Source organism: Danio rerio, chromosome 9 (genome assembly GCF_049306965.1).
Source record: "Danio rerio strain Tuebingen ecotype United States chromosome 9, GRCz12tu, whole genome shotgun sequence".
In the NCBI taxonomy this organism is placed as follows: Eukaryota; Metazoa; Chordata; class Actinopteri; order Cypriniformes; family Danionidae; genus Danio; species Danio rerio.
This window is the reverse complement of record NC_133184.1, coordinates 21,335,389-21,589,895: the sequence shown is the minus strand read 5'-3', so window position 1 is coordinate 21,589,895 and position 254,507 is coordinate 21,335,389. Positions and strand designations below refer to the sequence as shown.

Sequence of the window (254,507 nt, the reverse complement as noted above, 5' to 3'; positions counted from 1 at the left end):
ATTGCCACTACTGGTGTTCCACAGCGTTCTGTACTGGGTCCACTCCTGTTTATCATATACGTAATGCCTCTTGGTCACATTTTCAGAAAATACAACATACAATTTCACTGTTATGCTGACGACACTCAACTCTACCTGTCCACCAAGCCCTCCTGTTCTTTTCCTTCTCCTGCTTTGAGCAGTTGTTTAGCTGAAATAAAAATCTGGCTTTCAGCTAACTTTTTAAAATTAAACAGCGACAAAACTGAAGCCCTTCTCATCGGCACTAAAAGTGTTTTGGATAAAGCTGATAATTTCACTATAGACATTGATAACAGTACAAATTTTCCCTCCATGCTGGTAAAGAGTTTGGGTGTCATCTTGGATAGCACACTCTTATTTGAAGGTCACATTAATAATATTACACGTACTGCATATTTCCACCTGCGTAATATCACTCGTCTCAGCCCTTCTCTCACAACTATTAACACAGCTATTCTCACGCATTAGTTACCTCTCGTCTAGACTACTGTAATGCACTTCTTTCTGGACTTCCTTCCAAACTTCTCCATAAACTCCAACTGGTTCAGAACCATGCAGCTCGTGTCATCTCTAAGACCCCATCTCACAAGCACGTCACACTACTCCTCTATCAGCTTCATTGGCTTCCAGTAAAGTATCGAATTGATTTTAAAATATTACTTCTAACTTTCAAGGCACTTCATAATCTCGCTCCTCAATATCTCACTGAACTTCTCCATCTCTATACCCCTTCTCGTACCCTTAGATCAGCCAACAACTTCACCCTGGTACCACCTCGCACTCGATTGAGCATAATGGGAGACAGATCTTTTAGGTCTATAGCTCCTCGGCTATGAAACTCACTTCCCCTAGATCTTAGGAGCAGTGATAGTCTTCACACTTTTAAATCACGTCTAAAGATCCATCTTTTTAAGCAATCTTTTACTTAACAATTTTTTATCATGTTTTTATTATGTTCTTTTATATTCGCTATTGTGTTTTAACTTGTTTGGTCAATGATTGTTTTTAGTAATGTTTAATTTGTTTAGCATGTCTGCTGATGCTTATTGTAAGGCGACCTTGGGTGTCTAGAAAGGCGCCATTTACAAATAAAATGAATTATTATTATTAGAGGTCGACCCCTGGGTAAGTTGCTGTGGTCAGAAACCCCTAGGTGGAGGGCAAGGGGGCCCTCTGCAGCCCAGACAACAAGTCCAGTAAGAGAGGTTGGCCCCTGAGTAGCTTGCTGGGCTCAGAGACCCCTAGTTGGAAGGCAAAGGGGCCCTCTAGGAACGAGACTACAAGTCCAGGGAGAGGTGGACCCCTGGGTAGCTTGCTGGGGTCTGAGACCCCTAGGTGGAGGGCAAGGGGGCACTCTGGGACCCAGAATGCAAGTCCAGAGACAGAGTTGGGCCCCTTGGTAGCATGCTGGGTTCAGTGACCCTTTAATTATAGGGCAAGGGGGTACACTGGGGCCTAGACTGCAAGTCAAGGGAGAGTAGTGGGCAACTGGGTAGCTTGCTTGACTCAGGGACCCCTTAGGTGGAGGGCAAGGGGGCCCTCTGGTGCCCAGACTGCAAGTCCAGGGAGAGAGTTGGACCCCTGGGTAGCTTGCTTTTGTCAGAGACCCCTAGGTGGAGGGCAAGGGAACCCTCTGGGTGCCTGACTGCATGTCCAGGGAAAGAGGTGGGCCCCTGGATAGCTTGCTGGGGTCAGAGACCCCTAGGTGGAGGGCAAGGGGGCCCTCTGTGGCCCAGACCGCAAGTTCAGTGAGATAGGTTGGCCCCTGGGTAGCTTGCTGGGGTCAGGGACACCTTAGGTGGAGGGCAGGGGGGGCCAGTGGGGCCCAGGCTGCAAGTCCAAAGAGAGAAGTGGACCCCTGGGTAGCTTGCTGGGGTCAGAGACCCCTAGGCGGAGGACAAGGGGGCCCTCTGGGTCCCAGACTGCAAGTCCAGGGAGAGTGGTAGTCCCCTAGGTAGCTTGCTGGGGTCAGAGACCACTAGGTGGAGGGCAAGGGGGCCCTCTGGGGCACAGACTGCGACTCCAGGGAGAGAGGTGGACCCTCGGGGTAGCTTGCTATGGTCTGAGACCCCTAGGTGGAGGGCAAAGAGGCCCTCTGGGGTCTAGACTGCAAGTCCAGGGAGAGACGTGTACCCCTGGCTAGCTTGCTGGGGTCAGAGCCCCCTAGGTGGAGGGCAACGTGGCCCTTTGGGGCCCAGACTGCAAGTCGAGGGAGAGTGGTGAGCACCTGGGTAGCTTGCTGGGGTCAGAGACCCCTAGGTGGAGGGCAAGGAGGCCCTCTGTGGCCCAGACTGCCATTCCAGGGAGAGAGGAGGGCCCCTGCGTAGCTTGCTGGGATCAGGGCCTCTTAAGTTATAGGGCAAGGGGGCCCTCTGGGGCTAAGACTGCAAGTCCAGGGAGAAAGGTAAGCCCCTGGATAGCTTGCTATGGTGTGAGACCCCAAGGTGGAGGGCAAGGGGGCCCTCTGGGGCAAAGACTGCAAGTCCAGGGAGAGATGTGTAGCCCTGGCTAGCTTGCTGGGGTCAGAGACCCCTAGATGAAGGGCAAGGGGGCCCTCTGGGGCCAAGACTGCAAATCCAGGGGGAGAGGTGAGCACCTTGGTAGCTTGCTGGGGTCAGAGACCCCTAGGTGGAAGGGAAGGGGGCCCTCTGTTGCCCAGACTGCCAGTCCAGGGAGAGAGGTGAGCCCCTGGGTAGCTTGCTGGGGTCAGGGACCCTTTAGTTATAGGGCAAGGGGGCCCTCTGGGGCCCAGACTGCAAGTCCAGGGTGAAAGGTAAGCTCCTGGGTAGCTTGCTGGGGTCAGAGACCCTAGGTGGAGGGCAGACCGCAAGACCAGGGAGACAGGTGCACCCCTGGTTAGCTTTCTGGGGTCAGGGACACCTTGGGTAGAGGGCAGGGGGGGCCCAGTGGGGCCCAATCTGCATGTCCAAAGAGAGAAGTGGACCCCTGGGTAGCTTGCTGGTTTCAGAGACCCCTCAGTGGAGGGCAAGGGGGCTCACTGGGGCCCAGACTGCGAGTACAGAGAAGGAGGTGGGCCCCTGGATAGCTTGCTGGGGTCAGGGACCCCTAGGGGGAGGTCTAGGGGGCACTCTGGGGCTCAGACTGCAAGTTCAGTGAGAGAGGTGGACCACTGGGTAGCTTGCTGGGGTCTGAGACCCCTAGGAGGGGTTTCTTTTGCTAAAAAAAATTCTTATCAAATTTGACTGCAAACGTTTTTTTGCATTAGGCTAAAGCTGCTTATTTCTTCAAAGAGCAGCTCTTAAAGGAGGAAGTCTTATTTGTTTTATTTCGGCTAGAATAAAAGCAGTTTTAATTTTTTTAAAAACAATTTTGGGACAAAATTATTAGCCCCTTTAAGCAATTTTTTTCTCGATAGTCTACAGAACAAACCATCTATATACAATAACTTGCCTAATTACCCTAACCTGCCTAGTTCACTTTATTAACCTAGTTAAGCCTTTGAATGTCACTTCAAGCTGTATTGAAGTGTCTTGAAAAATATCAAGTAAAATATTATCTACTGTCATCCTGACAAAGATAAAATAAATCAGTTATTAGAAATAGGTTTCTAAAACTATTATGTTTAGAAATGTGCTGAAGCAATCTTCCCTCCATTAAACAAAAATTGGGGAAAAAAATAAACAGGGGAGCTAATAAGTCAGGGGGGCTAATAATTCTGACTTCAACTGTATATATATATATATATATATATATATATATATATATATATATATATATATATATATTTATATATATATATGTCAGGGTAGAAAGGAAACAGATTCAGTAGCAGGTGAAACAAATTTATTCTTCTAAAAAAAAGAAACTAAAAAAAAATATCATCAGAAAGGCAGTTCAAAACTCAAAAAGGCTGAACTCAGAAATCGGCGCAGTTCCGGGCGCTACCACCAAATGGCAGGAGAACGCTCCCAAGACTTGACTGGGCAACAGAAGGAGAGATGAAAAGGATCAGGTGAGTTCCGGATATTACCGCCAAGGGGCGATAGAGAGATACCAAACGCTCGGCCAACACAGGAGAAGAAGAGCCTTACGGGTACTGCTGGGCGTTCTCCCTTGGTGGAGATTCAGTAGCGAGATCTAGACAGCCAGACCAAACCACAGCGAGCCGGATGACGGGACAAAGTATCAAAACAAAGGAGGGAGAGAAAAAACGAAACCAAAACAAGCTGGAGCTTGGAGTCTGGGGAAACAGGACATGACAAGACAGATTACTCACAACAGAATCAACGTACAAGCCTCACGAGCATGTGAAACGGACTGACGAAAGACAAGAGACGAGAGGAGACTAAATAGGGGAGAAATCAAGCAGCAACAGGTGAAGGAGAGAATCACAAATTGATTACAAGGTCTCTAAGGCGGGGAAACAAAAAGCACGCGGACAAGGAGCACATGGCCAGCTGTCACAACAAAACCCACGTGCTCCAAACACAAAGACAACACAAACAGGTAAGTCATTCCATACTCTTAAAAGTACCCCCCCTCCCAGGGGTGCCACCTGGCGCCCCCAGAAGGGGCTCACATCGCCGCCGATGGAAGTCCACGATCAACAACTGGTCCAAGATGTCCCGTGCCGGAATCCAAGACCTCTCCTCCGCACCATAGCCCTCCCAGTCCACAAGGTATTGGAAACCCCGACCACGATGTCTCCGGGCAAGGAGTCTCCTCACAGTATAGACCAGAGTGCCGTCCACTAGACGAGGGGAAGGTGGAGCCGGGGAAGCAACAGGGTTGAGTGGGGATTGGATAACAGGCTTTACCCTGGAAACATGAAAAACAGGGTGAACCCGACCAAGAGTGCAAGGAAGCTTGAGCCGAACAGCCACTGGACTCAAGACTTTAGTGATTCGGTATGGCCTAATGAACCTGGGTGCCAGCTTGCGAGAAGACACACGGAAAGGCAGGTCCCTTGTAAACAGCCAAACCTTTTGACCACAAACAAAAAGGGGAGCAGGAGTCCGGTGGCGGTCAGCCGCCCTCTTAGTCCGTCTGGAAGCCTGGGCCAAGGCCTCCTTAGCCCTCCTCCATGTTCCTCGGGTTCCTGAGCGGGGAACAAAGGGGGTTGATAATCAACAGAACATTGGAAAGGGGACATACCTGTAGAAGCTACTGGCAGGGAGTTGTGGGCATATTCAATCCAAGACAACTGCTGGCTGCAAGAGCCTGGATTTTGAGACACCAGACAGCGGAGACTTCTTTCAAGATCCTGATTGGGTCGTTCAGTTTGCCCATTGGTCTGGGGGTAAAAACCTGAGGACAGACTCGTAAAGGCCCCGATCTGTCTACAGAACTCTTTCCAAAACCGAGAGACAAATTGGGGTCCTCTGTCAGAGACCACATCCACCGGAAGGCCATGAATCCGGAAGACGTGGTCAACTACCACCTGAGCAGTCTCCTTGGCTGATGGGAGTTTGGGTAAAGGGATAAAATGGGCCGCTTTAGAGAAACGGTCCACCACTGTTAAGATTATAGTGTTACCACTTGATGGGGGTAGGCCAGTGATAAAATCAAGAGCCACATGTGACCAGGGTCGAGAGGGAATGGGAAGGGGACGTAACAGACCAATGGGTGGCCGATTAGATGTCTTATTCTGGACACATACAAAACAAGCCAATACAAACTGTCTGACGTCTTGGGCCATTGAAGGCCAATAAAAATCACTGTTAGATATTGACCAGCGATCTCCGGACTCCTGGGTGACAGGCTATTTTGGACTCATAACCCTACTGGAGGACTTCGGATCTTAATCTCGCTGGCACAAATAGCCTTCCCTCTGGACACCCCTCTTGAGCTCCCCCTCCTCGCACGGCCTCCTCTACCCGCCGTTCGATGTCCCAGGAGAGAGCCCCCACCACCACCTCTCTAGGAAGGATGGCTTCAAGGGTAGCCTCTCCTCCTGGTATATCAAACAGGTGGGAGAGTGCATCAGGTTTTATATTCTTGGAACCAGGCCGGTACAAGAGGGAAAAATTAAACCGTCCGAAGAAGAGTGCCCATTGGGCCTGACGGGAACTCAATCTCTTGGCTGAACGGATATATTCTAGATTTTTGTGGTCCATCCAGACCAAGAGCGGTTGTGCCGCCCCCTCCAACCAGTGGCCCCACTCACCCAGGGCCAGCCTGACAGCCAGCAGCTCTCTGTTACCAATGTCGTGGTTTCGTTCGGCTGGGCTCAGACGGTGAGAGAAGAAGGCACACGGCTGCACCTTCCCATCTCTAGAGGACCCCTGAGACAAGATCGCGCCTATTCTGACCTCAGAGGCATCCACCTCAACGATAAACTGCCGTTTAGGATCTGGAAGACAAAGGACAGGAGCAGTGATGAAACGGGACTTGAGAACATCAAAGGCCTCCTGTGCCTGACTGTGCCATATAAACGGTACCTTAGGTGAGGTGAGAGCCGTTAAGGGTGCAGCGACCGAGCTAAAGTTCCGGATGAGCCGTCTATAGAAGTTGGCAAATCCAAGGAACCGCTGCAGAGCCTTACGAAAGTCAGGAACTGGCCACTTGGCAACGGCCCTTACCTTAGTGGCATCAGCCTTAATACCCTCCGTCGAGACAATATGCCCCAGGAACGAAACGGACTTGCTGTGGAACACGCAATTCTCCGCTTTGACATACAGCTGGTTCTCCAGCAGCCGCTGTAGCACCTGGCGGACATGCTGAGTGTGTACATGTTCCGACTCAGAGAAGATAAGAATATCATCAAGGTACACAAAGACAAATCTGTTTACCATGTCTCTCAGCACATCATTCACCAGGGCCTGGAAGACTGCAGGGGCATTGGTGAGCCCGCAGGGTAAAACTCGGTATTCAAAATGCCCCGTTGGTGTGTTGAACGCAGTCTTCCACTCATCCCCCTCATGTATCCGGATCAGGTGATAGGCATTACGGAGGTCTAGTTTAGTAAAGACCTTGGCTCCCTGCAATAACTCAAAGGCAGAAGACATTAAAGGCAGAGGATACCTGTTCTTAACAGTAATGTCATTAAGGCCTCTGTAGTCAATACAAGGGCGCAGAGAACCATCCTTCTTTTCAACAAAGAAGAACCCAGCCCCAGCTGGGGAGGAAGAGGGATGGATGAGGTCGGCTTCTAAAGACTCTCGAATATACCTGTCCATGGCCTCTTTCTCAGGAGCAGAAAGGGAATACAATCGACCCTTTGGCGGAGAAGTGCCTGGGAGGAGTTCAATGGCACAATCATATGGCCGGTGCGGAGGCATGGAAGTGGCTCGAGACTTGCTGAAGACCTGGCGGAGATCGTGGTACTCCACCGGGACTCCAGAGAGATCCACCCTCTCCATCTGAAACAAATGAGACACAGAACCAGGACACGGAGCAGGACCAAGACAAACAGCAAGACAAGACTGACTCCAAGACAACACAGAATTCCCTGACCAATCAACGTGAGGGTTGTGTTTACTTAACCACGGGTGCCCCAATACCACTGGAGCACTCGGGGAGTCAAATAAATAAAGAGTAATAACCTCACAGTGATTTCCAGAGACTATCAAACTTACAGAGAGGGTAGAGTGGGTGATGGATGTAATGGCAAACCCATTAAGGGAGCGCACAGTGATGGGAGAGGAGAGAGGAATGGCAGGGATGCCCCAAGATCTGGCCGTGGTGCTGTCCAAAAAGTCTCCCTCAGTTCCAGAGTCAAGCAAGGCAGGACAAGAGTGAGTCAATCCATTGAACTGGACTGAGACCGGGAGACAGGTGTGATGTGTGGGGGTGTCGAAACAAGGTAGAGTGCTCACCAGAATCCTCCGGTTTACTGATGGGCTGGAGCTTTTAAAGGACACTGCAATGCTTGGTGACCCGGCTTCCCACAGTACAGACAAAGGCCTCGAGCCAGGCGAAGCCGCTTCTCCGCAACAGTAAGTCGAAGACGACCTAATTGCATAGGCTCTGGTGAGGTGGTAGGTAATGGGGTGCGAGGATCACTTGAAGGGCCCTCATTCATCCATGAGGCACCAGGGACTCGCCTATGCTGCCGACGATGCAGTCGGGCCTCCACCCGAAAAGTGAGATCCACCAGGGCATCAAAGTCTCGGGGAAGATCATGAGTGGCAATCTCATCTTGTATATAGTCATCCAGACCATCCCTAAATTTGGCACGGAGAGCCGCCTCATTCCATGTGCATGCAGCTGCCAGGGTTCTGAACAGAACAAAATAATCAGTAACTAAGCGCCCTCCATGACTCAGCTGGGCCAGTTGGGAGGCTGCTTCATCTCCCTGGGCGGATCCATCAAACAGTTTGGTCATTTCTGCACGGAAGTCCTCAAACATGGCACAGAAAGGGGCATGTGCATTCCACACTGCTGTTGCCAAATCACGGGCCCTGCCCTTAAGAAGGGTGATTACAAACGCCACCTTTGACTCTTCAGTAACATAGCGACGGGGCTGTAGAGCGAATAATTGGAAGCACTGAGAGAGGAATTCCCGGCAAGAACTAGAATCCCCGTCATAAGGGCGGTGGGTTGTTGGCTTGAGGTTCAGGTTTGAGATGAGAAATAGCCACCTGTCTGCCACCCCGGGCATTCTCATGAAGCTCCTGAATTTGAGCATTAAGCTCGATTACTTCGGCCCTTAACATCTCCACCTCCTGCGAGGCTGCATTTAACTGTGTAGCATGCTGGCCAAGGAGAATGCCATGCTGTGCCACTGCGTTTCTCACATGATCAGCACCTGCTAAATCCATAATTTGGTCAGTCCGTTCTGTCAGGGTAGAAAGGAAACAGATTCAGTAGCATTAATTATTCAGTAGCAGTAATTTATTCTTCTCAAAAAAAAAAAAAAAATCCTCAGAAATGCAGTTCAAAACTCAAAAAGGCTGAACTAAGAAATCGGCACAGTTCCGGGCGCTACCACCAGATGGCAGGAGAACGCTCCCAAGAATTGACTGGGCAACAGAAGGAGAGATGAAAAGGATCAGGTGAGTTCCGATATTACCGCCAGGGGGTGAGAGAGAGATACCAAACGCTCGGCCAACACAGGAGAAGAAGAGCCTTACGGGCACTGCTGGGCGTTCTCACTTGGTGGAGATTCAGTAGAGAGATCGAGACAGGCAGGGACTTTTTTCTAGGGGTTTCAGTACAGCGTAACCGCTACTATGTCATCGGATGGGCGTGGCCTATCTGTGAATTTGCATAGGTCACGGATCATGTGCAGATTGTGAAAACAGCCGTTTGATTCAGATACCAGTACGTAATCGCAGGGGTTTCGTGTCCAATGCCTTTTATATGCAGTACAAATACCTGTACGTAATCGCAGGGGTTTCGTGTCCAATGCCTTTTATATGCAGTACAAAATAGCTGTCCTGATCGCAGGTGTTTCATGTAAAGTCAGTGTATGTTATATTAAACAAATTAGCTTAAGATACATCTCAGATTACATTAATACTGTTATAACTTAAGATACCTGTCCTGATCCCAGGGCTTTTGTGTCAAATACTTTATATATCATATACAGTAACATCAGATACCGGTCCTGATCCCTGGGGTTTCATGTATGATCACTTTTATATTATATACAGTAACATCAGATACTTGTCCTGATCCCAGGGGTTTCATGTATGATCACTTTACATCAGATACCTGTCCTGATCCCAGGGTTTTCATGTATGATCACTTTTATATACATTAACATCAGATACCTGTGCTGATCTCAGGGGTTTCATGTATGATCACTTTTATATTATATACAGTAACATCAGATACCTGTCCTGATTCAAGGGGTTTCATGTATGATCACTTTACATCAGATACCTGTTCTGATCCCAGGGGTTTCATGTATGATCACTTTTATATACAGCAACATCAGATACCTGTCCTGATCCCAGGGGTTTCATGTATGATCACTTTACATCAGATACCTGTCCTGATCCCAGGGTTTTCATGTATGATCACTTTTATATACATTAACATCAGATACCTGTCCTGATCCCAGGTGTTCCATGTATGATCACTTTTATATTATATACAGTAACATCAGATACCTGTCCTGATCCCAGGTGTTTCATGTATGATCACTTTTATATTATATACAGTAACATCAGATACCTGTTGTGATCCCAGGTGTTTCATGTATGATCACGTTTATATTAGTTAACATCAGATACCTGTCCTGATCCCAGGGGTTTCATGTATGATCACTTTTATATTATATAGAGTAACATCAGATACCTGTCCTGATCCCAGGTGTTTCATGTATAATCACTTTTATATTATATACAGTAACATCAGATACCTGTCCTGATCCCAGGGGTTTCATGTATGATCACTTTAATATTATATACAGTAACATCAGATACCTGTCCTGATCCCAGGGGTTTCATGTATGATCACTTTACATCAGATACCTGTCCTGATCCCAGGGTTTTCATGTATGATCACTTTTATATACATTAACATCAGATACCTGTCCTGATCCCAGGTGTTTCATTTATGATCACTTTTATATTATATACAGTAACATCAGATACCTTTCCTGATCCCTGGGGTTTTGTGTATGATGACTTTAAATAAAAATAGAAAATAAATAAGTTATGTTAATTAACTAAGATCGAGAAAGAAAAATTAACCACGGTTTATTACAGAAAAATGTCCTATTTATTTGTTTAAACATGACTACCATATTTTTGACTACAAAAACACGGTTAATCTTACCACAACCATTATTATTTGGTTTACCATGGAAGTATAAAAGCCCAGAGACAGTAAAACTTAGTAAAATGAGGTCAGCTGTTTTTGCTAATGAAATCTTTAAAATATAACATTCTAAAAACAAAAAATAACCTGTATGATTGTTTTTTTTTTCCTTCGTTATCCACCGCGGTAGGTTCTTTATCCATAATCATCCTGTTTGAAATGACCGCGCAAAAAAAGAACCTGTACTGCGCATGATCGGTGACCTCTCAGTATTGTTTTTTTTTAGGGGGCGTTTCCCAAACACAGACCAAGCCACGCCCATTTTACGTCGTGGTAATGAAACCCCTGGAATTTGGTGCATGCCGATCGAGACAGCCAGACCAAACCACAGCGAGCCGGATGACGGGACAAAGTATCAAAACAAAGGAGGGAGAGAAAAAACGAAACCAAAACAAGCTGGAGCTTGGAGTCTGGGGAAACAGGACACGACAAGACGGATTACTCACAACATAGTCAACGTACAAGCCTCACGAGCATGTGAAACGGACAGACGAAAGACAAGAGACGAGAGGAGACTAAATAGGGGAGAAATCAAGCAGCAACAGGTGAAGGAGAGAATCGCAAATTGATTACCAGGGGCCTGTTTCAGAAAGCAGGTTAAGTGAAAACTCAGAGTATTTTAACCCTGAAATGAGAGAAACTCTGGGTTTTCCGTTTCAAAATGGCAGGTTTGTTAAACTGGAGAAAGCAGGGTAAGTCAAGCCTGTTTCTGAAAGAGAGGTAACTTTAACTCAGAGTCAGTTACTATGGTAACTTACTCTGTGAACCTGACCTGGTCCGGAGCAGGTTTTAATCTCTAAACTCAGAGTTTCTGTCGGTCTCCTCCCCTTTTTTAAAGATGAAGCGGTATTTCTCGCCAGCCTTGCACTTCCACCCACCTATTTTAATGCTCATTTTGGATATGTGCATAAAAACGATTGATAGAAACATCGTGATGCACATAACTTTTTTAAATATGCATAAAAAACACACGCATAATTGAGCAGGATAAACTTTTATTCGATAGAAAATAATCACATAAACTACGATGTAAACACTTTTACTGAACAAATTACAGTATGTACATTAAAAAAAGGTCATGATCATATGATGATGAAAATGTGTGTGAATGGACAAACCAGCAGGCTGAGCACACTGTAACACGTCGTCTTAAATGTTGTTTTAGTCATTCTAAAATGCCTTAACTGTTTCAGTATTAGTGTATATTATTAATTACCTCAGAGTGTCTGGAGCGTTTCAAGAGTCTCCGCGTCTCATGGCTTCAAACGCCCTCTCGGATTTGGTATAAACATAGACCAAATATCGACTTGGTCTGTTTTGTCCGTCGGATTTGGTCCAAACAAAGACTAAATATCGACGTGGTTGTTTTGCCCGTCAGATTTGGTCCAAACATAGACCAAATATTGACGTGGTCTTTGTTTTTTCCGTCAGATTTGGTCTAAACATAGACCAAATATCGACGTGGTTGTTTTGCCCATTGGATTTGGTATAAACATAGACCAAATATCGATGTGGTCTGTTTTGTCCGTCGGATTTGGTCCAAACATAGACCAAATATCGACGTGGTCTTTGTTTTGTCCGTCGGATTTGGTCTAAACATAGACCAAATATCTACGTGGTTGTTTTGCCCGTCAGATTTGGTCCACATTTAGCCCAGTATCAGACTTGAACATTTGGTTAAAAAGAATTACATAAGTTCCTCTCAAAATGTTTTACCTCTATTGCTTTTTTCCAGTCCAATGTAGAATGCAAAATATATTTTTATAGCAGTTTAGTGCCATTACATTTCAATAATGGCAAACAAATAACGACGTTACTGCTGTTAACTCCTTCTCTATTTTCCCTTCTGCTTCATGCACTGATGCAAATACTTTTCATTTAAGTCGATTTATTAATAAGGCAAAAGATTGTAACAAATAATGTAAACTAAAATTTGAAGTCCATCAACGTAAAAAAAAAGATTAAATAAAATAGGGTAGAAAAAACAAAATCGTAATACACTTTATAATGCCATTTTTTTATGATTTAATCTATTTATCTTATCATTAATAAATCATAAATGTACTATAATCCTATTTGCTGTAACAATAGGCTAAACAGGATGCTCATTAATGCATATTTTTACAAACAAATTAAAGGGTTAAATTGTTTTACAAATTATTAATTTCTACATCAATATAAAAACCAATAACTTTATTCCTTCTTACCTCGGGGGAGCTTTTTCATATTGCCCACTCACCAGACAACAACAATAAAACATTTTTTGTGATACGTTTCATAGCTGAGAAAGCATAGTGTATTTAAAAACAAAAAACATGGTTTTAACAACCCAGGCTCATTTACAATCAATATATTAAAATGAATAATGTAAATAAAGTATTGTCTTGCTTTGCTTTGATCTTTTCTCTTACTCGCGTTGCTGCGTGTCCCTGACTTGTGTGAACAGTATCGAGAGGTCAGTAAAACTGAACTCATTTCAATATGATTTAAAATCAGTGTAAAGTGCTGTCGATTGACGTGTTGTCCTTTTTCCCTTTAAATATGCCAAATTATCATATGTGATCTCCTCAACTGACAAGGGAAAAACGTCAAAAACATACTAGATGCTTTTAACTGTTCACTGCGGTGGTGCAATGCAAAATGGAAAATGTAGGATTCAATAATGAATTTTGAATAAATATTTGTGAATACAAGATGTTCCAGAGTGCAGGTCGATGCACACACATAGGCATAGAGCGCTATGATAATGCTAAACGCCATCTATGTTGATTAAAACATGTTATATGCGTATAGGCTATAGTATAATATAGGCTATAAATAATCATATATATTTTCTACAACCAACAAGTAGGATAATATGCAAAGATTTGCTATTCAAAAATTTGTTCATAATATAAAAAATACTGACGCCACATTGGATCTAGTGCATTAAATAATAATTAATAACAACATTAAGATTTTTTTTATCACAAAATATAGAAAATGGTATGTTGATATTTATCGAAGGTATCATTTCAATGTTTAAAATTCCAGCATTGTGAAAAACTAGTTACAATTATTGAAAACTTTATTATATCCATTAAAAAAAATATGGGGGATTTTATTGCATATACGTTTGACATTAAAAATAAATGTAAATTATATTAGAATTAAAGCTCTTTAAAACTGCAATTGTTTCCAGTATCTTATTTAGTTTTTATAATTCAGCTTTTGCCAATCATAAATGATTAAATGTTTTAATTTAAGAAATAAAAAGGTTTTTTATATTGTTTGTAAACTTACAATATGGATGAATTTAGTAATGTGTAAAAATAACACTAAATCATAGCAAGAAACCTCCTTATGGGTAATTACTAAATTGTAACTGAATTGGCAGTAACAATTTACAATTTTACATTTTTTTTGCCAAACATTCTACTTGCTATAAATGCTAAGATCACATGACACTGAAATCAGGATTAAAATATTTTTTAATTGTCCAATATGTGATTTTTATTCGCAGTATTTTTGTTATATGCATATATTTGTTTTAATAATAAAAATAATAATAATTTGATTTATCCACCTGTCAGGTTTTGGACCACATGTGGCACAGCATGTGTATTTGGATATATACATTTTTTTTAACCACACTTTGTTATTATTGCTCATTTATTCGTTTGCAGGAAATTAGAACTGAATTTAGAACTAGTTTAGAAACAAGTCTTTGCGCTTAACAAACTAAATTATTATATAGGCTAATGGATGTCTATTCATTTCCTTATCCACGAAAAACAAAAAACAAAGTTAAAATAAAGACAGAATGGAGGGGGGTTAAAATATTACAAAAATATTACTTTCTACATAAATATAAAAAAACACTGCCTCCATGCTTATTTTATCTAAACTTCATCTAAGGCAAATCTAAACTTGTTTTTATGAAAATAAATATGAATATGCATAATAAATACTAATAAACACTAATAATAATAATAATAAGAAGAAGAAGAAGAAGAAGATTACACAGATGCAAATAGTCATTAATAAACAGACTACTAAAAATGATTAATTGGATTAAGTACTTTATGGTGAGTGATTGTAAACAATTTATATGGGCTGAATGTAAACAAACAAATTAAATTTAGTGATGTTTAATTTAATTTATTTAAATTCAGCTTATATAAATTGTTTGCAATAATTTGCAATGAACCATATTTTTCTGTGTAGAGCTGGATTACAAACCCCCCATGTGAAGAAAGCATGGAAGAAGTCGTTTTTATATTTATGTAGGAAATGATTATTTATGTAACACTTCAATACTTTGATTGTTTTCAAATAGTCTAAGATATTTGTGTATTGTACATCCTGTGTATTAAGCAATTTACGCATTTTGGACCCGCATAGGCATAACGCGCTGGACTTTACAGAGCAGCTTTTGGGGTTTTTTTTTGTTTGTTTATTTCAGTTCCTCAATGCACCAACAATGTGTCCATGAGTCCACAAAGTGGGCACATGGATTTGCGCCAAACACGCTTTTCCTTTTTGGGTGTCTGATAGGGCCCTTTAAGCCTTCTTTAAGAAGAAATAAATTTTAAACCGGTTTAATTGGAACCAAAGGGTGAGTAAATAAGGAGATGATGTGATGGGTGAACAGAATTTTCAATTTTGGATAAGATGTTTTTCTCCATGGTTATTGATCGACTAAAAACAGAATCATGCTTAAATATAAGCACGTTGTCATGTGAAATGGCTGTATCAAGTTGTTGAGAAAAAAAAACCTCATTAATACATTTCATAAACTAAAATCTTGTTTAGATTTTCTTTGTTTATTTAATGTGCGTGATATTCATTTCACTTCTTGGCTAACTTGGCAAAACACATATTTTCTCTGTCGCAGATCCATCGCTTGAACCACGTTATAAAACGCCCATAATGATGCTGGGTGGAGTATAACTACTTCTTCAGAGAAGAACCTATAACTTTTTTGTGCAAATGATATTGTTTTACACGCACACGCATTTAAAATAAAATCCAATATTAGATTTGGTAAAAACATGCCCTGGCTTTCCTTATTAATTGAAATATTTGTAAATGGCACATAGGGCCTGTTTGCTTTACTAATATTATTGAAAAGTTGAACATTACATATTCTATTGAAAAACATATCACTTAAGCTAACACGTATTCTAATATCATACAAATAATATAAATAAATAAATAAATAATGAGGCTATTTATTATAAAATGAAATGTAATATTTATTATATTATTATTATTATTATTATTATTATTATTATTATTAATAATAATAATAATAATAATATTGTTGTTGTTGTTTTATTTGTTATTATTAGGATTTTTTTTAAAGTCTATTTTTACAATATCATACATGTAAACCACTGCAGAAAGTTCTAACCGGCAGGCCCATTTCATATACAGTACAGATACTTAATAAATAACCAACTATAAGTTAAAAGAATTAACGTGTGCTTTTTGTTTTTACAAGCTTTGGAGATATAGCCTAACATAAATTCCACTTCTTAATAATAGGTCACCTATATATCTTTCGCCATGAGGCTGTGTTCAAAATGACATCAGTGTTTTTTAAGTGTACTGCAAAGGGAGCAGAAATGTAAACATAAAGATCGCTAAAACTGAGTTGTAAAAATAGTTTGAAAGCAAATTACACCTAAGAAAGATGATCTTAATGCTTTTTTTATATTCAATAATTCCAACTTTGAATGTTAGAATGTTCTAAATGAATAGAGCGTAGGGGGGATAAGTGGCAATAGAACACAGCCAGGAACTCTTCTGCGCGAGTCAGCGTGACGTGCGTGCGCGGGCTTATCATTTGAATTAAATAACGGACACAAGCAACGGGCGGAACGGTAATCAAAGGTAAGTACGATATTCGACGTTTCACATGTTTTATTTGTCGTTTTACTTATAATTTATGTTGAGTTGAACTTTAGATGTGCAACATTTTACATTATAATACTTTTTTAATGAACACTTAACCACTTTATACGTTTTTATGTCGCCCTGTAGTGACGAGGTCATTGACAGCAGCTTATGAATAATAGCTGTTTTGGTTATTTATTTGGCGATTTTAGCAAAATTACTTAATTTTATGTCTTCATTGCTTTCTAACCTGTGTAAAAATATAAGATGATCTGTCAAATCGACTTGGAATGAGCATAAAAAGTATTGCTCCGGCTATAACGTTAAAGGCTAACTTAACGTTATAAGAAGCACTTCACAAATAGCATTAACGGTGCTTATCATCGAGCTAACATTTTTCAACATGTAATAATGCTAACAAAGTGAATCGCTGTCAGTTCACGGTTTTGTTGCTCTGTTTGTAAATTTAGTGATGGTCTCCTCGTCATAGAAGCTTGCACCATTGAATGGGGAAGCTTTGCTATTTCGTAAGTTGTCTAACGATACCCTATCGCTAGTCAAGTCAAGTTAATTCTTTGTGGTTTCATTCTTTCCTGATTTCTTTTGTTCACAAACCATGCTTGTCTGTTTTTTTCTGATTGCTGTGCTATGTTCTGGTGTAAGTTTTTTTTTTTTCCTGTTTATTAAAAATAATTTTGTCTACATCCTTCTCTTTTGATTCACGTTACTGCAGTTTACTCTTAAAAGTATCTTTAAAAATGTTTGTAAACGCATTCATTTAAAAAAAAAAATTATATCATGAAGCTTTTTATATTTTCACAAGGAAATGCAATCCAAACAAGATCATTGAATTTCTCACAAAATACCACACTGTTAACCCTTACTGTAGATTATGAAGTAAATAACTATAAAATAGCCAGTGTTTAGCTGTAATGAAAAGAAACAGTATTTTACTGTAAAAGGAGCAGGATTTGTATGAAATTCTGTAGTGCAAAGAATAAATTACAGTAATTTACTCTATGTACCATTACAGATATTTACTGTGATAATAAATGGTAAATTACTGTTCAACCATTACTGCCCCATCTACTCTGATGCTTTATGTTGCTATTTTATATTTATTTTATCTCTGTGTTTTCTTTGGTTCCTTTTATGTTTTTAACATTGTGTATCAAGAGTCAACCAATGCCACAGAGCTTATTAAAAGGTAAGTGTAAGATATGGACGAAATGCATTTAAAGGCAAAAATATTCACACAGAGCAAAGAAATTGTCACAATAATTTTTATAACTTTGTTTACTTTTTCTATAATTAATCTAATTTAATTGCCTAGTTTGACCTATAGTTAAGATTTTAAATTGCACTTTCAACTGAATATTAGTATTTTGCTAATTAACTAGTAAAAATGTGTTATTTAAAAAAAAAATAATAATAAAATATATATATATATATATATATATATATATATATATATATATATATATATATATATATATATATATATATATATATATCTTAAACAACACGCACATACATTTTTGCAGGGACTCAATGAATTTGTCTGGAAAACTGGCAAGTAAAAGTGCCATTAACAGTATAAAGGCTTTCCTAAATAAATGTATAAATCATGATATTTGTTGTGTTTTTTATTATTACTACGGATTTGGAACGACATGAGAATCAGATTATTTATTTATTTTTTTTTCTATGGATGAAGTTTATATTATAGTATATTTTTATTGTTTTTATTAAACAATATGTGCATAACTATGATTAATGTAGGCAGTTGCTTTGAAAATATGCTATGTACCAGGGGTGTCAAACTCCTGGAAGGCCACAGCCTAGTAGAATTTAGTTCCAGCCCTGCTTTAAAACACTACCTTTAGATTTAGTTTGATCAGGTGTGTTTAATTAGTATAACTGCACTGTTACTCTGTAGATTGTGCAGTAAATAACTGTAAAAAAAACAATGATTTAGGCATCACCACACACTCCCACAGGCTGTCCGTCTTATTCTAAACACAAAGGTGTTAGAAAGAGTTTTCAGAAAATGCCGGCCCTTTAAGAGAGCCAGGTGTTTGATTTGTTTACTGCTGAGTGTGCTCTATTCTCTGTCTATCAATTCAGATGTAGAGTCTGATATGTTTTAGGCTTTAAATAAGAATCTGAAATGAGTAAGTAAAATGTGTTCAAATGTTTTTGAGGGTTTATAAAATAAGGCTGTGTTTTAAGTTATATTGTTGTTATCTTGAACTGTGTACTTGAAAGCTACATTGTTGTTATCTTGAACTGTGTACTTGAAAGCTACATTGTTAGCTAGTTAGCATCTCCTCATATAACTTCTTACATTACTTTTGTTTAAGAATATGTATTTATTTTATATTGCATACTGCCATAATGTACAGATGCTAACAGTTGTATGTATCTTTCTGGCAACTAAGCCAAAATTAAATTCCATCATCTCAGTAAGGTAACATGTGCACATCATCACAGGGAATCACAAAAACATGATACACATAGCCATCCACACACAAAAGCTCCCCTGTCCGGTCCCAGGTTGTGAGTTTGTTGCTAAGTATTTTTCAGAGCTGTGTTTCCATCTATGAATTTATATTAGAAACAATAAAAAAGTTTGTTGTCATGAGATAATTATAATAAAAGATTGGATCCTTTGGTTTTTCGGTGTTGCCAACTTTATTTTTGTTTTCTATAATTATTTTAAACTTTTTGAGATTTGACAGAGCTTTTAATTATTTAAAACTTTAAAATTTAAAATAATTATTTTGTGCTTTTTGCTGTTCAGTTTTTTTTTTTGCATGGTGAGCATTGAGGAGAGAGTAACACATTTCACTGCAGCACTTTGTGTGTGTGTGTGTGCATGCACGCGTGTGTGTGTGTTTATTGGATATGTGATTGTGATAAATGTTAGCAGTTGCTTTAAAAGTATGCTTTAAACCAGGGGTGCTTAATCCTTTTCCTGGAGATCTACCTTCCTGCAGATTTCAGTTGCTATCCATATCAAACACACCTAAACCAATTAATTAGGACCTGAACACCACATTATAATTACAGGCAGGTGTGTTTGATATGGGTAGCAACTGAAATCTGCAGGAACGTAGATCTCCAGGAACAGGATTGAGCACCCCTGCTATATACCATGGGGGTCAAACTCCAAGTTCCTGGAGAACTGCAGAGCAGCAAAGTTTAGTACCCACCCTGCTTCAACATTACCTGTAGATTTCTAACAAGCCTTAATTAGTTTTATCAGGTGTGTTTAATTAGAGTTACAGCTTAAAGTCCCGGTCACACTGCACTTTTCTCCCTATAGTCTTCCATTCATACGCATGTGAATGCTGCAGACCTGGAATGCAAACTCATGTGACAAATTTTACAGTTTGCAGCATTGGAAAGTTCAAGCTTGGAGAACTCTGAACTGCGAAATCACATCATGTGATTGCTTGAGACGAATCAAATTTCAAACCATGACCTCTCTGAACAAAAATTTTGGACCAGTTGCTTGCTTTTTCAATCTCTAAATATTTTGTTTAATCCCACTCCTTTTCGCAGAGCCATATGACAGAATTTTGCATGCTTAAACGTTAGTTTTACTGCAGCCTTGCTGTGCAGACCTGTGGGTCTCAGTAATATGTAAGATGATATTTATATCTGCTGATTAATTTTGTTATACATTTTCTGTTTTATATTTGTTTGCTGCCAAAACAATAAAATAAATTTGTCAGAATTTACAACTTAATTAATTTAAAGAATTAATAACATGTAAGAATACTAATTAATTTTAGTAACACCTTGACATACTATTGTGTATGCAGTATAATGCTGTGAGTTGTAACACTACAGTACAGTAATTAACTGTACACAGTTTCCAGTTAGTTACCACTACTGCTCTATTACAGTAATTAACTGGCAACACTGTTGCCAGCTACTCACTGCAATGGTTCGGTTACAGTAAACAACTGGCAACACTGTTGCCAGCCACTCACTGTAATGGTTCAGTTTCAGTAATTAACTGGCAACACTGTTGCCAGTTACTTACTGTAACCAAACTTTTACAGTGAGTAGCTGGCAACAGTGTTGCCAGTGTTCTACTGTAAAAAAGCCTGGTAAGGTCTAACAGTGCATGCAACTTATTATACTGAGTGAGGAGTCAAAATTGTGGCTAGTTTATGGTACAGATACTGTGGATTGGACATATATATTAATGGAATTGTACTTTGTAATAGTAGATACCAGGTGAGATGTCATACTGATTAACATGTTATTTTTCTTATAACTTTTTAATGGCAGTTTCGGTGGAATCTCCGATTGAAAACATCATCGTGTGCGCTTAGACTTCTGTTCCAGTTCTGACTATACCACACTCTGCTTATGTGGATCACTGACTACTATGTTCTCTGAAGATATTCATTCAGTCATTTATTCATTTTCTTTTTGGCTTAGTGCCTTTATTAATCTGGGGTCACCACAGCGGAAAGAACCGCCAACTTATCCAGCACGTTTTTATGCAGCGGATGCCCTTCCAGCCTCAACCCATCTCTGGGAAACATCCACACTCATTCACTACGGACAATTTTAGCCTACCCAATTTACTTGTACCGCATATCTTTGTACAGTGGGGGAAACCGGAGCACCTGGAGGATACCCACGCAAACTCCACACAGAGACGCCAACTGACCCAGTCAAGGCTCGAACCAACGACTTTCTTGCTGTGAGGCGCCACTGCAGCGCAGAATCTGAAGGTATTACTGTAGTAAAACAACAGCACCCATGACGGTAACGCTTTCTTTTACAACCCGCAAAGTACCGCGCAAGTACAGTGAAATAACAGTGTGCTTTCCTGTACATATAGTGTACCTATGCAAACGTTAATTATACTAACACTATGTGTACAGTAAAGTACACCGTTATTTCACTGTACTTACGCGGTAGTTTTCATGCTGAATATCTGGTTGTTACCCCCTTATTACCCAAGCATTACAGTTTTTTTACTTGTCCTGCCAACTTTTTCTCTGGCCTACCAAAAAAATATAAAAGATATTTTTAGGCCATTAATTAAGATAAGTTTTTAACCACATGTTTAAAATTGTGTATCAAAAAAGACAAATGTATAGTAGTTTTCCATATATTAACTCTTTTTATTCAGTAATATAACTTTTTTTAACAATTGATATTTTAATGAAGGTTGAAGGTTCCAGATTACCAGTTAACTATTCATAAATTGAAAGTCTTATTAAATTATACTTAAACCGTATTAGTAAAAAGAGTGTTACTGAACAGTACTTATATTATTTTTTACCTTTACAAATTGTCAGTAGCCAGCACATGCTCTATTAGGGAGATTGTTAGTTGTATAAATCAAAAGCATCATGTTTTTAAGCACTGTGGTATGAGCTTGGTGAAATGATCTTTAATTGGATATTAATAATCTGTTATTGACCTATTAAAGTGAATGCTTGCAAAAAAAAAAATATTTTTTTTTATCAGCAGAACTTTGGGTGTAATCAAGAGATTCTGGTGACTCATAAAATTAAGATGGAGAGCAGGAAATAAAAAATATGAATGTGAGAGATAAAGGAAAGTCTGCATTTTTTTAATTGATACTATAATATAAAGGAGAAATAAATGGAAGTATTATAAAGAGGACAGAGTTTCAGAGTTTTCTACTAAACTGAAATATATTTTCTGCCATTGACTTAACTACTGTAAGCTACTCGCATGAAAAAAACTATAGTAAAAATATGTTTTTGAACCATACTACAGTTTATTGCTAATATATATATATATATATATATATATATATATATATATATATATATATATATATATATATATTAGGGTTGGGCATCTAAGCTATATTGCCGATCCGATATGCATCTCAATACAAAGAATACGATCCGATATATTAGCGATACATTTGTGACATATTGCGATGCAACACGTTACGATTCACACCCATATCACGATACAATGTGATAATTCAGCACTAACTAATTAGATCAAGTTTATGAGATGATGTGAAAGAGGATTCTGTGCCATTGAATGAGTTTGATTATTTATTAACCAAGCAAACCATGACTTTTTTTACAAACTGGCTTTTCTCTCAGAGCCAGAGTGTCAGTTTACAGTAGATGGCCATTTTAGAACCTATAGCACATATTATTTAAGTATTTTCAAGATAAACAGAATGTATAAGTGCAATAAATATTAAAAAAATATATATTTGCACTCTTTCAACATAAAAGTTTACCATTGCACAACAAGAATTGTGATTTAACTTTTCAACTATGAAAACATGTTTTACAAAGATATATTTTGCCACTGAATATTCAAAACTTAAGGTTGTGAACTAGCAGTGTTATGCTGCTTTGAAACATCACTGTCAATGTAAACAACAGGCTAATAAAAATATAACAAACCAGCAATCTTCTTGCTGTGAGGTGGTCATACTACCCACTGTGCCACCGTGACACCCATTATTTTTATCATTATTATTATTAATACTATTATTATAATTAAATAAAAATTAACAGGAGGAGGTGTTTAAAACCTTCGTTCTCCGTGACACTAGGCTGAATATCTTTGCAGATGAACAATGCAATAACATTCGTTATTGACGTAGAGCGCACAAAACTGTTGCGCATGGAAAAAAACTTGCAATGCTTTTCTCACCACTTTTGGAGCTGGTAGCTACAGTGAAGCAGTGCAGGAAGCAGGGGATGCAGGAACACTGGAAGATGCTTTCACAACAACACAGAGGCGCCACTTCAAGTGAGATTTCAGATTAGTCGTACTGCCCGCGTATTTACAGATGCACGGCACATTTTGCAAATTGCATCTGTCCTCCATCCTTAAATCCATAATGTTGCCATACTTTGGATTTAAAACTCAGTGGGGAATAAAATGTTTGTTTTGCTTCTCGCGCTTTCTGAGGGAGCTCCACTAGCTTCATCCGCACACCTGATACACTGAGATGTAGTGTAAGTGTACACATCCGCAAATCCGTTGCTAAGGCATACTTTAAGTAGGTCGATTAAATTATGCGCCAAAAACAGTTGGACAACACTTGCTAATAAATAAAAAATACATTCTATATTAAAAATATAAGCTGTATCTTGGAAAAACCGATGCATCTCGCAAAAACCGATGCATCTCGATTTGCTTCCAAAATTTCATTCATCCTCAGCTGCTCTACCGATGCACTTGCATCGTGCACGCGCATGACCGCGTATCGATACATATCAATTAATCTTCCCATCCCTAATATATATATATATATATATATATATATATATATATATATATATATATATATATATATATATAATTTGTTTTTCACGCTAATAATGTTATCTTACAGACATCATCATCCCCATCATGATCATCATTGGTATTATTAATATTATGATTAAATTAGGATTTTTTTCCTTCATTTCCTAATATATAATAAAAAATACATTTTATAATAAATAGCCTCATTATTCATTTATTCACATGATTAATATATGAATATAGAATACGTGTTAGCTATTGTAAGTGATTTGATTTAGTATAGGATATGTCACATTCTCAATATTATTAGTAAAGGAAACATTGGATCTATATGTGGCATTAACATATATGTCAGTTAATATGGAAAGCGGGTGCATGTTTTTGGCAAATCTAATATTTTTAGTATTTTATTTTAAATGCGTCTGCGTGTAAAACAACATTATTTGCACAAATAAATGATGGGGTTCTTTAAAAAAGTAGTTTCTCCACCCCGTTTAAAACATATGGGCCTTTTACGCTATAACGTGGTTCAAGAGATGGGTAAGCGACAGAGAATTTTGGGAAACATTCGTCACTACATAGTTCTTTCCCCAAACAATGCATCGTATGATAGTGCAGTGGTGAGTTGTTTGAGAAACGCAGCCCTGCTGGTGTGTTATGAATTGCATGTTTTAAATGACAGTGAGACATGCTACATTTATTGGCAGTGTAACCGTTAAGCTTAAATAGGCTGAGCATATTTTTATTAATATTAAAACACATTAATAAAAACTAGCCACCCTTTGATTTTTTTTCGTTTCTGTATATTTTTATCAAACAAAAAATGCAATGAATTGTTTATTTTGGTTTTCATTTTATTAGAATAAATATAATTAATAGGCGACACAACTTCTCCACTGGCTCTTGCGTTTTAACATATACTACAGAAAGACTTTTTTGGCTCAAAGACATTTATGCCTGTTAATTTCAGCGCTATATTTTGACAGATTTCGCAAAGGCTTCAGCTATTCTACCTGTCAGCTGGTACCGTTTTGTGACCGTTTTGTGGCGTCTGTATCAAGTGTCTGAATGACAGCGAGAGAGAACGAGATGAGATCAGACCCCAGATTCGATGCGTGGCCTCATGTCATAGTTACTTTACTGCATTTTTTTTAATATTGGCTTATCTAAATTAACTTTTCATTCGATTAAAAACCGAAATATTGCCAGACAGACAAAGCAACTTTCTGTTCAGTGATAACATACGCACACACACAGAATACACTCTTGTCGGCATATTCATTATTGATTTTTTAACATTAAACGCACACTGTTAACCCTTACTGTAGATTATGCAGTAAATAACTGTAAAATAGCCAGTGTTTTGCTGTAATAAAAGGAAACAGTATTTTACTGTAAAAGGAGCAGGATTTGTATGAAATTTTGTAGTGCATAATAAATTACATTAAATTAAATAAATTAAATAAGAATAAATTACAGTAATTTACTTTTTGTACCCATTACAGATAGTTACTGTGATAATAAATGGTAAATTACTGCTCAACCATTATTACCCCATGTACTCTGATGCTTTATTTTGCTATATATATATATATATATAGTTTTGGTATGTGTATGGTCAGTATTGAGGAGAAAGTGAGACAATGCATTGATGATAAGCTAAATTTCTCTGCAGCCATCTCTGTGTTTTCTTTGGTTACTTTTATGTTTTTAACATTGAGTATCAGAAGTCAACCAATGTCAATGTCACAGAGCTAATTAAAAGGTAAAGATATCGACCAGATGCATTTAAAGGCAAAAATATTCACACAGAGCAACCAAATTATCACAATCATTTTCATAACTTTGGTTACTTTTCTATAATTAATCTAATTTGCCTAGTTTAGCCTATAGTTAAGCTTTTAAATTGCACTTTACGCTGAATATTAGTATTTTGCTAAAAAAATGTGTTATTTAAAAAATATCGTAAACAGCACATACATAAATTTTTGCAGAGACTCAATGAATTTGTCTGGAAAACTTCAAATGAAGTAGGTAAAAGTGGCATTAACAGTATAGTATAAAGGCTTTCCTAAATAAGTGTATTAATCAGGTTATTTTATTTATTTATTTATTTATTTATTTTAATTACTACAGGTTTGGAACAACATAAGGATCAGATTATTTATTATTATTATTAAATTTTTTTTTGCTTTTTTTTTGCTTTGAAGTTTTTATATTTTTATTTTTTTTATTTAATGATATATTCATGATTGTGATAAATGTAGGCAGTTCCTTTGAAAATATACTATGTACCAGGGATGTCAAACTCCTGGAGGGCCGCAGCCCAGCAGAATTTCGTTCCAGCCCTGCTTCAACACACTTCCTTTAGATTTAGTTTGATCAGGTGTGTTTAATTCAGCCTGATCTCATGAGAAAACATAAGTATTTTACATTTTGGCAGTTTAGTGGCTAATTCGTACGAATTTGTACGAGTTCAGTCGTAAGAACTTGTACGATTTTAAAAAGGAGGCGTGGCACCTAACCCCACCCCTAAACCCAACCGTCATTGGGGGATGAGCAAATCGTACTAAAATGTACGAATTAGATCGTACGAATTTGTACGAATTAGCCACTAAATGAAAAAGTTACGAATTGCTGTGAGATTGTGTTGGTTTAATTAGTATAACTGCACTGTTACTCTGTAGATTGTGCAGTAAATAACTGTAAAATAGCCAGTGTTTTGCTGTAATAAAAGGAAACAATATTTTACTGTAAAAGGAGTAGACTTTGTATGAAATTGTGTAGTGCAAAAAATAAATTACAGTAATTTACTTTATGTACTCATTACAGATAGTAACTGACAATAAATAGCATATTACTGTTCAACCATTACTGTCCCATCTACTTTGATGCTTTATGTTGCTATTTATAGAGACGTGCATTTTAAAGACAGAAAACAATGATTTAGGCATCACCACACACTCCCACAGGCTGTCCGTCTTATCCTAAACACAAAGGTGTTAGAAAGAGTTTTCAGAAAATGCTGGCCCTTTAAGGCCCCGTTTACACTAGTGCGTTTTAGTTTAAAAAAGCATAAGTTTTGCTACGGTTACGCCATCCGTCCACACTACGCCGGAGTTCTCGAGCGCCGAAAACGGAGCTTTTTGAAAACGCTGGAGAGGCCGTTTTCATTCTAAAACGCTGCTGCTCCGTCTCAGTGTGGATGGGGAAAGACGGAGACATCTGAAAACGGAGGCGGGGCTGCAAACGTTCGCCTGTCTGATTGGGGCTTTTCCTCAATATTAAGTAGCCCACACACAGTTCAGTCTCGCATCCTCTTCTTGTAAGTTAAGACTTCGCAAGTTTGATCAAGGCTGCAGTCTCCCCCTTTTCAGTTTGATATGGAAAACATACCGAGGACACGGTTAAATCTTCAAAGGGAACAGTGTACTTTATAACTTCATTCACATTACCTTTGCTACGTTGTTTCACTTTCTCAACAATAAAATGTAAACATGATTTAAGGAACTGCCTATTTTCTTTTTAATATTAGCAACTTAACTGACAGCAGAAATGTTGAGGCGCCGTGATGCATATATGAGCGTCATCTTCACTGTGTAGATATTTATAACAAAACGGAGCCTATAACAACTGCCTCCTTTCAATTTCAGTGAAAATACGAAACGCACCCTCTCTTTTGCTGAATATCAGTTTTAATAATCGATAATTATAAAAGTATAACATACAATAAGTTTATACATTGTAGGAAATAAAGGCAAGCGATCAGTCAATGTACCTGGATTAATCATTAACTTATCTTTGCGCTTAACCAAAACATGTTACCCGTGAACAAGTAACTTAATAGATTCCAATGACCAAAGTCAGGGAATTGGCCTATGTCGTTAGATAAAGACAACAACATGAATGAAATATCACGTTTAGCAAATATAGTGAGATTAGATCCAGCGGGAGATGCTTGATGAGCAGTCCGACAAGCAGAGCTCTTATCTGGGTAGAAATGCTGGAGCGCTTGCCCGAGAGTGTCTGTGTGGTCACGTGATGTGCGTTTTCAGCGTTTTGGTGTGGACGGAGAGCAGTTCAGAAACGCTGGGTAAAACGCGAGTGTGGACGCGGATCGTTTTCAATCTACAACGCCGTTTTAAAACTAAAACGCACTAGTGTAAACGGGGCCTAAGGGAGCCAGGTGTTTGATTTGTTTACTGCTGAGTGTGCTCTATTCTCTGCCTATCAATTCAGATGTAGAGTCTGATATGTTTTATAATTTATAATTAATAAGAATCTACAATGAGTAAGTAAAATGTGTTCAAATGTTTTTGAGGGTTTCTAAAATAAGGCTGTTTTAAGTTATATTGTTATCTTGAACTGTGTACTTGAAAGCTACATTGTTGTTATCTTGAACTGTGTATTTGAAAGCTACATTGTTAGCTAGTTAGCATCTCCTCATATAACTTCTTACATTACTTTTGTTTAAGTATATGTATTTATTGGATATTGCATACTGCCATAATGTACAGATGCTAACAGTTGTATGTATCTTTCGGGCAACTAAGCCAAAATTAAATTCCATCATCTCAGTAAGGTAACATGTGCACATCATCACAGGGAATCACAAAAACATGATACACATAGTCATCCACACACAAAAGCTCCACTGTCCGGTCCCATGTTGTGAGTTTGTTGCTATATTTTTTCAGAGCTGTGTTTCCAACTATGAGTTTATATTTGAAACTATAAAAAATTTTGTTGTCATGAGATAATTATAGCAATAAAAGATTGGATCCTTTGGTTTTTCGGTGTTGCCAACTTTATTTTTGTTTTTTATTATTATTTTAAACTTTTTATTGAGATTTGACAGTTTTTAATTATTTAAAACTTTAAAATTTTAAATAATTATTTTGTGTTTTTTGCTGTTCAGTTTTTTTTTTGTTTTTTTTTTTGCATGGTCAGCATTGAGGAGAGAGTAACACATTTTATTGCAGCACTTTTTGTGTGTGTGTGTGTGTGTGCGCGTGTGTGTGTGTGTGCATGCGCGTGTGTGTGTTTATTGGATATGTGATTGTGATAAATGTTGGCAGTTGCTTTAAAAGTATGCTATATACCAGGGCTGCTCAATCCTGTTCCTGGAGATCTACCTTCCTGCAGATTTTAGTTGCTATCCATATCAAACACACCTAAACCAATTAATTAGGACCTGAACACCACTTGATAATTACGGGCAGGTGTGTTTGATATGGGTAGCAACTGAAATCTGCTGGAAGGTAGATCTCCAGGAACAGGATTGAGCACCCCTGCTATATACCATAGGGGTCAAACTCCAAGTTCCTGGAGAACTGCAGCACAGCAGAGTTTAGTACCCACCCCGCTTCAACATTACCTGTAGATTTCTAACAAGCCTTTATTAGTTTCATCAGGTGTGTTTAATTAGAGTTACAGCTTAAAGTCCCGGTCACACCGCACTTTTCTCCCTAAAGACTTCCATTCATACTCACGCATGTGAGTACTGCAGACCTGGAATGACAGCTCATGTGACAAATTTAATAATTCGCAGCATTGGAAAGTTCAAGCTTGGAGAATGCTGAACGCGAAATCACATCATGTGATTGCTTGAGACCAATCAAAGATCAAAACATGACCGCTCTGGCTTGGTTTTTCAATCTCTTATTATTTTGTTTAATTCCACTACTCGCTTTGTTTAATTCCCCTTCGCAGTGCAGTATGACAGAATTTTGCATGCTCAAACGTTAATGTGACCGCAGCCTTACTGTGACCTGTAATATGTAAGACAATATTTATATCTGCTGATTTCTTTATTTTGTTATACATTTTCTGTTATTTGTTTGTTTGGTGCCAAAACAATAAAATAAATTTGTCTGAAAAAATGTTATGCCTTCTATTTTTAAATAACAGCTAAGAATACTGATTACTTTTAGTAACACTACAATAACTATATATGACATACTATTAATGTGTATATGCAGTATAATGCTGTGATTTGTAACACTACAATACAGCAATTAACTGTACACAGATTTCAGTTAGTTACCACTGCTGCTCTATTACAGTAATTAACTGGCAACACTGTTGCCAGCTACTCACTGTATCGGTTTAGTTACAGTAAATAACTGGCAACACTGTTGCCAGCCACTCACTGTAATGGTTCAGTTACAGTAATTAACTGGCAACACTGTTGTCAGTTACTTACTGTAACCGAACTCTTACAGTGAGTCAACTGTAAAAAAAACCCTGGTAAGGTCTAACAGTGCATAATAAACAAGTGCAAAAAAGAAGAGCTGAACTTTGCAAAAAGTAATAACTGCGGATGCCACAATGGTTGCTTTGTTTCTCTGCAGTTGGCTTATTAATGGCGCTGCATTGCTTAATCACTCGTTTTTATAATAAATAAGATTGTTTATTATTTAAAATTGTAAGATCATGGTCGCGTGAGTTTTAAATTGAGAGTATGCATTGAGGATTTATGGCTATTGATCTTATCTACCCGCGACCCACCCAGAGTTAAACATCAAGTAGGTGCGTTAAAGGTGCATGTATAAATTAGTTGTGTTGCCTCCAGATGCTGTAAATAAATCATATGAATAAATAAATACTAGGCAATTTATTATAAAATGAAATTTAATATTTATTATATATTAGGAAATTGATGATAATGACTATTATTTTTATTTTTGTGTATTAGAAATGAAAAAATCATAATTTAATAATAATATTAATGATGATCATGGAGATTATTCTTGTTATTATTATTATTATTATTAAGTAGGGCATTGTTTATTTATTTTTAGAAAAGTCTACTTTTACAATTTGACACTTGTAAACCAGAGCAGAACGTTCTAACCGGCAGGCCCATGTCATACAGTACAGATATTTAATAAATAACCTACTATAAATTAAAATAATTCATGTATGCTTTTTATTTTCACAAGCTTTGGAGATGTAACATAAATTCCGCTTTTAAATAGTAGGTCACCTATATCTTTCACTTGAGGCTGTGTTCAAAATGACATCAGTGTTTTTAAAGCGCACTGCAAAGGGAGCACAACTGTAAATATGAAGATCGCTAAAACTAAACTGTAAAAATAGGTAAAAAGCAAATTACACCTAAGAGAGATGATCTTAATGCTTTTTTTATTTTTAATCATTCGATGTTTAAATTTTATATTGTTCTAAATTATTAGGGCATAGGGGAATAAGTGGCAATAGAACACATCTAGGAACTACGTTTCAACTACAGCTGTAGTTGCGAGCGCTCAAGTTTGCGATGCAGTTTGCTAATGTTTGTTGGAGCGATATATTTGGGAAATGGCAAATCAACAAACTATGCTTGTAACGACGGAACTTGCGACCTTAGTTGATGGTTTTGGGAAACGCACCCTAGATCTCTGCACTATAGGCCTAGCTTTAATATCACAATTTTCATAATTTAATTATTTCATATTCTATTTAATTCTATTTCATATTATAAAATATCTAATTGTGTGTTCTGATGGTTGGAATGACTAAAGTGTTAGTAATTAATGATAAAAAGAATTTTTTAGTTTTGAGTAAACAATCCTTTGTGGAAACTAGGGGGCGCACAGATTCTTTCTGAGGGGGCAATGCCCCCCTTTGCCCCCCGCTACGGGCCTGATACTCGGCCTATAAGCCTAAATCGAAAAGTGCAAGTGCGCAACTGACAAGCCAACAGCAGAGAAACAAAGCAACCATCGCGGCACCGCAGTGATTACTTTTTCCGAAGTTCGGCTGTTCTTTTTGCACTTAATTATTATGCGTTTAATGTTTAAAAAATCAATAATAAATAGGCCTTCAAGAGTATATCATGTGCTTGTGAAAACATTAAGTGAACATGCAGTGTTTGTGGAAAACATCTTTGTGAGGGAACTTTGCGGAGGTAACGCAAAAATAAAAATTTTTTTTATTTTCCTTCCACCAGTTTTTTTTTTTCTCACACCCATTTTTTATGAAGGCAAAATGGCTATTTACATGATTACAACAGGGTTATAATGGCTGATTGACTGTTTACACCAGGTAATAATATGTTTTTATAGATCGGATTGCAGGCCATTTATAGATGTTACCACGACTGGGGTGGAGTGACAGGAGACAACAGGAGGTAAGATCCAATATGCAGTTTATTCAATGTCAGGAAAGCAGTGGTCATCAGGTGCAAATGGGTATATAAAGGCAGTCCAGAATCGTAAACGTTAAACAGGCAAATGGTCAAAAGGCAGGCGGCTAAACAGGATAACAAGGGTACAAGGCTTTGATCGAGACACGGAGAAACAAGACAGGGAACCGCGTAGTAATGTCACTAGGAAGCAAACAAGACTCGGCAAACTGGAAGCGTGAATGAGTGGCTTATGAATGGAATGAAATCAGTCTGTGAACAAGGCTCAGCTGGTGATGCAATCAGGATAGATGCAGGGCTGATAGTGGAAAAAATTCCTGAGCCTGAACTTTTTTTCCTTGCCCCTGAGGTGAGTAGGGGTGGGGGTTCTATGTATGCAACGCACTTTTAACACATAACTTGTGGGCCCCTGGGCCCAAATATATTAACAGCCTTTGTGTAACCCTGATCATCATTATTGTCAAGTGGCTCTTTTTAGACACATGCCAGTATTGTCAGTGACACATGCCAGTGTCAGTGATCTTGTGACATGTGCCGGTAGGTGTCAGTATAAGCACGTTATAAGCACATTAATCTTATAAGTCTCTTTGCTTTAATATTTAAAAATCATTAGGCAAATGACACCTGTTATCTTACATGCATATATGTTATGAGTTTTCAACATGCATTTTATTATAACTTTTTAAAGGATATTATTTAAAATACCTTAAAATGAAAAAAAGTTAAATAATAAAATAAATGAATGAATTAAAAATAGAGAAGTCCATATTGTAGGGAACAAAGGAACTGCCAGGATGCAATAATATACAGTACAACAGATAAGTGTAACCCCTCCCATACATAAGCATGCCACAATAAATTTGACTGACATGTACTGTCAAATGACTATATTACGTACGGAAGTATGACTACGAATACATAAAATAAATGCGTTTAAATTAAAACATCGTGGAGTAGCTCAGCAAATAAACTAACTTGCGACGCGATAAATTAGGTTAAAAGTCGCGTAATGATTAAATATGGTTTTGCTCGTGTTAATTATTGTCATAAGCTTCGCCGGGTGTCGATGTCACTGCAGTGACATGCAGCACGACACTCTGAGTGACACAGGTCACTACACATGCCACTAGCGAGTGACACATGACAGTGGAAAACCGGACGTGCCACCGGTAGTGCCACTACACTCAGTGGCATGTGCCAGTGTCATCTGTACGTCAGATGTCGTGTCTCTCCATGTTAAAACTGCTACTGTGAATCCGCGTTCAAGAGCACACAATAAGCTAAAACTCGCCCTAAGCACCGGCAAAAACAAATAACAATGAATGTGTCGAGGAAAGAGTAAGGACATATCTTAACTATTTATTAATAAACTTATTCTAAGTCAGTGTCGCAAAGATCCTGACTGGCAACCTTCTTTTGGACTCGCCTTTAGAAATTCATCTTTACGGATTACATGAAGGAGTTTTTTTGTTTTCGATTTGTTTTATTTCGTTAAGTAATAATTTAAAGCTTTCTATAAATATATTTATTATGTCTGTGAGGCATACATTTTGCTTCATTTTGTTAAGCGCTCCCGTTCAAAAACCAGATGACAGAAAGCGCATAATTTTGGTTTTCTTTATTTTATAAAAACGCTGTAACGTTTTTTGATGTATTACTTGTACTTTGTGAGCAAAAATGACGGATAACTTTAAATTGCTCCCACTGAAAAAATGCAAGTGATTGCTCTGGCGCCTCGATGTCCTGCAAGCTTTTTATAAGCAAACTATGCGCCTAATAGCACACATTCTTTAACGTTTAAGCTACCATTGTTTTATACTTGAACTGTTTTATATCTTTTATTTTAGGCAAGTCGTGATGATCTGAGAAGGCAAACTGATCAAACAGACAATGATAGTCTTCCGCTGGGCGCTGTTCGTTAAAAAACAACTTATTTTTAACGAATAAAAAATGCTCCAAACGTTTTTCTAAATAAGCTGAATAAAAAACGAAACCAAATTTAAACACTTTGCCATTAGGCTACATACAAAACTGAACTATTTCATAGCTGAAACACTAAGTTGTTTAAGGAGAAGGGGGAAATATATTTTTGTCCCGTCTATTGCTTCACCGTTATTTCGAGAATAAACCCAGCGTAAATATGCAGATGTCATTCCCAAAACGTATATGTGCCGAAATTGAAAGTTTCATACAAATTCTGAATGGATTATAGCCTGGAAAGTGCAAAGCACGCTCCTCTTATTATCACTAAAAAGCGTCACTAATCTTAGTTCATAGAGATCTCACAAAGATCCGTTATAATTTATAAAGCTCTCTAAATTACACAATTAATCTTTTATTTACATGGCGTCTACACTCAAAAGATGATTCACAAGCACACAAAATGGCATTTAATAAAAACCAATCCGGCGCTTTCAGCAGTGAGTGAATTCTGCGAATCTAGAGAAATGACAGATCAATATCCGTGAACCTGATTTTTTTTTCCCCGCAGCCACAGTACGCCAGAAATTCGGCGTGGTGCCGGAACGCTATCACCCCTGTAGATGAATGAACAGACGTGCGTGTTTGGGAGCAGTGCATGTATGAATGTGTAGTCCTGGGAAAAGCGGAAATGTAGTTTAGAGAGTTCGTGTGAAAAACAGCGATCTTCTGGGAAGCGATCGCTGGTTGTGTGACAATAGATAAAATTATAATGCATAGATCAGGAAAATACCACGTGAAAAAAAAGGTCATGCAATTTTTTAAATAGAATAAATGTATACATTTAAACTGTATTGTAATTTACATTTAAAATATACTATAATTTTTAGAGCGTATTAACACGAATGGCAGGTGTTCTTGATCGAAAAGCAGCAAAACTATGTTGAATGCCGAGCTTGTGTCAAGTTGATAGTACGGAGACTTTTTGAGCATGTTGTTGAGTGATGCTTGGCTATCCTGCTGACAATTGGCAACTATGTAACATCAAAATCAGAAATGCATGTTACTTTGTATAAACTTATCCATGTACTGTATGATGTGAGTCTAGTTACCAGCGTGAAAAACAGGTAGTAATAGAAACGTTTTTATTACGTGTTTGAGGCCATACTATTTGACTACAAAAGTGCAGTCAGTAGGCTACTTCAACTTTTACCAGAGTTGTTTTAAGCATCAGTATCACTTCTTCTTAAGTAGGATGTGTGTATTTTTGCCATCTCTGTCAATTTCTTAAAAATAAATAATAATACAGTAAAAAGTATGGTTAAATTAACAGAAATGTGTCCTTATACAAAAACGTGTGTATCATGCAATCAAAATAGCATTTATTATTTGAATATCACATTAATTTTCTTAAAATAACACATAAGGATGTGCATTATATCAACTAAAACAGAGTTTTTCTTTGTTATAGCAGGTGCAGCCAAACTGCGACACAACAACCACAGAATTTACAGGGCCGTGAGAGATCACCTGTACGGTCTGGCGTTGGCAGACGCAGAGCTGAAAACACTAATCTGCTTTTGTTGTTGTTAATGTTAAATTGACCAATACATGTTTTGTCATTACTTTTGTCTGCAAACATTAGGCTAATAAATAATATTTTTTAAACAAAATGTTGAATTTCTGAATTATGTGAATTTTCTAAAACGTTTATAAAGGTATTTCTCACAACCAAATTTCGACTTAAAATTGACGTATTTTCGACGACATGAAAAAGACGTCTTTTTACCTTTAATTTTCCCACCTGTTTTCCATGTTGTTTGAACTTCTCACAATTACGTCTTTTCACCTTTCACTTTCCCACCTGTTTTCCATGTTGTTTGGACGTCTTACAATTACGTCTTTTTGACGACATGAAAAAGACGTCTTTTCACCTTTCACTTTCCCACCTGTTTTCCACATTGTTTGGACGTCTTACAATTACGTCTTTTCGATGACGTTAAAAAGATGTAGTTTCGTCTTTCACTTTCCCACCTGTTTTCCACGTTGTTTGGACGTCTGACAATGTCGTCTTTTCAACATCTTTTCGACAAACTTTTGCTGGGTGGGTACATGGAAGGGCTTTTGCTGGGTGGGTACATGGAAGGGCATTTTCAAAAACCCATAATATGGGCTCTTTAACAGAGTGAAGATTTTTAAACATAATAGTTTTAATAACTAATTTATATTGCCTTTGCTATGATGACACTACTTATTTGTCTACTTTTTTTTTTTTTGCAATATGTTAGTATAAATTCAGATTTCATTGCAATTTAAAGAGTTATTTGTATAAAAGTGGTTTATTCTTTAAGAGAATGGAACAAAAAATATTATGGGGCTAATAATATTGATCTTTTTTTTGAACATTTGAACATTATTTTTAAAATGGCATGAATTCCAAACTAAAAGAAATAAAAATATTTATTATAGGAAAATATTTGAGGAAATACTGTGAAAATGTCCTTAGTCTGTTAAACATCACTTTGATATTCATCATATTTTAAAAATATTACAGGTATCACAGAAGGGCTAATAATTTTGACTTCAACTGTATGTATGCTGTAAACAAAATCTATTAATTAGCAGGTTCTGTATTTTGTGATTTACATTTTCCCCCTGTTTTTTAACGCTAATGAATTGCATTATTGCAGACTTTGTCTCTCTAAGACTAAACACACGAAAATTTCAGAAAATCTCCTGGCAGTTTACTAACACTAACCCAGATAATCTTCAAACAATTAAAAATGTCAATAAATGTTTGTTATTTATTTATATATTTATTTATTTTAGCTTTCAACATCAAAAGTGTGTTGGTGGAATGACCAACATAAAAATGTTTGCTAAATTAATTTTGCAACAAAATAAAAATGTGTTATTTCATTTTATCTTAAAGATGTATGTTCTATCATATTAGTAGTTTGCAAAAAGTATAAGAATTAGAAAAACTAAAAGTTTGCAGGCTCATTCACACACAACATAACTCCAGTGTTTCTCGTGTGCTTTTCTCCTTTTCTCTCATTTAACAGGGTAGAAAGGAAAGATGAACTTTGATTCAAACCAGGATATTGTAAGTATTTCCAGTATTTATTGACTGTACCAGTTACTATAATCTTTATCTGTTCTTGTCAGAGAAATTACATTTTTTATTTTTTTGCATGTTTGTCTTGAACAGTTAGTGTAAGTTAGTTGAACTGGAAACTCACATGTTCATTACAGCGTGTCTGTCACATATACACAACTGCATCTGCTGCAACACACCACAAACATCAATGTCACACTTCTTAGTCCACTTGGTCTTTGTAAAATCACTTTCCATTTTCCACCTCACTGAAAGTGTCTTAGCTATAAATATGACAACATAAATTGCACATCTGAGCTTTGAGTGTGTGATTCACTTCACTTTTTGTTTTCATAAGGTCTACAGTCTTCACACAGCTTCATGAACAGGAACATTTCTTCTTAACACACCAGTGTTTGTACCTGCCAGTTAGTGGAACAATACAGACATTTTCAGTTTTCATTCGGGCTATTAAATGTGTTTTGGCTGGAAAAACTTTTTTGAATAAAAAAACATGTAATTTTTTTTCTCTTTTTATCACACAGTGAAATAAGCTGTTTAAACTTTGATTGAACATATTCTACATTGGATGATTATTAATAAATAATCAGGATATTAACTGACAAAAATACCTGAGAGGTTAAACTTGGGGGTTGAAAGGTTGTTTATAATTACTGATAAAAAAAAAAAAAAAACATGAACATATTTTGGTGGAGTAATACTATTTCAGTGGATCTTTGACATGTTGTGTTGTGTCAAAGTGTGTTTAAAACAGACATTCTTGTTCAGGTTAAAAAAAGAATCTCTTATTTTCTTACTGCAGGAGAACACATGGTGGCGCCATGATAAACACTGACCTGCAGCAATATAACAATAATCAACAGGAAAGATCAAGCCATAAGTCTTTCACCTAATTTCACCTTTCTTCATTTAACATATTTCAACATCACACGAACATACACTTGTGTTTGGATTTGCTTGGATAAACTAAATAATAAATGCACAATATAAGGAATCTGTTTTATGGTATTTATTTCTTTAATTGAAAATATTGCGCCTAGAATAGCTTCAATGGTATAAGGAATTTCAAAGCAACATGTATCATTCTACATTGATTAAGGGTGCTTTCACACTAGCACTTTTGGTCGGTACCCGAGTTCATTTGGCGTCATAGTACAGTACGTTAAGCTAGTGTGAACGTGTCTTCTGAACTCGGGTGCGCACCCGTGAACCGTACCTGAGTCCGCCTGAAAGAGGTGGTATGGGGTACGGTTTACGCAAACTTAGTTCACTTCTGATTACTGTACCGCCAACTGTACAACAAACTATCGTTTTCATAGCATTCGTTCATGTGTGTGTCTGTGTCACGTTTCACACCTTGGTGACATGAGTGGGACTGAGCCTGGGCAAACAGTGATACACAGTGATGTCTGCTTGTCTCCTTTAAAAACAGCCTCTGCAGACACTGTGGCTGTTTCTCAATATGCGTTCTTGTCTGAACTTGCGTTCTTGTGTCCTCATGAAACGTCATCAACCTTTGCTAAAGTACTGTTCCAATTCAAAGTTCACTTTTTATTCTCATTTTATTGTTAACGTACAGTGAAACTGATGAATCCATGGTGAGATAAGTGATGTTATGAAGTACACTGCTGTTCCATTTGAAAAAGTACCCGACTTGTGTCCTCGCGTCCTCGGGAGTTCGTTCTTCCAAGTCTGAACTTCCAAGGACGCAAGTCTGAACTTTGCGTACTTGGTATTGAGAAACAGCCTGTGTGATGTTGTAGGAAGCAAATCTTGAGGTAACAAGTAGAGGGTATGTGGAATGAATGACTAATAAAGGGAAAACAAGACAGGGAAGCATATGGCACAAAGAGAAAAACAAAGCCATGTGCTCACATCAAATAGGCTGAGAACATACAGCCAATGAGAACACATTAACTATGTGCACACACAGAGCAAAACAAGAAAACAAAAACTCATGCTACAAAATACACAAATGACAACACAAGACTTTAGACTGAACAAGAGAGAGAAGTGCCCAGTTAGTGAGTGAACACCCAACCATCCACTCACAAGTTTGACATGGATGTCTGAGTCCCAGGGCCAAATCAAAACCAGGATTGATAGAAGTATCTCATGGTTGAACAGCAGGCCATGCACAAATAAACAAGTGAGTGTGCCCACAACAAGACACAACAACAAGTGAGAGAGAACATGACTTGAGCTTGCCACAACCACACACTCACTACGAAAATATATAGACATGAGACAGTATGGCCTAAGAGAATGCAAACTTCACACTTCAAAAGAGACAAGACAGGCACAGTGTCTTTCCCAAAACAAGATTAAAATGACAGAGCCATGACAGTATCAGAAACAGAATATCAACCAGAGAGTGCCTGAGGTAGTCCAAAGAAAATAGTACATCTTGCAGTTAACTTGCAACTTGCAGACAAATGGGCAAGATTGATTCGTTTTAATGGAGTTTGACTGTTTTTTTTAAATACTTTCACAATCCAGGAGTCAAATATTCTGCTAATTTGGAGCAATCACCGGACATAGATTCGACAAACAGTGTTGTTGTTTTGAACATCAGAATATTCTCTCAAGCACAATAGCAGGCCTATAACAATTGTTTCTACAATACCTGTCTCTGCCATTGTTTTGTAAATGTTAAGCTTTATTTCAATTTCAGAAAACCATTATCAACTTTAGAAAACAGTAATTTTGCTAAATGATTGGTCAATGTCACAGAAACAGTCCCTGCGATTGCTACTTTTCACCACAAGAGGGTTTCATCACACGAGTTTTGACATTCACAATCTGGACTTCCTCATGCCCCTGTACCTAGCAGAGATGGCAAAAGTACACACATCCTTTACTTAAGTAGAAGTAAGTACAGATACTCGCATTTAAAACGACTCTGGTAAAAGTAAAAGTACTGACTACACATTTGTACTTAAGCAAAAGTAAAAAGTAGTAATTTGAAACAGTCCAAAGACGTGGTATAGGTGAATAATAGGTAACTAAATTGGCAGTAGTGTATAAGTGTGTGTGTGAATGTAAGTGTGTAGGGGTGTTTCCCAGTACTGGGTTGCAGCTGGAAGGGTATCCGCTGTGTAAAACAAATGCTGGAATAATTGGCGGTTCATTCTGCTGTGATAACCCCTGATAAATCAGGGACGAAGCTGAAGGATAGTGAGTGAGATAGGTAGGTAACTATTCCTCACATCCTATTGATACAAAATAACTGACTCCAGTTTTATGTAAAATGTTTTTTGCCAAATTTATGAAAGTAGCCAAGCAGCATCAAACTCTGCAATATAGCCTCACAAAATTGTTTAAAAAGGCGGCCCATGTATCATCATTCTGACGCAAACTCAGCGTTCAGCATGTAGTTTTTCGGCTGTTAGATCAAAAACATCAGCTGCCAGTCATGTTGATTCACTCTAAAAAATATTCTTTAGGCCGGTCTATCTTTATAAATAATGTCTTACATTTTACACTGAATTCTGTCTAAAATATATAGATTTTTTTTTTCTCTTTTGGTAAAACAACTTCTTATCTAAGTTAACTGCAGACTTTTTTTTTTTGCACTTGGTTAAAGCTGCTTATTTCTTCAAAGAGCAGCTCTTATACATAACCCAGAAATAAAGCAAATTAACCGCAATGCATAATTTTTTTTTATAAAACATTTGATTGTTTTGTTACTAAATGTAAAAATCTTTACAAATAAAAGCACAATTATTTGCTGTATTAGATTGAAAGCCCGTGCAGTAATGATCAAAAGTGGGCAAAAAGCTTAAGCATGTAAACACCCTCTTGTTTACCTGTGATCTGATCGAGTAAAAGGTGTATTATTACTCTGTAAATTACTCTGTAAATGTCTTTGCTGACTCTCTCTCTTAGTCATTCCAGCCTTTCTTATAGTAATCTTTATAAATTAGCCCACATACGGTGTGCGATAGCCACGCACTAGCATCCAGGCGCAAAATGAGGAAAAATAGACTGCTTGCTTTAAAAAGGTGCTGTTAATAAGAAATAATAAAGATTGCGCGACCAAACACATAAAAACGAAAGTAACAAAAATGGTTTTGAAAATGTAAGGAGTAGAAAGTACAGATAATTGTGTAAAATTGTAAGAAGTAAAAGTAAAAAGTTGTCAAAAAAATAAGTAGTGGAGTAAAGTACTGATACCAGAAAAATGTACTTAAGTACAGTAACAAAGTATTTGTTCTACGTTACTTCCCATCTCTGGTACCTAGCCCACTGTAAAACCTAATAAGTTAAGGTAACTCAAACCATTTGACGAAGCCGATTGCAACAAATCATTTAAGTTCTAAAACTAATTCTAATGAGTACTGTCAACTTAATCCATTTGAGTAAATAAAGCAGTTCGAGCACAGTAAAACCCAATAAATGAAGAGAACTCAAACCAACTGAGTATTGTAACCCAATAAGTTAAGGCAACTCAAACAGTTTAAGAAAACCAATTTCTACAAACCATTTGAGTTAAAAAACTAATCTATATGTATACTGTGAACTTACTTCATTTAAGTTAAAGTAATCATGTGTTTAGTTAACCCATTACCTTCAACACTGAGTTCAGAACTCTTTTCAGATTCAATACATTTTGAGTTGACTACACTCATTTCATTTGAACATGCTAATTGTTGGGTTTTACATAGCAATTTTAGTTAATTCCTCTTCAAAATTATTCTTTGTCCCATTCATTTGTCCCAAGGGTTATTTACAGTATGTACAGCAGTAATACACCACATCGATAAAAAGCGTCCACAGACCAGACAAGAATTTAACATACACAAAGACAAATAAAAACTGCAGCTAAAAAGAGGTTCACTAGGTAAATGTTTTAATAGTTTATAGATAAATAAACAGTGATTGCACACCTAACATGGACAGGGTGATATCTCCTTCTGTTGATAGTGTTCAATGCTTGATTGGCAAGTTGGGGAAAATAATTCTTGTACCTCTGTTTAAGAGTGCATGGAGTTCTAAAATGTAAGGCAGATGCTAACGATTGCTGCATCTACACTGCAGATCTTGATGGTCAATTCAGATTTTGTGACTGAATCTAAATTTATTTGACTTGCTTATAGTGTCCTTTTGTATCTGCAACTCATATCCGATATTTACATTTATTGTATATAACAAAACAACACTAAAGTAGATGCACTGGAACTGGAAAAGGAAGTGAAGAAACACTTGATAGTTACCGACTGTCATTAGAAAATGAATTGAAAATGGTACAAGATTCAACCTTATGCAAATGATGAAGCCGGGGTGATTGTACGATGCTTTGCTTTCCACAACACATTTAAAGGAGGGAAAAATAATGCTATCTTAAAAAAAGAGGAGAGTTGTTGCAGCTTCAGTGAAAGTTGCATTTATCACTACTACATCAATAGAGAGATGTGTGGAGACCCCAAAGGACTTGTGAGTGGTGGGATCAAATTCATGGAGTCTGGGGTCAGGAACAAGGTTTTTTTTTGACATGCTTAGTAAGTGACTGTCTCTTTTGACAACACTTGACAAAATTTTGCCTGGCTATATATGTGTAGAAATGCATTACAGTTGAAGTGTGGTGGCTTACAACTGTCACTGGTTATTGCACACTGGATCATATCTTTGACATAAGTGACGCGTCAGTGTGCCTTATTGACTGGAAGTTTTGCCAAGCATTGCTAGATGACATAATGTGCAACTACATCAAGCTGCCAGAAAGTAAGGAACTTCTAACAATTATTTTTGTATGTATTAAATAACCATTGGGATTTTTTTTTCAGTGTCAAGGGGCTATTGTCAGGAGCCATATTACCTGTCATCGAACCATTTAAAAACCACACAGACTATTTTAATTGTAAAGGGTGGCATTTGGCAATCTACAAACTGTTGACCACGAATTCTGATAGGACAGTTATATTTTTTTCTGCCTGGTTGTTGTCTCTTTCTCCACATAATAAAGTTATTACTTCATTTGATAAATTTGACTGTTGGGTTTTACAGTGTACGTCTTCAAGCCATAGAGATTTGGGACACCACCTCCCGTATGTAGATGCACAAAATGAGGGATAGGGGTAAAAAGAAGGGCTAAGAGGTAAAATTGGAATTGGGCTTAAGTATAGGCATTTTTTATGAAAAACAAACAAACAAACAACAATCTGAGGTTGGTCAAGAGTAACATGGCATAAAATACAGAACAGTCTCACTTGAAAAAAGGCACTGAAGAATGTAATCAGTTGCTTAATCTTTGTTTCATATGTGATGGTGTAGTGCAGCTGATTGATATGAGTAACCAAAATGTGATGGTGCTGTGCAGCTGATTGGCATTGACATCGGCCAATCGGCACGTAGCACCGCCTTTTTAAACCTGATTGGTTGGTGCTTGGGATACGTCACGTCCGACTCCGATGCACTGGTTTGGGTGTCTGTAGCCGCTGCTACAGGTAGAGGCTCTGCGCTCGTTCTAAATTTTTTGTAAGTTGTTTGATTCGACCCACGTTAATCTCTCTTTTGGCATTGTTCTAGTGCATCGTGTGGCGGTGGCTTTTCCCTTGGCTGTGGTGGCTGGATGACTGTTCAATTGCAGGTATGTGATGGCTTTTAACTGGCTGAGTAATGGGGTTTAGCTGCATTTAACCTGCGTGTTTCATGCCGTACAGCTATTAATTCCGGCAATTCGCTGTATTGTATCGACCAACGAGTGATTAGAACGTGTCTGAGTGTGCGCCCATTGGTAAGAGAAGCACGTATGATTTGATGTGATCATTTAAAGGACCATGTTAATGGGCTTGTTTGCGCTTTTCCTCCTTAAGATCCTCCTTTTTCCCTTTCTTTCTCCCCTTTCTCTTTTACGTCGGATCTTCCTCTGGTATCATTTGCCTACTAGCTCCCGTGTTCATCGCTATTGCTGTGGTTACCGTAGATCGTCTTCAACTGCTGATAATGCTAACGCCGGCATATTGGCTGCCGCTTGGACACCACCAATGCAGCTGTTAGCGTGCTGCTTTGTGCTCGCCTTCATTCTTTCATTTGTTTACTTGTGTTGGATAATTGATTTTGTTAACATTAGCAGTGTTCTGCTTTTTGTTGTGTCTTTAATTTATGCAAAGCATTGATTTTGTTTTCGTTATTAAGATTATTCTTTTGTGTGTTTATTAGTCTTATTTCGAGTTACCGTTAATGTTTGGGTTTAGTGTAGGTCAGATGGTGCAACTAAAGCTGTAGCTATCTTTCAATTAGATCATGTAAAGTAGGTGTTAACCTGATTGACCCACTTATTTGTGTTTTGTTGGTTATTTATTTTTATTTATTTCAGGAACTGAGGTTTCCCCCGGTGGATGACGGGTCACTTTCCACTGGTGGTGGTGTTTCTCTACCGTGTGCTGTGGGACACAGTGCGTGATAGCGTGATTTTTGAGTGCACTGTGGTGTGTGCGTGTGCTGGGGTAAAGTCTGTCCACTTGTACCCAGTCAGTGGGAACCTCCAATCCTGGTTTGGTTTTGTTTATTTTTTGTTTCTTGTGTTTAATAATGAAGTGGGAATTTTTGATGTGTTTTTAAGAACCGTACAATTTGACAGTTTTATTCCAAATAAATATTTTTGTACTTTTGCATTTTACCTTTCTGGGAGAAACGAACCTGTGTCCTTTTTCTAATAGTTGTTTCCCTGGGTAACTCCCGGGGTGGCGTAGTTGGTTATTTTTATTTAAAGAGATTTAAACCCTACTCTATACCCTCGTCACACATAGTTTGACATTTTGACTTTAAAACTTCAGCTTTACAAACACTTTTGTGCTGGATTGGATCAAAATGAATAAACCACCCCTCTCAGTTCAATAATCTTTAAAAACTGTTTTTTTTTTTTTTCTGGACACAAACTCCCACATTAAACTGAAGTGAAGATCTGTCAGCCAATCATGTCAAATACATAAACTGACTGGATGACAAAGTGTAACACGGAAAAAACTATCACCTTCAGTTTAATTTTAAGCAATTACCAAAAATTCATTAAAAACTAAGAGGTTTCACATTTTTCAGAGTAGTAAATGCACCCTTTTTTTGAACCCTTAACAAAATTTGTGCTCTTGAAATAGGATGGGGGTTCCAGACTTTAAGAAGCCCTGCTCTGTAAAATAAAATGATTAAAGTTTTACCCACCTTAAATTGTCCAGTTTCTTAAGTGCAAACATTTGTTGTTGGTCTCCCTTACACATACACCAGTATTCAGGTCAAAAACGTTGGTTATCAATCAAGGTGACTATATATTTGTAAGATGTTAGAATTCTGTCATGGCCCTTAAAGATACTGTGCTCGGGGCTTTGAAGATATATCTGATATCAATAGAATATTTTTTATGCTAACTTAGTAACAATAACAGAATTATCTGCAAGCTTAATGATGTGCCTGTTTTCATACTGGCTACAACAATCAACAAACAACATTGAAGGGAGCCAGTAGATGTTAACACACTGTTCACCCTAACCCTCTGACACCTTTAGGTTTTCACAACTAATAGGTCAAGACAAAAGACCTATCCTTGAGCAAGACTAACCTTGGCAAAAGGAACCACCACAGACTGTTTTCATAGAGATGTTGGGAGAGTGACATTAGAAATGTATAATAAAAACATTGGGCCTAGTTGCCCTAAACAGACTTTCAGTAGGCAACCACTAATAGAAACAAAACCGTGTTAAGCTGCTCATGTGTTTGCCACAAAACGCAAGTGGTGCTCGCTGCAGAGCCATTTGAGGAGAGCTAAGCTCCAGCGAGGGGGAGCTTAAGCTTGAGCTCCACCTTTTTTGCACTTCTTCTACGAGAGTTGTCACTGGGGGTAGGGTTAGGGGTGGGGTTGGTGTACGCATTAAAACAGCTTACAGGAGGAGGAGCGACAGGTCATGCTCCCCCTCGCTGGAGCTCAGCTCTCCTCAAATGGCTCTGCAGCGAGCACCCTCTCACAAAACATCCCTCGACCGCAGTTTATGTTTGACCCCCATGAACTTCAATCACTCCACAACACGAATTTACCGCGCTCACCACCAATGACAACAACACCTTTCACTCATCACTTCCGGTGTGTAGTACATTCTGCATCACTTCTGGTGTGTGCTACATTCCCTTTGCGTAAGGAATGTGTAATTGTAAATTTGTTTTAGAACTGGTAAAAGTGTTTTGTCGAATAAATTATTATTTTTTAAATGTACATTTGTTTCATCATTGGTAAAATCATTTTTCCTATGTAATTGTGTCTTATGAGAAGTAAAAATGTATATTTTCTTAAGCTTTGTAAAAGTGTTTCACACTTTGTAATGTTGTTTTGCACTTCCCGGCCACCGTAGGAAAGTAATAGGTGCCTGTAACGAGGAGCCTGACACGGAGGGATCCATTTGCAGTATATTTAATAGACACAGTTCAATCACAATTATACAATACGCATTTGCATGTGAACTCACATCAACAGTATTCAATAAGGGTCGAAGGGCTGGCGGCTGACAGTCACAGAGTGATATAACAGGCATGGATCAGTGGCAGGCGGCTTGGTTCAGAGTCTCAATATCAGGCGTGGGTCAAGGGCAGGCGGCGTGGTTCAGAGTCCAGATACAAGCAAGGTTCAGGACAGGCAGGAGGCACCTCAGAGTCAGTAACAGTCCAGGATAATACACGGGAGATCAGGCAAGGGAATAACGCTCAGAGATGTTAGCCATGGCAGAACAAGACTTCGCACTGAACTGGTGTGTGAGCGTGGCTTATATCAGGGAGCGTGGGTCGTTAGCGGGATTGGTCTCAGGTGTGTGCGCTATCAGTTTAAGTGGATCATGTAATGCTAAAAGTCTGGAGATGGTGGCCTCTGCTGGCCAGCCAGGGGAATGACTGGGACAGAATCAGTGACAGGTGCCCATTTTTTTTTTCATTATTTCTCTATTTTTTTTTTTTTTTTTTGCTGTCTCAGAAGTTTGTGTCTTTAAAAGTCAGCCAGCAAACACTCAGATAATCAGGTAATAATTCACAGAGAATAAAGAACCATATTTAAAATTGTTAAATATTTATTTAAATGTTAAATAACTGCTTTCTTATTGTATGCAGTTTTTAAAAAAAAGTATTACCCCAGTCATTATTGCTTTTATTACTATTAACATTATTATTAATAATAATAACAGCAACAACAAAAACAACAACAACAATTAATTCATAGATTGATTTCTAAAGGATCATGTGACTGAAGACTGGAGTAATGCAGCTGGAAAATTATCTTTAAAATCACTGTAATAAATGGTTAAATAAAATGATAAACTACTTTTGAACAGTTATTTTATAGTGCAATAACATTTCACAATTATACAATATGTACTGTATTATGATATAATAAATGCAGCTTTGGTGAGCAGGAGAAGCTTATTTTAAAACATTTAACAATCATACTGACCCCAAACTTTTGACCAGTTGTGTGTAAATATTTTATAAGCGAAAATGTGCACTTTAATTTTGATACCCACAGACCTCGTCACCAAATATAAATCAGAGAGGTCAGACTTTCTCATTCAGAGCCTCATTTCAGTAGTCAAGTTTTGTAAAAATCTATCTATTGAATTAATCAATCTATTAAAGAAATGTTGGCTAAAAATCTGCGTTTTAGGTTATAATAAAAGAGAGAAACAACAGGTGGACTGAGACTGCATCAGATCATGAAGCAAAGCAATGTTGATCTTTTTTTTGAGCTGTCAGTGCAGAACAAAACAACAGGCCTAATACAACATATTATAATATTAAAATAAAATAATATAAGTTATCAGATGGTAACTTTGGTCAATTTTCCTTACGGATAAACAGCTCTCAGTAATATTTCAGCATGTTTTCACTTTCGAACAGCAGTATTAGACAAGAAATGCACATTTGTCAGTAGGAATGACACCCTGTCCTCTCTTCATATAGCTGTATATTTGGCTATTGCACAATCATAATACGCTGTGATATAGCCTGGGTCGTTAGTTTGTTGGATTGTTTTGTTTTCTCACCACAATCGGTCCGCTCAGTCGAGCAGAGACCATCTCATTTAGGCGATCTCGGACCAATTGATTTGGTGCAGATCCGAGCGATTGCTGGATACACAAATGCCAAACAAACCGCGCTAACAGGGGAAACGAGACAGATTCCAAAACAAATGTCTGTGTGTGAAAGGTCCAAAGGTCAATTGACAGACAGTCGCTGCCAAGGTAAACTTTTGTGACAAGGCAACACTGGCCCGAACATCTCTCCTTACTGTCGAGCCCTGACATATATAAAATCAAATCACTTTTATTGTCACAAATATCAGCAGCACGTGTGTTATGATGAGTGAAAAGCTGCACATCTTCATAAAAGAGGCCGATGTAGATGGTTCATCCCAATTGTCACTTGACTTCTTTAAAGTGCCAGTTTCTAACCTGGTGCCCATGTTGATGTCTATAGTAAGCAAATAAAAAAAAAATTACGAATGTACTAACGTTATCACTTAGCTCCTAATGTGAATGGGCGGGGCTAATGTGACAGACGTAGAACAGCGAGATTTCTATTCTGAGGTTGTAAACTACAATTTGTAATGTGATTTTTTTGTTTCTCTCTGAGTGAATTCACTCAGAAATATGACAGGTGAAGTTTACCAAAAAATAAAAGATAACATTTTCCACCATAACAAACATTTTCTTGCGCACCCCTGGTGGTCAGACAGTTTAGGAACCGCTGATCTAGATTGAGAGAGTAGACTAGAATGTCATCAATGTAGGTGATTAAACATTTGCTCAGTGAATCATGAAGATTTCATTGATTAAAGATTGAAAGAGTGCAGTTTAGTTTGCTGGTACATAGGGCATGACAAGATACTCATAGGGTCAAATAGTGGTTGGGAAGGCAGTTTTCCACTCAACTATCTCACGGATTAGAATCAGGTTGTAAGCGCTCAAGAGATCAATTTTGGAGTAAGGTTATTATAGTGTTGGATTTTTCATTCTTTTCAGAATTTATTAAGTTTTGACCTTATATTTTTCAAAATAAGTTAGTTTTAACAGAGGTTGGTAGTAACGAGTTAAATTAACTAGTACTTTTTGAGTAAACCTAAATATACTTTTACACTTACTCAAGTAAATTATTTGAGAAAAATCAGTACTCATACTACACTACATTTAGTGGCTTTCCTCCATTACTGTCAAATAATAATAAAAATGATCCATATGACTTGTTTGCCAATATCGCAAGGCGCCGCATTGGGAAGGTTGTGAGGTTGCTTTATGGATGTGTCTCCTGCTTTCAGTTAGAGCACACGCGCCTATGTTGGAATAATGGCTGAAGTTTAGGAAGACGTGCGAGTTTATACTGCTGTCCCACCATGTCGCCATCTTCGGTTCCGAGAAGGACGGGAAAGCTATCTGTGCAGTGACTTTATCAGAACAGGGGCCTGTTCCAGTAAGGAGGTTCAAGCAACTCTGAGTTTAACTTGAACTCTGAGTTGAATTATAGAGAGATTAAAAACTCTTTAAAAAAAAGTTTACGGTTTCAGAACAGCTGATCAGCTGTGAGTTAGGTCAATCAACTTTGAGTAGAGCAACTCAGAGTTAAACGCACACAACCGCAACTAAAAGGCATTATCAATGGAGAGCAGAAATTACAAGTGACCATGGGAAAATCTGAAAAAAGGCATCAGCATTTCTTTCTCCAGCTGAACTTGATGTGCTCATGCTAAGTTGTAGCAAATATGACCATATATTTAAAAAAGCAAGACCTCTGTCTCAGTGAAACAGAGACCGTTAGTGTGGGAAAACATAGTTGCTCAAGTTAATGCTTAATTTTATATTTAAAGTATTTAAATGTTTAAGTAAAATAAAGTAAGTAAGTTAATGCTTGATGTTTATTAAATTTACACTTAAAAAAGTGGGGAATTGGCCTGAATTTTGAAATTATGTCAGATGTAATTGCATTAAATTACAAAACAATAGGCTACTGCAAAGTTTCTACAACAAATTTAAAACTGCATAGTTTATACAACAAAGCTGATCAGTTCAAATAGATTTAAAAGTGCACTTGTGTGTCTGCCTTTATTATTGATCAAGTGGTGGGGGTTGATATGACATTTAGAAAAGTAAAAAGAACTAAAAAAAATAGTTTTTAAATTGAGTAATAATCCCGTTAATCTAGTTACAGCACAAGTCGAAGGTCTGTGAATTTAAGCTAATCATTTATTTAAAAAAGACAAGCCATTCTTGTACGTGGCTTTGTTCTTTGTGTGACTGAAATGTAGGCAATAGCTATGTTTCCATCCAAAAATATTAATTAAATTTATGTGCAAAACTGGAATAATGCATAAAAGATATGCATATAAAGCTTATCCGTCCAATGACAAACAAAATTATCACTTCCTGATTAACTGGCGCTAAATATCAACAGTAAAAACAGAATTTACTGTGGTAGAAGCAGCTGTGTGAATATTTTCTTTATTTAATAAATATGCTTGTGGGCATTTGAAGTTGAGAACAGACGCTCTGGACATGCTTTAAAGAGACACTCTAGAGGTCATTAATAATATAATAACATAAGTACTGAAAGGGTTAAGGCATTTTAGAATGACCAAAAAAAAAAAAAATCAGATGTGTTACAGTGTGCTCAGCCTGCTGCTTTGTCCATTTACAAACATTTTCATGCACATACTGGAATTGGTTCAGTAAAAATGTTTCCATTGCAGTTAATGCGCATCTTTTCTTAACAAATAAAAGTTTATCCTACTTAGATATGCGCATATGTCTTTATGCATATTTTGTGCATCATGACATTTCTTTCAATATATCCAAAATGAGCATTAAAATAGGTGGGTGGAAATGTAAGGCTAGGGCGAGAAATACCGATTCTTCTTTAAAAAATGGAGGAGACCGACAAAAACTCAGAGTTTAGAGAATATTTAAAAATAGAAAAAACATTGTCCACACTTTATTGTCCACACGTGTGGAAATTCATTTTTGGCCTCCCAAACATCACAAATACAAAAACACAAACACAGAACACAAACACAAAGCTTCCTACACCACAAATCACCAACACACAACCCAAAACATACAATCTATTTCATAGTCATTTATTCAGTATAGTAATAGACTCATTTTTACGCGGCTGCCATTTTCAAAAGCGAAATCGAGGCTGCGGTGGTAAGAAACCCGAAAGTATCATTGGGAGTTACATAGGAATGTTGTGTAACTTGCTATATATCTTATCAGCGAAAATAAAGTGACACAAATTTATCTTTTCACCGCCTTTCGGGTGACCCGAAGTTCTGTTCTGAATGAATGATGAATGTAAAAAGGGATATCAGAGTTATCAAAGTTAAGGGAAATGGCACTAGTTAGCTAACGTTTTCTTTCCCAAACACACGTTTTAAATGCCATTTATCAAACTCGAGTTAATAAATTGATTCTTTCACTATATTAGACTTGTCACGATACTGAATTAAAAGAAAAAACAGCCATTTTGCGTTAAAATTTAAGGCAATGTTGATGGCTTTCTTAAACAGCGTTGATTTGCCATTGTGTTCACGTGTTAAACAGAAATGATTGTGATTGGCCGAGGTCATCAGTTCACCCACCGCTGTATACTGAGCACAAACACAGACGAGCCGTCTTGACAGCTGCTTCGCGCTCCAGTCCATGTGTCTGTGTTTGCACTGGGTGAAGAGCGGTAAACTGAGTGCAAACCAAACACAGATACACGAGAGACTAAAGCGCGAAGCCGTGAAGATCAGTCGAGTCATCCGCGCTCAGCAGCGATTCCATGTTAGCGGGAAACAGCCAGGTTTAAAATTTCAGTACCAGGACAACACTATTACAGACAACACAAGGGTGTGCTGCAGAGGACTGCAGTGTTTTATCACTCACCGTGTTACATAGGCTAAAGCAGAACAGCGTCCTCACGGTGTTTAACTAGTGCCATGAGCTGAAGCCTAGGAGGACACTTAAGCGTATCACTGAGATTGTGATCTTGTTTGATGCTAAATTGCTTTTAATCATTTAAAATAAACTTACTAAATAATATTTATGTGATGGTTAAACTATTTCTGCATTTTGAAATCGCGGCAACAGCTAGAGGTTTGTAGTACACAGCATATTACTGCAATGTTTACAGTGCTGGTCCTATACTTCCGGGTTTATTCCCACCGCAGCCTCGCTTTGGTTCTTTAAAATGGCGGCCGCATGAAATAAGCGTATAGCAGACGGTATAAAAGATTTCTTAAAAATATTTGTTTATGAGAACATTGTAGGGGAGGAATTAATGTTACACCTACAACCTCAGATATTACAGAAGCGATATTTTGTTATTTCGCACCATATAAGACCGAGTAAGAGTATTTCTTCCCAGGACTCCCCCTTCAATTGATCAAACGTAAAACTAATGAGTTAAACATTGCTCCCCCACACCCCACAGTGTGGAGACCACAGTCTCATTACCATCTTAGCTGGGGGAACACCCAGTCCAGCCCATGTCTCCTTCATCTGACAATTTAGATCCAGCTGCCAACTGCGCAGGCTCCCTGCATGGAACCCCAACCATTCAAGGTGTTTTAAACAAGTTTATCTGACAAACTGGCACAAATAAGCAGACATCTCCATTCTCAAAATGAGTTTTCTTACTCTGCCAACCAGGTTTGTTCTTCTGAGGTCATTTGGAAACATAAGCTGCTTTGAATACTTTGTAAACTCCTGTTCCGCTTATTCAAATAACTTGAATAATATAGGCTTCTCTGAAACTGAACATTTCACTTTAATTTTATTTAGGCTAGATTATTATTTTATTTACCAAACCAGATTGTGCTTTGGTGCAAAAGCATAATGTATTTGTTCAAATGTTACTTGTTCTTTTTTATCAAGTAGATAACTGACCAACAAAAATATATTAATAATAAGACACAAATTTTACCAAATGAATTTCGTTTCAAAAAGTTTTTTTTTTTTTTACAAAATAATATACAAATTATATTTTGGCTTGTGCCCGTCCACTAGGCTACTCAACTGTGTGGGTTCCGTGGAAAATAAGGATTTAATTAGTGCTTCACTGTAATTGTTGTATCACAAACCTCTGTCATATATTTGCAATTTCTTAATATTTCATAATTTTAAAGTTATTGTCTTTTGATTTATGTCATCTGAAAATAATACATCTTAAATATATCTTTAAATACCATCTTAAATAATGTAGCTTTTGACAGCAAGCATTAGTGTTTCTTAAGATTTAAATAAGAACATAGGATGATGGGGCAGGGCGTTGATGGATATTTGCGCACCTTGGAATAAAATCCTGCAGGCGCCTCTGCATGTGTGAGACATTTGATAAACAAAGCTTTACTAAAAAGTGAGTTAAGCAGGAGGTATCCAAGTGACTAAAGACAAAGATACTGCAAATGATTTACCAATGAGGAGTACTACAAATCATTCAAGAGCCAACTAGACCAAAAAGGTAATAAAAAATCAGAACACAAGCCAAGTCAAGTGAAAAATAAAGGCAATGTAACAATAAATGAAAATAACAAGAGTATTTTTGAAGTAAGCAAAGCATAAGTGTGAACTGTTCAAAAAGCAAACAGATATTGACAGGATGTGATGAGTCAGGTGTGGAAAATGTGGTTTCACTGGTCACTGCCGACAGGTGCACAAACTCATTTAAAATATATTCTAATACGTAATATTAACATCCAAAATATTTATATAAATGGGTGTTATAATTTGGCAGTGTGATTTTTTATGTAAAATGACAATTCATTTTAGCAAATGAAAATAAGTTCTCATCAGTTTTATCTAGACATTGCCCGCTTCCTTCTTCCTTTAGTTCAGTCTCTAAAGCTCACCTACAAGTCTTTAAGATACCAAGCGAACAGTAAGACAATTTAGTCTAGTTAACATTAAAGGAGTTTGCTATTATGGCCAAATTACAAACCTGGATTTTACATCGGGATCTCATTGCCATTATTATCCTCCTGATTCATGCAGGTACTTTTCACTTGTTTTTTGATGTCTCAAAGATGATAAATGAGGTAAAGTACATATTGAAATGGCTATAAAGACTAACCGAGTTTGAAACTATGTTGTGTACCATTTTAGTTTGTACAGCTGTTAAAAAGTTGTAGTTGTATTTTGAGTTTAACCACCAGGTTTAAAGATTAAGAACCACATTGACAATGTATCATGTTTCAAGAGCTTTTACACATTTAATTCTATTTATCTTTTACCATATGTTGACTGTTATATATTTTTTACAATGTTATAATTTGATGCAGTGACTAAAACAGAAGGGATTATTATTTTATTGTATTTTAATCAATTTTTTTAAAATCCAAACAAGAGCCAAAGATTCAACAGAACGTCAACAAAACAGTGTTTGTGGGGGAAATGGTTACACTCCACTGCAACAAAACTGACTATGATGATGATTTCACATGGAGAGTGAACAGCTCTGTTATTTTCAGACAGAGCACTCATAGTAAATTGACTTACTCAAACTTCAGCTCAAACAGGACTTACGTCAACCCAGCAGTACCAAGAGAACTAAAAATACGGCAAATACAAGTCTCTGATGCAGGAAACTACACCTGTTATCCAGCAGCAATAAGATGGGCATTAACAATAACAGGTTGTCACACGATTTCATGGATTTTGTTATTATCATGTAAAAACCTTTAGTTCAGCAACTGCAGCAAAGTTTTTTTTTTCTTGTCTGCTAGAAACCAGACCACTCCAGAGTCACTCAAACTAATGTCACTCTTCATCTTCATCATCATAATCATCTAATGTTTTGGAGTCATTCTGATCTGTCTGAAAATTACCATGAACGTCTGCTTTCACAGGTGGGTTTTACGTTTATATTAATATTTGTTTTTTTACCTTCAGCAACATTGGCAACTCCTTAGTATGAACTGTTTGCTTCACACCTGTTTATTTTATGATTTATCATTTGCAACAAATGATTCATATATATATATATATATATATATATATATATATATATATATATATATATATATATATATATATATATATATATATAAATATATAGTTAAAGTCAAAATTTCCTTTAAATAATTCCCAAGATGTAGATCTTGATGAACTCTCCCGGCTTTTTTCTCACTAATGACAGATATGGGATGGTTAAGGAGAGATATATGGCTTGCTAAGAGCTTGACTATGATGTCAATTTAATATGTTCAATTTACTTAGATCGCGTGTTTTTTGGATTGTAGGACAAAAACAAGCACAACAAGCATGGGGAGAACGTTCGAGGTTACAGAAGTAACCCTTCGTTCCCCGAGGAGGGGAACGGAAGTGCCATGAATGGGGAGGATTCGGATCAGAAGCCGCTTATCTGGAGAGTATTGAACGGGCCAATGAATGAAATTAATTGGCAGCGTAAGCTTGCGCAGGTGTGCGACATCTGCAATTATCTCAGCATATAAGCACACCTGAAGCCAGCAGACGCCATCCTTTTAAGCTGAAGAGACTTTCAAACAGCTAAGGGACAGTCATTATGGCGACGGAATATGGCACTTCCGTTCCCCTCCTCGGGGAACGAAGGGTTACTTCTGTAACCTCGAACGTTCCCCTTCGGTTGGGGAACTTCAGTGCCATGAATGGGAGAATATGGAAAGCGCCATAATGACTGCACCTTACCAACACCCCCGATGAGGAGATAGTCAAGCAAGCGTGACGCACCCACATCATGGGGGGCGCGGTCCTCCAACGTGTCCCTGGCCCTAATTTATCCTACTTCAACAGAAGTTTTACGGATTTAGATATATTTTTTGGGAAGTCGTGAGCATCTAGATAATTCTAGGAAATACGACAGTACGTTGGAAAGCGTGCAATCCCGATAGGGAGGACGCTGCGGAGGCCATCCGTTACCCAAGGGGGGGATAGATGGCAGAATTTACCTATGGACTAGCCCTAAAAAGGGGGAGTACGCATAGCAAAAGAGTGGTTAGCGGAGAGGGAAGACACGGGTCCGCCCAGGGGGGGGACTTAACCATGGCGGAATAAGCATATGGGATCGCCTAGTGGGGATCACGCATAGCAGGCACCTATACCCAAAACGCGGGCTGACCAGCGGGCAGACCTACAACGTAGTGGGCCAGCAAGTGACTCCTCCGCTGAGTCAGTGCTGGGGGCCACGGAGGAATCTGCAGGGCTCACCTGACGGGGAACTTTACTGACAGATAAAAAAGGCGCACGTACCTCCGTGTTTAGGGAGAATGGCGCCGCAAGCGTGTTTCAACACCCTACCGAGTTGTCTCCTCAATCACCAAAGGGTTACCTAATACCCTTGAGGAAACCGGCTCCACTCGCAGATTGTAAAACCTTGCAAATGTGTTGGGTGTCGCCCAGCCCGCAGCTCTACAGATGTCTGTTAGAGAGGCGCCGCGTGCACGCGCCCAAGAGGATGCAACGCTCCGAGTGGAGTGTGCACGTACTCCCGGGGGACACGGCTGACCTCGACTCGAATAAGCGAGTGAAATGGCATCCACAATCCAGTGGGATAATCTTTGTTTCGATACGGCACTTCCCTGCTGCCGACCGCCATAACAGACAAAGAGCTGCTCAGATGATCTAAAATTCTGAGTACGGTCCACATAAATGCGCAGAGCGCGAACTGGACAAAGTAAAGAAAGGGCTGGGTCTGCCTCCTCCGGGGGCAGCGCTTGCAGGTTCACTACCTGATCTCTAAAGGGGGTGGTAGGAACCTTGGGCACATAACCGGGGCGGGGTCTCAGGATAACGTGAGAGTAATCCGGCCCGAATTCCAGGCACGAGTCACTGACCGAAAATGCCTCCAGGTCCCCGACCCTCTTGATGGAGGCCAACGCAACCAGCAGAGCTGTCTTCAGGGACAGAAATCTTAGAGATACTGATTCGAGTGGCTCAAAGGGATCGGATCGCAGACTCGTGAGAACGAGGGCGAGATCCCAAGAGGGCATGAGAGGGGGGCGAGATGGATTAATTCGCCTAGCACCCCTAAGGAACTGGATGACCAGGTTATGCTTTCCCACGGTGCCGCCAGCTACCGCGCTATGATAAGCGGAGATGGCGGCCACGTAAACCTTGAGAGTGGAGGGCGACAGCCTGCTGTCCAACTTCTCTTGAAGGAAAGAGAGCACAACACTAATCTGGCAATTTCGGGGGTCTTCTCTGCGAGAGACACACCATTCAGTGAATAGACTCCACTTCAGGGCGTAGGCGCGCCTCGTGGAGGGGGCTCTAGCCTGAGTGATGGTATTAACCACCGCAGTCGGTAGGTTACCTAAGTCTTCCTCGCGTCTAGGGACCACACGTGGAGGTTCCAAAGATCGGGGCGAGGGTGCCAGATGGTGCCCTGTCCCTGAGAGAGTAGGTCCTCTCTCAAAGGGATCCGCCAGGGGAGGGCCGTCGCGAGGAGTGAGAGCTCTGATATCCAGGTCCGGTTGGGCCAAAGGGGCGCAACTAGCAGAACCTGTTCCTCGTCCTCCCTGACCTTGCACAGAAACTGCGCGAGCAGGCTCACTGGGGGAAACGCATACTTGCGCATGCCCCGAGGCCAGCTGTGGGCCAGTGCATCCGTGCCGAGAGAGCCCTCGGTCAGGGAAAAAAACAACTGGCAGTGAGCGTTCTCGGGGGAAGCAAACAGATCGATCTGGGCCTCCCCGAATCGCGCCCATATCAGGTGAACAGACTCGGGGTGGAGTCTCCATTCTCCAGGGCGTAACAGCTGTCGTGAGAGCGCATCGGCTGCACGATTGAGCGTGCCTGGGACGTGAATGGCGCGCAGCGATTTCAGCCGCGGGTGACTCCAGAGGAGCAGACGGCGGGCGAGCAGAGACATGCGGCGAGAGCGCATACCCCCCATGCGGTTGATATACGCCGCCGCCGCCGTACTGTCCGTCCTGACCAGCACGTGTTGCCGCTCCAGCACCGGTAAAAAGCGGTGGAGAGCGAGGAACACTGCCAACAGCTCTAGGCGATTGATATGCCAATGCAGCTGGGCACCCTTCCAGAGGCCCGCAGCCGCATGCCCGCGACACACGGCCCCCCAACCCGTGTTGGTAGCGTCTGTTGAAACAACAACATGGCTGGACGCCTGTCCTAGAGGCACACCGGCCTGTAGGAACGAGGGGTCGTTCCAAGGGCTGAGGGCGCGGCGACACAGCGCAGTAACCGAGACCCGGTGTGTGCCCGCGTGTCATGCGCGTCTGGGGACCCGATCGTGAAGCCAGTGCTGAAGTGGTCTCATATGGAGCAACCCGAGCGGCGTGACGGCGGCTGCGGATGCCATATGCCCCAGGAGCCTCTGAAAGAACTTCAGTGGGACCACTAGTTTGCTGTCGAGCTCCCTCAGACAGTTCAGCAACAGGCGAGCGCGTTCCTCGGAGAGGTGCGCTACCATGGTGATCGAGTCCAGCTCCATCCCGAGAAAAGAAATCCTCTGCACGGGGGCGAGTTTGCTCTTTTCTCGGTTGACCTGAAGCCCCAGTAGGCGGAGATGCCGAAGCACCTCGTCCCTGTGCATAATCAATTGCTCCCGCGAGTGGGCTAAAATCAGCCAGTCGTCGAGATAACCGAGTATGCGAATGCCCGCGAGCCGAAGGGGCGCTAGGGCACCCTCCGCGAGTTTGGTGAAGACCCGCGGAGACAGAGAGAGCCCGAAGGGGAGGACCTTGTACTGCCACGCTCGACCCTCGAACGCAAACCGCAGAAATTGGCGGTGGCGTGGAAGAATGGAGACATGGAAATACGCGTCCTTCAGGTCTATGGCTGCAAACCAATCCCGAGGACGAACGCATTGGAGAATGCGCCTCTGCGTGAGCATTCTGAACGGCAGCTTGTGCAGACAGCGGTTCAAAACGCGCAGATCTAGGATTGGCCGTGACCCACCGCTCTTTTTGGGTACGATGAAGTATGGGCTGTAAAACCCACTCTCCATCTCGGCTGGAGGAACCGGCTCGATTGCACCCTTCGCCAGGAGGGCAGCAATCTCCTCTCGCAAGACAGGGGCGGACAGGGGGTTGACCCTGGAGAAATACACGCCCGTAAACTTGGGGGGCTGTTTCGCGAACTGAATCGCGTAACCGAGTCTGATTGTGCGTATGAGCCACCGCGAGGGGCTGGCCCGCGCTAACCAGGCAGGCAGAGCCCTCGCTAATGGATTCATCGCTACAATCGCTGACGTACCAGCGGTGGGGCAGCGCGGAGTGGGTGTGCTGATCCGGGAAGCACGAGGGTCCCGCGGAAGAGCTGGAGGGGAGCGATTCGCTCTGGCTCCGCACCCTGACTCCGGAGAGGGGGCTGGAGGGCTGAGGGAAGGGAGACCGTCCCCCCAGCGCTCGTGAGCCACTGGCGAAGCACGTAGAGTCTGCGAGCCGGAAGGCAGCGCGTCCCGGACTGGCAGAACTCGTGCAGTCACATCCGGGGAAGGGAAAAAGTGCTCTTTTACTGATGTTTTGGTGGCACTGAAAAGTACCGTTGTTATCGGGGCCCCGCCCTCCAGCGGGGAAAGAGCAAGTTTCCTCTTCTCCGGATGGCCTGTCTCAGGGACGCTTCGCGGTCCGTTTACCGGACTTAACGGCGCCCTGGGCAGGAGGGGCTGCCTGCTTTCGAGGTGAACGCCGCGCCCGCTTGGCCGGAGGCGCAGGCGGGGGCGGGGCAGCACTCGTTGGCGGGCGCCCTCGGCGAGGAACAGCGGAGGTGGGTGGCTCGGCGGGCGGAGCAGGCTTACGGCCACGCCGATAGATGACATTGCCCATCGCATCCGACTGCTCTTTCACCGCCTTGAATTCCTGGGTGAATTCACCGACGGTGTCGCCGAACAGGCCAGCCTGGGATATGGGCGAGTCAAGAAAGCGAACTTTGTCAACGTCGCGCATATCGGCCAGGTTTAGCCAGAGGTGGCATTCCTGAACCACAAGGTGGACATCGTCCTCCCCAGCGCACACGCGGCGGACTTAGTAGTCCGAAGAGCATAGTCGGTCGCGGTGCGCAGCTCATGTATTAAGCTTGGGTTGGACCCGCCCTCGTGCAGCTCGGCCAGCGCCTGCGCTTGGTAGCGCTGGTAGGTGGCCATCGCGTGCAAAGCAGAAGCAGCCTGGCCCGCAGCCTTATAAGCTCCGGCTCCGAGGGAGGCAGACAACCTACAGGCTTTGGACGGGAGGCGGGGCAAACCCCGCCACGTAGAGGCGCTGCGCGGACAAAGATTGACCGCGATAGCGCGCTCCACTGACGGGATCGCCTCATACCCCCTGGCAGCTCCGCCGTCAAGGGCGGTGAGGGCGGAGGCACTCGCAGCACGGGCAGAGAAAGGTGCCCTCCAGGACTGCGTGAGCCTACTGTGCACTTCCGGGAAGAAGGGGACGAGAGGCTTCGAAGGCTTCGCCTTCTGGTCCTCTACGTAGCACCCATCTAGTCGGTCCGGCCGCGGAGCTGGGGGATAAACCATCTCCAACCCCACGGCCGAAGCAGCCCGGGAAAGCACGGCTAACATGTCCGCTTCAGGATCCGATTTGACAGCGCTCACCTGCCCGGAGGGGGCGAGCGGGTCCGGATCTTCGTCGGACAGTGAAAGCCCACCCTCCGATGCCGCGGAGGACATCTGATCTCCGGTGTCAGCGAGTGTGAGAGCTACCATCTGGTTAGACGGATCACTCTCACCACCCGAAGCTTGGATGGAGCGCCGTGAGGAGCGAGAGGTCCGCGAGCCCGTGGGCGGCGGATTAGCTCCCGCTGAAACCCTCAGATCTGCCCGAGCGCCCGCTGCTTTTTTAGAACAGGAGGCAACTGGGGTGGCTCGCTCTCTTGCGAAAGTTAGCCGCGATCTTAGCTGTGCAACGGTCATGGCATCGCAATGACGACATGAACCGCCCGCGAGCACCGCATTAACATGCTGGACCCCCAAACATGCAATGCAGTGATCGTGTCCATCATCCGGAGACAGGAAACCCCCGCATCCAGAAACGCACAGTCGGAGCGCCATCCTGAAAAGGACGTGCTGCACGACTGTGTTGCTCTTTTAGGAAAGTTGCAACTATACGCACCGCTCTGGAGGACCGGACCCAAAGAACCGCAGGCAAGGGAGTAACCCAGCTCGACCGTCTGCCACCGCGAAGACCCACTCTGGACCGGGAGACACACTCGTTCGCTCTGAAGTGCTGATCAGCAAGAGGAACCCTCATCGACTCACTCAGAAAGGATCTGAAGCGAAAAGGATGGCGTCTGCTGGCTTCAGGTGTGCTTATATGCTGAGATAATTGCAGATGTCGCACACCTGCGCAAGCTTACGCTGCCAATTAATTTCATTCATTGGCCCGTTCAATACTCTCCAGATAAGCGGCTTCTGATCCGAATCCTCCCCATTCATGGCACTGAAGTTCCCCAACCGAAGGGGAACAGGCAAACTCTGCACAGAAATGTCGACTGGTTTAGAAACTTTAACCAGAGACATTCTTGCTGTGAGGCAACAGTGCTTCTTCTAGAAAAAAATTGTGAGATAAGAAACTCTGGTTATTTAGTGTGAGTTAGGAATCATCTGATTGGTGAATCAATCATAGGCTAATGCGGAACCAGCCGTGCACAATCATAAGCACGGGAACCTCTCAAACTTAGTTCATAAATAAACTTCACAAGGGAGTCACGGTGGTGCCATAGGTAGTGCTGTCACCTCACAGCAAGAAAGTCGCTGGTGCAAGTATCGGCTGAGTTGGCATTTCTGTGTGGACTTTGCTTGTTCTCCCTGTGTTGGCGTGGGGTTCCTGTGGGTGCTCCAGTTTCCCCCACTGATCCATAGAAATGTGATATAGATGTACTGGGTAGGCTAAATTGTCTGTGTGAATTTTGAAGTGAATGAGTGTGTATGGATGTTTCCCAGTGATGGGTTGCAGCTGAGGAGAAGAAATGTGTACACAAATGTATTCTAGTAGCTTCATAATCTTCTGATTGAACCACTGATGTTTTTAGCACCTTTCTGGACTTTGAACAATTTGGGACCATTGATTTAATCCAAATGACCCTAAACAGTGTTCTGAAGACAAATGAAGCACTAAGCGGTTTGTAACGGCATGATTAATTATTGACAGAATTGTCATTTTGGGGGGAATTTACCTTTTACTGTATCCGAACACAGGTGTTTGTTATTGGCAAAAATAAATCTGTGCAAAATAAGACAGTTTTGGCATCCAGTGTCACATATACTATAAATCACATATTGGTATGTATATAGATGTACACTGTATAATGTTTAAACACTTGCTTAGTTTGCTTTTTGGCAATTTAATGGAGACCTTTTAAAATGATCAGTCAATTATTAAAAAAAAAAATGCAATGAATGATTGCCCTTAAATGCAACTGCACATTCTTCCTGTTGAAAAAAGTAATGTCTTAGGCAGTTCTGAAAAGCACCAAATATGTCCCAGGAGGTACGTTTTATTGCAGTATTTGTTGTGTATACTTTAAGATCAAAAATTTCTCTTGCAAGTGCCATTCGTGCCTGCTGTTCTCATGGTAATTCACCAGAGGCCGCTGTCGACTGACTGACTGACTGACTGACTGACTGACTGACTGATCGTCTGAGCCACACTCCTCCTTCCCTAAACCCAACCAATAGTGTTTTCAAAAGCACAAATTGACTCACCCATCCATTTCCCTAAACCCAACCAACAGTTTTAAAAAGCAATCCAGAAAAAGAAATGCCCTCGCCAGAACATTTTTAGATTTTACGTCATTCTTAGCCTGTTATTTACTTTTTTATTTTATTTTTTGGCTTGTTATTTCTTACCCGCTTTCTGGACCGTTCTTCACCGGATTTAAACCCTGGTATCATGGCGAGCTAACTGGTAAACTGATAACAGCTGGAAAGCCGTCCATATGGAGGTAAATGGTCAGCTGGTAAGAACGTAAAGCGTAGCCCACCAGCAAAAACGAACGGTATTATATCACCATGAAACGTTGGTTTTAAAGATGCAATGCAGTCATACAAACTACTGGCTACATAATTTGCGATCTCCAGAAATGTATATAGAGCTACATTTTTAGAATGAGTCTCTGTTGGTAATGTCACATGTTACAATGAACAAATGTTGTAAAGTGTGAATATTCTGAGACATTAAGGGTGTTGTTATGATCAACAGTGATCTAGCATTTTCAGAACTACACATCTTTCAATTATCTGAACTACATATCCCATCAGGCACCTCACACACACACACACACCAGTTCAAGATCACCACTGATTACACTCACAGCTGACTGATCACATGGAGTCTTGTTTCTTGTGAGCATTACTTTGGCGTTACTCTTGTCTTGCCGTTTTTCTTAACCTTTTTTTTATTGTTTACATAATCTCACCCGACCTCTCTCCTGTTATTCTGATTACGCTCTTAAATTATCTATATGATCCAGATTGAAACTGTTTTGACCATTGCCTGCATAATAATTCACTTTAACAAACTGCACGTGGATCCTCATCTTTGTTGCCCCCAACCTCTATGTTACAGGTTTACTCATATTGGCATGATAGCCTTGAACTAAGGCGCGATTGTTCTCTCATGAATTGATCTGTCTTTGTTGTTCTCTAAATACTTCATTATTTAACAGGAAGCAAAGAGAGGAGATGAACTCTGATTCAGACAAAAACTTTGTAAGTACATTTCCAGTACCAGCTATTGAGCATCTACAGTTGAAGTCAAAATTATTAGCTCCTCTTCTGAATTTTTAAAAAAATATTTCACAGTTGACATGTAACAGACCAAGTACATTTTCAAAGTATTTCTTATATTTTTATACAAATTTTAGTTTGTCTGAAATAAAGGCAGTTTTAAATTACATTTAAACTATTTTAAGGTTGCGGCACAGTGGGTAGCGCTGTTGCCTCAACACAAGAAGGTCACTGGTTTGAGTCTCGTCTGGGTCAGTTGGCATTTCTGTGTGGAGTTTCATGTTCTCCTAGTGTTGGCGTGAGTGGGTGCTCAGGTTTCATCCACAGTCCAATGACATGCGGTAGGTGGATTGCATAAGCCAAATTGTCCGTAGCGTATGCGTGTTGTTACGTGTTGGCTCAAGCACGCAACAAAATGAAGGGAACTCAAACCAAGTTGAATGTAATAATTCAAAAAGATATTTCAAGGTTACAAAAAGACAAAAATGATTAAATAAAATAATTTGCAAAGGGGTATCAAAGTAAACAAATTAAATTTCTAACTTAACATAATGTTCAAAACAACAATTTACATAGGAGCGAAGTTTAAATAAACAAAAAGTAATATACGTAAGCGGTGGGTAAGCCAAAGAAACTCAAATGAAAAATCGATCTTCCACAGCAGTCTCTCCAACACAATTTGGAAGCTCCTTTTATTCACCTTATTCTCCGCCGACGAGCGGGGCTGCCATTTGAATCTTTTTGTCTCGCGACTTCCGGTCACATTCACTTTCATTCATTTTTTGACGTAAAAAAACTGCTCGTTATTCTGCTTGATGTTGCAATTTGATATTTTCTTATTATATTATTCTACTTGGTCTGTGTAGTCATGAAAACATTTGTTTGTAGAGCAAGTAGTTTGACCATTTTCTGCCGTTTATTATTCCTAGTCATTTCTCCCATAGGCGACTGAATCGGAAGTTCTAAGACAATCTCAAAAACAGGCGCACTTCCGCATTTTAGAATAAGGTCAATAAAGCCTGAAGAATTAGCCGCACTTGCTGCACCATAACGAGTCACCTATTTAGAAACAGAAAGCAAAAACCGGGAAACAGAACGAACCAATCACAAACCCATAACAGAGTGAATGAGTGTATGGGTGTTTCCTATATGCTAAATCAGATGGCGGTTCATTCTGCTATGGTGATCCCAGATTAATAAAGGGACTAAGCTGAAAAGAAAATGAATGAATGAATGAATATTTAAAGACAAATATTATTAGTCCCCCCCCCCCCTAAATTTTTTTTTCCCAACAAACACTGCTAACCAATAACTTATTTACACTAATCACCTTGTTAAAATAATAACATAGTCAAGTCTTTAAATTACACTTTAAGCTAAATACTAGTATCTTTTTAAAATAAATGGAACATGGCCATGGCGAAGATGAAAGAAATTTGAAAAACTATTGTTTAAAAATTTGAAAAAGATATCATATTTTAAACTTTAAGCTTTTTTGTATTGTAGCTGTGTGAACATAAACAACATATCTGAATGTATGACTAAAGATCAATGCAAAGCTAGATACTGATAAAAATATAAACATAATTATAACTTTAAAAACACTCTGGACCACCCCTGTAAACAACACTCTGGAAATATTTTTTTAATAATTAATTTCACAGAATAATTTAGACTTAGAAGATACTTGTTTTTCTGCATGTTTGTCTTCAGGTGAAGATGATCTCTGACTGTGACCAACACACAATAACAGTTTGTGTAAGTCAGTTGAACTTGACTCTCATTTACACTCCTCCAAAATGTTTGCCACAGCATGTCTGTCTTTGAGCCACAACTGCATCTGCTGCAAAACATTTAGGCCCTGTCCACATGAACACGAGTATTTTAGAAACCGTACTCTTTTTTTAGATGCCTCATGATGTCAGCCTGCACTTTGTTTTCCACTTTCTGATTGAATAAGACGAGTGGGTTTACACCAAACATGGAATGTGTGAATGATGCAAATCATGAAATGAAAAAATGTATTCCGCATTGTTCAACCGTAGGATGATAATTCACCTCTGTTTTTCAAGTTGCCATTGACTTAAATGCAATTTAATTGTGAAAAATACTTAATTTCCTGCACTAAAACCTCATTATTGGTACCTGTTGGCATTGTGTTTCCATAACATGCATCACACTGTGTTTTTTATGTGAATACCCTTGTTTGTGTCAACATGGTGTTAAAAACATAATTGACACACTTGTTATAAGTAACAGCTATAAATCTACATGACTATAAAAATTGCACATCTGAGCTTTAAATGTACATCAGAGCTGAAATCACTGTTTCTTGTGACTTGTGGTTTTGTCTTTGTTTTTATCAGGTCTACAGGCTCCACACAGTGTCATGAACTTGACATTTTTTTCTCAGCTCATCAGCACACCAGTGTTTGTGTCTGCCAGTCAGTCATGTTATTAATTAGACTAAGTTATTTTCATGGATTTGCCCCTAAATGGTGTTTAAATAAATTATATTTGTAAAAATATATATTTCTTTATTTTCAGTTTATTATGAAGCTTGATATGACTCTGTGGTGTGTCTAATTACATGATTATTTATTATTGTCAGAATACTAAGATGTTTACACATATGTAAAAACATTTCACGATTCACATGTAACCTTAGTGCCCTGAAAGAGAATGAAACACTGGGTCAAACTGCTGTAGGAACACTTACCTGAAGCTTGTGTATAATCACTCTAATGGTGAGAATGTCGTTTACCACATATGTGATGTGTGATGTTAAAACCAGGATGTGACTTTCTGGTTGGTCGAAGGAAGTCAATAACGGCATGCAGGTAGTATAGCAGGGTGAAGGACATTATAAAATGTCCATATGGTGTACATTGAAGATGGAGTAGTGCATGAAGTTCAAGTCATAAACACTGACAAATGTGTAAACAACCCCACTGCCTCAGAGACCTCCTGCAGACATATCTGTGAAAATTTAAAAGTAAGTAGACAACCTCAGCCTTCGGTTCCAAAATGGAGGTATCTTTCGGGGTATGTAAGTAACCTTAGCAACTTACTTTCTGAAGATAACCAGCTCCAGAGCAGGTTGTGTTCCACAGTTAGTCTGTTTTAGAGAGCTTTTTGAGCTCTTTTGATGATAATTCTGTGGGCATGGAAGAACAGATAGATAGTTTTTTTCCATTGTGAGAGGGTTACAATACAGTTTTTTTTCATATCCAAATGAATATTTGAATGAACATTGTTGTTTTTCAAAATAATAATTAATTTATTTAAGAAATCTTTTGAATTCAAACGTCACAAACTGCGAATTTGCACTTACCATAGAAAACATTCAGTGCACAGCTCTTTGTTTTGAGTCACAGCATTTACTGTACAGTGTGACAACTGTGTGTAGAGCCTTCCGCACAGTGTTTCTGGTGCTAAACTGTTCTATACACAGAATATATTTGATATGTTCTATCAAATATCACTATTAACATGGTAGACTCGTATCGTATTAAAATCCGAGTATTAATGTTCATGCAAACATACTCACTGTAAGTCCCAGATGATTTCACAAGCTGTCAAAGACAGTCCATTCCTCACCTTTAAGTTGATTTCATGAGCCATTACATTTTAAGTTTGACGTGTTTCCCCCTTACACGTAACTTTTGTAAAGCATCTGCTGCATGTTGGTGTGTCAGAATCCTTGCTTGTAAAATACAGTCATACTTTCGAATGCTCCTCCGTGAATGTATGTAGCAATCACAAAAGAGCGGCTTTTCCTTCATCTGGGTGTGGAAGCCCAATTGCTGCCAGCATGGGACGCACTGCCTTCAAGCTATCACTTTTGGTGGATTTTGCCACAGGCTTGAGGGTGTCAGAGGATGAGTGGTCTCACTGAAATTATTCAGAGGCTACTAGGGCATATGGCATTGGTAGCCGCTATCACGCCGCTCAATTGTTCATATGAGACTAAGTCAGCGATGGCTCCGCGATCAGGTCCCCAGATAGGCATAGCACAAAGACGCACCGGGTATACGTCACCACGCTGTGTCTCCGCACCTTCAGCCCCTGGATAGATCTTGGCTTCTACAGGCCTGAGTGCCCTTAGTACAAGTGTCCAGTTATGCTGTCATTTTGACAGATACTTCCACTATGGGCTGGCGGGCTGTGTGTATCGAGCATTCAGCTGCAGGTTCATAAACCGGACCCAGGTTGCATTTTCATTTTAACTGCCTGGAGCTGTTGGCATCGTTTCTCGCTCTCCGCCAGTGACTACTGAAGTGGGAGAGGGAAACACGTGTTGGTTAGAACAGCACTGCTGCACAGTGTTGGGAAGGTTACTTTGGAAATGTAATAGATTACAGATTACAAATTACCCTATTTAAAATGTAATAAGTTACTGTAATTTTTGATTACTTTATAAAAGTAAAGTAACTAGTTACATTTGATTACTTTTTGATTACTTTTAATTTTCTAATAAACATTTTCAACTAAATAATTTTGAAGCATTTATACAGAGCAGGAGTGAGCTTACAGTAGCTCTGTTTACTGTTAGAATCTCAAAAGCTTTCATAACTTAAATAAAATTAATTTAATTTATTTAAATTTAAAGTAGAGCCACCACAAAACCAGACCTTATCACAAAAACATGTTACTGTTGTTACAAAATCAAAATGTTAGTTAGTTGAGCAGGTGATTTATGTGGCATTTGCAATAAAAAAACATCTAATTTTTGAAATTTTCATTTTTAAATCGAAGCCACTTAAATCCAAATCAATCGCATCTGAGTGATCAATAAAACTGCCAATGAAACTTATGAGGCAGAACTGTTCATTTCAATTATTTACTGTAAATAATATGCTGTACTAAACAGGAATAAATTATAGTACATAACAGCAAAAAAAAATAAAAAAATCCAATAAAACCAGGTGCTACACATTTTAAACAATATTGATCCGCGATCGGTAAATGTAGCTTGTGTGGGCACTACTGCGCTACTTCACTAATAAAATAGCTTTGCTACTGTGAAAAGCTATTTGATTTTTTAGCGACGCTACCGTCACGCTACTGAGAAATGTAGTTAAGCTAGCTACACTGGTAATGTGATAACATCACTTTGGCCAGAGGAGTCTGCTGGTGCCCTGAAATTCACAAATCGATAACTTTATAAATCATAATATATCATTAGGAATTAAAGGGTCTGTTTTTATTTCTGTACACTCACGATAACGACAAAAACATTTGCTTTTATAAAACAAAGAAACGCTAGCTTACATACCTGCAGATATTTCCTCATGCTTTTCAATGGCAAAGAGGATTAGACATGGTGCGCCCATGGCCATTAATTTGATTTAACAGTAGGGGGGACAATAAATATAAAATTTCTTATGATCAATTTTAAAAGATTTTTTGAAGGCGACACAAATAATACAGCTGAATTGTACTTCTAAAGATATGTCCCCACAGTTAAAAATGGTTTTATTGTTCATATTACAGCATGGAGACTACATCATTATGGTTATTTTCAAAGTTTTTCTCAGGTTCAATGACAAAGCAAATTTTTCTTTAAAACTATTTATTGCATTGTTTGTTGTGTTGTTTACAGTCAACAGACTGACTCCTGAAGCAGAAAAAATGCAGGAAAAGACGTTTTCCATACTCATAATAACTAACTGGTTTACATTACACTTGCTAAATTGAGAGATCATATTGTAAATTGGTGAGCCTGTGAGGTTCATCTGCTAAACAGCCACAACTCAGAAAACATTTTTAAAAATTGTTCACCCCTAAAAGAATTGTCATTATCCCTTCAATAAAGCACAACACCCTTACCTGACACTGTACATCTGACTGACCCTGCTCTGCCTGATTCTCAATCATTTCTTTCTCCTCTGCCTGTGATTGATAATGTGACATTAGTATTTTCATAAGCACTCATTCTCAAAGCCAAATTGCTTAATATGTGAACTTTTTGTACTTGGAGTTTTGCTGCACTGAAAAATTATCTTATGTCCATTTTCCATTTCTCGGTCATTTTATCATTGAGGTAAAGTTGGTTTTATATTTCCACATTCAGTCTGTCATAATATTACCTCAGAAGAGTATTCATTGGAAATTTTAAACAGTAAAATTATATTAGCAGCCAACAACCATCAAAGTACAGCATTGTTTACAGTTAGTGTTAATATTATATTGGTTTACCTAAAGGTTCTATTAAGACGTTGCAATTGATACAAAATACAGCAGCCAGAGTTTTATTGAAATTGAAGACACAAGAACATATCACAGCAGCATTAATAGAATAAATTTTAGGATTCTTTTATTAGTTTATAAGGCACTACACAACATGACACCTTTCATACTTTTCTGACTGCTTATCAAAATATAATCCAAACCGTTTGCTACGCTCTTCTAGCACTCGACTTTTAGAATTTCACTTTGTAAATCTGATGCGATCTGGCGGCACTTCTTTTAGTCACTATGCTGCAAAATCTTGGAATTGTCTCCCAAATGAAGTGAAAGAATCCCCCAGAATTTATTTTTAAAAAGCTTGTTAAGAAGCACCTTTCTAAAATTGCGTATGAATATAAGTTTGTGAAGTTTATGCAATTTATGTATATTGTGTAGGTTTATGTACATATGCATGTACGGTGTGTGTGCATGTATGTAAAGAATATTGTGTGTGATCGTGTAGATGTATGCTTTTATCTGAGTATACATTTTTCTTTAATTGTCTAATATACATTTTTTTGTATTTGGTTTATTTTACAATGCCTGTTTGTTGTTTGTGAAGTGCCTTGAGTTCCATGTATGTAGGAAAAGTGCTATACAAATAAAATGTATAATTATTTTATATTATTAATGTTGTTTTGAAGTAAAACTTGCATGATATTTCAGTTCAAATATTCAAAGTACCATGGTAAACAATGTATGGAGCTGTCACTGAATGAATGTTCGAATATAAAACCAACTTTACCTAAATCATTTTATCTAGTCCATGACACTGCAATGCAAGTTTATTTATACTATAGCACATTTTATACACAATGCTAATTCAAAGTGCTTTACATAAAGAATGAAAAACTATCATAAAAATCATCATAACAATAAAAACAAGGACATTTTATATTTTAAATTAATTTAGTCACCTAAGAACAGAACTGAAATTGATTATACAAAAAATAAAGTGGGGCTTGTTTGGACGTAGCACAGTGCTCATTTAGCAAATCCACAGCTAAACAATATGCTAATTGTGGCCGTTAATGTAAAGTTAACATTATGCCAATTCGTCACAAATGAAACAATGCACTTTAGCGTATTATTTTGCAGTGCACTAACGTATGCAACAAGCTAAACAAGCATACGTTAACTACATGAGTAATTTTAACCGCTAATACAGCAGATTCATGGACATCGGTGATCTGCATTTTTGCCGCAACTAATTTATAAATGATTCTGCATTAACTGTGAAGAGAATCGATTTATTTAATGTGATTAATACACCATACTTACTCAAATCAACATTGACCCGTAGCCACACACCTAACTTCTGTCTGTCTGTCTGTGACTGTGTGTGACTGACAGGCTGCGTTTACGTGAGGAGTAGGTGGATCAAACCACTTTGAGGAAGCGGGGGTGAACTCTTTCTAAATGCATTTTAAATAATAAATGCGGGTTTTTTCTACTTAGACAATTATTTTAGAAATACACACATATATTCTTCAAAATAGAGAGTGTGTTTATATATATATATATATTTATATATTTTATTTGGTGAGGAAGACAATGAACTTGTTCCCCCCGGGATTTACGCCCGTGGTTGCGCCGCAAATCAAAAGCATCAGCGCTCGAATAAATGGCCTTAGCAGAAGCCATTGTGCATATCAAAAACAGGAAAAGCAATAGATTTATATTATTCAACATATAACAGAGATTTAAAGAAAAATATTAGATGTAACCCCATTTGTAATCTTTAACATTTTCAAAAGTAACTGTGATTTAGTTACATATTTTTCTTAGTAACTGTAACTAATTACTGTTACTTTTAATTTTGTAATTAAATTACGTAACGGCGTTACATGTAAATTGTTACTCCCCAACACTGATGCTGCAATATCGTACATCAACTGTTTTGGCTGGTATGCGCTACCACAGCACGTCTCAGTTCGCTTGCCATCCGCTCTTCCAGAGTCTTGCAGCTAAAAAGCTTTGCACTGTTCATATGACGTACAAGCTCTTCATGCCAGCTTACATGCTCTCAGGACTGTTATGTTTCTGGAAGAACAGGGACTCCATCTTGGAATGTTCCAGCTATTTTGGGCACGTTTCAGAGAAGCCCAGGTCATCCTGCTGTTTCTCCTGAGCAGCCCTCCCGAGCAGGAGCGGGTCTCGCTCGTTGTGCCTCTCTGCCCCCATTCCATCCCTGCACCCTCTCTCGCCCTCTTGAAATCTCTCTAGCCCCAGCGGTTATGATTAGATTCGTTGAGCCACTCGGTCAGTATCTATAAGTTTTCTGTCCTTAGGCAGCTCTGCTGAACGCGCTGGTATCAGGAGGGTTAGGATTCCGGTGGTATTTTCCGTCAGCGAATTGTGCCAGTAATTTGGACCGACCTTCTCTCATGTTTACCTGAGACCTCGGTTCATCTTATGCCAAGTCTTCTACCGCCCACTTTTAAAATGAGGTGGTGAGCCTGCAAGCGCTGCCTGTGGAGGAGGCAGACCCAGCCTTTTTATGGCTATGTCCATGCACTGCGTTTAACGTGACAGGAATAATATGCAGCTCTTTTCTGTGTATGATCAGCAGAAGAGAAGTGCTGTATTACATTAGAGCTTGGTTCATTTTTTAGTTTATGCCATAACCCTCGCTTCATGTGCTAGGGTGAGCTGTGTCCCCCAGAAGAGAGAGCACACTTATTAATAATGCAATGATATATAAGCAGGGCCTCCTTTTCGACGTGAGTACGCAGCCTCTTAAACAGATCATGTAGAGCTGCTAGCTGGGTGACATCTAATACATTCTTGATATACCCTCGAGTGGAGTGAGTTTCCTCCCAATTACTGGTTACCCCGGTCAATCGGTAGGAAATTAAGCTCAGTGTCAATAAACGCTTGCTGTGCCAGGCTCCCTAATCTGGAGATGCATGTGCATATTCTATTCTACTAGTAAGTTTCCCTTTTTAGGTGAATCCTAGAGAAGGCCCCCAGCACCTCACTCAGCGGAGAAGTCGAGTGCATGGCTCAATGTGTTGTGTGGTATGCCCATCTGATCTACCCGCACTCATGCTGAGGTTCGGTGCCAGCTATGTGCATTCCTCTGTTCTTGGTAATGCCATATGCATTATTCACCATGGTGTGTTCCGGCTTGACTGCTGTGGAGTTTTCAATACTGTCTCTCAAAAGTCTTACGCCAATGAACGTAACCCACGTTTCCTGAATAGGGAATGGAGATGTGTGTCTCCACTGCCACAGCACCTGAGTCTCCAGCTGGGAGCTGACTCCAAAAGTCGACTGATATAGCCTTTTTGAGCTCATCAGTTTCAGCTGTGGAACTAAGTTCAGCCAATTCAATTGGCATTTCATTGGCTCGTTTTCTTATCTTCAGAAGTGATTGGTCATTTGACGCACTCCCAAAAGTCTGTTTATATACTGAAAGAAATATCCATGTAGTCATTCTCAAAATATTCTGTTTTTGTAACTGTGTCTTATCTTAAGTTGTCCCTGTACTAGGCAGGCGCCTTGATGTTGCGCCTTGACATTCTTGAGCACTGGATAAAATTGTTCTGCTTAACAGCTGAATATTTGCACGTATTCATAGCCCATGTACCCTTGAGTATGATGTACAAAAGCTGGGAATACCCCAGTCTTCTTTAGAAGAGAGCAATAAACTGTTGAATTCACATCTCAGTTGTTGTTTGTTGTTGCCTTCCTGGAGCTCCAGCTTACTGAGGATACACACAGACAGTCTGCAATTTATCCCAACAACTTGGTGACCCCGACGTGATGAAGCTGATCAGGTAAGACATGAATTTGGTTTTGACTACCTGATTAGTTTCATCACTGAACTGAGTGTTCAGGAAGCTGGCAAGACATGAATTTGGTTTTGACTGCCTGATAAGTTTCATTACTGAACTGATTAATCCTTGACTGGGATTTTCCCTGACAAGCCAAGAAGAGCTTGCTATACAAAAGTAGAACGATCATTCTGTGTGTTTTCTAGTAAGTATTTACTAACGTGGGTGGTTCATACCCCAAGCCTGAGATAGGGGAAGGCTCTAAAGATTGGATGTATCGATGTGGGTGGGGATATTACACTAATCCATGGTTAGATAATCTAGAAGGGTGGACTGAGGCACAAGCAATGCGTCCCTACCCTAGAAATGGGTCATTTGACCCCCATGTGCTAAAACGGGCTGACAAATTAATTTATGAAAGTGAAGGAGATCCCGAATGGGACCATGATTATATGAGAAAGGGTTATGAAATCTGGATGAAGATGATGAGTGTGTGGAATGATAAACAAAATATTAACCTACCAAAAGAGGTAAAGAAATTAATTCTGAAGCCTTTTAAAGGCTCAGCATCAAAGATTGAGATAAAAAGAAAAGAGACACTCAAAGTGCCTCCAGCCCCCATTGTTACTGTTCCCTCAGTTAAAGTTACTGTTCCTACTCCTCCCCTCTCCTCCCCCATTCCTGATGAGGGGCAAGGAAAGGCACAGCAGAGGATGCCTCTGTATCCTGTACAAGAATTAGAGGGGCTTCGCACAGAGACACCAAACCAAGGGGATAATCAGGCTTTCCTATGGGTCTCAAAGAAAGGGGGACATGCTGAAGTAACCCCTCCCTCCGCAACACAGCTCAAGGATGTCATTTCACTGCTTCCTGATATGAGCAGGCCATTAGAATTTGTAGAAACTATGATACGTGTCTCTAACAATGCACAGCTTACAGGAGCTGATTATAAATTTATATTGATGAACAAAATGGGGTCTCAATATGATGAGACAGCCCTCATTGATGCTGTTCCTTGCTTGTGCTCTAAAAATGATGAGGTTGAACTACAACCCCAGCAAATGATACGTAGAGTAAAAATTAAAGAAGGGGATTATGAGGAACAAGAATACACAAAAGATGTACCATATTTTTACTGGCGGGATGAACAGGGTGCTATAGATATCCTGAAGCGACAGCTTACTGCTTACCTTGTGGACACTCGTTGTGCTCACAGAGACTTGTCACACGTGACCAGCTGTAAGCAGGAAAAGAAAGAGACAGTTTCTGCCTTCCTCCAGAGTTTTTCCAATGCTTGCATACATCTGGGAGGATTTGATCTCCCTGAAAGGCAGCCACAAGCACTGTTTATTTTTACTTTTATTAGTAACGGTACTCCAGATGTTCAGAAGATACTTAAATTTAAATTATCTGATCAATCTCAAATGACTCATGAACAGCTCAAGCAGAGGCTTCGAATGATGACTGGCAATGGTCTGTTCGATCAAACTTTGAATGTCGCCCTCCTACAAATGGGGGGGTGTGCAATTATACCCTCATAACTGATTTAATAACTGCCTGCCATCTTCCCTTGCAACTGGCCATTGTTAAAACTCAGGGCCATTTGAAGGAACACACTGATGAAGCCAAAGGAAACGTTCTGGCTGACTGACATGCTAAATTAGCAGCACAACAGCCTTTGCCTGAGGACTCTATGCACGTTTCCTTGTTGTCTACAACCTCGGCTTCGGGGATGCTCCCTGACATTGATTTGGCTATGTTACAAGCATCAGCCACTGACGAGGATAAGTCCTTCTGGGACGCCTTTTCTTCCACGTTTGATGAAAAGATGGGTCTATGGCACGACAACACTGGTCGCCTATGTCTCCCACATGTGGCACTGTCATTCCTCGTCCACGAATTTCATGGTGTCACTCATCGTGGACGAAGAGGGGTACATGAGATGATGCGATCTTTGTTTTTTGTTCCAAAACTAGAAAACACCATTAATAACATACTTGACAAATGCCTTATATGCGCTCAATATAATGTATCAAAGCCTGTGGCACAGCACCAACATTTACCAAGACCAATCACACCTTTTTCTGAATGGCAAGTAGATTTCACGCATATGTCCAAGAGGGGACCGTTTAACCCCCTGGGGTCGAAGACCGCGTATACGCGTTCTGACAAGTTTTTACCTCATTGAGCTGAAATTAACCTAAATTACACTTTCAGTTTTTAACGTACAGGTAAGATCAATACATCAATCGAATCTGTTAGGTGTCTACTTTTAAATGTGTACACTCACAACAAAAACAAATGTGTGTGCTTTTGCAAAACAAGGATAATAAACAGTGTAGGCATTCTGTCTTTTCTCTCTCCGTGAACTGTTTTTAGAAACGCGTCAGTAAAATGCGCTGAAACTCCGTGAAAACAATACACCCAGACACTAGACACATATCTTTATAAAGCTTGAAGTGTCTACTTTTAAACGCAGCTATACATGTTGAAAACAAATATTGTTTGATAAAGTAATCAGTATGAAACCAATGCTATGTCTAGCTTCTCAGTCTGAGCTCATTAGAGTTAATGCGGCCACGCCCACAAAGCTTTGACATTACAAACAGCCTGCATGAGAAGCGCACAACAGTAGACTGTGTCAGGAAAAACACGTCATTAAAATTAACTGAAACTCAGCAAATACTCGACAAAGAAACATGTGATATGTTTCTAAAATAGCTTGATATGTCTACTTTTGCATTAACCAATTCAAGTCGAAAACAAATAATCTCCTTTTATGTAATTCGTATAAAAGTAAAGGCAGGTACTGATTCTCCTGTCGCCTCATTACAGCGAACGTAATCCCGCCCGCAGTGAAGGCGCAGTTCATATGGAAATGAACTGAGGTGAGCCAGCCAGCCAGGTGATAATGTACACACTCCCCGAGACATGGCATCAAACGATAAGCTTTATTATAGTTACTTATTTTGTTTGAACGATGGCACGCTACACAGGTGAAGAAGCACAGTACTAAACAGCGACAAAGAATTGACCTTCTCCTCAGAGGAAGAGCGCGATTCTGATGACGAGCGCATGCATTTAGAAGAACGTCTAGACCCAGCAAAGGACAGAATTCCTGCCGATAAGTCTTTTAATCTAACCTTTATGATATTAAATATGTCCTTACAGGCCACTTATAGTTTCATTGCTATACAAAGTGTATCCTATAACGTATAGCGTGTAATGATAAACGTAGGCCTATATAATGAAAAATGTAATGTTATATATATATATATATATATATATATATATATATATATATATATATATATATATATATATATATATATATATAAATTATTATTATAATTATATGTATATCATAAAAATAAATACTTGTTTACAATACAGGTACTGTTCTGTTTAAAATTCCTATGTGGTAACTGAGTTTATTAGGTTTACTAGTATTGAGTTATTTTGTGTGATAGTTAAATATATTTTTAATAAACTGCAAACAAAAAATATATATAAATAAACTAATTTTTTTCTCAGATTCTTTCTTGAAACTCTTAGTCACATACCTGTCTGATGGCTCATTATGCAGCTCATTATGCAGGTCTTTGTCTTCTCTGGTGTTACTCACTGCATAGTAATGATAGTTCACGCCTTCTCGCATAAACTATTTTCACACAGAAAGTGACTTAGAAATTTTAATTCATTGTATTGTTTTCTGTGAGCAAGTGAAAAAGATGATTCTCACATCATTTTGAAGCAAAAACACTAGACTACCAGATCCAGTTCTCAAAAGTCTTGTGCACAAATGTTCTCTGTGTGTTTCACGGCCTTGTTTCAGGGATTTCAAAATTTTTGTTTTTCACTAACCACGCATAAACGTTTCTTTCTCAAAAACACAAACACATACAAACATGCTGCTAAGGTATTATTGTAGCCCAACTTGTGCTGTTTACAGTGTTATCACACTTTAGCCATTAAAATGTTTTTAAGATACTGAACACAACACAAATGTCAGTGCATGTCAAAACTTTTCCAGAGCCCCAAAACACCCTCAGACCCCAGAGGGTTAAGTATCTACTGGTTTGCGTGGATAAATTTTCAAAATGGGTAGAAGCTTTTCCCTGCTCAAGGGAAAATGCACAAGTGGTAACACAGAAATTGATCTCTGAAATTATACCTAGATATGGGATCCCACAAAGTATCGATTCAGATAAAGGAACACCTTTTACATCAAAGGTAACGCAACAATTGGCAACTGAATTAAATATAAATTGGCGTTTCCACATACCCTATCATCCACAATCATCTGGATTTGTGGAGCGAACTAACAGAACCTTGAAAGGAAAGATAAAGAAGGCCTTAAGACAACACAGTCATAAAGATTGGGTAAAAATTTTACCAATAGTACTAGCAGATTTGAGAATGACACCACAAGCAAATTTGGATTCTTTATCACCATATGAGGTGGTGATGGGAAGACCTTTCCCTATCCCATGGCAAGGGGGAATTATGGGAGTGGGTATTGAGCTTTCTAACCACATGTCAGAATTCTCAGCGGCCCTAATTCAGAAACTTAATCAGTATTGGGGAATGGTAACAAAGAAACACCCTGAAATTCCACTTGAGGCAGCACACCCTTTCCAGATAGGGGACAAGGTGCTAATAAAAGATATAAAACCCCAGAAAGATTTAACTGACCCCAAATACGAAGGGCCAGCTGAGGTTCTGGCTGTTACACGCACTGGTGTATTAACTGATCTTTTTCCACGGTGGATCCATGGCACCAGAGTGAAACCATTGAAGTAAATGTCTATGATATGATATTAATAGTTTTTGTTTTGCAGACTACTTCTACTGATAACCCTACTGACACAGGCCCACACTGAAGTACACAACTTATTCTGGCAGTATGCTAACTGGACTGCACGACAAGAAGTGTTCTCCTCTACTGTGACTATATCCTTGAAACCTTTGCCTTTTACATGTACTACACTTGCTTTTTTTACAAATGCTTTGGGAGATATTTATGAGTGGCGCCCCACATGTGTTTCTAACAAGAAAAAATGGGAGCCCCTTTGCAGATCAACTAGCAGAAAGAATCATTCTGTTGTAATACCTGAACCTAGAACTATGGGTATGAATATTTTGTTGACGAAACCCCAGGGGTTCACTTTTTCTTTTTGCTTTAATGGGACAAATGGAGGTAATGTATCCACCTTAAGAGCTAAAGATTGTAATATAGTAATTGGCGAAAGGGATCGATTTTCAGGGGTATATTTACCGTGGCGAAAGAATAAAAAATATAGTTCTCTACTAAGTGTTTGTCCACGTTACATCCCAGGCACCTGTGAACTGAACAAACTTAAATGTGCTAATATCACAAATGAGCAAGCTGTCACGGCATGTTACAGCCTGAACAACACATACTGTCAATGCAGCAATGTAACTTGTGTCCCCACTTGGCCGAGAAAGGATGCAGTCCTGGCCGATGACTGGTACTGGTATTGTGGGGGAGAAACCATCTTCAACACTTACCCCACCAATTGGACTGGTCTTTGTGCTGTGATCCAATTACAACACATAGTCACTGTCATGCATCTTGCCAGAAAATCCAAAAGGGAACGGAGGTCAGTTCCCCAGGACGACGTACCCGACGAACACCGTATGAGATCACACTAGACTAGATTCTGGGAGGCTATGATTCCTAGTTTTGGCGTAGCAGATGCCTTAAAACAGCAAGAGTTTATGCATTATAGACGGGCCTCTTTTATTAACAGTACCATGGATGCCATTTCTGGACTAAGAGAGGAGATGAAAGCTCTGAGACTAATGACTATGCAAAACAGACTGGCTCTGGACATGCTCTTAGCGGAAAGGGGCAGAGTCTGCTCCCTGGTCGGAGAGAGCCGATGCTGCACTTACGTTCCCGCGGATGATGAGGATCTTGGACGAGTAGGACAAGCTGTAAGGGAGATGAAAAGGATATCATCACAGGTGTATGAGGATGAGATGAAGGAAAGAAATTATAATTGGGGATGGGGATTTTTAGAAAGCCTGTTTGGATCATTGGCTCCATATGTCTCAATGGTAGTACCGGTACTTATTATTTTCTTATGTATGTATTTTTGGTCCATGTCTTCTGAGATGTTTTATGGAACGAATGTTCATTCTCAAAAAATTCTGTTTTTGTAACTGTGTCTTATCTTAAGTTGTCCCTGTACTAGGCAGACGCCTTGACATTGCGCCTTGACATTCTTGAGCACTGGATACTATTGTTCTGCTTAACTGAGCTGAATATTTGCACATATTCATAGCCCATGTACCCTTGAGTATGATGTATAAAAGCTGGAAATACCCCAGTCTTCTTTAGAAGAGAGCAGTAAACTGTTGAATTCACATCTCAGTTGTTGTTGCCTTCCTGGAGCTCCAGCTTACTGAGGATACACACAGACGGTCTGCAATTTATCTACAGACACATGTTGGAGTTCCCTATTCGGGGAATGTGGGTTACGGACGTAACCAGGAAGTTTCTAGTGACGTATGATATTTTTTTTCAGGATGAAATGTTTACCTCCGTTGTCAGTGTTACATCCCTGTTACAGTTTCTGTGTTTCAGTTTGACTTTGGACAGAGTTCTTCTAGCTTTAGAAGGATAACAATTTCTTCCAGAGAGAGTCTTATGAGTTTATTGGTGAGTGTCTCTGATAAAGTTTTGTTATTAGGATGCTCACAGGTGATGGGGATTGAAACTTAGGTGAGGCTAATCTATGGTGCCATGAATCCAAGGAGGGCATGGCTAGTGATGGGTCCCTAACTGTACCCCCTTTACCATGGTTTACTCACACATTTTGCGATGCCTGGGTGACGTTGGCCTATGGTCTTATTCAAAGTTGTCCAGAAGTGTAGGTTCCAGAATTTCATCATGGGGTACCCAGGAGTGTTCCTCTGGCCTATAGCTCACCTAGTCTACAAGGTAATCCAGAAGTGAATCTCAGAATTCAAATCCAAAATCTCCCAGAACATGTGGATGGAAGAGTGGAGAAGAGGATACTTCTGGAGGAGAGGGATCCATCTCAGCTCTTAAGGTGTCTGGGGTAGAGAGAAGTGTTTGAGTAAGGACACACCAGTGGGTAACTGGGTGTGAGCTGGAGTTGACAGGAAACCTTCTCCACCTGCCTCTGCAAGTCAACGGACCGATAGAGAGGGGAATCAGGTTCTTGCAAAGACTACTGGGATCAGCGGATCTCTTAATCTGTTGTGTGGCTCACTTTAGGTGGGCATAAGCTGAGTCCCATACCTTCTCACTTTCTTAGAACCAATAATCTACAGTTGGAGGGTGTCTCTATTCAAAGAAACAATGGTGGCTGGTAAACGAGTATGAAATTAAAATCAATGGTTACTAAAGTAACCCTTGTTCCCCGAGGGGGAAACAGAATTGCTATGAGGAAAACTTCCACTATGGGGATTTCGTCAGAATCCAATCATCTGAAAGAGAATTAAAACAGTCCAATGAAATGCCAATGAGTTGGCGGCCTCAGTGTGCACAGCTGGCGTCAATTACAATTAATCTTGTATAAAATCGGCACTTGTACCTAACTGAGGCATTCTTTTCTAGCTGAAAGAGCCTTTTACGGCTAACAGCTAATGGGCAATCGTTGTGGCAAAGAAACATAGCATATCCTAAGTTTAACGCTAACTTTGTATCCCTCTAATTGTAGATTGAGTTGTGAGATCTGCTGTGTACAGGTTTTAGGCCCAATAAGTAAAAATTCTGTTTTGTCTGAGTTAAAGAGAAGAAAATTGTTGGTCATCCAGTCTTTAATATCTTTAATACACTCAGTTAGTTTAGACAGTTCAGACGTCTCATCAGGTTTTGTATATTTATTTATTTTTTGGCGCAGTGAGTAGCATAATGCACAATCAACTCACAGCAAGAAGATCTCTGGTTCAGTTAGCATTTCTAAGTAGAGTTTGCATGTTCTCCCCGTGTTGGTGTGGGTTTCTTCTGGGTGCTCCGGTTTCCCCCACAAGTAAAAAGACATGCGCTATAGGTGAATTGGGTAAGCTAAAATTGACAGTAGTGTATAGCAGGTTGCACACTGGATGCGACACGGCACACACATGACAGTTGAAAGTATCGCACATCAGATGCGCACATTCTCATGTTATTTAACATTAAAGTTTTCATATGGCACTCTGTGGCATGGCAAAATATGAATAGTGTCCTGAATCATGGCTGGGCACCGGTGTGTGTACCCTGATAGAAACCTATGTTTAGCATTCTGAAATGCATGCCGGTGCGTCACTGAGCGGCACATCTGGTGTGCGACCCCCCCCTATGAGTGTGTATAGATGTTTTCCGGTGATGGGTTGCAGCTGGAAGGGCATCCACTGCATAAAACATGAAACCTGCTGGATAAATTGGTATTTCATTTCACTGTGGCGACCCCAGATTAAAAGACAGCCGAAAAAAAACCCCGAATGAATATATATATATATATATATATATATACACATACATATGTATATACATACACATATATGTGTGTATGTGTTTAAATAAATAATTGAAACAATATTTCTATTATTAATAATAAATAATATTATTTATATATTTGATATTGGCCACACAATTTAAGTTTTTGTTTCATCAGTTTCAGTGTTTAGCAGTTTAATAGTGACCTAAGTATTATTTAATAGGTTTATACAGTACTCTTCAACGTGGGGACAGATCCACACACCGCCGCTAGATGACGGTACTAACTAGGTTTAGTGCTCTTGTGTCCACAGAAAATAATAAAGAAAATTTACAAATGTTTTGTTAAATAAAAAGTATAGTATACAGCTATTGTGCTTGTTTTGACACAAAATTTGTGGCTAAGAAATATTTAGCTGATACCCTTCCTACTAAATGAACTGTGAATCTGAGTATTCACCTGCAGCGGTTAAAGAGAGCGAACACCTTGTGAGATCGAATGCTTACACTTGTGTTATGTTTACCAGAAGATCCACTACCAACTAGATGAGATGTGTAACTGAATGCTCTCCCACTGTGTCTACAGCGAGCGAACTTCTAGTGAGATTGAATGCTCCTCTTTTGACACTCACATTGCTGTGTATGAAGGTCACAACAGCATATACTTCAACTCTTTGAATTCCCTTTGTGATTAGTGACTTTGTTTTGAATAAAACGTGTGAAAAGATAACCACCTCTGTCTTCCTTGTCTACCAGCGTGACAATGTCAAGCCCTGGACAACAGCCTAGGTAGGTCTACAAATACATCCCTTAAAAACCACCCGGAATGAAGCAGTAACTGCTCCTTCTTGTTCACAATGCTAAACACCATCAGGTCGTCTGCTTTGAAGACGATTAAGGATGAACCTCATGATGACCAACCCCCCACTCCCCCCACCCTCCTCCTCAAAAAAAAAAAAACTTGCAAATCAAAGGGGTCGTCCCATTGAGCTTGAAAAATACGGAAATCCATATTTATTCGGAAGATTCACATCCCTGACTTTGCTGAATTTGCTGTGTAGCTTCACACAACTAAAGCTGTGCAGAATTTAAAACATGGACCAATTGCTAGCTGTCTAATCATCTTATTTAACCCCGCACATTTTCGCAGTGCTGTACAACAGAATTTCGCATGCACAATGTGACTGCAGCATTAAAGTCTTTGCAAATCAGTAGCCTAAAGCTGCGGTCACACTTGAGTTTGTGTGTGCAAAATTCTGTCGTACGGTGCTGCGAAAAGGGGCGGGATTAAACAAGATTATTAGACATTCAAAAAAGCAAGCGATTGCTCCATGTTTTAAATTTTTGTCCAGAGAGGTCATGTTTTGATCCTCGATTGGTCTCACGCAGTCAAGTGATGCGTTTTCACAGGTCAGAGTACTTTGCACTGGAGCAACCTCCGAAACCTGACACATGACCTTGCGTTTCTGGTTCTCTGGAGCCATCCTGGATTTGATCTGCCCTGCTGGAGAATTGACCCTCTGCTTAACCATTGCCTTATCGTGTACCACCAGGCCTGGATCAAAGACTGTTTTGATTGGAATTTAGCCCGCACCTGATTTACTTTTTCATGTGGTGCTGTTAATTTTAAATTTGCTGTTAAGTCTCCATCCCCTCCAGGAGCCTCTGGTTGGTAAGTAAGCTTCGCCTTGTGGTACCATCACAGAGAGGCTCTAAGTCACTTTTCAAAACCTTTTTAATGAGAATGATCTTCTCATTCCATGTAGACTGCTGATTCCCTCTTGTCATTCATCATTCATTTTCGGCTTAGTCCCTTTATGGCCTGTTTCCACTGAGTGGTACAGTTCGGTATGGGTCGGTACATTTCACCTTTATTAGGCTTGCATTTCCATTGCTAAAAGGATACCAATGGTACTCTTTTGGTGGGTGTGGTGTATGACAGAAAGTTTCAGACGATGTCATTTTTGCTCGAGGAAATGTCTAAAGTAAAGCTGTACTGGTTATTACCAACTTTTTTATTAACATAATTTGATTATAACTGCAGATCAATGAAAGTGTGAAATAGCCTACTGTAACATCTGCAATTATATAAAATAAATGCAACTAATATGGAGACATACAGACCCTTACAGTCTCTGATATTCCAAGTAAAAAAGTGCACTAAAATGCACTTTATTTAAGTATACTTAGTACACTTTTCAGTAATGTACTAAAAGTGCTCTATTTCGCACACTAATTTTGTACTTAATGTACTAAAAGATTGTATTAAGTATATGTGAAGATATTCTCTGACTGCAACAAGCACACAATAACAGTCTATTTAAGTCATTTGAACTTCACACCCACCTACACTCCTCTGTTAAGTTCACCACAGCATGAATGTTCACAGACCCACAAATGCATCTGCACCCATCATTGCATCTGATGCAAAACATAAATCAGTGGAAAAAGTTGTACCAGTATATGGTAACAGTTATGTACATCTGACTAATAATGGTGCCATCACTTGCATTATTTTTATCCAATCTACAATTTCAAAAACATGAACCTCTCAAGACACTTTGCCAACCATCAGATCAGCATCTCAATATAGTAAGATTCTGTTATTCTAATGCATTAGAAAATGTTTAACCCATAAAACTTACTATCTCAGAGAGTTAGTGAGAATGTTTTTTGACTAAGAGTATTTTCCCAAAAAACAATGGGAATGGTTTGCCTGGGAAACAGCTTCCTAACTCTGAATCTATTACTTCGAAGAATTACCTCCACCTTGTGTACTTGATGTCTGAGTTTACAATTTCCTTCTTAGTACTTAAATAATACTTAAGTAGTTTGTCTTCTACTGTACTTGGCCCGCACAACATCCAAGGAAAGGCCCAGGCTTGAATCTTCTCCAGGTTCTGCCTTAGGTGCTGTAGATGTTCCACCTACATGCGACTATGAATCCCAATGTTGTTTAAGCAAGCAGCTGGTCACACTTCTCTGTCCATCAGCTGAACAGGGATGGCCAACCCTACTCCTGGAGAGCCACCTTCCTGCAGATTTCAGTTGCAACCCAAATCAAACACACCTGCCTGTAATTATCACATGGTGCTCAGGTCTTAATTAATTGGTTCACGTGTGTTTGATATGGGTAGCAACTGAAATCTGCAGGAAGGAGGCTCTCCAGGAACAGGGTTGGCCACTCCTGTAGTAGAAGGTGCCCTGCGTAAACTGATCTGTGAAATGGTATAACCCAAATATTCTGAAGGTGGTCAGGGAATTGGGTACAGGATGGAAGGGTGCCTGTCAGTACCCGTTGGCAGATTCAGTGTGGTGATGTAGGGGGCCTGTCCAATCCTCTCCAACAGGTTATCAATGTTGGGCATAGGGTTGGCATCAAACCTTGACTGAGCATTAAGCTTATAGAAGTTGATACAGAAACTCGAGGATCCATGAATCATGAATCAGCTCTGTTTGGCTTGATCTACTTTGGAATATTGATGAGTTTGTGTAGTAAAGCCCGTTGTTGTGTGGGAAGAAGAAGAAAGGGTCTGCAATATAAGGAAAGTAGAAGTTTTTTTATTTTAAATTATAGCCACCACACGTAAAGCTGTGTGTGTGTGTGTGTGTGTGTGTGTGTGTGTGTGTGTGTGTGTGTGTGTGTGTGTGTGTGTGTGTGTGTGTGTGTGTGTGTGTGTGTGTGTTATCCTCTCTCCCGAATGCTCCTTCTCTTCTCCTTAAGAAGGTTGACTCTCCGGCCCAATCACTAGAATAAACAGGTGTTATTTATTATTTCTGATTGGCCTGTTGATTAGCCGCCGTTCTCTGAGCATGCTCTCCCCCCTTTTTGTTTGTTCGAGCATGCTTACCTCTCCACAGTTTGTATCAAGTATGTACATCTTCACGAGTGGTTATTGTGTGGAGTGGGAAAGCTTCTAGATTTTCTGTGATGTAGTCACAAGTTACTAGTATGTAACGGTGACCAAGCACTGCTCTACTCCAGAGGTCTCACATTGTCCATGGTGGGGAAAGGTGGATATGATTGGCAGTTGGTGGAACAGGGCCTTGTCTTTCTGAGGTACAGAACTAGTTTTCTAAGATTTAGTACATGTGCAGTGTCTGAACGTTATTACACATGGTAGACATGTAGAAATGAAAACTGATGCATGTGCATGTCTCCTCAGCTATTGTGTGTGTGATATGTAACACAAGGAAATGACAGGATATTCATCCATAAAATATCACTAGCTTGCAAATGTAAGACACCTTTAATCAAATGTAAGTCACTTTTCTTTATTCTAGTTAGTGTTATTAGGGTTTTCAGTTTCTACAAAGAGGGGTTTATGGTTATCGTTTTTTCTGCAGTTCAGACTTTATCTGGAATCTACCAGTAACTAGCCTAAACACCAATTTTCTTTTTTCTTTCAGAAACACCAAAATATCGTTAAAATTCAAATTAACACAATCAAAAATGAGAGCTACACTGGAATGTGTATGTTTTAATATATGGTACAGTAGATTTAAAAAACGAACAAACATGGAAACGAGAACGCATTTTTTTTATCAAACAGTTCTTGGAGTGATTTTCAGAAGAAAGAATCCTTCTTAAAAGTAATGTAACGAGAAGGCTGAGGCAATGTTAGAATCCATTTGCGAAAGTTTAATAAAGGGCTTTCATACATGAACAATCAAACAGGCAGAGAGTTGGCAACAGGGGAGTAATCCAGATCGTCCAACAAACACAAGGAAAATCCAATGGACATTAGTGGTAAGGCAGGCAATGAGTCAAAGTAATAACAAATAGTCTAAAACAGATTAAAAGGGCAATAACAAGAAACGTACGTGATGATAACAGGTCAGGTCATACTTGGGTAAGCAGTTAGGAAAGCCACAAGGAGCAACGCTCAGTAAGGCATGAAACTGGCAATACTTTACAAAGTAACTGTATGTGTGTTCTCGTTAAAATACGCTCCAAACAGGAAGTGAGTGCAGAGGGAGCAGAGTTGAGTCAGTACCTGGGGGAGAGCTCCCTCTGCTGGCGTGACATTACAAGTAAAAACTAATCTTAAGTGGTCTAGTAAATGTTCATGGTTATGTCATCCGCATGTTTTCACATCCTCAGTCACTCTCTATACAGTAAAAATGATTATTTGAAGAATATTTTATACAATTATTTTTCATATTAAGCAACTTTTTAACCAGGCAAACCCAACAGGAAGTCAGATATTTTTAGCTTCCTGCGTCTAAAAAATTGTGTTTTTGCCATTTCCAGGCGTTGTATTTTAACAAACTCCTACTAGGGATCTTATCCGATCAACACCAAAATTGAGTTTTGTCATCTAAAGGCCTTGGCAATATTAAATTGCGAAGATCTAGAGCAGGGCTATGCAATTGGCGGCCCGCGGGCCGAATCCGGCCCCCAAGGCACTTTGTTCCGGCCCTCTAAACAGTGTGACCAAGACATAAAAAAAATGTAGTTCAATCGACAAATGGCCGCTATAGTTATGAAGTTGCGTGCGTAAGGCTGCACAGAGCGTGAGTCATCATAAGCGAGTGGTGTTGGCAGCCGAAAACATGTTTGTAGAAAAGGCTATTTGTACAATGTACTGATATCGTTAATAGGGATGCAACGATTAGTCGATTTCACTAATAACTGCACTTTAATTCATCACAGTTTATCAATTGTAAAGTCTTCTCTAAGCCGCATTTCTGTTGCACGGAACAAAACGAAACCGCTGCAATATGCCAAGTTGCCTGTGCGCTAGTTTTAAGTTTGAAGTACACTGAGGCTAATACGCACGCACACATGATTAATGATAGCAGCGGCCGTTCCCATATCACGTCTTTTCTGCTTGCAAGTTTGTTATTTCTAATGTAAGAATATAAGACAATATGCAGGCACAAGCGGAGTGACGCGCTTGCGTCTTTCAAGGCGCACAAAGTAGAAAACCTCTCACAGTAAGAGTTGTGCGTGACTTTCAGTGCAATGTAAACAAAATATATGTTAGACGAATTATTATTAAAATGTTTATGTATGCATGAATGCAGATGACAACAACAGTTAATATAAATAGTTACTTACCTAATATAAAGCTTGAATTTACATTAGACGTTATAACAGTAAAAGCATGATTATTCTTCAGACAATATAATTGTACAACCAAAATCTATAGTTGTTGCATCCCTAATTGTTATGCAGTTCAAAACATAACATATGAATGTGTTTGTAGAATGTAGAAGAAGCCTACTTCAGCAATGAGATGCTTTTGTTGTGCTCTGAAATACAACATTTGAATGTTTGTAAAAAAAAATAATAATAAAAATTGTCTATTGTACAATGCACTGATATTATGTAGTTTCAAAATACAATATATAACCATTTTAATGTAGAAAAAGGCTGTCTTAAGGAGCAAAAATATACAACATATGGGCCCTTATATGCAGTTGTGTCATCACTCATATAGCAAGTTATATCTCTCCGGCCCTTCGTTTGGGATGCTTTTCATGAACCGGCCCCCATGACAAACTAATCGCAAACTTTGACGATTCGCTACGAAACAGGAAGTTGTTATAATTCAGGCATGCATTGTCCGATCTGCCTCAAAAATCACTTGTTTGATAAGTTTTGACCTAATCACACTTACATGTTAATATCCAGTTATAGTTATGGCGCCACCTGCTGGCAACAGGAAATGAAATGTTTTACAGTGTAACAAATTCCTCCCACAAATGTTATTGTATCAGCACCAAATTTGGGTGGTGCTATCTGAAAGCTCTTGCGATGATATATATTGTGAAGATCTAGAGTTTTCGTCAAAGGGCGTGTCCATGGCGGCAAGACAAACCTCAGTACTTTGCTATGGAACAGGAAGTCCTTATAACTCAACCACAAATTAGCCACTTTCACACAGTGATACTGGTAAATATCTGGAAAATTTCCGGAACGACTTTAACGGTATGTTCAAAAAAGCGCTGTTCACACAGGCGAGGACGTTACGGAAATTTTCCGGAAAAGAGCATTCACACATCCATTCCAAAATACAGGTAAATTCTGACATCATTCACCACAAATGAGCTTAAAACGGCTGTGCTTGTATTTGTAAACGTTTGACTAAATTACAAACTCTGTGGATGATCAATATTGTGAACAACTTTTGCAGGATCACTTTCGTATGTCGAGATGTTCATAATATGTTCGTGTGCAGGCACTAACAGGCTGTTTCACAGGCACACGCAAAGCTTGAAGGTAAACAAACAACAGCTTATCATTAGCATCTCATCGATGATTATTTACACAGTTGGCATTAAAAAGAACATATAAACATGATCTGACTAACTTCTAGCAGCTAAATGCGTCTGGAAAAATATTCAAAGGCTTTTATTCTCATAAACCGCGCGGACGTAAATGCGTCTGACTGTTGTGATTGGCTAAAGCAGACGTCTCATGTCAGCACGTTCTAGACGTGCACGCGCTTATTCCGGCAATCTTCCTTCTGCATTCACACAGCGCAGCATTCCGGCAAATTGCCGGTAATGTTACAACTTCTCTTTCGTAAAATAGCCAGAATGAATTTACAGGTATTTTCAAAAAGGACCTGTTCACACATACAACGTTTCCGGAAAATTGCCGGCAATTTTCCGGAAACGTCTGTATGTGTGAAAGGGGCTAATGTCTGTACTGCTTGAAACTTCACATGGTTGATAAAATTCCTCTCCTGAAGACCTCTGCATGCCAATATTGACTTAAAGATATAGCGCCACCTGCTGACAGAAGGAAGTTTGGCTTATAACGCAGCCAAACAATGTCGGATCTGTTCGAAACTACACGTTCAATAAGATTAATCTCCCGAAGACATCTACATGCCAATATTGAGTCACAGTCATAGCGCCACCTGCTGACAGAAGGAAGTTTGGCTTAGAACTCATCCAAACAATGTCTGACCTGCCTTAAAATTTGCATGTTCCATAATATTCCTCTCCTAAAGGCATTTACCTGCCAACACTGCGTCACATTTATATTGCCACCTGCTGACAAAAGGAAGTTTGGCTTATAAGTCAGCCAACCAATGTCTGATCTGCCTGAAACTTGACATGCTCAATAAGATTCCTCTCCCGAAGACATCTACATGCCAATTTTAAGTCCCAGTCATAGCGCCACCTGCTGACAAGGAATTTGGCATAAATATGTGTTTTTCTCAGATTTTTTTAATTTATCAGCTTAAATTATTGTTGTTCGCTGTTTTCTGTCATCCTGAGGCCACCGGGTGGCGGTGAGCCCGGGTACGAGGTCCCTTTGATCGATGCTTGCAGCTTTAATGTTATATATAGATTTGTATTTTTTAAATTCAACAACAATTTTGAAGTGAGTCATCGCTGAAGATGGGTGTGACTGGGACCTGTTAACCATACATGCTTCTCAGCATTCAAGAAATCTCCTAGTAGTCATTGAGTTGTGACATAAGACCTAGTCTAAGTCATGGTCCTGAAACCCGATAGCACCCTTTGTTTCTGCAATTATTTCAGACAGTTCAATGAGTCTCAGTATTTGATGGATATCCTATCCTCTGGGTGGAGCTCCCCGATCGACTTGGCAGGTCCCTTTAAATCTTTATGTTTGACTTCTCCAAAAGGGTACTGGTAGAGAGAACACCAGAGGGAATTCTGCTTTCAGCACCTCAGAAGCCATTGGCAGTACAGAGTCTTATCTTTCGTACTGCACAGGCTCCTTCTACTTTCCAGTTACTAATTGATTTTTTCTTTATTTTTGTTTTCTACTTTTTATGTAATTTCTAACAAGAAATTGTTCTTGTAGTAGTTGTATATTTACTTAGTTATCTTGCAGAATAAAAGTATGGATCTTTTGCGCAACAAAAATTCTGTACATATTCCTTAAATAGGTTGCATTGTGTTTGGTTTCATTGTAGTCTTTTGTATGAGCGTTGTTAATTGTGGAGTTGACTTACTGGTTAAAACTTCCGAAGATGAAGGGAATAGTCTAAAATTTAAAGCTAAAGGAAGCCGAAAAGACACCAGCAACAAAAAGTAAACAATCAACTTTTTAAAGTGGATGCAGTGACACAGTGATGATGCAATAAAGTCAGAAATTAAAGCTAATTTACAACAACTTCAGCTTAACCAATTACAATTAAGAACCACAAATTATATAGATCAAAAGTTATAGTTTATATAATAAAAGCTGTCAAAGACATATCACTGTAGAGCTTCCATCACAGACTCTTTTTGTTGCAGTGTTACACTGTCAAAGACTGCATGTTTGTTACAAACCCCTGATGTTTGTCTAGGGGAAAGTGGTGTTTGACATTTATGTATAATTAAAATAAATTTATACAAATAGTAAATGAAGTGCAAAAGACAACCATAAAGTAGATACCAATTTTTTTTTAACTTTATTTACAATACCCAAAGTGAACAAAAACAACAAAGTAATCAAAAATATAGAGAAAGAAAAGGTAAGGCAAGAGAGTTGGCAGAAGGGACGTGGGTGGCGTTAAAGAAATAAAAAAAGAACAAAACCCAAACAATATCTAACTCCCCAGAAGCATCTAACTAAGCATCTGGCACACACTTTTATGATTGGTGGTCTTTGCTTATTGGATATGATGTCAGAGTGACGCAACAGGAGGAAATAACTGACAGGTGAATGAATGACAACCAATGAATGGAACCTTAGAAAAATTAAAACTGATACGGGATAACAGAGCGAGAGGGAAAGGGAAAGAGAGAGAGAAAAAAAGCACAATTAACACAAATACATAACATTAAAAAAATGCAAATGATCAAAATATCCTAAATGTTTTCATTTAATTTAAAATGTGTTGTTAATATTTGTAATATGTAAATATCAGTTATAAAATAATGCTATACAATGAATATTGTCACTTTGAAATAGGCCAAACAGTGTCATTCATACATTGACATTTTTCTTTGTGTAAAGTGTCTGATGGAGTTGTAGAAACCCAGTGTTCTCAAAAGCTTCTCATCTCAGGATGTATGTGGGTATTGTCATGAGCAGTCACTCTCGTCACACTCTCCTGCAAGGGTTTTTTTATTACAGCACACTTTGCCCACAACTTCTTCTCAAGCTGATGGCAATACAAATTAAAATATTCAGATCTGCATGCTCATGTATTAACATAAATATATAATAAATGATTGTAGATGAATTTACACTGAAGCTGTGGGTCACACTTTATTTTGATGGTCCGTTTGTTGAATTCAGTTACATTGCATCTGCATGCCAACTAATTCTCATTAGATTATAAGTAGACTGTTAGGTTGGGGTTAGGGTTAGTGTAAGTTGACATGTACTTGCTAAGTTTCTTATAGTCAGTAAATTTCTATTGAAGGAGCAGTATCAACAGATATAAAGCAGACAGTCTACTAAAACTCAAATGGACCATCAAAATAAAGTGTTACCAAGCTGTATTCCTTTAACCAGAGTGCAGAAAAACAAACAGGTCAAAGTTACTTTTCTACCACTCCAGCAGTAGCTCACCTAGAATTAAACAGTACTTTTTTTAAGTGAGCCCAATGCTTATCTTAAATTTCTAAATTCTAAAAAACACGGTGGCAGCCTAATTAAGTTTAACTATGTAATTAATATTATTTTTTTGTTTTCGTATAACAACTTATGCATGCACAATTTTATTACCTTTTCACAAAGTGTCTCGCTGTTTGTGCACTGGCACTTCTGACTTGTGGTTGAGGTGTAAAATTGTTTCCACTGAACCTCTTGCACTCGTAAAACAGATTAATTTCAAAACAACACTATTTATTAACATACCTGTGTGCCTAGTGAAGGACATGTTTTGATCCAGTGTTATTTTTAACACAGAGAGTTTTACACACTATATGCAATACAGAAAAGGCAAAAAGTATAAACATTTATTTATTAAAACATGACTGCAGCATTTACAGTAATCTAAAGAATCATAACAGATTTAAAACTTTTTACATCTTGCTTTGCAAAAATATAAGAAAACTCATATTCTAGCAAGAATGGCATGTCCACAATCTGTTGAAATATATTTTTCACTGTTGGGTGCTTGTTTGCAATTCATAACATCCAGAGGAACTACTGATGTCATTATGTTTGCACTTATTGCAGTGCTGACCATCATGAAGGTTCTTTTGCTGATTCTGAAATTGTGGATCCTGTTGCTGCCGTCACATTATCCAAGTAGATGCTGCACACCCCTGGTGTTTGTCAGGCTACTCATGGGTGCTGCTAGGGGGGGTAAAGTTAGGACAATTCTAAGGGCTAACGTCATTTTGGTACCCCCAGAGTTACTATTAGGTGGCCCAATCAATCCATCTCCACCAATCACCACCCATCCACGACTACAAAGCCAAACCCTCTCCTCATCGCTCTTCACTTCCGTCCGTGACACCAACCCTGCGCCTACCCCCCAACCCACCACTCTTTATTTCTGTTCGTGTCACCTCCCCTCACCCAACACCGGTGCCCATGCAAATTTTCATAAAAAAACTAACCACAAAAACCAGTTTCTAAAGTACCTTATTTAAACAACATGGCTCTAAATGTCCAATAAATTGTCTGTAAATAGCACAAACTTGCAAAGCGCCATGCTGTATTGCGCAGAGTAAAGCCCATTGCATTGGTCACATTGTGTTGTTGTTTTAGTTCATTCCTCCTTTCATTTAAGACACAACCAATTACAAAAAAAATCTTGTTTAGACTGCAATAGAATAAACACGCCTTCTGTTTTGCTTTGGATTCTCAAGATCATTTGATTATACCTTTGTTCATAATCAGTCCAGTTTTAGCCATTTTGTGATTGCGCAGACACAAAACTCACTATACACACTGAAAATTTACTGTTATCAGGGGTTGCTTAGTGGTTAGCACGGTTGCATTACAGCAAAAAGGTTGCTGGTTCGAGTCCTAGCTGGGACTATTGGCATTTCTTTGTGGAGTTTACATGTTCTCCCTGTGTTTGCATGGGTTTCCTCCGGGTGCCCGGTTTCCCTCACAGTTCAAAGACATGCAGTACAGGTGAATTGAATAAACTTAATTGGGAGTGGTGTATGTGTGTGAATGAGTGTGTATGTGTGTAAAAGTTTCCCAGTACTGGTTTGCTGTTGGAAGGTCATCTGCTGTGTAAAACATTTGCTGGTTGATTCCGCTGTGAATAAAGGGACTAAGCCCAAGGAAAATGAATAAATGAATGAATGAATGAATGAAGTTTCTTAACCTAGTTTTGCATAGCCAACCCACCTTTGAATATTTTTTTCACTGCAGCTAATTCAGACCAAGATTGACCCACATAGACAACATAAGAGAGACTGAAATTTAAGACAGCCAAACACTGTTCACCATGTGCTGTGTATAGTTGGACATTGATCTGTTGTCAGACGCATTGTTTTTACGTTTAATTTATGAATAGCATAAGATCTATATAATAGTCAAAATTTGAAGTGGGTCAAAACATCAAACTTTTATCAAAGTTCTCCTAAAAGTATTGATCTTTGTTTTAGGACAAATATGCTTCAAATGTTGACAACGTTATAGTTCCCTCAGAGCCTACAGTAACATTAGACTATTGTTTCAGCAAGCATTGGTTTACATTATTCCTGTTATAAGCATATGTTTTTTATTCCTATACTTTGTAATGGTAACGTAGTGTTACCTTATTATATTTAGTGAGCTTTAGTTAATACAGCAAAGCGATCCTGTTTCTCCCACACTTACGTGTAGATAATATTTACTCGATAGGGGTCTCAAATACAGTCTGGTACAACATGCCTACGGATCACCCACTGTCTGACACACAGAAATGCCAACTACTCTCTGAAAATGGCTTGTTCTAATCTCCTCCATGCACTTTTCTGCAGGTTTGGTGCACATGAGAATGAGATTGTGATCATTGGGTACTGTCGATAAAATAGTAGAATTAATGAATAATGAAATAAAATGAAGAATTATTGACTTGAAATGCTAAATGTGACCCAGGTTATTGACATCAAATGTTTAGACATTATTTAATATTTTCATTTTTTCATTTTACAACTCAACTTGGTGGCTCAGTGATTAGCAGTGTCGTCTTACAGCAAGAAGGTCTGGCTGGATCAGTTAACATTTCTGTGTGGACTTTGCATGTTTTCTCTGGGTGCTCCTATTTCCCTCACAGTCCATGTGCTATAGGTGAATTACACTACATTAGCCAAGCTGTATGTGTGTGAATGAGTGTGTATGGAGGCTTCAGAGTACTGGGTTGCAGCTGGAGGATGCTGGATAAGTTGGTGGTTCATTCCGCTGTGGTGGCCCCTAGTGAATAAAGAACTAGGCTGAAGGAAAATGAATGAACTTGTACAAAATCATACGAAATAGCCATAAAACTGACTAAACGTTAGGTTTCCTTGTGAGATTAGGCTGAATGAAGGTTATTGAGCATAACTATTTATTGAGAAGTTGAACAACATTACATATTTTATTCCAAAACATAAAATCACCTACAAAAGCTATCACGTATTCTAACATCATATCCCAGCTGGCATTTCAACAGTGATTCAACGTTGAATCAACGTCAGGTCTATGGTTGGATCAACGTTGAATTACCTTTCGATTTTGCAAATTGGATCAACGTTTATATAGTGACGTTGTTTCACCGTCGTACCACCGGTGATTCACCGTTGAAATCACAACGTCGTTTCACTCTTACCTTTTTCATGGGTGAATTGTGGTCGTTTTGTAGACGTTGAATGAAGGTTGAATTACCTTTCGATTTTGCAAATTGGATCAACGTTGATACCGTGACGTTGTTTCACCGTCATACATTTCAACGCAAGTTAAATAGAAATTACATTTAACACAAAGTCCATAAATATAGCAAACAAATTTTTACTAATAAAAAATACACGACACAAATACACAACTTAGCCTGTGTATTAATTTATTTAATACACAACTCATTATTTCATTGATTCTAAATATACAGCAACATTTACAGCATACATCGTTCATTAAAACCATGCAGGTTACTATACATGCTGTACACTCAAATACAAAAAAAGGCATACAATTAAATAGTCACTTTTTAATTAGGTTTCATGAATTAAAGTTAGTTAATGTTTACTAACATGAACAAAAAACAAATACTTGTACAGCATTTATTAATCATTTAATTAATTGAACTATGTCCCGATGCTATTAAAATCAAAATGTATGCTTGTTAACATTAATGCACTGAGCTGACATGAACTGTACTTTCTTTAAATGAAAGATGCTTTATTGTTCTTTGTTCATGTTAGTAAATACATTAACACTTACTAATACAACCTTATTGTAGTGTTACCATCTTCAGAAAGACAGATACTAACTAAATTAAACTAAGTAAATAAACTACGCTTCAACCATCACAGTCTCCAAAATACAATTCTGTTTACAAAGTTCACAAAATACCCATTTTTAAAGTGGCTGCAGTAAAAACAACAACTCACAACTAAGAATCACAAGTGAAATACATTACATCTGTTTGAGGTTTTATAGATTGAGAGAAACACTTGAGGTAAAAGATGGCACTGGGACAAAGAATCAAGTGTAAAACACTAAAACATCTATATCAGTCTAGCAGTTAAATACACATTTATTTCTCAAACACCAGGTGAGTTTCCTACAAAATCAATAATGAGGTTTGCTATTCCAATTCATTGTGAATGAATGGCTTCACTTTCACAATAGTGAAAACTCCTGCTATAATCTAAACCTGACATTGCTCCTTTACTTTGCAGGTCTGCATGCTAAATATTTAGTTTTTTTTTTTTTTTTTGCATAAAGTACATCTTTTGTGTTTAGCATTACTGGAGCAAAACTGAGCACCTGTGACAGTGGAACATAGACAAATATTTCAGTAAATCATCAAGAAAATGTGTAGAATATATGGTTTGATTCTCTCTCACAAACACAACAGTAATAGCAATTTGTTATTCTGTTATTATTAGTATCATAAAAATTGCATGTTCACAGGTGTCTTATAATAATGGCTCACATTTGTGAATGTAGGACCACTATTTCACTATTACATGTCACATTAAGTGTTCATATAGGTTCTGTTATTAATTACTTGTGTCATCCCAGAGACCTGTTAATCTTCAGAACACAAACTAAAATATTTTAGATTAAATGCTCCTCATCCTCTACAGACAGCAATAGTCCCAAGATGGTCATTGTCCAGATAAGGCACAAAACACATTGTCAAAACGTTCCATATGACTTCAGTGATTTCAACTGTGAACATACCAAGCTCCAACAACACTTTAGTGAGGCAAAACAAAACAGTAAATACAAATGTGTTTGCGTATATCTCTACCGCATCAGATCAGCGTGTGTGTTTACTACGAGCAGTAAACACTATGTCTGTCTGTCTAGGCTGACACTGGTTTAGGCCATCAGTATGTCCTTGATGCTCTCAAATGGGGCTTCCAGAAAACCTGCAATAAATGAAATACTAGGTTACAACTAAGTTGGTATCTGTTATTATACAAAGTGAAATTCAAATATTTATTTTTAATTGAATCCAAATTTGTCCTATAATATCGTCACACTCAATAATTTTGACTCATCCATCTGAATATTCCTAACTAAGAGAAGTGAAGAATTAGGTGTGATATCGTCAGGAAGCCCTTCACCACCACCGGTACCAGCATTTTCCAGAATTCAAATTTCAGATTCTCAAAAAAAAATGCTTTTTTTTTTTTAACAAAGGCTGCAGAATCATGAAACATTCAACACATCTAATAATTACAAGTTGTTGTAAACCATTACATGTACTGTAATAGCTATTTAAAGCTTTTTAGACATACGGGTTGAGAAAAACTCTAAAAGGAGTAGCACTTCTGCAAAAGTCTGCATGTAGGACAGAGATTTAAAGGGATAGTTCAAAATTTGTATTCTGTCGTCATTTACTGACCATGTTGAACACAAAAGAAGATATTTTGAAGAAAGCTGGAAATCTATAACCGTTGACTTCTATAGTATTTTTTCTACTATCAATGTTTACAGGTTTTTAGTTTTTTTTTTTTTTTTCAGAATAGCCTCTTTTGTGTTCAACAAAATAAACTCATAATGGTTTTAAACCATTTGGGGAGTAAAATGTGAGTAAATTTTCATTCTTGGGAGAACTATCCCTTTCAGTTGGAAAACACCAAAATTCTTAAGTAGACCCCTTTCGCAAGATAGATGATGCATTTCATTTCTCATCTTAATCCTCAAGTTTTTAATATTTAGATTTATTTAAATAGCATGCTTATTTATTTGTTTGTTTTAATGACATTTAATAAAAACAACTTCTCAATGACATCACATGTACTGGACCTGCAACACATGTATCACTATTTTTATGAATACAAATTTCACTGTAACAGGTGCTGTTGTTTTGCTCCAGTAATACCTTTAGAGAACACAGTAGTAGTCAGACATCCATACTAAAACCTTGGCGTGGAGTAGCAGAACTGCAGTCTGTCCAGGCTGACACAGGTTTAGGCCATCTGCGTGTTCTTGATGCCCCTCAACTGGACCTTCCAGAAAACCCAGAAAGTTAAAACCCATTACACCTCTTATCTGCTACTATACAAAGTGTAATTTACGCATTCATTTCTCACTAAATACATATTTGCTCCCCAATACTGTCACATAGTATAACATCACAACATGATTTCACAATAATAATATCAATATAACAATATAGGCTGATATCACAACATAGCCTAACAATCAATAAACAAACAGATTAGAAAGAGAATATCACCAACCAAAGCACCAAGAATATTTAACAGATAGCTTAGTTAAAGGTAAAGTAAACTTACATGGACAAAGCCTTTTCCATTCAATGCTGTGCAAGTTAGTGCGTCTCTGGACTCTGGGGTAAGTTACATCTCTAAAAGCAAAAACAACAACAACAACAATGAAACGACAGCAGTTCACTTTGTAATAATAACACTAATGATACAGCGTATAAAAGGGATATTGTTTTATAACGTTGCTCAGTAACTTTAAACTGCGTTTGGAGTTTATCGCTTTGAATTTGCCATAAAAACGCTCATTTAGACTAACGTTAAACATGTGACATACCTCGAGATTAGCTGCTGCGTCACCGGAGCGCAAACAAGACTAAAAACCAAACTGGAAAGTTTTAAATGCTTCAAAATTCGAAACACTACACCTCAAAAGTCACGTTTAAGATACACTGTGTGTGAAACAAAATCGGGGGGTAAATAAAACATTAAAGCATCTAAAAACACGCTTACCTCTGAATTCTGCTGCACTGCAGGTCAGGTGTTCGTAATTAAGTGAAGTGAAGTGAAGCGCTGCGCGTGGCCGCGTGCGCCGAGTCCTCCGATACCATGGTAACCAAACATGTTGAATGTTGGGTGAAGCCATGACGTTAATTCAAAATACAGACCATGATAAAAAAAAATGTCAACGTTTGTACAAGGATTTCTGTAACTTTTTTCAAGATTATCATTCAACATTGTTCCAACATTATAGCAACAACTGACGTTTTTTCAACCACATTTCAACGTTGAAGCCTTGTCATATGCAGGCTGTTTTTCAACCGTTCAACATTAAACGTTCTATCAACATTATTTCAACGTTCAAAACACATCTGACCTTATTTCAACCATATTTCAATGTTGAAGGTCGGTCGTGTGCCGGCTGGGATATAAATCATATAAATAAATAAATAATGAGTCTATTTATTGTAAAATGATTTTTTTATATTTATTATTTAAAAATAAATTATTAATAAATTATTTTATTATTTTAAAAAATCTACTTCAATAATATTATTAATGATGATAATGATTATTATTATAAAGTAGGATATTTATTCAGTTTTTTGAAAAGTCTACTTTTACAATTTGACACATGTAAATCACAGTAGAAATGTTCTAACCAACAGGCCTATGTCATATACTGTACAGATATAAAATACCTGTCATGATTACCAGTGATCGTATTCCATACAATAACTATGGACTACAAATCTGCCAATTCTGGACTACATAATCATACATGCACTCCGGTCACATTCACACATGCTTCCTCATCTAGACTGATTACTCGCGCCACCTGAGGATTGTCAGAGACTGATTGCATACACTATTTAAGCCACACACTCACCCATTCAGTTTGCAGAGTCTTGTCTACCAATAGTAACACTACAATGCGTTTTCCTAGTCTTGTTTGTCCGTGTACCGACCTTAGCCTAGTTAGCTTACTTATTTTTGTCTGCCGCCTGCCTTTTGACCTGTTATTGACTACGATTCTGTACTGCCTTCACATACCCGTTTGCACCTGTATTGACCATTGCTTGCCTGATAACGAGTAAACCTGCATTGTGGATCCAACCTCAGTTGTATGTGTCACTCCCTGCGGTTACAATACCCTACTATAAATTAAAAGAATTAACATATGCTTTTTGTTTTCACAAGTTTTGGAGACATAACATAAATTCCGCTTTTAAATAATAGGTCACCTATAGCTTTCACCATGAGGCTGTGTTCAAAATGACATCAATGTTTTCAAAGTACACTGCGAAGAGAGCACAATTGTAAACACAAATATCACCAAAACTGAACTGTAAAAATAGTTTGAAACCAAATTACACCTAAGAGAGATTGCTTTAATGCTTTTTTATTTTTAATCATTCCAATTTTTAATGGTTGAATGTTCTAAATGAATAGGGCATAGGGGGATAAGTGGGAATAGAACAAAGCCAACTATGTTTCTAACTACAGCTCCAGAGGTGTAGTTGCAAGTGCACAAGTTTGCAACACAGTTTGCGAATGTTTGCTGGAGTGAGGGATTTGGGAAACAGCAAATCAACGAACTATTTTTGTAGCGACGAAACTTGCAAGCTTAGTTGGCTAACAGTGGTTTTGGGAAACGAACCTCTAGATGTTTTAGTATAGCTAAGCGAACAAACTATGACTGGTTTCTCTGAATATCGTTCAGAGAGACTCTGAGTATGTGGGTGGCTCTTGACTGGAGCAAGGGGCCATTAACATTATGTTGAAAAGAACTTCACGTTTTACTCTTATTTACATGAGAACTGCATTTTGAGGGCCGGAAAAGGCAAACTTCTAAAAATGGGTTTAAAAGTGCTAGCTTTATTGCATTATAGTGTAACTGAAAGAGTTTCAGATTGAACGGATTCTATTACCATATTACCAAACAACTTTAAATGTAATGTGTAAAGTTACAGAACCAAATGTATACTCCAAATAAATCCAGTAAAAAAAAAAAGTATGATCTTATATCAATAGCATGAGGGCAAATCTCTTAAATGTAACTGATGACATTTTGAAGTAACACTTGAGTAATTAAGAGAATTCCAATTATGAATCTGTTAACCTTTATCCTCAATTTTCCTTACCTCTTAAGTTATTAGAGCTATTAAACACAGATAAATCCATTTGGGAAATTAAATGATTATGCATAAATGAGAAATAATAAGCACTCAGTGTCTTCAGCGCTTCTCTACAGGAAAGTAGAGATAAGATCTGTATGTCTTAATCTTTTAAGCTGATCTTTTGTCTATAAATAGACATGAGATAAACAAGTCAACAGTTCAAGATAGAAGTCCATTGCTTTAATCAACTCATCAAGTGAAGCAACAACCTTTCAGTTACAAAACAAGCTCAACATCACACATCACAGTGGTTTTTGGTCTGATTGCATCTAGTAGTTCTTCTGTGATGCTAAGCCACGTGGAAAACTGCAACAAACTGCATGTTTGCTTTCAACTGCTTTGACCAGTGGAATGTATTTACCACACAAACTCTACAGATCTTTCCAGTATACTGCACAGAAGATTATTTAATAAAGCATGACAGGTGCTGTACCGTCTGTACAGTCGTGGCAAAAGGTTTGCAGTTTAAGATGCATGCTTCATTGCTCATATATTTTTAAAGTTAAATTACAATTGTAAGTTATCAAATAAGCTGTTATGGACAATACAGCCATGATACAACATTATTATGCCATTGACAAGATCAACTACTGGCAAATAGAGAACTATCTCTTAAGGGAATAAACAAATGTTCTTCTAGTAAGATTAATAAAACATTTATCAGATGTTTGTGGTCTGTAATAATGTTCATTTTGTAACATTAATAATATTTATAGTCCACTTTAGACATTCTCCTAACTGTGAGCAGTTTGTCGACGACCAGCATTCATTATAATATGCATAGATTGCTTAATATCTGCAAAAATATATATTCTGATCGACACCCCAAATTCTGCGGACTGTAAGCTTTGCAAACTTTGCAACTGGAAATTAGCTTTTTGTCTATAACCTTAACCCTGACTCAGTTGGCATGTATTTGTAAAAATACTTGTTGAAAAGTTGAAAAGCAAAATAAATTGTAAGCCCGTTTTTCAAACATTTAACCAACTGGATATTTCGATTGATCAAAGAACATTTAGTTATAACAATTTATAAACTAGTGTTAACAAAACATTTTTAAACATTTTTGGTAGCTAGGTAAATGGAAGTTGCACTCATTTGGTGAAGAGGTGTTTTGAATCAGTGCATCAACGTCTGGAACGATCTTTGGATCTTTACATCCCTTTTTATTTTTACCCACACTAAAGAAGTCCATTCAAAACAATGAACATGGTCACCATTTATGATGGGATAAATTAGAAATATCCAGGCAAACCTGAATAATAAGAGATCAGTAGATGGAAATGACACACTGTGATCCTTAAATACCATCATACCCTCCTTTTTAAATGAATCATGTTTATCAAAACACAACAGAAAAATTGCAAATTAGAACAAAACACGCACTGCTATACGTAACTTTGAACCAATGATCAAGTTTGTCAAAATATTTTTTGACAACACATGCATGTTAATTTTGCATGTGTGTATTTAAGCAGGAGCATCAGGGCTAATTAATATTCATGAACTATCCAAATAGGGTGGTTAAAGAACATTTAATCTTAGGGCCGATTCCTAAGTTGTAAATTGACATGTAAAACAGTTTCTGCAGAATAAGTATAAGAACAGTCTTTTTTCCCCAATTTCTGTTTAACAGAGAGAAGATTTTTTCAACACAGTTCTAAACAGAATAGTTTTTATAACTCATTTCTAATAACGGATTTATTTTATCTTTGTGATGATGACAGTCAATAATATTTTACTAGATATTTTTCAAGACACTTCTACAGCTTAAAGTGACATTTAAAAGCTTAACTAGGTTAATTAGATTAACTTGGAATGTTAGGACAATTAGGCGAGTTATTGTATAACAATTTGTAGTTGTAGACTATCGAAAAATATCGTTTAAAGGGGCTAATAATTTTTAGCTGAAATAAATCAAATAAGACTTTCTTCAGAAGAAAAAATATTATCAGACATACTTTGAATATTTCCTTGCTCTGTTAAACATAATTTGGAAAATATTTAAAAAAGAAAAAAAAGCAGAGGGGCTAATAATTTTTTTCCTCCAAATATTTTTTTTTTTTTGCTCGTTCAAACTACTTATTTTTTAATAAGCTGAAACAACACTATTATTGAGATTTCATTGGCAACTTTTTTTATGTTCAATCCACATAAATGTGTTAAAAGTGTTAAGTTAACTTGATCAATTTGTGTTGGGACAACATAAATGAATTGTGTGGAAGCCTGCATTTTTTTTTTTTACATATAATGCATTTTATAGCATCTTAAAAATAGTTTAAAGCTTTTAAAATGAAAAGTGCTTCTGTGAAAGAAAAGCAAGTAAGCAGCATGTGCTATAGTGGTCCGCAAATGTCTTCTGCTCAACAGAGGTCCTAGAATACAGGAAGTGTGTGGGTTATGAGGCTTGTCTAAAAACTTATCACAGAGGCTATATTAATGCACACTGCTGAATTTTGTGACAAAATCTAAAGTTAATATTAGTCCTGCCACTAAGTTAGATTTAAAGGTAAGCACTCTTTCATTAATTGTGCATATGGAGGTTACATTTGTTCTCTAAACACCATTACATAAATTTGTTCCCAGGTCAAGATGTTAATTTGTTCCTTCATTGTAAAAAAAATAAAAAAATAAAAATTAATCTTGCAACCTTAATCTTTTTTTGCTAAATTAATGTTTCTAGTCATCTCAACTTACATCATTCAAACTGACTAAAAATATTAAGTTAAACTTTGTGTAACTTTAAAAGTAGTTAAAACTTGATTAACTTAATGAAATACGTTAATCATAATAAATTTTGTTGTCATTACTTTTTGCCTTTCAAACAGTAAACAAGTTAAAAAGCTCACATGGTTTGACATTTTGTACTGACCAGTAATTAAAGGATTTATGCTATTACTATAATTGCTGATTTTGCAGTTAAACATTTAGGGAATGTATAATGAAATGTTTATTAAAGCACTTAACTTTTGTTTTTATTTTTAATGGTTTTCTTAAAGGATGAGCAGACATAAAAATGGTTAATTGATATAATATAACCTGATGTAGTCTTTGTGGTGTCTAAAAAGGAACAATATGCATCAACAGCTCATATAATTTCAATAGCATAAAGAATGCAGCTAAAGAAAATGTAGCTAAAACCTGCTCTAAATCTTGCATGTGTGTATCTTCTTGTAATAGTCATCATGTCGAGCCGTTTCTCACTCTGATCACGATGTTCTCTAGCGAAGTGGTTCTTAGTGGTGTCCCACTCTCATGTAACCACTTCCTCTTGTTCCTGCCTGCAGACTCTCTCAGTTTGATCAGAAGTGTTAAACATGTTGAAGGGAGAGCGACAGATTCATTTGTGCCTTCAGTGATAATGGAGGTGTTTCGAACCAGGATCCTGCAGCTAAATATGTGTGTGATTGTTACCTTGCTGACATTTTTAGGTATATTGCAACATTGTTTTTTTGTGTGTGTGTTGTGTTTTTGTGCTGTGTGATGTCCTGTAACAAGTATCTCTTATCAGCTTTTGCATGTGTGTGTTTACACGTTTTACTGCAAAATGTAAGTAATTGTAATTTTCTGCCTTTTCTTCAGATTATTGCAAATCCAATCAAGAGTTAGAGATTAATCAGCACATCAGCAAAACAGTGTTTGTGGGGGAAACAGTCACACTTCACTGCAACAAAGCTACAGCAGATTATGAATTTACATGGAAAATGAACAACTCCGTTTTTTTTACACATTCTTCAGTGAAGAACAAAACTCACACAAACTTCAGCTCAAACAGGATTCACATCAACCCAGCAGCTCCAAGACAATTAACAATACAGCAAATACAAGTGTCTGATGCAGGAAACTACACCTGTTATCCAGCAGGAACAAGATGGACATTGACAATAACAGGTTATTCCATGACTTTATGTATTGATTAAATTAAAACTAGCTCAGTGAAGCAAATTATTTTTAAATAATGACTATAACTAGTGGAATCCTGCTTGACTGATATCATGTGTGTCTGACTTTTATTTTATTTTTTTGGACCAGAAGAACCCCAACAAAATGCCTACATAATCATCATCATCGTCACATCTTCTGGAGTCACTATAGCCTGTCTCATAATTACTATCTGCATGTGCAAACACAGGTAAGAAACACTGAAAAAAACTCTAGTTTTTTATTCCAGGATTTATTAACCATCATGTTTGCTACATAAGTAGTTAACAGTGATTTCACTTTTGTGTTTGCATTTATTTCATGCTCCATTTATTTGTTTGTGTATTTGTTTAGTTACTTGTTTACTAATTTTGTGTGTTATTATAATAATCACTGATATAAAAGCAATGATTCTAGTGAAGTAAAAATGTGAAAAAAAAAATTTTAAAACACAAAATAAAGGCTGAAACAACTGTGACTTTTGAAATGGAAATGTGTTGTGTTCTATTTAAGGAGATGTAAAAACAACACAGAGAGTCAACAAGAGAGTCACAGAGAAACGGTACAGGAATTTCTGGATTTCACCCCTTGATGAATAGTTTAAATATATAAATTTAATGATTAGTCATAAATTATTATCTTATAATATATTATTATTTTATTTGTATAATATAATTATTTTCTATATTAATATATAGTTTTAATTTCCTTAATTCGTTTTATTTATTATTCAGTTTGCTCTTTTTTTCTTTTTGTTTTTGGCACTTCAGTCACAGGCACAATCCAGAGGAAGGATACAAACTCAAAGAAGTCAGTACTTTGAGAGATACAACTCAGTGTATGGACAAATATGATGTAATTCTTTGTGTTAATTTAGTTTTTCAAAGTTGGATTCTGAGATGGAAACAAGAACATTTTCTAGTTTAGCAGTTAAAGTTTCGTTTTAAATTTGGGGCCTTTTTTTTCTTCAGTTTTAAAGGTGCCATATAGTGAACTGGTCCAATATATTTAATTGTTCTCTGATATCTACATAGTAGTTACAGTATGTGACAGGTAAATGCAAAAATACTTCAGAAATTCTTACAGTATAATTTTTATTTATACTATATAACAGTGTAAATTGATTTTAACATAACATAAGCATGACACATTTGTTTTTAAAATGTTAATAGTAAAGCAAAGGCTTGCATGGCTTCTGTCTAGTTTATGAAGGTGCATAACACAGACAGGGGTGCGCTTCCCAAACAACAACGTAACTCGCTGCTGAACTTTCATAGTACGATGCATCGGTTGAAAAAAGAACGATGTAGTGACGAGTGTTTCCCAAAACCCGTAGCTTTTCTGTCGCAGATCTATCGCTTGAACCATGTTTGTAATAGCGTAAACACTCATAATGATGCTCTAAAAGGGGTGGAGTAACACCTTCTTTAGAGAAGAACCCCCAATTTTTTTGTGCAGATTATACTGTTTTACACGCTTTTTTATTGTTATTATAAGGTAGGATATTGTTTTTTTTTTAAGTCTACTTTTACAATTTGACCTGCAAACCACAAACCACTGCAGAAATGTTCTAAACAACAGACCCATGTCATATACAGTACAGATACTTAATAAGTAACCTATAAATTAAAAGCATTAGCGCATACTATGTTTTTGTTTAAACAAGCTTTGGAGATATAACATAAATTCAGCTTTTAAATAGTAGGTCACCTACAGCTTTCGTCATAAGGCAGTGTTTAAAATGACATCAGTGTTTTCAAAGTGCACTGAGAAGAGAGCCCAATTGTAAACATGAGGATCGCTAAAACTGAACTGTAAAAATACTTTGAAAGCAAATTACACCTAAAAGAGACGACTTTAATGCTTTTTTATTTTTAATCATACTAAGTTTAAAGGGCAACTAGGTTACCAATTTTTCAGATTTAATATAAGTGTTTGCTGCTGTATGGATACAGTATCTGTTATGTTAATGTACAAAATAAACCTGATTTAAAGGGTCACAAAACACCAAAACACATTTTTTTAGCTGTTGACAGTCGTATGTGTCCAGCACTGCTAAAAACCCTATTAGGACATATTTATTTCACTACAAAGTGGAAGTTGGTTGTTTTTACGTTATTTCGAGCAAATTCGTACTTCCGGTTTGAAATGAATTTTTGAAGCTGCGTCATGGCCATGAGATCTTTGTGTGTATTCCAGTGCGTAGACTGGACGTCTGTACCTGGGAGTCCCGTATTACGTCTCTGAGTGTGCTGCATTGATTCATGAGTATGGCTTGGTTCAAACCAATCAGCGCGCTCTATTGTGTATGTGTGCAACTTCATTAATATGCATACTAGCTTTCTAAGAATGTACCTGAAACAGTGTTCAGACGGCAGAGAGACGACACATCGTGTTAGCAAAAAGAGTGGAAAGAATAAGAATTGTTTGGAGATACAGGTCGTCAGTGTTGCTTTTATAATGTGCTGCAGTTAAGGTTTTGTTTTCATTTTCTTGCTTTGAGTACCCTGCTAGACTCATGTGTGAATCAGTACACGTAACACGCAGCAGAGATACGTTTGTATGGAACATTTTTTACTCTAGAGCTTTTCGCATCTAGAAATGGTGAAATCCGGATTTGCTCCTCGTCGCCTTTAAAAAAAGACACAGCTCCAGTATGTGTTGATTGTCCTGTCTACAAAATTGGTAAATGTGTGCGATCAGCACCGTTTCTTTGTTCATTCAGATGGCAAAGTTATAGTTGGTATGGTCACCAGTACTCTTTCAGTGTTTAAGGACAGACCTTAGTCAAAATGATTTCTAAGTTACTTAGTTTACGTTAATATCACTACAGTTTTATAGACTGAACGATCTGCTGTAAATGCTGGTCTCTGAGTGCAAACATGTGAACACTGTAAGCAAACTATTACCGACCGTCATGTTTTATTTTCGCCACATTTTGTGACAGGATTGTCTACACAAACATGGCTTTCTGATCTACTGAGTGCATCCAAGTAATCGAGAAATGCAGAGGTTTTTTTCTATTATACGACGTGCGGTATCAAACATTTTACCGTCATAAAACACACTGTCTCTTTCCCCTTGCGTGTGTGTTTGTTTTTCCTCGGTCAACGCATGACCAAATGGCAACTCCCATTTTTATTCAAACCCTTCCCATTTTCCTTCCCCGACACTCCCACCAAAACAGAGCTAGACACACCCACTTTCCTAACTTCTTCTAAACTAGAGGTGTGGAAATACCCTGCTGAAACGGGGGGTTTCATGGCCCTTTAACGTCCACAAACCGGGATTGAAGCGTCTTCTTTTATAATTGTTCTGACTCGCGCTGTGCTTATGAAGTAAAGCTGAAGTAAACTGCTGTACTTTAATACACACGTGCACTGTTTTAAAACATTTTAAACATGTGTAACTTACTCTTGATTACATTTGATGATGATTGATGATCCTAGCTAACTGAACTGATCTTTTATTCCCGGTTGCTTTGGCCGCGTCTGGTGTTGTTGACATGATTATACACGTGATTACCGGGACATGTTACGCAGCTGTCAATCAATTCAGTGGGCGGTGGGACGCACTTCTACGTAAAGTCGGTCTGAAAACCGATCCAATTGGTCGACCGTTTTTAGGTTGTTAAATTGAAAAAAAAAGGACTTGTGTGTTTATTTCACCCCAATATGTCCATACACTATATCTACACATATGTCTGTCCAAAAAGCTTGAAAAGTAGATTTTTCACCATAGGTGCCCTTTAAATGTTGGAATGTTCTAAATAAATAGGGCATAGGGGAGATAAGTGGGAATAGAACACAGCCAGGAACAATGATTCTAACTACAGCTCCAGAGGTGTTGTTTCAAGTGCACAAGTTTGCGATGCAGTTTGCAAATGTTCATTGGAACGATGGATTTAGCAACTTGCAACCTTAGTTGGCTAATGATGGTTTTGGCAAAAGCACCCCAGATAAAGACTACTGCTATAAAAAAATGCTATAAAATAAATGCTATAAATTGATTTAATCCACGTATGGGGATTTCGTTCAGAAAGCCGATCGTCTGAAAGAGTATATAAACGGGCCAATGAAATGCCAAATTAATTGGCGGTGTAAGCTTGCACACCTGATGCTTGTTGCAATCAATTCAGCATTTAAGCACAGGGAATGCAAGAAACGCTATCCTTTTCGCATCAGAGACTGGTTTAGCCTTCTGAGAGAGTCAATGAGGGTTCCTCCTGCTGTGATCCAGCAATTTGAGCAAACAAGAGCGGTATCCCGATCCAGAGTGGGTACACGCGGCGGCAGACGGTCGAGCTGGGATTCTCCTTTGCTTGGCGTTCTTTGGGTCCGGTCCTCCAGAGCGGTGTGTAAAAGTTGAGAATTTCCTAAAGGAGCAACACAGTCGTGCAGCACATCCTTTTCAGGATGGCGCTCCGACTGTGCGTTTCTGGATGCGGTGGTTTCCTGTCCCCGGATGATGGGCACGAGCAACGCGTTGCATGTCTGGGGGTTCAGCATGTTAATGCGGAGCTCACGGGCAGTTCATGTCGTCATTTAGATGCCATGTCTGTTACGCAATTAAGATTGCGGCTAGCCCTTGTGAAGGGGCAAACCATCTCAGCTGTTTCCTGCACTGCAGTTGGCACTCGGGCATATCTGAGGGTTCCAGCGGGAGAACCTCCTGCTCCTCCTAGTGCTCCATCCAAGCTTCGAGCCAAGGAAGTAATCCGTCTTACCAGATGGTAGCCCTTACGGTTGATGACACCGGGGACCAGACGTCCACCGCGGCATCGGAGGGTGGGCTTTCATTGTCCGATGATGATTTAGACCCGCTCGCCCCCTCCGGTCAGGTGAGCGCCGTCAAGACAGATCCTGAAATGGACATGTTAGCTGTGCTTTCCCGGGCTGCTTTGGCCCTGGGGTTGGAGATGGTTTATCCCCCAGCTTCGCGGCTAGACCAACTAGATGGGTGCTATGTAGAGGACCAGAAGGCTAAGCCTTCGAAGCCTCTCGTCCCCTTCTTCCCGGAGGTGCACAGTAGGCTCACGCAGTTTTGGAGGACACCTCTCTGCCCGTGCTGCGTGTTCCTCCACCCTCACCACTATTGACGGTGGAGTGGCCAGGGAGTATGAAGTGATTCCTCAGGTCGAACGCGCGATTGTGGTCAATCTTTGTCCGCGGGGTCCGCCTTGTCTCCCATCCAAAGCCTGTAGGTTATCTGCCTCCCTCAGAGCCAGAGCTTACAAGGCTGCGGGCCAGGCTGCTTCCGCCTTGCACACTATGGCCACCTACCAGGGCTACCAAGCGCAGGCCCTGCCCCTGCCTAGGCCGTCTCCTTTCTCCCAGCCCTCGAGCCTCCCCTCCGGAGTTTGGGTGCGAAGTGAGAGCGAACCTCTCGCCTCCAGCTCTTCCGCAGGATCCTCGCGCTTCCCGGATCAGCACACCCACTCCGCACTGCCCTACTGCTGGTATGTCAGCGATTGTAGCGATGAGTCCATTAGCAAGAGCTCTGCCTGCCTGGTTAGCGTGTGCCAGCCCTTCGCAGTGGCTCATACGCACAATCAGACTCGGCTAGGCGATTCAGTTTGCAAAACGGCCCCCCAAGTTCAGTGGTATGTATTTCACCAGGGTCAGCCCCCTGTCCACTCCTGTCTTGCGAGAGGAGATTGCTGTCCTCCTGGCGAAGGATGCAATCGAGCCGGTCCCTCCAGCCGAGATGGAGAGCAGGTTTTACAGCCCGTAATTCATCGTGCACAAAAAGAGCGGTGGGTCATGGCTAATCCTAGATCTGCGCGTTTTGAACCACTGTCTGCACAAGTTGCCGTTCAGAATGCTCAAACAGAAGTGCATCCACCGGTGCGTTCGTCCACAGGATTGGTTTGCAGCGATAGACCTGAATGACATTTATTTCCATGTCTCCATTCTTCCTCGCCACCGTCAGTTTCTGCGGTTTGCATTCGAAGGTCGAGCTTGGCAATGCAAAGCCCTCCCCTTAGGGCTCTCTCTGGTCTTCACCTAGCTCGCGGAGGGTGCCTAAGCACTCCTTCAGCTTGCGGGCATCCGCTTACTCAATTATCTCGACGACTGGCTAATTTTAGCCCACTCTCGGGAGATTATGCATTGATTATGCAGAGACAAGGTGCTCTGTCACAACGACAGTGCGCCTCTCCAGGGATAGAGCGCTCAGCTAATGCTGAACTGTCTGAGAAAGCTCAACAGCAAAATAGTGGTCCCACTGAAGTTATTTCAGAGGCTCCTGGAGCATATGGCATCCGCAGCCGCTGTCATGCCGCTCGGATTACTCCATATGAGACCACTCCAGCACTGGCTTCACGATCGAGTCCCCAGACGCGCATGACATGCAGGCACACACCGATTCACTGTTACTGCACTGTGTCGCTGCGCCCTCAGCCCTTGGAATGACTCCTCGTGCCTAAAGGCCAGAGTGCCTCTAGGACAGGCGTCCAGTCATGTTGTTAATTCAACAGATGGTTCCAACACTGGCTGGGGGGCTGTGTGCTGCGGGCATGCAGCTGCGGGCCTGTGGAAAGGAACCCAGTTGCATTGGCATATCAATCGCCTGGAGCTGTTGGCAGTGTTCCTCGCTCTCCACCATTTGCAACCGTGCAGCCAACGCGCTCTCACAGCAGCCTTTACATCCCGGAGAATGGAGACTCCACCCCGAGTCTGTTTAGCGGATATGGTTGCGATTCAGGGAAGCCCAGATTGATCTGTTTGCTTCCCTCGAGAACGCTCATTGCCAGTTGGTCTTTTCCCTGACCGAGGGCTCTCTCGGCACGGATGCACTGGACCACAGCTGGCCTCAAGGCATGCGCAAATATGCGTTTCATCCAGTGAGCCTGCTTGCGCAGTTAATGTGCAAGGTCAGGGAGGATAAGGAACAGGTTTTGCTGTTTTTGCCCTTCTGGCCCAACTGGACCTGGATGTCAGAGCTCTCCCTCCTCGCGACGGCCCTTCCCTGGCAGATCCTTTTGAGAGAGGACCTACTCTCTCAGGGAGAGGGCACCATCTGGCACCCTTGCCCCTATCTTTAGAATATCCACGTGTGGTCCTTGGACGCGAGGAAGACTTAGGTAACCTACCGATTGCGGTAGCTAGAGCCCCCTCCACGAGGCGCGCCTAAGCCCTGAAGTGGAGTCTACTCACTGAATAGTGTGTCTCTCACAGAGAAGACTCACAAATTTGCCAGATCAGCATTGTGCTTTTTTCCAGAAGCTGGAAAGCAGGCTGTCGCCCTCCACACTCAATGTTTACGTGGTTGCCATCTCCGCTCATCATGACGCGGTGGCTCGCAGCACCGTGGGAAGGCATAACTTCATCATCCGGTTCCTCAGAGGCGCTTGGCAAATTAATCCACCCGGCCCCCCTCTCATGCCCTCTTGGGATCTTGCCCTCATTCTCACGAGCCTGCTTATAGAACCCTTCGAGCAACTTGACTCAGTATCTTTAAGATTTCTGTCCCTGAGTACAGCTCTGCTAGTCACGTTGGCATCGATTAAGAGGGTCGGGGACATGGAGGCATTTTTGGTCAGTGACTTATGCCTGCAATTCGGACCGGCTTACTCTCACGGGCCGGCTTACTCTCCTCTCTAACAGACATCTGTAGAGCTGCGGGCTGGGCGACACCTAATACATTTGCAAGGTTTTACAATCTGCGAGTGGAGCCAGTTTCCTCAAGGGTATTAGGCAACCCTTGGTGATTGAGGAAACAACTCAGTTAAGGTGTAGAAACATGCTTGCTGCACCATTCTCCCTAACACGGAGATATGTGTGCTTATTTACTCTGTCAGTAAAGTTCCCCGCTTAGGTGAACCCTGCAGATTCCTCCGAGGCCCCCAGCGCTGACTCAGCGGAGGAGTCACTCGCTGGCCCATTAAGTTGTAGGTCTGCCTGCTGGTCAGACCGCATATTGGTGCCCGTTATGCGTGATCACCAGTAGGCGATACCATATGCTTATTCAGCCTTGGTCCAGTCCCCCCTCACAGCCGGACCCGTGTCTTCCCTCTCGCTAACCATCTTATTATATGCGTACTCCCCTTCTCAGGGCTAGTCCATTCATACTGCCATCATATCTCCCCATTGGATAGCAGGTGGCCTCCGCAGTGTCCTCCCTATCAGGACTGCTAGCTTTCCCAACAGACTGTCATATTAATTCCTAGAAATTATCTAGACACTTGCGACTCCCGGAAAATATATCTAAATCCGTAAAACTTTTTTGAAGTGGGATAAGTAAGGGCCAGCAATCACATTGGAAGACCGCGCCTCTCTATGATGCAGGAGTGCTCATGCTATGCCTGGCTATCCTCTCTTCGGAGGCGAAGGTAAGGTGCAGTCATTATGGCATTTTCCTGACATTTCCCCATACGTGAATTAAATCCACTTATAGCATTGAATTTCCCCATCCGAAGGGTAACGCTCTTGTTACTAAAGTAACCCTCGTTCCCTGAGGAGGGGAACGGAAATGCCATTTAGCATCGCCATAATGATTGTTCCTTAGCTGTAAGTTCAGTCTCTTCAGCTTAAAAGGATGGTGTTTATGGCTTTCCGTTTGCTTATATGCTGAATTGATTGCTACAAGCATTAGGTGCGCAAGCTTATGCCAACAATTAATTTGGCATTTCATTGGCCCCTTTATATACTCTTTCAGACAACTGGCTTTCTGAACGAAATCAACATACATGGATTAAATCCGCTTATAGCATTTTCGTTCCCCTCCTCGAGTAACCAGAGCGTTCCCATATTTTGTGTTTTCCGTTTATTTACGGTTGTGACCTGCATTATGGGATGTTGATCTCTGCTCTGTCGACTTTTTGATGTTGAAAATTCAACTCTTAAACAAAGTGACTTTTAGTGATGTTTTAATAGTTTGAAATTATATATTGTATGAGAAATAGTGCATGCAGAAATTAATCTGTAAAATAACAGAAAATGTACTGGTAGTTTATTAAAATATTTTTGTAGCATAATAACACCAACCCACACAATAAACAGTATCATTTTGAACTCTTAAATTGTGTATAAAAGTAACTTTTTCCAACTTTTTAAGGTTAAAAGAAGGATCAAGGTCTCATAATATGATTCAAATTCATAAATAATACTAAAATAAAAACATGAAACTGTAAATTTACGCATATTTTCATAGTGCTCTTTGGGCTTTTGAACTAACTGAACTAACAGTGTGTTGAAAGTGATGCTGAATGTTACGACCGACCGGGCAGAATTTAATGTTAATCAAACAATTAAAAAAAAAAAAAAAAAACAAGATAATAAACTGTTCTTCACTGAATAATCATGGTAATGTTAATTCAGGATCAGTGTTTTTTTCTTTTTTGATCACTCGATACCACTCCTGTAATAGATCTTTATTAATTTTAAAAAATCTATTAAATTAGCCTTATTATTTGCTACTATTTGTATATATGCCCTATTAATTATTGTATCATTAACTGTTTCAATAAATTACATTTTCTTTGAAAGATAATATTCAGGAGTTTGAGCCATTTTGGTCAAGTCAAGTTTCCCAAGTTAGGCGCTTAAGTCAGGGACTGTCATGGGTATGCAATAGATATAAAGGTAAGTGATAGCTCATGCAAAACAGGAAAAGTCTATCATCATTTACTCACTGTTACATAAAAAAACATACAAATGGAACATAAACACTATACTTTGATAAATGACAATAGACAAAAAAATTCTGGTTACCAACATGTATCATAATATTATGTTCTGGAGAAGAAATAAAGTCATACATGTTTGGAACAACATTTGGGTAAGAAAATTAATAGACTTAATTTTTGGACATATTATCATAAAGAACACATCCTGAAATGCTTATTAAAAGGAACACAGGATGTCTGTAAGTACTATAAATTCAGCTGTCTACTGGGTTGTTAAAGAGCATATTGTAGGTTAGACATCCCAGTGAGACAATGTGTGTAAAAGTAAAGTAAGAATTAGATTTTCTTTAAAATATACGTTAAAGTTTATTATTAAGCCGTTTGGAGTCGTTTCAAGTCACGGAAATTTACTTCCGCGTTTGAATCGCCAGACCGGAAGTGACGTCGGATCAGGGAGTTCGCGCATATAAACACTATGAAGACAACTGATCGTGGTGCGCGTTTGGTTGCCGAGATAAGATATTCTGAGAGACTCACACAAACGACAGACCACAGCCATACAATTATGAGCCTGTGGACAGACCAGCAGACAGAACAGCAGTCAGAGAAGTGTAATTTAACTCTATTGTGAGGGAGAACAGAGCAGGTTTATGGTGAGGCCAGTGTTGGCTTACAGAGAGATATGTAAGATAACAAAATCTTATCTGGCAACAGCAAAGCTAGTATTGATCATTTATAATTATTAATACTTACCAGTAACAGAAACTTATGAGCATTTAACACAGTTATGCCACATTGACACTATTTTTTATAGTAGATAAGTGAATACAAAACACAAATAACTCAGAACGTCTGGAATAATGCAGAAACATGTAAACAAGGTACTGGAAAATCTTTTTTTTTTTACAAAAGGTTTTCAGAGCTTCTGTATTAAAATAAAAACAACATCAAATATTAAAACAATTAAAATAAGTTTTTAAATATCCCAGACAGCACACATACGTTGGGCCGACGTCGGCCGAAGGTCAACACGTCGGCCCCTTTAATTCTAACATCTATATATGGTCGGCCAAACATACGCATGATCGTTCGGTCGTGTGTTCTATTGTTCCCGCTCAACAAACGTTGGCTCTGCGTCAGTTAACGACCAGAGGCCGACGAAGCACTTCATAAGCACTTTATCTCTCATGCCCATGAAAGAATCCGGCATCATATTTTGTTTACAAGTAAGTTTTTGCGTGCATAATAAATTAGACAAACGCGACATGCATCATGTCTACTGCGTCGGTCGGTCCAGCTTTAAATAGCCTACATTAATACAGTAAAACTGACCAAAATGCCTACAATACATGATTTCAATTCATTAAAATATAAAAAGTTTTATTGTTATGCTTTAATAATAAAAACGTTGTTTTTTTCTGTTGTTAACTGCTGTTTGCTTTTTTTATTGTGGCTTTTTCTAATACATTTTTTCCCAGTGTAAAAATTAAGTATGTTCTGCATTTCGGCTGTTTAATTAAAATAAACACCTTTTTACAGAGTGACATCTTTGTTTTATATATATACTTGCATTTATATTTATTGGTTATTTATTTCTGACAGTGAATCTGATGCACAAATAAAGTGTTTGTTTTGTAACAGTTTAGTAGGCTATAAAGCTCGTCTTAAAGATAATAGCGTATATAAAACTTCTAAATACATTTTAAATTCAAGATATAAAATACAAGGTTATTATTTAAATTGTCTATTGAGTGATTATGTTTATAAATGCAATACTGCATGACTTTGATGTGCACGCGCGCGTCTTATTCCAACACTGGAGCGGAGAGGATGTTGCTATGGGAAACGAAGCTACAACACGACACGACACCACCTAAAAGACACAACACGACTTCTCTCAAGCTGCCGTTTTGACTGTTTACAGGTAAGTTTAGTCCCTAAAACAAAGCAAATAATACATAAAACTGTTCCTCACACTTTTATTATTGGCAATTGATGAATATTCAGTTGAATATTATGTTATATAAGAGTGGTCCCAGCCGGCACACGACCGACCTTCAACGTTGAAATATGGTTGAAATAAGGTCAGATGTGTTTTGAACGTTGAAATAATGTTGATAGAACGTTTAATGTTGAACGGTTGAAAAACAGCCTACATATGACAAGGCTTCAACGTTGAAATGTGGTTGAAAATACGTCAGTAGTTGCTTTAATGTTGAAACAATGTTGAATGATAAATGGTTGAAAAAAGTTACAGAAATCCTTGTACAAATCAACGTTGACATTTTTTTATCATGATCTGTATGTTGAATTAACGTCATGGCTTCACCCAATAGTCAACATGTTTGGTTACCATGGTATCGGAGGACTCGGCGCACGCGGCCGCGCGCAGCGCTTCACTTCACTTAATTACGAACACCTGACCTGCAGTGCAGCAGAATTCAGAGGTAAGCGTGTTTTTAGATGCTTTAATGTTTTATTTACCCCCCGATTTTGTTTTACACACAGTGTGTCTTAAATGTGACTTGGTGTAGTGTTTCGAATTTTGAAGCATTTAAAACTTTCCAGTTTGGTTTTTAGTCTTGTTTGCGCTCCGGTGACGCGCAGCTAACCTCGAGGTAATGTCACATGTTTAACGTTAGTCTAAATGAGCGTTTTTATGGCAAATTCAAAGCGATAAACTCCAAACGCAGTTTAAAGTTACTGAGCAACGTTATAAAACAATATACGCTGTATCATTAGTGTTATTATTACAAAGTGAACTGCTGTCGTTTCACTGTTGTTGTTGTTTTTGCTTTTAGAGATGTAACTTACTCCAGAGACGCACTAACTTGCACAGCATTGAATGGAAAAGGCTTTGTCCATGTAAGTTTACTTTAGCTTTAACTAAGCTATCTGTTAAATCTTCTTGATGCTTTGGTTGGTGATATTCTCTTTCTAATCTGTTTGTTTATTGATTGTTAGGCTATGTTGTGATATTATATTGTTATATTGATATTATTATTGTGAAATCATGTTGTGATGTTATACTATGTGACAGTATTGGGGATCAAATATGTATTTAGTTAGAAATTAATGCTTAAATTACACTTTGTATAGTAGTAGATAAGAGGTGTAATGGGTTTTAATTTTCTGGGTTTTCTGGAAGGTCCAGTTGAGGGGCATCAAGAACAAGCAGATGGCCTAAACCTGTGTCAGCCTGGACAGACTGCAGTTCTGCTATTCCACGCCAAGGCTTTTGTATGGATGTTTGACTACTACTGTGTTCTCTAAAGGTATTACTGGAGCAAAACAACAGCACCTGTTACAGTGAAATTTGTATTCATAAAATAGTGATACATGTGTAGCAGGTCCAGTACATGTGATGTCATTGAGAAGTTGTTTTTATTAAATGTTATTAAAACAAATAAATAAACATGCTATTTAAATAAATCTAAATATTAAAAACTTGAGGATTAAGATGAGAAATGAAATGCATCATCTGTCTTGCGAAAGGGGTCTACTTAAGAATTCTGGTGTTTTCCAACTGAAAGGGATAGTTCACCCAAGAATGAAAATTTACTCACATTTTACTCCCCAAATGGTTTAAAACCATTATGAGTTTATTTTGTTGAACAAAAAGAAGAGGCTATTCTGAAAAAAAAAAACTAAAAACCTGTAAACATTGACCTCCATAGTAGAAAAAAATACTATAGAAGTCAATGGTTATAGATTTGCAGCTTTCTTCAAAATATCTTTTGTGTTCAACGTGGTCAGTAAATGACAACAGAATAAACATTTTGAACTATCCCTTTAATTCTCTGTCCTACATGAAGACTTTTGTAGAAGTGCTACTCCTTCTAGAGTTTTTCTCAACCATATATCTAAAAAGCTTCAGCTTTTACAGTACATGTAAGGGTTTACAACAACTTGTAATTATTAGATGTGTTGAATGTTTCATGATTCTTTACTGCAGCCTTTGTTAAAAAAAAAAAAAAGTAATTTTTTTTGAGAATCTGAAATTTGAATTCTGAAAATGCTGGTACCGGTGGTGGCGAAGGGCTTCCTGACGATATCACACCTAATTCTTCACTTCTCTTAGTTAGGAATATTTAGATGGATGAGTCAAAATTATTGAGTGTGACGATATTATAGGACAAATTTGGATTCAATAAAAAATACATATTTGAATTTCACTTTGTATAATAGCAGATACCAACTTAGTTGTAACCTCATATTTCATTTATTGCAGGTTTTCTGGAAGCTCCATTTGAGTTCATCAAGGACATACTGATAGCCTAAACCAGTGTCAGCCTAGACAGACAGACAGACAGACATCTATTGCAGTTCTGCTACACAAGACCAAACTCTCTGCTTTTGTATGGATGTCTGACTAGTACGGTGTTCTCTAAAGGTATAACTGGAGCAAAACAACAGCATCCGTTACAGTGAAATTTGTGTTCATAAAAGATATGTGTAACAGGTCCAGTACATTTGTCATAAAGGTTAAATCGCAGTAAGTACTGTAAAAATAACTTGTTTGCCTTTGCCACAACAGGTCATATATACGCAAACACATTTGTATTTACTGTTTTGTTTTGCCTCACTAAAGTGTTGTTGGAGCTTGGTATGTTCACAGTTGAAATCACTGAAGTCACATGGAATGTTTTGACAATGTGTTTTGTGCCTTATCTTGACAATGATTATCTTGGGACTATTGCTGTCTGTAGAGGATAAGGAACATTTAATCTAAAATATTTTAGTTTGTGTTCTGAAGATTAACAGGTCTCTGGGATGACACAAGTAATTAATAACAGAACCTATATGAACAGTTAATGTGACATGTAATAGTGAAATAGTGGTCCTACATTCACAAATGTGAGCCATTATTATAAGACCCATGTGAACATGCAATTTTTATGATACTAATAATAATGGAATAACAAATTGCTTTTACTGTTGTGTTTGTGAGAGAGAATCAAACCATATATTCTACACATTTTCATGATGATTTACTGAAATATTTGTCTACATGTTCCACTGTCACAGGTGCTCAGTTTTGCTGCAGTAATGCTAAACACAATAGATGTACTTTATGAAAAAAACAAACCAAAAAAAAAAAAAACTACTGAATATTTAGCATGCAGACCTGCAAAGAGAAGGAGTAATGTCAGGTTTAGATTATAGCATGAGTTTTCACTATTGTGAAAGTGAAGCCATTCATTCACAATGAATTGGAATAGCAAACCTCATTATTGATTTTGTAGCAAACTCACCTGGTGTTTGAGAAATAAATATGTATTTAACTGCTAGACTGATATAGATGTTTAAGTGTTTTACACTTGATTCTTTGTCCCAGTGCCATCTTTTACCTCAAGTTTTTCTCTCAACCTATAAAACCTCAAACAGATGTAATGTATTTCACTTGTGATTCTTAGTTGTGAGTGATGTTTTTTATTTTTTTACTGCAGCCACTTTAAAAATGGGTATTTTGTAAACTTTGTAAACGGAATTGTATTTTGGAGACTGTGATGGTTGAAGCGTAGTTTAGTTAATTAGTTTAATTCAGTTAGTATCTTTCTTTCTGAAGACGGTAACACTTTACAATAAGGTTGTATTAGTAAGTGTTAATGTATTTACTAACATGAACAAAGAACAATGAAGCATCTTTCATATAAAGAAAGTACAGTTCATGTCAGCTCAGTGCATTAATGTTAACAAGCATGCATTTTGATTAAATAATAAATGCTGTACAAGTATTTGTTCTTTGTTCATGTTAGTAAACATTAACTAACTTTAATTCATGAAACCTAATTAAAAAGTGACTATTTAATTGTATGCCTTTTTCTGTATTTGAGCATGTATAGTAACCTGCATGGTTTTAATGAACTATGTATGCTGTAAATGTTGCTGTATATTTAAAATAATTGAAATAATGAGGTGTGTATTAAATAAATTGATACACAGGCTAAGTTGTGTATTTGTGTCGTGTATTTTTAATTAGTAAAAATTTGTTTGCTATATTTATGGACTTTGCGTTGTATGTAATTCCTATTTAACTTACGTTGAAATGTATGACGGTGAAACAACGTCATGGTATCAACGTTGATCCAATTTGCAAAATCGAAAGGTAATTCAACCTTCATTCAACGTCTACAAAACGACCATAATTCACCCATGAAAAAGGTAAGAGTGAAACAACGTTGTGATTTCAACGGTGAATCACCGGTGGTGGTCCGACGGTGAAACAACGTCACTATATAAACGTTGATCCAATTTGCAAAATCGAAAGGTAATTCAACGTTGATCCAACCATAGACCTGACGTTGATTCAACGTTGAATCACCGTTGAAATGCCGGCTGGGGTAAGTCTTCGTAAAAGTCCGTTAGCATATTAGCACTGGTAACGTTAGCGTCGGGGTAATATTACGTTAACTTACTTAATGTTAGCTCTTGTTAAACTTGTTTGTTAAAGTTTTGGCTTTTATTTATTCTTTATGTGTAGATGAGAGGTTTTGTCAATGTTTTATTGAATGCACTCCATATGTAGTCTAAAATACGAATTGTACTGTAAAGGACCGTGAATCAAAAGTTCAATCGTGTTTTGATATTTCATGGTATCTTAAACAAATGTTAAGTAAAAAAGTGTTCTGTGGTTTCAGGAGTGAGAGAATAACCCCTGCTACAGAAAATATAACACAAGATTCCTAAATTTCTGAAGAGAGCTGATCAGAGATGCAGGAAAGACAGGTAACTTTAAGCAGAGGATTAATTCATATGAATTTCCATTGCACATCATTATGCACACGTTACATGTCTATATATTATGCATCTGTTACTTGTCTTTATTGCAGTTATTATAAGAAGGTTTTGACATTGAAACATGTGAGTGGTATTAAATTTCACATCACATGATTCTTCAGAACTTAATAAATATGCAGATTTGCTGCTAATGAAGTAATATTTGTAATTTTCATTTTGTTTAATTTTTCTATGATTAATTGATTTATAAAATATTAGAAAAAAAGTTTACACTAAATTATTTGTCATCACATCTGTTTTTAGCATTGATAGCAATCAGAAATGTTTCTTGAGCAGCAAATCAGCACCATTTGATAATCACCATTATATTAGTTCAACCTCAAGCACAAAATCAACATCTTAAAAAAAGATTTCTGAAAGATCAAGTGACACTGAAGACTTGAGTAATGATGCTGAAAATTCAGCTTTACATCATAGCTATGAATTACATGTATATTTACACCGTTCACCCATCCCTTACACCTTAACTCATCCTCAAACAAGTCAATTTAAGCCCTAAATGAATACATTTTGATTTGTACAGGCATGATATGCAACTTGTATTCAGTCGTTTTGTTTTTTCTTTCTTTTGCTTTTGTTTTCCACATCAACTGAAAAGGAGGTCAAAGTTTAACCTAAGTGCCGTGTAGCTGATGAACATCTTTATATGTAAGTATATTTTTGACTGACTGCCAGACACTTGTCAAACAGTGATGAGCAAACGAGGGGCCGTTCTTTGAAAAAAATCAGGGAGATGCAAGTCTGAAGATGAATATACATTTTAATTCAAAATTGATTTATCTGTAAATATTTCATAATGTTTTGAGATATGTGCCCTATATCCATTTAGATGTCCATCCTTGTTTAAAATACTTTTAAATTTAACAACGGCTGCAAGTTATAAAAACACAAACACAAAAATGTTAAAGTAAATTGAGAAAACATTTTCATCAGTTTGACAACATACACAATCTCACAAATAGCATAGAAAAAGTGACAAAGCTGTCTTCTTTGTCTGTGTTTTATTACTCTCTTTGCACTCTCGGCCACTGTATGTAACAGTGATTAGTATAATGTAACAGTAGACAGATGAGGAATGTGAATATGTAGTTTAACTTTAAGGAGCGTTACTACTGGAACCATTTTTTGTACAAATATATATATATATATATATATATATATATATATATATATATATATATATATATATATATATATATATATATATATATAGTATTGATTTACCTGTTAAAAAAATTAAGCAAAAAATTTATTATCAGGTAGATCAGCTCCTGACAGACATGTTAACAGGTCAGTTTAACTCTTATTAAATTCATTCATTCATTTTCTTTTCTGCTTAGTCCCTTTATTAATCTGGGGTAACCACAGCGGAATGAACTGTCAACTAATCCAGCATATGTTTTATGCAGTGGATGCCCTTCCAGCTGCAACCCATCACTGGGAAACAACCATATACGCTTATTCTCACTCATACACTACAGACAATTTAGCCTACCCAATTCACCTGTACCCCATGTCTTTGGACTTGTAGGCAAAACCGGAGCACCCAGAGAAAACCCACGCAAACGCAAAGAGAATTTGCAAACTCCACACAGAAATGCCAGCTGATCCAGCCGAGGCTCGAGTCAGCATCCTTGCTGTAAGGCGACAGCACTACCTATTGTGCCACCACGTCACGCTCTTACTAAATTATATTTATATAATGTTGCGTTTCAGTACATGCTATTTTGGGAAGACAAAATATATTCATAAGCTCTCAGAAAATTCAATAAGAGAATTCATTCATTCATTTTAAGAGAATTAACTGCACAATTACTTGAAATGTGTGGCATTACATTATTTGTTAACCCAAAGTGAGTTTCTCTTTCTTTGCAGTATTGGATGCCTGATTGCAGTTCAACTCTAAACTCAGTTGGACCAGATGATCAGTGTCTTCAGTATTACCACAAGCTACTGGGCAGATGTGTGGACAGCTATGAGCCAAACTTGGGACGTTTGGTTTTTAGGTAATACCAGTGACAAAGTATTCAGTAAATTGCTTATAATAAAAGATGCTCACTGCTTACCCCCTTATAGTTAAGTTGTTTGCAGTTTCATTGTTGTAAAAATACCATACTTTTTCCTTTTTTTTCAGCAGGTGGAGAGACCGTCTGGGCAGCAGAAACAAGACAACTCATCATAGTTGAGATTAGTATTATTAACTTGACTAGTTTGGTTGCAGACTTGTTCAATACTTAACAATTTGTATAAGTTACAAGATCAATGGTCCTGCTATCAATGTTTTTGTAACTTAAATTCATTACAGTTTAGATACAATCAAATGTCCAAACCATCTCTGAGTGAATGACATCAAGGAAACAGGATCAACAGATCATTCATTATAGACCGTTTCATAGGTAACAGCACATCCTTTGTGAAAAAAGATATATTTTTGTGTCATCATCACAAGACAAAATACATTTCAACTGATTTCAGTTAGTTATATTTTTCAGGTTCTCCTGATCATTCTGTTCTCTTGGTTGTGAGGATGTGCAGAGGCTGTATTTGTCAGTGTTAAAAGACTTGTGCAGCTGTATCCAGACATACAAGCAGCCGACAAAGAGTTCTGGAGCAGGACAGACAGGTAGTTCATAGTGGCTAGGCTAGAAGTTTATACTTGGGTGGCCAGAAAGTGGCCTCTGCTATTTTGGGGGGTCCATACAAATACACCAGTGTAAGCTATACTATTGCACTGAAAAAAATAAATGAAAGAATTAATTAATCTGTTGAACACAAAATATTTTAAAGAAAGCTTAAGTATCAAGGTGGCAATATACAGTGTCTGTTACATTGTAGTACATGAGCTGGCTAATACAGACTCGTAAATGTTTCGTTGTTAAGATTAGTTAAATACTAAATCCTATACTTGAGACCGGCTGCATATACAGCTTTAACTGAACTAAATTTAACTAGAACTACACCAGCATTCCAAGTGCTCTAGACTAGCTTTTTGCTCTGGTGCGTCTAAAATGTTTGATGGCATTGCATTTAACACTGCAATTTTACATGTTAATTTTTTTTTAAATCACAATCCATATAGGCAATATTGACTTGTAAATGATTAACTAAAATCGTGTCAACACACATTATGGGGATTGTGTGTAGAATTTTGAGGAAATTAATGAATTTAATCCATTTTGAAATAAAACTGAAACATTAAAAATGTGGAAAAAGTGAAGCGCTATCAATACTTTCCGGATGCATTGTATATGGTTTTTAGCGCTTTATCAAAGACTTAAAAAATAGTCCAACATTATCTACAGCAGCAAAAGACCCTCCACATCAAAAGCTACTGGTCAGCTCACGATTCAGCAAACATCTGAAAAACAAATAGCTTATTATGCCTTCACAAGAAACCAGTGTTTTGGAGTCTAATGAAGATAGTACTATTTTATTAAATTATTATTTAGCCTGGCATGTTTACTGTTACAAAATATTTTAAATGTTTCTTAAAATAAAACATATTGTGTTCAATGGGGAAAAAGTAGCTGTTTTTATGTTCTTGGAAATGCTGCTGTGCATGAAAATGTGACGATATATCCAGGTTCTATAGTTAATTCTGAAATAAATCTTAAAATGAAACAATATTTAAAAATGCAATATTTAATGTGTCAGACACTAAATAAACATGTCAATTCATTTATATTAATCTGATTCCTTAACAGGGCAGCACGGTGGCGCAGCGGGTAGCACGTTTGCCTCACAGCAAGAAGGTCGCTGCTTCGAGCTTCGGCTGGGTCAGTTGGCATTTCTGTGTGAAGTTTGCATGCTCTCCCCGTGTTATCGTGGGTTTCCTCCGGGTGCTCTGGTTTTCCCAAGTCCAAAGACATAGGTGAATTGGGTATGCTAAAATTGACCATAGTGTATAAGTGTGTGTGAATGAGTGTGTATTGGTTGCAGCTGGAAGGGCATCTGCTGTGTAAAACATATGCTGGATAAGTTGGCCTTTCATTCCGCTGTGGCGACCCCAGATTAATAAAGGGACTAAGCCCAAAAGAAAATAAATGAATGAATCCTTAACAGTTAATATTGATATAATGAGCAGCAGTTGTCATTTATGTAAATTAACCATTTGAGATTGCTTAGTTTGGGGTATGTTGTGCCATGAAATTGTCAATAGGTTTTATTTTTTTTCTACATATTAAATCTGCTTTAGCTTTCTTCTTTCCTATAAACCTGGAAATATAAAATATATATATTTTTGGTTTTTAACAAATTGCTTATTTTATTCTTAGATTGGTGTATGCTGATGGTCTGCTGAGAATTCTGCTGAGTTGAAGGGATCCTCCTGTCAGACAACCTCTCCAAAGTACAATAGGACTAGAAAGTAACATCCTAAACATACACTACTGTTTCATAGCTTTTAGGTCGGTATGGTAAATTCTCTTCTGATAGTGTCAGCTTTATTTAATTAATACAGTCAAGCAGTAATACTGTGAATTTAATACAATGTATATAATTAATAGTGTCACATGATCCTTCTGAAAAAATAGTATTCCAATGTACTGATTCTTTCCTCAAGCTGTTTTTTTTAAAACAAAACATTTTAAATAAACATATTTTTAGTATTCTTGATGTATGAAAAGTTTATTTTTAAGAGCATAGTATTTATTTGAAAAAAAAAAAAAGTTTGCTCTTTGATGATTGCTAGCAATCAGACATGTTTCTTTAGAACAAAAAGAATTTGTGCAAAAAAGTATTCTCACTGAGCGTTGTCCAACTGTGGTCCAACACGTCATTTAAGTTTTCAAATAAGCCTAAAAGACTTGAATATCTGCATCAGGTGCATTTAATTAGAGAGTTGAATATATATTTTCTTTATATATCCTCCTCTATAGCCTACATATAATAGAAGTTGTTTGCTGAAAAACCTTTTTGTAGCAGAAATAAAGCTATGATTAGGCCCACCCGGATTTTTCGCAGAACTCCGCAGATGTTTAGCCTATCATTAATTCTGTTTATTTTCTTGAGTAAATGTGTGTAAATCTATATTTATTCAGTTTTTAAATTAATTTCAGTAATATTATTGACTAATGTGAAAATGTTCATCTGATTTATGTACAATGAGGTTTGTACAGTAATATTTTCTGTCTTACTAGATATGTTATATGGAAAACTTGCTTTATTTACCAAATAAAGTGAATTGGATTTTGGATTTGGAAATTGGATTTGCATTTTAAACATTAAATAAAACTTGAAAATATAATATTTTTTTATTTCATATATTAAGGTTTTAGTTATGATACTCCCAAAATAATTCCGCAGAAATCCGCAGACTTCCACCAAAATTTTCAGCAGAAATAGCAAAAAACATCTGCAGATTCCTCCTGGCCCTAGCTATGATTGATAAATGTAGTGTACAGTGTGACATTTTAGTTGACGAAACTTAGTTTAATTTGCATGTAATGTGGTATCTGAAGATTAGATATATATTTAGATACACATTTATACTAACACAATGATACTAAAACCAAAAAAAAAAAAAAACATTCATTATGATTTCACAAGGAATTTAACTTTCAAATGGCTTTTCTGAAAATTAGTGCTCAGACACACTCTTTAAGTTTAAATTAAATGACACATTTAAGCTAGGCACTTGCATAACACATACTCCAGTTATGTGTCATGAAAAAAATAATATATATTTGTGGTAATATGAACTGCTGCAATGCTAATCTTTCTCCTTTTGGTTTCTTGCTTTATTTAAGGGTTCCTACTACAAGGATTAGATTTGGCTACTGCAGTCCTGGTTTGGGCCAGCCTCACTTGTGAAGACTAAAGATGAAGACAACATACAAGAACAATTTAGAGGATGGCGACACATTTTTTATTCCACCCATATATCCCCTTTTATGTGTAAGCAACATTTCACAAGATAAAACAAAACTAAATGGCAGGTTATTTCTTTTCATTTTGTCTGTTTTCTTGGAACATAACCAGTTTTATATATATATATATATGTATATATATATATATATATGTGTAGCGCCACCTAGGTGTATTAAGTTTAAGATAGCGCTCTAGGTTCAATACACTAAACGCCTACAGATATGTTGAAGTAGGCCCCTCTGATATATTTCAATGACGTAATGTAAATAAGGCAGATGAGAATATAAATATTTGCTGTGTTTGAATAAATTACCAGAAATAAACTCTGTGAATAATAAAACTCTTAGATAAATCAGAAAATATAAATAATTTAATTAGAATAGAAATGTAAATATTGGGAAAAACCCCAGATGTAAAACAAAATACAAAATATAGAATTTATGCACAGCTAAAAGACAATGACCCAAAGTCAAACCCAGCAATGTACAGTACAATGAAGAATATTAATTAAACCAATATAGAAAAATACCATCTTTCTACACTCTAACAATTAAACTTATAAATCAACAAGTGACTAATATAACTGAATATGTTTCTCTTTGAAAGTGGCTACAAATTGTGTCACTAAATTACACACTGAATTACACCTATATAAACTATTAGTATAAATCTATACTGTAAAACACGCAGCAGTATTTTATGCTCACTGCATCTCCATAAACAACTCAAAACTCTTGTGGGCCCACACCCTCACACATTCATACACCCCCCGTTGCAGGCCTGTATCGCTGCTAGTGTACGTTGTGGCCGGGAAAATGAAAATGGCCTCTTCACTCTCCTGAGCACAAATAAAATTAAACAAGATACCTCAGATGAAGATGACCTTGATCCAGATGACAGCAAACCAGATGCCAGCGATCCAGATGACAGCGATCCAGTTGACAGCGATCCAGATGCCAGCGATCCAGATGACAGCGATCCAGTTGACAGCGATCCAGATGACAGCGATCCAGATGACAGCGATCCAAATGACAGCAATCCAAATGACCGCGATCCAGATGACAGCAATATATGACAGTTCTCCAAACTGACAACACTTGTGAACAACGGGCCAACGAGCCGCGATCGATCGGCGAACTTCTTCCGCGGGTCTTTCAAATCCTCACTTTCACTTTTTCTCCCCAGCTGATGAGAGACAAATCTCACGTAGTATTCAGGCTATTTGTGGTGCTATTTGCTCCTCTTTGACTCTTTCAGCGTGGTTTCATACTCATCTAACAGTCTCTCTTTTTTCTCCTCCTTATTTTCGGTTTAACCGTCTCTCTCTCAGTTCAGCTTTAGTCCTCCGTAACTGTCAGTTGACAATTTAGGCATTTAAAAAATGCTCACTCACTCTGAACTGACTAATAACTGACACTGGAAACTTATATGATGAAAACACACCGCGAACTTAAAACAAACACAAAACAAACTCAAAGTAATCAAAAACGTGTTGTTCACACGCAATATACATTACTATCTCTTGTTTTTATACTCCGTGAATGTTACGCAATCATAACAGCCGCGACGCGAGTCTCCCCTTCAGTTTCCAAAACTGCCGGCTGTGTCTCCTCTCTCCGCTCTCTCTTCCCAACAGCCAATCACATTTCACACTCCACACCAGAGGGCGGGACTACACGCATATAAACCAATCATGTAGGAACACCTACCAAACTTGTTAACCCCATGTATTTCAGTGAAGGTTGATCAAACTTGCTATCTTATCATATTCTCAGAGATAGACGCTCATATCATTACACATCAACATTAGGATGTATATTCACAAATGAATGCAAAACGCATTTTAGATTTAATTCTGTTCTAGAACCAATATGAATAAATAAATAAATAAATAAATAAATAGATAGACAATAAATAAATAAATAACCTTAAGATTACTTTAAAACTTAAAAACTTGTAGAACTTCATTCTACTGGGTTACATGCTCCCCCTTCTAAACATCTCATGTCCTCATGAGATTACCTCATTAAACTTTAATAGTGATCTCAGGCTCAGCACAATTGCTTACTTGAACACAATGAGTACACCGTGCCATAGGGTGGCACCACACTGTATTACAAAACTTTGGTGAACTATCCCCACTTTGTACTTTTACAACCATTCCTCTGTGAACTAAGGTTAAAGACTTGTTAGTGGGTCTCCCCAGACAATCATAGCTCAATCGGTCTATAGGTCTTGTGTTTCTCTTAGGTCGCACATGAACATGCTCTACTACCTCTCTAGTAGTATTGGCTGTTCCAGGATCTCCCCCTTCTAGAGCAGCATCTTTAATTTCCTCAGGAGTCTGCTCCAATACTGCTTCGTGGCCCTGGTCAGTGACTGATGTGTCATCCATCTCTGCAGTGGGTCTTTCCAATTCCTCCTGATTGTAAACTGCTCCCTCATTTATTGAAGATTCCTCCTGTGTTACATACTTTTGAGTTTCATCAACCCTATTCGGGTAGTAATACCACAAGTCATCCTCTTCACTGTCTGAGTCATTTCTCAATCCACTTCCTGTCATGTTCTGATTTATTTCCTTTAAATCTCTTCCATATTTTCTCCCCACAGATTCTGTCCTGATCTCTGTTGGAGCAGCTGTATTTTGAATTTTTCCTGAATCAGACAATCTCACATCATCCCCAACAGGTAAGAGATGGTCTCTGTGAAGAGTCCTCACACTTCCCATTCCAGATTCAGGTTTTAAACGATATACAGGTAAGTTATTCAGCTTTTCAACTATCAGGTAAGGAACAGAATTCCACTTGTCACCAAGTTTGTTCTTTCCAGTCATACCCAGATTTCTTGTCAGCACACGATCTCCTACAGCCAGTGTCTGATGTTTTATGTGCTTGTCATACAATCGTTTGTTTCTCTTTTGACTTTTCTGTGCAGTTTCAGTTGCCAACTGATATGCTTGTTGTAACTCTGACTTCATTCTTTCTACATATTGTCGATGGCTACCAGCTCCTTTTCCATCAGGTGAAGTTCCAAAACACACATCCACTGGCAGACGAGCCTCTCTTCCAAATAGAAGACAGTACGGGGAATATCCAGTTGCATCATTCTTAGTACAGTTGTAAGCGTGCACTAATCGGTTGATGTGCTGACTCCATCTGTGTTTCTCCATAGGATTCAGAGTACCGAGCATGGACAGCAGTGTTCGGTTGAATCTTTCTGGCTGAGGATCTCCTTGTGGATAATAGGGTGACGTTCTGGATTTTCTTATACCAAGCATGTTAAGCATTTCTTTTATGAGACCACTCTCAAAGTCTCTTGCCTGATCTGAGTGGATTCGGGTGGGTAAGCCATAGTGAACAAAAATTTTGTCGCACAGTACTTTGGCCACAGTTAGTGCTTTCTGATCTTTGGTTACAAATGCTTGTGCGTAGCGAGTGAAGTGGTCGGTTACAACCAGAACATTGCTTAGACCTCTGGAGTCAGGCTCAATAGATAAGAAGTCAATACATACTAAGTCAAATGGCCCATTGCTGGTTAGGTGGTTCAGTGGGGCAGCCTTCTTAGGTAATGTTTTTCTTGTTACACATCGCCCACAATTCTTAACATACTGCTCCACATAGCTAAACATTCGGGGCCAATAGAATCGATCTCTCAGTAGTTCAGTTGTTCTCTCTACCCCCAAATGACCAGAGTCATCATGCAAGGAGTGCAGTACATGGGACCAATACCTTGAGGGTAAGACAAGCTGTATATTTTCCTTTCTGCAGGAACTGTTGGTGACTCTGTACAGAAGTTTATTCTCAATTTTCAACTTGGGTCCCTGCCGCCGTAACAGAGCAATTGAATCATCTGAACTCCTAGTATCAGTAAGTATTTGTCCAGACTCCAATTCTCGCTTCACTATACCAATTACAGGATCTTCATCTTGAGCCTTACTTAACTTCTCATGGCTCAACTGTTCCATAGGACTGAAACTCAATGAAGTGGGACAAGCAAATGCTTCTGGGATACTGTGAGGAGAGACACATAGATGATCCACTAGCCTGGAGGATGCCTCATCACTTTCATTAATTCTTGCCAGCTGGCAAATAGCTTTTACTCCTGACTTTGAAATTTCCTTCCATTCTGTTGAGATAGCTGATTCAAAGGGGTAGCGTGACAATACATCAGCATCCGTGTTGTGACTCCCAGGCTTGTATTGTAAGCTAAAGTTGTATGTGGCTAAAGCAGCTAACCATCGGTGACCTGTTGCACTCAACTTGGCGCTGGACAGCACATAGGTAAGTGGATTGTTGTCTGTTTTCACCACAAACTGAGCACCATAAAGATAATCATGGAACTTGTCCACAACTGCCCATTTAAGCGCCAAGAACTCAAGCTGATGAATGGGGTAACGCTGCTCAGATGCACTCAGCTTTCGGCTTGCATAGGCTACTGGCCTAAGTCCACCAGGATGCTCCTGATTCAAAACAGCTCCCAGACCATTAAGGCTAGCATCCACATGAAGAACATAGGATTTGTTAGGGTCGGCGAAAGCAAGTACTGGGGCATGTGTGAGACAATAAATGATCTTGTGAAATGCTGCTGTACAGTTATCATCCCAACGCTCTCCAAAAGGCTCAGACGTTTTGTGATATTTCCTGACATTTGCGGTCTTTTTGTTTTGGCCAGATGTTGGTGGGTACCCTTTAGTGAGTTCTGTTAATGGCCTTACAATGGCTGAGTAGTCTTTTATGAATCGTCGGTAAAATCCACAGAAACCAAGAAAGGATCTCAGTGATTTCAGATCAGTGGGCATTTTCCAGCGGGTTACCGCCTCAACTTTAGCTGGGTCTGGTGATACTCCAGCAGCTGACACAATGTGCCCCACATAACATACTTGGGACTGACAAAACTGGCATTTATCAATTGAAACTTTGAGGCCACACTCTCTGAGTCGATCTAAAACTTTTAATAGTCTCTCTTCATGTTCTTCAAGAGTGCGCCCAAACACAATGATATCATCCAGATAGACTATTACTTGAAGGAGATGCATGTCACCAACAGCTTTTTCCATTAGCCGTTGAAATGTGGCTGGAGCTCCAGTAATCCCTTGAGGCATACGTTCAAACTGGAAAAATCCTAAAGGACAGATAAATGCTGTCTTTTCTTTGTCCTCCTCAGCCATAGCTATTTGATAATATCCACTGCGAAGATCTAGCACAGAAAACCACTTACTGCCAGCCAAACAGTCCAGAGCATCATCAATCCTGGGAGTAGTGTACTGATCGGGGATGGTGCGAGCATTTAGAGTTCTGTAGTCAATGCAAATCCTAACTGCTCCACTCTTTTTCCTTGCAATAACAATGGGCGATGCATACTGGCTTCTTGATTCTGTAATTATTCCAGCCTCTAAAAGTTCTTTGATATGGCGTCGCACATCCTCGATGTCTGCAGGAGCAATGCGTCTGGAGCGCTCTCTGAAAAGTTTGGTGTCTGTCAGTCTAATGTTATGTTCAACTCCTTGGGCTAATCCCACATCCCACTCATTGGTAGAAAAGACATCACTTCTGACTGCCAACTTCTGACGGAGTCGCATTTCCCATAACTCAGGAATGGATGACTCTTCAAATTTAAACAGGCTTGGGTCAATTACTTGAGAGCTTTTTTCCCCAGAACCAACAGTAAGTGTGTCAGTAAGGTACACATTGGCCATTATTGTACCCGATGGAATTGAAATGTCCTTTGAGGTTTCATTATGGACTAACACTTGCACACTGTTATCTTGAACGGTGGAAAAGGGAAGCACAAATGGAGTTATGAATGTACCAGCTGGAAGATTGTCCTCTTCAGGTGAGTCTACCACAAAAATTTCTTTTCTCAAGGGTTTTTCAGTCTCTATTTTACAGACAGCCAGTACTTCTCCTCTAGATGGAACTACACACTTTTCAGGTCCCATCCACCGTACTTTCCCCTCAGGCTGGTCGATTAAGGTATTTTTACATGTCTGCTGATTGAGATGGATTTCAGGAAGGTTAGTATGAATTCTTAAAGCTTGTGCAGTGCTGGATGATTTTACATCATGACTGAGAGTAGCAAGGCGCTGGAAGAAACTGGCGTTTGTTCCAATAATGACTGGTAACTGGGAGGGCCCTTGAGGTTCAGGACATACGAGAGCCAAGATGGACAGCGGCTCCTTTACTCCACTGACGGAGAACGGGAAAATGACATCCACTACTATATATCCCTTATAAGGATAACTGGACGAACTGAGGCCCCATATGGATAATCCAGTCAAGGGGTGAATCGGTACATAATCTAAATTCTTAGAGTACCAACTCTCAAACACTATTGTCACTTGTGATCCACTGTCTAACAGGGCTTGACATAAATGTCCATTAATTGTCACTTCTACTGTTGATGCTGGTCCAACTAGGCCTTTTGGAATACTGCTGGCTTTGTTTATGTCTGTCTGACTCTTTTTAGAGAAACAAACTTGGTTCTGGGTTTTTCTGCTTTCATTAGCCTCGGACTTAAAACTCTTAGCTTGCCGCAAAGAACGAATTAGCTTCTGGATTACTTGGTCTGAATTTTGTGGGGCTTGACATTTTGTCGCAATATGACCGTCTTGTCCACATTTGTAACAGAAATAATCATCTTTTGTTCTGGTTGACTTTCGGCTAAATGATGATGAAGTGGACTGTGATGGTTTTGGCCGTTGTTCTGTAACCTCTAGTGAGCCCTGAGAAGGACTGACACTCATAACTGCCAACTGTTGTTGTAAGTACTGAACTTGTTTCTTTAACTCTTGAACTTCTACATCTTCTGTTTTTTTCCATCTGGTTAGGTTTCTCTCTGGATTTAACCACCAAAGAAGAAGTAGAAACAGTTTTGGGCATGACTCCACATAAGTGTGCACGCAGCTCTTGAATCTCTCCTTTGAGTTCTTGAATGACAGATGTGCTTGTGGTTTCATCACAATACTGTATGGATTTGGCTTTAGCTGACATTCTGTGGCGAGAAGCTTCACTCTCTTCTGCCTCACGTATTTCCTTCAGCAGACTCAGGAAAGAAGGTGGGCATGCTGTACGTTCTCGAAGCCTCAACTGTAGCAACATGAGATCAGAATTCACTGCCCCTCGAATGAGTTGTTCTACTCGCACTTTATCGGCCATTCTGAAAGACAGGCCATTTCTTTCCACCACTTTTTTTAGAGCTTTGTCAATTCTCCTCAGAAACTCTGATAATGCCTCCCCTGCATTTTGACGCATAAGTCGAATCTTAAAATACAGATCTTCACCAGACTCTGAAGATCCAAAGGAACTCTCTAATGCTTCCACATACTCTAAAGCACCTGCTTCTGGATTTGAGAAACGAACAGCTCTCACTATTTCCATTGCTGGTCCCTTAAGGCTTTCCATGATTCTGTGTCGTTTTTCTTTTTCAGTACAGTCACACTCAGTTATCATGAGCCTTGCTTGATCTATCCAGTTATCCATGTTTTCCTCTCCAATTGGAGTTGGAACAATGGCTGAAAATGTCCGAAGTCGTCGGTATGCATTTCCATCACTTGTTGGCTTTATGGTCTTTTCCAGTACTTCACCCATTGCACGTATAATTGATTCAGGAGAACTATCACTAGCACTGTGGGGTGTAATTAAAGCTTTTACGTCACTAAAAGTTTTCCCTTCCTCCATCAGGAACTTTGTCAGCTTTTCAGAGAATCCTTCAGCATCTGTATTAGATGCACTTTCACTTGGTTGAATCACGATAACTGACCAGGGCTCACTCTTTTCCCCCCTAGTCACTTCAGGAGGAATACGGGTGGAGTCAGTGGCTTGTCGGCACTCACATAGAACCATCATAGAATGGGCAGTAGGTCCTTCTCTTGTGTCCCTCACTCGAACCCTTCCCAGAGCTTTGACAGTTTCCATTACATCTTCAATCTCTGCCACTTCTGTGTAAACAGGTACATTTAACAGGATTAAAGCATGAGTAGAGTCAATACTGGCTGCTTCACACCATTTTGTTAACTCTGCTTGAAGACTGGGGTCCTTTCTCAAAGCCATAGCGACAGTTTATGAACTTTTGAATAGAAGACAGTAGGTGCTTGGATTCAGATAATTTAACTTGTCTCTTCTTTCTTTATGAACTTATCATTGATGTATCAGAGGGAGATCCCGGACGAGCCCCCACTTTATGTAGCGCCACCTAGGTGTATTAAGTTTAAGATAGCGCTCCAGGTTCAATACACTAAACGCCTACAGATATGTTGAAGTAGGCCCCTCTGATATATTTCAATGACGTAATGTAAATAAGGCAGATGAGAATATAAATATTTGCTGTGTTTGAATAAATTACCAGAAATAAACTCTGTGAATAATAAAACTCTTAGATAAATCAGAAAATATAAATAATTTAATTAGAATAGAAATGTAAATATTGGGAAAAACCCCAGATGTAAAACAAAATACAAAATATAGAATTTATGCACAGCTAAAAGACAATGACCCAAAGTCAAACCCAGCAATGTACAGTACAATGAAGAATATTAATTAAACCAATATAGAAAAATACCATCTTTCTACACTCTAACAATTAAACTTATAAATCAACAAGTGACTAATATGACTGAATGTTTCTCTTTGAAAGTGGCTACAAATTGTGTCACTAAATTACACACTGAATTACACCTATATAAACTATTAGTATAAATCTATACTGTAAAACACGCAGCAGTATTTTATGCTCACTGCATCTCCATAAACAACTCAAAACTCTTGTGGGCCCACACACTCACACATTCATACACCCCCCTTTGCAGGCCTGTATCGCTGCTAGTGTACGTTGTGGCCGGGAAAATGAAAATGGCCTCTTTACTCTCCTGAGCACAAATAAAATTAAACAAGATACCTCAGATGAAGATGACCTTGATCCAGATGACAGCAAACCAGATGCCAGCGATCCAGATGACAGCGATCCAGTTGACAGCGATCCAGATGCCAGCGATCCAGATGACAGCGATCCAGTTGACAGCGATCCAGTTGACAGCGATCCAGATGACAGCGATCCAAATGACAGCAATCCAAATGACCGCGATCCAGATGACAGCAATATATGACAGTTCTCCAAACTGACAACACTTGTGAACAACGGGCCAACGAGCCGCGATCGATCGGTGAACTTCTGCCGCGGGTCTTTCAAATCCTCACTTTTTCTCCCCAGCTGATGAGAGACAAATCTCACGTAGTATTCAGGCTATTTGTGGTGCTATTTGCTCCTCTTTGACTCTTTCAGCGTGGTTTCATACTCATCTAACAGTCTCTCTTTTTTCTCCTCCTTATTTTCGGTTTAACCGTCTCTCTCTCAGTTCAGCTTTAGTCCTCCGTAACTGTCAGTTGACAATTTAGGCATTTAAAAAATGCTCACTCACTCTGAACTGACTAATAACTGACACTGGAAACTTATATGATGAAAACACACCGCGAACTTAAAACAAACACAAAACAAACTCAAAGTAATCAAAAACGTGTTGTTCACACGCAATATACATTACTATCTCTTGTTTTTATACTCCGTGAATGTTACGCAATCATAACAGCCGCGACGCGAGTCTCCCCTTCAGTTTCCAAAACTGCCGGCTGTAGCCCCTTTCACACAGTGATACCGGTAAATATCCGGAAAATTTCCGGAACGACTTTACCGGTATATTCAAAAAAGCGCTGTTCACACAGGCGAGGACGTTACGGAAATTTTCCGGAAAAGAGCATTCACACATCCATTCCAAAATACCGGTAAATTCTGACATCATTCACCACAAATGAGCTTTAAACGGCTGCGCTTGTATTTGTAAACATTTGACTAAATTACAAACTCTGTGGATGATCAATATTGTGAACAACTTTCGCAGGATCACTTTCGCATGTCGAGATGTTCATAATATGTACTTGTGCAGGCGCTCACAGGCGCACGCAAAGCTTGAAGGTAAACAAACAACGGCTTATCATAAGCATCTCATCGATGATTATTTACACAGTTGGCATTAAGAAGAACATATAAACGTTATCTGACTAACTTCTAGCAGCTAAATGTGTCTGGAAAAATATTCAAAGGCTTTCATCCTCACAAACCGCGCGGACGTAAATGCGTCTGACTGTTGTGATTGGCTAAAGCAGACGTCTCACGTCAGCACGTTCTAGACGTGCACGCGCTTATTACGGGAATCTTCCTTCTGCATTCACACAGCGCAGCATTCCGGCAAATTGCCGGTAATGTTACAACTTCTCTTTCCGGAAAATAGCCAGAACGAATTTACCGGTATTTTCAAAAAGGACCTGTTCACACATACAACCTTTCCGGAAAATTGCCGGCAATTTTCCGGAAAGGTCTGTATGTGTGAAAGGGGCTTGTGTCTCCTCTTTCCGCTCTCTCTTCCCAACAGCCAATCACATTTCACACTCCACACCAGAGGGCGGGACTACACGCGTATAAACCAATCATGTAGGAACACCTACCAAACTTGTTAACCCCATGTATTTCAGTGAAGGTTGATCAAACTTGCTTTCTTATCATATTCTCAGAGATAGACGCTCATATCATTACACATCAACATTAGGATGTATATTCACAAATGAATGCAAAACGCATTTTAGATTTAATTCTGTTCTAGAACCAATATGAATAAATAAATAAATAAATAAATAAATAGATAGACAATAAATAAATAAATAACCTTAAGATTACTTTAAAACTTAAAAACTTGTAGAACTTCATTCTACTGGGTTATATATATATATATATATATATATATATATATATATATATATATATATATATATATATATATATTTATATTTATATATATATATATAGGTCAGAGCAAGAAAATGTTATGTTTTCTTCTGGAGAAAGTCTTATTTCTTTTATTTCGGCTAGAATAAAAACAGTTTTGAATTTTTTAAAAAACATTTTAAGGTCAATGTTATCAGCCCCTTTAAGCAATTGTTTTCGACTGTCTACAGAACAAACCATCGATATACAATAACTTGCCTAATTACCCTGACCTGCCTAGTTAAGCTAATTAACCTAGTTAAGCCTTTAAATGTCACTTTAAGCTGTATAGAAGTGTCTTGAAGAATATCTAGTCAAATATTTTTTACTCAGTTATTAGAAATGAGTTATTAAAACTATTGTGATTAGAAATGTGTTAAAAATATTTCTGTTAAACAGAAATTAAGGGATTAAATATATATATATATATATATATATATATATATATATATATATATATTTATATATATATTTATATATATATATATATATATATATATATATATATATATATATATATATATATATATATATAATGACAAAATCTGTTTTGTGTCGTGCATTAGAGTTTGCTTAAAAAAACTGGTTATCTCTGGGAAAGTATTGTTATTTTATATTATTGATGTGTTATTAGTTCAGAGGAGATTGCAAATTGTTGAATTCCAAATTCCATTTATAAAAAATTTTTTAAAAATAAATTGACTACAGACTTTAATAAGATTTTATCAGACAATTATTTTAATTTGTATGATTGTATTTACTACTGTAAATATTGTTTGCTTGGTATTTATTTTGTGTTTGTGTACTCTTTTATTATTGTAACTCCCTGAAGAAAGTCTTTTGGATACTGAACACATGACCGGTATTATCTTGTATTTTAAAATTAAAGTCTCGAAAACATGCATTTTCTTTAACACTTTTTAAAAAATTATAAGCATTATAACATGTGCTGACACAAGTTATTTGTGTTTTTACTATAGTAAACTATAGTCACCCTTAGTGTACATGTTTTGAAGTACTTTTAAATATTCCTATGGTCTTAATGTAAATGCTGCAATGGACTTTGTATTTAAAATCTTTATTGCACAGCAGTTCAGCCATATGGTTATAGTACAACTTGATGGTTTTGTTTTAAACGTGGTAAAACATGGTTATGTGTGATAAAAGTATGTTAATCTATTTGTATGTTTGTGAAAATATTAATAAATCTTCAACTGTTATTGAGAGTGGTGTGTCGTGTTTATTATAAACAAGCAGCTGCTGCAGCTAGTGGTCCATAAGTATGAGCAAAACGCCTGAGAACAGCGCCTCCGCGGAGCGGCCGGTATTTCCGGTTGCGTCGTCCTAACATCGGCCGGACAGCGTTTCCGATCATTTGCCGACGTCGCGGCGACATTTTGCCAATTAGCAAACGCTCCCTGAGCGACATCGCACCGATGGAATTTTGAAAATCGGCACGACGTCGGCCCAACGTATGTGTGCTGTCTGGGATGTGTCATTTTTTCATTGGGTATAAGATTATCTGTGTCAGATCCCATTTAGGCTACAATCCATAAAAAGACAAGTATAGTTGTTACAGTATAAAATATTTACAAAGATTTGATCAATAGATCTGATCTGCATTTATGATTAAATAAACTTCAACCCTAATTCAAGTTCAAATTCTAAATGCAACTCAAGTTCAAGTTTTATTTATAAAGCACAAAATCATAAGCAGTGTTAATACCCAGCATTTTTACTCTTTATATATGTATAGGTATCTGTGTGAGTGTGTGTATACTGAAAGGAAAATATATCATCTGACCCATTTAAAAGTAAACCTAAAATTATTTTTCAGTAAGTTGGCCAACGTTTATGTGGGTGCCACACCATCATGTCTTTAATGTGTGTTAAATTGTGAATGCTGTGTAAAAAGATGCCGACAGCTTCATCCTTGTAAACCCGCTGGAAGGATCTAGAAAGGAGAGCAAATGTAGTGCAAGGTTCTGCATTCTCGTCGAGCCTGTGATGAACTCCAGTAGCCCACCGTCAGACACGCAGTGAGGGCTGATGCATATATTCTGGGGAAATAATGCAAAAGTTTAAATCATGTTTATTAATAATGTATATTTTAAAATTCACCATATGATTTTTAATATAACACAATACAGAAAACCCAACCACATTTGCAGACCCCTGGATAGTGAACTGCAAACCATCTCACATATACAGTAGACCAGTGGTTCCCAACCTGGGGTCCGCGCCCCCCTAAGGGGGGCGCTAGAGTTCACAGGGGGGGCGCGGGAGAGGATAAGTATTGAGGTAGAAAAAGGCATAAAAATGCTCCACTATTATAAAGGGCTTTGCAATTAATCTAAAATCCGATTTAGATTTCGGTTTCAAACGATTATAAAAAAGCATTAATCGAGATAATTGATTAGTGCATCATATTTCGCCACAGTTGTACACATGTTGCTCTTAAAAGCGCGAAAGAGCTAATGTGTGTGTGCAGCACAATCACGCAGTCAGAAGCCCGCGGCCGGTCAGCATTCACTCTCATTCACACACTGAGACGAGCAGAGGAGCGCAGACATCTAAAGTCATCTTAACGTGAGCGCTTTAATGGTCAAATAGGTGTCAAAACGCGGTGTTTAGTGATTATTTACATTAACACTCATTTGTGTAATAAACAAACGAGTTGAGGATCAAAAGACGTGAAAGAGAAACCATTAAAGAGACAGTGCGCTATAATCCTCCTGCCGCCTGTTTTTAACAAACATAACGAGAAAACTCTCGCTGCTCTTGACTAAAGGACTGCTGTAGCTAAAGTGTTTTTCTTACAGTGAAGATGCTTAAAGCACAGTTTGTTTCATATTTTTATTCTATTGTATTTATTTCTCTTTCCAGGGTGGAAAATAACTGTATGTATATACTTGAAGTCAGAATTATTAGCCCTCCTGAATATTAGCAAACCTTTTCCTGCCCAATTTCTGTTTCATGGAAAGAATATTTTATTAACTTATTTCTGAACATAATAGTTTTGATATCTCATTTCTAATTACTGATTTCTTTTTGTCTTTGCTATAATGACAGCACATAATATTTTACTAGATATTTTTCAAAATACAAGCATTCAGATTAAAGTGCAATTCAAAGGCTTAATTAGAGTAATAAGGCAAGTCATTATAACGGTAGTTTATTCTGCAGACAATCAAAAATATATATTGCTTAAGGGGGCTAATAATATTGACCTTAAATTGGTTTCAAAATATTTAAACCTGTCTTTATTCTAGCTAAAATTAAACAAATAGAAGAAAAAATATTATAGGAAATACTGTTAAAATTCCGTGCTCTGTTAAACATAATTTGGGAAATATTTATAAAAAAAAATCTCAGGAGCGCTAAAAATTTTGACTTTAACTGGCAATGGTTTTGAATAATCGTGATTACAATTATGACCAAAATAATCGTGATTATGATTTTTCCCAAAATCGAGCAGCCCTACTATTATATATGTATTTTTAAGTACCAAAAAATAAAAAATAATCTAAACACATGCTTAAAATTCCAACATAATAGTGAAAATAATTAAAATAAATAACTTTAAATAATTATTTAAATTTTGCTCACTTGCGCAATCTGCTTGTCAACGTGTCGTAAAGGCAAAATCAAAACAAAAATGGCAGACAAACGTAAATGCAGTGATTCTTCAGAGGCGAAGAAAAAGATTAGACAGTATGACAAAGCCTACCTAAATTTTGGTTTTATTGAAGGCCAAGACAAGTTAAAACTGATTAATTAATATTTTAATATTAAAATATATATTTTCTATACATATTACTATATATTAATATTACACAAACAAACACACACACACACACACACACACACACATATATATATATATAGTACAGTACATATGTGTGTGCGTGCGTGTGTATTTATATGGTGGGGGGGCTCCAATGTTTGCATACGTTCATGGGGGGGGGGCCCAAAGAAAAAGGTTGGGAACCACTGCAGTAGACTGTACCCATTATAAGTTGAGCATGTAAGAACAAACTTCAATTTTTTGAATGTTATTTGTTTTTCTTCTACAAGATGAATATTCCTCATATGTGAATAAAAAGTGCCTTTCCTCATTGACAGGACAAAATATTTTTACTCTCCCTCAAGTGGTTTCAAACCTTATTGACTTTCTTCTGTTGATCACAAACCAAGATATTTTGAAGAAAGCTAAAAATCTGTAACCATTGACTTCTATAGTGGGAAAAACAGATATGGAAGTCAATGGTTACACGTTTCCAATATTTAAAAAAAAAGGAAGTCAAAGATAGTGTGAGTTTACCTGCCTGCATTATATAGAAATATTGTAGTAATTCTTTGCCCTTCTAGTTTTTGTTATCAAATAATACCATGCACAAATAATTCACGATAGGGGTCATAATATTTTACCCGATGAACGAGGTGAATGTCTGAGGTAAAATTGGTTTTATAGTCACACATTCTGACTTTCTCCCTAATAATATAATTTCAGAAGAGTATTATTTGCTAATCCCTAATATCATGTTAGCAGCCAATGACTATCAAAGTACAACATTGTTCACTGTCAGTTTAATTGTGCTAATGTTGTGATTTCAGTTATTATAATAAAAGTACTATGGTAAACAATACTGAGAGTGTGTCACACAAGCTGTCACTAATCGAATGTGCGAATATAAAATCCACTTTACCTTAGTTGAGGTTACTCTGTGAGCCAAAGTGAAGCACAGTTGAGCGAGAGGCCAGTGGAGAGAAAGCCTTCAGCTCCGGGTCATCATCTCTGTCTCCCAAAGTCTAATAAACACACCACAAAGCAAACAAAATCACAACGCTGTAACTATACAAGACAATTATTATATTAGCAAACTGATGCTACTAGCCGTCTCATCATATGTGTACATTTTTACACGCTTTAAAAAAGTATATTTAATATGCTTAACAATACAAGCTAGCAGCCGTGCTAACGGCTACTCGAAAGTAAACACATCACGTTGCTTCAAATTACTCAAAGAATAATGCTTACGGACTTGAAAGTTGACAAACATAAACGAAAAACGAGTTGTCTTACCATGTACAGCTCATCGAGCTGCATCTCCGACTGATTCAGGAGTGTTTCTCACCATTCGCGTCAGCTATCACTCTTATCGGATTCATCCCATTTCACGAACCAAAATAGCAAGAGGAAACTTGTGGACTTGATCTGTTGACAGGCTGGAGTTTGTGCAGTTTCCATAAATGCAATAAAATACCACGATGATGATAAATTACGTGTCTCGGCCGTTAGATCGCCCCCTGGGGGCTGGCTGCAGTACAAGTCATAAAGCCCGCCTCCTCCGTGTTAATGCAGGAGACTTGAGGCCAAATAAAAAAAAATTATTACACTTGCAATAAAATGTCCCGAAAGATGGTTCTGGTCACTAGTTATTGTGCTGAAATAGGTGCAGATCTTAATTTTTGTAAACAGTTTGTTTTTAGCAGTAATTTAATGATGGGCGTGTCATCGTGATTGACAGCTGTGATTGACAGTTTCTCAAAGCAGCGCGTCTGAGCTTCGGCAGGAGACTGAAGTGTTATTATTCGATTTCTGTGTTATTTTACCATGACAAAATGAGTTCAACAGTAAACTATAGTTTCTGACATACATGATCCTGGTGGAACACTGTTTATTCGCTAAGGTCAGGGCTTTTTTCGGGCTTTATTAGTTTGCTGATACACGCTTAACCACCCAGATAGCAAAATACACTCGGGCCAGTTCCGGCTAGATTCACGCCTGCCGGAGACTTATCCCTCAAAGCTCAGACTGACTACCTCTGCTGGACCTACTCCGGATGCCTGGACTCACTGCCCGATTCCAGCCCGAGTCAATCGAGCCAGATGCGGCGGCCGAGCGAGCCGGCACTGCCGCATGCGAGCCGGAATCAGCCCGCGACGGAGCTGGCGCGATTGAATATATAAAACCCTGATATTTGTTAATGTTATTACATCCATTTGTGTTGATATGACAGCAAACGCATGCCGAGAAGTTCGGGGGGCGTGGTTGATTTTATATAAAGCGTTTGGTTGGAAGCTCGACTCCGCTCATTTTCGCGGCTCCTCCTCTGGCTCCATCAGACAGTCCTTTTGCGCATGTCAAGGCTCCAATTTCAGCAGTCTTTTGCGACAGTTTGTGCCCGTCAAGCAGGCATTTTGCCCTCAAGGCGTTCAATGGGAAAAGGGGCTGTCGCGTCATCCATATTTTTTACAGTCATTGGATAAGTCCCTCTACTGACGTCACCGGGGTGGTTAGAAAAAAAAGCGGAAGTGGGAAAACAGACACATTTTCTTTAAAATTTGTGCTTTGCACTTCATAAAACATTTTAATATGGTATTTTACAGTATTATAGAGTATTTTCACAAACGATTCTACCTTTTTTAAAACCTACGTTTTTTAACCTACAATATGCTCTTTAATAAAGATGCTACTAAAATGTATATTTTTATATAATAGGATCAAAATTGCAGTTTCCCCCATATCTTTTTCAGCATTGAAGGTACAAAGTTCAATATGTGAATGGTGAGAAATAGTTTTACAAATCAGTTAAAAGCAGCACAGATGGATTTCACTAAACATAGTAATCAGGTGATTTAAGGGGAAAGAAAAACAGGCATTAACATGTGTAAAAAATAACATGGGGGATAAGTGATAAGTGATGGCACAGTTTATATTTCTGAGCAAATTATCCCTTGAACAGACACACTTTTAGCAGTTTTCTATCATTATGTGTAATATTGTGCTCCTGACACCACACAGATCATTGATTTTATTTTTTGATAATCTAAAAAAAAAGCTCAGCTGAGTGCCCAGCAAACACTAGTCCAATGGCAATGTAATGGCCCTAGCTAAAATGGTAGTAGTAGTCTATGTCTATTTAATATACTGTATTTTTGTATATGTATAATAATATATGCACTGTAAAAAAAAAAAAAATACTGCCCAAATCTATTTTTTTTTCAATTAGCCCAAATGAAATTCAGCTGATTTTTTTGCCAGTTGTAGAAACAGTCTGTTCACATTGGCTTAATGACAAAAATGTGTTGAGCCAGTCGAAGAACCATCAAGTTTCCCGGGAATATGATATTGGCTAAAAATGAATATTTTAAACTGTTGTAGCATGTGATTTTGGTTTCACCTAATCTTGCTTATTCATTCCCCATTGTGCCAAATGAAAATTTATAATAAAAGATACAAAATAATGATAGACTAAACACTGCCACATTTGTTTATTTATTTATTTTTATTTAACAGACACTACTATTTGTTACTAATGTACTAAGGCAGGGTTCACCAAACTTGTTCCTGGAGGGCCAGTGTCCTGCAGATTTTAACTCCAATCCTAATCAAGCACACCTGAACCAGCTAATCAAGGTCTTACTAGGTATACTTGAAACATCCAGGCAGGTGTGTTGAGGCAAGTTGGAGCTAAACCCTGCAGGGACACCGGCCCTCCATCACCGAGATTGGTGACCAATGTACAAAGGTAACAAATATATTGAACATTTCTACAAAGTACACCTTATAAATCATGCATTTTAATTTTCCTAATATATACAAAGCTGAAGTGTAATTAATACATTCACCGGTATGTGCAAAAATGTCAAAAACACCATAAAATGTAAGTATTTTTGTGAGATTACTATAATGTTCGAGGTTACAGAAGTAACCCTTCATTCCCCGAGGAGGGGAACGGAAGTGCTATAAGTGGATTTGATTTGAAAATCCACGTATGGGAGGTTTCGGTTCAGAAGCCGCTTATCTGAAAGAGTATTGAACGGGCCAATGAATGCAATGAATTTGCAGCGTAAGCTTGCACAGGTGTGCTTCATTGCCAATTATACCAGTATATAAGCACACCTGGAGCGAGCAAACGCCATCCTTTTAAGCTGAAGAGACTTTCAAACAGCTAAGGGACAGTCATTATGGCGACGAAGTATAGCACTTCCGTTCCCCTCCTCGGGGAACATAGGGTTACTTCTGTAACCTCGAACGTTCCCCTTCGGTTGGGGAACATAAGTGCTAAAAGTGGATTTGATTTGAAAATCCACGTATGTGAGAACTATGGAAAGCGCCATAATGACTGCACCTTACCAACGCCCCCGATGAGGGGATAGTCAAGCAAGCGTGACGCACCCACATCATGGGCGCGGCCCTCCAATGTGTCCCTGGCCCTAATTTATCCTACTTCAACAGAAGTTTTACGGATTTAGATATATTTTTTGGAAAGTCGTGAGCGTCTAGCTAATTTTAGGAAATACGACAGTACGTTGGGAAGCGTGCAATCCCGATAGGGAGGACGCTGCGGAGGCCATCCGCTACCCAAAAAGGGAATAGATGGCAGAATTTACATTTGGACTAGCCCTAAGAAGGGTGAGTACTCATAGAAAAAAAAAAAAAGTGGTTAGCGAAGAGGGAAGACACGGGTCCACCCAGGGGGGGGTACTTAACCGTGGCGGAATAAGCATATGGGATCGCCTGGGGGGGGATCACGCATAGCAGGCACCTATACCTAAAACGGGGGCTGACCAGCGGGCAGACCAACAACGTAGTGGGCCAGCAGGTGACTCCTCCGCTGAGTCAGTGCTGGGGGCCACGAAGGAATCTGCAGGGCTCACCTGACGGGAAACTTTACTGACAGATAAAAGGCGCACGTACCTCCGTGTTAGGGAGAATGGCGCAGCAAGCGTGTTTCAACACCCTACCGAGTTGTTTCCTCAATCACCAAAGGGTTACCTAATACCCTTGAGGAAACCGGCTCCACTCGCAGATTGTAAAACCTTGCAAATGTGTTGGGTGTCGCCCAGCCCGCAGCTCTACAAATGTCTGTTAGAGAGGCGCAGTGTGGGACGCGGCTCACCTCGGCTCTGATAAGCGAGAGAATGGTATCCACAATCCAGTGGAAAACTTATTTCGGTACGGCACTTTCCTGCTGCCGACCACCATAACAGACGAAGAGCTGCTCAGATGATCTAACTCTGAGTGCGGTCCGGATAATACGCAAGACGCGAACTGGACAATAAAGAAGAGGCTGGGTCTGCCTCCTCCGAGGGCAGCGCTTGCAGGCTCACTACCTGGTATTAAAACGGAGTGGTAGGAACCTTGGGCACATATCGCGGGCGGGGTCTCAGGACGTGAGAGAAAGCCAGCTCAATTACTGGCACCAGTCACTGACCGAAAAAATGCCTCTGGGCCCCCGACCCTCTAATCGATATCAACGCGACAAACAGAGCTGTCTTCAGGGACAGAAAGAAACTGAGTCGAGGATGAAAGGGACCTGACGCGGCTCGTGTAATGAGGGCGAGATCCTAAGAGGGCATGAGAGGGGACTGGGTGGATTAATTCGCTTAGCGCCCCTGAGGAACCGGATGATGAGGTTATGCGTTCCCACGGTGCTGCCAGCCACCGCGTCATGAGAGCGGAGATGGCAGCCACGTAACCTTGAGTGTGGAGGGCGACAGCCTGCTCTCCAGCTTCTCTTGGCGTTAAGAAAGCACAACACTAATCTGGCAAATTACGGGGGTCTTCTCAGCGAGAGACGCACCATTCAGTGAATAGACTCCACTTCAGAGCATAGGCGAGTTCGGGGAGGGAGGTCTAGCCCAAGTGACGGTAATAGCCACCGCAATCGGAGGTTATTTAAGTCTTCCTCGCGTCTAAGGACCTCCAAAGATCGGCGAGGGTGCCAGATGGTGCCCTGTCCCTGAGAGAGTAGGTGGTCTCTCGAAGGGTACTGCCAGGGGAGGGCTATCGCGAGGAGGGAGAGCTCTGACATCCAGGTCCGGTTGGGCCAGAAGGGCGCAACCAGCAACCTGTTCCTCGTCCTCCCTGACCTTGCACAGTAACTTCGCAAGCAGGCTCACTAGGGGAAACGCGTATTTGCGCATGCCCCGAGGCCAGCTGTAAGCCAGTGCATCCGTACCGAGAGCACTTGGTCAGGGAAAGAACAACTGGCAATGAGCGATCTCGGGGGAGGCAACAGATTGATCTGGGCTTCCCCGAATCGCGCCCATATCAGCTGAACAGACTCGGGGTGGAGTCTCCATTCTCCAGGACGTAAGGCTGCCGTGAGAGTGCATTGGCTGCACGGTTGAGCTTGCCTGAATATGAATGGCGTGCAGCGATTTCAGCCGCGGATAACTCCTGAGGAGCAGACGGCGGGCGAGCTGAGACATGCGGCGAGAGAGCATACCCCCCATACGGTTGATATACGCCGCTGCCGTACTGTCCGTCCTGACCAGCACGTGTTGCCGCTCCAGCACTGTGGAAAAACGGTGGAGAGCGAGGAACACTGCCAACAGCTCCAGGCGATATGCCAATGCAACTGGGTACCTTTCCACAGGTCCGCAGCCACATGCCCGCAACACACAGCCCCCCAGCCCGTGTTGGAAGTGTCTGTTGAAACGACAACAAGACTGGACGCCTGTCCTAGAGGCACTCAGGCCTGTAGGAACGAGGGGTCGCTCCAAGGGCTGAGGGCGCGGCGACACAGCGCAATAACGGAGACTCGGTGTGTGCGCGCATGCCATGTGCGTCTGGGGACTCGATCGTGAAGCCAGTGCTGAAGTGGTCTCATATAGAGTAATCCGAGCGGCGTGAAGCGGATGCCATATGCCCCAGGAGCCTCTGAAATAGTTTCAGTGGGACCACTATTTTACTGTCGAGCTCTCTCAGACAGTACAGCATCAGCTGAGCGCGCTCTCCGGAGAGGCGCGCTGCCATGGTGAACGAGTCCAACTCCAGCCCGAGAGAAGAAATCCTCTGCATGGGGTGAGTTTGCTCTTTTCTCGGTTGACCTGAAACCCCAAAAGGTGAAAGTGCCGGATCACTTTGTCTCTGTGCATAAGCAATTGCTCCGAGAGAGGGCAAAAATCAGCCAGTCGTGAAGAAAATTGAGTATGCGGATGCCCGCGAGCTGAAGGGGCACTAAGGCACCCTCCGCGGGCTCTGTGAGGACCCGCGGAGACAGAGAGAGTCCAAAGGGGAGGGCTTTGTATTGCCATGCTCGACCTTCAAACGCAAACTGCAGAAACTGACGGTGGCGAGGAAGAGTGGAGACATGGAAATACGCTTCCATCAGGTCTAATGCTGCAGACCAACCCAGAGGATAAACGCACCGGAGGATGCGCTTCTGCATGAGCATTCTGAACGGCAGCTTGAGCAGACAGCGGTTCAAAACGCGCAGATCTAGGATTGGCTGTGACCCATTGCTCTATTTGGGCACGATGAAGTGTGGGCTGTAGAACCCGCTCTCCATCTCGGCTCGATTGCATCCTTCGCCAGGAGGACAGCAATCTCCTCTCGCAAGACAGGGGCGGACAGGGGGCTGACCCTGGTAAATACACACCCGTGACTTGGGGGGGCCGTTTCGCGAACTGGATCACATAGCCGAGTCTGATTGTGCGTATGAGCCACCGCGAAGAGCTGGCCCGCGCTAACCAGGCAGGCAGAGCTCTCGCTAATGGACTCATCGCTACAATCGGTGACGTACCAGCAGTGGGGCAGCGCGGAGTGGGTGTGCTGATCCGGGAAGCACGTGGGTCCCACGGAAGAGCTGGAGGTGAGAGATTTGCTCTCACTCCACACCCGAGCTCCGGAGGGGAGGCTCGAGGGGTGGGAGAAAGGAGACCGTCCTCCCAGCGCTCGTGAGCCACTGGCAAAACACACCGAATCTGCAAGCTAGAAAGCATAGCGTCCCAGACTGGCAGATTTCGGACTGTCACATCCGGGGAAGTGGAAAAGTGCTCTTTCATGGTGTCCCAGGTGAAAAAAAGTGCACTAAAATACACTTATTTAAGTATACTTAGTACACTTTTCAGTAATGTACTAAAAGTTCTCTATTTTCACACACTAATTTTGTACTTTATGTACTAAAAGATAGTATTAAGTATATGTTGAGATAAACTTAATACCATCTAAGTGCACTCAACTGTGCTATTTTGAGACGCACTGAAATTGAACTAAAATGTGCTTTTAACATACTATATCTGTATTTTAAAAATATATATTTAGTTACAACTAGAAATACACTTAAACCCTAATCTTAAACATTTATAAATACATTTAAGAATAGCTTAAAGCATAATAGTAATATATTAAAAGAATATACAAAATGTGAAAGCAGTGTGCTAAAATACACTTTAAGTATATTTAGTACAATTTTCAGTAATGTACTAAAAGTGCACTATTTTCGCACACTAATTTTGTACTTAATTTACTAAAAGATATTATTAAGTATATGTTAAGATAATCTTAAAACCATCTAAGTGCACTCAACTGTGCTATTTTGAGACACACTGAAATTGAACTAAAATGTGCTTTTAACATACTATATCTGTATTAAAAAAATATATTTAGTTACAACTACAAATACACTTGAACCTTACTTTTAAACATTTAAATATATTTATGACTAAATTACAGCATAATAGTAATATATTAAAAGAATATTCAAATTGTAAAAAAAAGTGTGCTAAATACTGTATTAAAAGTGCTCTATTTTCCCAAACTAATTTTGTATTTAATGTACTAAAAATTTGTATTAAGTAGTTTAAGATAAACTTAATTACATCTAAGTGTACTCAACTGTGCTATTATGAGACAAAATGAAGCTGATCTAAAATGTGCTTTTAACATACTAAACATTTATTTAAACAATACATTTTGAAGGGATCCCAGGTAAAAAAAATATATAATTAAATGCAATTAAAATACACTTAAATACCCGCAAATAAATTTTTAGTACATTGTTATTTTTTTTATTTTTTTGTGTTAAATAAAAGTTTGATGGTTTTACACTATAAATATAATAATTAAAAGTATGTTTATACTTCAGTAGGACTTTAGTACACTTGACAAAAGTATACCAAATACCAGTAATACTTAAATAAATTTTTAGTTGTACTACAATAAAGTACACTACAGAAAAAACATCCAAAACAGTTGTATTAGTGTAACCTGACGACTGACACAAACAACAGAGATAGGATCCACGAGCAGGTTTAATCAGTGGTCAGGCAAGCAATGGTCAATACAGGTGCAAACAGAAATACAAGGGAAGTCCAGAATCATAGTCAAAGGATCAGGGACAAGGCTAGGGTCAAAACACAGGAAAACAAGACTAGGAAACGCGTTGTAGTGTTACTTTACAGTTAACAAGACTCGGCAATGTGAATGAGTGAGTGTGTTGCTTAAATAGTGTGTGCAATCAGTCTCTGACAATCCTAAGGTGGTGTTAGTGTAATCATTCTAGATGAGGAAGCATGTGTGCGTGAGCAGAGTGCATGTATGAAAATGTAGTCCAGAAATGGCGGAATTGTAGTCCATGGTTAATGTGAATGAAGTTATTGTGACACTAGCCGCATTTCCACTATCAGGCCAGTGCGAGCCAGGGCTTAAATCGGGCCAGGGCGGGCCAATCGCCCGGGAGGTGGAGCAGGGAGGCCGAAATCATGTCGCGTTTCCACTGTGGGGCTAGTAGCTTGCAGCGCGTCAGCAAACCCCGCCCCCAGAACATCCCCCGAATCGAACGTCACTCAAACCGCCCACTTCAGCGAGAATCATGCAGATAAAGCACATCATCACGAAACTATTAAAATTAGGACAACCAAAACAAACAAATGACACGTTACTGTACAGCAATACAACGCATGTCTATACGCACATGCCTGTGTGTTTTCATTCATCATATTCATTTACTCGCCGACCGACTGGCATCGAAATCCAGTGGTCTTGCCACCAACGGAGGGACCCGGAGCGCAGGGAGCGCACACATCCATAATATAACACCACATATATAAAATTCTCCGTTAATAACTCGATATAAAATGTTTTTTATAACATCCTCTAGACAGAATCTGTCCAACGTTCATCCCAAATGCTCCGGAGAGAACTGAAACATGATTTTTTCCCTATAGGCTTTATGACACTTAATAGGTGATTCCCTTTATTTAAAGATGTTGCTTATTATATCTAAAGTAAAGGAAAGTGTTCAGTGTTTCAGCACATAAGAGCAGCACGTAATTAAATATTGCCTTCTCATGTCTGAATTGGTGGCTGATTCGTGACAGTAATTGAAGTTTTGTCAAATGAAGTCCCAGCTAGAAATTTTTAGTTCTGAGATCAGGACAGGTATCTGATGTTAACTAATATAAAAGTGATCATACATGAAACATCTGGGATCAGGACAGGTATCTGATGTTAACTAATATAAAAGTGATCATACATGAAACACCTGGGATCAGGACCGGTATCTGATGTTACTGTATATGATATATAAAGTATTTGACACAAAAGCCCTGGGATCGGGACAGGTATCTTAAGTTATAACAGTATTAATGTAATCTGAGATGTATCTTAAGTTAATTTGTTTAATATAACATACACTGACTTCACATGAAACACCTGCGATGAGGACAGCTATTTTGTACTGCATATAAAAGGCATTGGACACGAAACCCCTGCGATTACGTACAGGTATTTGTACTGCATATAAAAGGCATTGGACACAAAACCCCTGCGATTACGTACAAGTATCTGAATCAAACGGCTGTTTTCACAATCTGCGCATGATCCCCCTGCTGAAAAAACCAGCATAGACCAGCATTGCTGGTCACCAGCAAGACCAGCATATGTTGTGTTTTGGTGCTGGTATGCTGGTGACCAGCATGGGATGCTGGTGCTGGTATGCTGATAACCAGCATGGGATGCTGGTGCTGTGATGCTGGTGTTATGCTGTGGTGACCAGCATGGGATGCTGGTGCTATGCTGGTGACCAGCATGGGATGCTGGTGCTGTGATGCTGGTGACCAGCATAGGATGCTGCTGCTATGCTGGTGGCCAGCATACAAGCACCAGCATCCCATGCTGGTCACCAGCACCAAAACACAACATATGCTGGTCTTGCTGGGATTTGGGTGCTATGCTGGTGACCAGCATGAAATGCTGGTGCTGGGATGCTGGTCACCAGTATGAGATGCTGCTGGGATGCTGGCGCTGGTATGCTAGTGACCAGCAATCCCATGCTGGTCACCAGCATCTCATGCTGGTCACCAGCACCAAAACACAACATATGCTGGTCTTGCTGGGATTTGGGTGCTATACTGGTGACCAGCATGAATTGCTGGTGCTGGGATGCTGGTCACCAGTATGAGATGCTGCTGGGATGCTGGCGCTGGTATGCTAGTGACCAGCAATCCCATGCTGGTCACCAGCATCTCATGCTGGTCACCAGCACCAAAACACAACATATGCTGGTCTTGCTGGGATTTGGGTGCTATGCTGGTGACCAGCATGGAATGCTGGTGCTGGGATGCTGGTCACCAACATGAGATGCAGCTGGGATGCTGGCGCTGATAGTGACCAGCAATCCCATGCTGGTCACTGATAGCAAATTACATCTGGCCCAGATATGGCCCACATCCCCCACTTTCTTCTGGCCCACATACAGCGCGGAATGACGGCGATGTCTCAAGCTGATTGTGGCTGTCATAAGGATCCAAATGTCAGCCACAACTGAACCAGATCTGGGCCATATCTCAGAAAAAGCTTGGTCCATTTCTGGGCCAGATGTGGCCCATACATTTTCTTAGATCTGGCCCAGCTGCGGCCCATGCAAATTCTGAAATCTGGCCCAGCTGCGGCCCATGCAGTTTTTCAGATCTGGCCCAGATGCGGCCCATGCAATTTCACAGATCTGGCCCAGATCTTGTTCAGTTGCGGCTGACTTTTGGGTTAGATGTGGCTGACATCTACATTTGGTAGCTATATAAATCACATTAAAAGGAATGCTTAGTTTAAATTGCTTTATTTAAAAAATTGCTTTAAAGGAAGCATATAAATTGATAAATACAAATATATAATTTATATAAATTATATAAATAGATGCATACAAAAAAAACAACAACAGATTTATCAATGCAATACATATAAATATATGAATTAGATAAATAAATGCATACAGAATTATCACAAATTAAATGCAAATAAATATATATAAAAGTTAAAATTAGGTAAGTGGATATACAGAATAAGAAGAACATACAAACACAAATGTATATACAAATTAGATAAATAGATACAGAAAAAAACACAGAAAAAAAAAAAAAAAAAAAAATATATATATATATATATATATATATATATATATATATATTTATAAAATGCATATTAATTAAATTAACAAATATTTTATAACCATATAACTAGATAAAAAGATATATAAAGGGCAATCCAAAAACAAGATCAGAGGCGAGGCAAGGGTCAAATAAACAAATGATAATTACAGAAACAAGATAAACAAGTACGAGTAGACTGAACAAACACAGAAATCGCATATTTAACAAAAACATATTATTTAAAAAATTACAACGAAAAATTATTTGTCTGATGAAGAGCCAGCGGCTCGAAACGTTTCACGCTCTGTGTCAGCCTTTTTAATTTAATAAATTTGTATTTTTGGAGCCTTGGTGTTGCCGCCTTTGATTTACATTAAATAATTACAATTAAATATTTATTAGCATCTACCCAGAACCAAAAATTTTTTTTAAATTAAATAAACTGAAAATCCAACAGGGCAGTCCAAGAGTGAGGTCAGGGGCAAGCAAGGGTCAAAGCCAAAAAAAACAGTCCAATGCAAAACATCCTGAAAATCGGAGAAGACAACAATTAAAAGGTGCTGTTTGCAGAGTACATACAGGCACAACTCGATTAAAATTAAGGACTTTTAAGCACATTTTTAAGCACCTATTTTTATTTTTAAGACTGACAAGCAACGTATTGAACACCTGAAATGTATTCTCAGCAATACATAAAAACATTCCATAGGAACTACCTATCAATTTATAAAAAATAAAAAATAATATTAATATAATATTTCATAGTATTAAACCTATTTTAAATGTGCTTGTGAAATAATTTTTTTAATGTTTTTGTAGATGGAAAGAAAACTGAAAATTAAATTACATTAAATTAAAGGACTAGAAATACTATTATATTGCTAAAATAAAACAAATTTTAGTAAATAATACTAATACAGAGTAAAAGTACATGGTACTATTTTAGCTAGTTACATTTGGAGAAAAAAAAAATCGGATTTTCATTACGGACCTTTTTTAAGTGTAAACTTGTTTGAATGGTTTAATTACAAGACTACATAAAAAGGAATTTGCACTAACAAAGGAAGTTTATTTCCTTTAAGGAAGTTTAGTATATTTTCAAGCTTAGGAAGGTTTTATACTTCCTTATAATATTATTAATATTATAAAATATTTGAAATATTTTTTTACATTTTCTACATTTTTCAAAGCAGTGTTTTAAGAGCCTTATTGTTTATTTTGATAAATATAACAACAGATTGCTTTGACCTGTAATGCCTGTACAATTTAGTGACGCTTTAAGACAGACTATGTATAAATCATACAAATACCTCATTCAAAAACGTTTCTAGCATACCAACCCCGTGACGTCAGACACAGCAATATTCCAAGATGGGGGTGCCTTTGTGCTAAAAGCTCTAGTAAAACATGCCCTTTTCATCAAAATTTTTACATTAATCAAGTTTGGTTAATATATTTTTTATTAAATCAGAAAGCAATTTACGAAATAATGTAAACTCGATTGACTGCATCCCTTCTACTACAAGACACTGGGAAGAATTTTTGCTAGGCGATGTAGGAAGATCTGACACTCAAAGTTTTCTCCATCAATTCATAGTCTGAAGTCTTGGTAATTAGTGAAAGTACCTTTGAACTGACTGCAGATCTTGATATAGTCTTTCTTGATCTGGTCTTCTCCACTTTCGATCCTTCCCTGGGTTAATCTTTACAAGGAACTTGCTGAATGGAAAAAAAAATACTTAGTGATAAAAACCTGGACTATATAATGCTCTAAAATATTTGAAATAAAAGCAACATAAAAGGACAAGCTTGTGGTGGAGGTTTGCTAGAAAAATATGTGGGAGAGGATGTTGTGTGTGAGTCAGACTGAGACAGACTGTTGTATGAATGTGTGTTTTTGAGTGTATGAATGTGAGAATGCATTCACAAGAGTGTGTGTTAGTTTGAGGATTTTGCTATTTTAAATATTAGGGTCAAACAGAGTAATTTGGTTAGTTAAGTTGTTTAAAATTATTTTCATTGATTAAATACTTGCCCATATATAGATGTAAAGAATAACCAAAAGAAATAATGCATTAAAATGTCATTATATTTTATATTCAATCTGCAAATCATTTGTTGTGAAATTTGAATGACTTCCATTCAGTATATGAATAAAATAAATTAGAATAAGAATAAAACAATAGAACTCTATAAAAAAATACTTCCTATCAAAATAAAGCAGGTGCTTTTACCTTAAGGAACTTTATTGGTATGGTTCCCTGCTTCCAGTTAGTTCAACTTTAGATACCTCCATAATCTGTACTCTGGTGCTTCATTTGGTTCTTGACTTAAGGCTGATTTATACTTCTGCGTCAAACGCCGGCGTATGCTATGGCGCTGACGCATAGCCCTTCGCCGTGGCCGTCGCCGTCACTGAGGTGCACTTCTCAAAAAATGTAACTACACGTCGCAACGACGCCTAGCGTAAGCTCTGTGATTGGTCGGCTTGGTAGCGCTGACGAGTCTGGGCGGGACCGAGAGCAGCGCGAATGTGAGCGAGCGATTGTTTACAAGTGTGGAGTACCGTGAAGGAGCTCCGGATGGAAAGTTTTGTTTTGTGTTTAGCTCATAGTTAAAGTTGTTGTACGTCCACCGGTTCCTGCCTCAAAATGAGCGAGTTTGAGCCACTTGTACATCCCGGAAGTGTTTAGGAAAAGCAAAAAAGTAACGAAGAAACTCGACACAGAGGAACATTTAAACCTCACTGCCAACTAGCGTTTCGAAAGTGTTAATGCAGACCGACAGAGACAGCGCGCAGAAGTATAAATGCACAGCCACGCGCGTTGCATGCGCCGTTGGTTACGCCGGTCCCCTGACGCAGAAGTATAAATCAGGCTTTAAGAGTAACTGGTGTCGCATTCCAGGTCCATCACAATCTGAGCTAAAAGGACAATATGACAAAAGACAAGACAAATATGAATACACATAACATACAGAATAAAACATTTAAAAATTTAGTTTACTATTCTGCCACCATTTATTCATCCTCTACTTGTTTCAAAGCAGTTTGAATCTGTTAAACACTGAAGCAGATATTTTGAAGAATGTTAGAAACCTGTAACTATTGATTAACATAGTAGGAAAAACTGGGTTTGTGTTCATTCATTTTTTTTCAGCTTCATCCCTTTATTAATCTGGGGTCACCAAAGTGGAATGAACAGTCAACTTATCCAGCATGTTTTACGCAGCAGATACTCTTCCAGCTGCAACACATCACTGGGAAAAACCCATACACTCTCATTTACACACATTCACTAAGGACAATTTAGCTTACCCAATTCACCTGTACCGCATGTCTTGTGGGGGAAACAGGAGCACCCGGAGGAAACCCACGCCAACACGGGGAGAACATACAAACTACACACAGAAATGCCAACTGACCCAGCCGAGGCTCGAACCAAAAACATTTTTGCTGGGAGGCAACAGAGCTATCCACTGTTCCACCGCACTGCCTGAGTTTATGTTCAACAGAACAAAAAAAATATTTTGAAACAAGTGGAGGATAAAAGATGTCATTATTTTTGGGTGAACTATCCCTTTAAAATTTAAGTGTCAAGCATTAGTCTTAAAAACTTATGTATCACTACAGGAAAAATAAATCAAATACCTCTTGTGAACAAGCAAAATCATTATGCCATTGTTTTCAACGGTTTTCTTTTACATTTTTCACTCTGAAATTATAACTTAAACATGCGATAAAAGGTAAATTAATCTACTTTTGACATAAAATAAAATGTTTTTCCAGCTCACCAGTACATTCAAATTTGACATTTTTCAGAAAACAATTCAATAAGGTACCTTGTGGAAACATTTAGACTTTCTTTCAAATTAGATTTTTTTTAATAATAGATTTTTTAAGTAAGCTACGACCTCACACAATGATAAAATAGCAGCAATAAATCTTGATATATTTTAATAATAAATAAAACAAAATATATTATTTCAGTACCCAACAACCAGTCTGACATATACAATTTACAAAATATGTACAATATTGTACCTGGTGTGCTTGATGATGAAGTCAAACAATTAGTAATGCACTGATGTGATAGTTGTCCTTTCCTTCAGCTTGCATCCTTGCATGATTCCTTTCTTTTCTGTAACAAATTAATACAATATAATCATTTTATAAAAATATTATTTTTATTGCCACAAAACCATTTGTTTGGACTTGATACATATGTTCAAGATTAATGGTGCAATTCAGTTTCCAGGCTGTTTTAAAGTAATATAAAACATAAGATATGGATTTTAAGCTTATTTAACACAATTGATTTTATTTTTTAACAAGGTTTAATATTTCATAACACACTTAGCCTTCTTTTTTAGCTAATTAATTTCCTTTATAAGTCATTTAACACATCATGTTTCAACTGTGGATTTTTTTTCAAACGTTTTGGCTTTAAAAATTGTTTAATGCAGACCAGTCTCAACAGAGGCCAGCATGAACCACATAACGTTACTCTGCAAACTTTTGCTGAAACTTAATAAAACACACATTAACAAGCAAATAAAGATCATTAGGATTAACATTACCAAAAAGAGACTGTTCGTTCAGTGTTTGAGCTAAAACCAGTACGTTAACGTTACAAAAGCAGAACTCAGCACCTATTACAACTGTATAAAACGGACAGCATATGATTCATTCATTCAAGCTCCCGTTTCGACGCTGTTCTTCATATAACTCTTATTGATCATTTAATTGGGAATGACGAGCGAATAAAAGGACAATTGTAACTTAAATGAATTTGTTAAAACCCCGAGCACAATCAACTTAACAGATTACTGAACTGACGGCGGCCATCATTCTTAGCCGTTTTTAGCCATATTATCCACATATAAGTTACAGTTTTATCACTATTCAAAACAGGGGCTTTTCTAACAAATAAAAACATTACCTGACGACAAATATCTCACAAATATGATTTTAAAATAATAACTTACCCGATATAAAGAAGAAGATGAAATGGCGGACTTGACTTCACTCCCTCGTTTGAAAAAAATAACCGTCATTCACGAGGCTCCGCCCACTCCACCGTAATGCAAGGATGAAGCGAAACACATATTCGCCACCAGGGGGCAGTTTTATGATTATGTTTTTAAATAAATAAATAAATATATATATATATATATATATATATATATATATATATATATATATATATATATATATATATATATATATATATATATATATATATATTAATATATTAGGGTAAGGGTAATTAGGCAAGTTATTTTATAACAATGATTTGTTCTGAAACTGTAGAAAAAATATATAGCTTAAAGGGGTTAATAATTTTGACCTTAAAACACTTTTAAAAAGATAAAAAACTGCTTTTATTCTAGTCGAAGACTTTCTCCAGAAGAAAAAAATATTATCAGACATACTGTGAACATGTCCTTGCTCTGTTATGTAACATGCTGTAATTCTAGAATATTTACTGTTATTTTTAATATTCAGTAGCTTGTTATATAAAAACTATAACACTTTAAGATATATTTACAATCAACTAATTGCTAATTAACATGCTTATTGATAGCATATTGTCTATAAAATTTGTTGACACTGTTACAGGTGCACACACACAGAACCAGGATAGACTTTTGGGCCTTTTTATGTTGAGTTTGCATGTTGTTTCTGTTGGTTTCCAGTTTCTTCCACAGTGCAAAAATTTGCAGTATAAGTGAATTTTGGATAAACTAAATTTGCTGTAGTTTGTGATTAAGATAATGTGTGGTGTTTCCCAGCACTGAGGATTGTACCCTCAGGGCTGTGTTGCAGAAGCATTAGTATCTGATTGCAGACTTGCATATGCAAGCTGAGACACACAGTTTGACATGCAATGTCAGAAACAATGCACTCAAATAGAGCTAGTGACATCAAAGTGAGGGGTCGGGTTAGGAGCGGGGTTAGGTGTGCGCATTAAAATTGGTCAGATTTATTTTTATTATTTTTTGTGTTCTTTAGAATAAGTAAATAAAACTTTGTTTTGTTTACAAAGATCAGCTTTACGAACACAATTATGTTATTCTCATTCTACTGCTCAGTTCTCTGACATTTTTTTCTATATAGTTATTTTATTCATAAACAAAACATTTATGTCTATTTAATATTCAAATTAAATAAAAAAAGAACAATGTTGTATGTGGCATTTAATCAAACAAAATCATTATAAAAACGTAGAATTGCAAAAAATAACACCAAGAAAACAGCACTTTAATTCAGTATTATTAGATTATGAATTCATTTGTAAAATTGTTCATTAAAAAGTAGTACTAATAGCAAATTAAATCCACCCAGTAGGTGGCGGTAGGACACTGTCTTAATTCATTCAAATGGAACTAAACAAAACATTAATGGATCAAAACATAATAAATGATGAAACTCACTGCATTTATAGACATTTATAGACATACCAGGTAATATGAAAAAAAAATGAATTTTACTCATGCTGGAACATTTACATATAACAGATAATATAAATTTTTATTCATAGCAGCCTTAAAGTAAAAATAAATCCATTATTGAGGAAATAAACTGAATTAATATGTGATAAGGTTACAAACATATACTTTCCCTGATAAGCAATAGCTTATTCCTATTCTTAATAACCTAAAGAATCATTTTCAATCTCAGAAAGTCTTATTTAGAACATGCAATGTTATTATTTTCAGAGAAGGTGTAGCGCTCTCACTGACTGATGAGGGACAATAATGTTAATAAAACACAGGAAACACAGAACTGCTGCTGCTTCACATCAGAGTCTGTGTTTTGTTTGAGCAGCAAGCCCCTCCCACTCATTAGGTATGCAGTCTACAGGCAGAAGTAGCCAATCGGAAAAATGTAAATCCTTGCATCACATTACATTAATTTACAATATTTATTTTCTACTTCATAAAATGAAAGTGTACAGACTTAGAAAAACAAATTAACTTTGATTTTCAATTTCTAACAATTTGTAACCACTTCAAAGGCTCCCGTTAATTTAGTTAAACCGGAACTAAAAATACACAACACACACTACACCCGATGTGTCACACACGGGCCACATCTGGCCCACATACAGCAGGCCACAACTCACACTACACCCGGTGTGTCACACACGGGCCATATCTGGCCCACATACGGCAGGCCACAACTCACACTACACCCGGGGTGTCACACACGGGCCACATCTGGCCCACATACAGCAGGCCACAACTCACACTACACCCGGTGTGACACATACGGGCCACATCTGGCCCATATGTCTCCTGCCATTGCCAGAAGTGAGCCATATGTGCCTTAGTTGGCCCAGATGTGGCCCAGAACTGTATGCTATCTGGGACCAGTTTTGTCTTGCTTGTCCACCAAACATAGACCAGCATCACCAGCAATACTAAGCTGGTAGACAAGCATGACCAGCAAGCCGAAGCTGGTCTACCAGCATAACCAGCAAGACCAAGCTGGTAGACCAGCATGACCAGCAAGACCAAGCTGGTAGACTAGCCTGACCAGCAAGCCGAAGCTGGTCTACCAGCAAGACCAAGCTTATCTACCAGCTTCACCAGCAAGACCAAGCTGGTTTACCAGCATCACCAGCAAGACCAAGCTGGTCTACCAGCATCACCAGCAAGACCAATCTGGTCCACCAGCATCACCAGCAAGACCAAGCTGGTCTACCAGCAAGACCAAGCTGGTCAACCAGCAAAACCAAGCTGGTCAACCAGCAAAACCAAGCTGGTCTACCAGCATCACCAGCAAGACCAAGCTGGTAAACCAGCTAAACCAGCATTGACCAGCATAGACCAGCATGAAAATCATGCTGGTCTTTGCTGGTTTTTTCAGCACGGCCGTGACCTATGCAAATTCACAGATAGGCCACGCCCACACAATGACGTAGTAGCGGTTACGCTGTACTGAAACCCCTGGAAAAAAAGTGCCTGCCGGTGGTTTTCGATACACTTTGCCATCGTTGGTTTAATACATAGATATACACTAGATGTCGCCTTGCCTATTGTTAGTATGGTAGCGCTCCTTTGAAATGAATGCGGGACCAAGGTACAGTGGAGGACTGTGGCCATGCAAAGCCAGAGATATACACATATACACATATATCTGTGATCGGGAGTTTTCCTGGATGTTAGTATGTATTTTTTTTTCTAATTACGAAAATTATAATTTTACATCACTTTTCTACATTGATGAATCAGTGACCGCACGGGCATTCCTGACAAAAAGCTTGTGTTTGTATGTACAGAAATGTACTATTCACCCTCCCTGTTAAATGTAATCTAATCCGTGTCCCGAAACACACCTCCTCTTCTGCTTTCACTTCTCATACTGACTGAGGGAGCGATTCGTTTGTGAATGAATCCCCTGAACGACTCTTTCACTAACGTTAGTCGACAATCTAGTGTATCTAGTCTTTGTCAGTCACGTGCGTTTGTTGTAAGCGACGTCACACCGGCGCCTTTTTTGTGGTATCGCTTTGCGTGACAATCTAAGAGAGACACATAATGCAAGAGAGATACATGCCATAAAAAGGTCAAGCTGGAGAAATACAAGAAAATCGAGAGCACGCGGTAATTAACAAACCAAACATGCCAGGGTTCGTCATTTTGATAAACTGACTTACATACAGGTTATAGATCCGTTTGAATTAACTGCAAACCATACCCAACAAACACACAACGTTGCCTCAACGTAGCGACCTTCCTACAACGTTGTACCAACATTGCAAAAAGGTTGAGGATTCTACGTTGTTTCTAAAGGTTGTCACAACGATGTCATAAGGTTGCCATTTAAACATCATGAGGGTCGCATGCTTTAGGTTGTGCTTAGGTGGCGTGGACGACCACTGTACAACATTTACTGGTCACAGCTGAATCAGTTTAAATTTCAACAAGCCGTCGTCTCATTCATCAACGACCGAGGAGACGTGAGTATTGCTTTATTTCTTCATGCTAAATAAGATACATAAATCGTGAATATTCAAACAAACCTATGATTTCGACAACAATCTGTTCCAACATTACACACACACAAAAGCCGTAATGAAGTTATTCCGTGCGATTAACATTTCGGCATTCCGTTAACGGACGGCAACAACATTAAAATCATTATGTTAAATCTCTCGATAAAACATTTCCTGATTATTTACCTACGCCTTGTCTTTAGTCAATATGGACAATAATGTTTTTGAAGTTCAGTTTTTTCCATATCCATCGTGATCAGTTAGTATGATACTTCATCACACGAGCCGACCCACTTTTTACAAAACACACAAAATAACTTTTAAAAACAAAACATCTCTGTGCAGATTGCGTCCCGTTAAAGGAACAGTTCACTCAAAAATGATATGTACTCACGAATTATTTGCCCTGTAAATAATAAGTGATTCCAAACCTTTAAGTTTCTTTATTCTGTTGAACACTAAAGACTGTAAGCATTTGCTTTCATGGTAGGAAAACACTATGGAATTAAATAGTTACAGTTTTCCAGCTTTATTTAACATATCTTCTTTATTGTTTAGCAGAAAAAAAGCTAAATAAGTTTGGAACAAATAAAGAATGAGACTAAAATGGCAGAATTGTCAGTTTTGGGTGAGCTATCCCTATAAGTTAAAGTATATAAATTGAGGTTCATATGCCTAATTAATATAGATAGTAATTAAAAGGTCTGCTAGTCTAAATTTCTATTTTGATTGGTCTTTTGATGTTTTATTTAAAACCCACTCTTCTCTTTGCTCAACAGGCTATTTTTACATAGAGGTAATCTTCTATTGATAATTTCTGGATTTTAATTATGCGTAAGTTGCATGAAACTATTGTTTAATCACTCACTGTTGTTTTCAAATTACTTATGTAACTTGTCTTTCAGAATGTTTTCAGCTGTTGAATTCACCTCAGATCAGTGTTGCTGTAATTCCTGATGGAAAGAAGAATTGGATGAGGTAAGAAGTATACTATTCTATTTACTATTAAATGTAGTTATGTTACCTAAAACCGCATGTCCATAATGTGGAAAATAGATCATGCTTATGAAAAATTACTTTATTATTTTGTACAGCTGTTATTGAAATGACACTAAGTTTAACATTTCGTTAACAGCGAGCAACGCCACAACTACAGGACCTCTTCTTTCTCTTCTCATAATTTACAGTAAGTAAGTATTCGGAGACTAACTCTGACTTCTGTTAACTCAAACCTGTTTTCCCTGTATCTCTAAATTTATTTAATTGTTTGTAATTTTGGTATATGATATATTATTAAAACATTAAAATAAAGTAGGCTACATAATTACTCTGGAGATTTTATATGTAATGAAATTACAATAAATGTCTGAAACTTCAATAACTTGCTAGTCATAGTCATTTCCTGTGTAGTGCTGTTGTGTCAAGCACTGATCTGTCCTCTCTTGTTCACTGCCTATTTTGACTTTTGTCTGCTGTGGATCTCTGAAGCTGGATTATCCGTTGAATTTGTTTCTTCCTCTGACTGCTTTCTCCATACCAACAACTACGACTGGTCTTCAGCTGCGCTCCCCGGTCTGCTGTATTCTCCAGTCCAGAGCTTCACTGCCCAGTGTCTGAATTTTAATTTATATATTTATTTATATATTTATTTAGATTTTAATGATTTCTTGTTTACTTTTCTTGTTTGTTTACCCTTTAGTTTAATTATATATATATATATATATATATATATATATATATATATATATATATATATATATATATATATAATCTAAACTTTATTTTATACTGTTTGCTTATAATTAGATACTGTATGTGTACTGTATGTATTAAATGTTGTGAACTATATAATAAAAAGTTTGATTATATTCATTTGTGTGGCATTTTTACACTTTAAAGTTTACACATGCAGTTTTTAAATTAAATAGGAAAAATAAATGAACAATATTTCATATTAAGCAATACTGGAAAAGAATTGCTGCTTATCCTGTATTCTAGGCAGTAATGATAAACTGCCACAAAAAATATTAATACAAGTAGTAAGAACGCCGCCTCGCGGTTGCTGAATGTCGCACGACAACGTTGCTACAGCCTTCTCACGTCTTACATTAGGCTCGTTTGAGGTGCGCCTCGCCTTGACTGCATTGTTAACGAGAGCAGGCGTGCGCAGTAAGAGGAGGGCTCAAAAATTACATCAGAAGTCGGACACCTGCCGAATCTCGCTGTTTAGCCACCTGGAATCGTCACCAGTGGCGGAGATCTCGTTCGCGTTTTTTATCGCAGACGAATGACCTCATGAAATAATACTATGGTGATTTATAGTAAATATTATAGCATTTTTGAACATGTTTATTTAGTATTGGGTTGTGTTTATCGTTGTTGTGATACCAGAACTATAAAATTTAAATAGGCTATTTTAACATGGTTCAAAAGCACTACAGTATACATTACTATGGTATTTTTTAATGTGGGAGTGGATGCAATAGAAATATCACTGTTTTTACAGAGATGGTCAGAATTACAGAAGATGAACAGCTCATTAACTAAAAGGGTGTATTAAAAATATAATTCTGTATATTCAACAAACGTTAAAAGAATAACAAAATAAACAGCTTATACAGCAAGAAAGCTTTCAAGAAACCTAATTTGGCTATATTATAAATGAAGTAGCCATAGCAAGATGCTTTTGAGTGACAAGTCATGACAAATGTTTGTTTGACAAATAAATTCTTAGGGGGTTAATTATATTGACATGCTTATTAGGTCTATATAAACTGCTTTTACTCCAGCCAGACTAAAATAAACAGCCCAAGACTTTCTCCAGAATAAAAACTATTAGACTGTAGGAAAAACTGTGGAAAGTTCTTGGTCTATTAAACATGACTTTTGACTCCACATACATATACATATGTGTGTGTGTGTGTGTGTGTGTGTCTTGTTTACTACACCCTTTTCACTTCTCATATGAAACCACTTAAAGATGAGGCAAAATGACAAAACAGTCTGATTACCTTTGTATTTCTGAATATATGTATATATTTGATTGACTTTAATGCAATAACGCTGCATAAAAATTACAATACAAAATTCACACAAACATACAAAAAGTGAAAATGACAACAAACAGGACTTAAGACTGAGAGAGAAATAGAATACAGCACATGCACATCCTAATGATTTATTAATAACATTCAGTTATATTGGATAGGTCACGTTATGTTTTACAAAGATGTGTTTTGTTTTTGTTTGCGTGTAAATCTAAATAAATAACCATATGTAATGCACTCTATGACTTTTTTTTAATTATCAACGAAAATACAAAAAAGGTATTCAACAAATCCAGGTATAAACCTTAGTAAAACAAGATAATAAAGTGTAATGTGTCAGTCTCATCCAATCAGCATTAAGCTGTGTCGTCAGCCAGTCGTTTCCCATCATGCTTTTAGTGAGCGCAGTCTTTTGAGAGCAACTGCGGCCGACTGCTCTGTCCGAGGTACCCGCCTCGAGATCGCGAGAGTTTTTTGGCGCACGTCAGCGTGACATCAGAGCGAGGCGAAGGCAAGGCGGACACATTTCTAACCGGCATGCATCTTGCGGTGATCACCGGTGATCCATTCTGCGCAGATTTTGGTCAAGTCAAACGAGCCTATTTCTACGTTGTGACAATGTAGCGAGCACGTAAGCGGCAACGTTGCCTTTGAAAAAATACAACGTTGTGCAGACATCGCTACAACGTAAATGTGTTTGTTGGGTAGGAGTACGCTGTCGTCGACCCCTCATTGCTGACAATGACGTCATACTGTATATCATCAATGTCTTAATAATATACATTGTTTTAGTTTGAACACCATTAAACCACAGTAAGTATTTGTAATTATGTATTGCATTTTTTGTTTTATTTCATTAGGTACATCCCAGCAAACACATAACGTTCCCAGGACGTTCTCGGAACGTTCCCTGAAGGTTTCCAGAACGTCCTGGGAACGTCCCCACAACAAACACCCTAACGTTCCCTGTTAGTTCCCAACAAACACACAACGTTGCCTTAACGTAGCGACCTTCCTACAACGTTGTACCAACATTGCAAAAAGGTTGAGGATTCTACGTTGTTGCTAAAGGTTGTCACAACGATGTCATAAGGTTGCCATTTAAACATCATGAGGGTCGCATGCTTTAGGTTGTGCTTAGGTGGCGTGGACAACCACTGTACAACATTTACTGGTCACAGCTGAATCAGTTTAAATTTCAACAAGCCGTCGTCTCATTCATCAACGACCGAGGAGACGTGAGTATTGCTTTATTTCTTCATGCTAAATAAGATACATAAATCGTGAATATTCAAACAAACCTACGATTTCGACAACAATCTTTTCCAACATCACATGTTAAATCTCTCGATAAAACATTTCCTGATTATTTACCTACGCCTTGTCTTTAGTCAAATGGACAATAATGTTTTTGAAGTTCAGTTTTTTCCATATCCGTCGTGATCAGTCATTATGATACTTCATCACACAAGCCGACCCACTTTTTACAAAACACACAAAATAACTTTTAAAAACAAAGCATCTCTGTGTAGATTGCGTCCCGTTAAAGGGACAGTTCACTCAAAAATGATATGTACTCACGAATTATTTGCCCTGTAAATAATAAGTGATTCCAAAATAAAGTTTCTTTATTCTGTTGAACACTAAAGACTGTAAGCATTTACTTTCATAGTAGGAAAACACTATGGAATTAAATAGTTAGTTTTCCAGCTTTATTTAACATATCTTCTTTATTGTTTAGCAGAAAAAAAGCTAAATAAGTTTGCAACAAATAAAGGATGAGGCTAAAATGGCAGAATTGTCAGTTTTGGGTGAGCTATCCCTATAAGTTAAAGTATATAAATTAATGTTCATATGCCTAATTAATATAGATAGTAATTAAAAGGTAAGCTAGTCTAAATTTCTATTTTGATTGGTCTTTTGATGTTTTATTTAAAACCCACTCTTTTCTTTACTCAACAGGCTATTTTTACATGGAGGTACTCTTCTATTGATAATTTCTGGATTTTAATTATGCGTAAGTTGCATAAAACTCTATTGTTTAACCACTCACTGTTGTTTTCAAATTACTCATGTAACTTGTCTTTCAGAATGTTTTCAGCTGTTGAATTCACCTCAGATCAGTGTTGCTGTAATTCCTGATCTATGGAAAGAAGAATTGGATGAGGTAAGAAGTATACTACTCTATTTACTATTAAATGTAGTTATGTTACCTAAAACAGCATGTCCATAATGTGGAAAATAGATCATGCTTATGAAAAATTACTTTATTATTTTGTACAGCTGTTATTAAAATGACACTAAGTTTAACATTCCATTAACAGCGAGCAACGCCACAACTACAGGGCCTGTTCTTTCTCTTCTCATAATTTAAGTAAGTATTCGGAGACTAACTCTGACTTCTGTTAACTTAAACCTGTTTTCCCTGTAACTCTAAATTTATTTAATTGTATGTAATTTTGGTATATGATATATTATGAAAACAATAAAATAAAGTATAGGCTACATAATTACTCTGGAGATTTTATATGTAATGAAATTACAATAAATGTCTGAAACTTCAATAACTTGCTAGTCATAGTCATTTCCTGTGTAGTGCTGTTGTGTCAAGCTCTGATCTGTCCTCTCTTGTTCACTGCCTATTTTGACTTGTGTCTGCTGTGGATCTCTGAAGCTGGATTATCCGTTGAATTTGTTTCTTCCTCTGACTGCTTTCTCCATACCAACAACTACGACTGGTCTTCAGCTGCGCTCCCCGGTCTGCTGTATTCTCCAGTCCAGAGCTTCACTGCCCAGTGTTTGAATTTTAATTTATATATTTATTTATATATTTATTTACATTTTAATGATTTCTTGTTTACTTTTCTTGTTTGTTTACCCTTTAGTTTAATTATATATATATATATATATATATATATATATATATATATATATATATATATATATATATATAATCTAAACTTTATTTTATACTGTTTGCTTATAATTAGATACTGTATGTGTACTGTATGTATTAAATGTTGTGAAATATATAATAAAAAGTTTGATTATATTCATTTGTGTGGCATTTTTACACTTTAAAGTTTACACATGCAATTGTTAAATTAAATAGGAAAAATAAATGAATAATATTTCATATTTAGCAATACTGAAAAAGAATTGCTGCTTATCCTGTATTCTAGGCAGTATTGATAAACTGCCACAAAAAAAAATAATACAAGTAGTAAGAACGCCGCCTCGCGGTTGCTGAATGTCGCACGACAACGTTGCTACAGCCTTCTCACGTCTTACATTTCTACGTTGTGACAATGTAGCGAGCACGTAAGAGACAACGTTGCCTTTAAAAAAATACAACGTTGTGCAGACATCGCTACAACGTATATGTGTTTGTTGGGTTAGCCAGGAAAGTTTTCTTGACGTCAACACAACGTTCCCTGCAGGTTCTCAGAACGTTCCCGGGACGTCCCCTGCGGGTTAGCAGAATGTTCCCAGGATGTTCCCTGCAGGTTCGCGGAACGTTCCCGCGACGTCCCCTGCGGGCTTGCAGAATGTTCCCTAGATGTTCCCTGCCGGTTTGCAGAACGTTCCCGGGACGTTAGCACAACGTCCCCAGAAAGTCCCCTAAACAGTCTCTAAATGTCTGCATTAACATGCTTAAACACAAATAATCAGACCAAAGAAATTACTTTTTCCATTGTTTATTGTTCAGAAAACGCAAATAGTAAGAACAGTAAATGATACATTATATAAATAGTTTACATCTACATAAAATAGAAAGATTTTAAACAACAAAATACAAAACTGAATTGCAAATCTTTAAATTACATGAACAATATGATGCACAACTGGACAATTCTTAGAATAATTTGCAAAACTATGACATTTTAAACAACAAAAATACTAAATGTAGCTATTTGCAAATGTTGTATGAATAATAACTGGCAAATTATTAAAATAATTAGCACCTGGAAAACAATATTTATTAAAAAAATACAAATTTTAAACAACAAAATAGGTTTTCAAATGTTTACAATGTAAGAAATTACAATATGATCCATATCTGGTAAATTATTAAAATAATCAGCATTTGCAAATAAATAAATATTTTAAACAAAATAAATGCATGCATGTTTCAAGTGATAAATATTCATATATGTATGATCACTAGTAAATTACATTTAAAAATACATAAAAAATATTTTTTTTAAATAAGACATTTTAAACAACAAATGTTTCAAATATAGTGAATTGCACTAATAATAGATCCCATGACTGGTCAATTATTCAAATAATTTGCATTTGCGGAAAAAAATACATATAAATAAGACATTTTAAGCAACAAAATTGATCAGCAAATATTTTAAATGTAATAATATAAACTTTAATGTAATAAAAGAGTGGGAGAAACCTTCTAAAAACATAACAATTGTGGAAAACAAGTCACCACTTTATGTCATGAAATGTTTATTAAATCTAATATTGGAAATTTATCTGCATTGTCCGTTTACAATGTTTATAATTTTGTGGGACTTACTTAATAAACCCACTAAAAAAAGCTTGCTCAGTCAACTGTTCCAAGTAGTTAGAAAACTTTTGGCTTTGGTTTAATGTATGACAATTATTATTAGGCAATAAAATAAAATATATAGAAGATGTTACAAATATAAAGATGTTACAAAGCTCAGTGTTACAAAGCTTTACACAAATCTGTCCAGTAGAGGTCGCTAACAGACTGCCAATCACATATGCCTTTCAAAGATGTGCACGTGAGAGAACAATACAGTCTGAGTGAAGCAACTGGCATTGAAGTTAAATGTTGCTAACTATTGTTGTTTGGTGGATTTGTGCGTATTATGAACAAATCACATTTCTATTCAACAATGTGGAATAAAGCAACCGAAGTTCACTAAACTAGACTCATGCATTCCAACCAATGAACCACAGTGATCACCACCTTTAAACTAGCAACGTAGTTGAATGCTTCTCAACTCTCAGATTTCTTGCTAGTTTTTCGATTTTAAGCTGTAGGCACCAAACATGTCATTCTGATGGAACTGTCCTCATGTTTTGTGCACAGAAGCTCCAAGGATTGCTTCGCCAGGTAGTTCATCTGTAAAACAAATGTCAGTAAAAAACAACAATTATTAATTTTGACAGCAGCTGGAAGAACGGTCTACTTGTTTGCATTAAAGAGTCAAACAATCACATATTTAAATTAAATGATAAAGAGAGAGTGTAGAAGTGCACTTAAGTTCTTAGGTGCACAATCAACATACTGTGCTCAGCATATAAGTACACCACTCACAAATCTATCATTATATTTGTGCATACACATTAGATTAGTCAGTACTGAAGCCAAATCTGGGGCTTATCGAACAAAATAATTTATGATAATGGTCCAAAATTAGTACACCCAAATTTATGTTATAGAAAAATATTAAATAAAACATTTAAAAAGAGCAAAATTCAAGAGAAACAAAACATTCTACAATTTTGTAGTTTGTAAATTTTTTCAAATATGTTGCTTGAATTTAATTGTATTATCTTTCTATTTCTAAAGATGTGACTAAAACATTTAAATAAATATATCTGTTTAATAAATCTGTTTTGTTTAAATCCACCAAAATACATTACTTATATTCACTGAGAAATGGATAGAAATTCATTTTCAGAATGGGCTGTACTCAATTATGCTGAGCACTGTAGGTAATGTTTATCACAAACTCTTGTTACCACTCATCACCGTTTATGTTCTTGTGAAATCCCTTAATTATATTAATAATTATGTCTGAAAACAAACACAATGTACAAGTAACTTAAATTAATTTTTATTAGCAATTTTACCGGTACTACTGAATTATGAAACTGCATTGGGTTTTGCCTTATGGATCACAGACGTGAAAATTCAAGAGGTTATTTGAAACACTGAGGCTGTGCAATGTTGTCTTTTTTTCTTTTTCGTGTTTTCTTGTGAACTCAGATAAATAATTTTATTGTTATCTATATATCCTAAAAAAATGTAACAATGTACAATGTAAATGTAGGTCCAATATAAATTACAAAAATAAATATTCATATTTTTGCATTAAACAATTTAAGAAAATATTAATTACTTTAAATTGTTGCATTATTAAATTAGTTCACCTAAGAAAATATATATTTGTTAACATTTACTCACCCTCATGTTGTCCGAACCCCCAAGACCTTTGTTAATATTCTGAACAAATTATGATATTTTAAATTAAATCTGAGACTCCCTCATCAATAGACAGCAAGGGTTCAGAGACACTCAAAGTCCAGAAAAGGCACTAAAAAAACTCTTAAAACAGACCGTGTGCCTTAAGATGTTCAAACTGAATATTATCAAGTAAAGGAGAAGAAACTGTTTAATAAAGTTATTATTCTTGTTTTATGTGTGCAAAAAAACCTATTCTCATAGCTTCATAATATTTTGATTGAACCACTGAAGACATATGGTCTGAGGATTTGTTTGGGTTCCTTTTCTGGATTTTGAAACTTTAACCTTGCTGTTGATGGAGGATGAGAGAGCTCTTAGATTTAATCTAAAATATCATAATTTGTGTTCTAAAGATGAACAAATGTTTGAAATGAAACAAAGATGAGAAATTAATGGCGTAACCTACGTTTCTTTATGAACTAATCTTTTAATTAGATTTAAATACAAGTTATTCTTATATTAAATATGTTTATGAACATCAGTGAAAAAAAGTACCTGTATGTACATCAAAAAAATGCAGAAACTTTTGCCTGGATGGATCTTTGTTTATCTGCAAGTGAAAAAAAGAAAAGACTAATGAAAATGATTTAAATATTGTACATAACCCATATGTTTGGGTCTGGAGGAGGTCAATTCGACTCCAGGGCTGTGCACTGATTGTGTAAATGAAAAATTGACCCAAAACAAATGATTATGACTGACTAAAATTGACAATGAAAAATTCGCAAATGTGCTTCAACTGGCTTACCAAGAGCCATGGAAATGAAGAAAAAAAAATACTGTTTTAAAAAGGTTTAATAATCCAGCAGTGATTACTGGCTAATCAATATCGAAGGGTTTCTCAAACTTGAAAGCTCACGCTACGCAATCTTGCAGGGATTTGCTGTAACACACTACTGTACCTGGCAGATTGTTGTAACACTGGAGATCTTGATCAGCTGATTCATCTCTGCTTAACTGGGGCTGGATGGAGATCAGTACTGAAAAGAGAAAAAAGAAACAGATATTATTTGTGGTATACCCCTAAAAATGAGAACGTGCAATGATATCTGAAAATGCACAAGATGATAAGAAGAGTAATGCATCCAGAGAGACTTTTCAATTCAATTAAAAAACAAGATTTTAACATTTATTTTGATGATTTAAATGAAATTGAATATAATTATGACATTACTTGGTTGGGTTTACAGGATATAATATATATTCTGTACATTAGAAATCATTATGTCTATGAAAGTTTCTTATAAAGCATATAATCACGCGTGTGTGTGTGTCAAACCTATACATACAAGGCCAATGAGTCTCTCTTCTCCCAGCTTGTCACAAAAGCCTAGACTTTGCCTACAAAAAGAGATGATGTTAATTACTGTACGTCCTAATATTATCTGTTTAGCCTTTGTAAATAGCACACTTCTGAATATCTGAGTGAAGCTGGTTAAATGTCAGTGCATTTTTTATGATAACGTTACAGATAACATTATTGTACTTACGTTGCCATTCTACAATATACCAGCTCATATGGCCACCTCGAAGGTTTGGTTGAAGAGCAGTTAAACAATAAATCAAACTAACACCATTATGTCTGCAAAATGGTTTAAGTTAATCGATTTGTGTGGTTGTAGAAGATAATATAACGTTAGCCTCAGAAAACGGACTCTGAAGTGGCTAACGTAACGAGTTGACCGTTATAAATTAACCGTTTGCTTTTAAATAGCAAGTACCGTACAATGTGATTAATGGTCTCATTAACCTTTACATTCAGTATAATAGCTTCTGTTTATGAACAAATTCAAAAGGATTTTGAAAAAGTCCTAAAAAAAAATACTGAAATCAAAAGACAACTGATACCTTTTTTTTTATTATTTGCAAAAAAACAGTTGACAAGTTTGTAACAATATTTGTTTACAATGCAGAATATGAATTACATTGTCAATGAAAAGAGATATGAGAGAGAAAGACAGAAAAAAAAAAGAATAAAGAACATGATATAAACTTGAGGGTATGACATTTAAGAATCAAGAACAGAACATAAATTAAAGTCATTACAAAATGAAATAGTTATGTTTGCTTTCTTATTTTTAGATAAAGAAATTAATTGTATATAATGACTAAATTCTTGCAAAAACACAGGAAAATATGGTTTAGTATTAGTAAATTTGCATTTGTGGATATGGAATTTACAAAGAAAATAAATTAAATTTATAACAAAACAAGCATTTCTCTTAGTAGGGGCAGATTCATAATAACCAAAAACAATTTCTTTAAAAGTAACAGAAACATCTTGTTGTATATTATCATTAATAAATAATCCAATATGTTTCCAAAATTGTACAGCATAATTACACTCCCAAAATAAATGAAAAACAGTTTCAGTATGAAATTGACAAAATGAACATTTTACATCAATATTAGAATTAAACTTTTTCAAAAATTGTTTTATAGGATAAAATTTGTTGATCAATTTAAAACACACCTCTTTGACCTTGTTGGTGAGAAAATATTTTTGTTGCAAAGACCATATTTTTTCCCATATCAAATCTCTATAGATATTATTCCAATAAGAGATTACAGGGGACAATGTAGCAACTTTTTCAATAAAAAGAGATCTAATTTTGTAATTTCTATCTTTTTTGTTTGAAAAACAAATTTTACCCACAAATGTTTCTGTCGGATCAGAAAGGTACACTTTTTTAGGAGTGAGATGAATGGTACTTTTGAAGAGCATAGTAATTCCTGATGTTATAGCTCCCATAAAAATGGCGAAATTTTTTGGACTTACTGGTATGTTATACTCGGAAATAAATTCAAAGTAATTCATTAAAAAACCTCTGTTGTTAAATAACTGACTAACCAAAAGCAAACCATTGTTAAACCAATCACTGAAAAACAAAGATTTATTTTTATATAAAATTTTTTGGTTATTCCAAATAGAAAATGTGTGAGGAGTAAAATTGTGTTTATAAATTAAAGTCCAGGCCAGAAGTACTTGTTGATGGAAATTTGAAAGTTTAACAGGAATTTTGGTTATGTTATAATTACACATCAATAAAAACTTAATGCCTCCAACAACAGAAAATACCTGTTTTGGGAAAATATTCCAAATTGAGTCTTCTTTATGTAGATACTGGTTAAGCCAATTAATTTTGAAAGTATAATTTGAAGAGCAGAAATCAATACAGTTAAGACCTCCTTTATTATACGAATTTATTATAACAGTCTTTTTCATATAGTGGCATTTATTTTTCCAGACAAAGTCTGTTAAAGTTTTATCAATTAGTTTGCATGTAGGCTTATCTACGTACAGAGATTGAGCTGCATAAGAAAGACGAGACAGGCCCTCTGCTTTGGTGAGCAAAATTCTTCCTTTAATAGACAGATCTCTTTGAAGCCAACTATTCAATTTTCTTTTAGTTTTTGCAACAATTGGATTAAAGTTAGCATCACATCTATTTTTATCGTTAGTTATATTTATGCCAAGGTAAGATACTGAGTTTTTAACAGCTATTCCACAAATTGAGGAAACACCACAATTTTTAATGGGAAGTAATTCACATTTATTTAAATTAAGATTTAAACCAGATGCATTGGAAAATGTTTGTAGAGTATTTAATGCAGCCGCCACTTGAGATGAATCTTTTAAAAACAATGTTGTGTCATCTGCTAGTTGACTTATAATTAATTCTGTACTTCCAATAGTAATTCCTTTTAAATTACTCCTTTTGATATGTAAATTAAGAAACTGTACTGCAATTAAAAACAAATAAGGTGATACTGGGCATCCCTGCCTTACTCCACGATGTAAAAAAAATCTTGGGGAAGTACCACTACTTAACTTAATAGAGGTATTTATGTTTTTATATAACATTTTAATCATTTTACAAAAAGTAACACCAAACCCAATTTCTTTAAGCGCTTGAAATAAAAAACCATGTTCTAAAGTGTCAAAGGCTTTATAATAATCCAAAAAAAATATGAAACTGTCTCCATCAATCATATCTGAATAGTCTAGGATATCTAAAATTAATCTTATGCTTTTGACACTGTCAACCACCAGATCCTGCTATCTACGCTAGAGTCACTGGGCGTTGCGGGCACTGTTATACAATGGTTCAGATCTTACCTCTCTGACAGGTCATTCAGGGTGTCTTGGAGGGGAGAGGTGTCCAACCTACAGCATCTAAACACTGGGGTACCTCAAGGCTCTGTTCTTGGGCCACTTCTCTTCTCCATCTACACATCATCTCTAGGACCAGTCATCCAGAGACATGGATTCTCCTACCACTGCTATGCTGATGACACCCAGCTATACCTCTCTTTTCATCCTGATGATCCCTCGGTTCCAGCTCGTATCTCAGCCTGCCTGTTGGATATTTCACACTGGATGAAAGATCATCATCTTCAGCTGAACCTCGCAAAAACGGAAATGCTTGTAGTTTCTGCCAACCCGACTCTACACCATAACTTTTCAATCCAGATGGATGGGGCAACCATTACTGCATCCAAAATGGTGAAAAGCCTTGGAGTAACGATTGATGACCAACTAAACTTCTCTGACCACATTTCTAGAACTGCTCGATCGTGCAGATTTGCACTCTATAACATCAGAAAGATCCGACCCTTCTTATCTGAACATGCAGCTCAACTCCTTGTTCAAGCTCTTGTTCTCTCCAAACTGGATTACTGCAACTCTCTACTAGCTGGGCTTCCAGCTAACTCTATCAAGCCTCTTCAACTGCTCCAGAATGCAGCAGCACGAGTTGTCTTCAATGAACCTAAACGAGCACATGTCACTCCGCTGCTAGTCCGTTTGCACTGGCTGCCAGTTGCTGCTCGCATCAAATTCAAAACTCTGATGTTTGCCTACAAAGTGACTTCTAGCCTAGCACCTTCTTATCTGCACTCACTTCTGCAGATCTATGTGCCCTCCAGAAACTTGCGTTCTGTGAATGAACGTCGCCTCGTGGTTCCATCCCAAAGAGGGAAAAAATCACTTTCGCGAACGCTTACGCTCAATCTGCCCAGTTGGTGGAATGAACTCCCTAACTGCATCAGAACAGCAGAGTCACTCGCTATTTTCAAGAAACGACTAAAAACGCAACTATTTAGTCTCCACTTCACTTCCTAATCTGCAATTGCCTCTTTGAATATCACACTAACTGTACAAAAAAAAAAAAAAAAAAAAAAAAACTACTAACACTTCCCTTCTTAGACTTTACAGACCTGAAACTTGCCTTTAGTACTTATTCATTGTTGCTCTTAGTTGTGTAAATTGCTTCCTTGTCCTCATTTGTAAGTCGCTTTGGATAAAAGCGTCTGCTAAATGACTAAATGTAAATGTAAATCTTATGTTATTAGATATATGTCTATTTGGCATAAAGCCTGACTGAGTTTCATCAATAATAGAAGGTAAAATGACTTTTAATCTTTTAGCTAAAACTATAGCAATTATTTTGTAGTCGTTGTTCAACAAAGTTATTGGACGCCAATTATCTAATAAATTCGATCTTTATTTGGTTTGGGGATTAGCGTAATCAAACCTTGGCATAAAGTAGGTGGGAGAAAAGAGTTATCTGTACTTTCCTTATAAACACTTAACAAGAAGGGAGCAATATTTTTACTAAACATATGGTAAAATTCTGAAATGAAACCATCAGTGCCAGGAGATTTATTCCGTTTTAATGATTTAATTGCTTCTTCAACTTCTGTTAATGTGATTGGAGCTTCAAGAAAAGCCTGATCAGCATTCTCCAATTTTTTTTACACAAGATAATGTTTCGAAAAAATCTAAAGCATTTTGTTTATTAAATTTAGAGGTGTACAAATCATTATAAAACTTAGCACAAAAATTAGCAATAGTCTTCTGGTCTTCACATATTGATTGATTAATTATAAGTTTTTCAATTAGATTTTTTTGCTGTTGTTGCTTTTCCAATCTAAAAAAATAAGAAGAATTCTGCTCACCTTCTTCCAACCATCTTTTCCGTGATCTAATAAATGCTCCCTCTGCTTTTTCCTGATAGATTTGATCTAATTTATTTTGATAATGGGTAAATTCAACCTTTTCACTATCAGACAAAATAGTTTTAGATAGAAAATCAGAAATTTTGCATATTATAATATTTTAATTTTCTTTTCTTTCTTTCGCTAATTTACTGCTAAATGTTCTTAAAAACTTTCTGATTTCATATTTTGCTAACTCCCAATTCTTTCCAAAAACATTTTCCTCGTTTGCTTTTTTCCAGTACTTGCAAATTATAAATTCGATTTTTTCATTTACTTCTTTATAGTTAAGCAATGAACAATTTAATTTCCAGTAAGAATTTATTCTACATAAGTTGGCAGTTTCTGAAAAAGGAATAGTTATCGAAATGCATCTGTGATCAGAAAAGGGTGATGGAATAATGTCTGAATTAGCCTTATTTAAATCTCTTGAGATAAGCCACAAATCTATACGGGATTGTCTGGAAAGAGAGTTATTTCCCCATGTGAAACATTTTTGATTAGGATGAGTGTCTCTCCAATTATCAACTAAACAGAATCGTTCAATGAAAGTTTTAAAATAAAGATTTGAGTTATCAGGTGATTTTGGAGGCCATCTGTCTAACCTATTATCCAATGCAACATTAAAATCTCCGCCAAGGATTAAAAAAGCATTTGGGTATTTAGTAAGTAATTTCAAAATGTGTTGTTCTATTAGATCAAGAAGTTTTTCATTTTCTTTTTGTTGATTAAACCCATAAATATTAACAATGATAAACATTGATTTGGATATTTCAGTTACAAGACAAATATAATGGCCATTTGAGTCACATTCAGAGCAAATAATTTTCCCATTAAATTGATTTTTAAGGATGCAAACACCAGGGGCCTCATGTACGAAGACTTGCGTGGAAATCTTACTGAAACATTGCGTACGCACAAAGCTGTAAATGTGCGTACGCAGAAAAAAATTCAGATGTATGAAACACTGCGTACGCCGAATCTCACGCATATTCTTTTGTACATCTGAATGAACGTGAATCTGAGCGCAACATGCACGAGCACAAAACCCCTCCCTGCCTCCTCCCCCGTATGAATATGCTAATGACTATGCTAATGGCAAAACCCAACGAAAAAGCAACGGCAAAATCAAGCAAAAAGAGAAACTTTGAACAGAATGTGAAATGGAGGTGCTGCTTTCGGAGGTAACGTTAGACCGGAGAAAAGCGGTGTTATTTGCAAGTTTGTTCTCCGGAATTAACAACAAAAGAAAAAAATAGAGTAGGAGAGTTTAGCTGATACGGTTAACACAGTTGGGTCTGAACATCGCACTGAGTGCATTTAAAATAGAAATAGTGTGATTTATATCTGTGAAATGTTGCAGTACCCTTAGCAGTCTCAGTGGCGCACCTCATAAGAAACATGTGATCATGTACTGACACGTTCGAGCATAAACTCGGCTCGAATCCAGCGTCTGATGAACTCTTTCTTCTTTTTTTCCCCGCTACATATCAGATTTTGACCACTATTTATCACGAGAAAGACAAGTAGGAATCATCAATAAGTTTGTGCATCATATTTTATTTGCACATTTATTGAATGGAAATATTTCTGATTCACGCATGCAAATTCATCTTCAGATAGTGTCTTTATAGCAATGTGTGTGCGGTAGATCGCTCAGATTACATTGGGAAAACAGGCAACCGCTGCAAATTGTGCTTTAATGTTTAGCTGGTCAACTGTATGGTATGGAAATCTTACATACCTGCTAGATGAACCCGTCTCATACAGCTGCCATTGCAAGGATCAGACACTTTGTAGAGAAGAATTTAACACAACTGCCTCTAGGAGTCGCCAATGAAAATAAAACAGACACGCACAAAAAATGTGCGTACGCCAGCCAGAAAGCTGCCGTGAAGCTGCGCACATTCCCACGTTCAGTTCATTGTTAGTAAATCCAAACGTGAGCGATTCTGAGCGTGAAACCTGGCGTACGCAAAGTTTTTGTGCGTACGCAGCGTTGATACATGAGGCCCCAGATGATTTGTTTGTACCATGAGCCATCCATAAATCTAAACCCCACTGAGATCTCCAAAAATTATAGTCCTCTTTTACAGAATGACATTCTTGCAAAAAACAAAAATCAGTTTTAAACTTTTTCATATACAAAAATATAGCTTTTCTTTTTAGAGTATTTCTTAACCCTCGTGTATTAAATGAAATTATAGAAAGAGACATAACAAAGAAGATATAACCTAGAATATTAAACTAGATTATTCTCAAAAAAGGATTTGCAAAGCTACATTCAGAACGATGAGAACTGCAAACTCTATATGAACTATAAAAATAATGTAGTGTTAATTAAGGTGCATAAATTTTACATCAAAGAACAAAAAATGTTTTGTAAATCAGATTAAATTACTAAAGTATAGAAGCTACTCAGTTGAACAATTTTACTTTAGCCCATAAAGTTTTTATAGACTATATTCAGTGATATATTTTTTTTTCAGGTGTGTTAATAGAAAAGTAAGAAAAAAGAATAAATAAATAAAATTGTAAAGTCAAATTCTAAATTGAGGCCCTTTTTGTAAAATACCCCTTTACTATTGGCTTAACTGTGTAAAAAATAAGAGATTAGCGAAGTAAACTATTAAATCAGTTTTAATTGTCCTAAAAAGGCCATCAATTTAACAAAAAGAAATTTTTTTTTTTAACCAACTTAATATTAACATCACACACCTTCCCATGTAAAGTCTCAAGCAGGAGGGAATATTTCGTTTCCCTCTACGAAAGCCCTACTTCCGATGAAGTATGCTCGTTTATTATCTTTTCTTGCTTTCTCCACTGCTGGCCATAGTTTGTTTCTTCTTTCTTTGTCTGCAAGGGATAAGTCTTCTGATATTTTAATGTTATTTTCGCGCAAAAAGGCAGAGTCCTTTGCTGCACGCCAAACAGCATCGCGAAAGAAACGGGAAGCAAATTGTAGAATAATTCCTCTGTTCTTGTTTGGTTGCTTGCGACCTAACCGGTGTACAGTGTCGACAGCGCTGGAGAGTCTGTCCTTGTCCTCTGGTAAGAGATGCTGACAAACGTCTATAACCCTACCACGAACATCCTCTCTTTCATTTTCCGGAATGCCGTGCATCCTGAGATTCCACCGCCGCGAGTAACTTTCTAACTGTGACAGCCTTCGGTCGTGTCCCACGCACGTTTCCTCTACCTTATTCAGTGTGGATTCCATCACTCCGTACTTGTTTTTCAGATGGTTAACCTCAGCACTCACAAATTCGATAGCTTCTTTCACACTTGTAATTTGTTTTGTATTTTCATTAATTACCTCCTTCATGGAGGTAATCGCTCTTGTGTTTTCTCCGATCACATTTTCTAAAGCATCAGAACGGGTGTTTATTAATTGAGAAAGAGCTCCGAGTTGGGAGAGAATGGCAACCTCCGAACTTTCAGTTTTCCGTTATTTTGTAGCAGGTGATTTGCATGGAGTTTCTGGAAGTGCAGGGAATTCTTCCTCACACATCATAAATTCGTCAAAGTCCACACTAATTTTTGAATAATTGTGTAATTTTTCCGTTTTATAACTACATGAGGCTCCCATCGTTTCACTCACGCTACTGCCAACATTAGCAGCGTTAGCTATCCCCGGAGACACGTTTTTGTTCTTCCTTTTCTCCGATTTACCCATCTTATCACAAACAGAGACTAAATCTGTAGTATTTATATTATATTCTCTCTTTGCACAGAGTAAAATAGCTTTCAACTAATAACACTATTAGCCAATTACAATGTTTGAGCTTACAGAGCACATCGATTTGCTTGTTGTTAGAGCGCCATCTTGGTCGGAACCCCAGACAATTCCTACCTGATTAGCGCAGCTGGCCGACAATGTCATGAAGCTGGAGTTGGCGTGTGAGTGACAGGTCTTCCGTGCGGAGCTCCAGCCGCCCGTCATTGGTTTGAATTAATCACGTGATACAGACGACGTCGACGACGCATATAAATTATTATATCTAAATGACATTACTAAATATTTTTAAATAAAATAATAAATCAAGTGATTTTATTACTAAAACAAAGTCCAGAAACAAAAAATAAATAAATAATTAATATTTAAAAACACACATGGGTGTTTGTACAATAATAAAAAACGATCTGGGAAGGCTCTCTCTAGGTTAGGAAAATAATACACAGAAATAACGTACAGGGAACATTCTGGGAAGGTTCTCTTGGTTATAAAATAAAACATGAAAATAACCTACAAAGAACGTTCTGAGAAGGTTCTCTACATGTTATGAAAATAAAACCAACAAATAACCTATAGGGAACGTTCTGAGAAAGTTCTCTTGGTTATAAAATAAACCCCCAAAAGTAACCTACAGGGAACGTTTTGGTAAGGTTCTCTCATGGTTATGAAAAAAAAACCCATGAATAAAACCTAGAGGGGACGTTCTGGGAAGGTTCTGTCTATGTTACGACAATAAAACCAACAAATAACCTACAGAGAACGTTCTGAGAAGGTTCTCTTTTGGTTATAAAATAAATCCCAAAATTAACCTACATGGAACGTTCTGGGAAGGTTCTCTCAATGTTACAAAAATAAAACCAACAAATAACCTACAGGGAACGTTCTAAAAAGGTTCTCTTTTGGTTATAAAATAAATCCCAAACTTAACCTACAGGAAACGTTCTGGGAAGGTTCTCTCAATGTTATGTTAAAAAAAACCTAAATAAAACCTAGAGGGAACGTTCTGGGAAGGTTCTCTGTAGGTTATAAAATAACCATCGAAAATACCCTGCAGGGAACGTTCTGGGAAGGTTATATTTTGGTTACCAAAAAAATAACCTACAGAGAACGTTCCCGGAACGTTCTTATTTGGTTACCGACAAAATAACCAAATGGGAACCATATGGGAACGTTAGGGGAAGGTTATGTGTTTGCTGGGATCTAATACTTACATTTACAAACTATTGGAGATGTTTGTATCCAAAGTATTTTACAAATATGAACCATATGTAATGAAAGCAACAGAACAAAAAAAATTAAATACTAATATTATTTTATTTAGTCAAATACATTGAGTGCATAGAGAACAACATTAAATAAAATAAACATTAGATAAAATAATACACCCAAATATTAAGATATGTTAAACACAAATAGAGATATTATGATAAAAGCTGAAAACCTGTAACTACTGACTTCCATTGTATTTGTTGGTTTTTCTACAATTTCAATTACAGATTTTCAGCTTTATTTATGATATCTTTATTAGTGTAAAGAGAAAAAATAAACTCATAAAGGTTTAGAACCACTTGATGACAGGTAAATAGTAAGTCACTTTAAATTTGTGGGTGAACTATTTAGCTCAAACTACTGATTGACTTATTGTTTAACTTTAAGTAAAAACACTTGTCTCAGTTCTTTAAAGGATTATTTAGTTCAAGTAATAACTGCTTACCTTGTGTTTAGTTCTGATGTACCAGTTTTGTGATTGTGAAGAACATCAACAATAAATGAGTTAACTGCACATTTTAAGTCATCCTCCATTTATTTGCATTTATACAATTTATATTTTTATTCAGGCACTGAGGGAAAAGTCATTTCTGGAGGAATGCCCCATACTGTTTACATAAGACAGGATGAAACATCAGCAAAACACACTCATACATACAGTGAAAGAAAACAAAGTTACAAAAATGCAAAGGATTTTTTTTAAATAATGTATCAATTATGCACAAAAAACATTTATACACCTGGGCTTTTAACTCTTGACATCTACAGCTCTTCTACACTACAAGTGAACGTTGCTTTGTTTGACAGTTACAATCCTTTGCTGTAATGTGACATCTTCACCTTCCTAAGGGAGTATCATGTTTATGGCTCAGTGCTTGTTATTAAGATTTTGTGTTTTTTTTTTTTTTTACTGTTTGGTAATTTAGCATCATTCTTGTTACAAAATCCATCAGACATCCTGTATTCTTCAAGTTCACACAGCAGCTGTCAGTTTTCCTCCAACAGGTGGTTTATTTCTACACACGTCCATACACAGTTTACATTCAGTATGTCTCAGCTACCTCCTTAGTGTTGTGTGTCTTCTCATCAGTGTCTCTCACCATCTTCAACCTCAAGTGTCTCCTTCTCAGCATGTTGGTCGTCCACATCTTCAGCTGACTGCAGTGTTGGTTTTCTTTCCCTCCTCTAAGTTTGTCTTGCAGAGTGTGGAGTGTCTGTCTGTGTAGTTTCTGTGTGGCCCAGATGTAGAGATGCTGCTCAGTCTGGGTCATATGCAGCTTGGCTGGCAATGACAAAGTTAGAAATATATATACAGCAAAAATATAACACAAAAAGAATAAGTAAAAAATATATGTACTATAATGCTACATGCTTATGAAAAATATGACATTTTAGCATAAGAAACCTGAATTGAATTTTGAACTTTTAAGCATTAACTTTGTCATCCAATATATTGATATTTTTTCGACAGTGGAAAAGAACAGGGTTTTTTAACTGCAGTTTCATGAAGTTCCAGTCTGGAGATTTAAAACATTAAAGGGAATGATTTCAACAAAAAACTGTATTTGTTTTCAGAAAAAGCACAGTCGAAAATGTACTTTTTGTCAGGGAGTGAGTACATCAGCAAATCTAAGTTGTAAAAAAGTATTTTACAATATTTTCCCAATCAAATACTTTACAATCTTAAATCTTAGCACTTAGTTGATTCGTAAATATTTAAATGCAGTTACTCCCAAAACTAAAGTGTTACACTGAATTAATAAAATTATTTGAAGCTCAAGCAATGACAGTTGTAAAGTTACTTAAATATTTTTTCGTACTTACCTTTGTGATAATGTTGAGAGCATAAACGGAGAAATAAAAATACATTTTGCGTCTCAATGCAGCTGGCCAGGACACCCGGTGCATCTGTTGTTACCGCTACAGTCTGTCAATATACTTTCTCCCGAGCGGGAAATTTAAAATATCTGTCGTCGTGATCATTTATTACCTTTTCGAGCGTGTGATTTACTATTACAGCCCTTAACGCAACAAGAACGTAACACTGTGTTTACTCTGCGAAAGACGCTAAAGCCACATAACAGCTCACGTTAACTCGGATACAACACAAATGGCGGCTATGTCCCACAATGCAAATCGGTGTTTATGACGGTGACGTCACCTGACAAAGACCGTATGGGTTTAATATATGGAAGGCCGTTGGGGCCAAAACGTCTGCAACAAAAGTGTTAACGCGTAATTGCGTGTTAACACGTAATTTACGCGTTAACACGTCATTTACGCGTTAACACGTTGGTACGTGTTAACACGTCATTTACGTGTTAACACGCAATTTACGTGTTAACACGTTTTTTTTAACTAGTCTCATTTTTAAAGTGCTATCATTTACTCATTTCTCCAATTAACCTACTTATTATAATATGTGTAAAGTAATTTCACTTAAATCACAATAAATGTTTTGCAGTCAATGATCTGTAGCAGATATTTAGCATTATGAAAGGCCAGACATCTTCTGTAATGTTATGTTTGATGGCATAATAATGTAAAATAATAATGTTTGTTATTCAGCTGCTGAGATTTCTTTGAAATATGTGTGCAGAGAAATCAGAATGAGATTAATTTGACAAGTGTGTGCAAACACACTTTTTTCAGGAACACAAACATACAGTATATACAAATCAACACAAGAACACAGAATGACATAAGTGGATAAAGTAAATAATAAAACATTGGTTACAAAATCATATACAGTAAGGGTTGTGTATATGTATGACTAAAAACAAGTAGCAACTAATCTAATAAAAAAGATCTATAGAGATAAAGATGTGAGATCTGGAGGTTGGGCAGGTGCAAAGCAATAATCCTCTCTGCTGTCCTGACTGTCCACTGCAGTCTTCTTGTGTCTGATTTGGTGATTTCTAGATGGCACTTAAGAGTTTTTTTTTTATTTGAACTTTATACATTTATTGTTTGCAAAACTTTACACTATATACTTTTGGTCTCTGTACTGGAAGCTCCAAATCACCAAGACAAAACACTCTTGTGTGCAAACAATTGACAATAAATAATTGACAAGTTTTGATAAAACTGTAAGCTCTTTTCTGCCTGGTAAGAAAAGCCCAAGTTATGATATACCAAATCAAAATTACAAGACAAAAAGTCGAAATAATGATTTATTAACTCAAAATATGACTAAAATCTGTAGAAATGACATAACGACAATAGATGGCGACAAATCACCATCTAAATGTGTAACTTAATTCTCTAAAGATGATTAATCTAATCAAACTTTTTTTTTCTTTTTAAAAGAGTTATTGAATCTTAAACTGAATGTCATTTTTTTCATTCATTAGCTTGTTTATGAAAACTGCATGCAAGAACTTAAACTCAAATGGTCCATGGTAATTTTGTCAAATAACTTTGCAATGTAGTGGGTAACACATGCAGTTTAGGTCAATTCAATATGAAGTGAATTTAAAATAATATTTCCCACATTATCTTTAACTAACCAAGGACATTTTCACAGTATTATGCCACAGTATCCAATAAAACAAAAAATCTTCTGGAGTAATAAGTCTTATTTCTTATAGTTTATATAAGTGATATGGGTCAATCAATTGTTACGTATGCAAACTTCAATACTTTCTTGAAAAATTGCTTACAGCACCTTTAATATTTTAATCTTAACAGGCTGGCACTATTCGGCGACTCTCTCAAAAAAAAAATTAAAAAAAAATTGTGGTTAGGCATGCACAGAGCATCTTCTTTCTCACAATAAAGAACCTCCGTAGTTTGTTCTTCCGAAGTTCGTTCTTCCGAAGTGATCTGGGAACAAGGTCAGTGCTGCAAAGAGCTTGTAAAGCCTGCCCTGGCTCATTTAAAGTGACCAGCGCAATGAATGATAAATGTCAGTAATAATCAAAACAGTTTAAAACGGGCTTCTCTAGAAATGTAAATATTGCACATAATATGAAAGATTGTGTTCAAGCATATAGCTGACTTGTGCACTTCATGCTATTCTTTCTTCTTGCTCATGTTGTAGATAACAGACCAACAAAAAATTCATTAAAATAAAGATACAAATTATATCAAATGAGTTTCAAAAAGATATATTTTCCAAGAAAGATACAAGTGTATGTTTTTGTTCCTGCCCGTGAATAGATGATTTCTTTTGTTCTGTGGGAAATAAGGGTTTCTTTAATGCTCCACTGTAATTGGGTCACAAACCCCTGTCATTTGTTTGCTACATTTTTAATTTGTCATTATGTTAAAGATTGTCATAAGCATCTGATTTTTCCTCATTCTAATGTGCTTTCATTTTCTCCTAACTTGCTGCGGGAGTTTTAAAATCCCAACGGATCTGGTTACAGTGCACACAAACCTTAAACGTGCACACACTACAAGATACTATTAAGATTGTGCCTGATGGAGCACATAACCTGATTGCAGAATAACTCTGCTTTTTAATGATAGGCTAGCTAACAAATATTTGACCAACTGCCAGAGCGAACAGCCTGCAGAATGAAAAAAAAAATGCTGCTTGAAAGAGCACGTCCAAACAAATGTCTAATATTATTATGAATAACTATAATAAAAACTACTACTACTACTATTATTATTATTATTATTATGGATCAGAGAGAAGACAAAGGCAGATTAACAGAGAATGGATATTTAATGATACTTTAAACAATTTTGAGGTTGTTCAGAAAAGAAATATCACCAATACCAAAAAAAAAAAAAAAAAAAAAAAAAAAAAAAAAACAGAACTTAACTTCGGGTTGTAACTGAAACAAGATGATGCCAGTGGAGGTAAACACCGTACAGGATTCACAGGACAAAATAACAGACAGGATAACAAACTGGTGAGCAGGCAGGCAGGCTACATAATCAGGTAAATGCTGTCACACTGTAGAGAAATGAGTCTGGGTAATAACAAATAAATCAGACCATAAATGAGTGATTGTTCCAGGCTTACAGGGTTATGTAGTGTGAGCGATGATGAGCAACAGGTGAAGGTGATTGGTGATTGGTCTGGTGATTGGGGCTGTGTGGGTGCAGCGAATGAATCTGATAGTCCAGAAGGATTCCTGACAATTATTATTATAAGCTAATATCATAATACTGGAATGTGCCATGCTTTGACTGGCTATTTATTTCAAAAGAAAAATTGTTAGTTGTTGCACTGCATAGCATATAGTGAGGAAAAATATAATTTACAATGCAACGAAACCCTGGTCTGCAGTAACAGTACAGTCTCTCCCTCGGAATTTTATTTTCTATATTTTAATTTTCTAAACCTTACATTTTAATATTTAAGCATTTTGTTTCATTGGCTACACATCTGGGTTATAACAACGACACACACAGAATAAAGTGTGGCTAATAAAAAAAAAGATGGTTTAAGCATATAATAATTTAGCTTATTAATTTATTCATTTGTTAAAACCAACACAATTCCCACCAGCTTTTCATTTTAGGCTTTCAGGATGTTGTCACAGCCATGAACAGAATAGGCTCGTTTGACTTGGCCAAAATCTGCGCAGAATCGATCACCGGTGATCACCGCAAGATGCATGCCGGTTAGAAATGTGTCCGCCTTGCCTTCGCCTCGCTCTGATGTCACGCTGACGTGCGCCAAAAAACTCTCGCGATCGCGAGGCAGGTACCTCGGATAGAGCAGTCGGCCGCAGTTGCTCTCAAAAGACTGCGTTACCAAAAGCATGATGGGAAACGACTGGCTGACGACACAGCTTAATGCTGATTGGATGAGACTGACACATTACACTTTATTATCTTGTTTTACTAAGGTTTATACCTGGATTTGTTGAATACCTTTTTTTGTATTTTCGTTGATAATTTTAAAAAAAGTCATAAAGAGCATTACATATGGTTATTTATTTAGATTTACACACAAACAAAAACAAAACACATCTTTGTAAAACATAACGTGACCTATCCAATATAACTAAATGTTACTAATAAATCATTAATGTGTGTGTGCTGTATTTTATTTCTCTCTCAGTTTTAAGTCCTGTTTGTTGTCATTTTCACTTTTTGTATGTTTGTGTGAATTTTGTATTGTATTTTTTATGCAGCATTATTCCATCAAAGTCAATCCAATATATACATATATTCAGAAATACAAAGATAATCAGACTGTTTTGTCATTATGCCTTATCTTTGTGTGGTTTCATATGAGAACTGAAAAGGGTGTAGTAAACAAGACACACACACATATATGTATATATATGTATGTGAAGTCAAAAGTCATGTTTATTAGACCAAGAATATTTTGATAGTTTTTCCTACAGTCTAATAGTTTTTATTCTGGAGAAAGTCTTGGGCTGTTTATTTTAGTCTGGCTGGAGTAAAAGCAGTTTATATAGACCTAATAAGCTTGTCAATATAATTAACCCCCTAAGAATTTATTTGTCAAACAAACATTTGTCATGACCCGTCACTCAAAAGCATCTATGGCTACTTCATTTATAATGTAGCCAAATTAGGTTTCTTGAAAGTTTTCTTGCTGTATAAGCTGTTTATTTTGTTATTCTTTTAACGTTTGTTGAATATACAGAATTATATTTTTAATACACCCTTTTAGTTAATGAGCTGTTCATCTTCTGTAATTCTGACCATCTTTTTGTAAAAACAGTGATATTTCTATTGCATCCACTCCCACATTAAAAAATACTATAGTAATAGGCTCGTTTGAGGTGCGCCTCGCCTTGACTGCATTGTAAACGAGAGCAGGCGTGCGCAGTAAGAGGAGGGCTCAAAAATTACATCAGAAGTCGGACACCTGCTGAATCTCGCTGTTTAGCCACCTGGAAACAATAGGTTACTGTCGTAACCCCGGTTCTCTGAAACATCGAGTGGAGAGATCCACCTATGGGAAGGCATCCGTGCCTGACCTCTGCAGAAGCATCCAATTGCACCAAGTCTGGCTTGACAGACAGAAGCGCGTGCCCAATGGCAGGTAAAGAACCGCCCCTTTACCTGTGCGCATAAATCATTCTGCACGCGCTGCTATTCCTCAGTGAGCATATTCGCTTCTCGTGCAGCAAGCGGGGCAAACTTGGTGGATCTCTCCACTCGATGTTTCAGAGAACCGGGGTTACGACAGTAACCTATTGTTCTCTTTCATCATCTCGTGTTCGAGATCCACCTATGGGAGATATGGACAGCTCCCCGGTTGCCCAATACACTCACAGCGAGGCCCACCAAGCCAGCGGACGGTCTCCTGAAAGGCGGTGCATGACACGTCACAAAGCATGTGGTAACATGCGTTTAAGGATATATATATAAGGATATATATATATATATATATATATATATATATATATATATATATATATATATATATATATATATATATATGTGTATATATATATATACAATATATGTATTTGTACATATGAAATGTATATAATTTGTGTCAGGTGAGGGTATGATAACACTGGGGACAAATTTAAGCCAAGTTAGACCAACTAGGCTCAAAAAGTTGTAAAAAGCATACGGCACAGGGCTACGAAGAGCCCACACCTAAGACAGAATGAGCTACCGGAGTCTGAGTAACATCAAGACGGTAGTATCTGACAAATGTATGTGGAGAGGCCCAGCTTGCAGCGGCACAAATGTCCTGCAAGGAAACCCCTCTAAATAGAGCCCAAGAAGCAGCCATGCCTCTAGTGGAATGTGCTCTGAGGCCCCCTGGAGGCCGCACTCCCTTAGATTCATATGCCAGAGAGATGGCTTCCACAAGCCAATGAGAGAGGCGTTGTTTAGAAATGGGATTCCCCCTGTTTGGGGGGGCCCAAGAAATGAAGAGTTGGTCACTTCTTCTAAAAGAGCTGGTCCTGTTGATATAGGCCCGCAGAGCTCGAACAGGACATAAAGCATTAAGCCTCTGATCCTCCGTGGAGGAGAATGGAGGAGGGTGAAAAGCGGAAAGCTCTACCCCCTCACAAGAAAAATTAGGGAAGCATTTTGGCATAAAGGCCGGGTTAGGCCTGAGAGAAACTTTTTCTCCACTGAGGGAGAATTTAATGCACGAGGGGTGAACAGAGAGTGCATGTAGATCACTGACACGTTTAGCTGAAGCCAAGGCCAGCAGCAGAGCTGTCTTGAAAGACAGATGCTTCAGAGAAATAGCCTCTAGGGTCTCAAAAGGATGGTGAGTCAAAGCATCCAGCACCATGGAGAGGTCCCACTCAGGAACAACTCTTCTAGTGACTGGAAGGGAACGACGGGCACCCTTCATAAATCTACGAACAAGAGGGTGTTGCCCAGCCGTGCTGCCATCAAACCCTACATGACATGCAGTGATGGCTGCTAGATAGACCTTGATTGTAGAAAATGATTTTCCACAGTCCATAAGGCCTTGCAGAAAGCCCAAAATATCAGCGACTGAGCACTGATATGAAATCAGTCTGCGCTCCTCACACCATTCCTCAAACACGCGCCACTTGCAGTCATAAAGGGACCGTGTGGAGGAGGCTCTAGCGTTCTGAATAGTTGCAATAACACGTGGAGAAAGCCCCAGTGTATTTAGGTTTGCCCTTTCACGGGCCAAGCCCAGAGAGCCACCCTGTCTGGACGAGGGTGGTAGATTTCCCCATTCGCTTGGGACAGAAGGTCCGTACGTAATGGGAGGGGCCATGGCTGTGCATGCAGAAGAGGGATTATCTCTGCCAGCCATGGAGCCCTGGGCCACCTCGGTGCTATCAGAATCAGTCTCAAGCCTTGTTCCTTCACCCTGAATAGGGTTGGGGTTATTAGGCAAAGAGGAGGGAACGCATAGAGCAGCACATTGGGCCATGGATGAGCCAGTGCGTCCACGCCGAGGGGGGCATCCTCGTCCTGTAGCGAGAAGAACATAGGACAATGGGCGTTTTCGCGCGAGGCGAAGAGATCGACGTCTGCCTGGCCGAATCTCTTCCAAAGCAGGCCCACTATTTGAGGATGGAGACGCCACTCCCCGTAGAGTGGGTTCCCCCTTGACAAAAGGTCTGCACCCCTGTTCAGAACGCCTGGGACATGGGTTGCCCGTAACGACAGAAAATGTTGCCTGCTCCATACTAAAAGCTGGTGAGCTAAGGCGTGGAGCTTGGAGGATCGCATCCCCCCTTGGCGGTTGATATGTGCTACAGCTGTAGTGTTGTCGCACCGCACTAGCACATGATGCCCCTGCAGGCGGGGCAGAAAATGTTTTAGAGCTTTCCACACAGTGAGAAGCTCCAAATAATTTATGTGGGCTGAGTGAAGTGTGTGGGACCACACGCCGTTCACTATCCTGCCCTCCTGTGTGGCGCCCCACCCTGTCAGCGAGGCATCTGTCGTTACCACTTTGCGCATCATGACAGCCCCGAGGGGGCTCCCATGAGCGTAAAACTCTGCGTTCCTCCAGTGGCGCAGCACTGTTGTGCACGAGCGCGAGACTGTGACATACAGGGAGAGATCCCATAACGGGCTGAGATGAAGAGATAAAACCCACTTCATGAACGCCCTCATTCTCAAAAGGCCTAGTGGCAGGACATGAATAGACGAGGCCATGAGACCTTGTAGTCTGAGACATGTACGATACTGTACCCTTGCTCCTTCCCTGAATTGTGAGAGACAATTCAGAAGAGAGAGAATGCGCTCTTGCGACAGGCGCGCGCGCATCGTAATTGAATTCAGCTCCAGTCCCAGAAAAGTCACATTTTGGGATGGAGTGAAACTGCTTTTGCTCACATTCACCCGGAAACCGAGTGCTTTGATGTGAGTGAGCACACGGAAAGTATTTTGAATTACTTTCTCTCGCGAATCGGCTATGATCAGCCAATCGTCTATGTATGTCAGGATCTTGAGACCAGCTGTTCTCAGCGGCGCAAGCCCTGCCTCCGCACACAGACAGAACGTCCTCGGGCTTAGTGAGAGCCCGAACGGAAGAACTGTGAACTCGTAGCAAACGCCCTGGTAAGCGAAACGGAGAAATTTCATGTGCGGAGGATAGATGCTTATGTGGAAGAAAGCATCTTTCAGATCGATCGATGTGAACCAATCGTTCTGATTTACTGAGCGTAAGAGAGAACCGTGTGTTAACATTCTGAAGCTGTATTTCCTCAAATGTTTGTTCAACACTCTGAGATCCAAAATAGGACGAAGAGAGCCGTCTTTCTTTGGAACTAGGAAATAACGAGAGTAAAACCCCTGCCCGATCAGGTGCGGGGGTACCACTCGAACCGCCCCCTTCTGCAGGAGAGAGGAGATTTCGTCTTTCAGAATGTGAGCAGAGCTCTCTTCTGTTTGAGAAGAGAGAACTCCGTTGAAACGCGGGGGTCTTTTGGCAAACTGAAGCCTGTATCCCCTGGTTATTGTGTGAATTACCCATTCGGGTGCTGACACAGACTGCCAGGCTGTTACCTGATTCGCAAGTGACCCCACACACACCGGAGAACTGCTTACTGCAAATTCGGCCGGTTTGTTCATTTCTGGTGCAATGGCGCCCTGTAGTGGACAAACTAGGGGTGACATGCAGGGGTTCACAGAAATGTGTTCTTTTGGGAACGAATTCATTTGATTCGTTTGTTTTGAGGTGTATTTTGTGTGTTTTGTGTTTGGGAACACATGGGCCGAAGCCTTTATTTGAGTGAGGGGAACAAAGTTTGAACGGTGTGGTGACACTGCTTGAACACTTTTCCTCACAACAGACCCCTTGAACCTGGGGCGAGAACACACAACGTCCACTGAACACATGGGGTGGACGACCTCCTTTTGAGCTATTCTCCGTCTTTTGGACAGAAGCTCTGGGGCAGGAAAATAGTCTGTAGGGCTTGTGGCCCGTGAACACAGACTCGGCGCCCCCATTGGCTGAACATCAGGCCGGCCGCTTGCGTTTCGGATCCGAGGGGGTTTGGGCAGGGGGTTTTCCCGCGGCAGCGGGCGTTGTTCTTCCCCAAGGTTTTGCGGGAGGATGGTTGCCCTGTCGCGGAGGGGGTCTGGTGCGAGGTTTATCCTTGCCCTGATGAAAATTCCACCCTGTGGCAGGGGGAATAGGGGCGCGCGCTGGGGGCACCTGGCGTGGAGCCGCTTTCCTAGGAAGACATAATTTGAAGGCTTCATCCTCCTTCTTTTTGTCGTCGCAGCGTTGTTGCATTAATGCAACAGCGGGGCCAAAGAGAGCCTGTCCGGGCTCTACTGGGGCGCCCGCAATCCGCCTCTTTTCACTGTCAGGGAGGCCCGACAGATTCAACCAGAGCACGCGCTCTCCTACCACCGAAAGCGCCATGGAACGCCCGCAGGCTTGGACGGCCTGACGTGCGTTACGGAGAACGAGGTCGTTAACTGTGAGAATCTCCTTCCACAGTGATGGGGAAGGGGTTCCCTTGTCCAGTTGCTGTCCCAAGTCATCCAACAGCTCCGCCTGGTAAGCGGAGAGGAGCGAGGAGACATTAAGAGCCCTCACAGTTACGGCCGAGGACTTATAGGCGGCCTGGTGAACAGAGGCAGAAAAGCGGTCCATTTTGTTTGGCAGGACCGGTTTCGGGGGGGCGAGTAGCCCGCCCTGAATGGGGCTGAGGTGTCGAGCGATTGATGGCTCGATAACGGGTGGGTCACCCATGCCGATCGATGCCATATCCTTTACCTCCAGACCCGCGAGACCTTGTTTAAGGTTGAGCGGGTCGCCCCAGTAGTGCTTCATGTGCTTCGCACACGCTGGGAGGACGGGAAAAAGTTGTTTCCTCGGGCCTGGTGGAGGCCCCAGCAACTTCCCATCATAAATGTCCCTCTCCTGGTCGGTGGCACTCTGTGGAGCTGGCCATTCGATGTTGAGGCGAGCGGCCGCTCGCTCACACACATCTAGGAGGATGGACTGGGGTACGGTCGCGGGAGTGTGAATCTGGGGAGCGCCAGAGGGCGGGATGGCCTCCTCGTCCTCTGAAACGCCCAGAAGACCCGCGTCGTCATCGTCGCCAGAACCGGCCGGTTCATCAGCGAACGGCGGAACACCCGCGAAGATGTCCTCTTCGGGGAACGCAGGATTGGGCTGGTCAGCCCAGTCGAGAGACATAGCGCCCCGGGAGTCCCCCGGCTGCGCGCTGTCGTCACCATGTCCCCCATCCGAATCGGAAAATTCAACACATTGAGTCGCTGCAACTTTCATACGACGCCGCAGAAGCTTTTTCGGTAATTTCAGACAATGGCTGCAATTCTCCGGGGTTTCCAACGCTTCTTGAGCGTGCTTGAGGCCCAAGCAGACAACACAGAAGGGGTGTGGGTCCTTTGCAGCAATAAGCGCGCCACACGCGGCCGGGCAGGCCCGTGATGAGTGCTCGGGAGAAGCGGCAGATTTAGAAAGTGACATATCCGAGGCGGGCAGCCGTGGACAGGGACAGGTGTAAGAGGAGCGTGGGCAGCTCGGGATGCGAAAACCACAACTAACCTGGTCGGATAACAGACTGTCACGTCTGGTGGAGGCTGATCGAAAGATATGTCCTCCTGAAGACACGTAAATGAGCAGCAGTAATCCAACCGAGCTGTAGAGTTGCAGAGTCAGCGAGAAGCGAATGTTAACTGAGGAATAGCAGCGCGTGCAGAATGATTTATGCGCACAGGTAAAGGGGTGGTTCTTTACCTGCCATTGGGCACGCGCTTCTGTCTGTCAAGCCAGACTTGGTGCAATTGGATGCTTCTGCAGAGGTCAGGCACGGATGCCTTCCCATAGGTGGATCTCTCCACTCGATGTTTCAGAGAACCGGGGTTACGACAGTAACCTATTGTTTCCAGGTGGCTAAACAGCGAGATTCAGCAGGTGTCCGACTTCTGATGTAATTTTTGAGCCCTCCTCTTACTGCGCACGCCTGCTCTCGTTTACAATGCAGTCAAGGCGAGGCGCACCTCAAACGAGCCTATTACTATAGTATTTTTTAATGTGGGAGTGGATGCAATAGAAATATCACTGTTTTTACAAAAAGATGGTCAGAATTACAGAAGATGAACAGCTCATTAACTAAAAGGGTGTATTAAAAATATAATTCTGTATATTCAACAAACGTTAAAAGAATAAAAAAATAAACAGCTTATACAGCAAGAAAGCTTTCAAGAAACCTATTTTGGCTACATTATAAATGAAGTAGCCATAGCAAGATGCTTTTGAGTGACAAGTCATGACAAATGTTTGATTGACAAATAAATTCTTAGGGGGTTAATTATATTGACATGCTTATTAGGTCTATATAAACTGCTTTTACTCCAGCCAGACTAAAATAAATAGCCCAAGACTTTCTCCAGAATAAAAACTATTAGACTGTAGGAAAAACTGTGGAAATGTTCTTGGTCTATTAAACATGACTTTTGACTCCACATACATATACATATACATATACATATGTGTGTGTGTGTGTGTGTGTGTGTGTGTGTGTCTTGTTTACTACACCCTTTTCACTTCTCATATGAAACCACACAAAGATGAGGCATAATGACAAAACAGTCTGATTATCTTTGTATTTCTGAATATAGGCCTATGTATATATTGGATTGTCTTTAATGGAATAATGCTGCATAAAAATTACAATGCAAAATTCACACAAACATACAAAAAGTGAAAATGACAACAAACAGGACTTAAGACTGAGAGAGAAATAGAATACAGCACATGCACATCCTAATGATTTATTAATAACATTTAGTTATATTGGATAGGTCACGTTATGTTTTACAAAGATGTGTTTTGTTTTTGTTTGCGTGTAAATCTAAATAAATAACCATATGTAATGCTCTTTATGACTTTTTTTTTTAATTATCAACGAAAATACAAAAAAGGTATTCAACAAATCCAGGTATAAACCTTAGTAAAACAAGATAATAAAGTGTAATGTGTCGGTCTCATCCAATCAGCATTAAGCTGTGTCGTCAGCCAGTCGTTTCCCATCATGCTTTTAGTGAGCGCAGTCTTTTGAGAGCAACTGCGGCCGACTGCACTATCCGAGGTACCCGCCTCGAGATCGCGAGAGTTTTTTGGCGCACGTCAGCGTGACATCAGAGCGAGGCGAAGGCAAGGCGGACACATTTCTAACCGGAGACAGCCGGCCAAGATGGCTACCTGATCAGACGTGTTTGTTCGAGCTCCTGCACCATAAGTATTTAGATAGTATAAAAGAACTTTTAACTTGTCGTACATAGTGTTTATCGTTTTATGTAGTTGTTAATTCTACGTTTTTCCCGGAATCGCGTTGTCATGGGGCGTAAACGTGGTCACTCAGGTAATTCTTCGGCTGATGCTAAGACGGCTAACGTTAGCGTTAGCTTTAACGCATGCTCACCGGCCACTACGGGCCATGATTATGTTGTTTCCTGCATGAGCGAAGATGATGCCTTCTGTTTAGCTGAAGAAGAGTTTCCTGCGCTGCCTGTCACTCCGTGTAAATTAGGGATGGGAAGATTAACCGATATGTATCGATACGCGGTCATGCGCGTGCACGATGCGAGTGCATCGGTAGAGCAGCAGAGGATGAATGAAATTTTGGAAGCAAATCGAGATGCATCGGTTTTTGCGAGATGCATCGGTTTTTCCAAGATACAGCTTATATTTTTAATATAGAATGTATTTTTTATTTATTAACAAGTGTTGTCAACCTGTTTTTGGCGCATAATTTAATCGACCTACTTAAAGTAAGCCTTAGCAACGGATTTGCGGATGTGTACACTTACACTACAACTGTATCAGGTGTGCGGATGAAGCTAGTGGTGTGCCCTCAGAAAGCGCGAGAAGCAAAACAAACATTTTATTCCCCACTGAGTTTTAAATCTAAAGTATGGCAACATTATGGATTTAAGGATGGACGACATGACAGGACAGATGCAATTTGCAAAAGTGTGCCGCGCATCTGTAAAATACACGGGCAGTACGACTAATCTGAAATCTCACTTGAAGCGGCGCCACTGTGTTGTTGTGAAAGCTCCATCTTCCAGTGGACCTCTATTCTGCCGCCCTATGCGCGGATATAACTGAGGACGCGCGTGTGTCGCGGACCTCTATTCTTCCGCCCTATGCGCGGATATAACTGAGGACAAGCGGGCGCTGATGGAGGTGTCGCGGACATAACTGAGGATGCGGGTGGTAAGGGGGGGTGTTGCGGACGCCGCCCTCTCTATACTGCCGCCCTAGGCGGCCGCCTAGGTCGCCTCTATGGACGTGCCGGCCCTGTTCATCTGCAAAGATATTCAGCCTAGTGTCACGGAGAACGAAGGTTTTGAACACCTCCTTCTGTTAATTTTTATTTAATTATAATAATAATAATATTAATAATAATAATGATAAAAATAATGGGTGTCACGGTGGCACAGTGGGTAGTTTGACTACCTCACAGCAAGAAGATTGCTGGTTTGTTATATTTTTATTAGCCTGTTGTTTACAGTGACAGTGATGTTTCAAAGCAGCATAACACTGCTAGTTCACGACCTTAAGTTTTGAATATTCAGTGGCAAAATATATCTTTGTAAAACTTGTTTTCATAGTTGAAAAGTTAAATCACAATTCTTGTTGTGCAATGCTAAACCTTTATGTTGAAAGAGTGCAAATATATATATTTTAATATATATTGCACTTATACATTCTGTTTATCTTGAAAATACTTAAATAATATGTGCTATATGTTCTAAAATGGCCCTCTACTGTAAACTGACACTCTGGCTCTGAGAGAAAAGCCAGTTTGTAAAAAAAGTCTTGGTTTTGCTTGGTTAATAAATAATCAATCAAACTCATTCAATGGCACAGCATCCTCTTTCACATAATCTCATAAACTTGATCTAATTAGTTAGTGCTGAATTATCGCATTGTATCGTGATATGGGTGTAAATCGTATCGTGTCGCATCGCAATATGTCACAAATGTATCGCAAATATATCGGATCGTATTCTTTGTATCGAGATGCGTATCGGATCGGCATTATAGCTTAGATGCCCAACCCTAGTGTAAATCACCAGTCATAAAGAAAAGAGCAAGTGATGACACTCGAGTTGATATATCGTCACAGTTGTCAGACATAACTCAGTTAATCAACAGCCGATCAGACGGAATAGAGAAAAAGATCTCGGATATGTCTATTGAACTGAAAGCTGTCGTTGAGAAAGTTACTAATCTTGAGAAACGCATGGATGATGTCGAACAGCCTGTGGCTCATATGCAGCGAAGGATAGATGATATGGAAACTTATTTAAGAAGACGTAATTTGAGGATAGCTGGAATTCCTGAATCTGTGCAAGACATTCGGCTTGAAGTGGTCAAAATCTGCCAAAATGTTCTTCCAAGTGCAAAGGATAAGCTCTCAGATGTTATTGATGTGGTCCATCGTCTCGGGAAGATGCAGCAAGGTGGTCCCAAGGAGCGTCCCAGGGTGACCATTATGCAGTTTTCTGTTCGTTCGTACAGAGATGCTATCTGGAAAGCCGCGAAGAATTCTTCATATTTGAAAGAGAGTGATCTGCGTTTCATGGAAGATTTCTCAGCGGGAGACCGTGAAAGGAGAAAAAAGTTGTGGCCCGAGGTTCAAAAAGCACGTGCGGATGGGAAGACGGCCTTTGTTGTCGGAGGCAGAGCTTACATTCAAGGACAGGGAGAAATTATCCTGCATACATAAAGTGCCTTCAGACTTTTAGCATTTTGACTTTGACTTTTATTGTGCACTTTTCAAACATTGACATGGAATTGTTGCATACAATTTAGAGTCTGCCTCTTATTATATATATTTTATTTGTTATAAAAAAAAAGTTCTTTTTGCAAATTTTTGTCGTTTAAGATGGTGCTGCTCTTTTGAGGGTTTTTTATTTTGAGACCTTTTTTGGAGAATATATTTTCATAATTACAAAAGTTATCTGAGCCAACACAACTTTCCTTAAACAGGTTAATTGTTCCATTGTTTGTGTGTTCTTTAAATGTCTTTATCTGTGGTGTCCTTAAACGCCAGGGGTTTAAGAGATGCTGTTAAACGCAAGGCCTTATTTTTGTTTTCTAGGCAATTTAGTTCTGATTTTGTGTTTTTTCAAGAGTCTCATTCAGAAGTTACTGATGTTAATTTTTGGAAATCGCAGTGGGGTAGCGAGATATGGTTCTCACATGGTACAAACCACTCTGCTGGAGTATCCAGTTTAAAAAACAATTTTGCAGGTGATGTGTTGCACACTTACTGTGATGAAAGCGGGCATTTTATTTTGTTACTTTTAAAGTGTTATAATGTGAACCTTATTCTTGTTAATTACTATGGGTATAATTCTAAAGCTGAAAATGATCAATTACTATTTATTTTAGAAGATAAGCTTACTTCTTGGCAGTCAAAATTCCCAAATGCATATTTAGTGATTGGTGGTGATTTTAATACTGTCCTAAATGAATCTCTTGATAGATGGCCACCTGGTCGCTCGTCAAATTCAAATACAACTCTGAAAGCTTTTATGGATAGGTTAGAGCTTATAGATATTTGGAGGATTCAAAATGTAAATAATAGAACTTATACATGGAGCAATAAAAATTCTTCTAGACTTTCAAGAATTGACTTTTGGTTAGTCTCCAGAAACCTTGATAAAGATAATATTTATATTGATATCTCAACAACGCCACTAACAGATCATAAGGCTGTTTCCATTAAAATCTTATTTTCTTCTGATTCTAAACTTAACAAGGGCTGCTCTTATTGGAAAATGAACAGTTCTTTACTTGAACATAATGAGGTTAAAGTAGAGCTAGAAAGGCTTATAGGTCTTTATTGGAATAAAGCTAAACAGGAAAGCTCATCTCATTTGGTATTAATTGGGAACTGTTAAAATATGAAATTGAAAAATTCTTCAGAAAATTTAGTGCTAATTTGGCTAAAACTAAGCGTCTTGAGGAAACTAATATTGTTAGCGAAATTTCATCTATTACCGGGATCCTGCCTGAAAATCTCTCTGATAACCAGAAGGAACACTTAATTGATTTGCAATTCAAGTTGGATAATTTATACAAATTAAAAGCAGAAGGGGCTTTTATAAGGTCAAGGCAAAGGTGGCTTGAATATGGTGAACAAATGTCTTCTTATTTTTTCAAGCTTGAAAAAAATAGGTCAAAACATAACTCTATTTGTCAATTAAAAATTGGAGAGCTTGTTTCTGAAAATCCCAAAGAAATTTCCCAACATTGTTATAAGTTTTATTCCAATTTGTATAAATCAAAATTTAATCTAGTTGATCTGGATACCTTTACAACATTTCTTGGTGATATTAATTCTATTAGTAATGATGAAAAAACTGTGTGTGACTCACCAATTACTATTAGTGAGGTTAAGGAAGCAATTTTGCATTTAAAAGGTAACAAGTCACCTGGTAGTGATGGGATAACAGCCGAATTCTATAAACTATATTCTGATTTAGTATCTCCGTTCCTTCTCCAAGTGTTTATAGAAGGTTTAAACTGTTCTGAGCTCCCTGTTAGTATGAAACAAGGTGTCATTTGTTTGATACCTAAACCTAAAAAGGATACACTTCTTTTAGATAACTGGAGACCCATCAGTTTACTTAATAACGATTATAAATTGTTTGCCCTTATTTTTTCAAAGCGTTTTAAGTTGGTTTTACACTCCATTATTGATGAAAATCAGTCAGGTTTTATGAAAAATCGTCACATTTTTAATAACATTAGACTTGTTTTTGACCTAATTGATTATTCAGATTTTATTCAAGATGATAGTTTAATTTTGTTTTTGGATTTCTTTAAAGCTTTTGACACCACTGAGCATCCTTTCATCTATTTTTGTTTAGAAAAATTCGGTTTTGGACCCTACTTTTGTAATGCAATGAGTACAATGTATGCTGGGGGAAATAGCTCAGTGAAATTAGGACATGGAACTACACAGAGATTTCTATTAGAAAGAGGAATTCGGCAGGGCTGTCCAGCCTCTGTATACTTATTTCTTATAGTAGGCCAAGTCTTCTGTCACTTTATTAAGGCAAGTAAACTAGATGGAATTCAAATTGCTGGACGAAATATTTTAATTAGTCAGTTAGCGGACGATACAGCCTTATTTTTAAAAGACTCAAACCAGGTTCATCAGGCTATCAAATCCATTCAGTTGTTCTCTAAAGCCTCGGGTTTGCACCTTAACCTTAAAAAATGTGAAATATTAGCTTTAAAAAACTCTCCCCTATTATCTGTAGAAGGTATACCAGTTAAAGAAGCCGTTAACTATTTAGGTGTTGTCATTTCAAAAAAAGAACAAGACAGAGTTTCCTTAAACTTTAACCCTGTTTTCGAAAGGATAAAAAGTAAATTCAATCTTTGGTTATTAAGGGATTTGTCCTTAAGGGGCAGAGTTCTTCTTTCAAAAGCAGAAGGAATTTCTAGATTAACCTATTTTGCTTCAACCTTATATCTAGATAATAAAACAGTCAAGTCTATTGATACGATTTTATTTAATTTCTTATGGAAGAATCGTGTACACTACATGCGCAAATCGGTTGTTTTAAATTCCCTTAAAAATGGGGGTCTTGACTTTTTGGATTTCTCTTCTCTAAATAATACTCTTAAAATTAATTGGTTAAAGTTTTGTCTGAATAAACCTTCTTTCTGGAATTTTATTCCCAATTTTATTTTTGACCAACTTGGAGGTCTTTCCTTTTTATTATTATGCGATTATAAAATTGAGAAATTACCAGTGAAGCTCTCTGCTTTTCATGCTCAAGCCTTGTTGGCGTGGAAACTGATCTACAAGCACAATTTTTCACCACAATGTTATTTTATTTGGAACAATAGATGTATTTTGTATAAATGCAAGAGTATCTTTTTGGAGAGGTGGTTTGAAAAGGGTATTGTTTTAGTTTGTCAATTATTTAACACTCAAGGGTATCTTATGACATATGACGAGTTTCTTGTACATTTTAACTTTCCTGTAACTCCCAAGGAATTTTCTCTTGTTTTCTCTGCAATTAATTCTAATATTGTTTCCTTATTTAGAGGTGTAACTTGGATTAATAAGCCCATAATCAAACTAGTTGATACAGTGTGTGGTAAAATTTGTTTCTCACAGTCTAAAAATAACAAATCTATTCGCTCTCTATTTGTAAATCAAGTTGTATCTAAACCTTGCTCTATTACCTATTGGAATAATTTTGTAAGAATTCCTAAATGGGAAAGTATTTGGTCATTGCCTCACAAATGTTTGGTTACAAATAAGATAAAAGAAATATCTTTTAAACTAATTCATAAATTCTATCCGGTTAAACATTTCCTAAGTAAATTTAAAAAGGATATTGATATAAATTGCTCTTTTTGTTCTTTGCATTTGGAAACTGTACCCCACCTTTTCTGGCACTGTGGTTATGTTAAAAAGCTCTGGTATGATGCTTCTGTTTTTATAAAGAAAAGGGTACTCTTTAACTTTAATTTGCATTATGAAACTGTAATTTTTGGGTATTTTAATTATGATAATTTGAATAATGAAGCTTTTGTTATTAACCTTTTGATTTTGCTAATTAACTTTCATATTCATAAGTGTAAATTTTCCAACAAAAAACCTTGTTTTACTGTGTTTTATAAGGAACTGAAAAATTACTTTTGCACTATTCAGCATAGTGCTAATCGAAAGGCCATTAAAACTGTCCAACTGTGCTCTAGTTTCAAAATATTTGATTAATGTAAAGGTCCTGCTTGATTATATTTGTAAGAATTTTTAGTTAAGTATCTATACTCTTATTTTTATGTTTGTTTTATTTTATTTTATGTATTGATGTTATCATTTACTTTCTATCACCCTGGCATTGTTTTGTTTGCTGTATTGTCATGTATATGTTGTTTAAAGCATAATAAAAAAAAAAAAAAAAAAAAAAAAAAACATTTCTAACCGGCATGCATCTTGCGGTGATCACCGGTGATCGATTCTGCGCAGATTTTGGCCAAGTCAAACGAGCCTAATGTATACTGTAGTGCTTTTGAACCATGTTATAAAATAGCCTATTTAAATTTTATATTTCTGGTATCACAACAACTATAAACACAACACAATACTGAATAAACATGTTCAAAAATGCTATAATATTTACTATAAATCACCATAGTATTTTTTCATGAGGTCATTCGTCTGCGATAAAAAACGCGAACGAGATCTCCGCCACTGGTGACGTTTCCAGGTGGCTTAACAGCGAGATTCGGCAAGTGTCGACTTCTGATGTCATTTTTGAGCCCTCCTCTTACTGCGCACGCCTGCTCTCGTTTACAATGCAGTCAAGGCGAGGCGCACCTCAAACGAGCCTAATAACTGGGTTTATTAATAGCCTTATTGTTATTATTTGACCAACTGCCTATAGGCACAACCTCAAAATGGTTTCTGGCAGTTATAAAAAAAATAAATAAACAAACGCATGCACTCAAGGTGTGCTGCAATTGTCTTTCATATATAAAATAAAAGTTTGTATGTTAGAGAGAAATAGAATTGCGGCTCATCGCGTGCATTTACTTAATTTTATAACAGCCAGTAAGAGATATGCAAACTCGGACATAATGACACCTATTTTAAGGTTTTGCTTATAGTGGCAGGTAATATTACCATAATAATAATAATAATAATATTTTATTATTATTATTATTATTAGCAGGTTGTTGTTATTCTGTTCATTGTTGTGCCAAGGTCCTGTAAGCCTAAAAAGAACAGCTGGGGAGAATTGTGTCACTTTTAACAAATAAATAAATATATATAAGCTAATTTATAATAAGCTTAAATGATAGTTTTTTATAAAATAGTGTAAGTATAAAAAAAATTTAGTCCCATACCCAAAACTGAAACGAGTAAGCTATAGGCTATAAGATTTTTTTTTTCAGAGAGAGATAACTGCAGGGCCAGGGTTTTGCATTGTGAATTATATTTTTCAATACTATAGCTAACAATTTTGCTTTTGAACTACATAGCCAGTCAAAGCACAGTATAATAAGTAAAACTGGCCACAATTTAGTTTGGATGCGATAAATTGGAAGAAAATATATACATTAAATACAAAGGCTGGTTATTTTACTGGTGATAAGGCACACTACAGTGTAACCTTACATTTTACTCATTATTTTAATTGATAATTTGTTAATTAATACTGGGCGAGGCAGTGGCGCAGTAGGTAGTGCTGTCGCCTCACAGCAAGGTTGCTGGTTCGAACCTCGGCTCAGTTGGTGTTTCTGTGTGGAGTTTGCATGTTCTCCCTGCCTTCGCGTGGGTTTCCTCCGGGTGCTCTGGTTTCCCCCACACTCCAAACACATGCGGTACAGGTGAATTGGGTAGGCTAAATTGTCCGTAGTGTATGAGTGTGTATGTGAATGTGTGTATGGATGTTTCGCAAAGATGGGTTGTGGCTGGAAGGGCATCCGCTGCATAAAAACTTGCTGGATAAGTTGGCGGTTCATTCTGCTGTGGCGACCCCGGATTAATAAAGGGACTAAGCCGACAAGAAAATGAATGAATAATTAATACTTAAATGTAAAAATGATATTGAATCTACTTAGAAAGATTTTTTATTTACTTTAAAAAATGTCTGGTGCAAAGTTTAATAGCTGTTAGTTGTGAAAGTTATTGATGTACTCTGGCTCCTTTAAGGGAGGTGCACCGGAAAGTAGGAGAGAGGAAAAAGAAGGAAGTGGAGAAAAGTTCGGCAGATGCAATGCTGTAGTAATGCTGTTTGTGAATGTTATGTTGATGCTCCAGATTAAAGACAAAGAAATGAATTATCACCCTGGTAACCCGCGTTTAATTATGATACCCACGTTGGAGAGACTGGTTTTTAAACAGCCAGAAACATGGGTTACAACAGATTTTCAACAAAAATATTATAAGGAAACCTATTTGACAACAACAGATCCTATAAATGTTATAACAAATGCCCTTAATTACCTAGCCTAGTTGACAGCAAGCATCAAATGTTTATTGAGTTTGTGTCTGTTATCTTTCTTTATGAAGCATTAAACAGAAGGGCTGACGAGGTGCATTTATTTAGCCTGTAACCTACCCTATAGATTTTTTTTTTTTTTTTTTTTTTTTTTTTGCATAGAATGTTCTTAAAATTTCATTAAAATGTATATTTATAGTTTTTATTTAAAATATAAATATATAAAAGGCGTGTATTTTATAAAAGTGTATTTTGTTTATGGACTATGTGCGTCTCGCTGGCGCATCTGTGACCAAGACAGAATGTGTTTGTTTCAATAGAGATATTACTTTTTGAAAAAAAGTGGATTGTAACAAATTTAGAACAAATATAATAAATGTAAAAGAAATTAAAGGGAACAAGAGAGAGAAAAGACGAAGAAAAAAATAAAAAATTAAGGGCACATAAAGATAAAATAAATTATTGCAGAATTTTAAATAAAGCACATATTTTAGAAGTTTTAATAGCTTTCTTATTGTGAGAGTCTGTGATGTTTTTTTAAATAAAGAGCTAGTTCTCGTTTAAAAAATAAAAATTTAGGCTTACCATGAGTATATTTGCATTTGTGTATAAAAAACTTTCCAATAAATAAAATGAGGTTTATGCAAAAAGTTGCATTAAGGAATTCTTTTCCTTTAATATAAAGCCCCAAAATAACATGACGATAGCTTAAAGAAAAATCACCACAAACCTTTTGGACAATTAAAGAGTTTACATCGGACCAAAAAGATTTAACAGAGGGACACTCCCAAAACAAGTGAGCAACAGATTCAGAAGAGGTTTCACAGAAAGTTTTAAATGTTTTATTGGAGGTAGTCTACTTTATTTAGCCTAAAATAAGCACTGTACTGTCGACAAGAGCGAATTAAAATGTTAAAGTTAGTACATATGTGTTACTTTGATATTTCACAGTAATGTAAACTAATATTAATTTTAATGGTTTCAGGAGTGACAAAATTACCCCTACAACAGAAGAGAAGAGCCAAGATGAAGGGAGCTATTCACAGAGCTGGAGGAAACGCAGGTAAAACTATAATTAACTGTTAAATAGATTAATGTGCATTTGAATAAGAAATCCCTACATTATCATGCATCTGATACATGTCTTGATTGCAGTTATTTTAAAGTTTTGACATCTAAACATAAGTGAGTGGTTTTAAAAAATTGTTTACATTGCTTTTCTCAAAGCTGAATTTACAGCATCAGTGCTCCAGTCCAAAATGTAATATTGTATTTATAATTTGCTGCTGATCAAGCAAGATTTTTTTATTTTTATCATGTTTTGTTATTTCAGGATTCATTGATGAATAGAAAGTTTAAATTGAAAAGTATTTGAATTAGAAATCTTAACTCTCTTCTGATCAGTTTTATGCACCCTTGTTTAATACAAGTATCCATTTCTTAAAATGTGTTAGTAATATATACATTTTTTATTACTTTTTTCTAGATTTTGGATCGTCCTCCACTCACTCTACCACTTTGTTTTTCCTTGTCAGACTTCATTTAAGGTAAGTAATTTTATAGTGTCACTTAAAAGTGTTCCCAATGATTACTTTTATTAATGTTAATATTAATATCAACTGCATCAAACAAATTAGCCTATTAGAATGATTTCTGAAGGATCATCTGACACTGGAGTAATGATGCTAACAAATCAGCTTTGACCTCACATTAATAAAATACATGGTCACATTTTATTTTGATGGTCTGTTTGTTGAATTTAAGCTGCATTGCATCTACATGCCAACTAATTCTTATTAGATTATAAGTAGACTGTTAGGGTTGCGGTTAGGGTTGGTGTAAGTTGACATGTACTTGGTAAGTTTCTTATAGTCAGTTATATGTCTGTTAAAGGAGCAGAATCAACAGATTTTAAGCAGACAGTCTATTAATACTCAAATGGACCATCAAAATAAAGTGTTACCAAATATATTTTAAAATGCATTGACATTAAAAATCATTATTTTAATCTGTAAAAATATTTCAGTGCTACTTTTAAACTGTAAATTAATGTTATCGATCAAATCAATGCAGTCTTGATGTCCAATAAAAAGACAATAAAAAATACAAACATTAATGTCAATAATGATCTAGTTACTGATGATGGACAAAAATGATGACTGATGATTCTGTTATTTCAGGATAAGAAAGAAGCCTGCTACAAGAGAGACAGCGGAAGGGAGCCTCAAAGACATTTTTATTTGGATCTGCTAATCCTGAGGGGGCAGACGAAAGAACCTGCATTTTCCTTCAGCTTAATATCAGAGGTCACCACAACGTAAGGAACTGGATATTACTTTGGCATATGTTTTACACAGCGGATGGCCTTCCAGCTGCAACCCAGCACTGTGAAACACCCGTACACTCTCGTATTCACAGACACTTCTACACTATGTTCAAGTTCACCTATAGCACAAGTGTTTGGACTGTGGTGGAAACCCACACCAAAACAGGGAGAACATGTAAACTCCACACAGAAATGCCAGCGGACCCAGTCGGGACTCATACCAGCAACCTTTTTGCTGTGAGGTGACAGTCTGCCACTGTGCTGCCCCAGTGTAGTTGTTAATAACCTCCAGATGTTTTAGTTAGGGACCGAGCACCGAAACGGTGCGTAGGCCCTATTGGAATTGCTCCGTTTTTTATTATTATTATTATTATTCCGCCCCCTATCGGGGCACTTTTGAGGGTCTAAACATGCCCGAAAACTCATGAAAATTTGCACACACACCAAACGCGGTGTAAATAGCAGGTTGATATGGGTCTCGGAAGTGGGCGTGGCAAAATGACTCGACAGCGCCACCTAGAAAAATTAAACGGACGAGCCCCCGATCTACGAATCACGCACATGCACGAAAATTGGCACACACCTCAAACATGCCAAACCACACAAAAAAGTCTCTTGGAGCCATATCTCAAACCCAACAGGAAGTCGGATATTTTTAACTTCCTGCGGCGAAAAAGTGGCGTTTTTGCTATTTCCAGGCGTTGTACTTTAACGAACTCCTCCTAGGGATTTTATCCGATCGACACCAAAATTGGGTTTTGTCATCTAAAGGCCTTGACGATGTTAAATTGCGAAGCTTTTGAGTTTTCGTCGATGGGCGTGTCCGTGGCGCCCTCGCAAACTTTGATGATTCGCCACAAAACAGGAAGTCGTTATAACTCAGGCATGCATTATCAGATCTGCCTCAAAATTCACACGTTTGATAAGCGTCCTGACCTGAACACGTTTACATGCCAATATCCAGATATAGTTATAGCGCCACCTGCTGGCCACAGGAAATGACATGATTTACGGAGTAATAAACTCCTCCCACAAATTTTTTCGTATCAGCACCAAAATTGGTTGGTGTTATCTGAAAGCTCTAGCGATGATATATTGTGAAGATCTAGAGTTTTGGCAGAGGGGCGTGTCCGTGGCGGTATGACAAACCTCAACGCTTCGCCATGGAACAGGAAGTCCTTATAACTCAACCACACAATGTCCGATCTGCCTGAAACTTCACATGGTTGATAAACGTCATCTCTTGAACACATCCACATAACAATATTGAAGTGGGCGTGGCAAAATGACTCGACAGCGCCACCTAGAAAAATTAAACGGACGAGCCCCCGAGCTACGAATCACGCACATGCACGAAAATTGGCACACACCTTAAACATGCCAAAACATACGAAAAAGTCTCTTGGAGCTATATCTCAAACCTAACAGGAAGTCAGATATTATTAACTTCCTGCGGCAAATAAGTGGCGTTTTTGCCATTTCCAGGCGTTGTATCTTAACGAACTCCTCCTAGGGATTTTATCCGATCGACACCAAAATTGGGTTTCGTCATCTAAAGGCCTTGGCGATGTTAAATTGCGAAGCTTTAAAGTTTTTGTCGATGGGCGTGTCCGTGGCGGCCTCGCAAACTTTGATGATTCGCCACAAAACCGGAAGTCATTATATCTCAGGCATGCATTATCCAATCTGCCTCAAAATTCACATGTTTAATAAGAGTCCATACCAGAACATGTTTACATGCCAATATCCAGATACAGTTATAGCGCCACCTGCTGGCCACAGGAAATTACATGATTTACAGGGTTACAAACTCCTCCCACAAATTTTATCGTATCAGCACCAAAACTGGGTGGTGTTATCTGAAAGTTCTAGCGATGATATATTGTAAAGATCTAGAGTTTTCACAGAGGGGCGTGTCCATGGCGGCATGACAAACCTCAACGCTTCGCCATGGAACAGGAAGTCCTTATAACTCAACCACACAATGTCCGACCTGCCTGAAACTTCACATGGTTGATATAAGTCCTCTCCTGAACACATCCACATAACAATATTGAGTCTGTCATAGCGCCACCTGCTGGCAGATAGTAGTTTGGCTTACAAATCAGCCACACAATGTCTGAACTGCTTGAAACTTCACATGGTTGATTAAATTCCTCTCCTGAACACATTTACATGCCAATATTGAGTCTGTCATAGCGCCGCCTGCTGGCAGAAGGTAGTTTGGCTTATAACTCAGCCCCACAATGTCTGATCAGCCTGAAACTTCACATGGTTTAGTAAAATCCTCTCCTGAAGACATCTACATGCCAATATTGAGACACAGTCATAGCGCCACCTGCTGACAGGAGGAAGTTTGGCATAAATCTGTGATTTTCTCTGGTTCTTTTCATATATCGGCTTAAGTTATTATCGTTCGCTGTTCTTTGTCATCCGGAGTTCACCGGCGGCGGTGAGCCCGGGTGCGAGGTCCCTATCATCGCTGCTTGCAGCTTTAATTTGATTTTGTAATAATAATGCACGTTTACATTTATTGTAATATGCATGTTAATATTTATTCACAATGTCATTTATTTTTATGTTATTTATAATAACGTTAAATGTCATAAGAATGTTATAATTTATTATAATATTATAATAAATAATTATAATAATGTTAAAATATAAATAATACAAATTTATTTATAATGTTTTTAATAGTTTATTTTTATAATGAGAAGTCTCAAAGTTTGTCTTTATTATAGAAAACTCATTGTTAAATGGCTACCACTTTACAATAAGGTTGTATGTATTAGTTAATGTATTTACTAACATATTAAACAATACATTTATACAGTATTTATTCATCTTTGCTAATGTTGGTGAATGGTAAAAAGTTGTTAATTGTTTATTCATGTTAACTCGCAATGTATTAACTAATGTTAACAAGCATGACTGATTTTATTAATGCATTAGTAAATGCTGTACATAAATTATGCTGTACAGGTATTGTTTATATTAGTTCATATTTAAACCATTAACATTACTTATAAAACTACTGTACAATGTAACTGTTGTATGTATGTTGTTATATTATATTTGTATGTATTTTATATGTAGTTTATATGTATTTTATATTTATTTTGTTATATTTGTTAACATATGTGTTTTTGAAACATTTCATTAAGTGTTTAATGTATGTTCGTTATGCAGTATTATAAATAAATGTTATAATGATTAAGTATTTTGTACTTGATTTCATTATTGGACATATTGAATACAATTGTAAAGGCTAATATAATATTTTAAAATGGCATGTGGACCGACCGTGGGCCGCCAGCAGACACTTATTTAAAACCAGCGGTGCGATGGCGGACCACCGTCGGAAAAGCGGCGGCAGCCGCTGGTGGGCCGCTGGAATAACGATGAGCAAATTGACGGTGGACCGCGGGCGGCACCCGCCGGTGGACCGCCGACTTTGCCGCCGGCGGGCCGCCAGTGGCCCGCTGGTCTTATGTTAGCTGGGTACGACCATTTAATATCATCAAATAGGTTGTTCCAATAAGAAATAGAAGAAGGATTTGAGATGATAAGGTCTAAAAATAAAGATCTGATTTTATGATTGGATTTTTTAGTGGAAAAACAAATAGAACCAACAACAGTAGAATCAGGACTAAGGGAACAAGCAGAAATCAATGAATTATTATTATTATTTCTAAAAAGCATACAGATTTCAGAGTAGATGGCCTTACAAACTATATTAAATTCTTTTTTACATATGTCAAGACTATATCTTGCAGTAAAATCAGAGTAAGTAAATAAATTACCATTACTGTCAAATAACTGCTTTACTAATATCACACCGTTACTGCACCAATTATTAAAGAATATAGATTTCCTCTTATATAAAATATTACAATTGTTCCAAATTAAAAAATTGTGTGGCGAGAAATTGTGCTTAAATAAGTTTCCAAGCCTGAAGCATTTGCTGATGAAAATTGGAAAGTTTGATAGGCAGTTTGTTAATTGAGAAATTACACATTAATAAAAAGTCAATGCCTCCTAATTGAGAAAAAATATAATTAGGAATTACATTCCAAATAGAAGATTGATTGTGGAGAAAGTCTTTAAGCCAATTTATTTTTAAGGTATTATTAAGTGAATCAAAATCTATGAAGTTTAAGCCGCCCTTATTATAGGAATTTAAAATAACTGATTTTCTAACATAGTGCGTTTTATTCTTCCAAAGAAATTTAAACAGCATTACATCAATCAATTTACAGGTCGGTTTATCTACAAATAAAGAATGAGCCGCATAGGATAACCTAGAGATGCCTTCAGCTTTTGTAAGTAAAGTCCTACCTTTTAAAGATAAATCTCTTAGTAACCAAACATTAAATTTTTTTTTAGTTTTTTCTAATATAGGGTCAAAGTTTTCCTTACATCTTAGTTTTATGTCTTTTATTATTCTAATTCCTAAATATTTTACATTCTCTTTGACAGGAATATTATAAATAGAGGTGGCAACACATTTTTTAATCGGAAGCAACTCACACTTATCAATATTAAGCTGAAGGCCAGAAGCATTAGTAAAAAACTGAAGAGACTTTAAAGCAATTGGGATCTGAGAGACATCTTTTAAAAACAACGCAGTATCATCAGCTAACTGGCTGATTATTAATTCTGTTCCAGCGACAGAAATTCCTTTAAGAGGACTTTCTTTAAGTAAACTTAAAAATTGTGTAGCAATTAAGAACAGATATGGGGAAATGGGGCATCCTTGTCTTACACCACACTTTAAATCAAATCTGGGAGAAGTGCCATTATAAAGCCGAATAGAACTATTTCCATTATTATAAAACATTTTAATACAATTACAGAAAAAACTACCAAAACCAAGTTTACGCAGGGCCTGTAATATAAAATCATGTTCTAGGCAATCAAATGCTTTATAATAATCCAAAAAAAGAATAAAACTGTCAGTAGAAATAAGATCTGAATAATCCAATAAATCTAAAATCAAGCGGATATTATTAGATATATGTCTCTGGGGTATAAAACCTGATTGGCACTCATCTATTATACTATTTAGAATAGATTTTAATCTTTTTGCTAAGACTAGGGCAATAATTTTGTAGTCAGTGTTCAATAAGGAGATTGGACGCCAGTTTTCTATTAAAAGGGGGTCTCTATTGGACTTGGGTATTAGAGTTATTAGACCCTGACATAAAGTAGGAGGGAGCATTAAATTCTCAATACTTTCTAAAAACATTTTTTGTAAAAAAGGAGTCAGTTTTTTTTAAATAATTTATAAATTTCTGCAGACAACCCATCAGTTCCAGGGGATTTATTATATTTGAGATGATCAATTGTCTCAGCAATTTCAGTAAGACTAATAGGTGCATCACACAGAAGACTCTCTTCAGAACTGATTTTATTTATGTTGGATAACGAATCAAAAAAATGTGTGGCGGATGCCTGACAAAATTTAGAAGAGTATAAATCTTTATAAAATCTGGCACAAAATTCTGCAATTGTTTTGAGGTCCTCAGATATATTTCCGTCAATACGTAGTTTTTGAATAGAATATTTAACTCGCTGCCTTTCTAGCCTAAAAAAATATGCAGAGTTCTGCTCACCCTCTTCTAGCCATTTTCGACGAGACCTTATGAAGGCACCTTCAGCTTTTTGTTTATATATATTTTCTAAAAGATGTTTCTGATCTATAAATTCAGATCTCTCTGTGTCGGTAAGATCCTCTATATTTTTATGTGATAATACAGATATTCTAGCCATAATTTGATCTTCATTTTTTTTTTCGAGTTTTTGCTAATAGACTACAATAATTTCTACAGTATTTACCAATTTCAAATTTAAGAAGTTCCCAATTGCTACAAAATAAATTTTCTTTATTAGCTTTATCCCAATAAGAAGAAATTAAATAATCAATTTTAGTTTGAACTTCATTGTGTTTTAAAATTGAATTATTATGTTTCCAGTATGAGGATCTTTTATGTGGGGGAGTAGAAGATATTGGTACATAGATAATAATGGCTTTATGATCAGAAAATAAAGAGGGAATAATATCCGTTTTTATGTTTGATAATTCAGCTGAAGTTAACCAATAGTCAAGACGGGATTGATTAGAAAGTGAGTTATTGTTCCAAGTGAAAACTTTTTGTAAAGGATGAGTTTCTCGCCACACATCAACAACAGAAAACTTTTGTACAAAAGAAAATAAATAATCATTATTAATACAGGTGGGATGGGGGGGCCATCTATCTAATGTGTTATTAAACACAACATTAAAGTCACCACCAATAATTAAATAAGAGTTTGGATATTTAGTTAACATTTTAGATAATTGAGTTTCTAATTTACTAAAAAAAACCTTATTATCTTTTGGAGAATTATAACCATAAATATTGGCAATAACATACGTTAGGTTAGCAAACTGTAAAGCTAGTAAAATGAAATGACCATTAATATCACAATCACTAGCCAAAATGTGTCCACAAAAATTATTTTTTAAAATACAAACTCCGGCAGAATGTTCATTTCCATGGGACACCCAAATTTCTGACCCCCATTGTGATCTCCATAAATTAACTTCTTGTACGGTTGAATGAGATTCTTGAAGAAAGCAAAAATCTGTTTTAAAACGTTTAAGAAATAAAAAAACTGCTTTTCGCTTAAGAATGTTGCGTAGCCCTCTACAATTTAAAGAGACAATAGACAAGGACATAAAAACAAGAAGGATAAGAAAAAACACTGGAAACAGGAACAAGACCTAAAAATTACTACAAAGTGAGAATATCACTATAATGGAAAACCAAATGGTCAAACCCTAAATCGGAAGGGATGAGGACAACAATCCCTTTATAATTAGTTTGAACTGAACTTTTGAAGTATGAGAAAATCAGGTATCTTCGAGGTGGAGAAAAAGAGAAAAAAAAAAAAGTTTTATGCTGCAGTCCATACTATAGCACCGCCAAAAGGCAATGAAGATGGATCATATCAAGTCCAAACTTTAGATTTTATGTAGGAGGAAAAATCTCTGTACCATCCACAAAAGCGCGTCAGCCCACGAAGAACGCTCGCTTGTTCTCTTTTCGAGCTTTTTCAATTATTGGCCACAGCTTCAATCTTCTTGCTCGATCAGCTGGTGACAAGTCCTCCGTGATTTTCAAACGATTTTTTGTCAGAAAGTCAGCATCCTTTGCAGCACGCCAAACTGCATCTCAGTAAAAGCGCGATGTAAATCGGAAGAGAATACCACGGCCCTTGCTGTGTGGGTGAACACGGCCAAGACGGTGTGCCACATCAATGACATCAGGAAATTTCTCCTTAAACTGAGGAAGAATCTGTTGGCACACGTCAATAATCTCCTGACGGACATTTTCTTTATCTTTCTCAGGAATTCCGTGGATCCTTAGATTCCATCGACGAGTGTAGGTTTCTAAATGCGCCAGGCGTTGTTCTCGTTCAGTGGAATTAATTTCTTTTTTCTTTGTGCGCGAGTCAATGAAATCAACTCTTTGTTTCAGATCTTTAACCTCGTTGCAGATGAAATCAATAGTTTCCAACACACCAGAGATTTTTTTCTGTGTTCTTGCCGACCTCTTCTTTTATGTCTTTGATTATCCGGGAGTTTTCAACTATCAGCGTTTGTAATTCGTCTGATCTATTTGTCACCAACTGAAATAAATCAGAGAGTTGCGAGGAGACACTTGTCGCGTCGAATTTGTCCGTTTTCCTTATTTTGACCACGGGAGAATTGCACGGAGTGTCGGGTAGCAGCGGGATTACTTCCTCCATGAGCATAACCACAGAATCATCGTTTTGCTCAACGTAGTCGTGCATGTTATTTTTCAAAACCCCGACAGCAGAAGCATAATCACATCCTTGCGATTCAAGCGAGTTACAGGCCGTTTTGCTAGGAGAGCTAGAATTAGCAGCTGTGCTCGACACTGTTTTCCCGGACTTCTTCACATTTTTTCTCTTTTCAGAACCACCCATTACTATGATTAAGATGCCTTAGGTAGTAAAAAACATTAACCAATCAAAATAAATTTCTCACAATTCAGTAGAACTTCCAAAATAAAGTTTGGGATCGGGAGCCTCTCAAACAAGCGTGTGATCAGAGCGCCATCTTGACACGCCTCCGACGCCACGTGACTAGGCTCGTTTGACTTGGCCAAAATCTGCGCAGAATCGATCACCGGTGATCACCGCAAGATGCATGCCGGTTAGAAATGTGTCCGCCTTGCCTTCGCCTCGCTCTGATGTCACGCTGACGTGCGCCAAAAAACTCTCGCGATCGCGAGGCAGGTACCTCGGATAGAGCAGTCGGCCGCAGTTGCTCTCAAAAGACTGCGTTACCAAAAGCATGATGGGAAACGACTGGCTGACGACACAGCTTAATGCTGATTGGATGAGACTGACACATTACACTTTATTATCTTGTTTTACTAAGGTTTATACCTGGATTTGTTGAATACCTTTTTTTTTTTGTATTTTCGTTGATAATTAAAAAAAAGTCATAAAGAGCATTACATATGGTTATTTATTTAGATTTACACACAAACAAAAACAAAACACATCTTTGTAAAACATAACGTGACCTATCCAATATAACTAAATGTTACTAATAAATCATTAATGTGTGTGTGCTGTATTTTATTTCTCTCTCAGTTTTAAGTCCTGTTTGTTGTCATTTTCACTTTTTGTATGTTTGTGTGAATTTTGTATTGTAATTTTTATGCAGCGTTATTCAATGAAAGTCAATCCAATATATACATATATTCAGAAATACAAAGGTAATCAGACTGTTTTGTCATTATGCCTCATCTTTGTGTGGATTCATATGAGAAGTGAAAAGGGTGTAGTAAACAAGACACACACACACACACACACACACACACACACACACACACACACACACACACACACACACATATATATATATGTGTGTGTGTGTGTGTGTATGTGAAGTCAAAAGTAATGTTTAATAGACCAAGAATATTTTCACAGTTTTTCCTACAGTCTAATAGTTTTTATTCTGGAGAAAGTCTTGGGCTGTTTATTTTAGTCTGGCTGGAGTAATATCAGTTTATATAGACCTAATAAGCTTGTCAATATAATTAACCCCCTATAAGAATTTATTTGTCAAACAAACATTTGTCATGACCCGTCACTCAAAAGCATCTTGCTATGGCTACTTTTATTATAATGTAGCCAAATTAGGTTTCTTGAAAGTTTTCTTGCTGTATAAGCTGTTTATTTTGTTATTCTTTTAACGTTTGTTGAATATACAGAATTACATTTTAAATACACCCCTTTACTTAATGAGCTGTTCATCTTCTGTAATTCTGAAACTTTTTTTTTGTAAAAACTGTGATATTTCTATTGCATCCACTCCCATATTAAAAATACTATAGTAATGTACAGTAGTGCTTTTGAACCATGTTATAAAATAGCCTATTTAAATTTTATAGTTGCTCTGGTATCACAACAACTATAAACACAACCCAATACTGAATAAACATGTTCAAAATGCAATAATATTTACTATAAATCACCATAGTATTTTTTCATGAGGTCATTCGTCTGCGATAAAAAACGCGAACGAGATCTCCGCCACTGGTGACGTTTCCAGGTGGCTAAACAGCGAGATTCAGCAGGTGTCCGACTTCTGATGTAATTTTTGAGCCCTCCTCTTATTGCGCACGCCTGCTCTCGTTTACAATGCAGCCAAGGCGAGGCGCACCTCAAACGAGCCTACTGTCACATGTGGCATCAAAGTACCGCGACAGCGCTCCGAGATCAGACGGCAAACTGCAGACCGTGCAGCTTCTGAAGAGCGACTGTAGTATGGCGTGCGGAATGGGTCAATAGGCTCGTTTGAGGTGCGCCTCGCCTTGGCTGCATTGTAAACGAGAGCAGGCGTGTGCAGTAAGAGGAGGGCTCAAAAATTACATCAGAAGTCGGACACCTGCTGAATCTCGCTGTTTAACCACCTGGAAACGTCACCAGTGGCGGAGATCTCGTTCGCGTTTTTTTATCGCAGACGAATGACCTCATGAAAAAATACTATGGTGATTTATAGTAAATATTATTGCATTTTGAACATGTTTTTATCAGTATTGGGTTGTGTTTATAGTTGTTGTGAAACCCGAGCAACTACAAAATTTAAATAGGCTATTTTATAACATGGTTCAAAAGCACTACAGTATACATTACTATAATATTTTTAATATGGGAGTGGATGCAATAGAAATATCACAGTTTTTACAAAAAAATGGTTCAGAATTACAGAAGATGAACAGCTCATCAACTAAAAGGGTGTATTTAAAATGTAATTCTGTATATTCAACAAACGTTAAAAGAATAACAAAATAAACAGCTTATACAGCAAGAAAACTTTCAAGAAACCTATTTTGGCTACATTATAAATGAAGTAGCCATAGCAAGATGCTTTTGAGTGACTGGTATTGACAAATATTTGTTTGACAAATAAACTCTTAGGGGGTTAATTATATTGACAAGCTTATTAGGTCTATATAAATTGATATTACTCCAGCCAGACTAAAATAAACAGCCCAAGACTTTCTCCAGAATAAAAACTATTAGACTGTAGGAAAAACTGTGAAAATATTCTTGGTCTATTAAACATTACTTTTGACTTCACATACATACACATATAATATATATATATATATATATATATATATATATATATATATATATATATATATATATATATATATATATATATATATATATATATATATATATATATGTGTGTGTGTGTGTGTGTGTGTGTGTGTGTCTTGTTTACTACACATCAGAGCAAGGCGAAGGCAAGGTGGACACATTTCTAACCGGCATGCATCTTGCGGTGATCACCGGTGATCGATTCTGCGCAGATTTTGGTCAAGTCAAACGAGCCTAACGTGTTAAAGCGTAAATGACGTGTTAACGCGTAAATTACGTGTTAACACGCAATTACGCGTTAACACGTTTGTTGCAGACGTTTTGGCCCCAACGGCCTTCCATATGCGTAAATACGCATTTACGCAGTTTGCGTAGCTTACGCAGTCACGCCCCCTGGGTCACAGATTTCTACGGTCACAGAATATGGTGTAACAGTCATCTGGAGTGAGGACCCTCGTGCTTTGTTGAAGTTATGAATGGCGTATCTTTTAATCGCTTAGAACAGGAAATGCTTTATTACCACCGTTGGAGATCAAAGACCGTTATTCTACTTTTTGTATATTTCCTTATCTGCGTCAGAATATCAGGTGAGTGGGCTATGTGTCATCTTGGTCTGTGTAACGCTTTACAGTGCTTTGCTCAATTCACACTGTCAAAATTAAACAAATTAAAAATGCATCTCAAACTTTCATTTTCTATTTTTTCTGAGTACTTCAACAACGGATAATTCTCACCCAGCACGAGACGACATTTCGACGTTTAGTTTAAAATAACGTTATATAACAAATGGATGAGAGAAATAAGAGGAAATGAGAGGTTAATATAAACAAATAAACGAACAGGTCTATTAAATACAAAGCAATAAGCATAAATTCTAGGAGTTAAACATCAACCTTTAGGCTAATACTTCTTGTTTAAATACGCTAAAAAAGGGTTTACATATATGTACATTTATAGATATAAAAATTTCCAATGTACAAAGCAAAACAAGGTTTTTTGATTAGGTCTTAATAAATGAGATTATTTTGGATAATGAATAAATTTTCAAAAAAGCATTTTAATCCAAAAAGATTGTGTTGAAAAGAACAAAAGGTAAAATAAGTGAGCTATGTAGAAGTTTCCCAGAAAGAGCAGGTAGCCTTTAAACTGCTAGACAAGAAATAAAATATATATTTATATTATAATAATAAAACCATTTTATAATTATTTAATAAAATAGTTCATGGAGATGAATGCAGTAAATAGTCTGTATAAAAAAGTTGAAAATAAACCTGCGCAAACAAGCTAACCTTTATAACCAGATTATTTAACAAAAGATGACTACTGCAGTAAAATATTTGTAGTCTTTTAATAAGCAAGATGTGTACAGGATAGAGAGGGTGTGAAAAGTGAATTGTTTGTTTTGAAACTTTTGAATCGGAATTTGTCAAATTATAAACCCGAAATACACGTGTTGGTCGTCATGTGGTGAACTCGGCCAATCATGTAATATCGGTGTCGTCATCAAAGCTCCTGCAGTCGCTCTTCAGAAGCTGCACGGTCTGAATCAGCCGTCTGATCTCGGAGCGCTGTCGCGGTTATTTGATGCCACATGTGACAGTCACGTGATGTCGCCGCAGCATCAATCCGGACAAGATTTCTAACCAGAATGCACCGCTTTAAGACAGATTTCGATCGATCTGCGCAGCGCTGCATGAAGTCGAACGCACCTTTTATTTAGCCCAAATTTCGACGTCGAAAATTGGTCTGTATTTGGTCCGTCGGATTTGGTCCAAACATAGACCAAATATAGACGTGGTCTTTGTTTTGTCCGTCGGATTTGGTCTAAACAAAGACCAAATATCGACGTGGTTGTTTTGCCCATCGGATTTGGTCCAAACATAGATCAAATATCGACGTGGTTGTTTTGCCCGTTGGATTTGGTATAAATATAGACCAAATATCGATGTGGTCTTTGTTTTGTCCGTCGGATTTGGTCCAAATATAGACCAAATATCGACGTGGTTATTTTGCCTGTTGGATTTGGTATAATATAGACCAAATATCGACGTGGTCTTTGTTTTGTCCGTCGGAGTTGGTCCAAATATAGACCAAATATCGACGTGGTTGTTTTGCCCGTCGGATTTGGTCCAAACTTAGACCAAATATCGACGTGGTCTTTGTTTTGTCCGTCGGATTTGGTCTAAACATAGACCAAATATCGACGTTGTTTTGCCCGTCAGATTTGGTCCACATTTAGCCCAGTATCAGACTTGAACATATGGTTAAAAATAATTACATAAGTTCCTCACAAAATGTTTTACATCTATTGCTTTTTTCCAGTCCAATGTAGAATGCAAAATATATTTAAATAGCAGTTTAGTGCCATTACATTTCAATAATGGCAAACAAATAACGACGTTACTGCTGTTAACTCCTCTATTTTCCCTTCTGCTTTATACACTGATGCAAATACTTTTCATTTAAGTTGATTTATTAATAAGGCAAAAGATTGTAACAAATAATGTAAATTTAAAATTTGAAGTCCATCAACGTAAAAAAATAGATTAAATAAAATAGGGTAGAAAAAAACTAAATCGTAATACACTTTATAATGCCATTTTCTTTTATGATTTAATCTATTTATCTTATTATTAATAAATCATAAATGTACTATAATCCTATTTGCTGTAACAATAGGCTAAACAGGATGCTCATCAATACATATTTTTACAAATAAATTAAAGGGTTAAATTATTTTACAAATTATTAATTTCTACATCAATATAAAAACCAATAACTTCATTACTTCTTACCTCGGGGGAGCTTTTTCCATATTGCCCACTCACCAGACAACAACAATACAATATTTTTTAGTGATGCGTTTCATAGCTGAGAAAGCATAGTGTATTTAAAAACAAAAAAACATGGTTTTAACAACCCAGGCTCATTTACAATCAATATATTAAAATGAATAACGTAAATAAAGTATTGTCTTGCTTTGCTTTGATCTTTTCTCTTACTCGCGTTGCTGCGTGTCCCTGACCTGTGTGAACAATATCGAGAGGTCAGTAAAACTGAACTTATTTCAATATGATTTAAAATCAGTGTAAAGTGCTGTCGATTGATGTGTTGTCCTTTTCCCCTTTAAATATGCCAAATTATCATATGTGATCTCCTCAACTGACAAGGGAAAAACGTCAAAAACATACTAGATGCTTTAAACTGTTCACTGCGGTAGTGCTATGCAAAATGGAAATTTTAGGATTCAATAATGAATTTTAAATAAATATTTGTGAATACAAGATGTTTCAGAGTGCAGGTCGATGCACACACATAGGCAAAGAGCGCTATGATAATGCTAAACGCCATCTATGTCGATTAAAACAAGTTATATGCGATTTAAAAAGAACAGTATTTTTTAATATAGGCTATAAATAATCATATATATTTTCTACAACCAACAAGTAGAATAATATGCAAAGATTTGCTATTCAAAAATTTGTTAATAATATAAAAAATACTGATGTCCACATTGGCTCTAGTGCATTAAATAATAATTAATAATAACATTAAGATTTTTTTTATCACAAAATATAGAAAATGGTATGTTGATATTTATTGAAGGTATCATTTCAATGTTTAAAATTCCACCATTGTGAAAAACTAGTTACAATTGTTGTAAAGTTTATTATATCCACTAAAAACAATATGGGGGATTCTATTGCATATACGTTTGACATTAAAAATAAATGTAAATTATATTAGAATTAAAGCTCTTTAAAACTACAATTGTTTCCAGTATCTTATTTAGCTTTTATAATTCAGCTTTTGCCAATCATAAATGATTAAATGTTTTAATTTAAGGAATAAAAAGATTTTTTATATTGTTTGTAAACTTACAATATGGATGAATTTAGTAATGTGTAAAAATAACACTAAATCATAGCAAGAAACCTCCTTATGGGTAATTACTAAATTGTAACTGAATTGGCAGTAACAATTTACAATTTTACAATGTTTTTAGCCAAACATTCTACTTGCTATAAATGCTAAGATCACTTGACACTGAAATCAGGATTCAAATATTTTTTAATTTTCCAATATTTGATTTTTATTAGCAGTATTATTTTTATATGCATATATTTGTTTTAATAAAAAAAATTATAATTCGATTTATCCACCAGTCAGATTTTGGAGCGTATGGGGCACAGCATGTGTATTTAGATATATTAATTTTTTTTTACCACACTTTGTTATTATTGCTCATTTATTCGTTTGCAGGAAATTCGAACTGAATTTAGAACTAGTTTAGAAACAAGTCTTTGCGCTTAACAAACTAAATTATTATGTAGGCTAATGGATGTCTGTGCGCACAACACCATTTCCTTATCCACGAAAAAAAAACAAAGTTAAAATAAAGACAGAATGGAGGGGGATTAAAATATTACTAGCTGGGCTTCCAGCTAACTCTATCAAGCCTCTTCAACTGCTCCAGAATGCAGCAGCACGAGTGGTCTTCAATGAACCTAAACGAGCACATGTCACTCCGCTGCTAGTCCGTTTGCACTGGCTGCCAGTTGCTGCTCGCATCAAATTCAAAGCTCTGATGTTTGCCTACAAAGTGACTTCTGGCCTTGCTCCTTCTTATCTGCTCTCACTTCTGCAGATCTATGTGCCCTCCAGAAACTTGCGTTCTGTGAATGAACGTCGCTTCGTGGTTCCATCCCAAAGAGGGAAGAAATCACTTTCGCGAACGCTCACGCTCAATCTGACCAGTTGGTGGAATGAACTCCCTAACTGCATCAGAACAGCAGAGTCACTCGCTACTTTCAAGAAACGACTAAAAACTCAACTATTTAGTCTCCACTTCACTTCCTAATCTGCAATTGCCTCTCTGAATATCACACTAACTGTCTCCCAAAAAAAAAAAAAAAATCCTAATACTACTAATACTTCCCTTCTTAGACCTGAAACTTGCCTACAGCACTTATTCATTGTTGCTCTTAGTTGTGTAAATTGCTTCCTTGTCCTCATTTGTAAGTCGCTTTGGATAAAAGCGTCTGCTAAATGACTAAATGTAAATGTATTATAAAAATATTACTTTCTACATAAATATAAAAAAACACTGCCTCCATGCTTACTTCATCTCGGAGGCTTTTTTCAGTTTATTCATGACAACATTCTATTGTCCTGTGGTGATTGCCTCCTGACAGGTGGGCAAATCTAAACTTGTTTTTATGAAAACAAAAATGAATATGCATAATAGATACTAATAAACACTAATAATAATAATAATAATAATAATAATAATAATAATAATAATATTACACAAATGGAAATAGTCATTAATAAACAGACTACTAAAAAATGATTAATTGGATTAAGTACTTTATGGTGAGTGATTGTAAACAATTTATATGGGCTGAATGTAAACAAACAAATAAAATTTAGTGATGTTTAATTTAATTTATTTAAATTCAGCTTATATAAATTGTTTGCAACAATTTGCAATGAATCATATTTTTCTGTGTAGAGCTGGATTACAAACCCCCCCCCCCATGTGAAGAAAGCATGGAAGAAGTATTTTTTATATTTATGTAGGAAATGATTATTTTTGTAACACTTCAATACTTTAATTGTTTTCAAATAGTCTAAGATATTTGTGTATTGTACATCCTGTGTATTAAGCAATTTATGCATTTTGGACCCGCATAGGCATAACTCGCTGGACTTTATAGAGCAGCTTTTGGGTTTTTTTTTTGTTTGTTTATTTCAGTTCCTCAATGCACCAACAATGCGCCCATGAGTCCACAAAGTGGGCACATGGATTTGCGCCAAACACGCTTTTCCTTTTTGGGTGTCTGATAGGGCCCTTTAAGCCCGTACCCGGCTTTTTTTTTTGAAAAAATTTATTTTGTGCTCAGCAAAAGAAATAAATTTTAAACTGGTTTAATTGGAACCAAAGGGTGAGTAAATGAGGAGATGGTGTGATGGGTGAACAGAATTTTCAATTTTGGATAAGATGTTTTTCTCCATGGTTATTGATCGACTAAAAACAGAATCATGCTTAAATATAAGCACGTTGTCATGTGAAATGGCTGTATCAAGTTGTTGAGAAAAAAAACCTCATTAATGCATTTCATAAACTAAAATCTTGTTTAGATTTTCTTTGTTTATTTAATGTGCGTGATATTCATTTCACTTCTTGGCGAACTTGGCAAAACGCATATTTTCTCTGTCGCAGATCCATCGCTTGAACCAAGTTATAAAACGCCCATAATGATGCTGGGTGGAGTATAACTACTTCTTCAGAGAAGAACCTATAACTTTTTTTGTGCAAACGATATTGTTTTACACGCACACGCATTTAAAATAAAATCCAATATTAGATTTGGTAAAATCATGCCCTGGCTTTCCAAATTAATTAAAATATATGTAAATGGCACATAGGGCCTGTTTGCTTTACTAATATTATTGAAAAGTTGAACATTACATATTCTATTCTAAAACATATCACTTAAGCTAACACGTATTCTAATATCATACAAATAATATAAATAAATAAATAAATAAATAAATAAATAATGAGGCTATTATAAAATGAAATGTAATATTTATTATTTTTTAGAAATGACAATTTGATAAATTGAAATTACTTTGATAATAATAATAATATGATAATAATAATAATATAAATAATTATGATTATTATTATTATTTTTATATTATTATTATTAATAATAATAATAATAATAATAATAATAATAAAAAAAAACAATAATAATATTGTTGTTGTTGTTGTATTTGTTATTATTAGGATTTTTTTTTTAAGTCTGTTTTTACAATTTCATACATGTAAACCACTGCAGAAAGTTCTAACTGGCAGGCCCTTTTCATATACAGTACAGATACTTAATAAATAACCCACTATAAATTAAAATAATGAACGTATGCTTTTTGTTTTCACAAGCTTTGGAGATGTAGCCTAACATAAATTCCGCTTTTTAATAAAAGGTCACCTATAGCTTTCACTTGAGGTTGTGTTCAAAATGACATCAGTGTTTTTAAAGTGTACTGCAAAGGCAGCACAATTGTAAACATGAAGATCGCTAAAACTGAGCTGTAAAAATAGTTTGAAAGCAAATGGGGGATAAGTGGCAATAGAACACAGCCAAGAACTCTTCTGCGCGAGTCAGCGTGACGTGCATGCGCGGGCTCATCATTTGAATTAAATAACGGACACAAGCAACGGGCGGAACGGTAATCAAAGGTAAGTACGATATTCGACATTTCACATGTTTTATTTGTCGTTTTACTTATAATTTATGTTGAATTGAACTTTAGATGTGTAACGTTTTACATTATAATAATTTTTTAATGAATACTTAACCACTTTATACGTTTTTATGTCGCCCTGTAGTGACGAGGTCATTGACAGCAGCTTATGAATAATAGCTGTTTTGGTTATTTATTTGGCGATTTCAGCAAAATTACTTAATTTTATGTGTTCAATGCTTTCTAACCTGTGTAAAAATATAAGATGATCTGTCAAATCGACTTGAAATGAGCATAAAAAGTATTGCTCCGGCTATAACGTTAAAGGCTAACTTAACGTTATAAGAAGCACTTCGCAAATAGCATTAACGGTGCTTATCATCGAGCTAACATTTTTTAACATGTAATAATGCTAACAAAGTGAATCGCTGTCGGTTCACGGTTTTGTTGCTCTTTTTGTGAATTTAGTGATGGTCTCCTCGCCAGAGAAGCTCGCAGCATTGAATGGGGAAGCTTTGCTATTTCGTAAGTTGTCTAACGTTACCCTATCGCTAGTCAAGTCAAGTTAATTCTTTGTGGTTTCATTCTTTCCTGATTTCCTTTGTTCACAAACCATGCTTGTCTGTTTTTTTTTCTGATTGCTGTGCTATGTTCTGGTGTAAGTTTTTTTTTCCCTGTTTATTGAAAATAATTGTGTCTACATCCTTCTCTTTCTATTCACGTTACTGCAGTTTACTCATAAAAGTATCTTTAAAAATGTTTGTAAACACATTCATTTAAAAAAAAAATTATATCATGAAGCTTTTTATAATTTCACAAGGAAATGCAATCCAAACAAGATGAATTTCTCACAAAATACCATGCAACTTATTATACTGAGTGAGGAGTCAAAATTGTGGCTAGTTTATGGTACAGATACTGTGGATTGGACATATATATTAATGGAATTGTACTTTGTAATAGTAGATACCAGGTGAGATGTCATACTGATTAACATGTTATTTTTCTTATAACTTTTTAATGGCAGTTTCGCTGGAATCTCCGATTGAAAACATCATCGTGTGCGCTTAGACTTCTGTTCCAGTTCTGACTATACCACACTCTGCTTATGTGGATCACTGACTACTATGTTCTCTGAAGGTATTCATTCATTCATTTATTCATTCAGTCAGTCATTTATTCATTTTCTTTTCGGCTTAGTGCCTTTATTAATCTGGGGTCACCTCAGCGGAATGAACCGCCAACTTATCCAGCACGTTTTTATGCAGCGGATGCCCTTCCAGCCTCAATTCATCTCTGGGAAACATCCACACTCATTCACTACGGACTATTTTAGCCTACCCAATTTACTTGTACCGCATATCTTTGGACAGTGGGGGAAACCAGAGCACCTGGAGGAAACCCACGCAAACTCCACACAGAGACGCCAACTGACCCAGCCAAGGCTCGAACCAACGACCTTCTTGCTGTGAGGCGCCACTGCAGCACAGAATCTGAAGGTATTACTGTAGTAAAACAACAGCACCCATGACGGTAACGCTTTCTTTTACAACCCGCAAAGTACCGCGTAAGTACAGTGAAATAACGGTGTGCTTTCCTGTACATATAGTGTACCTACGCAAACGTTACTTGTATGTACAGAAAAGTACACCGTTATTTCACTGTATTTACGCGGTAGTTTTCATGCTGAATATCTGGTTGTTACCCCCTTATTACCCAAGCATTACAGTTTGTTCCCTTATACCTACACATACGTTCCTTATACTTATACAATACGTACAGAAAAGTACACGGTTATTTCACTGTACTTACGCGGTACTTTGCGGGTTGTAAAAGAAAGTGTTACCTACATTATATATATTTATATATATATATATATATATATATATATATATATATATATATATATATATATATATATATATATATATATTTATTTGGATTATATATATATATATATAATCCAAAGTAATTGTCTTCAAACCATGCACATTTTAATGAGAATGAGAATTAGTCAACAGGGCTCAACACTTAAGATTCTTTTCTACTGGCCTGGTGTGGCCAGAGGAAAAGATTTTTACTTGTCCTGCCAACTTTTTCTCTGGCCTACCAAAAAAATATAAAAGATAATTTTAAGCCATTAATTAAGATAATTTTTAACCACATGTTTAAAATTGTGTATCAAAAGAAGACAAATGTGTAGTAGTTGTCCATATATTAACTCTTTTTATTTTTAACAATTGATATTTTAATGAAGGTTGAAGGTTCCAGATTACCAGTTAACTATTCATAAATTGAGAGTCTTATTAAATTATACTTAAACCGTATTAGTAAAAAGAGTGTTACTGAACAGTACTTATATTATTTTTTACCTTTACAAATTGTCAGTAGCCAGCACATGCTCTATTAGGGAGATTGTTAGTTGTATAAATCAAAAGCATTATGTTTTTAAGCACTGTGGTATGAGCTTGGTGAAATGATCTTTAATTGGATATTAATAATCTGTTATTGACTTATTAAAGTGAATGCTTGCAAAAATATTTTTATCAGCAGAACTTTGGGTGTAATCAAGAGATTCTGGTGACTCATAAAATTAAGATGGAGAGCAGGAAATAAAAAATATGAATGTGAGACACAGGAAAGTCTGCATTTTTTTAATTGATACTATAATACAAAGGAGAAATAAGTAGAAATATTACAAAGAGGACAGAGACAGGCAAATCAACAAACTATGCTTGTAATGACGGAACTTGCAACCTTAGTTGATGGTTTTGGGAAACGCACCCTAGATCTCTGCACCATAGGCCTAGCTTTATTATCACAATTTTCATAATTTAATTATTTCATATTCTATTTAATTATTTCATATTATAACATATCTACGTGTGTTTTGAAGGTTGGAATGACTAGAGTGTTAGTAATTAATGATAAAAAGAATTTTCAGTTTTGAGTAAACAATCCTTTGTGAAAACTAGGGGGCGCACAGATTCTTTCTGAGGGGGCAATGCTCCCCTTTGACACCCCCCCCCCCCATGAAATAAAAATGGCTATTTAGATGATTACAACAGGGTTGTAATGGCTGATTGACTGTTTACACCAGGTAATAAGATGTTTTTATTGATCGGATTGCAGGCCATTTATAGATAAAATTATAATGCATAGATCAGGAAAATACCACGTGAAAAAAAAAGATCATGCAATTTTTTAAATAGAATAAATGTATACTATATATAATAATTTGTGCCCCCCAGTTTTTATAAAGGATTGTTCACTCAAAACTTAAAATTCTTTCTGTCATTAATTACAAACACTCCTGTCGTTCCAACCTTTAGAACACACACATTTAAATATTTTAAAATATATGACATAGCAATTAAATTATGAAAATTGTGAGATTAAAGCTAGTCCTATAGTCCAGAGATCCGGTCCCCGTGTCAGGTCAGGTGCGCCCGAAAATAAAACGCGCACACGGCGATGGAGGCGCACTCAACTCACAAGGGAGAAAAGAGGGTGACATGAGACGATCAGCTTAATTAATTACATGTTTTGGTCAACTAAATCTTTAAACACAACTCTCTTGAGCTCTAAAAGGAAGAAACGCAGAAGAAATTTGCTGTTAAATAAATTTTAGCAGAGACTCAACTGCCAGTCATTTTCACATTAGTTGTTCGGGAAGATGTAGCCTAATAAAATGTTTTAATAAAAATAAATAGTTCACTGCACAGTGCCACAGAAGGCTACACTATAAATAATATTTTAATTTATTCATTAATATTATTATTAATATGATTACAATTAAGCTAAAATTGACAAAACGCATAGCCCTTTGAATGTTTGCTTTCATTTTGACATTGCTAAAAAGCGCACTTTTACAGTTGTGTAGAGAAACATCCCATTATGCAGCAGCAGTCTAGGTATAATAAATGCCTTTTGCATTTAAAGATGACCAGCCTGCGAAGTCAAGTTTGCAGTGTTTTAAATGGAACAGGTATATAGTGCTTAAGTGAAATTACCGCGGATCAACCGAGAAATCTCTCACAATCTTTTAAAAATATGTAATTAAGGCTATACTGCTATTTGCTTATGCAAAATTAAACAACATTAAATATATTACAGCATATTGAATTTGTTTTGACTTGTAGCTCATGGCCCTAAAATAAAAATAACCTGAAAACAAGTTATTAAAATTTAAATAACTAAAAATGTTAATTTATTATAAATTAATAAATAAAATGACGGGTAGGCCTAGTAACCTAATGGTTTATGATGGTTTACAAATAACAAGCAGACAATATCACGAAAAAAATACACTTACGATAGCCTAAGATGAATCTTTATTTTTACATTTAAAATGATGAAAAAAGTTTTAGCCTATTAAGTTGCCTGTTATTCGTGCCAAACAAATTTTCACGGTAATAACTGTGAATTTAGGCATCTTTTATAGGTATTTTTCTGGCTACACTAATGCCTTAAAATGTAACGAAGTAATTGTTTTGAATGACATTAGGGTAACATTTAGCTTTTCCCTAACACTGATGTTGGTTGGATAATAGGCTCCGTAAAGCGGGATGACTCTGTTAAGCTGATTTTACTATATTTATTTACCGGTTATACGAATAGTCTGATCGTGGGTCAGCTTGCATGTGTGGGCATAATTTGACGTCTTTACCTAAAACTTTAAACATTCATATGCCTGCTATTTGAAATAAAATTGAAATAAATAAGGAGAATAACATATGATTTAAAGCACTGGTTTGGCACTGAAGCCATGATCCGTCTGCATTAATAAGCGGTATCGTTGCATTACCATCATTAATAAAATCAGTAATAGCGTCACCGTGCATATTAATATTACTATTAAAACGTATAATACTGCCTTAGGTCAGTAAAGTAATAATAAATGTGAATAAATAGCCTAAATGAAAGAAACAAGAGAGACTAAAATCAGCCACCAGGTCTAGTGCCCCCTATGGATTTAAAATGCCCCTCAGTTCTGATTCCTGGCGCGGGCCTGGATGTGAGTCTAGTTACCAGCGTGAAAAACAGGTAGTAATAGAAAATTTTTTTATTACGTGTTTGAGGCCATATTTGACTACAAAAGTGCAGTCAGTAGGCTACTTTAACTTTTACCAGAGTTGTTTTAAGCATCAGTATCACTTTTTCTTGAGTAGGATGTGTGTATTTTTGCCATCTCTGTCCATTTCTTAAAAATAAATAATAATACAATAAAAAGTATGGTTAAATTAACTGAAATGTGTCCTTAAACAAAAACGTGTGTATCATGCAGTCAAAATAGCATTTATTATTTGAATGTCACGTTAATTTTCTTAAAATAACACATAAGGATGTGCATTATATCAACTAAAACAGAGTTTTTCTTTGTTATAGCAGGTGCAGCCAAACTGCAACACAACAGCCACGGAATTTACAGGGCCGTGAGAGATCACCTGTACGGTCTGGCGTTGGCAGACACAGAGCTGAAAACACTAATCTGCTTTTGTTGTTGTTAATGTTAAATTGACCAATACATGTTTTGTCATTACTTTTGTCTGCAAATATTAGGCTAATAAATAATATTTTTTAAACAAAATGTTGAATTATGTGAATTTTCTAAAACGTTTATAAAGGTATTTCTTACGACCAAATTTCGACTTAAAATTGACGTATTTTCGACGACATGAAAAAAACGTCCTTTTACCTTTCACTTTCCCACCTGTTTTCCACGTTGTTTGGACGTCTTACATTTACGTCTTTTCGATGACATGAAAAAGACGTCTTTTCACCTTTCACTATCCCACCTGTTTTCCACGTTGTTTGGACGTCTTACAATTACGTCTTTTCGACGACGTTAAAAAGACGTAGTTTCGTCTTTCACTTTCCCACCTGTTTTCCACGTTGTTTGGACGTCTTAAATTTACGTCTTTTCGACAAACTATTGCTGGGTGGGTTGACACTCGCTTTAATTTTTGATTCTACAAGTTTGGGTTGTTGCATTTGAATCTGAGGTCAGAGCACACCTTAAATAATGACACATTAGGCTCGTTTGACTTAAATCTGCGCAGAATCGATCACCGGTGATCACCGCAAGATGCATGCCGGTTAGAAATGTGTCCGCCTTGCCTTCGCCTCGCTCTGGTGTCACGCTGACGTGCGCCAAAAAACTCTCGCGATCGCGAGGCGGTTACCTCGGATAGAGCAGTCGGCCGCAGTTGCTCTCAAAAGACTGTGTATGGCAAGCCGTTTTAACATTTACTACTTTGTTTTGACTATCCATAAATATATTTAGAGATATCTCTAATTATATTTTGACTAGTCATAATTATAATTCGACTAGCCAGAATGACAATTAGAGATATCTGCAATTACAATTGTACTAGTACAAAATCATATTGGAGATATCTGCAAATATATTATGACTAGTCATATTCCTCCATTGACTTCCATTGAAAAATATTTGCAGATATCTCTAAATGAGTTTTGACTAGTCACAATTGTAATTAGAGATATCTCTAACTGAGTTTCTGCTAGTCATAATAAATTTAGAGATATTTTTAATTCGTCATATTTAGAGATATCTACAAATATATTTGAAGCTATCTCTAATCAATTTACTACTAGTCGAATTACAATTGTAGATATCTTGAATTGGATTTTTGACTAGTCAAAATTCATTTAGCGATATCTTAAAATGAAATTGTGACTAGTCAAAACTCATTAAAAGATATCTGCAATGTAATAAGAGATATCTTGTTTAAAGTTTTGACTAGTGTCGTGTTCTGTTCCTTGTCTTTCAATCAGCAATCGAGTCAGTGGGTCTTGATTTCAAAAGATGGATTTATTGCCAGACAATAAAAACGAGAGGCTAACAGACAAACAAATGTCTCTCCATGAACCTCTGCCTCTCTGTGTCCCTGTCTTGCTTTTATACATGTCGTGTTGCAGACTTTTCCCACAGATATGGTCTTGTGCTGTGAACCTGCTATATTCTTGGCTGTTTGCCCTTTAGGTGCTGGTTTAAAGTTTACATGTACTCAGCTAACTACTAGGCTTGCTCTTACTGTTATACCTTCACTTCACACTTATTTGTACACATATTAATATGATTATACAGAATAACATGTTCATTGCATATGTTAAACAATATATGTTTACTTGCACACTTGTACACAATTGGAGATATTTACTGCATATTCACTGCACACTTTACCAAATATATGTTCACTGCACACTATTGGAGAGAAGATCAAATCCTTGACATACAAATATATGTTCACTGCACACTATTGGAGACAAGATTACAATTACTCCGTCATATTCCCTCCTCTTAAGACTTTTTCTGAAGTCTTAATATTATTGTTTTTTACCCATAGTGCAATTTCACAATCCGGTTCCCTTAGTTACCACTATCTAGTGACTGATATTAGCCACATAATAGTTACCAATTGACCAGATTATGCTACCGCACTGTGGCAGAAGTAGAAGCCAAACATCTACCCCTACTGTTGACATAGGGATAGTAAAAGACTTCTTCCTCTTGTTTTTCTGTTTCATAGAAAATAGTGTTTAAAGCATGAGCGTGCAATTGGTTCAGCGCTTGCCTGTGGGTGTCACAGTTATGTAGAATACATTAATATATATAGATATTGTTATCATCAATCTTTTACACACATAATATATCTCACACAATAATCACAAACATCAAAAGTAGTTGCCTATCAAAATGTTTTCCTCTTCAGCCCAGATACTTTGCGCATCGTTGAGGGCCTCCCTTGGGGTAGAGGTTCTAGCACTTACACCCAGGGTATGAATCATTTGTATTCCTTTTCTTCGTCTGAGCTTTCAGACTCTTCAGAACTTGTTGATATTTGAGTTTGCCATTTAAGTTGATCTGCCCAGTGCCCAGACTGTCCATAATGGTCATTTACAAGCATCATTTTCCCACTTCCGTGATATTGTAGCATTTCCATTTGCTTTGTTGAAGCTTTGACAATTAATGATTTTAATAATGGCAGTACACAACAAAATAATAATGCTCCTATTACTATTGCCACACCTAAAAACATTCCCATTTTAGCTAGCCAGGCTCCCCATGCTCCTAGTTTCAGATCAAACCAGTCCCACATTTTTTCATCTCTCCCCGCATTTGTAGCCATCTCTACCTGTAATTCTTTGAGTTTTGTCATAGCTTTTGTAAACGTACCTTCTGGCGCTGTATTATTTGGTATGTAAGTACAACACTGGTCGCCAAAGAGCACACATACGCCCGATTTATCCGCTAACATCCAATTAAGTGCTAATCTATTTTGCCATGTCATTCTACTAGTTGCATCTAATTGTTCCCCCAATGACATTAATGGTTCATTTGTGTGATTAATAAATCTTTGTTGGTTGTAGTAAATGTAATTTATCCATTCTGTGTTTTTGTTTTGTGATATCCAAATAGGTATTGATTCAATTCCTGATTTAACCTCATTTCTTGCTTTGAATTGATCTGGTATACCTCGTGGCTGACCTATGGAATCTATGTATACTGTAGGGTCTGGTTTATAACTTCTTTTAACTCTATAATTAATTGTGTCACTTTCACCTATTGTAGATTCAGTATCCCAATTTATAACTTGTATTTCTTGTATTATACGTACTCTAGTACAGGTACCAGTCCATCCTAAGGGTAAAGAAGGTAACAGCTTTCTATTCCCACACATCCAAAAGAAGTCTGCTAGTGCTAGCGTTTGATCTTTATATCTATCTATATCAGGTAAAGCTATAGTTTGATTTTAACAATTTTTTGCTGGCTCTATTATCTTTCCATGTTTTGTTCCTGTTGCTCGAAATGATGCCGCAAATGGTGGATCGTCATAACTTCTAAGAGTTTTTTGTGGATCAATATTCCAAATTACACTACATTTTCCTTTGAATTTGCCAACATCTACTACTCCTGAAGGTTTAACAAAACATTCATATTCTTTTGTGTAATCAATAGAAAACCATAGAGAAATTTCTACTTGAATATTTTTCACTTTTAAATTTTCATTAATGCCAAAGCTTCTACATTTAGATTTCAAACGTCCAACATGTCTAAATAAAGTTTTTAGTGTTGAGTGGCTTAAGTAACCCAAACATTCAGCTGGACAGAAAAGTCTCAAGTCTTGTTCCATATGACAGAAATCTCTGTTAAATTCAGCACAATGTTCATAAGTGAAAGGATTTGGGACTACAACCACTTGACTCATTGGAGTTTTTGTACAGAAAAGGCAGTTCTCTTTGCTTATTTCAGATGCTGTGTAAGAAGCCCATTGAAACCATTGATTACTCTGAGCTGTTTCCAAAAGTATGTCTAGTTCTGTGTGTTCCTCGTGAATGACGTACAAGTTGTCAACATCCTTTCGCTGTTTTCTATATTCTTCTAGTGGCAGTTCACTTGTATTGGCACTATTACTTTCATTCCTTAGTGACTGCAGTGTGGTCAGCATGGAAGTGTAATTGGGCCTTTGAGTTATGCCTCCTGTATCTGAGATGTTACTCATAGGTTGGAGGTCGTCATTGAGAGTGGTTGGATTTTGAGTTATATTGTTTCTAGTGGCTTGATTTTGTGGCATGTATATGATGCTTAGACATTATCATAGTCACTTGTTTAATAGTTTTATTCATCTTTCTCTGCCACTTTTTGCTCACCATCACTCTCTGCTGTGGGCTTTTCTGGGCTGGCAGTTTCCCGCTGGTGGTCTCCTGCTGTCACTTTCTCCTTTGGAACCCTCGTGCAGTGGTTTAGATGGTACCACGTTGTACTCCCCTCCACTTGAATTGAAGTTGGGGTGGCTCTCACAACTCGATATGGTCCTTCCCGTCTTGGCTCATTCCACTTTCTCCGGAACACCTTTAGATACACCTGATCACCTGGCACCACCGGTCCTGGCATTTCTCCCTCCTCAGGTGGCTGTCGCCTGGTTTCGTGTACATAAATAGCTTTGTGTATTGCAGTTAGTTTCTTCATATATGATTTCAATTACATTTGTAATTGTTCTAGTGGTGGTCCTTTATAGGGCCCTCTACAAAAAGGTGCAGGCATAGGCCGGCCTGTTAGCATTTCATGCAGTGTTAGATGTGTGTTTCTATTAGTTTGCATGCAGTAACTCATTAAAGCAAGAGGCAAAGCATCCATCCAGTTAAGTTTAGTACTGGCACAGATTTTGTTAAGTTTAGCTTTTAAGGTTCCATTGACTCTTTCAACAATTCCTTGTGATTGTGGATGATAAATACATCCTAGTCTTTGCTTTATTCTTAAATGTTGTAATACTTGTTTGAAAGTTTTTTTTGGACAAATGCTGATCCATTATCTGAACTAATTTCTGATGGTATTCCAAATCTAGGTATTACTTCCCTAGTTAAAAATTTAATAACTGTTCCTGCTCCCAGATCTGCTGATGGTACTGCTTCCACCCACCTACTGAACCTATTAATTATCACAAGCATGTATCTTTTGCCTTGGACTCCTTTTATCATATCTACGTAATCCATTACCAAATGTTTAAATGGTCCTTCAGGTACTGGTATATGGCCTATAGGTGTTGCTGTTTCTTTTCTTACATTATATTTAGCACAAATTTCACATGAGGACAAAAACTCACCAACCATTGCATGTAAATAAGGAGACCAATATCCTTGTTGTTTGATTTTTCTTATTACTTCTCCTTTAGCACAGTGATCAAAACCATGTGCATCTGATATTAAAATATTTAGAAGTGCTGTTGGTGCAACAATTTGCCCTTCATGTGTACGCCAAATATCTTGTGAGTCTTTTTTAGCCCCCCTTTGATGCCACATTGATTGTTCATAGGGACCTGCTTGTTGTTGTATTCGTACAATATCATCTAATTGAGGTTGTGGCTCTATTAGCACTACTGGGGTTAGCACTGCTATTTCACATCCTGAGGCTTTTTTAGCTTCTAAATCTGCCATGTTATTTCCTTTTATGACAAAGTCATTTCCTTTTTTATGTGCTTGACACTTTATTATTGCCAATCGTTTTGGTTACATCATTGCTGAAATTAATTCACTTATTTGTTCTGCATGTTGGATAGGAGACCCATCAGTTTTCTTAAAGCCTCGTTGTTTCCATACTGCTCCGAACAAGTGACATACCATGTGCATATGCTGAATCTGTATAAATATTGGCAGTTAGTCCCTTTGCTAATTGGCAAGCAGTAGTAAGCGCTTTTAATTCTGCTAATTGAGCAGAACATGGTTGAACACAATGATGAGATATTACTGATACAAATTCTTCCTTCTCTTTTTTGACTACTGCATATCCTGTATGGATTCCTAAATGGTCCCTAAAAATTGAACCATCCACAAAATAAGTTACTTCTGCCTCAGGAAGGGGTATAGATTCAAGATCTGGTCTTAATCTAGTAAATGTTAATGAATTTGCCACACAGTCGTGTGGTTCTCCTTCAAATGATAATGGAATTAATTCAGCTGGATTAACTGTTTTACAGCGCTTAATAGTTACATCTGGATATGTTAATAGAGTTGAATAAGCTAAAATACAAGCTTGAGTTAAAACAAATTTTCCTTGTTCTATTAACTCTACAGTTTTATGGTGAGTATAAATTGTGACTGGATAACCCATGGTTATTGATGATGCTTTTTCATAAGCATAATGAACTGTTGCGAGACCTTGTTGATAGCATGGTGGAAAACCTTGAGCTGTATTATCAAGTTTAGTGCTATAGTAGGCTATAGGCTGCTTTTTTCTTCCGCTACAAGTTTCTTGCATCAGTACAGCTGATGCGTAACCATCCACTCTATTTGCTACATATAAAGAAAATTCTTTAGAGTAATCAGGATTTCCTAATGCTGGTGTTTTTGCAATTCTTTTTTATTGTTTCAAATGCTATCCTTGCATCTGTATTCCATGCTAATGAGTTTTTTTAAGTTTTGTAATCCTGCTTGTTTCATAAGCTCTCTTAGTGGTGCTGTTTTTATTGCATAGTCCTCTACCCAGTCTGAACTAAAACCTGTCATTCCTAAAAAAGTCATCATCTGTCCTACTGTTTGGGGTAATGGTGTTTTACTTATTCCTTCCAACTGAGCTGGAGCTATAGCTCGTGTGCCAAAGGCAATCAATCGTCCCAAATATTCAACCTGAGATTGACAGTACTGCATTTTGTTTTTAGATACTTTATGACGTCCTTGTGCCAACTTAGTGAGGACTTTAATTGAATCTTTATGACATTGTTCTAATGAAGGAGAGCAGATGATTAAGTCATCTACATATTGTAACAGAGTACTGTCCATAACAAGATCCTCCAAATCTTCTTTAAGAATTTGGTTGAATACATGTGGCGAATGCTTGAACCCCTGGGGCATTCTGGTGTAAGTATATTGTTTACCCCCATATGTGAAAGCAAACAAGTACCTACTTTCTTTTGCTAATGGCACACTGAAATAGGCTGAACAAAGGTCAATCACTGTGAAATATTTAGCATTAGGAGGGACCTTTGTCAAGAGAGTATGTGGGTTAGGAACTTCAGCTGGAAAATCCTCTACAATGTCATTAATTGCCCTTAAATCATGAACCAGACGCCATATGTTTTTATCTGCTTTAATTACAGGCATTATCGGAGTGTTACAATAACTGGTTGTTTCTTCTAATACTCCTGCTTTTAATAAACCCTCAATAGTGTTTTTGATTCCTAATTCTGCCTCGGGCCGCAACGGATATTGTGCTTTTCTGGGCAGTTGGGTATTTGGTTTAATTTGAACTCTTACTGGATTAGCTGATCTTATCAAGCCAACATCATTATCATATAAAGACCATAATTCTGGTGGCACTTGGCATTCCATTTCTTTAAACATTTCAGTTTCTAGGTCATTTATTAATTCTGATGTTGTACTCATTTGTGTTATTTTGTCTTGTCCGATAATAACTTCTTGGGGAATTCCCATCAAATTGGTTGTGCACACAATTTTGATATAATTTTCATCATCTGACTGAAAGATTAGTGGATTTTCTGTTGATACCCATTTGCTCTGTTCTGCCTTTTTTACCATTTGTCCCAAATCTTTTGTTTTCCAGTTATTTCCAACATATATAGCTATATGTGGAACTGAATCTGTAACATTAAACCATTTTTCAGCAAATTTATTTTTTACTATGGTTAGAGCTGCTCCCTGCTTACCTAATATGATGTGTTGTGAGATCATTTCAATTTTTTGCCCTTCCGTTTCTTTCTGCCATTGCTGTTCTATGTCTGGATTTCTCTCAGATTCATAAACCATTGTGCAATGAAAACCTGATTTTGGTATCTGTGCTTCATCAATTTGTGCTTCAATGTATTTTCCCCATTTATTTATTGTTTGTTTTACATCATTTTCTATTTGTCCTATCCAATACACATTAGCTTTTGGTTCGGTAATTACCATTTGATTTTCAATTCCTTTTGCATCTATATACACTCCATCTGAAGTACACCAAATATGTAGTCCTAATTTACATAATGCATCTCTTCCTAGCAAATTGACAGGAGTTTGACTTGATACTAGAATGGGTAGCGTCACACTTTGATTTTTAGTTTGTATACAAACTGGAGTAGTCATTGGAATTAATTGAACTTTTCCCGAGAATCCTATTGTCTTTGCATATTTACCAGACAGGGGAAGATGTGACGCATAATTTGAATTAACAGAAGTGTAAACAGCTCCAGTATCAAGGAGCATTGGTATTGTTTTTCCCTCTATTTTAATTGGTAGCATAGGTTCTTCGTTAGCATTAGTTGTTAACATTGGAAGCTGATTATCCCCTATAGGATTCTCTGGGCATCTTCAATATCCCTTATTGGGTCCTCTCCAAGGATTAACTGGACCTTGGTTAGGATTTGGATATGTTTGATGCCGAGTTACCTCCCTTCCACCCCGAGGAAACTGCTCCCATGGATTGGTGGGACAGTCTTTTTTGGTGTGTCCTGATAATCCGCAACCCCAACACATGCCTGTAGGTGTCACATAGGCTTTGCCATTCCCTCTTTGCTCTCTGGGTCTTTTTCTCCAGGTCGCGGCTGCTGGCTGTTGGGTATAAATGTTTATTATGGGTGGAGTCATTTGGGTATTAGTTGGATGTTTAGCTTGTGAGGCAGACTGCATAGCTGGTGCTGGAGCTGTAACTGGAGCCATCATTGTTAGTGGTTCCCCCTCCTCTGTCTCTACAAGAGCTTGGATCTTTTTCTTGTTCTCTTTAGTCAGTTCATCAAGTTGCAATTGAGCTAATTTTCTTTGCAGCTCACTTTCTTGCTTTTTGAGTTTTTGTTCATTTTTCCTGTACTGCTCAACTGCAAGTGCCACATAATCACAAAACTCTTTGTGAGATTTAGAGTTTAACCCCACCACATCTTCTAACCTGCTCTTCACTGAGGAAGGCATAGAGTCAATTATGGCTTGTCGAAACAGTATAGTCGTTATAGGGTCTCTTTCAGGATCAATTTCAGTGTCATGTTTCCATTGTCGTGAATGTCTCTGAACATATTGGGTTCTTTGTTTCCCCCAACTGATCACCTCTTAACATATTAGGGTCCAGTCTTAGTGGATACTCTGCACGCAGTGCCTGCCACACTGCTGGACGGAAGGCATCAAAAATAGTCCCATCCATCTGTTGAGAGTTCACAGCCCTGTCAAGGTTAGAAGCGTGAATGATTTCATCCATCTTTGCTCCTCCTACAGTCTTTGCAAGAAGAGATTTAATGTGTCCCAAAGAAATCAATTTTCCAACTGATTCCTCATGGATGTTTGGGAGCCTAGCAATCAAACCCTCCAAATCCAATGTAGGCCAAGGGACATACTGTGCTTGTGCACCCTTTATTAAAATTGGGCATTGTTTAAATGGCCTTAGCCTGTTCCCCCTTTCCCAGTTTCCTGTATCAAGTATTGACTCCTCCAAATCTTCTTCCTCATCTGAACTGAATAAGAATCTCCTTTTTTGTTTTACTTTGTCATATGTGTCTTTTACCAGTTTTTCAGTTTCTCCAATTGTACTTCCCATGTCAATATCTTTAATTCCACCCCATGCTCCCCTTTCCTTATTATATGATTTTGTCTGTTCTTTTGGCTCCCTATACTCTAATTTGTCCTCACACTGTTTATTCATTTGTTCTAATGCTTCACGGGCCTGTTTATAACAATCACACTGTTTATTCATTTGTTCTAATGCTTCACGGGCCTGTTTATAACAATCCAAGTGTGCATATGCCCCTTTATTTTGCTTATTTACTGATCGTTTTGATTTTATGCTTGCCCCTAATTGTTTATCCTCCATTCCCATCTCTCCTTCCATTTTAAGTTCTCCTGACACCTCCATGAGCCCTTTAAGCATAGGGAATTGCCCTTCAGCTTGTAAATAAGGTGGAGGGCTATTAAACATTTGCTCTTTAGCAGTGGTTTCTTTGTCAGCCTCCTTCAGCATTTTTCTTGCCTTTTTAATATTTCTTAAATTATCTTCTTCTTTTTTGAACATGTTTAACACTTCTCTCTCTTTTGCTCTTTTTTCATCTCTTCTTTGTCTCCTTCTGCTACTACATTTTCTTTTATAATTTTTTATTAGAGTATCCATTTCTTCACATAATGCCACATCAAAAGTTCCACCTTGTGGCCAGATTGTAATCATATTTTTAGTTCTAAGTTGCCACTTTTTTGAATATTTATCAATAAGCTCTTTCCACAATGGATACTTTGATCCTAGTATTTCTACTGGAGAGCTTGCCATTGCTATCTTCTTTATCTGTAAACTATTATGTGTCTTTATTTTGTTATTCTTTTATTTATTTGTTTTATTACTTGATTGTTGTTCTTCTTCTTATTACAATTATTTTTATTATTATTATAATTAAAACTTTGTTTTTATTATTTGTATTTGACTTTAATCAAATTTCTTTTTCCACTTGTTTGGTATCTGAATTTTATTTATTTATTTATTTATTTTTATTTATTTATTATTATTATTATTATTATTTTATTTTTTATTTTATTTATTTATTTTTTATTATTATTTTATTTATTTATTGAGTTTTTTATTATTGTTACTTCTTTTTTCTTGTCTAAATTTCAATCAATATTAATTGTTTATCCTTCTATTTTATCCTTTATTTATTTTAGTCAAGTTATGTTTATTTATTTATTTATTTTGATTGTTAATTTATTTATTTAATTTTTATATTTATTTTTATTTTATTATTATTGTTTTACCCTCACTTTTATTTTAAATTTTAATTGCTGCAGCACAAGCCTAATTATTATTATTATTACTTTTTTATTTTAACTAGTTAACTTTTCCATTTATTCTACTTTGTTTTCCCAAATCTTTCCTCAATTTTTATTCACCTTTCTTTCTTCAAACATTCATTCACTTCAATGCTTTATTGCAAACACACTTCTAAAAGCATTCACTCCTCTACCCCCCTTATCCTATGGGGTTCATGTAATATTTTATCACACACTTTTTAAAGCATTTACTTTTCTTCCCCCCTTATCCTATGGGGTTCATGTATTATCCTTATTCAATACCGCAATCTCACGGACACAGAGCCCAACACACACAGGCTTTCAACACTTTCCTAAGTGATCTGTTACTTCTGCTTCCAATCTCTATTGCTCTACAGTAAAAATAGCATTTTACAGGATTTTTGCCTTTTTTCCCCCAGCCTCCTGAATCATAATATTTATTATTATTAAAACAGAACGGGTACTCCGAGGTCTTTGCGCGCTTCTCTCTACTTTATTAATCTGTTTTAACTTATTAATCGTCACAATCTATTAAGATTTTATCCTTACTTCCTTCAAAAAATCTTTAATATAAGTAACAATTAGTTGTTAATGTCTTATCTTTATCCTCAAGGCCCTCTTAAAGCAAGACACAGATTGTTGCATGCAACATTTTCTTCTGAAATCAAAACCCTTTTTTAAACGTATTAATTATTTAAGTTTGGAAGAGCACTTTGAGTGTTTTTACCCTCACAAGCAGAGTCCGTCGAGCCACACAATTTTTCATTAAATAAGCAAAAAATTGCTTACCTTTTTTCACAGTGGCCACTGCAATTGTGTCGCCCGCATCAGACTCCGCCAGCGAGGTCCCCACTCTGTTGCTCCTAGCCAAATCACGTCGGGGTCACCAATTTGTCGTGTTCTGTTCCTTGTCTTTCAATCAGCAATCGAGTCAGTGGGTCTTGAGTTCAAAAGATGGATTTATTGCCAGACAATAAAAACGAGAGGCTAACAGACAAACAAATGTCTCTCCATGAACCTCTGCCTCTGTGTCCCTGTCTTGCTTTTATACATGTAGTGTTGCAGACTTTTCCCACAGATATGGTCTTGTGCTGTGAACCTGCTATATTTTTGGCTGTGTGCCTTTTGAACTCAGGTATATTCTTGGCTGTTTGCCCTTTAGGTGCTGGTTTAAAGTTTACATGTACTCAGCTAACTACTAGGCTTGCTCTTACTGTTATACCTTCACTTCACACTTATTTGTACACATATTAATATGATTATACAGAATAACATGTTCATTGCATATGTTAAACAATATATGTTTACTTGCACACTTGTACACAATTGGAGATATTTACTGCATATTCACTGCACACTTTACCAAATATATGTTCACTGCACACTATTGGAGACAAGATTACAATTACTCCGTCACTAGGAGGATCATTCTTTGGAGATATCTGCATTGAGCTTTGTGACTAGGAAGAATATAATTGTAGATATCTTTAATTAACATAGTGACTAGTCAAAACTCTTTTGTAGATATCTGTATTGTATATTCAAATCACCTGCTTTGCTTAACCCCGCCTAAATTATTACGCATTTGGTATTCAAGCGCGCCAATAGGCCTTTTTCACACTTCCTGGTTCCGGTGTTAGCGAAACAGCGTCCCAACAACATACGGTTTCAATGCGACGGACTAAGAAAGAATGGCAGGGTCATCTCATCGCTGTGATTGCTGCGTTCTCGGCTGCTCCAACTCAAGAAAACAACACCCTTACTTTAATGACCAAGATCTCTCGAAAGACGAAGGACAGAGAAAATCATGGATGACATTATTAGTGGGGTTGAATGTCGTTTCAAGTTATATGCGGGAGTACGTTCGTATGCTGTATGCACTTCAAAGCGGAGATTATCATGTTTTATTAAAGACTGGTGGTCTTAGTTTTATTTTGATGAGTAATTATAATAGAGACAAAACTCCAATTAAGCTATCTGCCTTCTACAAACAAGTGCTCATCATGGTCATTCATCTAAGCATGATTTCTCCCCACTTTGTTGTTATTTTGGAATAATAGACAATTCATACTAACGCAAATCTCGCAAAAACGCAAAATTATTTGTTTAGACAGTTATATAATAAAGATGGTATACTTTTCTTACAACTGAGTTCTTTTTCATTACAAAATCTCAATAACCCAGCAAGTTTTCTACTGTTATTGGTTCAATTCCTTTAGAGACATGTTATTCATTCATGTTATTTAGAGGTATTAATAAGACAATCCTTCTGATGCATTGTCTTTTGATATTACTAAATCTTATGTCTGTCAATTTTGTTTTACTTAATACCAAAAGTAATGATAGAGCTATTCATACTCTTCCAAAAAGAAATGATTACTGTACCTTATATCCAATTTTATGTCTTTATTAAAGGGTGAATTAAATAAGTTTGGCTGTTACCACAGAAATATCATGTTAGAAATAGAATTAAAGAAATATCCTATAAACTTATCCACAGGTTTTATCCAGCAAAACATTGTTTGCAAAAAATTAAAAGTGGGATTGATGTAAATTGTATTTTTGTAAGGAAGAGGAGACAGTTTTACACTTATTTTGATATCGTACATAGTCAGCTTATGGGGTGAGGTGCAAAAATGTATTAATAATTTTTTATTTTTTTTTTTGTGTTCAAAACCTCTTTCATCATTATGGAAAAATGTACATTTGGACTTTACTTGATTATCCTAATCTAGAGGAAAATAGTTTTATTTATTTAATTTGCTTATGTTGTTAACAAAATTGTACATTCATAAATGTAAATTTACTAATATGAAACCAGATTTTAAGGGATTGATGACTGAAATATGCTTGTATAATACCAGGATCAACTCTCTAAACAAGAAAACTCGACCCACTTTAAAATGTGTGAACTCTACAATGTATTTCATTATTGTTATATTACATTTTGTATTTTATTTATAATAACCCCCTGGCATGTACATTTTGTATTTTAAAATGTTATTTGCTGTTCTTCAAATAAATAATAAAAATAGATTTTTTTTCCACGAGTAGGAGCTAACGTGTTTCCAGACTTGAGAAAACCTTACGAGCATTAAACAACCTGTAATGAATGGGGCTCCTGCATTGCCCGATAGCAACTCGCCTGCACATCTACCTTGCCATTCACTATATCTGACTCTGAATAAAAAGGAAGGAGGGGGTTAGCACAGTATGCAGACGGGACTACTGACATAAAACTAATCCTGCTGGATGTTAAATAGCCAGGTTAATCTTGTGTACGAATGGCTTGGATGAGCAGATCTTATGCTGTTGGCTGTGCACTTTACTGTAACCTGACGTTGCAAACGCTGTGTAAGACACGTTTTCTGCACAAATTCTGCAAATCTGTATCATCTTTTCAATTCAATTCAATTCAATTCAGCTTTATTTGTATAGCGCTTTTACAATGTAGATTGTGTCAAAGCAGCTTCACATAAATGGTCATAGTAACTGGAACAGTGTGGTTCAGTAACTGGAACAGTGTGGTTCAGGTTTTAGTGTTTAAGTTCAGTTCAGTTCAGTTTAGCTCAGTTCAGTGTGATTTAATCATTACTGAGAGTTCAAACACTGAAGAGCAAATTCATCGATGCGTAGCTCTACCAATCCTGAATCATGCGAGGCAGTGGCGACAGCGGAGAGGGAAAAAAAAACTTCACCTGATGGGAGTGAAGAAAAAAAACCTTGAGAGAACCAGACTCAGTTGGGCGCGACCATTTTAATTTCTCCGCTGGCCAAAAGTCTTGTGCAGAACTTCATTCGCCGTGGTTTATGCTGGAAGATGGCCTCAATGAAGACTCGTCTGTCCCTTAAGCGTCGCTGGAATCAGACACATGTTCTCCACTCGCCACGACCATCAGCGCAGCAGCAGCTCAGGATATGGCCTGGTCCCGGATATGGAATCCTTGGGATCATCACGTCGCTGGTCTTGGATCCAATCAGTGACTCCGCCTAATCTGAGGACCTCGGGATGAGTATCCCCAGGTGAAAATAGAGAATAAAGAGAATAATTAGCGTAGCTGCTGTTCATAGTGTATATAAGCAAGATGCAGAAGCTAGTGTGGAACCCGCTAGGTGATGCATTGAGTGTATGCTTTACTAAACAGATAGGTCTTTAATCTAGTTTTGAACTGGGAGAGTGTGTCTGAGCCTCGGACATTACCAGGAAGGCTATTCCAGAGTGTAGGAGCCATGAAAGAGAAGGCTCGACCTCCTTTACTTGATTTTGCTATTCTAGGTACTACCAGAAGCCCTGAATTTTGAGATCTTAAGGAGCGAGTTGGTTCGTAGCGAGACAGAAGGTTGGTTAGATAAACAGGAGCTAGATTATTTAGAGCTTTATAGGTGAGAAGTAATATTTTAAATTCAATACGAAATTTAACAGGCAGCCAGTGTAAGGAGGATAAAATTGGGGTTATATGATCATATTTTCTAGACCTGGTCAGAACTCTGGCTGCTGCATTTTGTACTAATTGAAGTTTGTTAATAGAGGATGCTGGGCAGCCAGCAAAAAGAGCATTACAGTAATCCAGTCTCGAAGTCATAAAAGCATGGACTAGCTTTTCTGCATCTGAGATGGATAGCATATTTCGTAATTTAGCGATATTTCTCAGATGAAAGAAGGCAGTTTTTGTGACATGGGATATATGGTTTTTAAAAGTTAGATTGCTGTCTAATATGACACCCAAATCTTTTATAGTAGAGCTAAAGCTAACTTTGTATCCCTCTAATTGTAAATTGAGTTGCGAGATCTGCTGTGTGTAAGATTTAGGCCCAATAAGTAATAATTCTGTTTTGTCTGAGTTTAAGAGAAGAAAATTGTTGGTCATCCAGTCTTTGATGTCTTTGATACACTCAGTTATTTTAGAAAGTTCAGACGTCTCGTCAGGTTTAGTGGAAATATATAATTGAGTATCATCTGCATAGCAGTGAAAGCTGATCCCATGTCTTCTAATAATGTCTCCCAGAGGTAGCATGTAAATTGTAAACAGTAAAGGGCCTAAAACTGATCCTTGAGGCACCCCATACTTTACTGGGCAGATTTGTGAAGGCTGTCCATTAAGATTCACAAACTGGTAGCGGTCAGTTAAGTATGACTTAAACCATTGTAGAGCCTGTCCCTGGACACCTGTAGACTTTCAGCGATTTATGAGGATATTGTGGTCAATGGTATCAAATGCCGCACTAAGATCGAGTAAAACTAATAGCGAGACGCACCCTCGGTCAGCAGCTAAGAGTAAATCGTTGGTTATTTTCACTAAGGCGGTTTCTGTACTGTGGTGAGCCCTGAAACCTGACTGAAACACTTCAAAAATATTGTTCGTCTGCAGATAAGAGCATAATTGAGTGGAAACAACTTTTTCTAGTATTTTAGACATAAATGGAAGATTAGAAATAGGCCTATAGTTAGCTAAGTTGTTGGTGTCTAGTTGCGGTTTCTTAATAATAGGCTTAATAACAGCTAGCTTGTAAGAGTTTGGAACATGGCCTATAGATAAAGAAGAGTTGATAATGTTAAGAAGAGGTTCTCCTATAGCAGGTAGCAGCTCTTTCAGTAATTTTGTTGGAATTGAGTCCAGCATACACGTAGCTGGTTTAGAGCTATTTATAATTTTTACTAACTCTTCATGTTCTATGATTTTGAAGCAGTGTAGGTTATTATTATGATTTAATGAAATATTTACAGGATTTGGAGTATAAGCCGGTGCAGAAAGTTTGGCATCTCCTATTTTCTGTCTAAAGCCTTCTATTTTATTACTGAAAAAATTCATGAAATCATCACTACTAATTTGCGGTGGAGTAGTTTGTTCCAAGGATGACCGATTATTTGCTAATTTAGAGATGGTGTTAAATAAAAATCTAGGATTGTTATGATTATTTTCTATCAGTTTGCGCAGGTGCTCGGTCCTGGCAGATTTTAGAGCCCTCCTATAGCTGGACATACTGTCTTTGTACGCAATTCTAAAGACCTCTAAATTAGTTTTTTTCCATTTACGTTCCAGGGCGCGGGTTGCTGTTTTGAGCGCACGAGTATGACTATTATACCATGGTATAGTTTTAATCTCTCTAGCTTTTTTTAATTTGATGGGTGCCACAGTATTTAGTGTGCTAGTAAAGATGGCATCCATACTGCTGGTTACTACATCAAGATCATTTGAGTTTGCGGGTGCATTACGAAATAGAGAGAGATCAGGTAAGTTATTTATAAATTCATCTTTAGTTGACGGAACAATAGTTCTACTAGGGCGGAGTATTGGAGCGGGTTTGCTGATTTCAGGTAAACATAGCTTATATAGTAGGAGGTAGTGATCTGTAATATCATCACTTTGTGGTATAATGTCTACGTCAATAACCTCGATTCCATAAGACAGAATTAGATCTAATGTTTGCTTTAAGCGATGGGTTGGACCCACAACGTTTTGCTTTATCCCAAGTGAGTGTATTAAATCCATAAACGCGAGCCCTAATGTATCATTAGCGTCATCTATGTGGATGTTAAAGTCACCTACAATTAGCATTTTATCAGTTTTGACTAGTAAGTCAGAAATAAAATCAGAAAATTCTTTTAGAAATTTGACATAGGGTCCTGGGGGTCTATATATGGTGATTAAAGCGAGAGATAACATAGGTTTTTGTATAGTATCTGGAAGCTGAACATTAAGCGATAATACTTCAAAGGAGCTAAACATAAGTCCGTTTCTCTGATTAATATTAAGGAAATCACTAAAGATTGATGCAACTCCACCACCACGACCAGTTTGACGAGCCTCATGTTTATATAAGAATCCTGGAGGAGTTGCTTCATTTAAGCTAATATAGTCATTTTGTTTCAGCCAGGTTTCAGTGAGACAGAGTGCATTAAGATTGTTTTCTGTTATTATTTCATTAATGATAAGTGCTTTAGGTGCAAGTGACCTGATGTTTAGGAGACCAAGTTTTACGAAATTTGTATTTTCACTTTCTACTGGTTTTTCTGGTTTGATTCTTACTTTTTCCTGGAGCACACAGTACGTTTATTTCTTAATCTAATAATACGAGGAACAGACACAGTCTCTATAGGATTCGCCAGATATGCGTTACTGATGTTTAAGTGGGGTAAACAAGAGTCTAGGTGGCTATAGTGTGAATTTTGTGAATTTTTACCTGCTAGTCAGATGGTGCGAAGTAGTCTGGAGATGTTGTCCGACAGGAGTTCAGCTCCGGCTCGACTGGGGTGCAGGCCGTCAGGACAGAAGAGCCTAGGACGCTCCCAGAAAAGATTCCAGTTATTAGCAAAGAGCAATTTCTGTTCTTTACACCATGTTATTAGCCATTCATTCAAAGCTAAAAGTCTACTGAACCTTTCATTTCCTCGGCGGTAGGTAGGAAGTGGCCCAGAAACGATGATCTGCGTGGCGGGCGAGGTGCGTCGAACCGTCTCGATCAGGCTCCTGAAGTCCTTCTTCAGGATCTCCGACTGCCGGAGCCCGGTGTCGTTTGTCCCCACGTGGAGGACAACGGCACCAGGGCTCTCGGCAGCGCCCAGGATGGTTGGAATCTGTGTAGAAATATTTCTCACACGGGCACCAGGAAAGCAGAAAGTACGTACTTTATTACCTTTTGAGGAGGCGGCACGGACGTGACGAACGATCGAGTCACCGATGATGGCCACATCGGGACCCGACTCGCGGAGAGGGGAGAAGCGGTTCTCCGTGGAGATCTCGAACACAGGCGGAGACGTTCTGCCCCGGGATCTGGGAAGCACCTTGCGCGGCTGCACCCAGGCGCCGTGGTAGCCGGGTGTCGGCGTGAACGACGCCTGGCTGAGCCGCGCCCCGGGTGCGCTGGGCCTGGACAGAGAAGGACGCGGGGTTGAGGTAGAGGGAATGATGTGGTTGTAATTTCCACGTACCTTAGGTGATGAGACGGCCTTAGCATTAGGTACGACGAGTAGTCGTTCCCGTAGCCGCGACCGTCTTACCACCAGCGCGCGGATCTGGGACTCCACTTCTTCCAGCTCCAGCTCCAACGCCTCCATCGATGCTTCTCCTGCACACAAGGACAGAGACGGAAGCGACATTTTACGGGGTAAAGAGCAAAGCCAGTAAGTCAAAAGTGTATGGTTAAAGAGGTCGGTAGCTTTAGCTGACCAGCGGCGCTAGCAGGCTAAAGCTACAAACAACAGGCGGATGCTCGAGGGACAGACCGTTTTTAAAGCAGTTTTGTTTGTATAAATGTATTAAGGGTTTGGTCACCCTAAGTAGGAGAGACAAATACTTAGCGAATGAGGAAGAATTTAATGAATAAGATTTAAATTGCGAGTAAATAGCAAGTCCAAACTTCAAGCACACAGTGTGTGACCGAACGGAGACAGTGACGCCAGTGACGTCACTCGAGCATGCGCCTCACTCGAGCATGCGCTTTTAAATGCTGTTTTTTATTTAGGCAGTTTTACACATTCACCGAACAACATCTTCCTGTCCAAATTATGGCAAAGTTGGCCGTGAGAAAGTCATCCGCTGTCCCGAGGCTGTCATGTCTCTGCGGCTCCTTGCGAATCCGGAAATATCGATACATTGCTTCGAAGGGCGCTTCCGGTGTTAAATTCCGCTGTGAAAAGGTCTGGGGAGGATCTGTGGGCGGAGCTGAGGAAATGACGTCACACACGCAGATTTGACTAGGAGCAATGCAGATATCTTCAAATATAATTGTGACTAGTCGAAACAGAATTAGAGATATCTCTAATTACATTTGCGGATATCTGACGCATCTTTTAGAGATATCTGCAATATCATTAGAGATATCTTCAATTGAGTTTTGACTAGTCAAAATATATTTGCAGATATCTCCAATCTGATTTTGTGCTAATACAATTGTAATTGCAGATAATTGTCATTCTGACTAGTCGAATTATAATTATGTTATTACTATAATTATATATATATATATATATATATATATATATATATATATATATATATATATATATATATATATATATATATAATTATATATATTACTATATATTATATATAATTACTAGTCAAAATATAATTAGAGATATCTCTAAATATATTTATGGATAGTCAAAACAAACTAGTAAATGTTAAAACGGCTTGCCATAGTATGCGTTACCAAAAGCATGACGGGGAAACGACTGGCTGACGACACAGCTTAATGCTGATTGGATGAGACTGACACATTACACTTTATTATCTTGTTTTACTAAGGTTTATACCTGGATTTGTTGAATACCTTTTTTTTTTGTATTTTCGTTGATAATAAAAAAGTCATAAAGAGCATTACATATGGTTATATATTTAGATTTACACGCAAACAAAAACAAAACACATCTTTGTAAAACATAACATGACCTATCCATTATAACTAAATGTTACTAATAAATCATTAATGTGTGTGTGCTGTATTTTATTTCTCTCTCAGTTTTAAGTCCTGTTTGTTGTCATTTTCACTTTTTGTATGTTTGTGTGAATTTTGTATTGTAATTTTTATGCAGCGTTATTCAATGAAAGTCAATCCAATATATACATATATTTAGACATAACAAGGTAATCAGACTGTTTTGTCATTATGCCTCATCTTTGTGTGGTTTCATATGAGAAGTGAAAAGGGTGTAGTAAACAAGACACACACACATATGTGTATATATATATATATATATATATATATATATATATATATATATATATATATATATATATATATATATATATATATATATATGTATATATATATATATATATATATATATATATATATATATGTATGTGAAGTCAAAAGTCATGTTTAATAGACCAAGAATATTTTCACAGTTTTTCCTACAGTCTAATAGTTTTTATTCTGGAGAAAGTCTTGGGCTATTTATTTTAGTCTGGCTGGAGTAATATCAGTTTATATAGACCTTATAAGCTTGTCAATATAATTAACCCCCTAAGAATTTATTTGTCAAACAAACATTTGTCATGACCCGTCACTCAAAAGCATCTATGGCTACTTCATTTATAATGTAGCCAAATTAGGGTTCTTGAAGGTTTTCTTGCTGCATAAGCTGTTTATTTTGTTATTCTTTTAACGTTTGTTGAATATACAGAGTTAAATTTTAAATACACCCCTTTACTTAATGAGCTGTTCATCTTCTGTAATTCTGACCATCTCTTTGTAAAAACAATGATATTTCTATTGCATCCACTCCCATATTAAAAATACTATAGTAATGTACAGTAGTGCTTTTGAACCATGTTTAAAAAACCATTTAAATTTTATATAATTTTATTTAAAACCATTTAAATTTTATAGTTGCTCTGGTATCACAACAACTATAAACATAACCCAATACTGAAAAAAACATATTCAAAATGCAATAATATTTACTATAAATCACCATAGTATTTTTTATGAGGTCATTCGTCTGCTATAAAAAACGCGAACGAGATCTCCGCCACTGGTGACGTTTCCAGGTGATTAACAGCGAGATTCAGCAGGTGTCCGACTTCTGATGTAATTTTTGAGCCCTCCTCTTACTGCACACGCCTGCTCTCGTTTACAATGCAGCCTCAAACGTATGGCGTCCGGAATGGGTCAATAAGATGACGCTGTACTCATCTCACTGAACGTGACGTCTGCGTCTGCCGAACGTGACGTCTTCGTCTGCCGAACGTGACGTCTGCGTCTGCCGAACATGTCGTCTGCGTCTGCCACATTACTGTTCCGCTGCTTTAACGTGACGTCTGCATCACGTTTGCGTCTGCTTCAAGGGTTTGCAGCACATTGCTCTTATTTCTGCTTTATTATACCTATTTATTCTCTATCAGTGTTTTCACTTATCCACAGTTATGTTTCATTTGCAATTAAGTGCTTTTTACCTTTCT

At 37.7% G+C, this 254,507-nt stretch overlaps 4 protein-coding genes and 8 long non-coding RNA genes across 43 annotated transcripts in view; 6 read left to right on the top strand and 6 right to left on the bottom strand.

The window, feature by feature from the left end:
• The first annotated feature begins 31,604 nt into the window (after positions 1–31,604).
• LOC101883821 (uncharacterized) lies at positions 31,605–46,303 on the top strand. The gene is made up of 6 exons (XR_012385300.1): positions 31,605–32,010; positions 34,747–43,549; positions 43,632–43,692; positions 43,766–43,839; positions 43,993–45,808; positions 46,047–46,303. It is a non-coding gene; the product is annotated as an uncharacterized lncRNA (long non-coding RNA).
• On the bottom strand, positions 33,304–159,905 carry si:dkey-287i17.4. The gene is made up of 3 exons (XR_012385301.1): positions 159,867–159,905; positions 158,206–159,019; positions 33,304–34,602 (listed from the first exon to the last, which is right to left on the bottom strand). It is a non-coding gene; the product is annotated as a si:dkey-287i17.4 (long non-coding RNA).
• Positions 59,661–167,379, bottom strand: LOC141376106 (uncharacterized). Its single transcript, XM_073912603.1, has 2 exons — positions 165,983–167,379; positions 59,661–71,323 (listed from the first exon to the last, which is right to left on the bottom strand). The coding sequence occupies exon 2, from the start codon at positions 61,092–61,094 to the stop codon at positions 60,003–60,005; it is 1,092 nt and encodes a 363-aa protein (XP_073768704.1). The 5' UTR covers positions 61,095–71,323; positions 165,983–167,379; the 3' UTR covers positions 59,661–60,002.
• Positions 86,074–128,032, top strand: LOC103911635 (uncharacterized). Of its 6 annotated transcripts, none has more exons than XR_012385286.1 (15): positions 86,074–86,313; positions 104,977–105,120; positions 105,272–105,580; positions 105,725–105,821; positions 106,124–106,172; positions 106,381–117,162; positions 121,880–121,967; positions 122,638–122,687; positions 123,571–123,678; positions 123,915–124,045; positions 124,174–124,435; positions 124,532–124,662; positions 125,744–125,815; positions 126,314–126,387; positions 127,787–128,032. It is a non-coding gene; the product is annotated as an uncharacterized lncRNA (long non-coding RNA). The 6 variants fall into 6 exon arrangements; XR_012385289.1 differs by lacking the exon at positions 86,074–86,313 and adding an exon at positions 123,299–123,329 and having other exon boundaries at positions 101,721–105,120; positions 106,381–106,420; positions 127,787–128,003; XR_012385287.1 differs by lacking the exon at positions 86,074–86,313 and having other exon boundaries at positions 101,721–105,120; positions 106,381–106,420; positions 127,787–128,002.
• LOC103911633 (uncharacterized) lies at positions 163,765–165,570 on the top strand. Of its 5 annotated transcripts, none has more exons than XR_011016822.2 (5): positions 163,765–163,846; positions 164,662–164,716; positions 164,799–164,860; positions 165,018–165,068; positions 165,371–165,570. It is a non-coding gene; the product is annotated as an uncharacterized lncRNA (long non-coding RNA). The 5 variants fall into 5 exon arrangements; XR_012385299.1 differs by having other exon boundaries at positions 165,018–165,072; XR_002459558.3 differs by lacking the exon at positions 164,662–164,716 and having other exon boundaries at positions 164,788–164,860.
• A 678-nt stretch (positions 167,380–168,057) lies between the features above and the next one.
• LOC101883734 (uncharacterized) lies at positions 168,058–169,805 on the top strand. Of its 9 annotated transcripts, none has more exons than XR_012385293.1 (6): positions 168,058–168,167; positions 168,674–168,740; positions 168,892–168,946; positions 169,020–169,096; positions 169,254–169,303; positions 169,604–169,805. It is a non-coding gene; the product is annotated as an uncharacterized lncRNA (long non-coding RNA). The 9 variants fall into 9 exon arrangements; XR_012385297.1 differs by having other exon boundaries at positions 168,671–168,740; positions 168,892–168,908; positions 169,031–169,096; XR_012385292.1 differs by having other exon boundaries at positions 168,671–168,740; positions 168,892–168,908.
• An 815-nt stretch (positions 169,806–170,620) lies between these two features.
• On the bottom strand, positions 170,621–183,132 carry LOC141376030 (uncharacterized). Its single transcript, XR_012385052.1, has 5 exons — positions 183,021–183,132; positions 174,457–174,508; positions 174,070–174,147; positions 173,663–173,717; positions 170,621–172,039 (listed from the first exon to the last, which is right to left on the bottom strand). It is a non-coding gene; the product is annotated as an uncharacterized lncRNA (long non-coding RNA).
• A 1,556-nt stretch (positions 183,133–184,688) lies between these two features.
• On the bottom strand, positions 184,689–186,280 carry LOC141376029 (uncharacterized). Its single transcript, XR_012385051.1, has 2 exons — positions 185,997–186,280; positions 184,689–185,454 (listed from the first exon to the last, which is right to left on the bottom strand). It is a non-coding gene; the product is annotated as an uncharacterized lncRNA (long non-coding RNA).
• A 5,347-nt stretch (positions 186,281–191,627) lies between these two features.
• LOC103911649 (uncharacterized) lies at positions 191,628–193,390 on the bottom strand. Its single transcript, XM_009304710.4, has one exon. It carries the CDS (start codon positions 193,252–193,254, stop codon positions 191,704–191,706), a length of 1,551 nt encoding a protein of 516 aa, XP_009302985.3. The 5' UTR covers positions 193,255–193,390; the 3' UTR covers positions 191,628–191,703.
• A 14,575-nt stretch (positions 193,391–207,965) lies between these two features.
• On the top strand, positions 207,966–210,465 carry LOC103911631 (uncharacterized). The gene is made up of 3 exons (XR_662564.5): positions 207,966–208,113; positions 208,537–208,597; positions 209,231–210,465. It is a non-coding gene; the product is annotated as an uncharacterized lncRNA (long non-coding RNA).
• A 10,006-nt stretch (positions 210,466–220,471) lies between these two features.
• Positions 220,472–254,507, top strand: part of si:ch211-141e20.2 — a 144,543-nt gene continuing 110,507 nt past the window's right edge. For all 10 annotated transcript variants that reach the window (XR_012385277.1, XR_012385278.1, XR_012385275.1 and 7 more), the window contains exon 1: positions 220,472–220,658. Coding sequence is in view for 6 of the 10 variants with exons in the window: in XM_068223585.1 (XP_068079686.1) it covers positions 220,544–220,658 (115 nt within the window). In the remaining 4 variants the exon portion in view is untranslated. The remainder of the gene's footprint in view (positions 220,659–254,507) is intronic.
• LOC137496465 (uncharacterized) overlaps positions 246,267–254,507 on the bottom strand; it is a 15,785-nt gene continuing 7,544 nt past the window's right edge. The window contains exons 2-4 of one of the 6 annotated variants that reach the window (XM_073912600.1): positions 252,082–252,263; positions 251,600–251,667; positions 247,002–251,468 (exon numbers count right to left, since the gene is read on the bottom strand). In XM_073912600.1, coding sequence (XP_073768701.1) covers positions 250,790–251,468; positions 251,600–251,667; positions 252,082–252,195 — 861 coding nt within the window. In that variant the 5' untranslated portion in view covers positions 252,196–252,263 and the 3' untranslated portion in view covers positions 247,002–250,789. Of the gene's footprint in view, positions 252,009–252,081; positions 252,264–254,507 lie in introns of those variants that run through there. The other 5 variants (XM_073912599.1, XM_073912601.1, XM_073912602.1 and 2 more) reach the window with 5 other exon arrangements.

What these genes read in the sequence shown, in the direction of transcription:
- LOC103911649 (XM_009304710.4), bottom strand. Translation starts at nt 193,254, where the DNA reads ATGGAGCAGGCAACATTTTCTGTCGTTACGGGCAACCCATGTCCCAGG.
- LOC141376106 (XM_073912603.1), bottom strand. Translation starts at nt 61,094, where the DNA reads ATGGCGCTCCGACTGTGCGTTTCTGGATGCGGGGGTTTCCTGTCTCCG.